Source organism: Trachypithecus francoisi, unplaced genomic scaffold, assembly GCF_009764315.1.
Source record: "Trachypithecus francoisi isolate TF-2019V2 unplaced genomic scaffold, Tfra_2.0 Lachesis_group10, whole genome shotgun sequence".
Classification (NCBI taxonomy): Eukaryota; Metazoa; Chordata; class Mammalia; order Primates; family Cercopithecidae; genus Trachypithecus; species Trachypithecus francoisi.
This window is the reverse complement of record NW_022681455.1, coordinates 90413519-90701876: the sequence shown is the minus strand read 5'-3', so window position 1 is coordinate 90701876 and position 288358 is coordinate 90413519. Positions and strand designations below refer to the sequence as shown.

At 45.7% G+C, this 288358-nt stretch overlaps 5 protein-coding genes and 2 non-coding genes across 23 annotated transcripts; 4 read left to right on the top strand and 3 right to left on the bottom strand.

Annotated features, from left to right (window-relative positions):
• Nucleotides 1-59605: 59605 nt before the first annotated feature.
• BRD7 (bromodomain containing 7) lies at nt 59606-110870 on the top strand. Of its 2 annotated transcripts, none has more exons than XM_033218361.1 (17): nt 59606-59905; nt 60321-60529; nt 73417-73546; nt 73864-73921; nt 78500-78644; nt 89599-89709; nt 94711-94895; nt 95918-96041; nt 100848-100923; nt 103520-103627; nt 104031-104166; nt 106191-106302; nt 107837-107893; nt 109075-109189; nt 109479-109622; nt 109855-109998; nt 110641-110870. In XM_033218361.1, the coding sequence occupies exons 1-17, from the start codon at nt 59857-59859 to the stop codon at nt 110694-110696; spliced, it is 1959 nt and encodes a 652-aa protein (XP_033074252.1). In that variant the 5' UTR covers nt 59606-59856; the 3' UTR covers nt 110697-110870. The 2 variants fall into 2 exon arrangements, with proteins under 2 accessions (XP_033074252.1, XP_033074253.1); XM_033218362.1 differs by having other exon boundaries at nt 59743-59905; nt 109078-109189.
• LOC117088921 lies at nt 76059-76162 on the top strand. The gene has a single exon (XR_004439430.1). It is a non-coding gene; the product is annotated as a small nucleolar RNA U13 (small nucleolar RNA).
• LOC117087769 (40S ribosomal protein S27-like) lies at nt 82549-83267 on the bottom strand. The gene has a single exon (XM_033218364.1). It carries the CDS (start codon nt 82933-82935, stop codon nt 82663-82665), a length of 273 nt encoding a protein of 90 aa, XP_033074255.1. The 5' UTR covers nt 82936-83267; the 3' UTR covers nt 82549-82662.
• LOC117087768 (ubiquitin-40S ribosomal protein S27a-like) lies at nt 87268-87828 on the top strand. The gene has a single exon (XM_033218363.1). It carries the CDS (start codon nt 87325-87327, stop codon nt 87790-87792), a length of 468 nt encoding a protein of 155 aa, XP_033074254.1. The 5' UTR covers nt 87268-87324; the 3' UTR covers nt 87793-87828.
• A 907-nt stretch (nt 110871-111777) lies between the features above and the next one.
• On the bottom strand, nt 111778-184860 carry ADCY7 (adenylate cyclase 7). Of its 12 annotated transcripts, none has more exons than XM_033218351.1 (27): nt 163028-163162; nt 143181-143350; nt 141594-142013; nt 139281-139484; nt 138041-138202; nt 137116-137265; nt 136471-136619; nt 135217-135328; nt 130961-131088; nt 129130-129288; nt 128782-128914; nt 125461-125652; nt 125051-125085; nt 124427-124510; nt 124164-124236; nt 122775-122872; nt 121502-121586; nt 121121-121246; nt 120255-120353; nt 119033-119226; nt 118080-118173; nt 117685-117840; nt 116838-116984; nt 115799-115903; nt 115450-115564; nt 114735-114859; nt 111778-114507 (listed from the first exon to the last, which is right to left on the bottom strand). In XM_033218351.1, exons 3-27 carry the CDS (start codon nt 141807-141809, stop codon nt 114361-114363), a joined length of 3288 nt encoding a protein of 1095 aa, XP_033074242.1. In that variant the 5' UTR covers nt 141810-142013; nt 143181-143350; nt 163028-163162; the 3' UTR covers nt 111778-114360. The 12 variants fall into 12 exon arrangements, with proteins under 12 accessions (XP_033074242.1, XP_033074244.1, XP_033074247.1 ...); XM_033218353.1 differs by having other exon boundaries at nt 143200-143350; XM_033218356.1 differs by lacking the exon at nt 143181-143350 and adding an exon at nt 157531-157633 and having other exon boundaries at nt 163028-163158.
• An 11352-nt stretch (nt 184861-196212) lies between these two features.
• TENT4B (terminal nucleotidyltransferase 4B) lies at nt 196213-285884 on the bottom strand. Of its 5 annotated transcripts, none has more exons than XM_033218346.1 (13): nt 284534-285485; nt 222186-222309; nt 219417-219463; nt 217154-217274; nt 215373-215480; nt 209973-210101; nt 209020-209233; nt 207620-207746; nt 207413-207516; nt 207122-207309; nt 203518-203682; nt 202346-202391; nt 196213-196598 (listed from the first exon to the last, which is right to left on the bottom strand). In XM_033218346.1, the coding sequence occupies exons 1-13, from the start codon at nt 285175-285177 to the stop codon at nt 196546-196548; spliced, it is 2070 nt and encodes a 689-aa protein (XP_033074237.1). In that variant the 5' UTR covers nt 285178-285485; the 3' UTR covers nt 196213-196545. The 5 variants fall into 5 exon arrangements, with proteins under 5 accessions (XP_033074237.1, XP_033074236.1, XP_033074239.1 ...); XM_033218345.1 differs by lacking the exon at nt 196213-196598 and adding an exon at nt 285769-285884 and having other exon boundaries at nt 199687-202391; nt 284534-285052; XM_033218348.1 differs by lacking the exon at nt 196213-196598 and adding an exon at nt 285769-285884 and having other exon boundaries at nt 199687-202391; nt 207122-207168; nt 284534-285052.
• Nucleotides 285885-286972: 1088 nt separating this feature from the next.
• On the top strand, nt 286973-287103 carry LOC117088877. The gene has a single exon (XR_004439395.1). It is a non-coding gene; the product is annotated as a small nucleolar RNA SNORA70 (small nucleolar RNA).
• Nucleotides 287104-288358: the final 1255 nt, after the last annotated feature.

Genomic DNA, 288358 nt, shown 5'->3' with positions numbered 1-288358 from the left:
GGCAGAAAAGATGAGAATGCCACCCTCTCCTTGTAGCTAACTGCTTCTGCTCTAGCCAAGCTCAGAGCAGGTCCTGGACAAATCTTTGCAGCTTGGATTTATTTTGCTGAACTCTCAGGGAGGTTCCCCTGTTAGCCAGCAGCCAGACCAGAGCCATCTTGAGAATTTTATGGCAGATCTGCAGGTGCAGAAGCTCCACCGGCCTGGGCAACACAGGGAGACTCATGTATACAAAATACAAATTAAAAATCCAGGCATGGCAGCACTTCCCTTAGTCATAGCTACTCATGAAGCTGAGCCGCTTGAGCCCAGGAGGTTGAAGCTGCAATGAGTTGTGATTGCAACACTGTACTCCAGCCTGGGTGACAGAGGGAGACCCCAACTCAAAAAAAAAAAAAAAAAAAGAAGCTCCACACATAAGCCCCAGAGTTCCAGGGGTTCAGTCTCTCATGGGAACCAATTTGTGCCCCAGCAGTTTGGTGGGAGAACAGGAACGCATCCCAGATATTGCTGGGGTAGGGAGAACTACTCCAGGAACTGCCTGGGGTGGAGAGGACACCCACCTAGCATTGCAGGAACTTTGGAAAAACTCTTATCCAACTCTCCTGTCACATTATCTAAAGTGTGACCGTTGAAGAGAGGCATTCCTTTGAGTTGTAAAGGTTTGTCTCTCTTAGTAAAATGAGATTCCTGGGGGATGCTACACCTTAGGTCTCACATCCTGGGGAACGACATTTTTAAGTCTCACATTTTAGGTGATGACATGCCTTAAGTCTTATATAAGAGGCAGTAGGAGAAAAAAAAAAAAAAAAAGAGGCAGTAGGAGAAAGATCAGTGAGACCTCTGAGTGACTGGCCTCAGTTTCCCCATCTGTAAAATGAGGCCATTGAGCTGGATGCATGACCTCTCAGATTAAAGAAAAAAGGTGACTCACACCTGTAATCCCAGCACTTTGGGAGGCCAAAGAAGGAGGATCACTTGAGCTCAAGAGTTTGAGGCTGCAGTAAACTATGATTGTGCCATTGTGCTCCAGCCTGGGCAAAAAGAGCAACACCCTGTCAAAAAGTAAAGAAAGAATGAACAAAGAAAGAGAGAGAGAAAGGAAGAAAGGAAGAAAAAGGAAGGAATAAAAAGGAAGAAAGGTAGGAGGTGAGTCTGCCTTCCCCACTCATGTCTCTGCCCCTTGATCAGAGATTATAAACCGGCAGCTCTGCAAGCCAGATTGGGCCAACAGACATCTTTGGTTTGGCCTGCAGAGTGTTTTAAGAGAATTTGGATCAACATTTTAAAATGAAGCGATTTCATATTTTTTAAATGCCAAATGTCTTGCTGCTTTTGGAAGATGGGAAGCTCTGAAAGCACTGAGCCCACGTTCCCACCCAGCGACAGTTACCCGTTGCTGAGGCCAGTTGCCCCATTTTAATAGGGTATGCAATTTTCAGTTTGCCCCAGTCTCCACCACTCCTTATTGTTTACCCAGCTCACTCCGCCCACTTACTTTATTTGCCTGACTTTGAAGGCAACTGAGTTAGTGACCCTGGTCCTGTATGGTCCTGGCTGACAGAGGACAGCACAGCCGACAGCAACCCCGACCTCAATGTCCCTCACAGTTCAGCTCCCTCGTTAAAAGGCAGGATCGAGCTGGGAAAAAGCATGATGCAGAGAGGGCTTTGAAGGTGATGCCACGGGATTATTTTGCTAAACATGAAAATCTAAAGGCTGCAGAGCCACTGATGTGTTTTTGCAAATTCCAGCAAATTAAAAAAATGTGTGTGCAGAATTCAATTGGGGATTATGGGCTGGCTTTCATGAAAGAATAAATTGTCAGCCAAGACAAAGCAGCAGATTAACTTTTGTGAACTGTGTTTCTCTCCAGGATGCGGCTCCCGTGAGCCGGCTCCTTGTGTCTGTGACGAGACGTGCCGCTTCAACCTTTATCTGCGGCCAGTTGAGCTGCCGTGGCCAACGGTGAGCCTGTAGTAGGACTTTAAATGGTTCCGCAGCAAATGTCAAAACTGTTTGATCTGCTTTTAGAAAATCACCTTTCAAGGTGCTGGAAGATACTTGACACTTTGCAAAGAGATTAGAAACTTTTCAGCTGACTTGGAAAAAGGGACCTGGCAGGTCTGATACCAGGGTAGCAGGAGGGTGACCCTAGAGGTGCCCAAGACCAGCACGTCTGAAGCCAATGGCTTTACTTTAAAATTGAAGAGCCAGTTCCCAGCATGGTCTCGGCTGCCATCCACTGACCTTAGCATTTGGGATGGTCCCAGAGCAGCTTTGCTTTCTGTACTCTTAGGGAGAGGAGATGGTGACAGACAGGTTGAAATTGAAAGGAATGATGGGGAACATGTGTCCATCAGCATTCAGCAGCTGCTAACAGCCTGCCCCTCCCTCCAGCCCACCAGCTAGTCTAGAGGCCATGCACAGACACACAGGACTCGGGCAAGGCCTGAGCTGGCTGGACCAGAAGGATAAAATTGTATAAGTCAACACAAGGTGACTTGAGACCATGCTGACAGGAGTGGTGCAACCATGACCATTGCACAGCTCTTCCCTTACCAGGTCTCTCACCACTGCCCTTCCCTGTCACACCCACTGTCCTTGCTGATCTAGGCCTGTGGCAGCTCCTGCTTACATTATTTCAACTGCTTTCTGACTGGTCTTCCTCTTCCCCTCTCACTAATTTGCCCTCTGCAGGGCCACCAGCTTGACCATCCTAAAACATTCTGCTGCTCTTATGCCTTCTTGTCTTCCACTAGACAAAAATCCTGCCATTCAGAAACAACAGATGCTGGCGAGGCTGTGGAGAAATAGGAACGCTTTTACACTGTTGGTGAGAGTGTAAATTAGTTCAGCCATCGTGGATGACAGTGTGATGAGTCCTCAAGGATCTAGAACCAGAAATACCATTTGACCCAGCAATCCCATTACTGGGTATATACCCAAGGGATTATAAATCATTCTTCTATAAAGACACATGCACACGTTCCATCTCTAGTTCTAAAACTGAGTGAGTTATATGACATTGGGCAAGTTCCTGTGGCTCAGTTTCCTTATCTATAAAACAAGGAGGATTGCACTATTTTACTAGTCAGGATAGGTCATATTATGTTGCGGTAACAAACAAGCCTAACATCTCTGTGGTTTGCCACAACAAAGGTTTATTTCTTATACAGATTGCATGTACAATCGTCAGCAAAAGGCTATGCTCTCCTGTAGTAATCATCTTTAAAGGACCCAAAGTGATAGAGGCTCCCCAACCCTGATCCCAACCCATCACCTATAACTAGCATCTCAAGACAAGGTTGAAGAGTTCTCTGGCCAGGCGCGGTGGCTCACGCCTGTAATCCCAGCACTTTGGGAGGCCGAGGCAGGCGGATCACAAGGTCAGGAGATTGAGATCATCCTGGCGAACATGGTGAAACCCCGTCTCTACTAAAAATACAAAAAAATTAGCCGGGCGTGGTAGCGGGTGCCTGTAGTCCTAGCTTCTAGGGAGGCTGAGGCAGGAGAATGGCATGAACCTGGGAGGCAGTGGAGCTTGCAGTGAGCGGAGATTGTGCCACTGCACTCCAGCCTGGGCAACAGAGTCAGATTCCATCTCAAAAAAAAAAAAAAAAAGAGTTCTCTGCAGCAGGCAAAGAGAGGGTTGAGAAGTGAAGCACCAGCAATGAAATGCTTCAGCCCAGTACTGACACAAGTCACTTCTGCCCACATTGCCTTGGCCAGAACTTGCCACAGAACCCTGTCTAATTTCAAGGAGTTGAGGAATCATAATTCCATCTACTTGAAAGATAAGAAGTAAATTTGAATGAACATTAGTCATGCCCACCACATTCAGGTTGCTGTCAGCATCAAATGAGCTTCTGAGAAAAAGTGATTGGAGAATCAGCTTAAGCCATGATTCAGATCCCAGATAGATACAAGCTCAGAATCTGACCCCAGGAAGTTGTGTGTGACCTTGGGAAAATTACTAAACCCCTCAGTTTTCATTTTCTCATCTATGAAATGGGGATATTAATATCCATCTTGTAGAACTATTGTGAAAATAAGATAAGATAATGCATGAGGCACTCCAAGCACAACACTTAGTAACACTGTCTTTGACAATGGTTGGTGGTATTGAAGAAATAAGATTGGCCATGAGTTGATAATTTTTCACACTGGTTGATGAGTTCATGAATGTACATTAAAACAACCTCCTTACTTTTGTATATGCTTAAATTTTTCCTTAATAAAAAGTGTTTTTAAATTTTTTTAAACCTGGGAGAGGTAGAATGATACCACAGAAATGGAAGAGTAAGGAACTCTAAGAATTGGTTCCTCCATAGAAACAACCATTAAACTGTCAAAAATTGATGGAATTAATTCCTTTGGAACTCTGAAATCTAATCAAAAGCTTATAGCCACTGTGGGCATGCTTAATGAAGAAACCAGTTGTTAAATTCAGTGAGAAAGCATGTAGCACTTTTGCTTACCCACCTATCATCCCGCAGTCCCCAGCTCAGCATTGGCCATGTGGATGGCAGCCTGCATTTCTAGTTTGGTTTGCTGCAGGTGTAAGGCAATACAGACCCTGTTCTTTAATAATTGTGGTAGTACATCTTAACTGGTATGGCAGTTACCTGGGAAACCAGCATAGAGGTTGACCTTCATTTCATCCCCCTCAGGCTACAATGGCTTTCTGTGAGGTATCTGTGGAAAGCATTTAAAAACATATACTACCTAGAACCACCTGAGACAAGAGACAGAAAAGGCAAGTGAGTTAGACTTAAAAGTTTGGAAAGGAGGATGCAAAGGAGAAAGATTCTTGGGGCAATATAGGGTTTGAAGGGCTAACAAGTATATCAGGAAATCTGGAGTTAAAGACACATGACTAGGGCTGGATACATGATCAGAAAAGACCTGATAAGACCCTTCGCTTCCACCTTTGGCTGATCTTTGAGAACCACACAAGCAGGAGGTAGAGGCTAAGCAAAGTTCTATGTGGCCTGGCTTAGTATTGAAGAAGTGCCCCAGCTTAAAGTCAATCTGCAAAAACTTGGGAGGGGGATATTTTTATACTCTTTGGCTCTAGGTATTTAAGGAAATTTCTTTTCTTTTTCTTTCTTTCTTTCTTTTTTTTTTTTTTTTTTGTGAGATGGGGTTTCACTCTGTTGCCTAGGCTAGAGTGCAGTGGCATGATCTCACCTCACTGCAACCTCTGCCTCCTGGGTTCAAGCAATTCTCCTGCCTCAGCCTCCTGAGTAGCTGGGATTACAGGCACACACCACCATGACCAGCTAATTTTTGTATTTTTAGTAGAGATGGGGTTTCATCATGTTGGCCAGGCTGGTCTTGAACTCCTGGCCTCAAGTGATCTGCCCACCTCAGCCTTCCAAAGTGTTGGGATTATAAGCATGAGCCAATGTGTCCAGTCAGGTATTTAAGGAAATTTCTGACAGTTAACTAGATAACCACTAATATAAAAGAACAGAGACTTTAGTGGCCATGCACAACAAGAAATAGTCTTTGCAAAAAGTAGGAAAAGTCATTAAACAAATGGATGGCTACAGCCATCCACAATCAAGAGCAAATCCTGGGAGGAGGATGCCCAATGAACTAAAGGAAACCAAAAGGACAATGTATGAACAGATAGAGAATATCAATAAAGAGACAAAAAGTATGAAAAGGAACCAAATAGAAATTCTGGACCTGAGAAGTACAATAGCAGAAATTAAAAACGTACTAGAGAGATGCAACAGTGGATCTGAGCAGGTAGATGAAAGCATCAGCAAACTTAAAGAAAAGATCATTGAAGTTACCCAATCTGCTATGGTCTGAATTGTGTCCCCTGTAAATGTATATGTTGAAACCCTAACACCGCCAATGTGACTGTATTTGGAGATAGCACCTTTAGGAGGTAATTAAAGTAAAGTGAGATTGGGGCAGAACTCTCACCTGATAGAATTGGTGATCTTACAGGAAGAGAAAGATCTCTCTCTCTCTCCCCCCACACACATATACAAAGAAGTAATGTCAGCATACAATGAGAAGGCAACTAGGCAAGAGAAGATGCCTCAGAATAAAGCTCATTTTTGCTGGCAGCTTGATCTTAGATTTCTCAGTCTTGAGAGCTGTGAGAAATAGATGCCTATTGTTTTACCCATGCTATGGTATTCTATTCTGTTATAGCAGCCTGAGAAAAATAATACCCATTCTGAAGAGTGGAAAGAAAAATACAAAAAGAAAGAAAGAAAAATGAACAGAAACTGAGGGAGCTGTGGAACACCAACAACAATACCAGCATACAAACCACAGTAATCCAGGAAGGAGAATAGAGAGAAAAGGTGGCAGAAAAAAATATTCAAAGAAATAGTGGCCAAATTTTTTTCTCAAATTTGATGAAATGCATCCATATGCATATACCACAAGTTCAATAAACCTCAAGTAGGTTAAACTCAAAATATCCACATCAAGACACATTATAGCCAAACTACTGAAACACAAAGGCAAAGAGAACTTTGAAAACAGCAAGGGAGAAGCTATTTGGGTCACATATAAGAGAGCTTCAATAAGATTAACAGCTGATTTCTCATCAGAAATTATGGAGGCCAGAAGGCAGTGGGATGATATTTAACATGGTGAAAGAAACTGTCAACCAAGAGTTCTGTATCCAGCAAAACTATCTTTCACACTGGCCAACATGGTGAAACCCCATCTTTACTAAAAAAATACAAAAATTACCTGGGTGTGGTTGTGCACACCCGTAATCACGGTCACTCTGGAGGCTGAGGCACAAGAAGCACTTAAACCCAGGAGGTGGAGGTTGCAGTGAGCTGAGATCACACCACTGCACTCCAGCCTGGGCAACAGAGTGAGATTCTGTCAAGAAAGAAAGAAAGAGAAAGAAAGAAAAAGAAAGAAAGAAAGGAAGAAAGAAAGAAAGAAGGAAGGAAAGAAAGAAAGAAAGAAAGAAAAAGAAAGACAGAGAGAGAGAGAGAGGGAGGGAGGAAGGGAGGGAATTAAAATTAAGATATTTCCATGTAAACAAAATCTGAAGGAGTTCATTACCAGTAGATCTTCTCTACAAGAATTACTAAAGGCCGGGCGCGGTGGCTCAAGCCTGTAATCCCAGCACTTTGGGAGGCCGAGACAGGCGGATCACGAGGTCAGGAGATCGAGACCATCCTGGCTAATATGGTGAAACCCCGTCTCTACTAAAAAATACAAAAAACTAATCGAGACCATCCTGGCTAACACGGTGAAACCCCGTCTCTACTAAAAAATACAAAAAACTAGCCGGGCGAGGTGGCGGGCGCCTGTAGTCCCAGCTACTCGGGAGGCTGAGGCAGGAGAATGGCGTGAACCCAGGAGGCGGAGCTTGCAGTGAGCTGAGATCTGGCCACTGCACTCCAGCCTGGGTGACAGAGCGAGACTCCGTCTCAAAAAAAAAATACAAAAAACTAGCCGGGCGACGAGGCGGGCGCCTGTAGTCCCAGCTACTCGGGAGGCTGAGACAGGAGAATGGCGTGAACCCGGGAGGCGGAGCTTGCAGTGAGCTGAGAGCCGGCCACTGCACTCCAGCCTGGGCGGCAGAGCAAGACTCCGTCTCAAAAAAAAAAAAAAAAAAAAGAATTACTAAAATAAGTCCTTCAGTCTGAAACAAAAGGACACTAGCTATTAACTCAAAGCCATAAGAAGAAATAAGAACACTGGTAAAGGCAACTACATAGGTAAATATAAAGTCAGTATTATTGTTCGTTGGGTTTGTAACTTCTCTTTTTTTATGTGATATAAAAGGCAAATGCATAAAACAATTATAAGTCTGTATTAATGGACATGCATGTGTAAAAATGTAATCTGTGACAATTACAAAACAAAGAGAGAAGAACAGAGATGTATAGGAGTAGAGTATATATACACCTTTGAAACTACATTGGTGTTTTTGCAAACTAGGTTGTTATAAGTTTAAGATGTTAACTATAATCTCCCAAAGTAGCTCTTAAGAAAATAAAATTAAAATTCACAGAAAAGGAAAGAAAGGAACCAAAATGGTACGCTAAAAAAAAACAACTAACTACCAAAAAAAGCAGTAAGGCAGAAATAGAGGAACAAAAAATATACAATACATATAGGGGAAAAAAAACAAAATGGTAGAAGTAAACTCCCTTTTATCAGTAATCACATTAAATGTAAATTACTCTCCTACTAAAAGGCAGAGTTTGGTAGACTGAATAAAAGAAAATCCTGATCCATCTAAATTCTGTTTACATAAGACTCACTTTAGATATAACAATACAAAGAGATCGAAATTAGAAGGATAGAGAAAGATATTCTATGCAAATAGTAACCAAAAGAGAGCCAGGTTGCTATATTATTGTCAGGCAAAACAACCTGTTAGTGAAAAAGCTCAACAAAAGACATAAAAGGTGAGTATATATTGATAAAAGGTTTAATTCGGCAAGAATATATAACAATTATAAACCTATACAAACCTAATAACAGAGACCTAAGATAGATGAAGCAAAACTTGACAGAACTGAAGAGACAAATATCTCTAGGAAGCATGGGAAAGCAGAAAAATTTAAAAAAAAAAAAAAGAATTGAAGAGAGAAATAAACAGTACTACAATCATTGGAACCTGCAATACCTCACTTTCAATAATAAAGAACAATAAGATACAACATCAGTAAGAAAGCAGAAGATACAAATAACACTATAAACCAAGTAGACCTAAAAGACATATACAGAACATTCTACTCAACAGCATTAAAATACACATTCTTCTAGGTGCACATGGAACATTCTCCATGATAGACCATATGTTAGGGTACAAAACAGTCTTACGAAAAATTTTTAATTGAAGTTATACAAAGTATCTTTTCCAATTACAATGGAATAAAACTAGAATTTAATAGTAAAACAGGAAAATTCACAAATATGTGAAAATTAAACAACAAATCTTAAACAACCAATGGAGCAAAGAATAAACCACAAAGAAAATTGGAAAATATTTTTTCAAAAATGAAAATGATAACACAGTCAACCAAATGTATGGAATACACTGAAAGCAGTGCTAAGAGGGAAACTTGTAGTTGTAAACACATACATTTTTTAAAAAGAAAGATTTCAAATCAATAACCCATTGTGTACCTTAAAAAACTAGAATGAGAAGAAAAAACTTGACCTAACCTAACAGAAGGGAGGCAATAATAAAGATTAGACTGAAGATAGAATACACACACCCACACACACACACACACACATGCACACACACACTACAGAGAGAATAGAAAAACAATAGGGAAATATCAACTAAACAAAACATTGGTTCTTTAGTTTTGGGGTTTTCTTCTTTTCTGTCACTCTTAACACTACTCAATGATGGTTCTTTGAAAGATCAACAAAATTGATAAACCTTTACCTATACTGACTAACAAAAAAAGAGAAAAGACACAAATAACTAAAATTAAAAATGAAAATGAGGACATTACTACCAATTTTATGGAAATAAAAGGGATTCTAAGAAAATACTATGAACAACTGTATGCCAGCAAATTGGATAATCTAGATGAAATAGACAAATCCTAGAAACACATAAACTACCAAAACTGACACAAGGAAAAATAGAAAATCTGGATAGACCTGTAACAAGTAAAGAGATTGAATTAGCAACCAAAACCTCCCAACAAAGAAAAGCTCAGGACCAGATGACTTTACTAGCGAATTCTATCAAATATTCAAAGAAGAATTAATATCAATCTGTCTCAAATTCATCCAAGATATTGAAGAGGAGGGACCACCTTATAACTTATGAGGCCAGTATTAACTCTGATACCAAAGTTGGGCAAAGAGTGTATAAGAAAGGAAAACTACAGACCAATATCTCTTATGAGTACAGGTGCAAAATTCTCAACAAAATACTAGGAACCTGAATTCAGCAACATATTAAAAGGATTATACATCATGATTAAGTGGGATTTATTTCTAGAATGCAAGGATGGTTCAACATAAGAAAATCTATCAATGTAACACATAACATTAATAGAAGGAAGGAAAAATTATAGTCTCAACTGATGCAGGAAAAATGTTTGCAAAATCCAACACATCTTTCATAATAAAAAAGCTATCAACAACTCAATAAGCTAAGAATAGAGGAGAACTTCCTCAACATGATAAAGGCTATATTTGAAAAACCTACAGCTGATATCATATTCAATGATGAAAGACTGAAAGCTTTTCCCCTTAGAACAGAAAAAGACAAGAATGCCTGCTTTTATCATTTCTGTGCAACATAGTAAAAGAAGTTCTATCCAGAGCAATTAGACAAGAAAGAGAATTAAAAGGCATCCATATAGGAAAGGAAGAAATAAAATTCATTTATTCACAGATGATATGATCTTTTATGTAGAAAGAAGAATACACACACACACACACACACACACACAGTTAAGCTAATAAATTCAGTAAACTTGTAGGATATAAAATAAACACACAAAAATCAATTGTGTTTCTTATACAATAGCAATGAACAACTCAAAAAGGAAATTAATTTTAAAATTCCCTTGACAACAGCATCTAAAATAATAAAACACTTAGAAATAAATTTAACCAAGGAAATGAGAGACTTATACACTGAAAACTGCAAAATGTTGCTGAAAGAATAAAGATGACCTAAGTAAATGGAAATATATCATATGTCCATGGATTGGAAGACTTAATATTGTTGACAGTACTACCCAAAGCAATGTATGGATTCAATGGTGTTGAATCTATCAAAATCCCAATGGTGGTTTTGTTGTTGGTTTGTTTTTTTTTCAGAAACAGAGAAAAAAAGCCTATACTAAATTCATACGAATTTTAAGGGACGCCAAGTAGTCAAATTGATCTTGAAAAAGAACAAAGATGGAGGATTTACTCTTTCTGATTTTATAAATTCCTGTAGCTATAGTAATCAAAGCAGTGTGGTACTAGCATAAGGACAGACATATCAATCAATGGACTAAAGAGCCCAGAAATAAACCCATATATGGTTAATTGATTTACGACAAGGATGGCAAGATCACTCAATGGAGAAAGAACAACGTTTTCAACAGATGGTACTGGGAAAACTAGATATCCACATCCAAAAGAATTAAGTTAGACCCTTACCTTGTATCATAAACAAAATGGATCAAAGACCTAAATTTAAAAGCTGAGCTGGGGGTGGTGACACGTGCCTATAGTCCCAGCCACTTGAGAGGCTGCAGTGGAAAGACTGCTTGAGCCCAAGAGTTCAAGGCCAGCCTGGGCAAAATACCAAGACTCCATCTCTAAATAAATAAATAAAAACTTAAACTATAAAACTGTTAGTAGAAAATGTAGAAGAAAAATCTTTGTGACTTTGACTTTGGCAATGATTTTTTAAATGTGGTACTAACTGTACAGGCAACAAAAGAAAAAAATAGATAAATTGTACTCCATCAAAATTAAAACTTGCATGCATCAAAAGACACTATAACAGAGTGATTGCATCTATGTTCTAGGTAAGAAAATAAAAATTTAAAACTATAACAGAGTGAAAAGACAACTCACAAAATGAAAGAAAATATTTGCAAATTGTATATCTGGTAAAGGATTAATGTCCAGAATATGTTAAAGGATTTTGATAGCTTCAACACCATTGAATCCATACATTGCTTTGGGTAGAATATAATGTCCTACAACTCAACAACAATAAAACAAATAACCCTATTGAAACACAAGCAAAGAACTTGACATTTTTCCCAGGAAGATGTGCAAATGACCAATACGCACATAAAAAGAGGCTGAACATCACTAGTCATGAGGGAAATACAAATCAAAACCATAGTGAGATACCACTTTATGCCCACTATGAGAGCTATTATTTACAAAGAGACAGAGAGAGGAAGAGGGAGGGGTGAGGAGAGAGAGCAAGAGAACGAGAGCGAGAGAGAGATTGGGGGGGGAGGGAGAGAGAGAGAGAGAGAGATACAGTGGTGCTCACCTGTAATCCCAGCTACTAGGGAGGCTGAGGTGGGAGAATCACTTGAGCCCAGGAGTTCCAGAACACAGGGAGCTATGACTGCACCACTGCACTCCAGCTTGGGCAAAAGAGGGAGACACCATTTCTTTGAAAAAAAAGAAAGGAAAGGAGAGGGGAGGGGAGGGGAGGGGAGGGAAAGGGGAAGGGGAAGGGGAAAGGGAAGGAAAGGAAAGGAAAGGGAAAGAAAGAAAAGGAAAAAAAGGAAAGGAAAGGAAAGGAAAGGAAAGGGTCGGTGAGGAGGTGAAGAAATTCACCATGTGTGTTGCTGATGGAGATGTAAAATGATGCAGCTGCTGTGAGAAACAGCTTGGCAGCTCCTCAAAAATTAAACATAGAATTACTGTATGATCCAGCAACTTCACTTCTAGGTATACATCCAAAAGAATTGAAATCAGGGACACATTCCCTAGCAAGCTAACTCAGAAGAAAAGAATATTTTAAATAAATTAAATAAGAAATCAGGAACTTAAACAGATTCTTGTGCACCAATGTTCACAGCAGCCTTATTCTCAATACCCGGAAGATGGAAAGGACCCAAAGGCCTATCATCAGATGAATGGATAAACGTAATGTGATATATACATGCAATGGAATGTTATTTATCCTTAAAAAGGAATGAAATTCTGATACATACTATAACACGAATGCACCTTGGAAAATTGTGCTAAGTGAAATAAGCCAGACAAAAACAAAAAAGCACATATTGTATGATTTCACTTATATGAGGTACCTAGAGTAGTCAGATTTATAGAGACAAAGGTAGAATAGAAATTATCAGGAACCAGGGGGCACAGGAAGGGGGAAGAGGGGAGGAATGGGGAGCTATTGCTTAATGGGTTTGGAGTTTATGTTTGGAAGATGAAAAAAGTTCTGGAAATAGATAGTATTCAATGGTGGTTACACAGCATTGTGAACATACTTAAGGTCACTGAAATGTAAACTTAAAAATAGTGACAACAGTAAATTTTTTTTTTTTTTTTTTTTTTGAGACAGTTTCACTCTTTCTTCCAGGCTGGAGTTCAGTGGCGTGATCTTGGCTCATTGCAACCTCTGCCTGCCGAGGTCAAGTGACTCTCCTGAGTAGCTGGGATTACAGACATGTGCCACCAAGCCTGGCTAATTTTTGTATTTTTAGTAGAGATGGGGTTTCACCATGTTGGCCAGGCTGGTCTTGAACTCCTGACCTTGTGATCCGCCCCCCTCAGCTTCCCAAAGTGCTGGGATTACAGGTGTGAGCCACTGTGGCTGGCCATAACAGTAAATTTTATGTTACCTATATTTTACCACAATCAAAATAAACAAAGTCAGTCAAACAAAAGTAATTTAAAAGGAGAAATGAAAACATTCCCAGATTTTAAAAAAAGCTGAGAGAGTTTGTCACTACTAGACTTGGCCCACAAGAAACGCTAAAGGGAGCCTTTCTGGCTGAAATGACACTAGACAGTAATTCAAATTCATATGAAGAAATTGGGAATTCTGGTAAAAATAGATAGATAAATATAAAAGCCAGTGTAATTATATTTTTGGTTTCTAACTCCACTGCTTGTTTTCTAACTTATTTATAAGACAAATGCATAAAACAATAATTAAAAATCTATATTAATAGGCTGTGTATAAAGATGTAATTTATGACCTTAAAAGGGAATGGACTGAGGTGTATAGGAACAGAGTTTTTGTATGCTATTGAAACTAAGTAGGAATTAATTCCAACTAGGTTTTTATATATTTAGGATATTAATTGTAATCCCCATGGTAAACACAGGGATAAATATTCATGACCTTGTATTTGCCAGTAGAGTCTTAGAAAAGACACCAAAAGTAAAGGAAACAACAGCAACAAAAAATACATAAATTGAACTTTGTCAACTTTTAAAACTTTTGTGCACCAAAAGACACTATCAAGAGAGTGTGCCAGGTGTGGTGGCTCACGCCTGCAATCTCAAACACTTTGGGAGGCTGAGGTGGAAGGACTACTTGAGTCCAAGAATTCAAGACCAGCCTGGGCAACATAGTGAGACCGCATCTCTACAAAAAAATAAAAAATTAGCTGGGTGTGGTGGCACATACCTATAGTCCCAACTACTCAGGAGGCTGAGGCAGGAGGATCTCTTGAGCCCAGGAGATCAAGGCTGTAGTGAGCCATGATCACACCATTGTACTCTAGCCTGAGTGACAGAGCAAGACCCTGTCTCAAAAAAAAAAAAAAAAAAGAGTAAGAGTGAAAAGGCAACATATGAAATTGAAGGAAATACTTGCAAATCATATATCTGAAAAGGGATTAGTATCTAGAATATATAAAGAATGCCTAGAAGTCAACATACAAGAAAACAAACAACCTAATTCAAAAATGGACAAAGAACTTGAATAGACATGCACATGCAAATGAAGCCGGGTGCAGCGGTTCAAGCCTATAATCCCAGCATTTTGGGAGGCTAAGGTGGGTGAATCATGAGGTCAGGAGTTCAAGACCAGCCTGACCAAAATGGTGAAGCCCCATCTCTACTAAAAAATACAAAAATCAGCCGCGCATGGTGGCACACACCTGTAGTTCCAGCTACTTGGGAGGTTGAAGCAGGAGAATTGCTTGAACCCAGGAGGCAGAGGTTGTAGTGAGCTGAGATTGTGCCACTGCACTCCAGCCTGGGTGACACAGCGAGACTGTGTCTCAAAAAAAAAAAAAAAAAGGAAGATATTCAAGTGGCCAATAATCACATGATGAAAGGATGTTCAACATCAGGAGTGGAAGTCAAAACCACAATGAGATACCACTTCACACCCACTAGGATGACTACATTCAAAAAATTAGAAAATAACAAGTATTGGTGAAGATGTAGAGAATTTGAAACCCTCGAATTTTGCTGGCGGGAATGTGAAATGTTTTGGTTACTGTGGAAAATAGTTTGGCAGCTCTTCAAAAAGTTAAACATAGAATTACCATATGACAGCTATTACATTCTTAGATACACACTCAAAGTTGAAATCAAGGATTCAAAAAAGTACTTATATATGCAAGTTCATAGCAGTGCTATTCACAATAGTCAAGGGGTGGAAAAAACCCAAATGTTCATTAACAAGCAAATGGATAAGCAAATTGTGGTATTATACAAGTAACATTGTTCAGCCATACAAAGGAACTAAGAACCCATACATGCTACACACAGGTGAACCTTGAAAACATTATATTAAGAGACAGAAGCCAAACACAAAAAAAGATCACATATTATATTATCCCACTTATAGGAAATAGCCAGGATAGGTAATTTCATAGAAATGCAAAGTAGAAAGATGATTTTTCAGAGGCTAGACTGAGAGGGAAATAGGGAGTCATTGTTTAATGGATACAGAGTTTCCATTTGGGAAGATGCAAAGGTTCCACAGATGGATGGTGGTGATGGTTGCACAACCTTGTGAATGTTCTAAATGCTATTGTTTGCTTTAAAATGGTTAACTTATGTTATGTGAATTTCACCTAAAACCCAAAACCTTGAAGAGAGATTTTGTCATCTCAGTTTTCTGATGAGAAATCCAGTGTACCAGGAGGCAAGTAATTTGTTCAAGGTCACACATGCCTTTCTTAGCAGCCAAGGTCAAGAATCACAGCTTCTGAATCTAAGGGCAAGCCACGGTTGGCCTCAACCTCAGGGGAAGTGAAAGTGACAGTAAAATCAGGAGGCTAGGGGAGAGGTGAGACATGATGTGTAGACTTCACCTGGATTTTATAGGCCCAGTGGCCTTGTTTGTTGGCTTGTTTAAAAAAAAAAAAAAGATTTTCCAAGGGCACACTCACCTTTACACATGTATTTTTTGTGCCAGTGCCAAAGTGTTGAATGGATTTCGTAAACCCAATCATAAACCCCAGCAATGGCTCCCATAGGAGCCGCCGGCCACCAGCATGGAGAGACTCATGAGCTGTGGTAAAGCCGTGGCCCACCACACCCAGACTCCACCGTCCATACCTCCCTCAGGTTACTGTCACTGTGGGGGCCATAAACTCAGCATTTTATAGCATAGCCTGTTTTTTTCCCAAATCAGTCACCAGCCCTATATTTTGCTATGTATGACCAGACTATTTAGAAATTTGAAGGTTTTCGTATGTGCTGGAATATTTTTATTTTTAAGGTTTTGAAGACATGCTTGAAATATACTGAAAAATATAATAGAATAGCAAAAGAATAAACTTTCATTTAGATTTAACATATTTGCTTAATTCAAATTTTTTTGCAGAACCGTTTGAAAGTAAATTGTAGACAACATAACAGTAATAATTAGCATGCATTGCCAAAAATTAAGGATATTTTCCACAATATCATTATCACATGTAACAAAATCAACACAATTCCCAAATATCATCCAATAATAAGTCCATATTCATATCCCCTTTTGCTCCAAAAATGTTTCTTATTGATATCTGCTTAAACTAGGGTCCAAAGACCACACCTTGCACTTAGTTATGTCTCCTAGATCTCCTTTACTCTAGAACAATCTGCTTAATCTTGTCTTATTTTTTCCTCCATGATATTGGCTTTCAATCTTTAGGACTGTTCTACATTCTATATTTGTCTGTCTCATGGTTTCCTTGTGGTATTGTTTAATTTGTTCCTCTGTCTTCTGTACTTTTTATAAACCAGAATTAGGACTAAATGGTTGGTGAGAAACACGTTCAACATCGTTGGCAAGAAAACTTCAAAGGTGAGGCTATGTGCTTCATGACGGCATCCCATCAGGAGGCCTGAAACAATAGAGTTTCCACTTAATTGATGCCAAACTTGATTTGGTTTCTGGTAAGGTGACAACCGTTAGATCTTGCCAATATACAATGACATTATTTCCTTTTGCAAGTAGACTGTAGGGATAGTACCTTGACATTGTACCAAAATCCAGTTACTTATCAACTTTTCACCTAATGCTTTCAACATCCATTGATGATCCTGATCCCAGCCAATTAGTTCATTGATAGTTGCAAACTCTCATTTTCTGATTGTCTGGTTTCTTCATTTACTAGCTGGCATTGCTCTGTAAAGACAAACTTTCCCTCCTCAACTGGGGATATTTGGCCACACTCAAATGCACTTCCTCGAGCAAAAGCAGGATAAATGTTCAAAGATTTTCATCTCCACAGAAAATTCAGAACCGGAAGCTGAACACCAGCAGTGGGTAAGTGGCTGAGTGGGCAGACCCACTCACCCACCATTGCTGGGGGACAGGAGATGTGTGTGGGCATTGAGTCCACCCAAGACCAGCTAGCATTCTTCATCTGTTTGATAAATATCTACAGTTTCAGGTGAATTGGCAGATGGAGTAACAGTCAAAGTGGCAAATAGGTCATAATAAGTCACTGGTTTTTCTTTCCTTTTTGTTTAATATCTCATAAATTGATTTTTTACTGCTGAATAGTTGGTGACAGTTTATTATAGCCAATTTTCAGGATTTGGGGGTGTTTTTGGTTTCTGTGAACTCAGCTTTTATATGACATGCTTTTTTAAAATGCATTTAACCTGGGCAAGATGGGAAGAGCCCATCTCCACAAAAAAAATTTTTTTAATTAGCCAGGCATGGTAATGCATGCCTGTGGTCCCAGCTACAAAGGAAGTTGAGGCAAAAGGATCACTTGAGACCAGGAGGTCAAGGCTGCAGTGAGCCATGTTCACATCATTGCACAGCATGGGTGACAGAGGAAGACACTGTCTCAAAATAAAAAGAAAATGCACTTGTTAATAAAAATTTTAATTTCAAAATAATTTTCAGGTAATCTTGGCTGCCCCAAAGGCTTCACATGTTTCTGGTGCTATGTGAAATGCCCCAAAGTGAATATGGTCAAAATGAACAAGTTCATTGATAACTTGGGTGCACCCAATGGTATTTTTTTTTTAATTTCTGAAACTTATTGCAAGGATAAAACAAATTTGCAATCTGCCAAGTCTATTACCTGCGATCTAAGCTGTTTTTGCATTTCTAAATTATAAATTCATTTAAATCCAATACTTCTTACTTTATATTTAGCTATGTTTCTCACATTTTCATTACATATTTGCTTTGTATTTAAGGAGTTTTCATAAAGAAAAACAAAACTTCCAACAGTGACAAAAGCAGAGCCAATTTATTTTATTGGCTATTCCTGAAAACAACATTAAGATTTTAAATGTTATCCTAAGATTGGAATGTGGAATAAAGAGGTGAGAAATAGTTGCATAAATCAAGTCTCGAGTTCAGCATTCCATTTGTCAGAGGCGTTGCTGTAGCTCTTACCCTGTGGATGCCTCTCAATGTTGGATGGTACCATGACTTTACTTGGACAAATCGTTGCTGGAAAACTGCTGATCCCTTCATTTGGCTATTCTTTGTTTCAGGCAGCAAAGCCACTACCATGAAAAAAATGACTCAAGATTCCAACATACTAAGGATACCTTGCTGTGCCCAGATGAGACCCGCAACGACCTTCCCAGTCCTATCAGTACCAGCTAATTGACACAAGGTTAGGGAGGGGCCTTTTTCCAAGAGGAAGGCCAGAATCTGGGTTCAGGCATATTCCACCTATTTAACAGACTGAGGGAGTTGTGGCAGATACCAAATCCTAAGGGGAAGGGGCATGATCTTTCTGTTTCTCCCTCCTCTCTTTCCAGAATCCAAATGCCCTTCCTATTTTAAAGGAATATACCTTATGAAATCTCAAAAGAGTCTTGGCTCCATCCCCCTTTGGAAGATGCCAGCCTTCTGCTGGGCTACTTCATACTCTTCTGATCCATTCCCCGTATGCTTAAGTTTACTGTTGCCAGATTCTACTGTATGAAACCAGAGCCCAGACTGAACTAGGACCTCTAAAATCTAAACCCTCCTAAAGGAAAGAAACGTCTGATGTTGTGAGCCAGACGTGGCCACCCGCAGGTGAGTCTGAGGGTGGGAGAGGAGTGATAGTTCTTGCCCTGCTGGCTCTCCTAGTCAAGCCCCTCCCACACCAGTCACCATGGCGACAAGAGCCACCCCTCCCCACCCCTCTGCCCGTGGTGGGATCCCTCTGACACAGTTGGGCCCATTCCCTATAGAACAATGGCAGCTGCTCACGGGATGGCAGCCCAAGGAAGGCCAGTGGAGAGTGGCCCAGAGCAGCACCAGACAGCAGCCAGGAGGCAATAATACATGGAAAGCAGCTGCCTGCACAGAACCATGAGAGTGGGGCTTTCACGGAGAACCCCAGGAGGAGGAAATAGTGGCCCAGAGGCTGTGGCATTTGAAGACTGAACTACAAGGCAGTGTGCCATCAGAGCTAAAGGGAGTGGCTCCAAAGCTAGACTTCCTGGGGTTTCCTATTGGCATGGCCACCTACTGTTGTGTCCCCTTGAACAAGTTAATTCCGTCCTGTGTGTCTCGGTTTCCTCATCTGTAAAATGGCATGAGAATTGTGCAACTGCAAAGTGTTGTTGTAAGGATTAAATCAGTTAATTCTTAGACAGAACTTGCACCGTGCACATAGCAAGTACTCAATAAATGTTGTCATAGTGATTGACTAATGCACTGTTTTAGTGTCTATTGCTCCATGGAGGAAAACAGGAGTGGGTAGAGCTGTCCAATCAGGGAGAGCCCACTAGACAAGTCAGGGTGACCTCATTTGAGCCCACAGGCTGGTGAAGCTAAAGGACACTCAGAATCCCTAAAAACCTAGTGGCTGGTTGTAAGCCCTAATGCAATATTGGATCCAGAGCAAATGGAACTCTCAGGCACTGGGATGGGAATGTCACTTGCTTAGTGGCATTTAACTAGCACTAAACGTTTGTTCCTCAAGAACCTAACTATTCTATTCCTAGGTATATACCTAATAGAAATGCACGCACATGGTCACCAAAAGACACATATAAGAGTGTTCATAGCATATTATGCATGATGGCCAAAAGCTGGAAACTACCCAGATGCCCAGCAAGGGTAGAATGGTAAATGGTGGCAAGTCACAGTAGTTCATACCTGTAATCCCAGAACTTTGGGAGGGGAGACAGGCAGATCCCTTGGGGTCAGAAATTCGAGACCAGCCGGCCCGACATGGTGAAACTTCATCTCTACTAAAAAAAAAAAAAACCTAGCTGGGTGTGGCGGTGCATGCCTGTAATCCCAGCTACTTGGGCAGCTGAGGCACCAGAATCATTTGAACCTGGGAGGCAGAGGTTGCAGTAAGCTGAGATCGCGCCACTGCACTCCAGCCTAGGGAACAGAGTGAGACTCTGTCTCAAAAATAATAATAATAATTAATATTAATAAAGTTTTATTTGAACATAGCTACATACATTCATTTACATATGGTCTATGGCTGCCTTGGGGCAATAAAAATGGAGTTGAAAAGTTGTAACAGAAACTGTATAGCCCATGACACCGAAAATATTTACCATCTCACCCCTTACAGAAAGTTTGCCAATCCTAAGCCAGTGATGCCATTCCTGGGAGCAGAAATCCTCCCCCTGGTCTGCAAGGGATGCCCATTGATGCACTGCCAATTAGGTGTCATCTCTTTGGAATCAATAAGTAAAATGTAGGCAATACACCCTATGGAATGCAATTAAAAGTAAGGAATCAGACATACATACAACGTGGGTGGTTCTCAAAAATACTGGGCTGGCCAGGAGGTATGGCTCATGCATGTGATCCCAATACTTTGGGAGGCTAAGAGGGGAGGATAGCTTGAGGCCAGGAGTTTGAGACCAGCCTGGGCAACACAGTGAACCGTGTCTCTACAAAAAATGCAAAAATTACGTGGGTGTAATAGCAGGCATCTATAGTCCCAGTTATTTGGGAGGCTGATGGGGGAGAATTACTTGAGTCAGGGAGTTCCAGGCTGCAGTGAGCTGTGGTTGCACCACTGGACTCCAGCCTGGGCAACAGAGCAAGACTCTATCTCAAAATTTTTAAAAAATGAAAATTAAAAATTAAAATAAAAACACTGAGCTGAGTAAGAGAAAATAAAAAGAGAGAAATAGAATAATAAACATAGCTAATATTTTTTGAGCATTTACTTTATGCCAAGTAGTGTTCTGGGTGCTTTATAAGTATTAACTCACTTAATCCTCTAGCCATCTCTTTGAAGTGGGAACAATTACCATCCCACATGACAGTTGGAGAAACTGAGGTTTCAAGGCTAAGTAACCGCCAGCAAGTGGCAGAGCTTGGGTTTTGAACTGGGTCAGTGAACTCTAGAACCTGTGCTCTTGACTCCTATGGTGTACATAACACAATACCTTTCTGTATGGTAAAAACACACTCATTGAAAAGATAATGTTTGGTGCAGTGGCTCCCACCTATAACCCCAGCACTTTGGGAGGCCGAGGCCTCCCAAATTTTACAACTATCTACACACAAAAAGCACTTTGAGGATTGCTTGAGATCAGATGATCAAGACCAACTTGGGCAACATAGCAAGACTCTATTTGTACAAAAAAAATTTTTTTAATTAGCCAGCCATGGTGCCATGCACCTGTAATCCCAGCTACTTGGGAGGCTGAGGTAGGAGGATCGCTTGAGCCCAGGAGTTCAAGGTTACAGTGAGCCATGATTGCATCACTGCACTCCAGGCTGGGCGACAGAGTGAGACTCTGCCTCGAAGGGGAAAAAAAAAAAAGGTAAATTTTAGGTTATGTGCATTTTGCCACATGAAGAAAAGAAACACACATCTACATATACAGCAGCATTGTGTATTTAAGAACATTTACCAAACACACTGGACAGTTGCCTCTGTGCTGGGAGAATGAAAGAGTGGGGGGCGTGTAAATCACAGGCAAATGATAGGGACCCACTCTGAACTAAGCAGAGTGATAAACTTCATTCCACCTAAGAGTCATAATTTTGTCCACTTTAAAAATGTTAAAGAGAATTCCAGCACTCCCAGGCCAACACGCGAGGCTGTGGCCAGCGCAGTCAGCTGCCTCATCGCTGGGCCTCCACGTGCTCTCCTGCGGCCCAGCAGCTCTGTGAGCTGTCCAGCAGCCGCTGGTGGTGTGTGGACTGGGGCTGGCACGGCAGTGGGCATGCCAGGGCACCATGGACTGGCTGCCTTATCACACCGGACAGAACAATCAGCGTGGGGCCTGACACGGGCCCTCCCCGTGGCCACAGCAGGGCAGCCGGGTTTTTTTCCTGACCATCTTTGAGCTCGAGATCAGACACAGGGAAAGATTAAAACAAATATGAATTTAATCAAGGGATTCTGCTATCCTGGGGTGGAAACAGGAGCCTGCTGACATAAAGAGAGGCTGGAGCGCTGGGGAGCCAGAGTGGAATCAAAGTGGCTTGCTTACCACTAACCGCTCAGATGATCCATATCATAACAACAAAAAAGAAAAACAATTATTTATTCTTTTTGATGTTGTAGCTCAGCAGCAACTTGCTTTTTGAAGACAGCAAGGTCAAAACCAAGTTATTGTTTTTGCCTGAAACTTTGACAGGGACTCCGAGTTCTTCCGTGTGACCTACTTAGATGAGATGTGGGAAACGTGGAGATGTTCATTTCTTCTGGGCCACAGATTAGGGCTTCCTTTCTTCTCCTTCCTCCCTCCTTCTTGCCATGTCTCTCTCCCCTCTCTTCCCGTTAAGGACCTGAATATGATGTCGTGGGGCCACAAAGGCATCCAAGTCACAGCTCCATCTCATCTCGTCCGGGAGAGCTAGATAGAAGCCCAGGTCTCCAGATCCCCTCCTCCCAGGTGGGCTGGGGATCAGCCTTCCTTTCACTCCCTAATTCACCCACCAGGCATGTACTCTGCAACTGCAACATGGGCATGGTGCTGAATGCCAGGGATACAACCGTGAACAAATCAGCCCTGCTCTAGGAGAGTTTATTTTTCACAGGAGAGACATGAGTTTAAATAACAGGCATAATTCAGGGGCATCCAAGTAGCCACAGGGAAAGCACAAGGTTATAAGCAGGCTTTTATAACCCAGACAGGGGATTCAGAAGCATCTGCTCCATGGGATTGTTGGCCCGGGAAGCAGGGGAGGGAAGAGTGTTGGGGCAGAGAGAACAGCATGCACGGAGGCCTGGAGTTGAGAGAGTGTATGTTCAAGGGACCGAAAGCAGCTGGGCTCTGCAGGCATGGGGAGGGTGTTAAGGAGAAGAGAACTCGTAGGGGATGGAGATTTGGCAGGAAGCAATTCCTGCAGGGCCTTGCTAGGCCATCACAGGGAGTTTGGATTTCCTCTTTACAGCAGTGGGGAGCCACAGTCGAGGATTTTTAGCAGCAAGCCATGTGGTCAAGGCCGCTTCACAAAATTCACTCAGGGCCGCAGGAGGGATTACAGGGAGGCAAGACTGGAGGTGAGAGATGAGGCTGGCAGGGGCCAGAGAGGTGCCAGGGGAGCTGGACACAGTGGAGAGCATCGAGAAAGATGCACACGGTGATGAAACAAGAACTGCGTGCCTGAGGGTGAGCGGAGTGCCTACTTTCATTGCCTGAGACCAGCCACGCAGGAGAGGAGGCAGGTTGCCTATGGAGGGGGTGGGGAGGAATGACAAGTTGCATTGAGCTTGAGGACCCAGGTGAAGACATCTGGTTGAATGCACAGGTCTGGGGCTTAGGAGAGAGGAGGCTGGATGTGCAGACCTGGGAGGACACGGCACCTACAGACCCAGCCATCCCTGTCTCCCCGTCAGCTTTCAGCCCTGCTTCCTTATATTTAAATGTTCACATTCTTTGATTCATCAACCAGATGTTGGAACCCTGATGAGTCCCTCATGCTGTGCCAAGCCCCGGGGGAAAACAACAAGCACCAGATGTGGCTTCAACCCGGTCAGATTAATCTCACTCAGAAGCCAAGGAAGCCTGACACCCCATGTCCCAGGTTGGGATCCCCAGAAGCAGGCCCTCACACAAGGATGTGGGCACAAGCAGCGGATTAGGGAAGTGGTCCTAGGAGGTACCAGCAGAAGAGTGGAGAAGGGCATGGGAAGGGAACGGAGCTAACACAGGCTGGGGTAAGGGGCAGTTTCTGCTGTTTGCAAAATGGGTTCAATCCCAACCAGTCTCTGGGCCACCCCTGAGAGGTAATCCACCTGAGGGGTGATAAAGATGAGGCATGGGCCCACTCTCCCCTGATGGCGTACCAAAAGGGTGCCCTGCTCCCCAGTACTATGGGCCTGTCCTGTGTGGGGCTGGTCACCCTCCTGATCCTTGAGAATGACCTCAGGTAGCTTCAGTTCTTTGCAGTAAGAAGCCAGAGGTAGGACCTGTGAATAGCAAAGTCATCTGGGGAGGATGCCCCCAGAGTTTGCTCTGTGGAGCACACCACCAAAATGAGTGGGTTTTCAATGGAGGAATGGAGATTTGAGCTTTTTTTTTTTTTTTTTTTAAAGAGCATTTTCTCCAGACTCTGTAGAAATTTATTTCTGTAAAGCCCAGCTCCAAGAAAACATCAGAGGGCCTGAGAAAAAGCAAGAAATAAAATAAACATAATATGACTCTCATTCCCACCCTACAAAGGCTAGACAGAGGAGCAGGGAATTGACAAATCTGAAAATAATCCAGAGAAACACCTCTACATTCAGAAAACATCAATCAAAATGGTATAATTGCCGGGCGCGGTGGCTCAAGCCTGTAATCCCAGCACTTTGGGAGGCCGAGACGGGCGGATCACGAGGTCAGGAGATCGAGACCATCCTGGCTAACACGGTGAAACCCCGTCTCTACTAAAAATACAAAAAAAACTAGCCGGGCGAGGTGGCGGGCGCCTGTAGTCCCAGCTACTCGGGAGGCTGAGGCAGGAGAATGGCGTAAACCCGGGAGGCGGAGCTTGCAGTGAGCTGAGATCTGGCCACTGCACTCCAGTCCGGGCAACAGAGCGAGACTCCGCCTCAAAAAAAAAAAAAAAAAGGTATAATTGCCAACCGTGGTGACTCATGCCTGCAATCCCAGTGCTTTGGGAGGCCAAGGCAGGAGGATTGCTCAAGGTCAGAAGTTCAAGACCAGCCTGAGCAACACCACAAGACCCCTGTCTCAAAAAAAAAAAACCGTAAAACAAAACAAAATGATATCACTGAAAATGTCAAAGATGTTTGCCTCATTTCGTTTCTTCTTTGAGGGAGGCAGGTAATGTTTTTCTCAATGGAGGCATAGTACACTATGGGAGAATAGCACCGGGGAGCTGGTGAGGGGACTAGAAGGCTGGCCTGTTGCAGGCAGCTCTAAGGGATTCAGCAGGAAGGCCTCACTCTGCTGGCGACACTCAAATGGCTCCCGTCACAGACCTTACCATTTCCACTCATTCTGGACCCACTTGCAACTTCCAGCCTCTGTGTCTCTTTCTCTGGCCACCAGAGCGCTGGCCAGAAGTACATTGAATTGCCAACCCTGGGGAAACAGCCTCAACCAGTGACGGATGGGGAGGTGGTGCATATATTCCCAAGGCCCCTCACCGCCAAATGGGCTAACACAGGGCACAAGTTCTACACCACCTCCTGCCATTCCCCAGTGGTGGGAAGCTCCACAGCTGCTCACGGGGTGGCTGGCTTGATTATAGGCCTTTTACTGGCTGCCCTCCCGGCCACCCTCCTCACCTGCAGTGGTGTGCTGAAAAATGGCTCAGATCAGCTCATGAGAGCCAATTACACCCATGTCTCCCCAAGGCCTCTTTCAGTTACATCACACTAGTAACTTGAAATCAACCATAGTGGGAACATTCTCACCATGCAAATGGGCACACACTACAAATAATGGATTTTTTTTTTTTTTCAGAGAGCTAGTTTGCCAGCACAACATTGCTTATTTTCCTACTTCTGTATCAGGGTCTCCTGGTATCACCTTCCAGATCAATTAACTTACTCGCAAATCCTTGCTTCAAGGTCTAGATCTGGGAAACAAAAGTTAAGATAGGCTGGGCATTCTGGCTCAATAACTTTGAGAGGCCGAAGTGGGTGGATCGCTTGAGCCCAGCAGTTTCAGGTCAGCCTGGGCAATATAGCAATACTCCACCTCTACCAAAAAAAAAAAATTGTTTTAAAAAATTAGCTGGGTGTGGTGGCATGGCATGTGCCTGTAGTCCCAGCTACTTGAGAGGCTGAAGCAGGAGAACCCCTTGAACCCAGGAGTTCAAGGCTGCAGTGAGCCATGATCGTGCCGCTGCACTGCACTCCAGCCTGGACACAGAGTGAAACCCTGTCACACACACACACACACACACACACACACACACACACACACAAACAGAAAGAGAAAAGAAAAGAAAGAAATAAAAGAAAAGAAAAGGAAAAAGTTAAGACAGCTCCCCTGGGCCTAGAGATGAGGTGCAGTCACCCAGCCCATGAGGGTAGTGGCCCGGGGCCCAGGCTCATCCTTACCTTACACTCCTTTTGGCCTCCCCTCTTACCCTATCCCTCCCACACCCAGGCCACAGCCACATCAGGGTCCCCCCACCCTTCCTAATACCCTTAGGGGACATCTGTGGCTTACAACCCCCTACCCTCCAGCCCTGTCTACTTTTGGCAGTGCCCTGATCTTCCTTAAGGACAGGTGGTAAGTTGCAATGTTGCCAGGTTTTCTCCCGTCTCCACATCTATTCCCTCCACCACCTGACTTTACAGTTCATCTCACTGAAGAAGCAAAATTTGGCTGGGCACAATGGCTCATGTCTGTAATCCCAGCACTTTGGGAGGCCGATCACTTGAGGTCAGGAGTTTGAGACAAGCCTGACCAACAAGATGAAACCCTGTTTCTACTAAAAAGAAAAAATAAATTAGCTGGGTGTGGTGCAGGGCCCTGTAATCCCATAATCCCAGCTACAGGGGAGGCTGAGACAGGAGAATCACTTGAACCTGGGAGACAGAGGTTGCAGTGAGCCAAGATCGCGCCACTGCACTACAGCCTGGGTGACACAGCGAGACTCCACCTCAAAAAAAATTTAAAAAAAGGAGAAGAAGCAGCAAAGTTTATATCCCAGGCTCAGTCTTGTAACTTGCTTTGGTCAACAGAATGAGGCAGAAGTAACGGTGTGCCTAGTCTATCCCTAGGCCTTATGAGGACATCACTAATCCTTCTTGCTGTCTTGTGACTCTGCTGTCACCAGAAGGTGAACAATCTGGGTTGGTCAGCTGGTCCCAGAAGGAGAAGGAGAGAGAAAAGCGGAGCTGTCCCCACTAACTACACCAGACAAGCCCAGCCTGGAGCAGAGCCTCCAGCCAACCGGCAGATGTGTGAACAATAAACACTTCCTGTTTTGTGTGCCATCAGGTCTGTGGTTGTTCGTTACAGTAAAGGGAACCATCTGTACCCACTCTCACTCCACGTGGCTCAGGTGGAGCTGACCCCATCTCACAGCTCCAGAGGGGACACAAGCCAGTCAGTACACTCTGCACCCTCAGTTGCTATGTCACGAATGGGTATGAGATCCAAGCCAGGCCAATGAGACTCAACTCTAGGACATTTCCTGGAACTTCTGGGAAGGAGATACTCACTTTCCACTGTGGTAGCCTAGGTGGTAGGACGTCAGCCAGTGGCTGCGGGCTGCCTTCTTCCCACAGCAGGGGAAGAGACTTTTGGAGAATGGAGCAGTCATGTATTGGTAAACAAGCTCTCCTCCCACAAAAAAAAAAAAAAAAGCCCTTATTTATAGCATTTGCCAATTTCCATGATACCATGGCCAGTGTCATGCTACCAGTGATGAACAACTGGTGCTCACAATTCCTGAATGTTTTACAACTGGCTCCAGCACATCCTTGAGAGGAGCCCATGCCACAGAAAACAGAGCCAAATGATGGAGAGATAGGCAGTATCCTGGTGATATTCTTTGAGCCCCTAGATCGAGCCATGCCCGAAATCCATTAATACCTCTGTACTTGACTCTTATGTAAGTCAACAACTTCTTTTGTTTCTTCTAAAGCCAGTTTGATTTGGGTTTCCTTTATGTGCAACTGAAAAAAGACAGATGAATACACCCACCTCCATTTTCTCCATTGCCTCTGTGCCTTGAGGAATCAGAATAAATCACTAAAAAATAATCCTTCCTGTCCTCAAACATTGGACTCCAAGTTCTTCAGCTTTTGGACTCTTGAATGTATACCAGCAGTTTGCCAAGGGTTCTCAGGCCTTCGGCCACAGACTGAAGGCTGCACTGTTGGCTTCCCTTTTGAGGTTTTGGGACTTGGACTGGCTTCCTTGCTCCTCAGCTTGCAGACGGCCTATAGTGTCAAAACAATCATTTTTTAAAAATGTGTTTAATTGAGACGGGGGTCTCACTAAGTTGCCAGGTCTGATCTCGAACTTCTGGCCTTAAGCAATATCCCAAAGTGCTGGGATCACAGGCAGGAGCCACCATGCCTGGCCCAAATCAATCATTTACGCAACATCAATTATGTGCCAGGCACTTTTTACGTGCCAGTAATCTTCATATCAACCTTACAAGATAGAGATCATTGAGGTCCACTTTTTAGGTGACCAAACTGAGACAGAGAGGCTAAAGGACTTGTTTTAAGGACATGCATTTGAACCAGTATGAGAACCCAGATCCAACTGACATCAGAGCCCATGACTCACCCACCACCCCCTGGGGCTTCTCTTCCCTTAGCCACTAGCCAGTCCTCCTGCCTGAATGCTCCCTGAATCATCTCTACCTGGTAAATCTCTGATTCATCTTTCAAGCAACTAAGTAATTTGCCCAAGAGCACCAAGACAGAGTATAGCAGAGCCAGGTGTAAACTCTGCTCCTCAGCCTGCTCAATCCTCAACTCACTTTACCAGTCAGCTATGAGGAAGAAAGTTTCTAGTTCCTATAACTTCCCAGAGAACTCTGCGTAAAGCAGAAAGAAAAACATTGCTGAACATTGCTATAATGCTGGCTGATGAATAGTCGGCCTGATGGTTAATACTGAGTGTCAACTTGATCGGATTGAAGGATGAAAAGTTTTGTTCCTGGGTGTGTCTGTGAGGGTGTTGCCAAAGGAGATTAACATTTGAGACAGTGGATTGGGAGAGGCAGACCCACCCTCAATCTGGGTGGGTCTAATCAGCTGCCAGTGTGGCTAGAATAAAATCAAGCAGAAGAATGTGGAAAGGCTAGACTGGCTGAGTCTTCCGACCTTCATCTTTCTCCCATGCTGGATGCTTCCTGCCCTCAAACATTTGACTCCAAGTTCTTCAGCTTTTGGACTCTTGGATTTACACCAATGGTTCACCAGGGGCTCTAGGGCCTTCGGCCACAGACTGAAGGCTGCCTTGTCGGCTTCCCTATTTTTGAGGTTTTGGGACGCAGACTGGCTTCCTAGGTCCTCAGCTTGCAAATGGCCTACTGTGGGACTTCACCTTGTGATCGTGTGAGTGAATACTCCTTAATAAACTCCCTTTCATATATACATCTATCCTATTAGTTCTGTCCCTTTAGGGAACACTGACTAACACAGTCGGTAAACCATGGGCCTCGGAGCCAGTGTCTGGTCCTGCTCTGTGCCTAGGCTCCACTGAGTAAAGACAACTCTGGCCCAGGATGGGTTCTGCTAATTGGCCAAGTCCTCAACAGAATGTCATGGAATGCACTTCTTTCTCCTGACAGTGGAGAAATGGCCAGCCACCTTTGGTTCATGCCGATAATTCAGATTCTGCACTTCCCCACAAAAATGGCTTCTTCTCCCATAAGCCCAGTCCCTGCTAGTTGTACCACCAACCTCTCAGGTACTCAGGACCTGCCTACTGCTTCCTTTTTTGCTCCTCCCTTTCTTCTGCGAACACGCAGGCACACACAGAGGTAGTCAGTTGCTTACTTGTTGCTGCAGCTGCATACTCTCAGGACTCCTGTGTGCAGGTTAGAGAAAACTCAATTCAATTTCATAGTCCCAGGTCCCTGAAACGGCCAGGGTGTGTCTGATTCAGAGGCTCCAATCATGGCCTCAGGACTTGGTCTCACTTCTCTATCTCTGACTCTGTTTTTAACTGTGTGACTTCATTCTGTCACGTTGGGGCCCTGGGAGGTCCAGATTCACTTCCTGCCAGCCACAAGTCCTCTGGAAAATAGAATTTTCCTTTCCTAACTCATCTGACAAAAATACTAGGCCTGACTCTCATTGGCCCAAATTGAAACACATGGCCACCCTTAAACCAACCACTGTGGTCAAGGGATGGATGCTCAGCTGAGCTTAAGCCAGGGTCACATGCCATACCCTAAGTCTGGATGTGGAATTGGTTCCACTCAGATCACATTGATTGAGCTGTGGAGAGGAGTGGCTTCCCCAAGGGAAATAGGGAGGTTCTTACCAGAAGAAGAGAGTGGATTCTGAATATAAAACAACCAATTTCCATGATACCCATCTCCATCCTAGGCCACGATCCAAGTCCCAAGTCTAGACTGTCATTATTTCTCACCTTGGTCCTGTAACCCACCAACTCCCTGATTTGCATCTCCTCATCTTTTTTTTTTTTCTTTAGAGACCAGATCTCACCCTGTAGCCCAGGCTGGAGTGCAGTGGCACAATCACAGCTCACTGTAGTGTTGGAGTCCTGGGCTCAAGCAATCCTCCCACCTCAGCCTCTGAGTATCTGGGACTACAGGCACGTGCCACCATGCCCAACTAATTTTTTTATTTTTCTTTTGTAGAGACAGGTCTGGCTATGTTACTCAGGCTGGTTTCAAACTTCTGGCCTCAAGCAATCCTCCTACCTCGGCCTTCAAAAGTGTCAGGACTATAGGTGTGAGCCACTGTGCCCAACCTCACCTCCCCATTTTAACAATCCACTACACAGCTCTGAATCTTTCAACTTTCCTTATTGTCTAGCCCACAAAATCCAAGATCCTAGACCTGAAACTCAAAACCTCCATGCTCTGACTCCAGCATAATTCTCCAGCCTCATCACCTTCAGCTTTTCATCACCCATTTGCCTGACAAGTCAGCCAACCAAGACTAGCTGCTGTTCTTTGAACACACCTTATATTTCCTCTCCTCTAAAGCCTTTCCTCCATGCTGTGCCCTTCGCCTGGAATGCTCACCAGCTCCCACCTCCACTTCTCCAAGTCCCTGAAATCAAGCCCAGCTGGATGGCTACTACCCCAGGGAAGGCTCTTTCTGCTGAATCCACATCAAATCCAATCCTCCAGGGCAAATACTCCTGCCCCTTCCCACCTGATCCTCAGCCCCCTTCTCATGGTGCAGTTCATCTATGAAAGAGACAGCCCCTTTGAGTGAGGGTGATGTGAATACAACAGCAGGCACTCTTGGTAACCAAGTCAGCTTCCATATTGATCAGGACTCTTCTGATTGCAAGAAACCAAACTCGGATCTCTATAAATGCAAAGGTAATTGACTCAGTCAGAAGCACATACAGCACGAGAGTTGTAGGCATGGCTGGACTTAGGGTATCACGTTTTTCTCTCTCTCTCTCTCTCTCTCTCTCTCTTTCTCTCGTCTTATTTCTGCCTTTTTTTGACATAATGGCCTCATTTCCTTCTACTGTGGATAGCTTCCTTCATGTAGCTGGAGAAGTTGGCTTCTAGTGACTCTGGCTTACAACACCCTTAGAACTTGGGATCTCAGAGGATGGAAAGGTGTCTTCCCTAACACTGGGGCAGCAAAATTCTGGGGAGAACTCCAGCTGCCTTGTGTCATACGACTGTCCCTGAGCCAATCACTGTGGCCCAAGGAATACAGCTCTCTGACTGGTCAGGTCTGCGGCGCACATGCATGGCAGGTTCAGTCCCACCCTCAGAACTACACGGATTGGGCACCCCCAAGAAAGAGGGGTCTGTTGCCAGAAGACAAGAAAGAAAGGAGAAGGAAGGGGAGGGGAGGGGAGGGGAGGGGAGGGGAGAGGAAAGGAGGGAAAGGAAAGGAAGGGAAAGGAAGGCGAGAAAGAGGGAAAGAGAACAAAAGAGAGAAAGAAAAGAAGGTGAAAGAGAGAAAGAAAAGAAAGAAAGAGAGAGAAGAAAGAAAGAAAGAAAGAAAGAAAGAAAGAAAGAAAGAAAGAAAGAGAAAGAAAGAGAGATTGATTTACCCCAGTACCCTCCCAACATCCAAGCATGAGCTCTGATCCATACAGTGGATTATCAACTTAGCTGTTGCTGACAATGATGGCTGAAAAGCTATATATTGAAATAACAGCAGTTATTCATCTTATTATTATTACTTACATCTGTTGAGAGACAGTGTGCTAGGCACGATTCTAAGTACTTTACATGTATTAACCCATTTATTCCTCATGACAAACCCACGAGGTAAATACAATTATTAGTCCCGTTTTACAGATGAGAAAAGTGAGGTGCAAACAGGGTAAGACACTTGCCTAGAGTCTCCTGGCTACAAAGTTGAGGAGCCGGGATTCAAACCCTAGGTGTCCAGTCCCACAGCCTGTGCCCTCCCCGCTGCCCAATACTGTCTACTTGGTGGTGTCTGGTATAAACTGGACATGCAGAGGAGCGAGAGAAGCCTGTTCCCCATTTGGTTACAGCCTCTCATCTTCCCAAATTCTCCTTCATAAAAGCAGCCCAGAGGCCTAGCAAGCAGCTTCTGCCAGGCTCTGCCCTTTGCCCCAAGGAAGGAGGAGCAATATGACAGCCCAGCTCTCGCTACCTCACCACCCCCTCCCCAGCGAGCCACCCTAGGTGTCTTCACCTGGCAACCCTCCCCCAAAGCTCCTAGTTCAGTCACAGGTGCAGCAGTGGGATGGAGCATCAGAGCATGGGGGCCACAGAACTCCCAGTGCCAGGAATAGAAACCAGAGCCCCAGGCCAGCACACCACTGAGGAGGGGCAGGAGGCGACAGACAGACAGACAGAGAACGTGAGAGACACACAGGGAGAGGGCAAAGGCAAAAAAGGTGAAGACACACATACAGGGCCCCCTCCTCATGTGCCCTCCTGCAGCACTCGCCGTCAGCATATGTAACTCTCTCCTCTCTGGGGCTGAGGGCAAGAGGGGGACAAGGGGGACCCCTTTAGAACCTGCAAGTAAAAGTTGGGCAGCAACTTGGGCATACATTTCTTTAGTTTCAATTCTCCTCAAGTGTCCTAAGCAGGGCAAGAGGCTCCAGGGGCAAAGTGAGGGAGGACAGACGCCCAAGGGGCAGGGTGAGGGGGTCAGGGTTAGGCTCATATTATTACTATCATTATTATTAATATGGGAAGGAAGGAAGGAAGGAAGGAAGGAAGGAAGGAAGGAAGGAAGGAAGGAAGGAGAGAGAAAGAAAAAGGGAAGGAATGAAAGAGAAAGAAAAAAAGGGAAGGAAGGAAGGAGGAAAAAAGAAAGGAAAGGGAAGGAAGGATGGAAGGAAGGAAGGAAAGAGGGAAAGAGGGAAAGAAAAGGAAAGAAGAAAAAGAGAGAGAAAGAAAGAGAGAAAGAGAAGGAAAGGGAAGGAAGGAAGGAAAGAAGGAAGGAAGGAAGGAAAGAAGGAAGGAAGGAAGGGAGGAAGGAAAGAATGAAGGAAGGAAGGAAGGAAGGAAGGAAGGAAGGAAGAAGGAAGGAAGGGATCCATAATGGCTTCCACTTGACTTCACCCCACACAATGGTCCTGATGCTCAGAAAGCCCAGAATCCCCCTGATATCTTGGCCAAAGCTCCAAAAGCCAAAGCCTGCAGCCACTGAGCCCTGCAAAGTAAAAGTGAGATGTCCGGGGGACAGTGAGAGGTCCCCAAAAACATGGGGGAGCACACCTGACCCTGTCCATCCCTCCCTGCAAGAGCTCAATGCTCTTCTGACCCACATCACAAGGGACCTGACTTCTCTCAGAATATCTGCTTGCTTTAGTGGACATGGGTTTGAAATTCTACTGTGACCCTAAACCAGCCCTGTGACCTTGGTTAAGTCCTTCCCTCCTAATACCTCATCTGCCACCTATACAGCAAGGGCCCCTTCCAGGGCTGGCATTCTGTGGCTGGTAGGGTTTTACTATGTCCCCACCCAAATCTTACGTTGGATTGTAACTCTCGTAATTCACACATGTTGTGGGAGGGACCCACGGGAGCTAATTGAATCGTGGGGGCGGTTCCCCCACACTGTTCTCATGGTGGTGAATAAGTCTCACAAGAGCTGATGGTTTTATGAGGGGTTTCCCCTTTCGCTCGGCTTTCATTCTCTCTCTTGTCTGCTGCCATGTAAGACATGCCTTTCACCTTCCACCATGATTGTGAGGCCTCTCCAGCCACGTGGAACTGTGAGTCCATGAAGCCTCTTTTTCTTCAAAAATTACCCAGCCTCAGGTATGTCTTTATCAGCAGCATGAAAACGGACTAATACAGTGGCCTTGTGACTCTGTGGACCCTCACCTTCAGAATCAGAGGTGCCTTCCCAGGGATGCTACTCTGGGACTCCCACGCTATCCACCCTGCCCCTCCCATAGAAGCTCCTGAATGCTGTCCAGCTTCCCCGCCTCCTGCCTGCCTGCCTATCGAACCTTAGCTGTCCCATGCCCACAAGGTCTTGCCAAGTAGTTGACCAACCATCCATGGAAACTAAGATGGCCCAAGGTGAGAGAGGAGGTAAGGATAGCCTGGAACACCATGAGATCTCAGCAGCACTGGTAGGGCCTGACATTTGGACTGACAGTGTGGATTTAAGACAGTGTGTGCCATGGAAGAGGACAGGTGGGACCCCTTCTAACTCCGTCTAGAATAGGACTGACCCCTAAAAGACAGAGCATGTGGGGCTAGAATTAGGGGTCAGAACGTCCCTACCTTCCCCAGAGCCCAAGAGACAGACCTTGAGACCTTAAAGGAGGGCGAGAGGGAGGCAGGATGATCCACGGGTACATCTGCCTCCTTCTCAGGATGACAGGGCCTTGGCAGCCATGAGAGCACTGTGGCCCCCAAGCACCTATGCACTGAGCATTGCATCGCGTCCCCACCGCCTGCACCAAATGTCAGCCTCGGCACGCGGTGCCCCACCCCACTCCTGAAAACCAAAGGCACCCCTTCCAGAGAAGAAAAAGAGGGAGCCTCATCATTAATAGCGCTGGCGGCAAGGTAAAGCCGCCCGCCCGCCCCCGCACACCCTCGCCCATAATTATGCCAGTGCGCCTTTCATCCCCACGCGCACACGCAGAAAGTTTATTGTTGTATTTCGGCCTTTTTTCAGTCTCCTCTGCCTTTCATGCAAGGGGAAGGGTGCTGAGGGGTCAAAGCACCTCCCCCACCTCCTCTCCCTGCTGCAGTCCTTTTAGAAAAACACCCAAAGCCATAATTTGTCTTAGAATTTCTTTTGAAACAGCTACAAGAAAGACTAACGACTGCTCTTTTCCCTCTGTTTCTGATTCCAGCCATCCCTTTATCTGGCTTTCATTAGAGCCTCGGCCGCGCCTCTTTTGTGGGAGAGACTTGAGGGAGCCGAGGCAGTTTCCCAGCCGCTGTGATGTTGCTAAAGATTAAAAAGGAGCTTTGAAGCTGCACCAGTTCTCTCTGCGCCCCCTCGGTACAGGACCTCAGAAAGACCCAAGCCATCTGGCAAACCTGACATAAAGACAAAATAAAGTGATTGAAACAGTCTCTTCAAAGCCACAATGGTAGATTTGTTGATTTGGGCGTTATCTTTCATGCGAGGCCCTCAGAAGTCACCAGAACACCTAGGTAATCTCAGGCGGGCCTGACTGGAGTGGATGGAGCTTTCCAGGCCGAGGCTCAGAGAGGGGCCCAGCCTCGCCTGGCGGGGGCCCAGGGATGGACTGCGGGGCCCAGGGATAGACTGCAGGCCCCGGGAAACTCCACAATTGGACACAGAGCCCAGGCCTCAGCAGCAGTTTCCAGCGAGGCCTCCTGCCTCCAGTCCCTGCCTGGGTCCCAGCTCCAGAGGGGCCCCAGACTCAGACAGACAGACAGAGCCAGGAGAGGAAGCTGGTGTGAGGCTGCCCTGAACAGGAGGGGATGGCAGGAGATGAAAGGCTGCTGCCCTGATTGCAACCGACAGCCCGTTAGTAACGCCCTGGCAGCTTCAGTATCAGAACCTGCTTCTCACAGCCCCCAGCTGGGCAGGGCCTGGGCAGATGGCTGTTTGCCAGGTCCCAGGGGAGGGTATCCCTCATACAACTGAGTCTTGGACCAGCAAAGATCCCAGAACCACAGACCCCTGGGCAGTTCTGGCCCAGTTCTGCATTAACGGATCAGAGTTAACATAACCTGGAACCTGGACCTCTCTGGGCCTCAGCTTGCCTTCCTGCAAAAGGGATAGGACTTAACCTATGGGTGGAGTTTCTCTTATCCTGTTGGGTGGCAGAGCCTGGAGCCCAAAGCCTTGGATCCTGAGTGCACCCCAGGCCTGGGTGGGAAGCCTGGAGGAGGTGGTGTCAGAGCCAGTGCTGCAGCTGGACAGACCCTCCCACACTGAGTTCAGTGCAGGGATTTGGGGTATACCATCCCACAGAACACCCGCTGATGCAACCGCAAGCAAATTATTCCCCTCTCAGGGACTCAGTCCCAGTAGAATTCAATGGTAGGAGGTGGCCAGAGATACTGACACGCTAGGGAGAACTGGGGCTCCATGAACACCCCCAAAGGGACAGAGGTGGAGTCAAAAGAAGCTGAGTGGCCGGGCACAGTGGTTCACACCTGTAATCCCAGCACTCTGGGAGGCCAAGGCAGGAGGATCACTTGAGCCCAGGAGTTTGAGACCAGCCTGGGTAACACAGCCTGGGCAACATAGCAAGACCCCATCTCTATTTTTTTTTAATAAAAATTTTTTTGGTAAAAAATAAAAGAAGATGAGCAAGTAGTCTTTTTTTACTTTTTCTTTTCTTTTTTTGTTTTTTTGAGACAGGGTCTTGCTCTGTCAGCCAGACTAAAGTGCAGTGGTGCAATCATAACTTACTGCAGTGTTGACTTCCCAGGCTCAAGCAATCCTCTCATCTCAGCCTCCCAAGTAGCTGGGACTATAGGTGCATGCTACCATACCCAGACAAATTTTAATGTTTTGTAAAGATGAAGTCTCACTGTGTTGCCCAGGCTGGTCTTGAACTCCTGGGCTCAAGAGACCCTCCCACCTTGGCATTCCAGATTGTTGGGATTACAGGCGTGAGCCCCACCCCTGGCCTGAACAGGTGGTCTTTAAGTTCCCCACTTCACTACAAACAGCTGCTCTGCTTTTATCTGTTACACACACTGGGCTTCAGAATAAGATCTCCAGGCTTTTTTAAAGTATCTGCTGATTAAAACACACATACAATTTAAAAGCCACGGGTCTTGAGGGCCTCTGCTCATTCCTTCTGACCTCCTTGAACCTGTGATTCTAATCAGACCCTGATGAGCTCAATAAGAGGTGGACTTCATTCTACTCAGTTTCAGCAAAATAATGAATTCACAAAGTCTAACCATCGATCAAAAACCAAGAATCTATGGAAAACCTGTTCTGCCCTCCCACCCCAGAAAAACATAATACCTGCCTGTCCTCAAACACCAGGCCCAGAAAAGATTTCTAAAGGACGTTCACACCCCCAGGGGATATAATAAGTCTCCAGCTGCTTTCTAAGGCAGAGAGAGAGAGGGCCTCTGGTCACAGTCCTTGGAGGAGACAACTTGCCCAACCCCATCTTTCTCTGGCCAGATCCAAGACCAGGGTCCCAGCTCCTCCTCTACTCCATCTTCTTCAGACAACTCAAAGGGGAAACTTCTCATCATAGCTGATCCCTACCCACCTTTCTTTCCTTTCAGAAGCACAGTTGGCTCTGCCACCAGGGTGGGAGGCCCACAACAGAGATTTTCTGGCCTCTTGTTAGTGATGTGCCAGCATGAGATGAGGCTGTGCCAGCCTGAGATGAGGCTTCCATCTGTTGTCCTCCCAAAAAGGGAGAGGAAGTCCAGCTCCACAGAGAGGCAGTGCCACAGAGCACATGTGGGAGGGGGCAGCCTGCCCACCAACCCCTACAAGGAACCTTCCAGGTAGACAATTTGCCCCTCCTTTTCTAACCATGCCTCCACATCTTCTCAGTCTGGTGAACTCCTACTCATCCTTCAAAACACATCTCTAATGTTCCTCCTTCTGTGAAGCCTTTCTGAGCTTCCTTCTCACATGCCACTCCCAGCTCATGTGCCACTTCATCCATATCTGTCTTGGGTAGCTCTGAAATCAGATGATAATAATGTTTCCAGGAAGAGCGCACACTGGAAGTCAAAGGACCTCAGTTCAAATGTCAGTTCCCTTATTCAATAGCTATGAGACTTTGGACAGGTCACTTTGCCTCTCTAAGCCTCAGTTTCTTTATCTGTAAAGGTGATAAAATAAAATTTATTCCCTAGGCTGGTTTTTGTTTGTTTTTAACAGAGTCTTGCTCTTGTCACCCAGGCTGAGTGCAATGGCACAATTTCAGCTCACTGCAATCTCCTCTAGGCTGGTTTTGAAGATTCTGTGATGTACGTGAAAGAGTCTAAAATTATGTCCAACACATAGAGGCACCCAAGAGAAGTGGGCGTCATTTCTTCCTAGAAGAGTTGAGCTTCTCAAGGACAGGAACCAGGTCTTCATTCATTCATTTATTCACTCGTCATCACTGAACTCTTGTTGGGAACCAAGCCCTGAGCCAGAGTTGGGTTATGCAGCAGGCCACAAAACAAACTCTGTCCAGGGTCCATACATCTCACAACTGGTCTTCCTCACCTGTGTATCTCTGGCACCTGCTGTGGCTGACACTGGTCCCATTCTCCCCAAGTGGTTTGGGCAAGGGCAGGTCTTCCAAGTCCAGGCTGAAAGTTGTCTGCCCCTAGGATGGTCAGCAGGACTCTTTTCCGCTCTTGACACCCTCTGAGCCTTGTCTGAGTACTCTGGGAGGAGACAGATGAAGAGGAGCCATCATCCCCTCTCTCAGGGAGCTCCTGATCAGATGGAGGAGACCCCCACCTCATCCCTGGAGAGTTTTTAGCCTGATGAAAGAGACAGACTCATCGATCTCAACCTTGAAAACTCCCAATCTGATGCCAGGGGCACATTTTCCTGATTTGGGGAAGTTCCATTTGGAGAGCAAAGAGCAGAGTTCCATTTTCCCTGATACTGCAAACTCTTAGTCTGATGGAGGAGACGCATGCCTCCTGATCCTGGCCCAGTTTATCACTGATGGGGGTGAGATTGTTCCTATCACAGGAGGGGACCTCCTCTGATGGGAGAGGCAGTCTGTGCACATAGATAGCTTGAGAGTCAGATAAAACAACATGTATGGGGAAAAAAGAGATCAATCTAGGGTCCTTTTGAAAAGCTGGCTGTGCAAAGTCTCTGTCCATTTGTCTGTGGACTCAGAAGGGATATTCCTGGCTCTGCAGATGCACCGTTTGAACCCGCAGGGCTAGACACAAATGACAGAGGCATCCGCCTCATGAGCATCCAGCCAAGCTCCTCACCAGACAACCCACACCAGAACTGGCCAGGGGCCCCTTCACTGGCATCCTGCACCAGCCTTGCCAGGGGAGGCTTTCTCACGATCAGGGACATCTGGGCTGGCCCAGCTCCCAGAAGCCACCGACATGAAAAGCGAGGGGCTCCGCAAACACCATCTGCACATCATAAAGCCACTTGGTGGCTCCCAGGGGCTGCCTCCAGCTGCGGCTGGGTTGCCCGGGAAAAGAGAGGAAGGTACCAAGCGGCCAGGAGGGGAAGGGCAGGGGGAGAATAAGGATGGCCAAAAGGGGAGAGCCAGGCTGGCAGGCTTCCACCTGGCACCCTACACACTGGGGAAGTTAACGTCACCTGGTTTGTCTCCCTGTCACTGCCTGGGAACACAGGGGGTTTTGCCTATCCCTGGAGGTGACTTGGGTGACTGGGGTAGAATACGGTGCTGGTTATGCCCTCAGTGGCCATGCCTCAGTTTCCATGTCTGTACATTGGAGGTAATAAGAATCTCATCCATATGGTGGATTTGCTATGGGAATTAAAAGTAATACAAGTGTTGAGCTAAACACTTAAGATCTGTACACGTAACATCTGCAATGTGTATCCCACACCTGGTTTAAAGTAAGTGTTCAGTCACTGTTGTCATCGTCCTGCCTCCCAGACACTGTCCTGCAGCTCTGGGAGCAGGCACCTGTGATGGGAGGAGTCATCCAGCATATTTCACTGGCGACCTGCCCAGGGCCCCACCCTCAACACCAAGTCCAAAGCTGATTGGACAAAGGATAGGGCCTGGCCCAAGAAAGTTCATCTATTGGCAGTTGAGCAGAGCCTATCAGATTCTCTGTGGAGAACTTGAGCTGGAGTTGGGTTGTGCCTACTGGTGATCACCTTGGGCCATGTTGAAGCAGAGGAAGGAGGCAGAGAGGAAGAGAAAGAATAGAGACGTAAGAACAGCAGAGATGAGACAGATACGAGGTTCCTGAGAGGTGGAAAGAGATGACAGAAGGGAGAAGGCCTCCGGTCCTTCCTTTCGGGTTCCCATGTGAGTTCCCAGTAGACAAGAAAGTACCATTGATCACAATGGCACAAACTATGATTTGTGCCAAGAAGTACAAACACAAATACGCACATACCACACTCGCCACCCCACATCCCATCATACCAACATACTCACACCCCTTTTTACTTTTTTGCTTACAAGTCCCTACCCACATGCAAACAACTTCCTGAATGGTAAATCCCAGGAGACCAATTTTGTTGAGTGGGGATCAGAAGCTGAGAGAGAGAAAGCACTGAATAGTTTCAGAAAATAGCATTTTTGGAGAAAGTGGAGAGAAGAGAAGAGATGGCTGGCTGTAGGAAAAAAATCATAGGTGCACAGAGAGTGCTCATCGGGAAGTCTAGAAAGTGTCTGAACTGTGGTGCATGATCCTTGCAGCACAGCATCATCAAATCACGTCACCTGCCATCTCCGGGTTCTGCTCTCCCCTATGTTGGCTCCATCCTTTGCCCCTCCAGCTGGCAAGACAGCTGCTGGCCTCTACAGCGGTGTCAGCCCTCAATGACAGACAACAGCAGGGGCTCCAGTGTCTTGGTTTGAGCTCCCTCAGAAGGAGACCCTTAGTTAAGGATTTTAGGACAAATGGTTTCCTTGGGAAGTGATCGTAGGAAGTACTGGTAAGGAAATGGGAAAGAGAGCCAGCACGGGGAAGGAAACCAATACAAGGTATGTTATCATGCAGTTATCTTTGTGGGCACCCGGAGCCTAATCCCACTGGGGAACAGTGAGGGCCAGGGTAGAGCATGCACCTTGCAGAGAAATGGGGTATTTATCCACCAGCTCCCATCAGCCATTGGTTGAGGGCTGCCAGAAAGCTGGAACTAGGACTCCTCAAATTTTGCACCCTATGCACCTCACTTGCCTCCCCTAGCTACCTTGGCAACTCCTTGGCTCCATTAGCCCCCTGACTTGTAGCCCCTGTGGCACACATGGACAGAGTGGGCTGTAACAGCCTGAGAGAGTACTCAAGCATAGACCCAAAGCATGCCGTTTCCATGCACACAGGCAACTGGTAGTTCAGCCCGTGTGCGTGGAAATGGCAAATGCCAAGAGGCTATGCATGGGGCCCAGTCAGGGGCTGCTATACCCTGCAAAAATCTCATAGTATCTCAAAGGTTCTGATTGGGTCATATGTTCATCCCTGGACCAATCACTGAGGCCAGAGGGATGTGACATGCTAATTGAGTCAATCTTAGAGTGGTGGAGGGGGCAGGAAGAATGAGAGGGTGGGTGTGTTCCCTGTGTACCTCACAGAAACTAACGAGTGTGAACCATAGCAACTCTCAGAAATAAGACAAAGAGGCATCAATTGGGTGGCCAGGAAAACAAGACACACAAATGACCACGCCTCAGCCCCAAGTTGTGATTACTCAGAAGGCGAAAGTGTTGGGTGTAGCTTGTCAAAAGCCCTTCCAGCAAAACCCTTTAACTGGTCACTTTAAGCTTTGGTTTAAAGCATTAATTGAGCACTGACCTGTGCCAGACATTATGTCAGGCTCCGAGAGGACACAGATGAAAAGGTCTCATTTCTGTTCTCTGGAAACACAGGCAAGGGTGGCAGTGAAGATGGAAAAGACGACGACGGCTGTTTCAACAATCATTTCAGCAGATCTGTTAATGAGATGCCACTGATGGCGACACATACACATTATTTCATGAGCCACCAAGGAAAAAGAAAAGTTGCCAATTAAATATGTCACACCTTGGATAATAAGATTTATCCCAATTTTAGAGATATGAAATGTAAAAAAGATGAGTTTTAGAACTGATGGATCATGGTCATATTTTATAGCTTATAAAGGATTTTTTTTTTTCTTTTTTGAGATGGAGTCTCACTCTGTCGCCCAGGCTGGAGTGCAGTGGCGCAATCTTGGCTCACTGCAACCTCTGCCTCCCGGGTTCAAGCAATTCTCTGCCTCAGCCTCCCAAGTAGCTGGGACTACAGGCGCATGCCAACATGCCCAGCTAATTTTTTGTATTTTTAGTAGAGATGGGGTTTCACCGTGTTAGCCAGGATGGTCTCGATCTCCTGCCCAGCCTATAAAGGATTTTTTTTATAGACACTATCCCATTAGGTACTCACTACAAATCTGCTGGGGGTAATATCACTGCTATTTTCCATTCCATGAAACTGCACTCAGAGAGGTCAAGTGACTTTCCCAAGGTCACTAAGCTACTAAACAACCAAAGTGGGACTCAACCCCAGGTCTGCCTGGTTGCAGAACCAGGAGACCACCAGGTCTCCCTGACACTTTCGTGACTCCTGGTCCATCTTTTTACCAAACATGGGCCTCGCCCATCTTTGTTTGCCTCCCAGTTCAAAACAAAGAGCCCAACCATCTCTACTTCCCTCTGCTCCCACCCACCTATATGCCTGGGCTTGAGATTTCTGTTCCCAGGAGATTTCTTCCCTTCCAGGCAAAACAGCCTTCCTTGGTGATCACAGGCAGATAGTATGGTCACCCACTCATTCCCAGCTCCCCTCAAGCTACTGCCATGGTGAGCACTACTCAAACCTGGGTCCCTACCAAGGATCCTGTTTTGAAGGAACCAAGCCCTTGTCCCTCAGAATACCTTAAATTAGACCTGTTTGATAATGGTTTGTACGATAGTTTCCTCATGTATATGTTCCCTCATGAACACAGGGGTTCACACTTGGATTAATGCTCTGAGTTGCTACCTTGAAATTCTTTTTTTTTTTTTAGACGGAGTCTTCACTCTGTCACCCAGGCTGAGTGCAGTGGCACGATCTCACTGCAAGCTCCGCCTCCCAGGTTCATGCCATTCTCCTGCCTCAGCCTCCCAAGTAGCTGGGACTACAGGCACCTGCCACCACGCCCGGCTAATTTTTGTATTTTTAGTAGAGACGGGGTTTCACTGTGTTAACCAGGATGGTCTCGATCTCCTGACTTTGTGATCCACCCTTCTCGGCCTCCCAAAGTGATGGGATTATAGGCATAAGCCACTGCACCTGGCCTGAAACTCTCGATAATTTTGAACAAGGGACCCCACGTTTTCATTTTGCACCCAGCCCTACAAATTACATAGCTGACCCTGGTGAGAATGGGCCCACCACACTTAAAAGTATCTGAGAAAGAAGTCGGACTTGTTGCCCCATTTCTGGGACTCCTGAGGTCTGGAAGTGTCCTGGTCACCTCTGTATGTTCTGGGAACAGGCAGTGCTCAGTTCCCTAAGCAGAGGGACTCCTCAGTAGGCACTGAATGAAGTGTGTGTGTGTGTGTGTGTGTGTGTCCATGAACACACAAGTCAGCCTATGTTCTTTCAGTTGCAAGGGCCAGAAATCCAGGTCAAAGTACACAAAACTCAAAGGGGGAATTTACTCAACCCCTGGATTGAAAAGTGTAAGAGGTTGATGAACTTTCGGCTCAGCTGGATCCAGAGACTCAAGCACTGTCACCAGGCCACCAGCTCTTGGCTCTGCTTTCTCCACCATTAGCTTTATTCTCAGGCAGTGCCTCCTCTCAAGCCCCAAAAGCACCAGACTGACATACCACTAGCTCAGCAAGCTCTTCATGGAACGGTCCCACCAAAGCCAAGCCTCAGTCCCATGCCCACCTCTGTACCAATTACCAGGCCAGGGGCTATGATATTCACATTAGCCAGATTCCAAACACAGGCCCACCTCTGAACCAATCATTGGCCCTGGCAGCTGTGATACTCTCACAGGCAGGCCTAGGTCACATGCTCACCCCTGAACCAATCCTCACTGGCCCTGGCAGCTGTGATACTCTCACTGGCAGGCCTGGGTCACATGTTCACCCCTGAACCAATCCTCACTGGCCCTGGCAGCTGTGACACTCTCATTAGCAGGCTTGGGTCATGTGGGGAGAGGAGGCTCTCTAAATGGAAGTCAAGAGGCTGTTGTTACAGGAAGTGTTTATTTGGTGCCCAATGGGCAGAAATAACCAGTAACATCAAGGCTTCTCTCTATCTCCCAAGCTGGTCACTTGGGTCTGAGAAGCCTGAGAAACTTGCTGACCCAGAAGAGCAGCCTTGGAAACCTAGCAAAAAGGGAAGGCCTGCGAAATACCAAAAGGCCCACACTGGACGGGTCAGCAGGACCAGGGCAGATCAGACAGGTGCCAGAGGCAGGCGGCCACTCTGCATAGTTACCACCAGAGGGCAGCTGACCCGGAGGCAGGGTAAACAGGAGGAGGTCAAGTAGCCTCGGGGAACCTCTGTACCTTGCCTGAGACATGGCAGATAATAACACTGACTGCTCACCCTTATTGAGCCTGGCCGGGTTCTAAGCATTTTTATGCATCAACTCAATGAATTATCACCAATGAAATTGGTACCTTTATAACCCCCATTTTACAAATGAGGAAACCAAGGCTTTTAAGTAACGAGCCCAAGGTGTCATATGGCAGAAAAGGGGCAAGTCACATATCTATTCCACCAAACCCTGAGCTTCCTGAGGTTAGGGACTGTGTCTTGTTCTTATCTGAAGTCCCCATGGACCCTAACAATCACTATGTGCTTAATGGATATCTGGTGAACTGAAAGCCTGGGGCGGTGGGCGGGTGGGGGCGCTGTCTCTGTGTTCTCCACCTTCCCTAGTCTCCCCATCCCAGGAGGAAATTACCAGGCTCAGTTCAGGCCATACCCCTTCCAGGTGTGCTGACCTTGGAAGATGATTCTTAGACCTTGCCCTTGCTCTGTTGTAATGGACTCTCAGGCACTACAGTACACACATCAGTAGAAGAGAGAGCTTGAGATTTTGCAAAGGCTTGACAACTCCAAAGTCTCATGGTGTAGGTCACTTATTTTTGTTTGAGGCAGAGTCTTGCTCTGTTGCCCAGGCTGGAGCACAGTGGCACGATCTTGGCTCACTGCAACCTCTGCCTCCAGGATTCAAGCAATTCTTGTGCCTCAGTCTCCCAAGAAGCTGGGATTACAGGCATGTGCTACCATGCCTGGCTAATTTTTGTATTTTTAGTAGAGACAGGGTTTCCCTGTGTTGGCCAGACTGGTCTCCAACTCCCGGCCTCCAGTAATCCACCAACCTAGGCCTCCCAAAATGCTGGGTTTACAGGTGTGAGCCACTGTGCCCAGCCTGTAGGTCACTATTTATGCTGCTCCCAGGAGTAGCTGGCTGTGTAGTTGGCGGGAAGAGGAAGAACACATTTAATGTGAATTCATTCATCAGCCTCCACTGGGCTCCCATGGTGGGCCAAATAGCATGCTGAGTGCTTTGAGAGGGACAGAGGGAACCATGACAAAACCTCCTCTCCCCAAACCCCTCCTGGGAGGAGAAATAAGTCACTGCCAGAAGGAAGAACATAGAAGGAAGTCCTGCCCTTCACAAGAGAGGACTTCAACCCTAATCATTTCGGCAATAAAAATGTGTTAGGTACATGCCAAGTGCCAGTGAACAAAACAGAATAGACTCAGCTCTTGCCCTCAGGAAGTTATCAGTTTAGTGGGAAGGCAGACAATAGACAAATAAATGTGGAATTGCAAATGTGATGTGTTTTACCAGAAATAGAAAAAGCACAGGGTGCTATGAGAGAAACTAAAAGAGGGCCAGGTGCAGTGGCTCATGCCTGTAATCCCAGCACTCTGGGAGGCTGAGGCAGGTGGATAACCTGATGTCAGGAGTTCGAGACCAGCCTGGCCAACATGGCGAAACCCCATCTCTGCCAAAAACACAAAAAAGTAGCTGGGCGTGGTGGTGGGTGCCTGTAAACCCAGCTACTCGGGAGGCTGGGGCAGGAGAATCCCTTGAAACCAGGAAGTGGAGGTTGAAGTGATCTGAGATCTCGCAACTGCACTCCAGCTTGGGCTACAAGAGCAAAACTCCATCTCAAAAAATATATATAAATAAGGAGAGAAACTAAAAGGGGACTTGTTGGAGCAGGTTAGGGTTGCCTTTCTGAGGTGGTGAGAGATGAGAAGAGGCCAGCCATATGAAGAGTGTGGGAACAGCATTCCAGAATAAGGGAATAGCATGTGTGAAAACCCTGCAAGGAGGGAGAGTGTGGCATGTTCAAGGAACTAAATTATGTCTGGAGATTAGCAAGTAGAAGTAGGCAGTGGCAGAAATCAGGATCAGAGAGAAGAGCATGAGGTCAGGTTACACTGAGCCTTGTAAGCTGAGGAAAAAAGCTTGGGCTTGATCTAACTGAGATGAGAGAGCCCCCAAAGGGTTATGAACAGGATGATGATGTGGCCTAATCCAATCTATAATCTATGTTTTTGTTTTTATTTTTGTAACATGTACCACCACCCACAGAAAAATCCATGTGTTTTGTTTTTAACAGAGATGGGGTCTCACTATGTTGCCCAGGCTGGTCTCAAACTCCTGGTCCTCCTACCTCGGCCTCCCAAAGTGCTGGGATTACAGGTGTGAGCCACTGCCCCTGGCCCAGAAATCCATGTATTTCAAAGTCACTCTGGCTGTGGTGGGGAAAGGGGATTTATGGCAGAGCAGAGTGGAAGCTGGGAAACGTGGCAGCTCTTGCTGATCAACAGCCAGGGTGCACAGATGAGGGGCTATTCCTTCCTCATAGCAAGCTCTGGGGAGGCTTTCAGAAGCAGATTTTACCCCAGGTGAAAGAGGGACAGGCAGGCAGAAAGGAGAAGGTTGTATTCCCCACTCCACGCATTTTTCTCCTAAATAAAGGGAAGAAAAAAGTTTTTCCTTTTTCTGCCTCAGAAACTATAAAGAGATGCCCGTGCCTTCCAAAACGCCTATGTGTAGACTTAAACAACAATAACAACAGACCATCAGCAGTTCCGAGTGCAAATAATTCAATGATGTTGTAAAATCTGGCATAAATAGATCTGGCTGAGCTTCACAACTTTTCTCCCGGGGCTGACAATGTCAGCAACTCCAAGTCTGATCCCCTACTGGCCCTGAAAGGCAAGATCACAGTAGAGAGAGGAGGAGAAAACACCCCCGGGTTGCATTTCCCTTAGCAAATGGGCACGTTTGCCTCTCCGAGGAGCAGCCCAAGCGTCAGCCAAGCCGACCAGAATTGGATTTGTAGGAAAGAACCTTTCTGCCAGTTCTATATCAGTGACCAGTCTCATGGGGGACAGCGTGAACATTTTGTGAAGCATGTTGTGTTTGTTAGCAGCAAGGTGCCTCTGGGCTCCCATCAGCTCCGAGTAACAGGGCTCTGAATAATAGGGCTCAGGGCTCCCATCAGTAATAGGGCTCCAAGTAACAGGTAACAGTGCTCATCATTTACCTCCTCCTCTCATTGGGTCCTCACAACCTGCTCATTCTCAAGGCAGGTAGAGAAACTGAGTTTAGAAACAGGTATTCTTTTTGTTTGTTTTGGTTTTTTTTTTTTTTTAATGCTTGGTTACTTTGGGTACAGCATCCATTCTCCGATCCTCTGGTCACAGTACCCTAATTTTTCTTAGGGATACCAACTAACGCCATGTGGTTTAGGTGACACTCATCTCCCACCCAAGCTCCTGGGTTAGAAGACCCACGGTCTAGGTTTCACTTGTCCCTGAATTCTGCCACCACCATGACCGCCCTCCACCCACATCCCACCCCTTCATGGTCATAGGCTCTAGGTGGGTACATAATATAAACCAGTCCAATCACATAACCCTGTGACTTTTGCTGGGCCACTGGGGAAAGGCACATTCCCCTTTTTTCTGGACTGGGATCTATGAGGATGTCATCTGGGAGCTTCTAGAGGCCAGTGGAGCCTGCCTGAGGATGGGACCAGTGCAGAAGGAAGTAGAACAGAGAGAGAGAAAGCCTGAATCTTGGGGCCAGCGTTTGAGCACCTGGATATAGCCACACCTGAAGCTCAACCTCATTAGGGATGGATTTCTGACTGTCACATGGAGGCCAAGCAATGCAAGAATGAGAACCAGGCCTGTGATCTCCAGTTCAGTGCTCTTCCCCTGCATCAAGTTCCAGCTGACTTTATCCAGCCACACAACAAGCTCAACTAATCTGTCCAGATGACTTTATCCAGCCATACAACAAGCTCATCTAATCTATGTGTGGCTTTATGGTCTGCTAAAAGATGGGTATTTTAAAAATAAAAACATCTGATCATTCCAATGTTTTATCTAACCGAATTACAGAGCCTGTAATTACCCTGGAGGTCCTATCACTGAGTGGTTTTCAAAGATTTTCAGCAACTTCTTGCTTAAAATGACGTTTTAAGCAGAATGCCTATGTGTGAGAAATAAAAGCAGTAGCTTGTTAGTGCAAATGTATTTTATCTTTTATGTTAAAAGTTCTTAACATTGGCTGTGCGCGGTGGCTCAAGCCTGTAATCCCAGCACTTTGGGAGGCCAAGGCGGGCGGATCACGAGGTCAGGAGATCGAGACCATCCTGGCTAACACGGTGAAACCCCGTCTCTACTAAAAAATACAAAAAATTAGCCGGACGAGGTGGCGGGCGCCTGTAGTCCCAGCTACTCGGGAGGCTGAGGCAGGAGAATGGCATAAACCCAGGAGGCAGAGCTTGCAGTGAGCTGAGATCCGGCCACTGCACTCCAGCCCAGCCGACAGAGTGAGACTCCGTCTCAAAAAAAAAAAAAAGTTCTTAACATTTGGCTTGGCATAGTGGCTCACGTCTGTAGTCCCAGCACTTCGGCAGGCCAAGGCAGGCAGATCACCTGAGGTCAGGAATTCAGGACTAGCCTGGCCAACATGGCAAAACCCTGTTGCTACTAAAATTACAAAAATTAGCTGGGTGTGGTGGCACATGCCTGTAACCCCAGCTACTCGGGAGGCTGAGGCAGGAGAATTGCTTGAACCTGGGAGGTGGAGGTTGCAGTGAGCTGAGATCATGCCACTGCACTCCAGCCTAGGAGACAGAGTGAGAGTCCATCTTAAAAAAAAGTTCTTAACATTTACTTTTTACAATAAATGAAGACCCAAATTTCAATGTGTTATTCATTTCCAACATATAAAATTTTATTATGTATTTCCACGTATGGAAGGTTTTTAATCACTTTTTAAAAAATATTTATAATTGATACATAATAATTATATATATTTATGGAGTATAGAGTGATATTTTGATACATATATATAATGTGTAATGATCAAATTAGAGTAATTAGCACATCCACCATCTCACACATTTATCATTTCTTTGTGTTGGAAACATTTAAAATCCTCTTTTCTAGCTATTTGAAATATACAATAAATTATTATTAACTATAGTCACCCTACAGTGCTAAAGAACACTAAAATGTATTCCTCCTATCTAGCTAAATATCCATCAGCAGATGAATGGATAAAGCCAGTACACAATGGAAGACTACTCAGCCTTAAAAAAGAAGGAAATCCTGTTGTTTGAAATGACATGGGTGACCTGGAGGACAGTATGTTAAGCGAAATAAGCCAGGCACAGAAAGAGAAATACTGCAGGACTAAAGGCTAAATCCTTTACCCTCATTCATATGTGGAAGCTAAAGGAGTTGATCTTATGGAAGTAGAGGGTAGGCTAGAGCAGGAAGTAGAGTAGTAACTGGAAGCTGGGAAGAATAGGGAGGGCAGATAGAAAGAATAGGGAGGGCAGATTGCTATGTTGCCCAAGCTAGTCTTGAGCAATCCTCCCACCTCAGCCTCCAAAAGTGCTTAACACATATCTATGCCAAGAATAAGAGAGAGGAGCTGAGCAATGTCCTGGCCGCCATGAAGAAAGCGGCTGCCAGGAAGGACTGAGCTCCCCGCCCTCTGCCCAAAATAAAAGCTTCACAGGAAAAACAAAAACAAGAAAAAAGCAAACAACAACAACAAAAAAACAGTTGGTTAATGAATACGAAATTATTAGATAGAAGGAATAAGTTCTAGCATTCTATCACTGTTCTTTTTTAATCGTTAAAAATACTTTTTAGCGAGGCCAAAGTGGGCAGATCACGAGGTCAGAAGATCAAGACCCTCCTGGCTAACATGTTGAAACCCTGTCTCTACTAAAGATACAAAAAATTAGCTGGCGTAGTGGCGGATGCCTGTAGTCCCAGCTACTCCAGAGGCTGAGGCAGGAGAATGGTGTGAGCCAAGGTCGTACCACTGCACTCCAGCCTGGGCGACAGAGTGAAACTCCATCTCAAAAAAAAAAAAAAAAGAAAGAAAGAAACTTTTTAAAGAATTGGGGTAAATGCCAGGTACAGTGGCACACTCCTGTAGTCCCAGCTACTTGGAAGGTTGAGGCAGGAGGATTAATTGTGCCCAGGAGTTCAAGGCTGTCCTGTGCTATGATCGCCCCTGTGAATAGCCACTGCATTCCAGCCTGGGCAACATAGCAAGACCCTATCTCTAAAATAAATGAATGAATAAAGTAGACGAAAAAGTCCCTCAGATCTTTTCCATCGTTCTGTGGGCTTGCAAGTTAAAAAAAAAAAGAAAGAAAGAAAAAGAAAAAGAAAAAAGAAAAAATGAAACTTTTAGTTTATCTGGTTTTGTCAAAGGTCTTCTTTTGATGTCTAGTTGTTCCAACTTCAGAAATGTTCCCTTTTTCTCATCCAAGAAAATTAAGTCTGAGTATAAGCTAATGTTCCAGAATAGTGCTTCTCAAACTTTAATACACATATATTAATCAACCAGGAATCTTGTTTAAAATGTGAATTCTGATTCTACAATCCTGAGGTGGGACCTGAGACTCTGCATCTCTACCAAGCTCCCAGGTCCTGCCAGTGCAGCTGTCCCTAGACCACTCTTTGAGTAGCCAGGCTCAATAAAGGGGTATCATGAACATATCCCCTGAGGCAGGGAGAAGAGAATCACCACCAAACTCTGAAAAAAAAACTGGAAAATATCTGGAATGACATATACAAAATTATTACAGAAAGTGGTGAGATTATGAGCAATTTGAAATATCTTCCTTATACCTATTTGTATTTTTAATTTGTCTTTAATGAACATTAATTATTTAGGCAATAAATCAGTTTAAAACTGAATAACTGAATCAAGAAAAACCTAAAATATACACATATTTTTAAAAACAAAGCCTTTATCAGACACTGACAGAGCATCAGAAGCACTTCCCTAGAAGCAACAGCTTGAAAGCAGCCAGTTGAGTCCTCTTTCTTTTTATCTTTTTACCTTTTTTTTTGTTTTTGAGACAGGGTCTCACCGTGTTGCCCAGGCTGGAATGCAGTGGCACAATCATAGTTCACTGCAGCCTTGACCTCTTGGGCTCAAGTGATCCTCCTGCCTCAGCTTCCTGAGTAGCTGGGACCACAGGCATGCACCACCACACCTGGCTAATTTTTAATTTTTTGTAGAAATGGGCTCTTGCTATGTTGCCCAAGCCAGTCTTGAGCAATCCTCCCACCTCAGCCTCCAAAAGTACTGGAATTACAGGCGTGACTCAGCGTGTCTGACTTACTCCTCCTCTTTCTGCGGCCCTGTTTAGATGGAGATAGGGAAGAAACATGTCCAGGTTTCACAGCCAGTTTTTGGCAGAGCCAGAACTATGAAATTAGAGATCTGGGTGACATGGTACAAGCCCACAGCCGCAGTCTGATAAGAGTTTATCAAACACACAGCAATTTTCTGTGAAGGGAATTTAATCCTGGGCCCCGTCCACAGGGCAGTGCTCCAAGGAATCATGACGGACTGGGAGCCTGGGCCTGCAGGATCATTTCTGAGTTGCTGATGGTCTGTCCTCAGCCTGGGGTTCCTGGAAAATGCCCAGTTTTCTCCAAGGAGACCATTTCATCTGGTTTATCCCAATTTACAGGGGGAAGCCCACGCCCCACAGCCTGTCATTTAAGGCCTCAGTGTTCCCTTCTGCATCTCTGTCTCATCACACCTCCCACTCTCCAGCATCACCTTGGTGGCCTTGCATGCACAAGTCTACTTGTCTGATCCACCCTCCCCCAGCCCTTCCAGTGCTTAGAGGCTCCCGGCAGCCTGGCCAAGCTTTCCTTCCTCTGCACACCCTCAGCCCGCCACCGCCCTCACCTGGCTCCAGTGCTCTGTCCTCCCCTGCTGGGTGTCCCGCTCTCCCGTTTCTCCTCCTGCCTCCCTGCCCCTCCTCAGTCTCCTCTGCAGCTTCCTCATCCTTTTTTCACCTGTTAGATATTTATTGAAGGTCTCCAAGGCTCCATCTTCTCTGATTACTCTACTTTCCTGGGTGGCCTCATTCACTCCTGAGGTTCCAAAGACATCTCTATTCCAAAAATCTATTTTCAGGTCTCACCTCCCTTCCAAGCCCCAGACACATGCATTCACCTTCCTACTTGTCTTCTCCTCTTGGGTTATGCACAGGCATCCCTAACTCCTCCTAAGTTCTTCCTCCTTAATAACTCTTGAATTAACCCATTGCACCATCCCCACATCGTCCATGCTAGGCCAAGGCACCCCCCATCTCCCCTTTGAAGACCACATCGCTTCTAAGCTGGTCTCTCTGCCTGGTCTCCTAAACCCACTCCAATTCTTCCTCCATTCAGAAGCCAAAACACTCCTCCTAAATTGCCAATCTGGCCATGCGCCCACGTCCACTGCCTTCCCGGTCATACTGAAAAAAATCAAGCATCTCTGCCATGCCTTGAAAGGCTCTGCCCAGCCCAGCCTTTCTTCCAGACACGGTCCCCATCATCTCTCCTCTGGTCTCCTGTCCTCCCTGACTGCACCGAACTTTTCCTCACCTTTGCGCATGCTGGTCTCTCTGCCTGTTTAGTGGATGCAGCTGATGCCCTCTTGGCTCACCTCTCCTGAAGGGACATCCTGCTGGAGGGCTATCACCAGCAGCTGGGAGTGTTGGCCACTCACGGAAGGCAGCTGCATACCTCCCTCAGAGAATTCCTTGGGACAAACAAGAGTCACCTCTGCAACAGGTGACAATCAGGCAGACCTCACTTCCCAACATGGGCTACAAAAGGCCAGCCACCTCCCACAAGGTGGGACTGTTCCCTGGACAGTTGATGTTCCCCATTCCCCCTCGCCCTGCCACCACTGTGGCACGGGGCTGAGGCCTAGACCACCTCTTCTCTGCTTCTCCCCACCCCATCCTGCTTCTCTCCCTGCCTTGCAGGTTCTTCTCGATTGCCACTCCAACAGATCCCCGCCTCAGGTTCTACTTGTAGGGTACCTAATCAAGACCTATCTTCCAGGTCAGGCCTGGATGAGTCCCCAGCCTGGGTCAGAGCACTATCCGGACAACAGCCTGCTGCTTTCCTTTCTAACCGTTAGCATGGTCATGATCAAATATTTGTCTGTGCTCTCTGTTTAACATGCATCTCACTGTGCTCTCCATAAGGGCAGGGCCGTATCTATTTTACTCCCACCGTGTTCCTAGCACCCGCCAGCACGTAGTAGGCACACATAAAATATGAACTGAAAGAAGGAAGGAAGGTCCTGCTGTTGCCTCTTTCTTATTTGATCGAGGGCTCTGAGGCTAAATTACTTTTGGGGTTAACAGCCATGAGTGTCATGGCTTGGGCTTGCCGCCCTCCAGCAAGCAACTCTGAGGCCATGTGGGCAGAGGCCATGTGGCATGCCTGCATGGATGGCGGCCATCCACCACCTCTCTCTTTTCCTCACTCAGAGGCAGCGCCTGGGGCTGCTCTGCCAGTGACCGTGAGCAACCCTGGAAGCTGCACTGTCAACAACCTGTCACAGCGAATCACCCCAGGCCACTGATTCCCCACAGAGCTGCCTGCTGAACCAGCCTCAGCCTCTCAAGGCCTCTCCCAGCAGCACTCACAGGCTGGCACCAGGCTGGCACCAGGAAGGCCCAGACCTACTCCTGCCGCCAAATGGGAGCACCTGCTGGAGCTGCTGGGGGCCTGGGCTTAGGGAATGCCACCTTCCACCCCAGGACAGAGAGCAGAAATCCCCATGGAGTGTCCAGGAGAACCGGCCCTTTCCCACCTGCCGTCTGCCCCTTTACAGTTGGTAAGGCCTGCGTTGTGCCAGAACATTTCTCACTCCTTGCTTTTGCTAACCCTCATGCCAGCCACACAGGTTGCACGGGGCAAGCTCTGACCATCCCTCAGAGGAGAAAACTGAGATTCAAACAAAGGAAAGCAGGAGAAGTTAGTAGCCCAAGGACTCTCTCTGTCTCGGGAGTTCCCCATCCTGCCTCAGTGCTGCATAAGGGGGCTTTGAGGAGCATGGCCAAGAAGAGGTGAGGGGCTCAGAAGCCCCTGACGTTCGAGGCTTTTAGTCTGTCCACATCATAGGTCAGCACCCAGCAGCCCTCTTTCATTTGTTGGCTATAGGGGAATAGCTACAAAGGGTCCCCAGTGGCTGTCCCAGAACCAAGGCCACTGAGTTTCACCCAGCCCTCATCCCATCCAACCAACGAAGGCCAGACTCTACCTCAGAGTCAGATGGTCAGGACATCAGCTGGCTCCCAGAGTGCCCTCTCTGTCAGAGCACCAAGGCCTGCAGGCATCCTGGGAGGCAGCTCCTCAGCAGAGAGGCTGGGCTGGAGAGGGGCTACCTCCAAGCTGAGCTGGGCAGAGATTTCCTGGGCACGTCACACCCCCCAGTGGCCAGCCTTTCTCGGTGTCTTCTCCTCCACAGACTCACCCGGAGGCCTCCAGTCACCTCGTGCCTCCACCAGAAAGGGGAAGAAGGAGGAAGAGAATTATTATCACAACACAGTAATTATGATGCACTCATTTGTCCAACAAATATTTATCCAGGGCCTGTGCTGAGCCCAGCTCTGTGCTAAGTGTGGGGACACAGTCATAAGGAAGACAGACCTAGTCCCTAACCTCGGGGACCTGGGAGGCCAGTGGACAGATGGTGGATACGCACACAGATAGGGAAGAGATATTCAACATGATTTTGGAGGCTGTAGATGCAATGGAGAGAAATCAGGCATTGTACAGGCTGAGGGAAGAGGGGAAGGGGTGTGTGGGTTGCTGGTCCAGAAGCTTCTCTGAGGTGGTCACATGGGAGACCAAGGTGATATAAGGGCAGGAGCCACTCCAGGAGCTCAGGGGACAGTGTTCTGGACACAGGGAAGAGAAGCAGGGGCTGGGGGCAGGAGGGAGGAGGGGGCAGGGGGATGGGGCTGGAAAGAGAATGAGGGCCAGATCTGGCCCTGAAAGCCAAGGTGAAGATTTGGCTTTGACTCTGAGTGAGACAGGGAGCCACGAGATGGTTTTGAGCAGGAAAGTGACATTCACAAATATTTAAAAGTTAGTATTAGCAGCTGATATTTATTGACCATTTACTATCTACCATATCAGGCACTACTCTCGGTGCTCTGACCGCGTTACCTTCTTTCATCCTTACATCCGCCCTGTTGCAGCAGCACACCTGGAGACCTCACCCTAGTTCCAAGGTTCAGAGATAGGCAGCCCTCTCAGGACACGCCAAGGTCACAGACGCAGTAAGCATGACCCCAGGACTCAAGTCAGCTCTGTCTCACTCATTCCAGAGCTGTTGGGCTTCCCTGGCCTGGATCCCAATTCTGACTCCCACGGACTAGCCATGTAGCAGGCAATTGCTCTCTGATCTTGACACCGCCCCAACAGTGGCTTCTCCACCCTGGCAGTGGAGGCCCCGGGAAGGCCCTGGAACATGAAGACCTGTGGTCAATCCCAGCTGTGTGGCTTTGAGCAGTCCCCGCCCTTATGGAACCTCAGAACCATCCTCTTTAAGATGGGCAAATACATCCTCCTTCCGGAGTGGCAGGAAGGACACTGAGCTCAGGATCCAGGCAGGTGGCAGATGTGGAACAGGTGCCAACAGTGTTCTCTAAGTTGTTCAGCCCTAGAGTTTTGGGGGCTGCCTTCTAGGGATTTAGGGATATATATGTGAGGCTTGGGCCACCCTTGGAGAAGAAAGCAACCATTCTACCTCCTCAACGAGGGAAACCAGGCTGCAAGGGCACTGACAGAGGCCGGCAGAGTAGACGTAGGACTCCAGGTAGGACTAACCAAAGTGCAGAGCCTGCCTGGTCCTCTCCCCAAGATCATCCTCTTCCTCCTCTGCCAGCAAATACACATGAGCAGAGTGGCTCCATCTCCTCCTGCAGTGCAGCCTGTTGCTGCCAAGAAACCTCCCCTTCACAGCCCAGTTCAGGATCCTCCCCCTACCCAGGTATTCCAAAATCTGAAGTTTCACCATTAGAGAGCTATTCCAACGAGTTAAGCAGTCGTGTTTTATTTGTCAATTTCTCCTTGTATATTTAGTTCCTCTAGACCCACAAAAATCCATAAACAGCAAATAACAACTATTTCCGTTCTTTACTTTTTTTCTTTTTTACATTTTTTTTTAATTGAATAGAGATGGGGTTTCTCTATGTTGCCCAGGCCAGGCTGGTCTCAAACTCCTGCACTCAAGTGATCCTGCCGCCTTGGCCTCCCAAAGTGCTGGGATTACAGGTGTGAGCCACTGTGCTTAGCCTATTTCCATTCTTTAAATTATCTTCTGATCTTTTTCAACGCACAAACCTGCATATAGGAGCACATGCATCTTCTCTGGAATTTGTTTTAATTTAACATGATTCTAAACATGCAGCAAGGGTAGTTGGAGATGACCCAGCCCTCTTTTCCAAGAGCAATGTGGCATAGTGGTTAGAAGGTAGGGTTTGGAGGTAGGCAGACATGGATTGAAATTCCAGGTAGGCAAGGTGTGTGACTTTGCAGAAGCCACCTGACTTCTCCAGGCCTCAGTTTCCTCACCTGTGGAATAGGGATAACAGCACTCCTCCCACAGACCAGAATACGGATACAAAGGGGTGATGTGTTCATCGCCTTAACCAAACGCCCTGCACAGGCAACTGCTCAATTAACAGTAGCTATTGTCACTGTCACTTTAGTCCTTCTTATTGAGATATGCGGCATGCTTAGAAAGTTTCCCTGCTTGAAATGATATTTGTATAAGCCATGTATTCCTATGTAACAAATTACCCCAACACTTAGTGACTTAAGCAAACATACATGTATTAGCTCCCATTTTCTGTGTGGGGAGAAGTCTGGGCACAGCTTAACTGGGTCCTCTGCTTCTGGGTCTCTCACAGGGCTGTGATCAGGATGTCAGCCAGGGCTGAGGTCTCATCTGAACGTTCCACTGAGGAAGGATCCACTTTGAAGCTCACACAGTTGCTGGCAGGATTCAATCCTTCAAGGCTTTTGGACTGACAGCCTCAGTTGTAGCCAGATGTCAACTGGGGGCCGGCCTCAGCTCTTTGTCACATGGGCTTCTCCAGCATAGCAGCTTGCTTCATCAAAACATGCAAGCCAAGAAGGCAAGAGAGACAGTCGGCAAGCAAGACTGAAGTCTTACGTATCCTCATCGCAGGAGTGACGTCCATCATCTTTGCCATGTTCTATTGCTCTGAAGCCAGTCTCCACGCCATTCCACATTCACTGGGAGGACATGAATGGCAGCAGGCAGAAATCTCTGGGGGAGTCTGCCCGAACCAGGACCATACAGCTCAACTAGCATTTTCTGGTGCCTTCTATGTGCCTTCATGGTATTAATACTGGGAATTTAAAACTAGATGAGTTTGGGCTTCCACGTCCAGGAACTTTTTTCTGGAAGGTGTTTTCTGCTTCATGCTCTTATTCACTTTCCATTGCTGTGACCACTTTGTGACCTGTGTAAAATCACTCTTGAGAGGGAAGGGAAATTACTAACTCGATAGGATGGATGAGTTCACCAGACCTTTTTCCTCTGAGGGGCATTTGGACAGTAGTAGTCACTGTGCCAGATGCTGTAAGTACCAATGAGGTACCCAGGGTGATGAGGAGCAGACAGGTAAACCCACAGGTTGAGCCTGGAGCAAGGCAATGCCACAATAGAGGCCAGACCCACAGTGGGAGTTGGCATAGTGGTTCTTCTTAAAGCAAAATAAGTTATAGACAGTGGCTGAAAAGCTGAAACCAAGCTTTGCCCTATGCTTAGGGGGCCTTGCTGGCTTGATTTCAGAGCAGCAGAAGGTCTCTTCCCCAACACAACCCCTCTTTCTACAGCCCGATCTCTACCTCACGGACACCAGAGAGGCTTGTTGCAGGGAAATAATAGACATACACTTTTAGCTTTCATGAAAAAGCAACTCTCTTCATTAGAAGAATCTCATCTTCCCTGGCTAACCATAGAAGTCTGGCAGGGACTGCCAATCACAGACTCCACTTCTCTTGGCCAAGGGGGTTGGGAGGTAGATTTGGCATCTAGGCTAAATCAATCTCCCATCCCCTGTCCCATAAAACATGTGACACAAGCCAAGCCAATCAGAGTCCTTCCCTGGGACTGTTTTCCAGGTGAAGCTGACAAGAAGAGATCTTTTTCCCAGTTGGTCAGGACACTATAAAGAAGAGGCCTCGGAAGCAGATGGTGGCCATGTTTCCAGCCACATAGGAAAGAAGGGGGAAGACGGAGACCGATTGTATACAGAGAGACAAGAGAGAGAAAGAGCTGGCATGCCAGTCAACAGCATTACATCCTTGGTTCCTGTCTTCCCTCTGGCAAGCTTTATTCTTGCCCTTCCTAGACATGTAAACCAATAAATCCCTTTTCATTCACTTGAAATAATTTAAATTGGTTTCTATCACTTGCCAACAATAGGGTCCTAAAATATAAGCCTATAATTTCACCACTGAAGTTCAAGGTAAAGCTACAAATCTTCCTGGGAGAGGTGATTCATGGGTCCAAATTCTTCCTGAAGTATAAATGACTGATAACAGATCCTTTCTTAAGAGGAGACTATAATTATGAGCTTATCTGAAAACAGACAAAGCACCATACAGCTAGAAGTAAAGACAGTCGAGACATCTGGAAATCTTCACCTATCAGCACATAAGATTTTTTTTAAGATTAGAATCTTCAGTCACCAATGTGCTGAGTTTGCTGGTTCAGTCAATATTGTAAAAGGGAAGAAACAGAAGCAAGGGAAAGTGGAAAGAAAGGAAGAGTGGGGGAAGGAGGAAGGGTAAAAAAAGAAAAAGGAAAAAATAGGGAAGGAGACGGGGAGAGGAGGAGGAAGGGAGACGCGGGAGGAAGAACAGAGAGAGGGAATGCTTGAAGGGAGGCAGTAAGGGGGGAAGGAAGAAAGGAAGGAAGGAGGAAGGGAAGAAGGGAAAGAGAAAGAAAGAGAGAGAGGGAGGAGAAAGAAGGGAGGGAAGGGGAGAGGGAGGGAGAGACACACAGAGACAGAAACAAGACAGACAGATTGAGGGCAGGAGGAAGGAAGAAAGACAAGATTCTGAGCGGTAGATCCCGCCCCGGCCCCGCCCCCGGCCCCGCTCCCGGCCCCGCTGCCGGCCCCGACTCCGCCCCCGGCCCGCGAGCTGCAGCGCCACCTCCGGTCGCCAGGGGCCGCCACCCGCAGCCGCCGGCACCCTGCACGCGCGGCGGGCCCTCTTTCCCGCCTCTGCTCCGGCTGCTCCCCCCCCCCCCGCCCCCCGCCACCTCTCTCGGGCTCCGACCGGTCTCGCGCGCGGTCTTCTCGAGAGGGGCCTCGCGCCGCCCGGCGCGCGCCGCCCCCCTGCCTCGCGGCGCGGGGTCTCGCGGGCCCCGCTCCCGCCCTCCGCTCGCCTGGCCCGGACCGGAAGCGGCGCCGCACGGCCTGGGCCTGGCGCGGGGGGCGGGCACCGGGGCCCGGTCGGACATGGGCAAGAAGCACAAGAAGCACAAGTCGGAGAAACACCTCTTCGAGGGTGAGGAGTGGGCCGGGGTGCGGGCGGTGGGCTCTCGGCCCATCTGCCGGCCTTCCGCTCTTTCCCAGTGGCTTAGGGGCGGCCCGGGGCCCTTCCCTCCCACGGCAGGCCCAGGCCCGCGAAGGGGGCGCGTCCTGCCCGAGGCCGCGCTGCCCCCCGTGCGGCGGCGGCGGCATTCGAACCCGGGTCCCCCGGTCCGGTGGGTCCCTGGTGGGGAGACGTGAGGCGGCCCGAGAGGCCTGGGAGCGTTCAGGGCGGTCGGCGCCGCACCCCCGGGCCGGGCTCTGTCATTCAACAGGTTCTTCGCGGGGCGCCCAAAGCCGCTTCGGCATTGCCTTCGCGCTCTGCATCCTTAGCACTCCCTGGAGAGCCCCGACTTTAATCGACGCGCTTTCCTTTCTTTTCTTTTTTCAAGAGTATGTGGAGAAGCCCTTGAAGCTGGTTCTCAAAGTAGGAGGGAACGAAGTCACCGAACTCTCCACGGGCAGTTCAGGGCACGACTCCAGCCTCTTCGAAGACAAAAACGATCATGACAAACACAAGGACAGAAAGCGGAAAAAGAGAAAGAAAGGAGAGAAGCAGGTTCCAGGGGAAGAAAAGGGGAGAAAACGGAGAAGAGTTAAGGTACAAGTGGTTGCATTGCTTTGGTTTTGCGGACGGCACCGCCTCCTCCAGTTGCCAACCTCACTTTATTTTCTTTGTATCTGGGTAAACTGAAACGCCTCTAAGATCTGGCTCATTTGAAGAGGAGCAGGACAAAATAGAGACATGAATCATCTATGAGTTTCAGCAAATCGTTTTTGAATTATACTCTTAGGCAATTGTACTCGCACATCAGGTGAGGAAGCAGCTAAGCCCAAATTTTCAGGAGCTGCTTCAAAGAATGCTTTTTCCGTCTAGGCAGGTAAAAAGTCATGCTCAAGAAAGCCTCAGTGTTCGAGGTTTGTCAAACATAGTCATTTCAGAAGTGAATGGGATTTACTGGGATTTAAATTTTGTTCTGAGATAAATATTATAATGCCAAATCTGTAATGAGCAACGTTAAATCTTTTAAAACAATGTAGTCTATTGAGAAAATTTGGTCAGATCTGTAATGGAGATTGATATTCTTAACCATTTGCATTTAACAGAAAAGAATGAGTAGCTACCATCTTGGTTTGAAAGCTAGGCGGAATAATTAATGGCCTGGCGCAGCAGCCCACGTTTGTAATCCCAACACTTTGGAATGCCAAGGTGGGAGGATTGCTTGAGGCTGAAGGTTCGAGAGCAGCCTGGGCAACATAGCAAGGCCCTGTCTCTACGAAATAAACTACAAAAATTTCTAGAGCCTGGTGGTGTGCACCTGTGTCCCAGCTATTCAGGAGGCTGAGGTGGGAGGATCGCTTGAGCCCAGGAGTTTAAGGTCACAGTGAGATATGATCACACCACTGCACTCCAGCCTGGGCAATAATACGAGACTCTGTCTCTAATAATAATAACATTGTTATTACTGTTATTAACTTTCCAAATTTAACCTGCCACTGAACGACTTAGTAAATCAATTATTGTGAAGGTAAATTTTCATAGGTTAGTTATATAATTTTTCTTATGTTTGTAAATACAACAGGAGCTTTCTCTTCCATGTGATTGAACACATTGCTAAGTCACCAAGTCTTAGAGATCTTATTTGGGGATTTCTTAAGTCTATTCCTTCCCTTTTGTCCCAGTTTTTATTAGCTTTGGCTAGGTAGGAGTAATGTTTTGTTTTCTTCCTTAAATTATAAAACCCATGTATGCATTTGTTTTTTAAAAGTAGTTCATGTGGTACAAAAGTACACAAAATGAAAAAAGTTTTCCTCACCTCAATCCTTCACATAGACTCCCTCTTCAGAGGTAACCAGTTGTTGTTTTTTTTTTTTTTATTAATAGTAGTAAAGTAATGCGTGAAGATGGTTTTTAAAAGTCAAGACTACTACACAGCTTTTTGACACAAAGCAGGCTGCTGCTCCACTCTGGAGTTGTACTTCCTACACTTTTTAGTATTTTTCCTTGCCTACTTATCTCCATTTCGAAATACAAGTTTATATTGCTATTTGCTGATGTAGCAGTTTATATCTTCTACTGACATCATGTTATGGAAGGTGAGAATTCAATTTCCCTTGCTCAAGGTATAGGTGCGTCACAATTATTGGTTAAATCAATATTAAACTGATTGTAGACAAGTACAGTATGCAAATACAAATCTGATCTTAACTAGTTAGATCATTGCTTTCTTTTGTTTGGTTATTGCTTAATAATTCTTCCCAAACTCTAAGATTTATGAAACTCATTTGAGTTCTTTTCTCTGGAGACATTTATCTTATAGCTCTCTCTCTCCTAGAGGCTGGATTAGTTACTGTCAAGGCCTCCTGGGACTCTCCTTCACCTGCTTCCTGGATCTCATGCCTTCCTCTTTCTTGATTCATTCTCTTGTTTTGGTGGACTCTTAACTCTAGGAACTTCCTAAGAAAGCATACACGGGGGTAGATTTTATAAGTTCTAACATGTCTGAAAATCTGTATTCTACCCTCATACAGGTTGATGGTTTGACTTGTTTAGATTGAAAATTATTTTCTTTCAGACTTTTGAAGGCATTCATTACTTTGTTGTTTTCTGGCTCCCAAAATTGGTGTTGAGAGGTCTGTTGCTATTCTGATTCTTAGTCCTTTGCATATGACCAGAATTTGCTAACTTGAAATTTTTAGGATCTTCCCTCTTATCTTCGGTATTCTGGTATTTCGCAATTAATACTTGGCCTTCAGTTCAGAGCTGTTTGCTTGAAGTATTCCTGTGTTCCTTTCTTTCCCTTCATTTTTTCTTTTCTTGGTTTCTGGAACTCCTGCCCTTTAGATATTAGACTCCTGAACTGATCCTCTAATTTTCTTATGTTTTTCTCATATTTTTTCTGGGTGTGTGTGGGGCGGGGGAAGGTTCTTCCTTCAAGGAACATCCCTAAAATTTCTGACTTTTCTGGATTTATTTCAGATCTTATACCTTGAATTTCCAAGAATTTTTTCTTGTTCTCTAATTGTCCTTTTTGAATTAGCACCCTGTTCTTGATTTTAGATGCAGTATATTCTTTTCTTTCTCTGAGAATATTAATTGAAGTTTTTTCCTGTTTTTTCCTCCTAAGTTTTCTTTTGCTCCCTGCCCTGTCTCTCTCTCTCCCCCAAATTCTTCCATATATTGGTCTGTCTCTGTTTTCTGTTGAAAGCATCCTTTAGTTGTCTGTTGAGCTTTTGCAGTCTGTATAAAGCTGATTAAATGCTTTGTACCTAGACAGAGGTTGTCAGTTAATGGACTTTATTGTAGAGTGACTAACAGGGACTCGGTCATTTTGGTGAAGAATGCCCCAATGTCTGTACCTTACAGATGTTTTCTCTGGGATTTTAGTTTCTCTAGAGAAAAATCCTCTCCTAGGAGATGGATTTTGCCAGTTTTATCCGTGTTTCTGGAGCCAACTATGGGATAGGAGCTGAAGGTCTTACCACCCAGTTTTCTGAGTCTGGCATTTCTCCTCACTTTTGGCTCATCTGGAGATTTGGAGACTCTCAGGTTCCCTGTGTCTCCCAGTTCTGAGCTTTTCCAGGGTTCTGGGATTTGGGCTTTTTTCAAAGGTGTCCACCTCTCTGCATACGGGAGTATCTTGCTTTCTCTGTTCTACAAATCATCCCATTTGCCTTCCGTCTCCCAAGTGTGTTGACATGGCTCATCCACCTTTGTCTCTTGTGTGCCCTTTGTTCTGGCCATCGTCTTGTTTAACAAAAGTTGAGGTAACCACTTTGAACCACTCTGGTTTTTGTTCTGGCAGTTACCACCATAATCCCACGGATATGTTAATATTCTTCATTTCTTGTTTTATTCATTATCTTATTCTTTATATTGACTACATAGTATTTAGTTACATGGATATACCATACTTATGACTATTACTTTTAAATCTTACATGTAGTGCTGCAGTGAGGCTCATTGTACACACAGCTTTGTACACTCGTGTGAGAATATCTTCAGGATAGGTTCTTAGAAGTGCCCCCCGCCGCCCCGTGTTTCAGCCGCTCTATCCTTTCTTGACTGTGGCTCTAATGATCATCAGTCCCATTGTATTTTGATGTCATTGCAACCTAAAATGGGTTCATATCCACAGTCTCTTCTGGACACAACACCTCTCAGAGTAGGACAGGTAGGGGGATGGTTTCTATTTCATATGCAGGGGTAGAGACTTCAGATGATCTGGGGTGTCACTGGTTCTGTAGGGACTGTTTGAGTCATTTTTTTTTTTTTCCAGGCTAGACCAGGGAAGCAGGGAGAGATTCTTTTTGCTAATGTTATGTAGGGAGGGAGACCTTAGAGATGCCTCTGTAAGCTCTGTTCTAAATGTCCAGGAAGTTGTAGGGACAGTAGTTGCTGTGATCTCTTCTTGGGAGAAAGAAGAGCTAGAGGATGATTGTGAGGGACTGGCGACTCTTCTCTCAGTTCCATGCAGCTGGATGGAGGACAAAGGATGTCGTCTTCCCTTCAAAACGTTTTTCTAAAAGGCATACATAACTTCTGCTTATGTTTTACTAATCAGAACCTAATCACATAGTCACCTTAGCTGCTAGGGAGACTGGAAGATGTTGTCTTTTTTCTTTTTTGAGATAGGATCCTGCGCTGTTGCCCAGGGCAGAATGCAGTGGTGCAGTCATGGCTCCCTGCAGCTTCAAATTCCTGGACTTAAGTGAGCCTCTCACCTCAGCCTCCTGAGTAGCTGAGACCACAGGCGTGTATCACCACACCCAGCTAATTTTTTCAAAAACATTTTTTTGTAAATATGGGGTCTTGCTGTGTTGTCCAGGCTGGTCCCAAACTCCTGTGGTCAGGTGATCCTTTCACCTCAGCCTCCCAAAAGTGCTAAGATTACAAGTGCGAGCTACCATGTCTGGCATTTTAGTTGTGGGGAGTGAATGGGGGTATTGTACCTTGCTAAAAATTAGGAATCAGGGCCGGGCACGGTGGCTCAAGCCTGTAATCCCAGCACTTTGGGAGGCCGAGGCGGGTGGATCACGAGGTCAGGAGATCGAGACCATCCTGGCTAACATGGTGAAACCCCGTCTCTACTAAAAAAATACAAAAAACTAGCTGGGTGAGGTGGCGGGTGCCTGTAGTCCCAGCTACTCGGGAGGCTGAGGCAGGAGAATGGCATAAACCCAGGAGGCGGAGCTTGCAGTGAGCTGAGATCCGGCCACTGCAGTCCAGCCTGGGCGACAGAGCGAGACTCCGTCTCAAAAAAAAAAAAAAAATTAGGAATCAGTTACTTAGGAAAATAAGATAAAGGGGGAAGTGCGCGCGCGCGCGCACACACGCACACACAGCACAAAGCCTTATAATTTTTCAAAGGTGCCTTAGTTAACTGAATTTCTTGTTTTGAATAGGAAGGCCCCTAGCTATATTAGTTTAAAATGCCCCAACAGGTAGGATCAGCAGTATTTCTCCCTGTACAGCAGTGGTATTTAATGCCAACCAGAGCATTAGGGGTACAGCGTGCTTTGATTTCCACCAGACACCACACCTATGAAAGTGATGAATTTTCTTATTCCTTAAATATTCTGATGCTGAGCAGTTGGCAAAGAATTTGCCTGCTGGCGTGACTCTTAAAACGTTAGTTTTCCTTTCTAAATGTTCAGTCTTATATTTTCCCGTGTTATGTAAAAAATAAAATAACGGCTCATAAAAAATGCTCATGCCATCTGATCTAGTCATACATACACAAGACGATAGTTAAGTAAAACTAAGATGCAATAGGTAAAATTCTGTGTGGCTGTTAACTTGATAAAATGATTTATAAAAATTACAGATGTGTTTCTAAAATTACATTAGAGGAAGTAAACATATACACACCCATTATGATTGTAACAAAAAAATTACACATACATTGTACAGATAACAACTGCTACTTATCAGGCATGTAGTACATGCTAGGTTCTGTGCTGAGCGCTTTATGTACATCATCCTACAATACTCCCTACTGTAATCCTGTGAGACTGGTGTTCTCTCTCTGTTTTGTCGGATTGTGGTACAATATACATAGCATAAAATTTACCATTTTAATTATTTTTAAGTGTGCAGTTCATTAGTGTTAAGTGTATATACATTTTTGTGCAACTGTTTTCCAGAACTTTTTCATACCCATTAACAACTCCCCATTTTCCTTTCTCCCTCTCCTCAGACCTTGGCGACCACCATTCCACTTTCTGTCTCTAGGAGTTTGACTGCTCATATACGTGGAATGATACAGTATTTGTCTTTTTGTAGCTGGCCTGTATCATTTAGCACGATGTCCTCAAGGTTTATCTGTTGTAGCACGTGTTGGAATGTCCTTCCCTTCTAAGACTAAATGCTACTCCATTGTATGGATATGCCGCATTTTATTTATTCATCAGTCAGTGAACATGTGGTTTGCTTCCACCTTTTGGCTGTTATGAATAATGCTGCTAGGAACATGAATTGTACAAAGTTCTCTTTAAGACCCCTACTTTCAGTTCTTTTGGATACACACCCACAAATAGAATGACTCAATCATATTACCTCCTCTTTTATAAATGAGAAAATTGAGGCTCAGGGAGGTTAAGTAACTTTACCAAGGTCACACAGTTAGTGCCAGAACAGTAACTCAAATTCTGCCCTTAAGAAGTCTTTAATCTAAAAGAGTTGTTAAAGTGGGCACCAACCTCTGCCCACAGCACATGGGGAATAAAGTCAGTGCCCTAACAGAGGCAGGGTTCTAGTTCCGCGGCTCCTGAGAGTACATGGAGCTGGGGGAAATCACAGAAGACTTTGCTCAGGAAGCAGCATTTGAGTTGGGCTTTAGAAATCAAAATACAGTGATGCAACACTATATGTTCAGTTAACGTGGGGTCAACTATATGCCCTGAGAGAAATGGCTCTTTTTGTGGTAGTTCAGTAGAAGTATTCTAAGATTGTAAGTCATGAGTATTGTACTTTATGGACTACTTCAGGTATTTTCCAAGGTGATCTGACAACTCAGTTTTTATTTATGTGCTGACTTTAGATGATGATCCCTGAATAGAATGATAGGCCACTGGGTAGAGACGTGGAGGTCAGGAAAACCACACACCAAACAGGATTATGGAACTGTTGTTAGAGGATTAGCTCGAAAATGGGCAAGAAGGAGATGTGTATAGGGGACATAACGTAGATCTCTTTTTAAACACAGAATGCGTGGAGTGGGGGATAGGGTAAGATCTGAAAGGCAGCTGAGATGGCCGAGTAAGGAGTTTGAGTTTCAGTATGTAGTCAGTCAAAAAATTTGAGTGGAAGAATGATAAAAGCTGAGCCTTAGTAACATAAATCTGGTAACAGTATCTAACAAATATTGAATGGAGAGAGTAGAAACTGTAAAGAGACCTGCATAGAAAGCTTTTTATTGAAATAGCTCAGATGAGTGGTCTCAGTTCCTTTATTGAAACTCTCTTGCTGTTCTGAAGAACATAGTCCTAACCCAAATGATGTCTTAACAGCTTTGTAGGTCAACTTCAGGTTTAGTTGCTGAAAGAGGTTAGGCCAGTCACATTGCTTAGGGATGTTACCAGAATAAAATGAGAAAGATAGTAGTCATTAAGAAAATTTTTTTACTCAAAAGCATTAACATATATAGGATGTTATTATATATAAAGCTAAAATTAAGTAAAACTTTAATGGAAATTACAGTAAATTCCAGTAAATACCTATTTTATTAAAGCACTATACTAAGTCCAACAGTGGAGGCAGACTCATAACTAACATTCGAGTGTTTACTGTCTGCCGGACACTATTCTGAATTCTTTGTGTATATTTACTATTTTGATCCTTAGAAATAATTCTGTGACGTAGGTGCTGTTAGTATCTCGTATTGTTGATTTAACTGAGTCACAGAGTATGAGGTAGCTTTTAACTAGAGAGGAGCAGTGACTAATCATATTAAGCAAAATGAGAATTCTGGCAAAACACAGTTCATTGACTTGTGCCATCTGTCACACCTGGGATCTCCGGGCTGCTGTAGCTTCTCTGACTTGGCAGATAACTCTTCCCCTTTCTCAGCATTGGTTGGTCCATGTCTCTCCCTCCTGAGGTAGTTATCTCAACCCCAAAAGATCTCTCCAAGGAAGGAGGAACTCAGAAAAGGGGCCTTTGAGTAGCATTGCTCCTCTGATAGAAGGCTGTTTATCTGTTTCTTTATTCAACAAATATTTACCTGACACCTATTATCTGGCCAAATTGTACTAGGCTGCAGTGATTAAGATAGATAAATAAATAATATCCTATAGGAGCTCAAAGTTGGACTCAGAAATCAGACATGAAAGTATAAATAAACCTCACAGCCTGGTAAATCCTAAGGGAGGTTTGACTAACGTGTTTCAGGAATCCAGGGAAGGGTATGCCTCATTCTGCCGTGGGCAGCCAGGGGAAAGCATCATAGAGATAATGGCTAACCTGTGTAGCAAATGCTGTTTTTAGCCTAGGGCCAAAAATGATGTGCAGCTGCAAGGTAATGAAAGATTTTTCAATGGATTCTAAAATCAGCTGTTAAAAGGGACCTGTACATTGTTTTGCATATTGGAGCATCACTTGAATATATGTATGTGTATATATCCTCCAAAAGTAACCAACCTGAAGGACAGTACTTATTACTAAGGACTTCAGCTGTTAATTTGCATGCTTTTGTGTTCCTATTTCATGCTGTCTCCTATGATTAATTACTTCTGCAGATACTTAGCAAGTATTATGTGTTAGGCATTGCTGAGCTTGCAGGTATGGAGCTGAATAAGACAAGGACCCATGTCCAGAGGAAGCTCCAGTAGAACAGGCAGATGTCATTTGTTGAGTGAATAATGTGGTTTGGTGAGTGTTAAATCCTAATAATCTGAGCAAAGATTTGCTTTAAAAGCATTACTCACAGATTAATAACTTACCATCAAGTTGTGGGCAAATTAGAATCTAGTCAGAAGTGAGTAAATGTGTTTGTAGTTATGGAAATAGCCCCTCTTCCTTTCTCCTGCCTCAAATCTTCATGCACACAAGATATTTCCTCTGCCTGGAAGCTGTTCCCACACACCCACCTCCACCCCCAACCTGGCTAGATTCTTTGTCCTTCAGATCTCAGCTCAGATATTACTTCCTCATGGAAACCTTCCCACACTTTTCCAGTCTAAATTATTTTCACCCAAAAGTTATTCTGTCCTTGAAATCTGTTTTGTTGTTGTTTTTTAGACTAGTCAAGTGAAGCAGTGGGAATGGGGAAGGAACAAAGAAATCTGTAGCTGGTTGTCATCAATTAGTTGTAAACATGTTTTGTTTCGTTTTTTAAATGAGTTGTTTAATGCGCATCTCTGCTGTTATAAACATGTTTATTTTTTTAAATGAGTTATTTAATGAACGTCTCTGCTGTTCCATTCTGAGCTCTGTAAGAGTAGGGTTGTATGTATTTTCTTTTTCACTATATAGCCACACAGTAAAGCCTCATTTATTGAATGAATGTCCATCATGTGCTAAGTAATGTGCTAAAACTTTACATAAACTTTAATCCTTAAAATAGTCCTATGAGGTATGTATTGTTTTGTCTATTTTAAAGATTAGAAAATTAGACTCCAAAAAATTACAGTTTATCCATGATGCCATAGCTAATTGCATAGTTTATCTATGATATCATAGCTTTGCCACCTACTAGTGACGAGGCCAGAATTTAAACCCACCTTATAAACTAACTGTAAACTCTTCTTCCTTAACTACCTGAAGTTAAATGGCACTAATATTTTTGCTTAGTTTTCTCTGTGTAATTAACAGAATTTACTATTAACCCGAACTATGTTAACTTATGGTTTTACATAACTGTATTCCTTTAATAAGTGACATTCACAACAGGATTCTACAACATACTCTGAATTATGAAGAAGAAAATGCGAAGGTTGGAATCAGAATTTTAGGTGGAGAGAGACCTGTAGAGATCAAAGCCTTGTGTTGTACAGATGGGAAACTGAGTCTAAAACAGTGGGGTACCTTGTTAAAAGTCATATGCTGGTGAACTAGAAGCTAGATCTCCAGATTCTCAGTCTGGAAATAGTATGCTACAGTGTCTCTATTCAGTTTAGGATAGTTTCCAAGCATATGTTTTTATATTCTTTTTTCTTTTGGACTCCCTAGCCCCAAAGACTTCTTACTTTACTGAATAATAAAGTAGTTACTTTATATAAAGGATAACTAGGTAAAGATACTAGTTGGGGTAGTTCAGAAACATTATACCCTCCGTTGGTACTTTTTCTACTTGGCTAGTTCATAATTGACCATCTCTTTAACTCTGTAAGATAAATAATAACAGTTAAATCTCCATCTTGCATATGATAAAGAGGTCTGATGAGAGTAAACGAATTGCCTAAGGTCACAGTGGTTTTTTACTTCATTATTTTAGTTCTTTTTTTTTTTTTTTGAGACAAAGTCTAGCCCTGTTGTCCAGGCTAGAGTGCAGTGGTGCAATCTCGACTTACTGCAGCTTCCATCTCCTGGGGCTCAAGCCATCCTCCCATCTCAGCCTCCCAAGTAGCTGGGACTACAGGTGCACAGTTTTGTATCTTTTGTAGAGATGGGGTTTTGCTTTGCTGCCTAGGCTGGCCTCAAACTCCTGAGCTCAAGTGATCCACCCGCCTCGGCCTCCCAGAGTTCTAGGATGACGGGTGAGCCACCACATCCAGCCAAGAGAGTGTTTTAAGGATGAAGCTGGACTCCTAGAGCATAGGAGCATGAAGCTGGACTCCTAGAGCATAATGTATTTCACCAGGTGGTGAAAATACATTAATCAACTAACAGTGGTAACTAGGATCAAGCATGAATTCATTTTATAACACTGCTCTCTGGAGCTTTTAAAACAACCATATATTCTGTATTAGGTGCTTTGGATTCTGAAAATAGAGTGCAAAGCTCTAGATCAGTGATTCTCAAAGTGTGGTCCCGATACCAGCAGCACCCACATGGCCTGGAAACTTTTTAGAAAGTACAAATTCTCAGTCTCTACCCCCTACCTGCAGATCAGTAATTCTAGGGACAGGGCCCAGCCATCTGTGTTTTTAATGAGACCATCAGGTGATTCTAATGCACACTAAAGCTTGTGAACCACAAGGGGACCTCAGAATTTTTGTTTCTTGCAAAATCTTTAATAATCCTGATGCTGCCAGTCTGGGGACCATGCTTTGAGAACCGCTGCTCCAGATACTAGAAATGAAAAATAGGGTATAGGCCAAGAAAATAGCTTTTTGAGTCCATAAGATCCTGTTGAGAATCTTGATTTTGATGAGCATAAAATGGGCATTGTTGGACAATTTTACTTCAAAATTTAAATTTTAAAAATGCATACATGTATGTATATATATGTATTTTTTTCCTCTAAGGAAAGAAGAGGGCAGACAGAGATGAAGCGTCCCTTATACCCTTTCAGAGTCCCATTTCTCTCTTTCCTTCTAATAGAGAGAACCACTCTACTGAATTTGGTGTATTATCACATGCATGTTTTTATAATTACAAGTTCTGTATAAATCTGTAAACAGTGTATGCTTACACATTTTCATACTACCTCATAACAGATCATTGTTCTGCAACTTTTTCTCCAGACATTGTTTCTTAACGTTATCCATGTTGATACAATATCACTTTAGCTCGTTTATTTTACCTGTTATGTAAATACGACATAATTTATTAATCCATTTTCCTTTTAATAGGCATTGGATTATTCCTATTTTTTACTATTTTAAACAATGCTGCAGTAATCTTGTACCAAGTCTCCATGTAGACCATATGACAGGAAATTTCTCTGGTATATGCACAGACAGTAGCAGTTGAGAAGTAGGATAAAGGCTTCGCTAGCTTTGATAGATATTACTAATTGCTCTGCTAAGGATTGTTCCTATTCACCCAATTGCAAGGTATGAAAATCCCATTTATCTACATTTTTATCAAAACTTGACATTTCAGACATTTTAAATGTTGCCAAAGAGAGGTGAAATAACTTCTAGTTTTTAAATCTATAATTACCCAAGTTCCAGGGAGCTTGAGCTAGTTCTCATGTTCTCAACATTTCACGTTTCTTATTCTGTGAGTTACCTGTAATATCGCTTAACTGTTTCCTTTTTGGATTTTTTGCCTTTTTGCATAGATTTATAGATGCTCTTTATGGAATCTTAATGTTTTATAAGTTGTGTTTCAAGTACTTTATCTCAGTCTATCGTTAGATTTTTAACTTGGTTCATGGATTTTGTTGAGGTACCGAAATTTATCAACTTAATATCAAATGTATCAAGTTTTTCCTTAAAAATTTATTCTTTTTTTTTTGAGACGGAGTCTCGCACTCTCGCCCAGGCTGGAGTGCTCCTCCCCCCAGGTTCACGCCATTCTCCTGCCTCAGCCTCTCGAGTAGCTGGGACTACAGGTGCCCACCACCACACCCGGCTAATTTTTTTTTGTATTTTTAGTAGAGACGGGATTTCACCATGTTAGCTAGGATGGTCTCAATCTCCTGACCTCGTGATCTGCCCGCGTCGGCCTCCGAAAGTGCTGGGATTACAGGCTTGAGCCACCGTGCCCGGCCAAAAATTTATTCTTTTTATATCTTATTTAAGAAAGTCTTTTTCTACTCTTGAGTCTTAAAGATGCTTTACTTTCATCTGAAGTTCTGAAGCTTTGCTTTGTATGTTTAAGTCTTTATCTGGAATTCATTTTTGTGTATGGCATGAAGTAGAACTCAAATTCTATTTTCTCTTTTCAGGTAACAAGTTGTCTCAGTACCACCCTTTTGTCATTGATAAATAATGTCACCTATGTGATATACTAAGATTATTCTATGTACATGGGTCTGTTTCTGGACTCTGATCTCTTCTGTTGGTTTATTTGTCTGTCAGACCCACATTGTCTTATTATCACGTTACACAAATAATATCTGGTAAGACATATCATCTTCTTCTGACCTTTTTCAAAACTCTTGTGTTCTTAATCGCTCATTCATCAAGGTAAATTAATGTAATTGGCTTGTCGAATTCCATGAAAATGTTTGTTTTTAAATTTCAATTGGCATTACATCGAATGTATTGATAACTTGAGAGAGGATTGACTCTTTCAATTCATGAACATAGTATATCTCCTTTATTCAGGCCTTCTGCTGTGACCTTCAATAATGTTTCAGTTTTTCCCAAAAGGTTTTGGGTATCTTTTATTAGATTTGTTTCTATACACACTATGTTGCTTTTTTGGATAGTATTGTTTTTCTAACTGGTTATTTCTGGCATAGAGACGCCCTTTTTTTTCCTTTGTGAACATATTATTCTCTCCTTTTCCAGTAGATGGCAGTAAAATACATTGAGCTCATTATTAAGAATATTTTCTTTGCAATGATGTCTTTTTACCCCTTAAAATGATTTGTGTATTTAAAGATATTGGTTCTGAAATATTTCTAAATTATCTCCCTTTGTTCTATTTAGGAGGATAAAAAGAAGCGAGATCGAGACCGGGTGGAGAATGAGGCAGAAAAAGACCTCCAGTGTCACGCCCCTGTGAGATTAGACTTGCCCCCTGAGAAGCCTCTCACAAGCTCTTTAGCCAAACAAGAAGGTTGGAATAACTGAATTAACTATCCTGAATGAGGATGCTGCAATTATTATAGCTCAGGAAAATAGTGGGGTTTTAGCTCCTAAGTTGGAGCTTTGTAATTGAATTTTTAAGTTTTTTCTCTCAAACTGCATAAGAGCTTTAAATTAGCTTCAATTTTGGATTGATACTCTCAAAACTTCAATATATTTTTAAGATAAATGGAATTTCTGTATGAGGTATTTAATAATGGTTATTATTAAATAGAAAATGATCTAGTAAATAATACTCTCTAGAATACTCCTTTTTAAAACACCCTTTTCCCTTCTTCTTTACTTTAGAAGTAGAACAGACACCCCTTCAAGAAGCTTTGAATCAACTGATGAGACAATTGCAGAGGTAAATGTTTTTCCAATATTTTTATAACATATAAATTAAAATGGTAAATGTGTAGCATCCAAACCACATTTGTGCCTAACTCCAAATGTACTTGATTTTAGTGAATGATAAATATTTTGCCTGGCAGCAGAAGTACTCCAAGAGGCTAACTTTTAGATATTCTTTATTTGGTTTGTTTCCCTGGCAACTTGAAGGGTGTTACATAATACTTTTAATGACAAATTTCTGTCTCTAAAGTAATTTCTGATGTTAAAACTTTAAGCCAGGAATAAACAATACAGCTATTTCCACTTTGGTAATAGATGGAAATACCTTCTGTGTATTTGTACAATGCTTATCATGCCATGAATGTTTAACAGTGATTAAGTATGGGAGAAAAAATAAAACACCATGAATAGGAATGATGGCCTTTTTTTAAAAGCAGAAATTTGTTTTTAAAATTTCAGTGCCTAGATTAAGCCAATGTTGAGTTCTTAAAAGGGAAAAGAATAACTCAGTCTTTATAAAATATTTATTTTGGGACGGGTGCTGTGGCTCACGCCTGTAATCCCAGCACTTTGGGAGGCCGAGGTGGGCGGATCACGAGGTCAGGAGATCGAGACCATCCTGGCTAACATGGTGAAACCCCATCTCTACTCAAAAATACAAAAAAATTTGCCGAGCGTGGTGGCGGGCGCCTATAGTCCCAGCTATTCGGGAGACTGAGGCAGGAGAATGGTGTGAACCTGGGAGGTGGAGCTTGCAGTGAGCTGAGATCACACCACTGCACTTCAGCCTGAGCGACAGAGCAAGACTCCATCTCAAAAAAATAATATAATAAAATAAATAAATAAATAAAAATAAATATTTATTTTGATACCTCTCTTTACTCAAAGATATTTACATTATTTGCAAAGGGTTTATGGTTGTAGAGCATACATTTTTACAGTGGACTTTCTTTCATTGTATTGAACTTAAGTCAACCCAGAACACATTGTAAATAATTTTTCTCCAATGTAATCTGTATTCAATGCCTGTTTAGGTTTACAGTTAAGATCAGAAGTTAGCCGAGTATAGTAGCTCACACCTATAATCCCAGCACTTTTTGGGAGGCTGAGGTGGGAGGATCACTTGAGGCCAAGAGTTTAAGACCAGCCTGGACAACATAGTGAGACCCCATCTCTACAAAAAAATAAAAATCCTAGTGTGGTTGCACGCACCTGTAGTCCCAGCTGCTCCAGAGACTGAGGTGGAAGGATCACTTAAGCCCAAGAGGTTGAGGCTGCAGTGAGCTGTGATAGCACCATTGCACTCCAGCCTGGGCAGCAGAATGAGATCTTTTCTAAAAAAAAAAAAAAAAAAAAAACTTACTGGTCTCTCTTCTTTTTTGGTGTTTGAGAAAAATTACATCTCTAGTCTTTATATTTAAATAACTCATTCATTACTTCACTACTTGTCCAAAGGGAGTGAATAGGTGTTGGTTATTCCATTGCAATTTACAAGGTGTGACTGTCAAGTGTCATGACTGCCTTATAGTTTTTCTTGCAACATAAGACCAGAATGTAGGTTAATGATGTCACCTTAAAAGAAATGACTTAATTAAAAGAAGATATTCAGATGGCCAATAGGTATATGAAAAAATGCTCACCATCACTAATAATCAGAGAAATGCAAGTCAAAATCACTGTGAGATACCACCTCACCCCAATTAGAATGCCTGTTATCAAAAGACAAAAAAAAAAAAAGCTGGCAAGAATGTGGTAGAGAAAGGGAAACTGTATATATTGTTGGTGGGAATGTAAATTAGTATCGCTATTATGGACAACAGTATGGAGGTTCCTCAAAAAATTAAAAATAGAACTACCGTATGATCCAGCAATTCATCTACTGGGTATATATCCAAAGGAAATGAAATCAGTATGTCCAGGAGATACCTGTACTCTCATGTTAATTGCAGTGCTATTCATCATAGCCAAGATGGAATCAGTCTAAGTGCCCATCAATGGATGAATGCATTTTTTAAAATGTGGTATGTATACACAATGGAATATTAATTCCACCATTAAAAAGAATGAAATACTATCATTTATAACAACATGAATGAACCTGGAGGACATCATGTTAAATAAGCCAAACACAGAAGAACAAATACTGTGCAATCCTTTTGTAGTTCATAAGTGAAATGATTGGGTTTTCGTGTTCCTTTGTGAGATTTACCGCCCTCAAACTTTGTTACAGCGTCAGCACATTACCCATCTGATGTGAAGACAGAAAATATGGTGAGGGCACAAATGTGACATCATCTCATTCATGTGGGATCTTAAAAAGTTGATTTCATAGAAGTAGAGAGTAGAACAGTGTTTACCAGAGGCGAGGGAAAGGTAGAGATTGGTCAGCAGGTACAGAATTACAGTTAGATAGGAGGAATAAACTCTGGTGTTCTGTTGCACAGTAAGGTGGCAGCAGTCCACAACCATTTATTATATACATCAGAATAGCTAAAAGAAAGGATTTTGAATGTTCTTAACCCAAAGAAATAACAAGTGTTTAGGGTGATAAATATGCTAATTACCCTGATTTGATCATTACACAGTGATACTGAAGTATCCTTGTATATATGTATGTCAGTATATATGTGTCAAAATGTCATACTGTACCCTCTAAATATGTGCAATTATATGTCAATTAGAAACAAAATCTTAATGAAAAGAAAACACTTCAGAAAGTATTTCTTAGTCTAAAGACATTAGCATTGTTAAAAACATTTTGAGAATTAGAACCCAGAGCCACACTCTTTTTGATTAGTTTTAGTGATTGGATGATTCCTCATCCTTACCAGGAGCTAAGCCTGGTTTAAAAAAAAAAAAAAATCTAGTTGATCAAGTTTGATATTAGCATTTTTGGTCAAAACTAGATGGGGCTCTGTATTAAAATGATTGACCTAGGAGTTAGATAATTTCCTCCAAAGGGTAGCTGCAGGAGGCCACCCAGAGATGAATGCTGCCATTACGGTAACTCCTGTGGACAGTGTACATTTTGATGTATAGGTCCTGACTGAGTATTTTTGCTTGTTGTCATTTTTCAGTCTCACTGCTTAGGCATCCTGCTCTGAAAAACAAAGGCATATTCACATAGACTTGAATCAGATTTCAGCTCTCTTATTTAATGCATGGCTTAGGATAAATAATTTCAATCTCACTGAACCTCAGTATCCTCCAGTGGTGGAGGATACCACCGCTTTGATGGCTTTTGTGAGGGTTAGATATAAAATATGTCAAGTGCCTGCCACTGGGACTAGCAACATGGTAAATATGTTTTTTAAGTTGTTATTTTTTAAACCATATTTTTACTGTTATTCTGTGGAGGAAGAAAACTCTTGGTATGCCAGATTTCCAGAAGGAAAAAAAAAAAAATCAGCCTAATGATTTAATCATATAAAGCACTCGTTCTCAACTTGACAGTACTGGAAATACAAATGCCAAATACTCAAATCCCAATGCCAATAGTCACCCGTGGAAATATCACTGCCTGGACCCTACCCTTTTTCCCCAAGAGCTTCTGATACAGTGGGTCTAAGCTGAGTCTTCCTTCCACTTCTTCCCTGCATTGGAATTTTTTTAAAGCTCCTATGTGATTCTAATGTACAGCCAGTGTTGAGAATCTGTGATGAAGAGCACTAGTTTTCAAATTTGGGTTTCTGATTTTGGGGGTTTTTTGGTCTAGTCCTGTTTTGGCACACATATGGAGGAATAAAGAGGAGCTTTTTAATGTCAGTTTTTTTTAGCATCCCCCACATGTGCATGATAGAAGTTATATCCATTGATGGAGAAAATAGACATACATGGACCAGAAATGCAAGCCTATTAGAAGTTAATATGGAGGATTGTAGATGTATGTTAATAGTTACTATTTCAGCCTTTTCCCCTTTGGTTGATTAAAAATATACAGTGCTAATCTCCCAAAGGTTAAAACATTGGTCAGTTAGTTGAGGTTTATTTTGCTTTATTTTTTCCTATATAGGTGGAGCTGTTAATTAATTAGGCTTTGTATTTTATAAGAAAGAAATCTCCATCTTGGCCGGGCGCGGTGGCTCAAGCCTGTAATCCTAGCACTTTGGGAGGCCGAGACGGGCAGATCACGAGGTCAGGAGATCGAGACCATCCTGGCTAACCCGGTGAAACGCCGTCTCTACTAAAAAAAAAATACAAAAAGGTAGCCGGGCGAGGTGGCGGGCGTCTGTAGTCCCAGCTACTCGGGAGGCTGAGGCAGGAGAATGGTGTAAACCCGGGAGACGGAGCTTGCAGTGAGCTGAGATCCGGCCACTGCACTCCAGCCCGGGCGACAGAGCGAGACTCCGTCTCAAAAAAAAAAAAAAAAAAAAAGTCTCCATCCTGAGGGTACAGCTAGTATGTAAAACTTACTTGTTATTAAATAGTTAATAGACTTTAAAATCATTTCTTTAGTTTTCAGTTAAAAATATGTTAGCATATTACAAATTCTTTCTGCATCTGAAGGGTTTCCTCTGACTTATGCTCCTAGACTGTTAGATTTGTTTGTAATAGAATAAAATATAACATTGTCTTTTGCGTATCTTCACAGAAAAGATCCAAGTGCTTTCTTTTCATTTCCCGTAACTGATTTTATTGCTCCTGGCTACTCCATGATCATTAAACACCCAATGGATTTTAGTACCATGAAAGAAAAGATCAAGAACAATGACTATCAGTCCATAGAAGAACTAAAGGTAACTCTTCAGTCCTATATACACAAAATCTTGGTAGAAATCTGCATATCTGATATTCAGAATCTTTCTCATTGACCTTTTTATTTTGCAAAGAATTGAGTTTATTTTAAGATCCAATATCTTTGTGGTTTTTTTTGCTTCAGAGAACTTTTTATGAGCTTGGTGATGGAAAACCAGATGAAATAGGTCATCTGATATCTTTCATTCATAATTATTTTTGTCTTTAGTGAAATTTTGAATTTGATATGTGTTCCACAGTATATTTTTTCCAACCTTAGAGTGAAATTTTTAGCTTTAGATCAATACAAGTAAAATTAATATTTTAATGAAAGTTGAGGGTATTTTCTATTTCTAGACATATAAGGTATGCATATTGTATTAGTCCATTCTTACACTGCTATAAAGAACTGTCTGAGAGTGGGTAATTTATGAAGAAAAGAGCTTTAATTGACTCACAGTTCCAGAGGCTGTACAGGAGACATGGCTGGAGAGGCCCATGGAAACTTACAGTTGTAGTGGAACATGAAGAGGAAGCAAGCACATCTTCACATGGCAGCAGGAGAGAGTGAAGGGGGAAGTGCTACAAACTTTCTTTTTTTTTTTTTTAGATGGTTTACATTTTTTTAATTAAGTTCTTTTTTTTTTGTTTTTTTTTTAATTTAAGTTCTAGGGTACATGTGCACAACATGCAGGTTTGTTACATATATATATGTGTGCCATGTTGGTGTGCTGCACCCATTAACTCGTCATTTACATTAGGTATATCTCCTAATGCCATCCCTCCCCCCTCCTCCCACCCCACAACAAGCCCCAGTGTGTGATGTTCCCCACCCTGTGTCCAGGTGTTTTCATTGTTCACTTCCCACCTCTGAGGGAGAACATGCGGTGTTTGGTTTTCTGTTCCTATGTTAGTTTACTAAGAATGATGGTTTCCAGCTTCATCCATGTCCCTACAAAGGACGTGAACCCATCCTTTTTTATGGCTGCGTAGTATTCCATGGTGTGTATGTGCCGCATTTTCTTAATCCAGTCTGTCATTGATGGACATTTGGGTTGGTTCCAAGTCTTTGCTATTGTGAATAGTGCCGCAATAAACATACGTGTGCATGTGTCTTTATAGCAGCATGATTTATAATCCTTGGGGTATATACCCAGTAATGGGATGGCTGTATCAAATAGTATTTCTAGTTCTAGATCCTTAAGGAATCACCACACTGTCTTCCACAATGGTTGAACTAGTTTACAGTCCCACTAACAGTATAAAAGTGTTCCTATTTCTCCACATCCTCTCCAGCACCTGTTGTTTCCTGACTTTTTAATGATCGCCATTCTAACTGGTGTAAGATGGTATCTCATTGTAATTTTGATTTGCATTTCTCTGATGGCCAGTGATAATGAGCATTTTTTCATGTGTCTGTTGGCTGCATAAATGTCTTCTTTTGAGAAGTATCTGTTCATATCCTTCACTCATTTTTTAATGGGGTTGTTTGATTTTTTCTTGTAAGTTTGTTTGAGTTCTTTGTAGATTCTGGATATTAGCCCTTTGTCAGATGAGTAGATTTTCCCCCATTCTGTAGGTTGCCTGTTCACTATGATGGTAATTTCTTTTGCTGTGCAGAAGCTTTTTAGTTTCATTGATCCCATTTGTCAATTTTGGCTTTTGTTGCCATTGCTTTTGTTGTTTTAGTCATGAAGTCCTTGCCCATGCCTGTGTCCTGAATGGTATTGCCTAGGTTTTCTTCTAGGGTTTTTATGGTTTTAGGTCTCACATTTAAGTCTTTAATCCATCTTGAATTAATTTTTTTATAAGGTGTAAGGAAGGAATCCAGTTTCAGCTTTCTACATATGGCTAGCCAATTTCCCAGCACCATTTATTAAATAAGGAATCCTTTCCCCATTTCTTGTTTTTGTCAGGTTTGTCAAAGATCAGATGGTTGTAGATGTGTGGTATTATTTCTGAGGGCTCTGTTGGGTTCCATTGGTCTATAGCTCATGTTTTGGTACCAGTACCATGGTGTTTTGGTTACTGTAGCCTTGTAGTGTAGTTTGAAGTCAGGTAGCGTGATGCCTCCAGCTTTGTTCTTATGGCTTAGGATTGTCTTGGCAATATGGGCTCTTTTTTGGTTCCATATGAACTTTAAAATAGTTTTTTCCAATTCTGTGAAGAAAGTCATTGGTAGCTTGATGGGGATGGCATTGAATCTGTAAATTACCTTGGGCAGTATGGCCGTTTTCACGATACTGATTATTCCTATCCGTGAGCATGGAATGTTCTTCCATTTGTTTGTGTCCTCTTTTATTTCGTTGAGCAGTGGTTTGTAGTTCTCCTTGAAGAGGTCCTTCACATCCCTTGTAAGTTGGATTCTTTGGTATTTTATTCTCTTTGAAACAGTTGTGAATGGGAGTTCACTTATGATTTGGCTCTCTGTTTGTCTCTTATTGGTGTATAGGAATTCTTGTGATTTTTGCACATTGATTTTGTATCCTGAGACTTTGCTGAAGTTGCTTATCAGCTTAAGGAGATTTTGGGTTGAGACAATGGGGTTTTGTAAATATATAATCATGTCATCTGCAAACAGGGACAATTTGACTTCCTCTTTTCCTATTTGAATACCCTTTATTTCTTTCTCCTGCCTAATTGCCCTGGCCAGAACTTCCAACACTATGTTGAATAGGAGTGGTAAGAGAGGGCCTCCTTGTCTTGTGCAAGTTTTCAAAGGGAATGCTTCCAGTTTTTGCCTATTCAGTACGATATTGGCTGTGGGTTTGTCATAAATAGCTTTTATTATTTTGAGATACGTCCCATCAATACCTAGTTTATTGAGAGTTTTTAGCATGTAGGCTGTTGAATCTTGTCAAAGGCCTTTTCTGCATCTATTGAGATAATCATGTGGTTTTTGTCTTTGGTTCTGTTTATATGATGGATTACGTTTATTGATTTGCATATGTTGAACCAGCCTTGCATCCCAGGGATGAAGCCAACTTGATCGTGATGGATAAGCTTTTTGATGTGCTGCTGGATTTGGTTTGCCAGTATTTTGTTGAGGATTTTTACATCGATGTTCATCAGGGATATTGGTCTAAAATTCTCTTTTTTTGTTATGTCTCTACCAGGCTTTGGTATCAGGATGATGCTGGCTTCATAAAATGAGTTAGGGAGGATTCCCTCTTTTTCTATTGATAGGAATAGTACCATTCCTTTTTGTACCTCTGGTAGAATTTGGCTATGAATCTGTCTGGTCCTGGACTTTTTTTGGTTGGTAGGCTATTAATTATTGCCTCAATTTCAGAGCCTGTTATTAGTCTATTCAGGGATTCAGCTTCTTCCTGGTTTAGTCTTGGGAGGGTGTGTGTGTGTCCAGGAATTTATCCATTGCTTCTAGATTTTCTAGTTTATTTGCATAGAGGTGTTTGTAGCATTCTCTCATGGTAGTTTGTATTTCTGTGGGATCGGTGGTGATATCCCCTTTATCATTTTTTACTGCGTCTATTTGATTCTTCTCTCTTTTCTTCTTTCTTAGTCTTAGTCTTGCTAACGGTCTATCAATTTTGTTGATCTTTTCAAAAAACCAGCTCCTGAATTCATTGATTTTTTGGAGGGTTTTTTGTGTCTCTGTCTCCTTCAGTTCTGCTCTGATCTTAGTTATTTCTTGCCTTCTGCTAGCTTTGGAATGTGTTTGCTCTTGCTTCTCTAGTTTTTTTTAATTGTGGTGTTAGGGTGTCAATTTTAGATCTTTCCTGCTTTCTCTTGTGGGCATTTAGTGCTATAAATTTCCCTCTACACACTGCTTTAAATGTGTCCCAGAGATTCTGGTATGTTGTGTCTTTGTTCTCATTGGTTTCAAAGAACATCTTTATTTCTGCCTTCATTTCGTTACGTACTCAGTAGTCATTCAGGAGCAGGTTGTTCAGTTTCCATGTAGTTGAGCGGTTTTGAGTGAGTTTCTTTTCTTTTTTTTTTTTAATCCAAAATGTGTTTATTGAGATGGTTTCCCACTCATCTTGATTCAGAGTGCTTTTAGTGCTGCTCCTTCCTAAAGGAACATCCTTCTGTAAGCCTTGCTTTTCCTCCTGTAGGCTGGCAGAGGACAGTGGAGCAGCCAACACACGAAACTACCGTTTGTGCATGGCTAAAGATCATGGTGATTTTATAGCATCCTGGGCATTTCACATCCATGAAGTAGGAATTGGAGCTCTGCACCAGGCGTTTCTTCTTGTGTTTCCTCTTCTCTTCTGGGGAGGGATGAAGGAGATCCTTTGCGAGAGGCATGTTCTCGTGTGGGTAGGTCATCACTGCCGAAAGGCAAGTGAGTTTCTTAATCCTGAGTTCCAGTTTGATTGCACCGTGATCTGAGAGACAGTTTGTTATAATTTCTGTTCTTTTACATTTGCTGAGGAGTGCTTTACTTCCAACTATGTGGTCAATTTTGGAATAAGTGCAATGTGGTACTGAGAAGAATGTGTATTCTGTTGATTTACGGTGGCGAGTTCTGTAGATGTCTATTAGGTCCTCTTAGTGCAGAGCTGATTTTAATTCCTGGACATCCTTTTTAACTTTCTGTCTTGTTTATCCGTCTGATGTTGATAGTGGGGTGTTAAAGTCTCTCATTATTATTGTGTGGGGGTCTAAGTCTCTTTGTAGGTCTCTTAAGGACTTGCTTTATGAATCTGGGTGCTCCTGTATTGGTTGCATATATATTTAGGATAGTTAGCTCTTCTTGTTGAATTGATCCCTTTACCATTATATAATGGCCTTCTTCATCTGTTTTCATCTTTGTTGGTTTAAAGTCTGTTTTATCAGAGATAAGAATTGCATCCCCCTGCTTTTTTTTGTTTTCCATTTGCTTGGTAGATCTCCATCCCTTTATTTTGAGCCTATGTGTGTCTCTGCACGTGAGATGGGTCTCCTGAATACAGCAAACTGATGGGTCTTGACTCTTTATCCAATTTGCCAGTCTGTGTCTTTTAATTGGAGCATTTAGCCCATTTACATTTAAGGTTAATGTTGTTATGTGTGAATTTGATCCTGTCATGATGTTAGCTGGTTATTTTGCTCAGTAGTTGATGCAGTTTCTTTTTAGCATCGATGATCGTTATAATTTGGCATGTTTTTGCAGCGGCTGGTACCAGTTATTCCTTTCTGTGTTTAATGCTTCCTTCAGGAGCTCTTGTACGGCAGGCCTGGTGGTGACAGAATCTCTCAGCATTTGTTTGTCTGTAAAAGATTTTATTTCTCCTTCACTTATGAAGCTTAGTTTGGCTGAACATGAAATTCTGGGTTGAAAATTGTTTTCTTTAAGAAATATTGGCCCCCATTCTCTCTGGCTTGTAGAGTTTCTACTAGGAGATCCGCTGTTAGTCTGATGGGCTTCCCTTTGTGGGTAACCCGACCTTTCTCTCTGGCTGCCCTTAACATTTTTTCCTTCATTTCAACTTTGGTGAATCTGACAATTATGTGTCTTGGAGTTGCTCTTCTCAAGGAGTATCTTTGTGGTGTTCTCTGTATTTCCTGAATTTGAATATTGGTCTGCCTTGCTAGGTTGGGGAAGTTCTCCTGGATAATATCCTGAAGAGTGTTTTCCAGCTTGGTTCCATTCCCCCCCCTTCACTTTCAGGTATACCAATCAGACATAGATTTGGTATTTTCACATAGTCCCATATTTCTTGGAGATTTTGTTCATTTCTTTTCACTCTTTTTACTCTTAAGCTTCTCTTCTTGCTTCATTTCATTCATTTGATCTTCAATCACTAACACCCTTTCTTCCACTTGATCAAATTTGGCTACTGAGCCAAATTCAAATGATGCTTGTGCATGCGTCACGTAGTTCTGGTGCCATAGTTTTCAGCTCCATCAGGTCAGTTAAGGTCTTCTCTACTCTGTTTATTCTAGTTAGCCATTTGTCTAATCTTTTTTCAAGGTTTTTAGCTTCTTTGTGATGGGTTTGAACATCCTTCTTTAGCTCAGAGAAGTTTGTTATTACTGATTGTCTGAAGCCTTCTTCTCTCAGCTCGTCAAAGTTATTCTCCAACCAGCTTTGTTCTGTTGCTAGTGAGGAGCTGCGTTCCTTTGAATGGGGAGAGGTGCTCTGATTTTTAGAATTTTCAGCTTTTCTGCTCTGTTTTTTCCCCATCTTTGTGGTTTTATCTACTTTTGGTCTTTGATGATGGTGACGTACAGAAGGGGTTTTGTGTGGATGTCCTTTCTGTTTGTTAGTTTCCCTTCTAACAGTCAGGACCCTCAGCTGCAGGTCTGTTGGAGTTTGCTGGAGGTCCACTCCAGACGCTGTTTGTCTGGGTATCACCAGCGGAGGCTGCAGAACAGCAAATATTGCAGAACGGCAAATGTTGCTGCCTGATCCTTCCTCTGAAGCTTCGTCTCAGAGGGTCACCCGGCTGTATGAGGTGTCAGTCGGCCCCTACTGGGAGGTGCCTGCCAGTTAAGCTACTCGGCGGTCAGGGACCCACTTGAGGCAGTCTGTCTGTTCTCAGATCTCAAACTCCATGCTGGGAGAACCACTGCTCTCTTCAAAGCTGTCAGACAGGGATGTTTAAGTCTGCAAAAGTTTCTGCTGCCTTTTGTTCAACTGTGCCCTGCCCCCAGAGGTGGAGTCTACAGAAGCAGGCAGGCCTCCTTGAGCTGCCGTGGGCTCCACCCAGTTCAAGGTTCCTGGCCGCTTTGTTTACCTACTCAAGCCTCAGCAATGGTGGATGCCCCTCCCCCAGCCTCGCTGCTGCCTTGCAGTTCGATCTCAGACTGCTGTGCCAGCAGTGAACGAGGCTTCATGGGCATGGGACCCTCCAAGCCAGGCACGAGATAAAATCTCCTGGTGTGCCGTTTGCTAAGACCGTTGGAAAAGCACAGTGTTAGGTTGGGAGTGTCCTGATATTCCAGGTACCGTCTGTCACGGCTTCCCTTGGCTAGGAAAGGGAATCCCCCGACCCCTTATGCTTCTGGAATGAAGCGATGCCCTGCCCTGCTTTGGCTCACACTCCGTGGCTGCACCCACTGTCCGATAAGCCCCAGTGAGATGAACCCAGTACCTCAGTTGGAAATGCAGAAATCACCCGTCTTCTGCATCGCTCACGCTAGGAGCTGTAGACTGGAGCTGTTCCTGTTTGGCCATCTTGGAACCTGTTGCTACATACTTTCAAACAACCAGATCTTGTGAGAACTCACTATCACGAGAACAGCAACGGGAAAATCTGTCTCCATGATCAAATCACCTCCCACCAGGTCCCTCCCCCAACATTGGGGATTACAATTCAACATGAGATTAGGGTGGGGACACAGTGCCAAACCGTATCACATATACTCTAAAGTAAAGGATAAATTGACTTGTCCAGAAATACTAAAGAGAGGTTTAATTACATTTTCAAATTTGATGAAAGTTCATTGCTTTCTTGAGTTCATTTTGGCTATATTTGTTGAGCATATTTTCTTCAGCTTTAAGAAGAAAATAGAAAATTTACAAGGACCTGAAAGCTTCTAAGATAATATATATGTCTGTTATAGATGAGGTTTTTCCCATTTGGGGGAATGTCCTGGTGTGTGTTGATTTCAGGGAAAGGAACCATGTATATTAAAATTTACTATGTATTCAATAGCCACAAACTTAATTGGTTTAGATAATATCTGTTTTATCTCTACTTCTTTTACATAACCATGGTAGTGCTCACTTGACCTAGGGGTTAGACCCTAATTGGTTACCCTAATTAGTTATTATCCTAAAAATAAAATAAGATAGTGTCTTTACAGCCAGGCACAGTGGCTCACGACTGTAATCCCAGCCCTTTTGGGAGGCTGAGGCGGGCAAATCACGAGGTCAGGAGATCAAGAGATCAAGACCATCCTGGCTAACACAGTGGAAACCCTGTCTACTGAAAGTACAAAAAAATTGGCTGATGGTAGTGGCGGGCGCCTGTTGTCCCAGCTACTTGGGCGGCTGAGGCAGGAGAATGGTGTGAATCCAGGAGGCAGAGCCTGTGACAGAGCGAGACTCCGTCTATTAAAAAAAAAAAAAAAGAAAAATTTCTTTACCTAGTCCCTTTTTTCATCCACATATTGATAAGCAGAGATTTATGAAGAATACCAGTGTTTAGTGCCCTTTACTATTGAGTTTATAGGTAATATTCCATTTTCTCCAAAGAACCTGAATTACATTCTCTCTTATTTAGAGAAATGGAAACTTTTCCCAACTTTTTATCTGGTGAAAATTAGGCTAAAATTGTTTATTTCCGCATATTGCTGACCTTACCATTGCTTAATGGAAAAGAATTTCACAGCTTTTTGGGTTTTTTTCTTTTTGTGAATGATTTTCTCTGATCTTTCTCTTACAGTAAGAAGAGTAGAAGTGTGTCCCCAGAGTGTTTTTAAGCAGGTTAGGGTTTATCATAATTGAAAGGAATTGGTATCTTAGCTCTTTAGAATTTCTACATTGCCACTTTTTTCTAGGGAAAGCTCAACAGCCTAAAGTAATATTTATTCAGTTCATTTGGTAGTTGAAATAAAATATATGTGTGTGCGTGTGGTGTGTGTGTGTGTGTGTGAAAAGTGTGCAGGAAGACACAGCGTTTTGAATGATCAGTGCCTTCACACACAGTTCAGTAAAGACCAGCACATTGTGTTAAGATTTAAGGAATCACTTTTCGATCCGCCATCTGCGGTGGAGCCGCCACCAAAATGCAGATTTTTGTGAAAACCCTTACAGGGAAGACCATCACCCTCGAGGTTGAACCCTCGGATACGATAGAAAATGTAAAGGCCAAGATCCAGGATAAGGAAGGAATTCCTCCTGATCAGCAGAGACTGATCTTTGCTGGCAAGCAGCTGGAAGATGGACGTACTTTGTCTGACTACAATATTCAAAAGGAGTCTACTCTTCATCTTGTGTTGAGACTTCGTGGTGGTGCTAAGAAAAGGAAGAAGTCTTACACGACTCCCAAGAAGAATAAGCACAAGAGAAAGAAGGTTAAGCTGGCTGTCCTGAAATATTGTAAGATGGATGAGAATGGCAAAATTAGTCGCCTTCGTGGAGAGTGCCCATCTGATGAATGTGGTGCTGGGGTGTTTATGGCAAGCCACTTTGACAGACATTATTGTGGCAAATGTTGTCTGACTTATTGCTTCAAAAACCCAGAAGACAAATAACTGTATGAGTTAATAAAAGACACGAACTAACAAAAATAAAAGATTTAAGGAATCTACAAATTGCCTTGATAAGTCAGTCCTGTGCTCATTAGAACAGTTCAGTACTCTTGCCAGTTCATAGGCCCATTATCTGGCCAATTATAGGCCAAATGGTCACTTAGTTTGAGTATATGTAGTAGTCTAGTGTCTCGCTTCACTTGCGTCCCATGCCCCCAGATACATATGTAGTTTTATTTTGTTTTGTTTTGTTTTGTTTTTGAGACCGAGTCTCATTCTGTTGCTCAGGCTGGAGTGCAGTGGCATGATCTTGGCTCACTGCAACCTCCACCTTCAGGGTTCAAGCAATTCTTGTGCTTCAGCCTCCCGAGTAGTTGGGACTACAGGCATGTGCCACCACACCCAGCTAATTTTTTTGTATTTTTAGTAGAGACGGGGTTTCATGGTGTTGCCCTGACCAGTCACAAACTCCTGGGCTCAAGCAGTCCACCTGCCTCAGCCTCCCGAAGTGCTAGAATTATAAGGGTGAGCCACTATGCCCTGCCTAGTAATTCTTAACAGAAGGGAAGCTTTTCCAAATATCTGTAACAAATGTCTTTAATCTAGGGTCCTTTGGGTACCATGATGAGCCTTTAGAGGGACCAAGAACCTACTAAAATTACATGAAGACTTTTGTGTTCAACTGTGTGTGTATGTGTACTTAAGGAGTGGTCCCATAGCTTTCATCAGATGCTTAGAGATCCAGGATCTGGCAGAGTCCTAACTGTTTATAGAGTCATGGCCCAAACTGAAGATCCACATATACTTCATCCACTTTAATACCAAATTTATTGCGACCCTTCAATCAGTCTTACATACTTTTACATAGAACTCAGTCTACTTATTTTTGTTCTATTTAAGTGTTCTAACCTGTCATTACTATTAAATAGTGGAATTTGAATGTTTTTGTTTTTTAGAGAAATTTGTAGGGGGCAGATTCTGTTTTCTTCGGTTTTTCTTTTAACTTAGTAAGGCCTTGGCATAATGAATTGCACATTTATAGATGTAAAAATTACTTAACCATGAAAGCATGCAGTGGGGTCAAGTTCTCCAGCACATACGCAGACTTTGAAATTTAAGCCAAAAAGACAGTTTTGGTAATTTGGCTACTCCAGTTACATGTTTTAACTCCTTGAGGTTGTATGGTTTATTTCACATTGGCATGGTTTTGCAACATTCTGCGAATTATGTTTAGTTTATGATAGTATCCAAACACATAAGAATAGTGTAAATGTTTTAACATTTTTTGCTCAGTTAATGTGAATTTGGCAGGAAATACTGCGATAATTTAGGACTGCTCCGTTTTCAGTCAAGATCTGAAATAAAATGTTCAATTCCTAAATGGAAATTTAAGATGTTTGCTTTAAAGCTAGGAGTAATATTTTTTTTAATTACATGAACTACTCAGCTAAGATCATTACATATGAAATAGAAGTATTTTCTTCATATTTTTTTTTATGTGCAGTAAGATTATACTGAAGAAACCCATTTAAAAGTTTCATTGTGGGATCTACAGTTTATGTGCAGGTACTATAAAATATTTAAGAATTTGGGAAATAAAATAGCATATTTAAATACATTTAGCAGTATTTGTTTTGTTGGTGAGTCTTAAAACTTAATAAATTGCTGTTAGTATTGTTTAGTAAATAGTGAAAGAAAGGGATGCTGTTGCTTTTTAAATTTTTAGAGGACCTGTATGGTTTTAACCTGGGGGTGTGGGGTAGTTTGTTTTGCATTAATTCATTTTCTCCCCTAATATTCTTTCTGCAGGATAACTTCAAACTAATGTGTACTAATGCCATGATTTACAATAAACCAGAGACCATTTATTATAAAGCTGCAAAGAAGCTGTTGCACTCAGGGATGAAAATTCTTAGCCAGGTAAGGGAAACTCTTTGTCATAAATAATAGTTATTAAAATCTGTGTCCCTGTTTGTTGGCCATAGTAATACAGATACAATACAGTATTTATTTTATTAGCAGGTTATATTAAAGTAGAAAATACTAAATGAAAAAAATTTTAATAAAGAGAAGAAAAGACAGGAAAATTCTTACTTGGAATCAGTACAAATAAATATTGGCATTCACTTGTAATTATCTCTTTAGAGATAAAACATCAGCTTGAAACATCAGCCTGAATTCCAGGATAAGACTGGCTGAATTGTGAGAACTCTGAAGAGGAAAGCTCTCTGTTTGCATTTGTAGGGGTGGAATCTAATGTTGGTCAGTCCTGTCAGAAACACAGAATTTCTAGTAAGAAAATACAGTCATGAACTGCATAATACTGTGTATACAGACTGCATATACAATGGTTGTTCCATAAGATTGTAATGCTGTATTTTTACTGTACTTTTGCTATATTTAAATACACAAATACTTAGCACTGTGTTACAGCTGTCTACAGTATTCAGTATGGTAACATGCTGTACAGGTTCCTAGCCTAGGAGCAATAGGCTATATCATTTAGCCAGTTGTCTGGTAGGCTATACCATCTAGGTTTGTGTTAAGTGTAGTCATTGATGGTCACACAACAAAATTGCCTAACAGTCCATTTCTCAGAATGTATCCCTTCATTAAGCTACATGTGACTATATACAAATGAGAAAAAATTCAAAACTGTCTCAAAACCACCTCTCCACAAGAGCAGACTCTTCCTTAAAGGATAAGAATTAATGCATAGTAAGACATTTGAGGTCAGAGAAGTGTATGCGTAGGCACAGACACATCATCATCAAACTGCAGGAAAGAGCTTAAACATGAGATACTGTACACAGTGGCAAAAATTACGAGTATCACCAGGAAGACAGTTGATAAAAGGCTTTGAAGGGTAAACTGAGATGATCACTGTTCATCCGCTAGAGAAAATAACTCACAAGATAAGCCATATCTTTTGAGGTTTTTCTCACCACTCTGAGTGGGAGAAACCTATTAGTAAGAGACCTCTTTAGGGAACAAATCAAGGATGATCCTGGCACCATACTGTGGCAGGCAGACAGAAGAGAGTTTTAATTTTAGCTCTCTTCCACTAACTTGCGGACCTTGGGCAAGACATTAACTACCCTGGGACTCAGTGTTCTCATCCCTGAAGAAGGGTTTAGTCTGTGATCTCCAAGATGATTTTTAGCATTACTGTTCTGATTCTAGATAAGAGGTAGAGTAGAGAGGATACTATGAAAAAGAACCACAAGGTAGGACAGGGATTTTGCAAAGAAGAAATGAGTGGGTATGAGACACTGGTAGAAGGAGAAAGGAATCAGAGTCGAGAGCTTAAGCTCACATTCAGGGGAGTTAAAGGATGATAAAAATAAGTCGTGCATCTGCATATGGTTTTCCGATTTTTATGGTGATTCATTTTTCTGTATTATAGTTTTACATTTAAAGAAATGCCTTGGTGTGCAGATGTCTGAGTGTCTGTGTGCTTGGCTGAGAGATTCTTGGATTTGCTTAACTAGAGAAAGAAAAACATGTTTGGATTGTTGATTATTCTTGCGCTCCTAATATTTAGACAACATCAGTTCCCACCCTTTCCTAAAGACTTGGGAAACTAATGGAAACCAGTTACCCATCTTTGACAACATTTGCAGAGGAAAGAGGAATATGAAATGTTTACCCATTCTTTGCAGGAAGACTCAAAATCTAGAACCACGCCATGTTCCCGGTTTAAAGACCTGGAAATGCTTCATGTTACCGCATTTGAAGTAAAAATGCATTTAACAGATGCAGCCTTTAGTCACTCCAAAATATGTACATTGAATTGGGTGGTGGGAGCCTAATTTTTCATGACCTTTGAGTTACCACTTCCTTAAGTAATGTAGTTAATACAACAAGCAAAAGATTCTATTATCTCTTGAATTTTACTGGCGTGTGGAATGGTTGAAAGCACAGAAAATAAAATTTTCTTCTCCACTTTCCCTTCCCTCTCTCCCTCTTTCTTTCTCTCTCTCTGTTGTCTTCCTTTTTTTCAGAGCTTTTGCTGTTGAGGAGCCCCACCCATCCTGTGTTATTAGCTTCCTGTTGACTGTTCTTTCCACCCTACATGGGAGGGGTCGTCACAACAGTGATTTTTAAACGTTTAAATTTAGACCTTTTGAGTTAACTCTTCTAATAGTTTGTGCTCCAAGAGAGCCCAGCACACCCTTCCATGAATGGTGTCTTTTCAAAGATAACTGTTTTTGAATGTTCGTTGAAAAGATTGTAGAGTAGTCACTCATTTTTTCAGTTATACTCAAATAGCAACTATTAGTAGACGTGTTATTTTTATAAAGAATGAACAGATGAGGACAGGCGCAGTGGCTCACGCCTGTAATCCCAACACTTTGTGAGGCCGAGGCGGGCGGATCACCTGAGGTCAGGAGTTTGGGACCAGCCTGACCAACATGGAGAAACCCCGTCTCTACTAAAAATACAAAATTAGCTGGACGTGGTGATGCATACCTGTAATCCCAGCTGCTCAGGCGGCTGAGGCAGGAAGGTTGAACCCGGAAGGTAGAGGTTGTGGTGAGCGAAGATCATGCCATTTCCAGCCTGGGCAACAAGAGCGAAACTACGACTCAAAAGAAAGAATGAACAGATGAAGAGTAACTTTTTATCTCCTAAATAAATACTTGAGTAAAATGCTACATTGTAGTACAAACAAAGTAGTACAAACAATACTATTTGTAGCATAGTGGTTTTGAAATCAGACCAATCAAAGTTCAAGTCCTAGCTCTACCCTTTGGAAGCTGTGTGACCTTAGCCCAGGTAACCTTTCTCAGCCTTTTTCCTGTCCTGTAAAGTGGGGATAATAATAGTACTTACCTCATAGAATTATGTCTGGTACATGGGTAAGCACTAAGTAAATGTTAGCTATATTATTAGCAAAGAACCAGCCCTGTTAGCCATTTAATATTGTAAAATTGAAGATCAGTAATATGCTGACTTGGAGGCATTTTAATTACCAAAAAAAGAAAAAGACATTGCTTTCAAAGGAAAATTAAACTTCACTCTTTCCTGGGACTTGTTTCAAGGTTTAGAAACTTCTTCTAATTGAATTTATTTTGTGCATGTCATATTTTTTTAAATCCCAAAGCGTTCTTAATGTAAGTTCTGCTTTATAAAATTCTACAGTGGAAATAAAATTATTACCGAGAACTTACAGAAATAATTAAACTAATATTTTTAATGTAGCAAAATAAAACGTGTTTTTAAAAATCAAATAAGATTGCTTTTTGTTATTGTTGTTTGTGTTTTTTGTTTTTTTGAGACAGAGTCTCACTCTGTCACCCAGGCTGGAGTGCAGTGGCGCAATCTCGGCTCACTGCAACCTCTGCCTCCCGGGTTCAAGCGATTCTAATGGATTTGCTTTTTAAACGATACAATTGTTTTTGTCAAGGATTCAGAGAAACTTTCAAACACTAATGTAAATTAGTATGTAAATTAGTATGCCTTTTCTGGAAGGCAGTAATTATCAAAAGCCTCAAAAATACTCATTCCCTTTGACTTTGTTTCCTTTCTAAGAGATAGTGGTTCCTAGAGAGATTTATTTATGATGTTTATGGTACTTTTATTTATAATAGTGGAAACATGGAAATCTACATGTTCAATCATAGGCCATTAATTAAATCATGATGTAGATGTGGGATTAAATAGTTATTAAAATATTTAAAATATCTATTGAAATGGAGAGGAAATGCTTATAATTTATTAACCAAAAAAATGCTTTTTACTAAATATTCAGCATAATTCCATTTGCTAAGATATGTAATGGTTGGAAAAGTACCGGAATGATAAACTTGTTAACACTGTTCTTCTCTGGATGATACATTAAGAAGATTTTTATTTTCTCCTCTACCCATATTTTTATTTGTCCACAATAAAATATATCGCTTTAATGGTTTTAAGATTAAAAATCCAGTAAAAAACAGCAAGAACTATGTTCGTGAGGATCTCACCATCTGCACTACTAATAGAGCGTGGTGTGATGAGGAAAGGCCTGACATGAGTGACAGCAAGCCTAGTCTTAGTTGCTGGTTTAGTGACCTTAGGTGAGTCATTTGTTGTTTCTGGGCCACGTTATTCTTGTTTGAATGGCCTCTGGTTTTTCCTAGTTTTTAGTTTCTGTTACTCCACAGAAGTCTTCCCTGCTGTTGCTGTGCAACCTTAAGGAGATTGCACTCTATATTTTACCCAGTGATAACTCTCAGAGTAACAGGCAAGGTAGTCAGTAGAAACAAATATGCCTTCTTAAAATTTACGCAGAAACCTCAAGCCCTTAACTACAGTGAAAATTTCACAGCGCATCATTGCAGCGGAAAATTAAGCACGTTTCACAGAATAGAAACAAGACTTCTTTCGTTAGTGAAACCATTTTGCACTCTGAGGAAGGAACTATGCCACCAGCCTGTCTTCTCCTTAAGGCTTGTTGTTTTCACACAGAGTGAAATGCCAGCGTCATCAGTGAGCACCCCGGGCTACCAGAATAGAGAGGAACTTCACACGCTCACATGCCCTAGGCTTTGATATACCTAACAGTTCTTAACTGTCAAAAGATAAGCCAGTCTGTTAAACACAAAATGTTAACACACCATTAAACTAAATTTTACTCTTCCAATTCAGTACTTCAAAGAATACTTCGTCTTAATTCATACTTTCTCCTCTCAACTTTCTGATAGGACAATAAAGTTGTAAAGCTTTCTGTGAAGTTGGAAATTAAATTTTAAGAATTGAAGGTATAGGCATTATCATGGTTTCCAAATACAATACTCTCTTGGTATATGATTACATTTCATTGTTTTTCTTCCCTGGTTAATGACAGGATAAGTACAAACTCCTGTGGGAAAAAAAATGCTTTACTTTAAAAGTTAATGACAAACATATAATAAGAATATTTTCGAATATGTTTAGGAAAGAATTCAGAGCCTGAAGCAGAGCATAGACTTCATGGCTGACTTGCAGAAAACTCGAAAGCAGAAAGATAGAACAGACACTTCACAGAGTGGGGAGGACGGAGGCTGCTGGCCGAGAGAGAGAGAGGACTCTGGAGATGCCGAAGCACATGCCTTCAAGAGTCCCAGCAAAGAAAATAAAAAGTAAAAGATCTTTGGGATGTTAAGGTCAAACTGTCTTCTTCAAGCTAGTAAGGGGGAGAAATACTGATTCAGGGCCTGACTTGGGAAGACCAAGTGCTAGTGTGTCCGTAGTGGTGGTGTTTGGGCATGAAAGTCCATTTTGATGGTGTGATACCCCTCTTCTCATATGAAGCACTATATGGGATTGTCCAAACAGTTCAGAAAGCAGTTCTAATGTGTATTCTTATTGAAGTAGTTTTAAAACCTATAAAGTATCTTTTGGGACTCATATGGTCAGTGAGTTTATTTAAATAGAACTGTTTGTTTTAAAAAAAAAAAATGCGTAGTCATTACCTCCTTCCATAAAGCAGCAAGGAGCTCAGTGGGAGCACAGTCACTGCTGTGTCTTAAGCAGATGAGCTGTCACTGCAGCGTGCCCATGTTTTCCACCCAACATCAGCTGGTGGGAGCAACGCTGAACCACTGTTCCACCCAGGCAGCCACCTGTGAAGCTGGCAGCAGCCGCGTCTGCTCACTCACACCACTGGGAGCCAGCCCTGACTGCTCAGCACCTCACTGCCAGCTTTGAGGAAGGTAGTAGTAGCAGTTTGGGATTTTTGCTGTCATAATGCAAAGAAAGTAGTAAACTAGTGACAAGTTTTTCTTTGTTCTAAGATTTACACACTTCAGTACTTATTTTAAATTTAGATTTTAAAAATCAAGCTTCAAAAGAACAATGGTATATTCTTCTCCCTTACGAAGTAATGTTTGAAGTAGAACTAATTTTTTTGTAAGTTCCCAGAAAAACGTTTAACACAAGTAACACTGAACAGAAAAAGGTAGGGAAATAGCATGTTAGGTGTGCCTTACTGTTTCTGTTCTTTAATTAGAGACCCTTAACCAGGTCATCAAGGAAATAAGTTTCAATGAGTGACTGTAGTCCAAATGTCTCCACTTTAGTTGTATTCATATTTAGAATTCATTTGAATGTTTTCATCTTATCTTTGTTTTTTTTTTTACTTAGTATTAATGTGTGTTTTCAGGAAAGACAAAGATATGCTTGAAGATAAGTTTAAAAGCAATAATTTAGAGAGAGAGCAGGAGCAGCTTGACCGCATCGTGAAGGAATCTGGAGGAAAGCTGACCAGGCGGCTTGTGAACAGTCAGGTGATTGAGCTTTGCCTTTCTTTTCTCTACCTACTGATTTGGGACATCTGAAACTTTTAGTTTTTAAGTTGCTTGCGTATTTTTAATCCATGTCTGCCGTAGAGCTCTTCATCAGTATAATACTTAGCAGGAAAAAAATTAACAGACAATTCCCTACAATGGATTTATCAGGTTGTTAAATGCGTTTTCAACTCATGATATTTTCAACTTACAATGGGTTTATTGGATGTAACTCCATTGTAAGTTGAGGACCATCTGTGTTCATTTATAAAGGACATGATTAATCTTATCCACTTTTACTGGATTTTTTAAAAAGGAAGTTATAATATGTTCTAAAATGGGAACATGAACTACATAATTTAAGTTTACAAGAAAACAATTGTATTCTGGTCTTTTGAAATCATATTGTTTAGCACATTGGTTTTATTTATTTAATTTTAGATTCAAGGGGTACATACACAATTTTGTTACATGGGTATATTGCATGATGCTGAGATTTGAGCTTATCTTGAACCCGTCACCCAAATAGTGAACATAGTACCCAGTAGGAAGTTTTCTAACCCTTGCCCCCTTCCTTCCCTGCCCCCTTTTAACATTTCCAGTGTCTGTTCTTCCCATTTTTGTGTCCGTGTGCACCAGTGTTTAGCTCCTACTTTTAAGTGAGAACATGCAATATTTGTTTTTCTGTTTCTGCATTAATTTGTTTAGGATAGTGGCCTCCGTCTTCATCCATGTTGTTGCAAGGGACATGATTTGATTCATTTTTATGGTTGTGTAGTATTCCATGGTGTGTGTGTGTACTGCATTTTCTTTACCTAGTCCTTTGTTGGTGGGCACCTAGGTTGATTCTTTGTCTTTGTTGTGCACAGTGCTGCAGTACACATACAAATGCATGTATCTTTTGAGTAAAATGATTTTTTTTCCTCTGGGTACATACCTAGGATTGCTGGGTCAAATTGTAATTCTATTTTTAGTTATTTGGGAAATCTCCAAACTGCTTTCCACAGGAGCTGAACTAATTTACATTCTCACCAACAGTGAGCATTCCCTTTTCTCCACAACCTTGCCAGCATCTCTTATTTTTTTGAGTTTTTAGTAATGATATAATATGGTATCTTATTGTGGTTTTGATTTGCATTTCTCCAGTGATCAGTGATGTTGAGCATTTTCTCAGACGTTTGTTGGCTGCTTGTATGTCTTCTTTTGAGTAGTGTCTGTTCATGTCGTTTGCCCAGTTTTTAATGGGGCTATTTGTTTGTTTCTTGTTGATTTAAGTTCCTTACAGATACTGAGTATTAGTCCTTTATTGGATGCGTAGTTCACACATATATTCTCCTGTTCTGTAGGATGTATCTTTATTTTGTTGATAGTTTCTTTGGCTGTTCAGAAGCTCTGTAGTTTAATTAAGTCCCACTTGTGAATTTTTGTTTTTGTCACTTTCGCTTTTGAGAACACAGAAAATTCTTTGCCAAGGCCCGTGTCCAGAAGAGTATTTCCAAGATATTCTTCTAGGATTTTTATAATTTGAGATCATACTTTTAAGTGTTTACTCCATTTGGAGTTAGTGTTTGTATATTGTGAGAGAGAGGAGTTCAGTTTCATTTTTCTGCACATGGTTAGCCAGTTTTCTTAGCACCGTTTATTGAATGGTCTTTCTACATTGTTTATTTTTGTCAACTTTGTCAAAGATCAGTTGGTTGTATGTATGTGGCTTTATTTCTGGGTTCTCTGTTCTGTTCCATTGGTCTGTTGGTTATTTTGTTTATTTTTACCTGTATCATGCTGTTTTGGTTATTGTAGCCTTGTAGTTTTATGGGAGCTTTTGTTTGGTTTGGTTTAATTTTGAGACAGGCTTTCACTCTGTCACCCAGGCTGCAGTGTGCAGTGGCATGATCTTGGCTCACTACAGCCTATGCCTCAGGAGCTCAAGCAATTTTCCTGCCTCAGCTTCCCAAGTGGCTGAAACTACAGGTGCATAACACCATGTCCAGCTAATTTTTGTATTTTTTGTAGAAATGAGGTCTCACCATATTGCCCAGGCTGGTCTCAAACGCCTGAACTCAAGCAATCCACCCAACTCAGCCTCCCAAAGTGCTAGGATTACAGACATGAGCCACCATGCCCAACCTGTAGTATAGTTTGAAATTGGGTAATGTGATGCCTCTGACTTTGTTCTTTTTGCTTAGAATTGCTTTGACGCTTCAGGTCCTTTTTGGTTCCATGTGAATTTTGGAATAGTTTTTTCTGAATCTGTGAAGAATGATGTTGGGAATTGGATAGGAATAGCATTGAATCTGTAGATTGCTTTAGACAGTATGGACGTTTTAACAATATTGATTCTTCCATGAGCGTGGGATGTTTTTCCATTTATGTCATCTATGATTTCTTTCAGCAGTGTTTTTTTAGTTCTTCTTGTAGAGATCTGTTACCTCCTTACATATATTTCTAGGTATTTTATTTTTTGTGTGGCTGTTGTGAATAGGATTGCATTCTTGAGTTGGCGCTCAGCTTGAACATTATTGGTGTATAGAAGTGTTACTGATTTTTGTAAATTGATGTTGTGTCTTTACCAAAAACACATTTTTCTTTACTATGTATATAGAATTGTTTTTCTTATATCTAGTAATTTTAATAACATATATTAACTATTTTAACTCTTAGTAACCCTAATTTCAAGTGAAAACCCTAAGATTACTTAATATAACATGACTTTAAGATTTAAAATTACAGAAGAGAATTTTGAAACTAGTTTTATTTAACAAGGATTACTAAAGTTGTGTGAACTAGAAGGCATTTGAGCCAAATTCCATTTTTTAAAATAAAATAATTGATTTAAGCACTTACTTTTCTTTGGTCAATTGATTAGAGCGCTTTCATATATTTTGGTAGTGATATATCACATACACATGACACATATATAGACATACAAACACACAGAAGCAGATCTTCCAGATTTATAAGATTCTTCATTTGCCAGTTTTCACTCTCTCCCCCTCTTAGACTATCATTTCCAAAGTCATAACAAAGTAGATGAAACAAGGTAGAAAATTTACATCTCAAAGGCACAAAACCTAAACCTAACCACCATTACCTGAAAACAAGATTGCCAGAAGGAGGTCGCAGTGAGCCAAGATCTTGCCACTGCACTCTAGCCTGGGCAAGAGTGAGACTCTGTCTCAAAAAAAAAAAAAATGTCGTCTTTTCAACTTGTTTCCTTATTAGATTACTGGTTTCAAGGAGGGGAGCCCTTTAAGGAACAGGGCCAAGAAAGCGTGCAGCTTTTAGAGCCTAATACTTACTGGAAGGCAGGTTTTAGATCACCCCAAATCACTGAATCCTGGGTCCCCAGAAAGCCTTAGAGATCAGGTAATACAATACAGAAAAGAGCAGAATTTTAGATCTGAGAGGAATCTGTCTGCTTACAACTCTTGGTATTCTGTGAGGAAAAACAGAGATTCTTCCCAAAAGGAGGAGTATTTGATGCCTTTACTGTTTACCTCAAGGGATCACAAGCTGCCAGAAATTCCATGAGGTCCCTAATATGGTATGGAGGGTGGCAAGAGGAAGGAGGGATAGCCAAACAGAACTCAGTTGACTGAGACATTTTACAGGGCCATTACAGCGGCATTAAAACAATAAACATATGTTTGTATATGTATAGCCCAAATAGCAGTTTTAACTGAGCCGACATTTGAATATAGAGCTCTTTTTCAAAAAAATATTTTTCCTAATTGTAATTCCTACTCAAGCTGTTTTACTTTTGCTTCTGCTGCTAGCTGGGCTCCTGTTGACAAACAAGCAGCCCACAAAAGTGGCCGTCTTGCTGCAGTGGCTGCCGGCTGCCCTTCCTGACCACAGTGCGACGGATGGCTCTCAGCCAACAATCACTCCAAATACACTGGCGTTTTCAGGGCGTCCTTGTACTCACGCACAGGCGTCTAAAACGTGAGCCACACCACTCCACGTGGAAGTGGCTGCCACCTGGGATTTCGCCCACGGATGCTTCCTTCCCTTTGCCCATTTCTTGGTCCCTCAACTCCTGGCTAGCTCACCACATGTTCCAGCTTAAATGTTTCCAGAAAGAAACATTTAATGGGGACTTAGGAACAGAAGCCATGTCTGTGTCTTGGGTGACAGTGAGATGGTGGGTCCCTGCCCACATTGGTTTTAAAGCCAAGTAGGTGTGTACATGCCTTTAAGCAAGCCACTGTCCTTTCCTGGTCCGTAGTAGCCTTTTTTGATAGACTGGGGAGAACTAGATAGCCTTAAGGACCCACAGAGCTCTTAGAATTCTGAGATTTTCCTCACCTCCATTTCTCTAGCCCATCATCCCCTGTGTACCTGGAGACAGGTGTGAAAGTCAGTACCTTGAGTTTAATGATTTTGTAATATTAGTTAGGTTAAAATAAGGCTTTGTGGTTTGCTGCATATATGAATATGGTACAGACTGAGCATCCCTAATCCAAAAATTCGAAATCTGAAATTCTCCAAAATCTGAAATTTTTTGAGCTCCGACATGATGACGTAAGTGGAAACTTCCACACATGACCTCCTGTGACGGGTGCACAACATTATTTAAACTATTGTATAAAATTAGTTTCTGGCTGTGTCTGTAAAGTATGGATGAAACATAAATGAATTTCATGTTCCATCCCTAAGATAATCTCATTGTGTATATGTAAATATTCCAAAATCTGGGAAAATCTGCAATCCACAACACCCTAGTATCAAGCCTTTCGGATAAAGGATACTCAGCCTGTTTGTATAAAACACTTCATTCCATCTGAATACTTTGGGTCATTGCAGTGCGAATTCGAAAGAAGAAAACCAGATGGAACAACAACACTGGGACTTCTCCATCCTGTGGATCCCATTGTAGGAGGTAGGATCAGAGTAAAACTGTGTGTGAACTTGATGCTATTTGGCAGAGAACAGTAACCCGGGTTAACATTTTAAAGCAACAAGCTTGAATATTTATCAGTCTAACTGTGTCATTATGCAGAGGATCTAGCTAGACGTCATGTATTTTATGGTAGCAGCTAGCCTAACTTTCACTTCATCTTGGAATAGGTACGGTATATCAAGTTTTCCTTAAAATTAAAAGTTTTGAAATATTTTAAACCCACCATTAACAAAGCCATAATTTAGATAGTAGTTCCTAGCCCTGATTTTAAGAGACTTTAGTACAGACACTCAGTTTAGAGGTATCTCATACCCACAGATTATGATATTATAAATTTAACTGGTCTCTTTATTTCAGTGAATAAATTAATGTATATGCCACATAGTGCCTTAATAATAATGGAGGGTGTATGCTTAGTGACATCGTATCTTTCACTGAAGTCAGTAGAAAGTTTGTAAAGATTGGGAATCTTTAGAACCTCAGTCATATTTTTGTTTACTCAAATGATGTTTTAATGGAAATAATATAGGTTATATTTTGAAATTCGATGTCAGAATTAGAACTTTTTGTCACTGGTCTGAGGGGAGAATCATGTATTGAGATATGCAAATGTGAGAGTGTTAATTTAGTCAACAAATATTTATTTTCATACTGTCATAATGAGAGAAGTAATTGGAAATACGAAAATGAATAATGACAGAATTTTTACCCTTAAGGAAACAGTCTCTGATGTTTATTGTTTGCTATGAGCAGGGTGCTGTCTTAGGAGCTAGCTGTATAGTAGAGAACAAAACAGAGAGAGAGGAGTCTCTTTTCCTTAGGTTCTATGGAGTCGGGGGAGGAGGGCTCATGTCAAAAGAAGTCTGTCTTTAATCAGTACTATGCAGGTATGTGTCTATAATGAATAAATACTACAAAGGAAAAGAACAGCTGTGATCATAATAGAAGATACCGACCTAGTGTTTGGGGGTCAGGGAAGGTGTCCTTAAGGAGATGATGTTTAGGTTGAGTAAGGGATGAGAGAACAGCAGGTGTGAAAACCTTGAAGCAGGGAATAGCATTTGAAGATGGAAAGAAGGGGACTATGAATGTTCTCTAAAGGAGTAGAACAGTAATAGAAGAAAAAGAGCTAGTGCTGTTTTCAAAACAAAACTCAGTTTTTACTTTGATGCAAACAAGTAGAATTTTATATGACCATAGGTCAAAGAATGCCACAGGATTGAGAACATTGCTCTTTCTAGTATAGCTGTGGTAAACATTTGGTGTTAGGAGATGCAGCTAACTGATGGAGGTGACACCTTAAGATCTGCTGCTTTCTGTGAAGCCAGGAGTGTGGTCTCTGCCTTTGGTCTGATTTCCTGGGTTTCCAGTTTCTGAGACATAATCAAATGTGGCCAAAGCTGATTTGGCTCCCCGTGTGCACAGCTCCCTCTGTAGGCCACTTTCCTGGTTTAAGGTAGAAGACACCCCTGTTCATCTTCTCAGCTTCATCGTCTGGTACCCATACCCATTAGGAAACCAAATTCTAGACTATTCACTGAGGAGAGGAGATCTGATTTAGATGTTCAGTTGGTTAACAGTGCCTTCACCACACCGGTTACTGGTGGCAGTAGCCTCCGTTGCAGGCTGATCATGTGACACAAACTTAGACTCTTCTTCAGGAGAGCAGATGCCCTTCTGTTAGATACTGTGGGAGACCACATCTTCTCCTGCCAGCATCTTTTGCAGTCCCCTCAGGTGCCCACCCATGATTTCTCTATGTCACGTATTCCCACCTTCATCACAGGGATTCATTCCTGGCTAATGCCTGTTCTCGTTGCACTAAAAGTGTGCCTTTCATAGACACTCATTTATCCTTCATGTGTTAGTAGCCCTTTTGTCTTTAATGCAGGTGTTTTCCCTCAGTCTTTTACTAACCTTTGTACTGGTTAACTCTCATCTGAACATTAGAAGTCCCAGCTTTTGGCCGGACGCGGTGGCTCAAGCCTGTAATCCCAGCACTTTGGGAGGCCGAGACGGGCGGATCACGAGGTCAGGAGGTTGAGACCATCCTGGCTAACCCGGTGAAACCCCGTCTCTACTAAAAAACACAAAAAATACTAGCCGGGCGAGGTGGCGGGCGCCTGTAGTCCCAGCTACTCGGGAGGCTGAGGCAGGAGAATGGCGTGAACCCGAGAGGCGGAGCTTGCAGTGAGCTGAGATCCGGCCACTGCAGTCCAGCCTGGGCGGCAGAGCAAGACTCCGTCTCAAAAAAAAAAAAAAGAAGTCCCAGCTTTTAAATTTTCGTGGCTTTTGTTTTTAATAAAAATCTAATTTTTTAAGTGAAGTGTACGTGGTTATAAAGAATTCCAGGAAGCAGGAGAGTGTAATGAACAGGTCTAAGTTTTGGTCCTGGCTATAGCTCCGCCTTTCTGAACTTTGATTTTCTTATAAAAGTGGGTGTAGTAAGGGCTTCCCAGCCTCCTTCACGGTCATGCAGATGACATGCAGTGGTGTATGCGGAGTCACTCGGCAGAGGGCCCCGTGGGTCATGGCCATGTAGGCCTCCTTCACTGTGCTCGGTTTTATGTTGTAGAGCCAGGCTACTGCCCTGTGAGACTGGGAATGACAACTGGAAGACTTCAGTCTGGAGTGAATACTTTGCAGGGGTTCAAAGAGGATAAAAGGAACAAAGTCACTCCAGGTGAGGCTCCTGCATAGGAGTCATTTTTTTCTCTTCTCTGTTTTGGGGTATTAAGGAAAGGAAGCACAATTACGCTTTATTCACTAGATGGGTACCAGTATCTTGGTGGTATTTTTGCAACATTAATTAGCTATTTTATTAACTTCAGAAGAGACTGGAAAATTGGGTATTCATATTCAAAATGAGTTTTGTTCTTTCTTGTTCCTCTCCTCTCCCTTGTAGGGAAGAATTCACTTGAGTTGTAACTTTACAAGTACCTGTTTGGGAGAAAATATCTTAGATTTGCGAACCAGTCAATGAAGTAGTAAAGTTAGGAGAGAATAAATAACCTTTTGGTAAAACAAGAAAATAGATTGACATACAAGTTAAAGAATAGTGTTACAGTATTTGATTTTTTCAACAGTGTTGTATTTGAATTATGGGCCCTACAGTTCTTATGCACCGCATTATGACTCCACATTTGCGAATATCAGCAAGGATGATTCTGATTTAATCTATTCAACCTATGGGGAAGACTCTGATCTTCCAAGCGATTTCAGGTGAGTCTCCAGTTAATATTCTGATTACATTTGTTTAAAAACATTAATGTACATACGTGATTTGTGGGTAGACTGACAAAACTGGCCGAGTAGTAAAAAATGTGCTCCGTAATTTTTTTTAGCTAACAATAATGGATTCATAGTTACTGTTATCCTTTAGTGGAGAGAGAGCATGTCTCCCTGATGGTGGCATCTGCAGTATTTTAATTCTTAAACAAAAATATATTTTTAAAGAGACTACCTCAGCCAGTACTAAAGTTTAGGAACTTGTTACTTCAAAATGTTGACATGCCATCTGCTCTCTTATAACATGTTGTGTGTCAGTGAGTTATGGTCCAAACTTGATCAGTTTGGGAACCCACAGTGCATTTTCCCCGAGAAAGGAGGCAGGATAGGATGGCTCTATTCCATAGGCAACCCACATAAAAAGCCTTTCTGACCAATCACATGCCAGGTAGACCATTGCAGTTAAACTCAGCCATTCTTTATTGCATGTTTCTGTGGGAAGATCATCTCTGTGTTCCTGTTTAGGATGCTAAGCAGTTTGGATCCCATCAACACAACGAGATCTGTCCTGACTCAGCAGGATTCTGGCTCAGGATGGGACGCTGAGCTTGGGTTATGGCAGTAGTTTACTGGATATTATTCCTTCTTAGCAGTAGTACCTTGTTAATTTTCATTATGTGTAAGAAATTAACCCTGTAGATTCATCAGTCCCCTGTTTCTCTGACAAAGGGAGAATCTGTTCACTTTCACATTAGTATGTGTGGTTTGGTGGTGGTTGTTTTTACAGGGTAGGGGTCCGTAAGTCTGAAGTTGACTGTGGTTTCAGATCAAGCCATTTAATCTTTTAGACCTCACCAGCCTGAATGAATTCTTTCTGGATTATGCATCTGTGCATACCACAAATAGGGATTGCACAAGGAAACAATACTGGCAAAGGCCCATGCCCTCTTGTCAAATGATGACAAGTGCTTTGGAGAAAGGTAAAGCAGCAGAGAAGGAGAGAGTAGTGCTGGGGTTATGAGAGGGGTGCACTTTTAAATCGGTCAGGAAAGTCTGCATAAAAACTGAAGGAGGTGAGGAAGCAAGCAGGGCTGCCACCTGAGAGAGCATTCCAGGCAGCGCAGGAGCTATGCAGAGGGCCTGAGAGAGAGCCTTCCCAACACACTTGAGGAACAGCAGGAAGAAGCAGAAGTGTGCAGGCACATGGCCAGGGAGGGCTTTGGTGAGAGTAGGTCCTTATAAGCACTTTGAATTTTATTCTCAGTGAGATGGAAACTACTGGTGGATTGCGAGCAGAAAAGTGACCCAGTCCAGCTTATGATGTTTAAAGGATCACCCTGGCTACTCTTGGAGAATAGACTGTAGAGAGGCAAGGACAGAAGTAGGAGATGAGAAATGGACCGTGGGAGTAGCAGGTGAGGTTCTGAGAAGGGCTCAGTCATCAGCCAGTAGGATTTCTTTACTGATTGAAGTGGATGTGGGAGAGATGTTGAGGCTGACTCCAGGGTTTGCACACTGAGCTTAGAAGGCTGCAGTTGCTATTTACTGAGAAGGGGGAGACTTTGGAACATTCCTTAGTGGGGAAGATCTAGCATTTCAGTTTTGGATATTTTAAGCTTGAGATGTCTGTTAGACTTCCATGTGGAGCACCAAAGGGTGTGGTCCAAACTGGATATGTGACTTTTGAGAGTTTTTTGATCCCAGATCAAAGTCCTGAGGTGAAGGTGATCGCTGTAGACAGGAAGTGAAAGGGCGGGGAGCAGAAGATTCAGGGACTGAGTCTGCACCCCTGTCACTGAGGTCTCATTTTTCTTTGGAACGTTTTATTTTTACTGTGTTCTTCATATTAATTCTCTCATGATAATGTTACTGCAAATTAATTTGTAGATACCATGTTGTGTCTAGGAAGAAATTTGATGTCTTGATGTGTAACTGAGGGCATCTAATGGGAACAGTTGGCTCTGATAGGAGGATAAAGCCAGTGGAAGTGATTTATGTGAGACTTTCCTCTCTTGCAGCATCCATGAGTTTTTGGCCACGTGCCAAGATTATCCGTATGTCATGGCAGACAGTTTACTGGATGTTTTAACAAAAGGAGGTCATTCCAGGACCCTACAAGAGATGGAGATGGTAAGAACGCTGCTAACGGAACAGGGTAATTTATTATCGACTCTCAAGCATTAGTCATTCAGTATAATGAAACCATGGGATTAACCAGTATGACAGCTGAACTCCATGGCCCTGAAAGACAGCCCAGCCCGGGTGGAGGCCACGGGTGGACAAAGAACGGAAAGGAGTAACTTAGCTACTAGGATCTGTGAGGGCCTGAGCATTATCCTTATCTCATCTTGGGAATGTAGGACTCAGAAATGGGGTTTACAACTCAGAAGTCGGTGTTGTGTCCTCTAACAAAAAAGCAAAGTTTTGCTCACTGGCGTGAAACTAAGTTGGCTAAAATGATAGGGAATGGCTTTTCCTTATGCAGTAATAGCACATCGGGAGGAACCTCAAGTTAAAAAGTAAAAAGCTTCCTCATTGCTATTTTATTAACACTTGTAAGCTATCTCTAGTGCAGTTGCAGATAGTTCGTAATCTGGAATCATTCAGAGTTGTGGCTCAAGGATTAGAACCAGAAAATGTTCCTGCTGATACAGAAGAGAGTTGATCTGCAGAATGTTCCTGTCACAATAGTTAGAGAAACCCTGTGTCTCTTGGAGATCTAACTCTTAATGGTGACTGCGACTGTAGTGTCTGGTACCCTGCTCACAACCACACATATGGTTGCTGGGTGACCTATCAGCAGAGCTGAGGTTAGTGCCTCAGTCAGGCTCAACGATGACTGCTGTAAAATATCCGCACTGAGACCGCTTTCATCACACAACCTAAAAAATGAAACTTTACATCAATTAAAAATACACATTTTTTTACCATATCCTTCTCATCAATCTGAATGAATTAATAATCTAACGAAAATTGAGTATTTTTCATTTGGTGAATATGGCAATGTGTTTCAAAATGTCAAGTGTCTCTGTCCTTCAATATAGCAGTTCTTCTCAGAATTTAGTCTAGAAAAAATATAAAAGTTACATATAAGGATACATTGTTTATAATTTTTGGAAATTGGGAATTGGTTAAATAACTGACAACAGAACCTTTCAAAGAAAGATGACATCATTGATTGATGTCCATGATACATCTGTCTCTTGTTCCCGGGTGCGTTATCTGTGCAGAACAAGATTGGGAAGCTTTCACATTCTCTGTAGCATTTGATTATTATCCTCTGTTATCTGAGACTATTGCTCTGTTCATGAACAGTAATCCCTAGAACTCCTTCCTGTCTTCTTCTTGTCAGGGATTTTTCTGATAAAAACAGATACCATTTATTTACGTATTTATAAGTTATTTACCAAATACCTTCTTAAATATGTATGTAGCTTTTGATCAGGCATGGAAATAACATCACCAGTAATAAGTACCCCAGCTCACAGAATCCTCTCAAAATGCTAATAATTGTATTTAGTCATTTTGGTCTGAAAAATTATATTGTAGTAGTCCATATTTGTATTCATTTTCTCTTGCCAAGAAACTCCTGACACTTTTCTCTTTTCCTTGATATTTGCCTTCATATGTTTTCCTAAAAAGCTGTTTTTCTTTATCCTTACAGTCATTGCCTGAAGATGAAGGCCATACTAGGACACTTGACACAGCAAAAGAAATGGAGGTGATTTTATTTTACACTTTACGAGAAATATTTAAATGGAAAGTAAGGGGAGTAAGAGAAGTCTTGAGAATGGGAAGGCCTATTGGGTAAGAAGTAAAAGGGTTAGTGAGTAGAGTTGTGAGGGCCTAGCTGAAATGGCAAACCATAAATGCGTATCAGTGCCAAGTTGCACTATTATACAGTTTCTCCACCACAAGTTTTTAGCCCATATGTAGGCAGAGAAATCAGGTGGATCGTTAGAGTTGGAGAGCCACACCATAGTATAAATGGAACCATTCGCTTTTGATTGCTTAATATCTGGGTTGATCTATTCCTAAAAAGCAATGTTGAGGTTATGGAAACTCTGAGTCTTAACGATTCTGAAAATAAAAACTCTACCTTTTTTTTTTTTTTCCTTTGAGACGGAGTCCCGCGCTGTTGCCCAGGCTGGAGTGTAGTGGTGCGATCTTGGCTCACTGCAATCTCTGCCTCCTGGGTTTAAGCAGTTCTGTTGCTTCAGCCTCCTGAGTAGCTGTGATTACAGGTGCCTACCACCACACCCAGCTAAATTTTTTTTTTTAGTAGAGACAGGGTTTCACTATGTTGGCCAGGCTGGTTTTGAACACCTAACCGCAGGTGATCTGCCCAACTCGGCCTCCCAAAGTGCTAGGATTATAGGATTACAGGCGTGAGCCACTGCGCTGGGCCAGCTCCATCCTTTTTAAGATTTTGTTTCTCTCATGCAATACTGACAGCCTAGTTTGGGGGCCAGGAGAAGACCCAGGAAGTGTGTCAATAGGAATGCAGGTATATGGACTAGACGGACTGAAATAGTCTTTGAATCTCGAAAACACAAGGCATTGTCATCACCAAAAGCTCTTCACAGTTTAAGCAACAATAAGGCTCTCATTACTTCATCTTTAGAATAGTTGCCATACTAAACAAATGATATAAATTGTATGGGATACACCATTACATTTCACAGAAGTGTGGATTTATTGAATACCTGTTTTTGCCAAGATTTGGGAATAGCATTTTAAAAGGGTGTTCTGGAAATTCATTTTCTGTAAGCATCAAAATTAGGACTCCATAGTAAATAGGTAGAGTAACTTTGCCTGTAAATACACACCATCTTAGTAATTTCTAGTTAGCACTGCTGTGGCTTAGCAAACTCCAGTAATTGCCTGTTTTTCCTTTTGAAGCAGATTACAGAAGTAGAGCCACCAGGGCGTTTGGACTCCAGTACTCAAGATAGGCTCATAGCGCTGAAAGCTGTAACAAATTTTGGCGTTCCAGTTGAAGTTTTTGACTCTGAAGGTGAGTGTCTCCAGAGGGTTTGATTGAAAAACTGCATGATGTAGGCAGTCAAGATTTCATGTCTCATAAGTACAGATTAATATAGCCATTCACCACAGGAAGATCTTGGCTTACCAAGTTAAATGAATGGGTATGGTGTGTTGATTTCATTTCAAGGGGATTACTCTTTTGAAGGGAGAAGGCTAACCAATAATTAGCAAAGCCCTAGAGCCTAGGAGTCAGTTTATTACACAAGATCAAACACAAGTGTGTCTGTTTTCTTCCGTGTGTTATTTTTCTTACCACACAGAAGCTGAAATATTCCAGAAGAAACTTGATGAGACCACCAGATTGCTCAGGGAACTCCAGGAAGCCCAGAATGAACGTTTGAGCACCAGACCCCCTCCCAACATGATCTGTCTCTTGGGTCCCTCATACAGAGAAATGCATCTTGGTATGTTTTGCCTCCCATAAGAGGAGAGTCACGGGATGCTTCAAAGAAAAAACTTCTGAGTACAGTGGTAATGGCACTATAGAGTAATGCTGATGTGAATCCCAGGGACAGTTGTGTTTTGCTTTTGTTTTGTTTTGGTTTTTTGCATTTGTACATTTACTGTTCTTTGGGATGCCTCTGTCTAAAGGAACCATGTTTCAGTATCTGGAACTATCTTTGTTTTTCTTGTTAGCTGAACAAGTGACCAATAATCTTAAAGAACTTGCACAGCAAGTAACTCCAGGTGATATTGTAAGCACGTATGGAGTTCGAAAAGCAATGGGGATTTCCATTCCTTCCCCGCTCATGGAAAACAACTTTGTGGATTTGACAGAAGGTACGTGCCCTGTTTTCTCTGGGAAAGTGGAAAGCTATAGTGACTACAGTCATCCCTCAGTGTCTGCCCGAGATTGGTTCCAGGACCCCAGATTTGGTATCTACCCCACAAGGATACCAAAATCTGTAATGCTCAAGTCCCTAACATAAAACGTATTTGCATATACCCTATGCACAACCTCCAGTATACTTTAAATCATCTCTAGATTACTTATATACTTCATAGAATGTAGTTAATATACTGTATTTTTTCATTGTATTTTTTTAATTGGATTTTTTCCCCAAGTATTTTTGATTGGCAGTTGGTTGAATCTGCAGACGTGGAACCCATGGCTAAGAAGGGCCAACTGTAAAAGGAACATTAGTCTTCTCCCTTCAAATAACACTTGAAAGGTTTTGTCTGTTTTTAATGTATAAAACTATTCTTAGTTTTCCTTTTATCTTGTCTAAAGAATTAATAAAGATTTCCTGTGTGCAGAAGAGCCACAATAATAGCCTGATAATGCGCCTAGTGTTCAACCTTGGATGTGGTAAAGAATGGCTCTCAGCAGTTACACTTCTGGATGGCAGCTTGACCTTCATGTCCCCTTTTTAATTAAAAGGTAAAAACAATGTTGAATTAAGTGATGTCTTTTTCTTTCAGATACTGAAGAACCTAAAAAGACGGATGTTGCTGAGTGTGGACCTGGTGGAAGTTGAGGCTGCCTGGTATTTGATTATATGTTATGTACATACTTTTTCATTCTTAACTTAGAAATGCTTTTCAGAAGATATTAAATATTTGTAAATTGTGTTTTTAATTAAACTTTGGAACAGTGAATTTGAATGTTCCAGAGGTTGGACTTGTATTAGGTAATAAAGCTGGACCTGGGACTCATCTTGGTGATGTATACAGAAAGGAGCCCTTGTGAGGAAGGAACGTGCTTGGGGCTGTTGCCATACCTGCACAACATTCTTTCAAAATAGTGCCTGCCTGTGCTTCTTCCTTACGTCCCACAGACAGGACCATCACTAAGAAACGTTCTTAAAATGGCCCCATCCAGTGAGATTTTCCATTGTACGAACATACTTGAAATAATTTTAGAATTTACTAGTGTGGTTCTGCCCCTGCATACCCAGTGGGAATGATGCCCTTGTACGGGTAATTAGGTATCTCCCACCCACCCCCGACAAAAGCACACTGGGAGTTTTATAGCAGTGTCACATGGCTAGTGTTTTTTGTTTTTTTCCATTTTTTAAAGAGTTACTAGTACTGTAGCAAAGTAATAAGCCAAATAAGATAAACTAAGTCATCCTTGAATACATCAGGGAGTTACCAGATGACCAAAAGGTGACATTTCTATTTACTGTTTATCTGAAATACAAAGGTCAAGTACCCAAGCAGTTGAACTCTTAAGTAGGAGACCACAAGATGCATGGCCCCCTTTTATCAGCAAGCTGAGATAAATGGTGATTTTTCTGAATCTGTATAGAACCTGTTATACACAAGGGAAAAAATCAGGATGGAGATAGCCTTGTTCAGTGAACAAATTAAGTTTGAAGGCCCTTATACAATCCTTCTATAAATCACCCAGGCAGGAAGCCATTTGATTTCCATTTTCCTGACTGAAAATTAGTATTTAGGAAGAACAAGTAGGGTAAAGGAAAATTAATTCCCCCAAAAGACTCAAAATCTTATGCTAAGAGAGTCAAATTTTCAAGTTGTTTTAGAGACTACTTTTAATCTCTAGTGAGTTCCTGAGGACCAAGAAAATACTTAAATTTAAAATACCTTCGGATATTTGAGTTTTTTAAATTGCTAATTTAATGTATAAAAAGCAGCTAAACACTGGTATTTATAAAAATGAAACAGCATTTTGAAACAAATGTTACAGATCTATAAATACTCATTATATAGAATAAACCCTAGTTATTTGCATGCACCACCTCAAATCATGTTTCTTTATATAGACCTATTATATACACAGAGTATGCAGTGGTTAATGATCTTCTCTTCTGTTAGGAAATTTCCTCAATAAGGCAGAAAACTTCAGGTATTATTTTCACCAGTTAAGAGAAATTGTAAGGAAGTCCTTGACCCATAGAGAAGGTCACTGTTAGATACTTTGTTTCTGTCATAAAACAGAAACCAGTAAAGAAATAATTTGGTAATTTAAAAACAGGTTCATAAAAAGAAAATACCTGCAGGTAATTTTTATGGTCAGTTATATTCTATAACCCGAACACTGAAAACTAAAAACTTACAAACTATTATTATCTGAGCACAGCACAGTGCTTTAATAGGAAATAAAAATGCATGAATGGTAATCAGTTATTTGTTAAACTCCCAACTGGGGTTTCTGTTACTGAAGAAAAAAACAACTTAAATATTGCAAGAGTACAAATAAGCTGACCTCAGAGAGGCCCAGTGCACTGATGTGTTTCCATGTTATATTAGCAACAGAAACCTTCCTGGTTTCCCAGGAGAGCCCCTGCTGGGCAGCCCTGGTCACTGCTAGATCTTGAGAGCACAGATTTCAGTATAGTATTCATGTGAAACCAACCCTTCATGTAAAAAGTTGATATGTAAAAAAGGCAACTTAAGCGAGCTAATTGCCCTCACCAGCATTGTTGCCATGAAATTCCTTTATACAGCAGGTTCTTCTATTCACGCTGATTCCAGTTATGTGCAGCACATCAGAGCTGTCACTAGTCCACCCAGCATCTTTGTGCAAATTAGAATACGCCTGCCCTTCCTCGGGCTGATAAAGCCACACATGACACAGCACAGGCAGGCAGGTTCAATTTTCGTCCCCTCCACCGCCACCCCCACGCTTAGCTGTACTCTAATTTGCAGTCAGGGGACAACTCATCCCAGGACCCCAACAAGTCCAGCCAGTCACCCAGTCTGCAACCCTGTATAATCTTGTAAAGGCTCCTCTATGCAAGACTTTCTGTAGAACTTCATGGGGTTCATGGTGACATCTAGCTAAGAATCCCTGCTATGTAGGGAAACTGAGTACATTAGAAATCCTGGCGATGCTCTGGTGATGAGGCCACTGGTTAAGTCTTTTGGTTATGAAGTCCCTTCAGAAAAAGGCACGGGCAGTTTTGTTATTTCTCACCCTGTTACAGTTAGGTTGACTTTCAATTCCTTGGAAAGTTGAAGCACAGGTAAAGACACATCCCCAAAACCTGGCTTTTTGCATTTGCCTTGACTCGTGCAGTTTCAGAACAAGAACGGCTCAGCATTTGTGAGGGGGCGGGCTTCCCAGATCCAGGAGCCTGTGCACACACCCATGCCGAGTAGATCCTTGTAGTTTTGAAGCTCTCCAAAGTTAGCTGTGAAGACTAAAGGAGAGATGCACTCACAGGTTGTCCAACTTATCTCTAAACAGACTCCATTCCTTTCCAGTAAGAAAAGTAAGATACAGTTGAAGGACGGCAGGGGAGAACGCAAAGATGCGTGAGTGATCAAGGAAGAGCTGAAAGGCTGCACCTTACTTTCTAGGCACCTCTCTCCAGAATGCTTGCCTCACAAGCTGCCTCATTCAAAGGCAAGGCTGCGCTGCTCCCTGCCTTCTTGCTGTGACCACTTTCCTCATTCCTCAGGACTCTACCCCCACAGCCAGCTGACCCTATAAGCTGACACTGGACAGTAGTCCTCCCTACGTGTCAGTGGTTAAAAAGGCAGAGCATACACTGGGAGGAAGAGATTTTTGTCTACTAGCTAAGAAGTCATTCAAAAGGATAAAACCCCCATTAATGTATTCATTTAAAACAAACATACCAGACAAGGCAAAAAGCAACAGTGCTAATTATGGTGTTTTTCTCTACTGTTTGAAACCGTTTACACCCCTTTCCGCTTCATTTACCAGAATGCGGCTGTGAGAAACGCTTTCATTGCTGGGCCCACCAGGGAGAGGGAGTCTCCAATCCGTGCCAGACAGCTCAGCTTACTCCCCCTTGGTGTCTAGAAAAACAGACCTCACTTTTGCATGCCCACAGGCCACTGAGGTGGGTGTCTGTTTTCATCATGTGCTAAAGTCGCCTCCATAGCACCTCAGGGAACAAAGATCTCAAAGTCAGCCCTGAAGCAGTGAACATTCTCCAGCTTGCCTGGAAACTCTTACAGACCAGGCACAGAGGTTCTGGCCTCCCCTGCGCATTATGGCTCAGTGGCTGCTTCAAGCCAGAATCTGGTGCATGTGTCTGAGAAATCCTTCAGTGCAGGTCCAAAGAAGCCAACATGCACAGCCATCTGCCAGGAGGTGGCCACACCATCTGCATGCCTCTGGGATTGGCGTGGGGTGGAGTCTTCTCCCGGGCTTACTTCAGGGAAGGAGATTGGCTTCCCAGCCTTTTCAGAACCCAGCAGGAGCCCTCAGTTCAGCCCCAGCCCCTGAAACTTGGCAGTGTCCGTACAGACAAAGTAAGTTCTCAGCTCGCCTTTGCCTTTGACATTGATCAGGCCACGGCATTCACAAGAGTACCCGAGGCCCTGGAGGATGGTGCAGGTCTCCTCGGTAACCTGAAAAGGAAGGAGACGTGTGTCTTCAGTGGCGGGAAGAACACTTGTCGTGGTAGGGACAGATAGAGACTGCCCAGGCACGCCAGTCCGCCTTCCCCAGAGAGTGTGATAGCTAGAAGCCTAGAACCATGGCTGCTGGTTGAGGCAGCAGCTCTTAAGCCCAAGTCCCCTCACTTCTGGGGAAGATCTTTTCCCCTCAGTTACCTGCTGCCCCGATGGGTCTTTACCTGGATTTTCCCAAGTTCTCCGGTGCTCTCCATTCGGCTGGCCACGTTGACTGTGTTTCCCCAGATGTCATACTGAGGTTTTCGGGCCCCAATCACTCCAGCAATCACAGGCCCGTGGTTTATGCCTGAAGATGATGTTTACAGTTAGCCAAGCATGCAGGCAAAGCCTCAGGCTTCTGTCCCTAGGGGAGGCCAGAGAATCCATACCCCAGCACAGGATGCGGGGACAAAACAACTAGAGTGAAGGCTGGCTTGTTTCTCAGAGTCACCGTGATGCAGTCAGGCTTGGGGTGTGAGGAGGGCATTCCCCGGCCAGCTCTTCTTCAGATTCAGAAGCCAGAAGTCTGGGTTTGATGTTAACACTTGTATCTGCTACTCTCCCTTTTAACAAAGGCCTGGCTTTGAGTGCAGGCCCGCAACTATTTAGGTTTAGTCACTTTGCTTCCTTCTCTATATTTTAAGGTTACCTGTTTACAGTCAATAATTTTGGTTCTCCGTTTTCTGTAGTTACATATTATTAAAACTCTCAATGGTAACTGTATGCTAACTATATGCTTATGCAAAACGTCAGAATAATTGTCCAACTGCTGAGCTTGTCAGATCAGAAGGATTCTCAAACCTTTCATAATAGATGGCGAGGTGCAGCTGTGCTGCACAGACTGGGTGGGCTGGCCTAGAGGCAGGGGCTCCCCACCCCTCTACCGCCCGGGCTCACCGACGCGGAGGCGGAAGGAGTTGAAGGAGTGCCTGTTGATGCCGTCCAGCTTGCTCATCAGGGCGATGCTGAACTCCACCATGACGCCAATGTGGGCGTGCTGCCGCTCCAGCTCCTGTGGGACAGGCTGTGGGTCAGATCCTTGCATCTCCAGAGCCCCTAGACATAATGGGCCTGGCGCGCCACTCCTGTTGAGGATCTCCACCACTAAAATCCTGGCGGAGCCCTACAAGCACCTGGGCCCCGCCCCCTCCCCCAGGATAGGATATGGACACACCCTTTAGGTAAGGTGACAGGTCACCTTTAAGTGAGGGCAGTCGGCTGAATTTCCCCTCTTGGGCTTGAGTACCTGGTTCTCGTGCCCTGAGGCGACACTGAGCCCTGCAGCTGCCATGTATGTGCTGCCGATGGTCTTGATCTTCTCCACGCTGCTGAACTTGGGCTTCAGCAGGAGCTGCAGGCGAGAAGGAAGCAGTGAAGCAGCTGCCACTCCACAGTCACAGCCAGGCTGCCCCCGCTCCTCAGGAAGGGTGTGGGGTTCCCTCCACCCATCGCCGCCTCTCGTACACACGTCTCAGGCTGCCCTGCCAGCTGAGCGCATGACTAAGCATGGTGAGGACATGGCCCTTGGCGGCTCCTGCTCCTCCTGTCGTCTCCGTCCCCACACTGTCTCCCTCTTCCCTTCCATCTGTGTCTGCACAGAGCAAACACAGCATTATCTACACAGGAATGTAGATTCTTTGTCTCCAGCAAATAATTCAACCCAAACTGATTTCCTCTGAATCGGCTTGGTTGGTAGCGTGGGCTTAGTTGGAAATGAAGCTGTTCTAAAGGGCCTGAGTCTAATCTTAGCAAGCTGCCCGTCACAGAGAAGATGCCAACGAAATATTTGCTGCATAAAACAGAATGAAAAAGAAATGTGTACTTTCATATTCTGTGTAATGTATATTCCCCCCAGGAGGGCCATGTTGCTTTTTTTTTTTTTTTTTTTTTTTTTTTTTCTGGAGACAGAGTTGTGAACTATCACCCAGGCTGGAGTGCAGTGGCGTGATCCCAGCTCACTGCAACCTCCGCCTCCCAGGTTCAAGCGATTTTCCTGCCTCAGCTTCCCAAGTAGGTGGGATGATAGGCACGTGCACTACCAAGCCCAGCTAATTTTTTTGTATTTTCAGTAGAGATAGGGTTTCGCCGTGTTGGCCAGGCTGGTCTCTAAGTCCTGGCCTCAAGTGTTCCACCCACCTCAGCCTCCCAAAGTGCTGGGATTATAGACCACCTTGCCCAGCCCTGTGTCACATTTTTAAATTGGGTTTTAGGATGGCAGGTGCCGCCGCCCTTCCCTCTCCAGCATGGGGTGGGACTGCTGCACAGGGCTGGGCTAGAGGCCGTACCTCGTCGAAGTCGGCAATGATCTCATTGAGCAGGCGCAGGCACTCCAGCCCTTCTTTGTTGACATCGCACTCTGTGTAAAACACTTTGAAGTCCGGCACGGAGGCAAACATGACACAGACGCAGTCATAGGACTGATGGTACCAGTCCTGGATGGGAAGAAACCGGACCTTACACCACTTCACCTCTTGAGGGGATGGGAAGAGTGGCAAGGCCTCAGGAGCAGATGGCACTGAACTGCCCAGCCCAGCTTTCAGGGGGTTGGGAGGAGGGTGGGCTGCATGAGGTTCATCTGGCAGCTGTTACCAGGTGATAAAGAATCGGGTGGCCAGGGAGGGTCAGGCTCAGGTTGGTTTTTTGCCCACAGAAGCACCATGGGTGTTTCCATGTACACATGGGGTAAGAACCTCTGCAGTAGTGGAGGGTAACAGTTGGGAGGTCTTCGTTCTCACTGGGCCTCCGTGTCCTATCTAGAAAACCTGCTACACAGAACTGGTAGAAGTACAGACATTTTCATCCACACAGAATGTCCAGATCACAAACAACTGAACACACATTTCATCGTCGCCACAAGCCTGTGGGGAAGTGCTGTCAGCCCATTTTACAGAGGTGAAGACCAAGGCCCAGGAAAGCAAGGTGCCTTGTCCACAACCACACTTGAGCCCAGGTCCTTGACCCCAGACCTGTTCTCTCACAGCTGATCCCCTACATTGTTGCCTGGGCATCCCGGTGAGGCCAAGACCTGAGGAAGCCAAGCTCGGTGTGCACTCCAGCTCCACACCTTCACCCTATGGACTGCGCCTGGACCCTCCGCCTCCCTGCCTCCGCCCCAGCCCCTTCTCAGCACACCTCGTTTAACTTGTCACCGATAAAGTGGGCAGCCACATGGGCTGGCAGGACGTTCTCCAGAAGAAGGCGGTTCACGTTCTCCATGGTCTCAAACTCCTCATGTTCCTTCTTGAACTTCTTCTTCCATAGACAGTCCAGGCGGCAGTAGTAGTCAATCTGCAAACGGCGTGAACATAAGCACCCCGTCCGCAGGCGAGCAGGGGCCATGCTGCTGTGCATCTCCTAGCCGGGTCTGTCTGTCCCTGGTGTCCTTGGAGCCTCTGGCCAGGGGACCCATGCTTTCCTGGCAGGACTCTGGTCTTTGCTGCTGCTCCACACGAGCCCACCCCGCCCCATCTCCAGATGGAGGTGAGGAAAAGCAGGCAGAGCTCGGGTGGGGGGGCCAGCTTCCATACCTGTCTGGAGAGCGTGAGCAGGGTGATGTAGAACAGGACCAGGTAGAAATTGGTCATGGTCTTCAGGTCCCTCCAGGAACAGCTAGGGGTGCCGCTGGATGTGAAGGGAGGCCCAAGTCACTCCCAGCACTCACGACCCCAACACACTGAGTCATGCTGTCCAGGTGCCACGCATACCCAGGGGAATGGGGGAAATGGATTCTAATGGGGTGGGTGGAAAACTAGACAACTCTGGGGTATTTATAAAGGGAAGAGGGGCGAGGTGGGCAGGGAGGTGGGGGAGCCCTCGTGGGAAAGACCTCTGATCTCACCCCTGAATGACCAGAATCAGCCGTGATGAGGGCCTGAAGGGAGCCCAGAGCTCCTGGTGAGCCAGGGTCAGTGGCAGGCGGGGTGGGGTGGATGGGTGGCATAAGGATTTTGCAGGTGCGGGGCAGACCCACAGGAGCAGATTGTGTTCTGGGTCCCAGGCTTCTACCTTTTTTGTTTAGGGGGACCAGGTCCACTCCTTAATCCACTTGGGACCCAGAACCCCTTCACCACACACCCCAGCCCTGCTAGCGCCACAGGTATCACCACCTGTCCAGGAAGAGATGGAAGCAACTGCTCCTTCCAGAACTTGAGACCCAGGACATGGCCCTGAGAGGCACAGAGCTAGAGCTGCAGCCTTCTTCCCTCCCCACTACTAGACTGGCCTGGAAACAGGATGACCCGGTGGCCTCTGTCAGACCAGAGACTCCTAAAGAACCTGCCAGTGAATCGAATTCCTCGGCTCTGAGCGCTGGAGACCTGGGACCTGGGCAAGCATCGGTCCCAACTGTGAGATGAAAGCCAGGCCATCTGCCAGCCCCACCCTGCAAGGTACCCACTCCCTATGAACACAGAAGCCCCTTGGTGCGAGCAGGCACCAGGTGAACAGACCACCGTGGGGACGGGGACGGGTGGGGCCCCACCTGGTGGTACCATTGGGCTCGGTGAGGTTGCCCAGGCCTTGGCCGCAGCAGTCCCACTGCCAGCACGGGGAGAGGTTGAAGAGCACCAGGTAGGCCACCAGGGCCACTGTCAGCAGCACAACCTTTGGTTCCAGGCTCATCCTCAGGAAGACGGAGCAGGCGATGAAGCCCAGGACACAGCTGCAGGTATAGTACTGAGGGGTGGGGTGTCACTCAGGACAGAGCCACCCCACCACCTACTGTTGCCTCAGGCCCAGCACATACCCCAGAGCCCCACTCCCCAGCACCTCAGCATCACCCTCTTGCCTTACCACCTCCCTTCTCAACAAAAAACAGTGAGACCTAAGAGTGTCCATTGTTTTGTTGTTTTTACTGTAGTTTTATTTCTTATGAAGTGCGCTCATTTAGAGGGGAGAAAACATAGTATGCAGATGCTGTGGATATGACAGACCACGGTCAAGGTCAAGGCCGGAGCATGCATGCATCCAAGCTGCCTCCCTGAGTTTTTGTGAGCTTACCCTTCCAAAGGACCTCTGCCCTGCTCAAGATTGTGCTGTGGCTCCCCAGCCCCCAGAATCAAGACCACGCTCTTCACCCCGGCATTCTTGCACCTTCCAATCTGGATCAAGCCTGCCCCTGGCTCAATCTCCCGGTTCTTCCCACTCCCTCCCCAGGAGACAACCCACCCAAAACCCCACTGCTCCCAACACACGCCTCGGCTTTTTCCCCACACCATCCCCTGTCCCAGAACCTTTCTGCCCTTTAGAGCACTGCCACCCTCTGAGGCTGCAGAGTCTGCTGTCTGCAAGGGCCTCCAGGCAGAGACCTTGACCTCTGCCGTCAGCCTGCCTGAGCCTGCCCTGGCACCACCACCTAATGAAACCCCTCCTTGAGCTGCGAATACTCGTGTATAAAACAGCGGCAGGCCTGTCAGAGAGGAGGTACCCTGACCCGGAGATCCCCACAAGGCCAGATGCTCCCCTCACTCCCTGCCCACCCACACAGCCTAGACCAAGCCTGCCAAGGCCCTCACTCCCTTGGGCCAGAGTCCAGCTGGGCCCATGGGACCCTGCTTTCCCAGCTCTGCAGGAGAGGCTGGTCTCAGCCTCCACGTGCTGTGCTCTCAAGAGTCAGCACCCATGCGTTGAGGGTCCAAACTGCACCCCTGGCAGCAGCAGCCCCACTCTGAGTGAGGCCACGGAGCCGGACCCAATGCACTCACCGGGAGGGGCTCGCACAGGGCTCTGGTCTTGCTGCTCACGGCTGGTAGGCCTGTCTCATTGCCAACAGGCAGCTCTAGGACTGGGAAAGGCATCAGGGGCTGCAGAGGAGACGGGTCCCCATCAGAGTTAGTCCAGGGACAGGAACACTGGAACCTGCCCAGGCCATATAAGGTGGGCCCCAGGCAACCAGGAGTGTCACAGCAGCCTGAGGTTTCACGTTGGGATCAGCTCTGAGCATGGCTCAAGCCACCGTGCCGACACCCCACAGCAGCCATCAGGTTCACAGGGCAGAGGGGCTAAGAGATGAGGGCACAGTCACCCCCAGAGCAGCAGCAGCCAGGGAGTGCGGCCAGGACCCACATTTTCAACCTTCTCTCCAGGTGATTCTGAGGGAGGTGGTCACAGTAACACATTCCAAAAACCCAGGGTCCCGGGCAGAGAGGTGAGGGAGAGGCCCTAGCCCGGGATGCAGGGTCCGAGAGGAGGGTAGAAAAGTGTCCCGTAGGCTGCTTTCTGCAGCACTGAGCCTCTGAGCACCAGCAGAGGAGCAAGGGTTCATCCCTGAGAGGAGAAACTGAGTCTCAGAAGGGCCGTGAAGAATGAATGGGGTGTCAGGATGTGGTGGCTCAAAGCATCCCATCCTCCTGGGGCTGGCCACAGAAGCTCTCTGGGCCCCCAAAGTCCTCATTTGAAAACCCAAAGGTGAGGAGCCCTGAGTCTGCAAAGAGGAACCCCCCGCCACGGCCACCTGCTGAGCTTGGGGGAGAGGTCAACCAGAGGCAGCTTTTAAGGCCACATTGTAGGCATCCCAAATCTGGAGGTTTCCCTCTACCCAGGAGGCCTGCCTCCCCACCCCAGGACCCACCAGGTTGATGATAGCCACAGTGAGCAGGCTGCCGATGGTCAGGATGGCCAGGGTCAGCCTCAGCAGGGGCTGCGTCTCCACCCTCTCAGAGATAGTGCAGAGTGTCCCCCGGGCTGGGCACCACCTCTGTGGGGTAACAGGGTCAAGTCACCCAAAGCCAACAGCCTGGGCAAGGAGGGCTGGTCCCAGGCAGCCTGGGGAGGGGGTCCTTCAGGAGAAACCTCCAGGGCACTCAGGGAATTGTCCCTGAGGCAGGAGAGATGGGCACCCAACCTTGACCAGAGCAGGGGCTTAGCCCGGCCAAGCTCACCAGGGAGGGCTCCTGGGCAGGTGTCCCAAGGCAGGGAGAGAGGATCCAGGGGGCCAGAGCTCCCCACTTACCGAGAACTTGGTGGCAAAGCACAGGACCAGTACCAGCCCCAGTACACAGGCCACCAGCCCGAAGGACACACCCAGTGCCGCCGTCCTGGAGAGGAGGGAAGAACTTCAGTTCTGCCTCGGGCCTTCTGCCCAGGACCACTACCCCCACCAATCCTCTGGCTCACAGCCACCTGTCCCCACCCCACCTGGTATTCTGCCCACAGCAAAGGGGACCTGTGAAAACTGTGGTCCAGCTGCCCCATGGGCAACACACAGGGCCCGGCTAGACCATGAAGATTGAGGTCAAGACCGTGGCACTCTTTGGTCCAAGTGTGTAAGAAATGAACAATATCTGCTGCCTTTAGACTCAGAAAAAAAAAAAGTAAAAACACGTTCCCTATTATGTCTAATTTTTTTTTTTTTTTTTTTTTTGAGATGGAGTCTCAATCTGTCACCCAGGCTGGAGTGCAGTGGCATGATCTCGGCTCACTGCAAGCTCCACCTCCCAGGTTCATTCCATTCTCCTGCCTCAGCCTCCTGAGTAGCTGGAATTAGAGGCGCCCGCCACCACGCCCGGCTAATTTTTGTATTTTTGGCAGAGACGGGGTTTCACCATGTTGGCCAGGTTGGTCTCAAATCCCTGACCTCAAGTGATTCGCCCCTCGGCCTCCCAAAGTGCTGGGATTACAGGCGTGAGTCACCGTGTCCAGCCTCCCTATTATGTCTTTATTAAGCATAGCCAAACAGAATCCTGGTCGATTCTTCGGCCTAACTGCTCTTCTAGAAAGCACCAAGTAGCTGACCATAGATACCCCTTCCCTCTGATTTCACCCCCATCTGTATACCCCACCAGCAGGGCCCTAGAGCCAGAAGCATGAATCTCAGTGACTTTCGGATAAATCATTAACTCTCTGTGCCTCAATTTCCCTGTATATAAGAGAGAAAGGATGGTGCCTACAGTTTCCAGAGTCTATCCTCCTAGCACTCCAAACACCTAAGGCAAGGGCTGCCAACCAAAATGCCTGCAGGCCACACATATGACAGCTGACTGAGGAGAGAGATGTTAGGGAGTAGGGAGGCCTGTGGCAGAAAACACACATTCTATTAAAAAGAAGTGTTGGTAACTCAAGGTGTGCAGCCACAACCCCTGGTCCAGTTGCTGGGACCCCAGCAGCTGACCCCTTCCAGCCCAAATCATGCAGCTCCTTGCAGGTTCTCTGGTGGGTCCTGCCACAGTCACCTTCCAGCCTGGATCCCAGCAGGCCGGACCCCCACACCCCTCCCCACAACTGACCTGGGCATGAGCAGGACGTGGACGAACAGGATGCAGACGAAAATCAGGCCGGCGCAGGCAAAGTCGTGGCGGGCCCGGGGGATGGGTGCCAGGCGGTACTGGGGGCAACAGGGACTGTGAGGGGTGGCCACCTGCAGTGCCACTTGCCCACCCCACCTCCAGTGAATCAGCTTTAAAAAAACACCTCCTTGCTGGGACAGTGGCTCACACTTGTAATCCCAGCACTTTGGGAGCCAAGGAAGAAGGATCACTTGACAAGCCCAGAAGTTTGAGACCAGCCTGGCCAACATAGTGAGACCCTATCTCTATTTTTAAAATAAATAAATTAAAACCCTCCTACCCTCCTGGAGTTCCAGGTGATGTTACACTTGGTAAGTTTCGTTTGTTTCCATTCTCCGCTTTTTCCTATTTGAAGACAATGCCTTCCTCTCCCCTACGCCACCCGTCTCTCTCTTTCCAAGGGCCCTGCAGAGCTCATGGCCCCAAGTACACGGATAGGAGCCAAGTCTGAGCTTCCGGGGCTGTCCTCACCTCAAACCAAGAAGCTGGCAGGTAGGGAGACCATCCCACCCCCACCCAGGCGCCATTGTGGGATCACAGCCCCAGAAGGGTTCCTGCTGCAGGGAAGGAAAGCAGGCTCGGCGGCCCTGGCCACACCAGCCACACCCTGCAGGTCACTTGGCCTGCAAGACCTGCCAGGCAGGTTTTCTCGTGACCTCACCTAGGAAGCCCCCAACTCAGGGAGCCCCACAAGAGGAAGTACCCCCAAACTTGGACTCTGGGTGCCACTTCCTCAGGCTGAGGAGGGAGAGGGGTACCCCTGGAGCACCAAGGGCCGGGACTGTCCTCTCTGACAGGCCACACCTGAAGCTGGGGACAGGCTCTGTGAAGTGGTATAGCAGCACCCCTGGGCTGGCCGTGTGATGGTTAAATTCTATAATGTGGGTGCCGAGGATGCTGCCAGAACTCAGAAGGCACTCAGTAAAGAAATGGTCGTTATCAGTACAAAAAGCTCGTAGCAGCAAGACAGGACAGTGATAACTGAGTTTTGGGTTCTCGTCTCATTGCAAGGCCAATGCCATCAGCCTGAGGCATCCATGCCAGGATCTGCTAAGGCTTTGCACTGGACGGAGCAAAAGTCTTGAAGACCCATGGAGGCAAATCTCTGATGGCGCATTTGGGTCATGGAATGAGGCTGACAGGAGAGAGGCCAGGCTGGTGCTGCACTGGCCCCGCCCCCACCCCCGCCCGGGGGGCAGCTGTGGATTCTCAGTGCCCCTCCTCTCGTCGGTCTTGGGAATGCAGGCTGCCCCATGACCTGCGCCTCCCACCCCACCCCAGGCCTGGAGACCCTGTCCCTCTGTGGGGGAGGCTGCTGGGGGTCCTCACCTCGCGCTCAAAGCCCTTCTCCAGGAAGATGGACCCGAAGGTGTAGAAGTCGTCAGACTTGGAGCAGCAGGGCCTGTAGGCGGGGGCAGCTGTGGTGAGATGGGAGCTGGGAAGGGGTCCATTCCCTCGGGAGGTGGCAGCAGGCAGGGGGAAGGAACAAGACTGGGCCACCAGGTATGGGGCATGAGGTGGGCCTGCCCGCATGGGGGACCCTTATCCAAGGGGGAGAGGAGATGGGGGTGGACAGAGGTCTCAGGCCTCACCTCGTGGAGCTGAGCCCCTCGATGGCTGACAGCATCTCGTCATCGTACGAATCATCTTCCGACCGCCCCTTGGGGGACATGCTCCTGGAATCAGATACCAACAACAGGATGGGCACAGGGACCACCTCCAACTCTCCCAGAGGAGGGCGTGGGCGTGGCCACCAGTGCGGTCCCAGAACCTCGTGTGGGATGGTGAAGGAATGGGTGGGTCCCACTGAGGCCCAGAGAGGGCAAGTGAGGACCCAGCATCGTCCAGCATGGCCCAACTGACCAGCAGCCCAGCCAGACGCAGAGGGCAGACCCAAGCCCCAGTCCAAGGTGTCTTCAGCTACACCCCCGGGGTTGGCATGGAGACCAGAACACCCACAGGCATCTCCTTCCCTTCCACCGACTCCACTGACCCCGCCAGGGCACCACACAACAGGTGCTCCATCAAGGCCTTGTAGAAGGGCCAGGAGCCAGGAAACTCTGGTTCCTAGAAATGCTTTGACCCAAGCCCTGGCCAATTTCACAGAGGTCCTGGGCTGGGCCTTGCGGAGCTGCCCACTGGACAGAGGCTGGTCAGGGCAGCCTGCTTGGAGGAGGTGGCTGCAGCAGGACTTGCCAGGATGGCAGGGCACGCACCTATCTGGGGTCCGGCGGTGGCGCTGGGGAACGCTCTGAAAGGGAAAGGAGGAAAGGATACAGTCATTCCCCAGAACACTGGGCCCTCTGAAGGCCACTGCTGAGCCAGTTGCAGCCCCTCCAGCACTTGATACACAGGACAAGGTGTCGGGGTCATCCAAGCCACAGACATCCTGACTACAACTGAGCATAGTCCAGGCACCAAGGAGGACAGGGATGTTCCTGGCCATCCTGGCGTATTCTCCAAATGCCTTTGCTTCCTCTCCCGCCCCAAGAGGTAGGGCAGAGGCTGTGGCCATTTTACAGGTGGGGACAGTGAGGCTGAGAGGGTAGGAGATCTTCAGCACTCACTCTCCTGCCCCTGGCTTGGGGCCCCAATCCCTGGCTCTCTGGGTGGGAGGGGGACCTACCTTAGGCCTCCGCCCATTGGGGACGGGGGTCTCGCCACTGCTCACGCTCTCACGGTGGTTGAGATGCGCAAACGGCCGCGCTGCCCCCCAGGACTCGAGGTACCGGGTCATGCGCACTGATGCCCGCATCTTCAGGGCTGCATCCCCCTTGGGTCTGGGGAGGTGTTGGCTGGGCGGGGGTGGCTGCTGGCTCTGGGGGCAGACATGGACACAGGCCTGTGCCACCTCCTCCCCTCTCGGCCCAGGAAGGGGCCGCCACCCCCATCCGGCTCTCCCTGAAGTGTGACACCGCCCTGAGCCCATGAAAAAAAAAATAGCAAAGAAGTTGCTCAACCCGCAGTCCCCTTGGAGAGTGGCTGCCCTTGGGGACTGGCCAGCCAAAGCCTGGTGCACACTGAGGCCAGGCCATATGGGGTCGCAGCTCAGCGCCCTGGCCCTGCCCCAGGCGGAGAAGAGGCTAGTGGGTACCCAGCATGGTACCCAACCCCACTCCCTGCTCTGCCTCCCCAGGGAGAGAGGCAGGGCTCGGGTCCCAAGCCCGAAGCCCCACTGCCCTTGAGGCTCCTTGGAACCAGAGAGTCCCTGGGGTCTGAGCACCCATCAGTCCCTCCCCAGGAGGCACCTGGGGAAGCCACAGGCATCCTAGCCTGCCCTCCCTCATGTGGCCGGCACGCGTTCGCTCCTTCCTGTGGGAAGCAGCCAGGAGGAAGAGGGGCACTGGCCGCCCCAAGAAATGGCCAAGCCAGAGGCAAGCCAACCCCCAAAGCAGCGATCCAGAGAGTTCCACTTGTGTGGCCCCCAACAGCAGATGGCACAGGGCCATGACCTGCTATTTGCCTGCGAGACCCAGCCTTATGCTGGACACTCAGTAGCTCAGCCAGGCCCTGAATGCATGGCCAGCCCTACCCGCCCAACCCCCTCATGCCACAGACCTGAGACCCCCCTGAGCCAAGAACACATGCCTGAGGCCTTCCTCCGTTGGGGCGGCCAGACAGGACTGGAAAAGGGGCAGGGAAGAGAAAGACCCAAAGGCCACCAGAGATGAGCTTAAGCCGGCTCCGGGTCTGCTGAGTCCTTAGCCCCTGAAACATTCCCCTGCCTCCAGAAGTCCTGTCTCCTAGGGCCCCGCAAACACCCCATGGACAAGCCTCCACAACTACAAACACTCACTAAGCCACAGCTCAACTTTCCTGGAAACCTCTTGCCTCCTTTTGGGATAGAAACATTTTTAAGTCCTTAGCCGCGTCTATCTGCCTAGCCATGGGAGCCATGTGGAATTTGGCCTTGGTGAGTGTCCCGGAGCAGGAAGAGCTTGCTGGCCCTGTGGTGAGCAACCTGGTGGGGGTGGGTGCATTTCTCTGTCCCCTCGTCCATTGGGGCAACTCTGCCTACACAGTGCCCAGTCGTTCAAGTTCAAGGTCACTGGCACTTAGCAGAGAATCCAGACACCCCAGCCCCCTGAGAAACAAACAAAAAGCAGAAATAAATAAAAATCAGATTCCTCAGTTCTGAGCAAACACATCCTACTCAGAATGGGCGTGGCATTGGTGTAAGCCCCATAGGGGCACCTGCAGCCACGTCCAGTCCACAGGAGCCCACCTTGCCCCAGTCAGGCCATACAGCGATGGTGAGGCAGAGCCCACAGAAGCCAGTGCAGAAAATCCACCTCCGTGTCAAAAACAGGAGCTACAGACGAGCTCCCTGCACACAGGAGGGATGTCCCAAAGATAGGAAAAATGCAGGGTGCACGACCATGGGGCCCGCCACTGCCACCTTAGCATGAAGGGTCAGGGGACTCGCAGTTCACTCTGTGTCCATGAAAATCCCTGTGGAGGGAATACAAGAAACTCACTGCACAGGTGCCCTCTGAGGAGATGTGCCGGCTGGGGACAAGGACTCTTTCTACAACATGCCCTTCACACCTTTTGAACTTCAACTGTGTGGATGAATAAAGTTAAACAAAAACTTTTGCCAGATAAATACAGATACAAGCGGCCAGATAAATACAGCTGCCCAGTTGAGTACTGCGTGCAACACTTATGCGAAACATGATTCACGGTTATCTGAAATTCAAGTCTGCCCAGGCAGCCTGCAGTTTTCTCTGCTCCACCTGGCAGCCTGTGGGGGTAGATTTTGGAGCCTCCTAGGTGAGGAGCGCTGTTTCATTCATTCCAGGGCTATCTGAGCACCAGCTTCGAGCTGGGCACCCATCTCAGCATGGGGTAGGGGGCTGCAGCCTGGAGAGGAAGAGCCCCCCGGCATGGCACTCACGCTGACAACAGAAAAGGAAAATGGATAAACAAGCAAGGGCATTAGGGACGGAGGGAGGAGTGCTTTGGGTGCAGGGACCTGCGGGTGCCACCAGCCTGGTAGTGGAAGGGCAGGAGGAGACCAGGTGGGGTGAGGGGAACAGGAGAGCAGGGGAGGGGCTTGGAGGGGCGGGGCCAGGGCCGGGATACAGGGCGAGGATCACTGCCCTATTCTAGGAGGGTGGTGGCGCAGGATACAGGTACCGGGAGGGGTTTTCCCAGATGCTGGCTCAGTATGGATGGCGCAGCACTGGGGGTGCTGGGGGCAGAGTGAGGCCAGCAGATGTGTAGGGAGGCTCACAGGCCAGCCCTTGGGCCCCCAGGGTCTGGCAGTCGGGCCAGCCCCAAGGCACATTCAGGACCAGAGTGAAAGGAGCCACTCGCTGGCTGGGCCGACATTCTTGAGCAAGCCTCAAGGATGATTCACAGAGTAGTGGCCAGACATGCCAGACTCCCTCGAGCAGGCCAGGGGCGGGCAGCAGACAGGCCGAGGCGGGCCCCACCTGGCCAGGGCAGTGGAACTGCCTCCCCCACCATGGGGTCCTGGAGCCAGCAGGGGACCTGCGGTCAGCACCCAGGACACTCAGAGGCTCCTGCCCAGTGGCTCCCAGGCCACTCCCTGCTTTCCTGAGTCTCATCCAAAGCTTGTTTCGAAAGTGTGTCTCTCAGAAATCTGCGAGATTAGTAACCACCTCATGGAAAATAAACCAAGAGTGACGATAATTCATAGAATGCTGTGACGTGCCGGGCGCGCCGCAAGGGCCTCGCTCAGATTAGCTCCTTTTGGTGAGGCAGGTGCTGTTTTCCCATCACATAGAAAAGAATGGAGGCCCAGGGAGTGACTACTCAGTGCCTAGAACGTGCCTGGGAACAGGGAGCTCACTCCTGCCCAGGCAGGACCCTTCCCCACCTCTCCCTCCATGGGGGTCTCCCCCGAGGTGCAGGCCAGGCCCCCCAGGGCCCCTCCAGCCCCTCCGGGTCCCCCCCAGCTGCGGCCTCCGAGCCCTCGTACCCTGGGGTCGATGACCAGGTAGGTGCGGATGTTCATCTCCTTGAGGTATGGGTCCCGCTGCTGCCCGTGCCCATCCTCCACCTCGTACGCCTTGTCCAGGTGCTTCAGTGTCGCCTCCGTGATGTGCACCCGGCTGCCGGAGACCCAAGTCAGGCAGAGCCTCGGAGCCCAGAGAGGGCTGGCATCCACCCAGGGACGTACAGCAGGCAGGCCCGGGCCCCAGGCCAGCTTTTTTGCATTCATCCCTCCCTCCACACCTGACCACCCCCCAACCTACCGCAGAACCCTCCATCCACAGCCAGCCCCAGGCCTTTGGCCCTGCCGCTGCCCTGCCCAGCCCAGCCTCACCCGGGGACTCCGGCTGCCTCCATCCGGTTGGCCAGGGACACGTCATGGGACCACACGTCATACTGCCACTTGCGCAGCCCGATGACCCCGCACAGCACGTTCCCCGAGTGTATGCCCACACGCATGTTGATGTCCACGCCCGTGGCCTCCCGCACCTGCCTGGGGCAGAGTGGCCCAGTCACCCCAGCCCTGCCTAAGCCCTGGGACAGGCTGAAGCTCCCAGGTGTGGGGTGGGTACCAGACAGCGTGTGGGAAGAGGGCAGGCTCAGCCCATGGGAGAGAATGCTCTCAGCCTGATGGGGCTGCCTCTTTAGGAGGAGCTGAGTGCCCCATCCCCCGAGAGCACACAAGTAGGTGTGGCCACACCTGACCTCAAGGGTTAGGTAGGAAGGAGGAGGAATTCCAAGTAGTCACTACAGGCCATGTTGATGGACCCAAAATACCATCACTGGGTGTTTTCCCTACCCAGCAGCACTGGCTGGTTTACTGGGGGCCCGGGCGTGGTAGCTCATGCCTGTAATCCCAGCACTGTGGGAGGCTGAAGCAGGCAGATCATCTGAGGTCAGGAGTTTGAGACCAGTCTGGCCAATATGGTGAAACCCTGACTCTACTAAAAATATAAAAATTAGCCGGGCGTGGTGGCAGGCGCCTATAGTCCCAGCTACTTGGGAAGCTGAGACAGGAGAATCGCTTGAACCCAGGAGGCAGAGGTTGTGGTGAACCGGGATGCGCTCTGGGCAACAGAGCGAGACTCCGTCTCAAATAAATAAAATAAATAAATTTATTTAAGTTTACTGGGGTCTACAGAGGGGGTCCAGGAACCACCCAAAACCTAGCATAGACAAGGAACACAGGGCCCAGATCATGGGCACCTTCTATGCACCCCCCCCACCAGTCCCCGGGAAGCAGGGGCCCTAGGAGTTGTTGGTACCACTGAGAACAGGAGCGGAGCCCCACAGGAGAGCTTCCCTGGGGCACAGGGGACCCCAAGACAGGAACAGAGCCTGAGTCCCCATAACAAGCGGCACCACGTGTCCACCAACAAGGCTGGGCACTGACCAAGCCTTCCAGGGTCAGAGCCAGAGGCGCGTGAGGGCCTGTACAACCTCCACCTGTTACAGGACAGGGGCCGGCCTGAGGTCACGCAGGCAGTGGTGCAGGGCCAGGCCCCTCCAGCCCTGCCCAGGCTTCTTTCTGGCAATACCAGCCACCTGTGGCTGGACTTCAGGAGGACAGTCTGGAACAGGCACTGATGCCTGGGACCGGCAGCCCCACCAAGCCCTGCTCTGCCCCACACTGGTCAGCCTGGCTGGGCCTGCCTGGCCCTCTCCCCATACAGCCCTCTCAGCAAGTTCCTCCCACAGACCCCGGCTGCTCAGGGGACCTGAAGGAGAGCTGGGGGTCTCCCCGCAGCCTCAGGACCAAGCCTGACTCCAGGATCTTCACTGGGGAGCAGCAAGCAGATGGAGCCTTGGAGTCGATCCCTGGGTCTGAAAGATCCCTTGGCTGCCTGCCCTGAAGCCTCCTGCTGTTGCTAAGACCCCATCCTTGAGGGGAGCAGAGCCCACTGCCCTGACCTCACATTATCCAGCTCTGAGCTCCGGAGATGCTTTCTAGGACTCAGAGTCACAGGCAGCACCACAGGGAGGGATGAAAACAGATGAGGTCTGAATCCTCCAGCAGGCTGGGTGGTCCAGGCAAGCTGATTTCACCCCCCATCCCCCGAGCCTCAGTTTCCCCATTGGTGACATGGGAATGACAAATTCCCTACCATGCCCAGGAGGGTCCGCCATGCGGCAGGACCCAGTGTCTGGGCCTGCTCAGGACCTACTTGATGGCCTGACACATGTCCAGCCCCATCTTCACACAGTTCCGGGCGTGGGTGGGCAGCGACACGGGCAGGCCCGATACACAGTAGTAGCAGTCACCAAGGATCTTGATCCGCATGCACTCGTTGGCCTGCAGGGTGAGGGAGGGGCCTGGTCACTGGAAGGTCTGGGGCGGGGACCTCTCACGACAGCCGCCTCCCCCGACCCTCCAGGGTGCGCCCGGCTCTCTCCTGGCTGGGGGCTTGCCTCCTGGGGTCCAGTCACCAGGAGCCACTTCTGGGCCTGGCAAAAGGCTTAGCAACATGGGGGCCTCCGCAGGAGGAACTCCCAGGCAAGCACCAGAGGTGAACACAAGTGTTCCTAAGGGCCTCGGGCAGGGGTCTGCCTTGGTTTCATTTGCCCAGGTAATGTTTGAATGCCTACTGAGTACCCAGCCCCAGGCCAGGCAAGGGGATACAGCAGTGAACAAAATAGACGAAAATCTCTGCAGCCACGGAGCTTGCATGCAGGCAGGAGGGGTGGGCACTAAACTAGAAAGACAAAAACAAAACAGAGTGCCCCCCTTATTGACGGGGACTAAGGAGAAAACCAAGGCACAGGAGGGAGGTGATGTTCCCAGGAAGCCAGCGAAGACCTCTCAGAGAAGGAATCAGAATCATTTGAGCTAAAACCCTGAGGAACCGAGAGAGCCGGCCATGCCAGTCTCTGCAGGGAGAGTGCTCAGGCACTCACAGGAGCTGGGGAAGAGACAGCGAGGCAGCCAGGATGCTGCAGGAGTGGGGAGTGAGGACAGAGGTCACAGGTGCACACACCAAAGAGTCAGCAGGTTTCAAGGGGTCACCCAAGCAGTGGCTGTGCTGACAGGACTTAGGGGTGGGGAGGAAAGATACCAATGCAAAGAGGAAAGAGGGATGGGGAGGGCGGAGACAGAGAGGGGTGAGGCTGGGGACTCATAGGAAAAGGCCCAGGGAGGGAAGGGGACCCCGAGAGCCCTCTGAGGTTCATCTGAGGCACTGCTGCATCACCAGGCCCTCCCTAAGCCTTCAGCAAGGGTGGCCACATGCACCGAGGCCTTGTGGGTGGGGCTTTAGGGGAGCTGAGGAAGGAGCACCATCTGCCTCTCCTCTCCCCTCCCCACCCTCTACCCACTCAGCTGACCCTCAGACTGGACACCCCAGCAGGTGGCCCTGTGCTCTGGCTTCTGGCAGGGAGGGAGCTAAGAGGGCTCTGTCCTGCAGGCTCACGAGGGCTAGCCCTGCTCCTGGAATACCATCAGCCTCCAGGTCTAGAGCCTATCCTGTCCTCGTCCCCACTCTGTGCCTATCAGTCATCACAGACCCAGGCCCCAGACACAGCACCAGCCCTGTCTCCAGGTCCTCTGCACCTGCCTATCCTGGGAACCGTCCCTGGCCCGCGCCCTCCTCCAATTACTCAGTTTGAGCGTGTGCCAGATGTTTCCTGCTGGGCCCCATCTGGCACATGCTGAGTGAGTTCTGAGTGACTGCAGGGACACGAGGCCAGTGACTTTCCTAGAAAGCAGGCAACCTTGGCAGACCTGGATACTAGGGTCCAGCTACCCTGATCTCCTCTCAGACCAGGCACAGGACTGCCCGTGGACCCAGCCTGGCTCTCAGGGATGTAGGGGAGGCCACATTCCCCAGGCTGCTCCACCAGCTGACAGTCCCCTGTGTCTCTGACACTTGGAGTTGGGGAGCTGGGTCTTGCGCCAAGGTGTGACTTGTATGCCTCTGAGAGAGGAGGCCCTGGCTCTTGGAAAGAGCTTACACTTCTGGAATCTTATTGTTGATAGGAGAAAAGGCTGGGACCAGCCCTGCCCAACTTTGCCCAAAGATTAGATGCTCTGGGAAGCTGGCACCTGCCATGGCCTCCCTTTCCCCATCTGTGCAATAGGGCCATGCCTCCTGGGCCTGCTGGAGAGGGAAGACTGTGTGCAAGAGGCAAGGGACCCTCTGCATGGGCTTTATGGTAAGGAAAGGGCCAGCTGTGGCCCGAGCCCAGGGCCCCTGCCTCACATGAGCCTCAACCTCTGGGGCTCCCAGCTGCTGGCTCAGAAGCCATGCAGATCCTGAAGGAAGGTTCCAGGCTAGACAGGCGCTCTGAGTCACTCAGTCCACAATCCCCAGGATGGGACGGTTTTCCAGAGCATCCCTGACCAGTGCGGTCCTATAAAAGCTTGGTTACCCCCTGCAACAGGGAGCCCACTTCCAGTCCCTCCCAGGATTGAGCTGCTCTGATCATGAAAAATTCTTCCCGGTGTGAAGTCATAACTTGCCTCCCATCAAGTTCTAGACCATTGATTCTCTGCCCACAGAGACACCTGGAGGGCTCTTAAAAATTCTGGCCAGGCACAGTGGCTCACGCCTGTAATCCCAGCACTTTGAGAGGTCAAGGCAGGCGGATCACAAGGTCAGGAGATCAAGACAATCCTGGCTAACACAGTGAAACCCTGTCTCTACTAAAAATACAAAAAATTAGCTGGGCGAGGTGGCAGGCGCCTGTAGTCCCAGCTACTCGGGAGGATGAGACAGGAGAATGGTGTGAACCCAGGAGGCGGAGCTTGCAGTGAGCCGAGATCACGCCACTGCACTCCAGTCTGGGCGACAGATTGAGACTCCGTCTAAAAAAAAAAAAAAAAAAAAATTCTGTTGTGGCAGGGCGTGATGGTACATGCCTGTAATCCTAGCACTTTGGGAGGCTGAGGTGAGTGGATCACTTGAGCATAGGAATTCAAGACCAGCCTGGACAACATAGCAAAACCCCATCTCAACAAAATACAAAAAAAATTAGCCTGGGGTTGTGGTGCACACCTGTAGTCTCAGCTACTCGGGAGGCTGAAGTGGGAGTTCACCTGAGCCCAGGGAGGTTGAGGCTGCAATTAGCCATGATTATGCCATTGCACTTCACCCTAGGTGACAGAGCAAGACTCTGTCTCAAAAACAAAACAAAACAAAACTCTGATGGGTATGGACACGGGCATTGGTGTTTTAAGCTTTCCATGTGATTCGCAAGTACAGCCAGGATAGGGAGCCACCACCTTAAATTACACTTCAGCCTCTATTTAATGGCCACCACTTCCAGGAAACCTGCCCTGATCACCTGAAGCTGGGCTAGGTGCTCCCCAGGCTTCCTGGACCCCACACTTCTCTTCAAACACATACCATGTAGGCCCAAGGCCCCACCCAGGTTCAGGGCCTATCACTCACCCACTCTCAGGACCATTTGGTCCATTAATGGAAATATTCCTTGCCTGACCTCCCTCCCTGCCTGGCACCTGTCGAGCTCCTCAGCATCCTGGTCCTCGCCTTGGCCCTCATGTCCTTGCACGTCTGACCTTGTGCCCTTGTCCGCTTCACACCCTGTTCCACGCCCACTGAGCATGTTCACCCCATGGACACATGGGGCTTTCTTTCTACTCCAGGCTTTGTCTATGCTGTTCCCCCTGCTAAGAACACTGTTCCCTTTCCTCCTCAGATGTTTTTTCAAGTATCTCAAACTTTAAGGGGGCCAGGAGCTCACGCCTGTAATCCCAGCACTTGGGAGGCCAAGAGGGGAGGATCACTTGAGGTCAGGAGTTCGAGACCAGCCTGGCCAACATGGCGAAACCCCATTGCTACAAAAAAACAAAAACAAAAAACAAAAAATTAGCCAGGCTTGGTGGTGGGTGCCACACTGTAGTCCCAGCTACTCAGGAGGCTGAGGCACAAGAATCACAGCCTGGGAGGTAGAGGCTACAGTGAGCAGTGATGGCACCACTGCACTCCAGCCTTGATGGCAGAGTGAGATTTCATCTCACAAAAACAAACAAACAAAACATAAAAGTCTAACGTGCCCATGATTCACCTCAGATCTTGTGAAAAGCAGCTTCTGGGAGAGGCTGGGCATTCCACAGTCCTCCTGAGCTACCAGGTGAGTAGAGGCTGCTGGCCTTGCCAGTGAGGATGGAGCCATCTTCTCCTCCTGAGCCCCCATCTGGGCTCCGGAGCCCCAGTATATTGCCCAGTATGCACTGTCAGTCTCCCCACTGGCCTCACACTCTGGGAGCACAGGATCCTGGCTGCCATGGCCACCACTCACCCCCACCTTTACCATGGGGTGCTTGTGTTTGCTGACTGGATGCTAAAATTCAGCCACGCCTCCCCATCCCAATCCCAGCAGGGCGCTGGACACAGGACACCCCTGGGGATGCAATGAGCAGGGGAGGGGCCTGGCTTTGCCCAGTGCAGGCCAGCAGGCTCACCTTGGCGATCTGGTCGAACTTGCCAAAGAGCTCGTTCAGCACCACCACCAACTCCTTGGGAGAGCAGTCGCTGGCCAGCTGCGTGAAGCCCACGATGTCTGCATAGAGGATGCTGGGGGTGGGGCGGGATGGGAGGGAGTGTCACAGCCAGGCTCCTGGACAGCAGCAGCAGGAGCATGGAGGACCGTCTGGAGCCCCAAGAGCCTGCCAGGCCTGAGCCCATTCACCTCTGCCCTTCCTCAGCCTCCATAGAGATGGGAGAGTCGCGCCCAGCCATAAAGACAGATTAAAGTTCCAGGGACTTCACATTAAAGCAGAAGGGAGCAAAGTCCAGAACCTGCAGGGGCCCTCAGGCCCACCCCAGGCCCCATCACTGCAGACAGCTGAAGCGCACTCCTGCAGGCAGCCTGGAGCCTTCCCCTTTCCCATCCAATGTTCGCCGCAGCACAGACTTCAGAACTCCCTGGTGAGAGGCGGCTCCGTGCTCCCTCAAGCCAACCTCCACACCCAGCGCTTTACAGGCATTGAGTCTTCACACAACCCTTGCAGAACTCCCGTTCTACGGACGCACAAACAGGCTCCAGGACATTGAGACTTGCTGGGAAGCCAAGAGCTGGCATCTGCACCAGGTTTCCCTGCTCCAAAGTCCATAAGCTCATGGACCATCCACAGACCAGAGAAAAGGCAGCAGGCCAGCCTTGGATGTAATGCTGGCGCTGCAGGCAGAGGACCCCAGGGGTCTCCCGGGACCCACATCTACACTCAATGGCACCCAGCACCCACATCTACACTTGACAAACTCAGGTCAGTGCATTCAAGTAAAACTTTGTGGTTCCCTGCAAATCAGCCGAAGACAGGTGTGTCAGAACTGGGGCACTCTTGGGCACCAAGGCCGGGGGGCTTTACCTCCTTCTGGGGGTCCTGTGCTCCCTTAAGAATCATCGGAAAGGACCCCTTCCTTCACAAAAGCTGTTTGCTCACACAATTTTACAGTTTTGGGGGGTGCTAGATCTTCCAATACCAATCTGAATTCTCTAATTTAAGAGCCCTGATCTGATCCTGCCCCTGGGGAAACAAGTGGGGATTCTGAGGCCCAGGGAGGGCCCCGGATTAATCTGGAACCATGGGGCCCTCTCCCAATCCCTATATGGGCAGGGGTCTGAGCCTCCAGATAGGGCAGGGAGGCCGCCTGGGGGCCGGGGGAACGGTGGACCCAGCCCCCGGGATACGCTGTCCACACATCTCACCGCCCACCTGACATTCTGGTGCCTCTTGACGTAGAGGCTGTGGAAGTTGTTGTCGGGCATGCAGCGGCGGTCGCCATGCTCCTTGAGCCGTTCGATGATGGCCAGCTTCATGCCCATGGAGATGTGGGCTGGAAGCACCGACAGCAGCAGGTTCTCCTGGGTGCCGGCGGGCAGACCGGCAGAGGGACCGGCAGAGGACAGACAAGGTAGCATCAGGGCCCAGACCTGGCCTCCGTCCTCCCTGCCTGCCTGCCCTGCCCACAATGTCTCCAACTCTGCTCCTGTCCTCCACCAACCCAACTGGGCATCTACCTCCCATGTACCCAGCAGCCCCCGGGACTCAGGCTGACTGAGAAAAGGGCTCTTTCAGCTGGGGAGGCTGAGCTGATGCGTGAGCAGCCTGGAGCCACTACGGCCTTCTCTGCCGCCACCTGGGGACGGTGTGCCCAGGACTGAAACCACACAGAGGAAGGCAGAGTCAAGGGTCAGCAGGCTACGGTTATCCTGCTGGAGCCCAGGACTTACCGAGGTGAGACCTGCACAGGTGTCTGTCCATGCACCTCATGCACATGGCGGCATGAGTGTCTCATGTCCAACAGAAAGAGGAAGAGGACAGGGGTGTGCAGGGTGAGGAGTGGGGGCCAGGTCCCACCTGCTGGCGCTTCTCAATGCGCAGCTTCCGGCGGATCTGGATGCACTTCACAGTGTAGGTGAAGAGGTCCCGGGACGCATCCTGCATTTGGTGCTTGTGGAAGGCGCCTGTCAGGTTCCCACACAGGAAGATGACTGTGTTGGCCAGCAGCTGCGGGTGGACCAGGGTAGGGCTCAGTATGTGGCCTGGCCCCTGCCCTCCCAGGCACCAGACTCCTAGGCAGACTAGTGATGGCACCTCTTCCCATTCTCTGACCCCCAACCCACTGAGAATGGCACTCTTCCTGGGGCAGACAGGGAAACTGAGGCCCAGACAGGAGCTAGTCTCCTAATGAGTCACTAGGACTGCAAGACCAGGACACCCAGGAAGGCAGAAGAGACCACCTCACAGAGCCCAGGGCCTGAGGGGCTTGAGTGCTAAGGGCAGTCCCAGAGGGCACAGCGCCCCGCTGGCTGTGCAGAGGGCCAGCCTGTGCCCGGAGAGAACGCCAGGCCTGGTTAGGAGGAAAACACATCTCTAAACCCCCAATAATTATGAACAGATGGTTCAGTCATTCAACACAAAGACACAAGGCAGTGTCCTGGGATACTCCCCCAAGCCCCGTCAGGACAGGGCCTGTGAGGAAGAACTTTGGGAACGGGACTCACGCCATGACAGTATCCCTGAACCAGGAGGCAGGGCCTGAGGTCACAACCCTGAGGGCCGAGCCACAGGGGAGCCCTAGGCCAGCAAAGCAAAGGCCAGAGGGCAGGGCCACGCCTGAGGCCCAGCTTCCGAGCAGACTTGGAGAGGACCCGGCCTTGGAGCGGGCTGTCTACAAACACAGCTCCGGGGCTTTTGGGTCTGACTCACCCAGAGGGGGGCCCCCATCAGCCCTTAGACCCAGACCACAAAACCTCCCCAGAGGCCTTAGCCCGTCCCTCACCTGCAGCCCCACCCGGACACTGGGTGTCGTGAAGCCTCCCATCAAAGCACCGAGCACCAGGAGGTGGGAGGCGGTGGAGACGGCCCCCACAGCGACAGCGCCCCGCATGCTGAACGGCAGCAGCGTGTACACCACAAAGACGATGAACAGGAAGAAGGGCACCTGTGGATGCAGCCTCGTGAGCCCAGTGCCCCGAGATGCTGCCCCAGGCCCTACGACCCCCAGAAACCTGCACCACACCAGCCCACCCAGTCGGTGTCCTTAGGTTGGCTCCCTCACCACCCCCTGCGTGGGCAGACATACGAGGGAACAAGAAAAGCCAGAATGTGTTTCTAGGGTGGGCCCGGCCACATGGTCCATGGTTTCCTGTGCTGATCCACTGCCTGTGGCTGCCCCAGGTGGGAGGCTCCATGCCCCGCGTGATCCAGGGAGCCCCCACCTGGTGCCCCTGCCACATGGCTCTCGCTCGGCAGGAATGATTACCGGGAGGCTGAGGCACCCTCTCACCAGCTGCCTCCAGCAATGCGGCCCCACCCGCCCTCCCTCCACTCCCAGAGCTGCCCCACCAACCCCACCAGCCGGTCCTGCGTCCACCCCTCTGGGAGTGCTGCCCTCTCCCTCCCCTTCAGTCCACATGGTTCCCTTGGGCCTCACCCCACCCCGCCCCAGCCGCAGGAGCTGTCACAGGACCCAGGCCCACTGGTCAGAGTGTGCCACTGCTTGGTGACAGTGACCATCTAGGACTGGGCCCGTGACCACAGTCAGGTCAGTGTGGCTCAAGCCTGCAGGTCGAGCTGGTTGAGAAAGCGGCCTCTGTCTCAGCTGAGGTGGGCAGCCTGGAGCCCCTGTGGCCTTCTCTGCCCCCACCTGGGGACAGCATGCCTGGGGCTGAAGCTGTCCAGAGGCCCCAGGTCCAGTTATCCCACTGGAGCCCAGCACTGACCCCTCGGCCTTTCCTGACACAGGAACCAGTTTGTGCCTTTTTGCCTCTTTGAGCTGAAGTTCTGTCATCTCCAACCAAACTGGAGCCACCCGAAAGTGCTGCAGCCCAACATCCAAGTGGATGCTCTCCCCACCTCAGCCCTGTCAATGCAGAGAACTCACAGAGATAAAACCAGCCTGGGGCCATCCTAGACACACAGCCAAGCGTGGGGCAGGAAGGGCCTGTGGCATGCCCACCAACCACGGGGATGGGAGCTCCTGAGGGCGCAGCCGGCAGGGAGTCCAGAGTCCCTGTTACCTGCTCCCACGCACAGGCCGCCTTCGTCCATGCGTTGAACACCAGCACATAGCCCAGGGCTACCAGGCAGGCCCAGGTGAGCAGCGCCAAGGCCCTGAGCCAGTGCCGCAGGAGACACTCGACATACATCAGCACAGTGAGGGCTGCAAACACCGCCAGCGCCAGGAACGCCATGCCCAGAATGGCCTGGTGTCTGGAGGGGTCCTGGGCAGAGCAAACAGACAGAAATGACTCAGCTTTTCCCAGTGCAGAGCCACCTCCTCCAGAAAGCCTGCTGGGCCGGCTGCCTCACTTACAGCTTCCTCCACATGGAGGGTGTGGATGAGCCCTCCCACGCCTGGTTCCCGCTCACCTTCTGGCCTTTCTTTGTCACCTCTGCCAAGGCTGCCTCAACCACCCCCTTCCCATCACCTTGGGAACCAGAGCATCACCCACCGTCCCGCCCATGATGCCATCACTCTCCATCCACCTCTGCCTCCTCTCTGGATTCCCACGGTGCTCTGTGCATAGCCACAAGTGATACCACAAGCACAGGGCAAGACTCGTTCACAGGCAGAGCCTTGGAAAGCTGCCCAAAGACGACACTGCACCTGGCCCTCAGTGAGTGAGCAGAGGCTGGTGACGGATACCAGGAAAAGTCATCCCACAGGGGAGGAGCTGGGGCAACGGCACAGAGGTAGGACGGGACGGGCACAGCATCCAGGAGGTCCGCGGGGGCAGAGGCCTTGATCTGGGGGCTGGCACACAGTAGCAAGTATCCTGTGGTTGACAGCCACATGGATCCAGGCTGCACTGGCAGCTGCTGGTTCCTGGCCACTTGACTCATATAAACACCCTGGAGTTTCTGAGTGTTCTTCCAGAACTCTGCTCATCAAATTTACATTCACTAAAAAGAAAATGGACAGGGCATGGTGGCTCATGCCTATAATCCCAGCACTTTGGGAGGCCGAGGCAGGTGGATCAGCTGAGGTCAGGAATTCAAGACCAGCCTGGTCAACATGGCAAAACCCCGTTTTTACTAAAAATACAACAATTAGCCAGGTGTGGTGGCATGCGCCTGTAATCCCAGCTACTTAGGAAGCTGAGGCAGGAGAATCACTTGAACCCAGGAGGTGGAGGCTGCAGCGAGTTCAAGATAGTGCCATTGCACTCCAGCCTGGACAACAAGAGTGAAACTCTGTCTCAAAAGAAAGGAAAGGAGATGGGAGGGGAGGGGAGATGAAAAATGCAGTTCCTCAGTCACATTACCCACTTTTTAAATGCTCAATAGCTGAACACAGCTAGTGGCTGTACCAAGGCAAGTGCCTGGGCCAGAAATGACTTGAGTGGTGCCAGCCTGGAGGGCTGTGTTAAAAAGGATTCTGAGGTCAGGCACAGTGGCTCACGCCTGTAATCCCAACACTTTGGGAGGCCAAGGGAGGATCGCTTGAGGCCAGGAGTTCAAGACCAGCCTGGGCAACATAGCGAGGCCATGTCTCTACAAAAAAATAAAAATAAAAATAAAAAATAAAAGGAGGATTCTGAGAACGTAGACAGGAGTGTGTGGAGTGTAGAGATTGACTAATGATGTCTGCATGGGTACAGGAAGTGAGGGCAGTGATACGCAGGCCATCCCTGACCCAGGTCTTCAGTAGAATCAAATTTCATCATGGAGAAAAATGAGAATAGTTTATTCAGACAAGTTAATATAATATCTAAAACCACTCCAGACTTCAAAATTGAATTAAAGTTAGAGAGGCTGGGCATGGTCATGCATGCTTGGAATCCCAGCTACTCAGGAGGATGAGCCAGGAGGATTACTTGAACCCAGGAGTTCAAGGCCAACCTGGGCAACACAGCAAGGCCCAGTCTCAAAAACATTTTTTTTTTAATTAGAAACTTGTCTTCTACCAGTCTAAACGTGTTGTAAAAGACATAGCATTGGCCAGGCATGGTGACTCACATCTATAATCCCAGCACTTTGGGGGGCCGAGGCAGGTGGATCACCTGAGGTCAAGAGTTCAAGACCAGCCTAGCCAACATGGTGAAACCCCATCTCTACCAAAAATACAAAAATTAGCTAGGCATGGTGGCACGCACCTGTCATCCTAGCTACTTGGGAGGCTGAGGCAGGAGAACTGCTTGAGCTCAGGAGACGGAGTTGCAGTGAGCCGAGATCATGCCTCTGCACTCCAGCCTGGGTGACAGAGTGAGACTCTCAAAAAAAAAAAAAAAAATAGCATTTTACAGAAGAGAAAACTGAGGCTAAGAGAAGATGGCAGCTTGGCCAAGGTTGGGGCTGAGATGTGAAGCCCGGGGGCTGCCCTCACTCACCCCCTGGCTGAAGGCGATGGCGATGAGGGCCACGCAGGCAGTGGCGGCCACCAGCAGAAGCGTGAGCAGAAGCGGCCCATGCTGGCTGGTGAGCCGGTACTTCTCGTAGAGCGCATCTTGGTCAGGACCCTCCTCGCCCTCGTTGAGGAAGTAGCGCCCCTTGGCCGGCATCTTCCACCCTCGGCCGTTAAGGAGGCCCCAGGGCCTGGAGGGCATCTGTCTGCCAACACCCTGCCCCGTGGGCCTAGGCCTCTGTCCTCTCCAAGGCAGGCAAGCAGGGCTGGGGAGAGGGCCTCTGGGCCTGCTGCTCCATGGCCAATGAGGGGTCCACACAGCTCTGGCACCAGGCCTCACTCACTGTGCCGTCGGCATCCTCCCGTGCATCCCGACTGGGCTGACTCCACACGCAGTTCCTCAGCTCTGCGGAGATGAAGTAGACAGGAACTTGACCTAATGGGCCAAGTCAGGGGAGGGCTGGCATTGGGGAGAGCGGGGCCCAGGCCTCACAGCACCAAGTCTGATTTATCCATCTTAACCCTAACCTAATTTTTATGTCCTGTTGTTGTAAAGCTAGTCCCCTGTGTCTTCTAGAACTGCACTGTCCAAGATAGTAGCCACTAGCCACATGTGGCTGCTTTTTTTTCCTTCAAGACAGGGTCTCACTCTGTTGCCCAGGCTGGAGTGCAGTGGCATGATCATAGCTCACTGCAGCCTCAAACTCCTGAGCTCAAGTGATTCTTCCACCTCAGCCTCCTAAGTAGCTGGGACTACAGGTGTGCACCACCACATCTCCAGCTAATTTTTAAATTTTCTTTTGTAGAGATGGGGTCTCCCCCTGCTGCCCAGGGTGGTTTTGAACTCATGGGCTCAAGCTATCCTCCTGCCTCAGCCTCCCAAAGTGCTGGGATTACAGGCATGAGCCACCATGCCCAGCCACTACTTTAAATTAAATTTAAATTAATTTAAAATAAAATTAGAAATTCAGACCCTGAGTCACACTAGCCACATTTCAAATACTCAACAGCCAGCCAGGCATGGTGGCTCATGCCTGTAATCCCAGCACTTTGAGAGGCTGAGGCAGGTGGATCACCTGAGGTCAGGAGTTCGAGACCAGCCTGGCCCACAGGGTAAAACCGCATCTCCACTAAAAACACAAAAATTAGACATGGTGGTGTGTGCCTGTAATCCCAGCTACGCGGGAAGCTGAGGTAGGAGAATGGCTTGAACCTGGGAGGCAGAGGTTTCAATGAGCCGTGATCGTGCCATTGCATCCAGCCTGGGCAATGGAGTGAGACTTCATCTCAAAACAAAAACAAAAACAAAAAAAATCAAATACTCAATGACCATATGCGACTGGCGGCTGCTGTACAGGACAGCACAGATCAACAGAGCATGTCTATCATCACAGAAACTTCTACAGGCCAGCTCTGCTCTGCACGTTTCTCTGTTTTGCTTTCACACTAAGGTCTGTGATTCATCTTGATTCACTCTGGGTATTGTGTGAGGTAGGGATCAAGGTTCATTTCTTTTTTCCACATGGATATTGAATTATCCCAGTAGTGTTCAGTGAACCAGCAATCGTCTCACTGAATTTCAGTGGAGCCACCTCTCTCATAAGTCAGGTGATCACACGGATGGGGTCTGTTTCCAGGCTTCGCTATCTGCATCGTCCTGGTGCGAACACCACATTCGCTTCATTTTCCAGTGAGTCTCATGTCTCCAGGCACAGAGGTTTCCAAGCTGCGATCCTAGGAGCCCTGAGATTTGGGGACATGCATCAGGCCCCTGATGGGAAGGGAAGATCAGAGGGCATAGACTCAGGCAACCCATGCCTGCTTCACCCAGAGCAGCCCCCTGCATCTGTGTTACAGTAAGCTCCACATAAAACTGCATTTTGCATTTTCTTTCTTTCTGTTTTTTGTTTGTTTTTTTGTTTTTTTTTTTTGAGATGGGGTCTCACTCTGTCACCCAGGCTGGAGTGAAGTGGTATGATCATAGCCCGCTGCAGACTCAACCTCCCTGGACTCAGGTAATCCTCCCACCTCAGCCTCCTGTGTAGCTGGGACCTGAGCCTGGGGAGGCTTAGGCTGCAGTGGGCCATGTATTTTTTTGTAGAGATGGGGTTTCTCCATGTTGCCCAAGCTAGTCTTGAACTCCTAGGCTCAAGCAATCTACCCTCCTCAGCCTCCGAAGTGCCAAGATTTCAGGCATGAACCACTGTACCCCGCAAAAATCTTGTTTATTTTTTTAAATAGCCCACTGACATAAATTTCAGATGTCTGCAAGCCTTGCTTCACAGAAAAGGAAGCTGAGTCTCAGAGAGGGACACGGTGGCCCCTTTGTGACACACTGTGAGCACACCCCAGGCTTGCCACGCTCAGCCCACATGGGCTCCTTCTTTCCCCAGCACCATTCATTCCTTAGCATATTCATTGATTCCAAAAAGGCTTGTGAATCACACCTACGCCTGCCAGTCCTTACACCTCCTGTGTGCTAGGCTGGACTCTCTTTCCCCAGTGATCCCCATCAGTCTCCAAAGGAAGGAATATTACCAAAGCTGTGCAACCCCTCACACAGCAATGGGGACTTGGGGACAGTTGCCATATTCCCAACAGGAACCTCGCATGAAGAGGGCAACCCTGGACCAAGAATCCAGGCCCCCAGTGTCCTCCAGGCCTGCCTTGGATTGGAACCAGGACAGGGCCAGAGGCAGAGGCTGTCTCACAGGAGGGAGGCTGTGAGACACGGGATGGCTCAGGGCAGTCATGGGGCACACATGGCCAGCCACCAGCAGAAGCTTCCAAGGACAGCTGGTCCAGCGGAGGGAAGGTGGCCAGGCGAGCCCCCAGCCCCCAAAGGCAAAAAGCAGAATATCCAGGGTCCCCAAGTCTAAGGGAAGCCCCCCAACCTCAACACCTGCTACTATGAGATCCCAGGGGCCACCTTGATTCCAGGAGCCACCTCAGGCTCTATTTCCTCTGGAAGTTCCTATTCCATCACCACACACCAGGAACAAAATGGAAAAACCACATATTTGGGGAAGGAGGAAGGGGTCATTTGCTGAGGGGCCCTGTCTCCTTCAGTGCCTGGGCAGGTGTCTACAGGCCTTAGCACCTGTTCAATGAGGGGCAACCCTTCTGGGGTGCGGCCCAGAGCTGTCAAAGTGCCTAAAGTGCTCAGACAGGCTACAAATCTGATTTCTATGTAAAATTATTTTTAAATGTTGGCAGCTGATTTCAAATTTTGCAGTGATTGCAGCCCACTAGTTTACAACTTCTAAATCTAAACTAACCAGTCTATTCCACAAGAGGCATTTACTGTGTGCTAACCATGTACATCCAACCCTGTGCTGCAGGGTTTGCCAAACGAGATAAGGTCCCTGCCTGAGACACATTCAATCCAGCCCCCTCCCACCCCAAAATAGCCCTTTGCAGTAATAACAGCAGCAGTTCCTGCCACCCCTGGCACCTGCACACACATTCACTCTCATCTTCACAACCGGCAAAGGCCAAGGTGGCACCACCGTTTCACACACGCAGAACTGAGCCCAGAGAGGCAGAGTGGTTGCCTAAGATCACACTGCTGGAGCTGGTAGACAGATGGGCTGGGATGCAAACCCGGGTCTGCCAGCTCCCAAACCAGGGCTCCTCAGCCCAGGCTTCCCCACTGACATCCCGGAGGACCGAGCCAGATGCCACAGCACACAAACAGCAACCCTGCCTGCCCCCTGGCCTGCTGCCAAACACCAGTGCACCAGGACGGCCAGACTGAGAAGCTCCAAACACCAGAGGGCTGAGGCCACTCCCCACAGCTGCTCCATCTCCCAGGCAAAGCCCCCAGACCAGAGCTGAGGCGGCCAGACACGTGCGTGAAAGTGCAGGTGTAAGAGTGTGTGGACACACCCACCCCAGGCAAAGCCAGCCTGGGCCACCACGAGGAGAGGGAGGAACCAGCTGAGAGGGTCCCAAGGGCCTGTGGGAACCCAGGCGTGGTAAACACGCCTCTCAAGGAACTCATTAGGCCACTTTCCGGGCAACAGCAGGCAGGGGCAGGTGAACAGTGGAGAGCATGGGCACAAGGACTTCGGCCCATCCAGGAACCTTGGCCAGCTTCTGGAACAAGCCGGGCACCGTGAGGCCTGGGGGTAATGAACTCACTGATCACATCTCCAGAAGGGTCCAGGAACCCACCACCAGTGGCATGTCCCCAGGCCAGCTCCTCCCTAGGAACCACCCTGCCAAAGCCAGACCCAGAGGCACCCCCTGCCCGGGAAGTTTTCCAGGCCTCCTGTCCAATCACCAGTTCTTCCACCAGTCCTCGACTCATTTGGCAACAGGGAGGGCCTCCCCACAAGGCCCTGGATAAAGGAACCCTTCTGCCATGTCTGAGACACATCCAATCCAGGGCCCCCTGGATTGAATGACCCTGCTGTTAGTGCACACCTGCTTGCTAACAAATGACCCTGTTGTTAGCGTGCACACCTCCACGATGGGGGCTCACCACCTCTCAGGGCAGTCTCCTCCATCACTGGGCACTTCTATGGCCCTGAGTCCTCCCTTAGCTCAAGTCAAGCCCTGCCTCCCTGTCACTCCCTCACCCACACTGCATGGGTCCTGTCTGACTTCTAAAGTCACCAAGAGCAGAGGTATCAAGTCCCCTCTTCCTGAGGAGACTGCAGTCCCAGAGGCCCTTACTTATTCTCACCTCACGACCAGCCCGGTGGTACAGCAGGGTAAGCAGCCCCATTTTAAAGAGGAGGGGACTCCCCTGCGGGGAAGGTGTCCAGATGGGAGGAGGGTGTTTCACACTTCTGCTGTGCAATGTCCCCTCTCCCAACCCTCAGTACCCTGGTTCAGGGACCACATGACCCCGGTATGGCCAATCAGCAAAGTCCCTCTCAAGCCTCAATGCCACAGGCCTGGGCAGTGAGGGCTCTCTTTGGACTTCTGCTGACCCAGGGAAAGAGGCGTTCTCTTTTGTTGGTGACCTGGCACTGTCAGCAGACACCTGAGCCACCACAAGGAGAGAGCCTGCCTGAAAATGACACCAACATGGAGAACTGGCACAAGACAGGGGCGTGGCAACACCTCCTGGGGCCACAGGAGCCAGCTGTGCCTGAAGCTTATGTAACCTCTAGATATTTAACCACATGAGACAAGCAATGCCTCTTTCACCTGCAGCCAGTTTGAGCTTCTGTCACTCGCAACCAAGAGTCTCAAAGTCCACATCGGGCTTCTGGACCCAGTTTGTTGCGTCTAAAAAGCACCCATGGCCCCTCAATGGGTTCAGAGTCAACTGGAAGGGTCCCAGTCAGCACAGAGATGACAGTGTGATGCTGCAGACACAGGCAGTCCTCCAGAAGGGAGCTGGGGCTTGGAGGAGACAGCCCCGCTCATCCCTCCATCATAGGAGGTCAAGGCCAAATTCACTGAACTATGATCATGCCACTGCACTCCCGCCTGGGTGACAGAGCAGAACCTTGTCTGGGAAAAAAAAAAAAAAAAAAGCTGGAATTTAAACATAGGATATCTGGGGTCCCTATCACCCTCACGGTGCTGGCATCCAGAAACCCCATAATATCCCAAAACACCAACCTTTTCCCCACAAACAAGGCCCAGGACAGAGCTATGACCAAGAGGTGGGGAGCTCAGGGGACCCTGTCGAATTACTTCCCTCTGCCTTGCAGGAGCAAGTTCAGGTCAGTGAACTCCAGGAGGGCCTCCTCCTCCAGGAAGCCCTCTGAGCAACCTCTCACACACCCTCTTATCCTGCAACTAAGGCAGGACTGTGGTCTCCTCACCAAATACTGGCTGGCTGGGTCCAGGTTCTCCAGCCAGAAGAACTGCTAGAAGCAGAAGACTGGGATTCCATACTGCAACTGCAGGGCCAGGTTCCCGGGTGCTCGGGAAATCCTTCCCCAGTCCAGCTGATCTGGCAGCGTCCCCAGCACAACCACAGCCCTTGTGCAGAGTATGTTCTAGAAACCCCCAGCTTTCACAGATGCAGACAGGACAGTCACTTCCTCACCCAGTCACTCTTGGCAGAAACCACAGCCTGGCTTCCTCCGGCCAAGCCTCAGCAGGCTCAGGGCTGCCGTGGGGCCCTGGTGGCCTCAAAAAGGGGAAGTGGGGACCTTGGAGTCGGGGGAGGGCATGGAAGCCTCCAGGGAAGAGGCCCCACTCAGGCCCCTGGGCCCACACCCTGCCTGGGATGTCACGCGCTGAAGACACAAAAACCTGCATGCTCCATCTTGCCCCCTGCCGGGCCTGCTGGCTCTCAGCGCCCCTGGTAGGCTGGGTCTCGGCAGATTTTTCATTTGCCAAGGGAGTCTCATGTTAATGGGATCTCTCTCAAGAGACCCTGAGCTCCATGAAGCCAGCAGCTGCTCTGCCCAGTGCAGGCCTGACCCAAAGAGGCCCCCAGGAAACCTCGTGGAACCCAGGGATTCAATTCTGCTGGTATTCAAGGTCCCACACCCCAAGCCCAGCCCTCCCCAGACCCTCCCTGTCCCCAGAGCTCTGTGGCCCCCATGCCCTGCTCTCCCAGGCACCTCCCCTACCCAGAGGCCTTCCCATTGTGGGTCCAACATCCCAGCCCCCTGCCTCGCCAAACTGTCGTGGTGGGATCTGTGTGTGTGTCCCGCAGCTGGTCCTGGCAAACGCCTGTGACGTGAATGGCCGAGGAGGTTAACCAGCCAGAATCCTGCGCCAGGCCCAGGGTAGGGAAGCATGCAGAGTGGCATGGGTGAGGGAGGAGGGCGCCACGGCTGAAGGATGAGGGAAGATGAAGAAAGGGCCTCCCTCAAGATCGGGAAGCACCTGCCACACCTGCCTTAACCGCCATAGCACACCTCTCCCAACTACACTCGGCCTCTGGGAGGATGCCTGCACCCAATCCCAGCTCTGCTACCAATGGCCTGTGAGTGGCAGTTGCCTGCACACTCTGGCCTCAGTTTCCTTATCAGTAAACTGGGGGTGCTGATAGCCAGGTCATCTGCACAGGTCATGATGTTCAAGAGGCCAAGCTTGCAGGACAAATTGGCAAATGGCCAAGAAGTCAGGTTTCGTGTCAGAGGAAGTCCTGCAGGATCAGAGTTCAACCATCGGGTCCAGGGAGAGGCAGATGCAGAGTGGGCAGGCCCCCACCCAGGCCCCCCACTGCATCTCCTGATGATAGCCTGCAAAGTTGGCCAGCAGGGGCAAGGGCTGAAGTTCCCCAATGGCATGACTGCCAGCCAACCCTGCTCCCCCTCCACAGCCCCCAAGCACCCCCAGGCTGACTCTGTTCCCACTCCCAGGGCACAGGCTGCTGATCAGTCTTGGGGACCAAAAACCTGCATTCCAGTCCCAGCTTAGCCACCAACATGCTCTGTGACCCTGAACAAATCTCTTGCCTGACCTGTGCCTTAGTTTTCCCTCTTGCAAAGGAGGAGCTGTGTCATACCTCTGAGATCAGCTCTGGCCTAGTTGAGGCTGGGCTAGGGGTGGAGGCTGAATCAGTAAATGAAAAGGATAAGGGACTGGAGAAAAACTGAGGGAAAAGGCTGAGGTTCTCACCTGGCCCCAGGGAGCCATTTCTAGGGATGGGTAGAAAGTTGTTCTTTGATTCTTTGGGACACAGCTAAGGTAGTGTTAAGAGGGAAATTTGTAGCATTAAATGCCCACATCACAAAGTTAGAAAGATCTCAAATTAACAACCTAACTTCACAACTGAAAGAAATAGAGAAGCAAAAACAAATCAACCCCAAGCCTAGCAGGAGACAAGAAACGACAAAAATCAGAGCTGAACTGAAGAAAAACAAGACAAAAAACCATTCAAAAGATCAATGAACCCAGGAGTTGGTTTTTTTGAAAAAATTAATAAAATAGGCCACTAAACTAATAAAGAGAGAAGATCGAAATAAACACAATTAGAAATGACTAAAGGAATGTTACTAATGACCCCACAGAAGTAAAAAAATAACCATCAGAAACTACTACAAACACTTCTACACACAAAAACTACAAAATCTAAGAGATGGATAAATTCCTGGACACACAATCCTCCCATGACTGAGCCAGGAAGAGACCAATAATGAGCTCCTAAACTGAATTAGTAATAAATAGCCTACCATTAAAAGGCCAGGACCTGATAGATTCACAGCCAAATTCTACCAGATGTACGAAGAAGAACTGGTACCATTCCCATAGGAACTATTCAGAAAAATTGAGGAAGAGGTACTCCTCCCTAACTCATTCTATGAGGCCAGCATCATCTTGATACCAAAAACTGCCAGAGACACAACAATAAAAGAAGAAAAAAAAGTGGTCTTTGTTCCTGAAATCCTCCCCTCCACTTCATTCATTTGGTTAAGCATTACACTGATCAATCTCTCCTTTAAAATGCACCCCCAAGGCTCCAGCGGCCAGGGGTATGAATCCAGGTCTACTATGTCTCATGCCCATTCTAATGCTAGTTAGTGACTGCCCGGGGGAGTTCGACCATGCATTCCTTCAGCAGCTGTGCACGAATGCCTTCTGTGCACCAGGCGTCAGGCCAGGTACCAAGAGGAAATTCTGCTCAGGAAATGAGCTCCCAGGAGGCAGAATCCTTAGCACTGCCCCAACCAGGATATCTGCTAGGGCTCTGAACACAGTGGGTGTTCAGGCAACAGTGTTTATCAACTGACTAACCAATCAACCAGGATCCCCTGTTGGAGGAATAGCCCTACTTTTTCCTCACTCTTGCTTGAAATTCCATTAGCGATTCATTTCTTTAAGCACTGCCCTCACTAGCCTCCCCCTTCAGAAAAGAAACACTTTCACGCCCACATTTAACAGATTTCTGATCCCTTTTCCCTTGATAAGGAAGAACAGAAAGGGGAAGTCCAGCTGACCATGGGGGACCTCAAGTGGTGCTCATCCTGCCCAGGACAAGAGGGTGGTGGCTGACTTCGCACATTGCCTAGGGCCCCACCCTGACAGTGGGTCCAGCAGTGACAGCAAGACGTGAATGGGGCTGGGAGGTACAAGAAGAGCTCCACAGACCTGGCACGGTGGCTCACATCTGTAATCCCAGCACTTTGGGAGGCCAAGGCAGGTGGATCACTTGAGGCCAGGAGTTCGAGATCAGCCTGGCTAACATGGTGAAACCCCGTCTCTTCTAAAAATAGAAAAATTAGCCCAAGGTGGTGGTATGTGCCTATAGTCCCAGCTACTCAGGAGGCTGAGGCATGAGAATCACTTGAACTTGGGAGGTGGAGGTTGCAGTGAGATGGGATTGCACCACTGCACTCCAGCCGGGGCAACAGAGTGAGGCTCTGCCAAAAAAACAAAGAGATCCATTTCACAGGCCCATGGACAGATGCAACCCAGAGTGACCACTGTCCTGTCCTGGAGGGGACAGGAAGGATGTGCATTTGAGTCTTAACTCTTAGGCTGCTAGTATTCTCTTTAGAAAGGCAGCATCCACAAGACAGAAAGCAAACTGGATTCACAACTTATACCAGGATTATTTCCAAAGACATCAAGAAACTATGGGAGAATTCTCATATAATGCTGTAGTGAATATGGCCTTTTTATCCTGACACAAAACCCAAAAGCCATAAAGAAAAGACTGATAAATTCAGTTACATGAAAAAACAAAATATACACGGTAAAAACTACCAAAAGCACAATCAAAAGACACATGACAGATTAGGGGAACATTCATGATTCATATCACAAGGAGCTAATCTCCTTCATATGTAAAAAGCTCCCACAAATCAAAAAGAAGACCAATAACCCAATAGAAAAATGGGAGAAGACTAGGAAGAGAAAGTTCATAGAAAAGACAATCTAAATGACTCTTAAACATTTGGAAGGGCCAGGCATGGTGGCTCACGCCTGTAATCTCAGCACTAGGTAGGCTGAGTCAGGCAGATCACATGAGGCCAGGAGTTTGAGACCAGCCTGAGCAACATGATGAAACCCCATTTCTACTAAAAAATACAAAAACTAGCCAGGCATGGAAGTGCATGCTTATAATCCCAGCTACTTGGGAGGCTGAGGCACGAGAATCACTTGAACTCGGGAGGCAAAGGTTGCAGTGAGCCGAGATCATGCCTCTACACCAACCTGAATGACAGAGAGAAGTTCTGTCTCAAAATAAATAAATAAATAAATAAATAAATAAATAAATAAATAAATATTTTTAAAAAAACAACCAACCCACAGCATTTGGAAGGAAGCTAACCACACTCCCTGGGGAGGCTGAGGGGGGCGGATCACGAGGTCAGGAGATTGAGACCATCCTGGCTAACATGGTGAAACCTCATCTCTGCTAAAAAATACAAAAAATTAGCTGGGTGTGATGGCGGGCACCTGTAGTCCCACCTACTCGAGAGGCTGAGGCAGGAGAATGGCATGAACCCGGGAGGCGGAGCTTGCAGTGAGCAGAGACTGTGCCACTACACTCCAGCCTGGGTGACAGAGCAAGACTCTGTCTCAAAAAAAGAAACACTACCATAGTAGCCAGGCACAATGGGATGCACCTATAGTCCCAGCTACTTGGGAGGCTGAGGCAGGCGGATCACTTGAGCCCAGAAGTTTGAGTCCAACCTGGGTAACCAAGCAAAATCCCCATCTTTAAAACAAAAACAAAGCCACCATGGAAAACCATTTTTACCTATCTGATGGGCAAAGATCAAAGCATTTCATAAGCCTCATAAGTCTGTGTTGGAGACAGGCACTCACATTCCCTCCTGGGCAGGAATGTGAGTCAGTAGAATCCCCAGTGAAGGCAGTTTATTAATATCTAACCAAGTCACTAAAGGACATACTTGCTTTTTGACCTACCAAATCCACTTTGAGTAACGTATCGTACAAACACTGTCACGAGTGTGAAATGACATATAAGCACAAAATTAGTCATTGAAGCATTATTTGTAACAACAAAAGATTGAAAATAATATACCTATCAGTCAGGAACTGGTGAAATAAATTATGATGCAACCGCACAATAGAATACTATGCAGCTGTCAAAAAGCCTGAGGCCACTTGACACTAATGTCACAGGGTATCCTGTGAAAAATCCACACGGCAATGCCTGGAACAAATAAAGATGGAACCAGGACACAGAAAAACCAAAACTGTTGATTTCACAGGGTGGATAAATTTCACTTCTCATTTTCAGTTTCTATTTCTATTGTCAGTGTATTGCTTATGTGACTTAAAAAAAAAAAGTCTAATAAGAAAAATGAATCCCAGATCCATCACACCTAAATTGCGTGACCTAGCCAGGTACAGTGGCTCCTGCCTGTGATGTCAGCTATTCAGGAGGCCAAGGTGGGAGAATTGCTTAAGGCCAAGAGTTCAAGATCAGCCTGGGCAACATAGTAAGATGCTATCTCTAAAAAAATTTTAAAACTGAGCCAGGCACAGTGGTATGTGCCTGTAGAGCCAGCAATTTGGGAGGCTGAGGCAGGAAGACCTCCTGAGTTCAGGTCAAGGCTGCAGTGAGCAATGATTGTGCCACCGCACTCCAGCCTGAGAAACAGAGCAAGGTTCCATCTCACTCATTCACAAACAAATTAAATATTAAAAGAAATAATACATTACATGACCTGACAGATTCTCTGTGCCTCAGTTTCCTCATTTTAACAAAAGGAGAATAACAGTCCTACCCCACAGGGTTTTGAAAGGATTCAGTTGGGGGTGATGCAAGCAGTGTGCTGAGCCACTCCTGGAACAGAACACCCCAGTCTAGACGGCATGCATCACCAAGTTGTCAGAAAGGCCTATGGGGTGTGGAAGTGAGAGGTCCCGGCACCTGTCCCCTCCCCTCAACCCTGCCATGAGCCAGCAGCACTGAGGGTGAGGAGGCCCAGTCCCCACTCTGGCCTGTGAGTGCCCAGCCTCTGGGAGGTGGAGAGAACACTGGTCAGCAACTCAGGCCAGCTTTCCAGGGCCATGAGCGACAGTGTGGGCTGACCCCTCCATGTAGGGCCTATCTGGGCCTCAAGGGAGTGACCGTCCCACCCAACCCAGGTCAGAGAGAGGTGGTGATGTTGGTCTGAGCTGGAGGGAGCTCACAGGTGACATCCTAGGCAGAGTCAGGTCCTCGGCCCAAACCTTCCAGGCTTTCTGGCAGGAGAGAGTGCAGTACCCAGGCCTCAAAACAAGCTCTGTGACCTCGGAGCCCAGCTGGGAGACAAACTGGGCCAAAAACCACCTGGCTGGTCATCTCCTCTGAGAACCTGCAGAGAACCATGGGCTGAGGCCCGTCCCCCTGACTACCCAAGGGTGGTAGGTGGGGGTGCTCTCGCTCCATTTCTAGCCAGGGCAACTGACTCTGGGACCTTAACCTCCAAGCCCAAAGCCCACCTGCTGGGAAACAGTGGAGCTGGGATTCAAATCCAGGCCTGCCCCTCCTCCAGGGCCCAGTGCAGATTAACTCTCTATCTGCATTTCCTGAGGTGCCTCCTGCCCAAAAGCAGGGCCATGAAAAGCTACATATGTGCAGCCATACACATCCACAGCCGTTTCTGGTCACAGGTGGTGCTGAGCTCAACATTCTCCTCTTCCCCATTTAAAGATCCCCCATATACATTAGCAAATTAAAGGCTCTGACAAGTCCTGCAGGAAAGAAGCCTGCTGAATTAAACACAGCTGAACATTTCCCCATCCTTTTGTTAATGAGACTCTTTGCATTGAATCCCTAATAAACCTCCTTTGGGAATGCTGACTTTGGAGTCTCCAAGACCACCTAGGAACTCCTCCCCAAAGAAGCCTCCCTGGGCAGCTGTGGCCTGTAGAGCCCATTAGCCTCTCCTTAATTGACAGCCTCTAAAGCTCCTTAAGGCTGGGGGCCCCAGGTTGGGCTAGCTGTGCACAAGAAGGTTGCAGGTGCCGAAGGGACCAGCCCATGCACCTGCCTGTGGGCCAGGACACCCACCCTGAGCTTAGCCTTCCAGGTGGTGAGAGGAGACACCTGAGTGAAAGACTGGGGATCCGTGGTGCTCATGGTCTCAACAGTGACCTCCCTAGGCAGTTTTCAGCTGGGAAGCACCTTGCCCTGGGGAAAAGCAAGCAGGAAAAGAGCTCCAAGTGCCAACACGGCAAAGGGCTCCTGTTGAATTTCCTGCCTCTCCCGTGCAATGCAGAGGAGTGGCCCACCTGCCTCAGTTTCCCCATCTGCCACAGGTAAGGCAGTGCAGGGAATAGAGCCCTGGGCTGAATGTCAGGTGATGTAAGGTACAGTCCCAGCTCTCCCTATCACCAACTGTGTGACTCAGGCAATTCTTCACCCTCTCTGGGCCTGGCTCCCCCAGGGCAGGAAAGGCCTCCAGGATCTCTGAGGTCCCTTCCCACTCAGAGCAGCAGAGAAGCCAGTCACAGAGAGGTCAGTGGGAGAGGCCTCTCCCACCCAGAGCTCAGCAGGCCACCAATAGAGCCCAGTGAGGCATCGCTGCCTAGCCTGGCCTCTTGTCCCAACAGCAAGCCTAAAGCCACCACCTGGCCCGGGGGCCCCCAGTTTGGCCTCCACGACATCAGCTCGAAAAGCGCCTAACCCTAAACCAAGGCGCTAAGACCCTCACTTTCCCGAGGCTTCCTGAGAACCTGATCCAGGCCTAAGGAACGCGAGAGACGCAGAGGGGACTGCCTCGTGCAGCCGCACCAGGAGTCCGGAAGAGCCCTGCTGCAGGGGAAGCAGCCCCACCCGGCCTCCCCAACCAACCACAGCCCCAGCTTCCGGCCCTGCAGCCACACGGGGGCTCAAGAGCCCTCGCCATGGCTGTCCCTGGAGCCCAAGCCCCCATTCCTGGTCACTCACTCCTTCCTTCCACAAATCCTGCCCTTACGGAGCTACTGGGCACAGGAGGTCACTGTGATGGAGTCTCAGGCCACAAGAGCCCCATGGCCCCGGAAACCAGGCCTCCCACACCTACCCAGGACCCCCCAGAACACCAAGCCCGGTCTCTGCTCACCCCTTGGCCAAAAAACGCCTCCAGAACTTCCCGGGCCTCCTCTGTGGCTGCGTGATTTGGCTGATTTCGGTTCCCCAAACAAGCCCCACCCTTTCATCTCCAGCTCCGGCAATCTAAAAACACGCCCACCTCCTCACCTCCAAATGTCTTCTGCCTGGTGAACTCCTGCCCGCCCTTCAGGGCCAACCTGAGCTGCCACCTCTTCCAGGAAGGCTGCCTCGTCCCCTCCCAGTCTGGCCTTGTTCCTTAGCTTCCCCAGGGCCTGCACCACCCACAGAAGCACAGGCCACCCTGACCTGTTATTACCTGGCTGCACGTCCAGCCATGCACTACCTAGCTCCTAGGATCTAATCCTGCCTGGTACGCGGGGACGTCAAACCCCATATTCCACAGACTGTGGGGTACAGCCAGCACTGAACTGACAGCTAAGGACTAAGCCCCAACCCTGGAGTCCCCAGTCCCATCTGCATGAGCTCTGGCAGGTGACCTGCCTCTCAGGACTCAGTTTCTCACCTGAGCAATGGGGATGAAACCCTTCTGTCTACTGCATGGCCTATTCTAGCAGTGAAATGACCTCATAGCTATAAAACCTCATAAACCCAGAACCACTGCACATGGAAGGGGGCCCATCCTGCCACCAGGAAAGAGGCCACTTGTTGGCGCCACCAGACCTCCATCTGCCAAGTGCCACTGAGCTCCCGCCTGCAGCAGGTGCAGGGTGAGGCACTGCTGCTGCTACAACAAGCAAGACAGGCACGGGTCCCTGGAGGAGCCCACGCCAGGAGGGGGGCAGAGTGTCATAAATGAGCCAAGTGAGGAAAAGAAATGCCAGGGCAGGGCAGTAGGGAAGGAAGGAAAGCATGGTGGTTGGGAGAACAAGCTCTGAGATCCAGTTGCAGGCTGTGAATCTCGGCTCCACCTTGGAGGAGCTGTGTGACCTTGGGCATGTTCCTGAACCTCTCTGGGCCTCAGTTTCCTAACCCACAGAATGGACTGGTAACAATACCCAGTTCTCAGGGGCTTAACGTAGATGTGGGCACACAGCAAGTGCCATCACCCAGGGCCACCCCAGTCGGCTCCAGATACCAGGGTGAGCAGGCTGAGAAATCATGACATAAACAGGCACTGGGGACACACTTCAGTACCAGGGTCTCAGCTTCACTTCCTGCCCGCCCCCAAAGGGCAGCTCTGCTCTTGTACCTGTGCTCAAGAGAGCTGAGCCTGACAAAGGGATACAGAAGTGCGGGTCCCTGCCCCCAGGGGACGGAGCAGTGTCTCCAGAGAGTCTGGGTATATCGAAAGAGGCCACTTCCCATTAGCCCAGGCCCCCTTAAAATAGCTCCTTCACACAACTTAAAAGGGTTCCTCCTCCCAGCCAGATGGGGTACCGGAGACAGGCTTGGGGGGCCCAGGAACCAGATGCACACACACCGAAGGAGGTCTCATCCCAGCCTATACCAGCACCCTGGACCCCTGCTCCAGCGAGGAGATGCACAGGAGTAGGGAGGCCCAGACCCTGAAGAACAGCAGCAGGACCATGACAAGCCCACAAGACTGGCCCCCAGTCCACACCCTCCCATGAGTGAGGCGAAGGGGCGTGCTTGTGAGTGGGGCAGGGCCTGCCCCTCCAACATAACTCCCACCAGGAAGACACACCAGCCCCGAGGCTGCAGAGCTCCCTGGGCCTCAGTTTCCCCATCTGTGCAAAGCAGCTGCACTCCAGTGTCCTAGGCTTCTCCCTGCCCAGCCAGTCGGTGACTCCAGGAAGCAATGACCTCAGTGAGCTGCGCCCAAGGCAGTGTGACTGAGTTGTTTCAGAGGCCAGCATGAGGAAAGCTGGCCAGTTACAGGGGCAGGAAGGGCACCCTGGAGGGTGTCACCCAGGCCTGGGACCTGGAAAACAAAGCACCCTGATCAGGGTGCCCTGGGTCCAGTGGCCTCCAGGGATCCGGGCCCTAGAAGGCAGGTGGTGGCACCACCCACTACAGGTACCTTCTGCCTTCCAGGAACATGAGCTCCTCCCCAGGGGACAGGCCTGTGTCTGAAGGTCATGGCCACTCCTTCTGCCCCGTCACCTCCAGTAGGTCCCGATGCCCTGGGAGGAGGCAAGAATGGGCAGAGCCTGGGGCCAGGAAACACAACTGGAAACAGGGGTGCCTGCACCAAAGACCTCCTTTGGCTTCCCTTTCCCTCAGGCCCAGTCGTGGGGTCACCCTTCCAGCGGTCAGCGGTGGTGGAGGAGACAGGGACATAAACGGAGGAATGGCAAGAAGAGGGTATCCCGGCATCCCTCGGGCTCTAGCCACAGCAAGAGAGGGGCTCAAAGCAAGGCCAAGGGAGTGGGGGAGGTGGCTGAGTGAATGGCTTAGGAGCAGAGCCAGCTGGGTCCCCTCTTCTCCCCATGCTAGAGGACCCCTGAAGGAGGCCCTCACCTGGGGGACACAGCCAAGCAGCGGTTGGGGGGAAAACCCCAGGCAGCAGGAACTGTGGGGGCCAAGGGCTGGAAAGGGGCAGGAGAGAGCCAAGCTGGGGGTGAAAATGTCAGGGGGGCTGGCCCAGAGCGGATGATGGGGACAAGCGGCGGGAGTTGGGAGGGAAGTCAGGCCCGGTCTGGGAGGCCCCCACAAGCCAGGAGAAACTGACCAGATGGCTGTGCTTGAGAACAGGGAGGACCTTCTCCCAGGCCCGAGGTCAGCCGTCCCCACCCCATCCTAACGCAGAGTCTGCTCAGGTTCATCTCGGCCGCACTGGTCTGTGCTGTGCTCAGAAAATGCCTGTGAAATTGGCCCATCGAAGAGGACAGGCCGGGTGTGGTGGCTCATGCCTGTAACCCCAGCACTTTGGGAGGTCAAGGTGGGAGGATCTCTTGAGCCCAGGAGGTTGAGGCTGCTGTGAGCTACAATCAGGCCACTGCACCCCAGTCTGGGCAACAGAGCCAGATCCTGTCAAAATAAAAAATGAGAGAGCAGGTGGCAGCAGGAAAGCACAGTCCTAGATGTTCCAAGGAAATGGCCACCAAAGAGGAATGGAGCTCTGGTCCCAGACTAACCACCCAACCCTTCTCCACCCCAATATTGGTCCCTTCTAGAAAGGCTTCCAGGCTTCCAGGGGACAGCGGGGAATGGAGGATGCTTCAGCCAAGTAGGTCTGCACTCAGGGTTGGGCAATGCCCTAGCCATGATGTGGCCAGTTGAGAAATCCATGGGCAGCAGCAGGTCAGGCTAGATGCCTATGGCAAGCTGGGCAACACTGTGCCACTGTCCTTGGTGGGGAGGGGGCCACTGGACAGATGAGGGGGCTGGCGGGATCCCCAGCACACACAGCTGGAGGGACTCCAGCCACTGCGTGGCAACCTCTCAGCCTGGGCACACTAGTCTCCGGTGCCTGGGAAGGGTTTTCACCCAGCTAGCCCTCCCATTAACCTACCTGAGCCCTGCCGTCAGCCCCATTTTACAGATAAGGAAACTGAGGAACAGAGAAAATGATTAGCCCAAGGAATGCAGGTGACAGGGAGGCTGTTCAGCTCAGCTCTGCCCGCCTGCACCTCCCCAGCTCCCCCAGGAGGTCCAGTCTCCCACCCAAGGCAGGACAAGGCAGAGGAGAGCCTCGTGACACCGACAGTGATGAGCACTTCCACTTAGATAGTGCCACCGCTGTGCCAGGCGCAGAGTGTGCATCAGCTCATTTAATCTTTACAACCATCTGATGCAGGGGGTACCTTTACCAACCCATTTCACAGATGCGAGAAACAGGCTCCACCCATTGTTCATCTCACACGCTATTGGGAGGAGACAGAGCAGAGCTGGAACTTGGGCCACCGGACCAGAGCACAGTCCAGTTCTGCCTGCAGGCAGGGGGCTGGACCGGATAACTTCTGGAAGACCCCTGCTTCTCTGGCTGGTGTTCGGATGTGGTCTCATTCTCTAATTCCAACTAACTTCCAGCTCTTGGCTACATGTGTCTGTCTATCTATCTATCTATCTATCTATCTGTCGATCTATCTGAGACAGGGTCTTGCTCTATCACCCAGAGTGGAGTACAGTGGCACAATCTCAGCTCACTGCAGCCTCCACCTCCTGTGCTCAAGCAATCCTCCTGCCTCAGCCTCCTGAGTAGCTGGGACTACAGGCATGCACCACCATGCTAGATAATATTTGTATTTTTTTGTAGAGTTGGGGTTGTGCCATGTAGCCTAGGTTAGTCTCAAACTCTTGAGCTCAAGCGATCTGCCCACTTCAGCCTTCCAACGTGCTGGGACTGCAGGTGTGAACCACGGTGCCTGGCCACATGAGTCTTTTAAAAAGTAGTAAATGCCTCCCCCCAACCCCATGAAAGGCTAGAATGGGCTGCTTTGACACAGGCATCCACTGTGACCCACTCTGCATGCTCCCTCAAAGACCTGGAACTTTCTCCAGTGGGGTTAAGCATTGCCCTCTCCCTGGGCAGTGGGAGAGGTGGGAGAGGGGATGCTGCGTCACCTCGGTATGAACAAGTCCACATCCTCTTCCTCCAGGACAGCAGGAAGGAGGCAAGGGGCGGTGCTGAGGGACAGGCCACCCGGCCACCTCTGTGACCCTTGCAATGAGAGGGAGTGGACAAACCACCTACCTCCCGGCTAAGGCACGACCCAACCACATGTCCAGGAAAGCACGTGAGACAGCCCACCCTGGCCCAGCCATGCAGAAGGCCTCTTCCTACCCCTTCCCTCCCGCAGTGGGCCCAGCGGAGGCCAGGCACAGGGCGGGGTAGGGGAGGCCCTCACAGGAGCCCAATTCCTCATCCTCCCAGTAAGGACTACCCCCACGAATCCCTCAGCACCAACCAGAGCCCCTGTTCTCAGCTTTGCCCCATCTGATCTCACCAAAAACACAGTGTCCTGGCCCTGACTCCAGGCTCAAACGTGGCAGCAGACCACACTGTGGTGGGCAAAACTGGATGCCTGGGGACCGATCTGCTGGGCGATTCAGGACAGACAGCCCCTCTGGATTGTCTATCCTCTGTAAACTGGAGGTGAATGTCACCTACCACATGGAGCGGTGGAGGAGGTAGGGAATGGGTCAAATCAGTAGCTATAAACTATAGAGTGGGGTGCATGTCTCCAATGCAACCATCAAGTCAGACTTTTGTCTCTTTTTAAAAATTTATTTATTTATTTTGAGACAGGGTCTCATTCTGTCACCCAGGCAGTGGCACAGTCATGGCTCACTACAGCCTCCAACGTCTGGCCTCAAATGATCCTCCTGCCTTAGCCTCCCAAGTAGCTGGGACTACAGGCACATGCCACCACATCTGGCTAATTTTTGTATTTTTTGTAGAGACGGGGTTTCGCCATGTTGCCCAGGCTGGTCTCGAACCCCTGGGCTCAAGGATCTGCCCACGTTGGCCTCCCAAAGTGCTGAGATGTCTTCTCTTTTTGAGACTCTCCTGTGGCCTGTCCCGAGGCGGCACTCCAGACCACCTTCTACTGCCTGAGCTCTCCCTGCACCAACCTCCATGCCCTCAAGCAAACCTCCCTCAAGCAGACCTAGTCCTGGCAAAGAGATTCTGCAATATCAGCTTCACCCTCATCGCTAGGAAAACAGCTGCTAGTAAACAGCTGCTTCTTTCATGAAAACAGCACTAGAAGGCTGGGCGTGGGGCTCATGCTTGTAATCCCAGCACTTTGGAAGGCTGAGGCGGTAAGATTGCCTGAGCTCATGAATTCAAGGTTTCAGTGAGCTATGACCACTCCACTGCACTCCAGCATGGGTGACAGAGTGAGACCCTGTCTTTAAAAAAAAAAAAAAAAAGAGACTGGGGGTGGTGGCTCACACCTATAATCCCAGCACTTTGGGAGGTCGAGGTGGGTGGATCATTTGAAGTCAGGAGTTCGAGACCAGCCTGGCCAACATGGTGAAACCCCATCTTTACTAAAAATACAAAAATTAGCCAGGTGTGGTGGCGTGGTACCTGTAGTCCCAGCTACTCAGGAGGCTGAGGCAGGAGGATGGCTTAAGCCCAGGAGGCAAAGGTGACAGTGACCCGAGAGGGCACCACTGTACTCCAGCCTGGGCAATAGACAGAGACTCCATCTCAAAAAAAATAAAATAAAATAAAAATAAGAAAGGAAGAAAATACCACCGGAGAGCTACCTCCACAAAGTTCACATCTTCCCTTCTGAAGGCCACAGAATCCGGAACAATCTGAGAGCCTCCCCTCCCCCGTACCCTGCACCAGGAGCTGCAGGTAAACCTCGGGAACCCAGGGCCTCTGGAGGTGGGAAGACAGACAACTGGGTGGGAAGTGAAGGCTGTGCACAAATGCCTTCCTGAGCTGCAGCCCCCCTCAGCCTCCTGCACTTCCTGCAGGGCCAGCACTTGGCACTTCCTCTAAAATTGGCTGGCTTGTCACTTTTGTGTCTTCTTTGGCCTCGTCCAAGACAATAATACAGTCAAGACGTCATAATGTCAATGTCCTATTTACAGACTTTTTTTCTCTAAGACAAATACTTAGATATTAAATGTGTCCTTCCACCTACAGGCTAGAACCCCCTGCGTTTCCCTGGGCAGCCCGGTCCTCACTCCGAGAAACACTGGTGTTGAGTCCACCCCTCACAGCCTCCACCTGCACGTTGGTGACGCTAGTGAAGGCCCACAGTCACACAGCTCTTCCAGACACATCCAGCCCACACTGGCTGCCTGTCCAGGTCTTGGAACCAGGGCCCCTGTCACAGGCGGCCCGGCCTGGCCCCTGCCTCCAGGCCCTCAGCTTCCCCCTCCCAGCCCTCCCTTCTCCCCCTTCAGCAATGGCTGGCCAGGAAGGAAGCCCCCAGCCCCAGACGTCCCTGCCCTTGACCCTGATGTGATGACACAAAGAAGAGGCAACTGCCTCACCCTCTGTGCAAGCATGTTTAGATGAATGCATAGAAAGCTCCAGAAAGACCCACTCCAGATGGCCCATGAGGTCCCTAGGAGATGGAGGAGAGGCGCTGCAGGGGAAGGGAAACCAGTCTGCTTTTCGGAGGCATCTTGGTTCGCTGACCCTCAGGCATGCACCCCTTACAGAGGTTTTGTTTGTTGTTTTATAATTTCATAAAATTAGTTGAATTGCCCTTCTCTTGCCAATGTTTCCTTTCATTGAGAAAAGTCATGTGTGTTTGTAAATGTAAAAATTACACCCTCGAGAAGGAGTGTGGACATTTGAGAGTCTGTGGTTCGTAGAATTCCAGATGGAACGGACCAGATGCACAACATCGAGGTCACAACCGCACTTTGTCAGGCTGGGAAAAGCCAGTGACAAGTCGCCTCTGGTCCCCTGTTGCGGGGTCGCCTCTCCCAGCCGTCTGCCCAGTAAGCTCCCAGAGCCTCCTCCTTCCCCAGCCCAGACCCTGCCCAGTGCACTCCCAGGCCAGGCTGCCGGGTGAGCTGCTTCCCACCCACCATCCAGCCCCGTCTCCGGGGGCTCAAGCCACTAGGACTGGTGACACTCCATTCCCACACCCCGCTTTTACCTGGCTCTCCTCCTGGGCCCCAGCAGCCGGCCAGGGTCTGCAGGGAGGTAGCCCGGCCCTCGCCTGCCCTTCCTCAGACGCGTCCAGTCTCACCCATCCGAAGGCTGCTTCCACGCTACCTAATGAGAGTGAGTCACATCTGGGACCCACCACTTCCTGCTCTGGCGGCGGCGGCAGCAAGGCTAAGGCACAGCCCGCAGCCCAGCTTCTCAGGGTATGCAGGGCCCCCTCCCCCAGCCACAGTGTTGCTCTCTGCAGCCTGGGAGCTGCCAGGACTGGGAGCTGTCGGGCTGCAATGACTTCATGGAAATTTGAAGCTTGAAGCTGGAACAATTTTGAAAAAAAAAAAAAAACATAATAATAAAACAAGCACCAAAAACCTCCATTAGAAGCCCCAAGACAATTGTTCGAAGTGGGCAGCAAAAGCATCCTTAATGAACAATTAGCAATTAGCCGCCTGACCTAAGCCTCCTGTGGGCTCTGATGCTCACAGACAGGCCCCCGCACCTTCCTGGGACTCAATTTCCCTGTCTATGTAGTAAGGTGGCCCCGTCCACCTCTGAGAGGGGCCCAGGAGATGGCCTGAGAGGTCAAAGATCTTCCAGTCCAGCCCACTGCTTCTCCATCTCACCTGCACTCCCACGCTGAGAGCAGGGCAGGGGCGGGCCCATCCTTGGGGCTCCTATTCCAAAATCAGAGTCCCTGGAGAAGCCCAGCATCCCTTGGCACCATGAGGCCAGGAACCAAACCCCAGCACCCCTTCTGTTGTGCCAGGCCTCAGTTTCCCCACTGGGATCATGGGGCGCTCAGTGGTGAGGGAGCAAATCAGGAGAGGCTGGGAGGAGGGAGTGGAGACTCCCAAATCAGAGGGGGAGGTGTCCAGTCCGCTGGCCACAGCAGCACCTGGTCCTCAGGGAGCCCTTCTGAGCATGTGACGGGCATCCTGGGATTACGAGCTCTTCAAAGCAAGGGCGTACCTCCTCCACCTCCTACATCCAGGGTCAGACACACCTCCTTCCAGCCCCTGTACCTTCCTCCATCACAGCACCTCTGTGCTGTGACCATTGGTTGCTGGTCTGTCTTTCCTAGGTTATATCCTTGGGGAGGGCAGAGATGGGAGGACAGCTGTAATGTCAACAGCTGTGTCCCCAGCATCCAGCCCCAGCCAGTCACAGTGTAGACATCCCACGCATACTGATCAGGTGGAACTGAACATGTTAAGTGCTGTCTTTGTGCCAGGCCCCATGCAGGGGACTAGCAGGTGACCTAAGGTCTGCCATCTGGTGGAGACAGGCATAGGATTCACACAGGGCTCCAGGCTGCTCCAGAGGCCACAGGAGGGAGTGGGAGACCTCAGGGGAGCCTCCCCATCAGTGTCGCCCTCCTATCAGCAAATGTCTCCCCAGCTTGGGTGTCCCAGAGCAGAGAGGGAATAGATATCATCATCAAGAGAGGGGAAAGACAAGCTGCTGACTGGGAAAATCACGTCCTATATGACTGACAAGACTCCTCCCTAGCGTATATAAAGATCTCCCAGGCCAGGCGTAGTGGCTCACACCTGTAATCCCAGCACTTTGGGAGGCTGAGGTGGGCGGATCACCTGATGTCAGGGGTTCAAAACCAGCCTGGCCAACATGGCAAAATCCTGTTTCTACTAAAAGCACAAAAATTAGCCTGGCGTGGTGGCATATGCCTGTAATAATCTCAGCTACTTGGGAGGTTAAGGCAGGAGAATTGCTTGAACCTGGGAGGTGGAGGTTGCAGTGAGCTGAGATCACGCCACTGCACTCCAGCCTGGGCAACAGAGTGAGACTCTGTCTCAGAAAATAAAAAGAAAAACTTCCCACAAACCAATATGAAAAAGACAAATGGCCCGATTAAAAGATGAACAGGAGACTTACACAGGTACTTTGACAAAGAGGATGCCAAAATGACCAATAAGCACATGAAAAAGGCACTCAACACCATTAGTCACCAGCAAAATTAAAACCATATAGAGATTCCACCGTATCACTAGAATGGCTAAAATTAAAATGAAAATACCAAGTGTTGACAAGGAGGAGGAGCAGCTCTTCATGCTCATGTACTGCTGGTGGGAATGTAAAATGGAGCCACGATGATGAAAACTGCCTGGCAGTGTGGACAAAAGCAAACCATATGCTTCCCCAATGACTCAGCAATTCAATCTCAGGTATTTACCCAAAAGAAATGAGTACACATGTCCACAAATGACTTCTCTCCAAGTGTTCAGAGAAGCTTTCATCCTAACAGTCAAACTGCAAACCCAAACATCCTGCAATGAGTAAATGGATAAACAAATTTTCATATATTCACACAACAGAAAATTACTCAGCCGTGAAAAGGAACGGATCACTCCTAACACACAACATGAATGAATATCTGAGATGGCAAGGAGAGTGAAAGACCCACCCACAAAAGACACATTCAGCACGTTTCCATTTATATGAAACTTCAGAAATGATGAAACTAATCTACAGCGACAGACAGCAAGACAGTGGTTGCCTCTAGGGAGGCCGCTGATTGGAAAGGGGTACACAGGGACCTTCTGGGGGCTGAGGAGTTCTAAATCTCCCTCTGGGTGCCGGTTACACAAGCAAGTGCCTAAGTACACCCATTACCCTGTACATTGAAGGTTTGTGCACTTGCCCGTATGTAAATTACCATCCATTTTTAAATGGGTATTGAGTGATACCGGTTTGTGTATGTGGGAGGGCATGGTGCTGGATGCTCAATAGATTCAGGAAACAGAACAGATCTGACCTGGCCCGTGGGCGAGAGGCTGATGAGACACATGATTAAACCCTGAGGAAAGCGCGGTGTGGAGATGGAGCCACTGGGGGAGATATCAGGGGGCCAAGGAAAAAGGGCATAGGAGGCAGGGCAAGTCCAGGGGACTGGCAGGTGGGGAGCGACCCACCCTGACCAACATTTCTGCAAGATGATCTTGGCTTGAGAAAAGGAGTGCCTTGGAGAGGGCACATGCGGATGCCTGGACACAGGAGGGGGTTCCCCACTGCCTGCTGGGAGCTGATGGGGCCCTGGGCTTTCTAGCATCAGCCACAGAGCAGGGAGTGTGAAGATAAACTGGCCATACAGCAGGGGCTGTGTGATAATGAACCCTGCAGTTTGATAATGAAAGGGGCACAGTAAACCCTGCCATTTGATAACCAAGGTTCCTGTCCCACTGAGCAACCCCTCCTGCCCTCCCAGGCCGCCCTCCCAGCTTTCTCCTTGGAAGATGTGGTGGTGAGTCTCTTCCCTGCTGGAGCCTGAGAACTGCCTCACACTAGCTGCTCCCTGCAGCCCCAGCCACCAGCCACCATTGGACACCCCACCCCTCATGCTGTCCAGGAGGTCCCAGCAGGCAGGATCTGAGCACACACAGGTCAGTGCTCCCTAGGATCTGCACATCACCTAGGACTTGACACACACAGCCTCATGGCACTCGCTGGCAGCGCTGAGGAAGGCTCTGCTATCATTGTTCTGTAGAAGGCACCAAGGCTCAGAGACACCACATTGCTGGCCCAAGCACACATAGCTATGAAAAGGCAGAGCCAGGATTCAAGCTCAGGTCTACCTCACTTCACAACCCATGCTCCCAACCCTCCCTGGGAACAAGGACAAGCTTCCATTGGGGACAGGCTGCCCCTAACCCCATTACAAGGTAATGAGCATGGTGGATGCCCTCACTCAAGATGTCCCAGCCCTGGCACACAGTGCTCCCAAGTCTGCTGAACAAACTCCCTCTTTCCTAAAACTCCCCCAAAGAAGGGCAACCTTGGGCTTTCAAAGCATCAGACAGGGAAGGCTGGTTTCTGCTCGGCAGAGGTGCCAGGGCACACAGCACGGCCCCAATCCTTTCCTGTCCCACTCAGCAACCCCCATCCTCTTCCCTGGTCCTGCGGACACAAAACTGACTTGGACATAGTTTCCTTTCATGCAAGTTCCTAGGCTGGGAGGAGGTAAGAGGTGCCCACCAAAGGCATGGCATAAAGCTCTGGGGAGAAGCCAGCAGGGCATGGTGGCTCACGCCTGTAATCTCAGTTCTTTGGGAGGCTAAGGATGGGGGATCATTTGAGGCCAGGAGTTCGAGACCAGCCTGGCGAACATGGTGAAACCCCATCTCTACTAAAAATACAAATATTAGGCCGGTCGCAGTGGCTCACGCCTGTAATCCCAGCACTTTGGGAGGCCGAGGCGGGCGGATCACAAGGTCAGGAGATCGAGACCACCGTGAAACCCCGTCTCTACTAAAAATACAAAAAATTAGCCGGGCACAGTGGCGGGCGCCTGTAGTCCCAGCTACTCAGGAGGCTGAGGCAGGAGAATGGCATGAACCCGGGAGGCGGAGCTTGCAGTGAGCCAAGATGACGCCACTGCACTCCAGCCTGGGCGACAGAGCGAGACTCCCTCTCAAAAAAAAAAAAAAAATTAGCCAGGCTTGGTGGCAGGTGCCTGAATCCCAGCTACTCGGGAGGCTGAGGTGGGAGGATCACTTGAGCCTAGGAAGCAAAGTTTGCAGTAAGCTGAGATCACACCACTGCACTCCAGCCCAAAGTTTGCAGTAAGCTGAGATCACACCACTGCACTCCAGCCTGGGTGGCAAAGTGAGACCCTGTCTCAAAAAAAAAAAAAACAGATCTGAGGAGAAGTACCCAGCAGGGTCCAGGCATATGTGGCCCAGAGTTTAGGGGAGAAGGACCTCCTCCCCTGGGGAATGATGGGGGCCCAAGATGAGGCCATGAAACAGTCAGTAGGAGGGACTCAAACTGCAGCCAAAACGAGGCAGACAGTCAAGCTGTCAGTCAGCCAAGGGACAAATAATGTGAGTGCTGAGCAAACAAACCCAGATGTTGAGCCCTTACCAGGGGGAGGAAACCCTCAGCACCCAGTGGGCTTGGAACTCTGGGCACGTCTCTGTAGGGGCCAGGGGGTATGAGGAGAAAAACCACCATCCATGCCACAGTCACCTCTTCCTTCCCCTAAGGTCTGGGGTTCACGGCACCCAGAGGAGCCCTGGGAGGGTCTGAGCAATTGGGCTGGCCACTCATCCCCAACCCCCCGCCTCGTCCTGGCGGGATGAAGAGGAGCCTTCAGGAAGGTCCTGTTACTATTCCTCTCTGAGAGCTGTGGAGTCAGGGGCTCCAAGGAGAGACTATGGCGGAACTAAGGGACCCTGGTGGCTCAGGGAGCCCCCCTGTAAAGTCATGTGGCCCAGTCTGCTGGGAGCCCGTGAGGGGCTGTGAGAAATGCCAACAAGGCACATGGTGGGTGCTCGGTGCAAGCTGGCAGGGAGGAGGACAGCCAGGCACTCTCCCCGCTCTAAACCCTAGATCCCTAGGCTCTGCGACGTGCCTGCCTTCAAACACCTTCCATGGCTTGCCTGTGCCTCCAGAAGCAAGTCCTGCTTCCTCCTCCTGCCTCTCGGGGACCCCCATCTGGCCCAGCTCACTTTTCCATCCTTATCTCCCTCCACTTGCTACCCAGCTGCCTGACTTCCATGCATTTGCTCAGGCCTTAGTGCCCCTTGAATGCTCAAAATGCTACCCATCCTGCCAGGTACAGGTGCCACCTCTACCAGGAAGCCTTCCCCAGTGCCCCACCATCACCTCCTCTAGGCCACAATGCCACAGACTTTCCCTCAGGCCTCTCCAGAGAGGATGTCAGGTCCACTTTTGGTAACAGTTCCTTGTTCCTAAGGGACCAGCCCTGCAGGGGTGGATTCACGACCAGTGTATATTGAGGAATGGGTGTAAGACTCAGGTAGTCCTGTGAAATTCACTTTCGGGACTTTTGTTAGGACTGTGGGAAAGTATTCTCATTCAGCTGGCAGTAGGTGTGGGCTATGAGCCACTGGGGCCATCTTTGCTACAGTGGCAGTCAGCCTCCAGTGATGCTTGTCCCCTGGAACTCATGTCCGTGAATGGTCCCCTCCCACACCACCTGTGTGACCAAAAAAATATTGTGGAAACCACAATGTGCGGCTTCTGAGATTGTGAAAGATATCACAGCTTCCACTCAGCTTTCCTTTGGATCACTCCCTCTAGGGGAAGCCAGACACCATGGTGCGAGGACATTCAAGCAGCGCCAAGGAGGGATCTCTGTACGAGGAACTGAAGCCTCCCGCCAGCAGCCAGCACCAACCCACCCTTCATGTGACAAAGCCGCCTCAGAGGCAGACCCTCCAGCCCCAGCCAAGCATTCAGATGACTGCAGCTTGACAGGCAGCCTGATTGCAACCTCATCAGAGAACTCCAGCCAGAAGCACCCAGCTCAGCCTGAACTCCTGACCTACAGAAATTGTGAGGTAATTGGAGTAATTCGTTACACAGCAATAGATTACAAATACAACCTCTCTGTGGGAGAACTGGCCTGAAAAGGAAGCCAAGACAGAGAAATGGAGAGAGAAGCAGAGTCTTCATGATACCATTTGAGTCCCTGGATCCAGCCATGTCTGAATCCACACGAAGTCTCAAGCCCTCTCTTTCTCCCTTCCCTTTGGTTAGAGTGGGTTTCTGGCACTTGCAGCTCAAAGAACCTGAACTTACTCATGCAGCACCCTCCCTGCTCAGGAGTGACTGAGGGCCCTGTCTTCTCCTCCATCAGACCCATCTGGCTGAGGGCAAGGACCACCTCTCCCCAGCACCACAGGCCCTCACGATATTTCTGCCAGATTGACCTGTACCAGATACTCCCAACAAGAACACAGTGCAGAAACATGGCACCCACTCGGTGCAGCCAGCAGTGTGAGCGCCCCCTCACCCCACGTGGGAGGACAGAGCAGGGCTGACTCCATGCGGTTTCATGCACCCCAGCTCTTCCACACTTGGGACTGAGGTGAACTCCCCAGGGAGAGAGACTCAGAGGTAGTACAGCTTGATAGAGCCACTCCCCCTGGGAGGAGAGGAACATTCCAGTGAATCCACCCACCTCCTCCAAGCCTCTGCCCACATCTCTTCCCAGCTGGGGGCTCAGGGATGTGCAGGGATCTGTTCCTTTCTCATGCTAGGAACCTAAGAAAATGCCCAGGTCCATTAGGGCCTTCTGAGCCCTAATCAGTGCTGGTCCTAAGGGGTGGCCTGGGGTAAGCCCCAAAGCCACTCCAAATGAACACATATTCTAAGTAAACAGCATCTTTCCCATTAAACCCAGCACCCCGCAGCTACTGCCCCTCCTATATCGCTGCTGCTTGGCCCTGTTCCAATGCCAGAACAAGGAAAGATGAACAGCCCGACCTCACGTAAGCAACACAGCCCATTCAAGGGCAGGGAGCTGGCTCCCATGACCCCCAGAGCCCCGATCTCTGCCAGGTCTGGGAGACGGGGCTTTGGAGAAGGAAAGGGGCAGCTGGGGTCATGGTGTGTTGAGTAACAGCAGAGAATCCTAAAAGAACAGATGTGAAAGCAACTGCCCTGCCAACCAAAAGCCCTTATTTCCTTTGAAAAACTTGGCAGCTGGGCCGAACCAGAGGCCGCCTGTCCTTCCCTGCACCCGGCCCAGTGTGACCCATGGACAGGCAGGGAGGAAGGCCACGTCCCTTCCACCAGATCCTCAAAGGGGGCTTCAGACATACCACGAATTGAAAATAGCAGCTCCCAGAACCTCACGTAAAGTGTGACCCCTTTCTTTTTTAACGATTTCACAGGGATGCCTGTATTTTTTTGCATACAAGAAAATCGGGAAGAAAATGTCCCAAATCTTAGGAGTTATCAGTAGGTGATAGAATTTGGCACAGTTTTACTTTAATATTTATCTTTTTGTTCAGATCTGCTTTTCAGTTTTTCTCTAAAGAAAATATACTACCCACATAATTAACAGAGGAGGAAAACCAGCTACAATCAAGAAAAAACAAGAATAAGGAAAAGCAATGCCCTGAGATGGGTAGTTTTCCACCCAACACCAAACTAGGCACCACTTGTAACAGGGTGAAAATGGAAGGTTTTTACCATAATTAAAAATACTACCTTAAGGGCTGGGCGTGGTGGCTCATGCTTATAATTCCAGCACTTTGGGAGACCAAGACAGGAAGATCAGGAGGATCGCTTGAGGCCAGCAGTTCAAGACCAACCAATCCAACAGAGTGAAACCTCATCTCTACAAAAAAAATCAGCCTGAGCAGGTGGTGGGCGCCTGTGGTCCCAGCTTCTTGGGAAGCTGAGGTGGGAGGATTGCTTGAGCCTGGAGCTCAAGGCTGCAGTGAGCTATGATTGAGCCACAGCACTCTAGCCTGGGCGACAGAGAGGGACCATGTCTCAAAAAAAAAAAAAAACTACCTTAAAGTCATTGAATATCAATGACTGCCAGTATTACAAAAGGAAATTCACCAGACCACATGTGCCTCCCAGAAATTTCCAATAGCATCTCCAATGTGCTGTTGTGTGAAAAAAATCAAAACTGAATTAGATCAAGCCTCTGGATACAACTATGAGTTTACGGGATCAGGGGACAAGGAGCATGCTACACATTATAGGAAGCTCTCCTACAGGTAAAGGGACCCAGCTTCAACAAAAACACTGCATGGAAGACAGAGAGAATGAATGAGTACCAGTCCTACAGATGAAAGACTGTAGAAACGTATCACAGTTTCGCCATGCGGATCTCATTTGGATCCTGATGATGATTATTTTTTAAAGAGACAGGGTCTCTTTCTGTCACCCAGGCTGGAGTGCAGTGGCTCAGTCATAGCTCACCGCAGCCTCCAACTCCTGACCTCAAGTAATCCTCCCACCTCAGCCTCTCAAGTAGCTTGGAGGTTACATTACAAAGTGCATGCCACTATGCCTGGCTCTGGATCCTGATTTTAAAAAGCTAATATTAATATATAGGCCTGGCATGGTGGCTCACGTCCCTAATCCCAGCACATCGGGAGGCCGAGGCAAGCATATCACTTGAGTCCAGAAGTTTGAGACCAGTCTGGGCAATGTGGTGAAATCCTGTCTCTACAAAAAATACAAAAAATTTAGCCTGGTATGGTGGTGCATGCCTGTGGTCCCAGCTATTTGGGAGGCTGAGGTGGGAGGATCACCTGAGCCTGGGAGGCGGAGGTTGCAGTGGACCAAGACTCATCACTGCACTCTAACCTGGGCAACAGACACCCTGTCTCAAAAAAAAAAGATAAATCTAATATATAAAATATAAATACATATATATATTTGACATTTACAAAACAATTGGAAGTTTGAACACCAAATTGATAGTTATGATCTTAAAGAATTATTGCTGTTTCGCAATATGTGTGGTAAAATATGATTGTTTTTTAAATTTTATTGTCAATTGATCAGTTATAATTGTATATATTTATGGGATACAAAGTGACATTACATATATACAATGTAGAATGATGAAATGAAGTTAATTAACATATCACCTCAAGTATTTAGCACTGTTTGTGGTGAGGACATTTGAAATGACCCTCTTAGTTATTTTGAAATATACATTAACTATAGTCACCATGCTGTGCAATAGGTCTCAAAAAACTTATTCCTCCTAACTAAAACTTTGTATCCTCTGACTGCCTCTCCCTATCTACATCCCTCTGCCCCCGCTACCTACACACAGCCTCTGGTAACCACCCTTCCACTTCCTGCTTCTGAGTTCAATTGGATTTTTTTGTTGGTGGTGGTCTTTTGGATTTGGTTTGTTTTGTAGAGGCGGGGTGCTATGTTGCCCATGCTTGTTTTAAACAACTGGCCTCAAGCAATTTTCTCACCCCAGCCTCCCAAAGCACTTGAGATGACAAGCGTGAGCCACCACACACAGCCTAGATTTCTTAGATTCCACACATAAGTGAGATTGTGCAGTATTTGTCCTTCTGTGCCTGGCTTATTTACTTAGCGTAATGTCCATTAGGTTCACCCATGTTCCTTCTTTTTTAAGGCTAAATAATATCTCATTGTGTATGTATGTCTTCATCCATTAAGGGACACTTGTTTCTAGATCTTGGCTATTATGAATAATGCTGCAATAATTATGGGAGTGCAGATATCTCTTTGACATGCTACTTTCAAATCCTTTGGATATGTACCCACGAGTGGAAGGAAGGGAGGGCCCTACTATTTTCCATAATGGCTGTGCTAATTTGTATTCCCACCAACAGCGCTCAAGGGTTTCCTTTTCTCCACATTTCCTCCAACACCTGTCTCTCTCTCTCTTTTTTTTTTTTTTTTTTTTTTTTTTGAGAGAGGGTCTTGCCCAGCTGGAGTGCAGTGGTGTGATCATAGCTCACTGAAGCCTCTGAATTCTGGGCTCAAGTGATCCTCCCACCTCAGCCTCCTGACTAGCTAGAACTAACAGGTGCACACTGCCACACCTGGCTTGTTTTTTTTTATTTTTTGTACAGATGGGTTCTCCCTATGTTGCCCAGGCTGGTCTCAAACTCCCAGGCTCAAGCAATCCTCCTGCCTTAGCCTCCCAAAGTGCTGGAATTACAGGCATGAGCCACCACACCTGGCTTCTCTTATCTTTTTAATAATAGCCATTCTAACAGGTGTGAGGTGATACTGCATCGTGGTTTTAATAAGCATTTCCCTAATGATTAGTAATGTTGAACATTTTTTCGTATACCTGTTGGTAATTTGTATGGGCTCTTTTGAAAAATGTCTATTCAGATCCTTTGCCCATTTTTTAATTGGGTTTGTTGTTGTTGCTGTTACTGAGTTCCTTATCTATTTTGGATATTAACTTCTCATCAGATGTTTGGCTTGCAAATATTTTCTCCCAGTCTACAGGTTGTCTCTTCTGTTAACTGTTTTCTTTGCCGTGCAAAAGCTTTTAAGTTTGACATCATCCTACTTGTCTATTGTTGCTTCTGTTGCATGAGATTTTGGGGTCAATAATAATAATTTCCCAGAACAGTATCACATAGCTTTTTTTTTTTTTTTTGAGACGGAGTCTCGCTCTGTCGCCCAGACTGGAGTGCAGTGGCCAGATCTCAGCTTGCAAGCTCCGCCTCCCGGGTTTATGCCATTCTCCTGCCTCAGCCTCCCGAGTAGCTGGGACTACAGGCGCCCACCACCTCGCCCGGCTAGTTTTTTTTGTATTTTTAGTAGAGACGGGGTTTCACCGTGTTAGCCAGGATGGTCTCGATCTCCTGACCTCGTGATCCGCCCGTCTCGGCCTCCCAAAGTGCTGGGATTACAGGCTTGAGCCACCGTGCCCGGCCTACATAGCTTTTTCACTACATTTTCTTCTAGTAGTTCTATAGCTTCAGGTCTTATGTTTAAGTCTTCAGTCCATTCTGAGTTGGTTTTTGCATGTAAGGATCTAATTTCATCCTCCTGCATGTGAATACCCAGTCTTCCCAACACCGTTTATTGAAGAGGCTATCCTTTTCCCATGGTGTGTCCTTGGCACGTTTGTCAAAATAATCAGTGGAGTGGACAGGCATGGTGGCTCATGCCTGTAATCCCAGCACTTTGGGAGGCCGAGGTAGGCAGAGCCCTTGAGTTCAGCAGTTCAAGACCAGCCTGAGCAGCATGTTGAAACCCCATCTCTACAAAAAATACAAAAATTAGCCAAAGGTGGCATGTACCTGTGGTCCCAGTGACTCAGGAGGCTGAAGTAGGGCCGTGGCTTGAGCATGGGAAGCGGAGTTTGCAGTGAGGCAAGATCGCACCACTGTACTCCAGGCTGGTGACAGAGTGAGACACTATCTGAACAACAAACAAACAAATTATTGAGCTGTAACTGTATTCATGGGTTCATTTCTGAGCTCTCCATCCTGTTCCATTGGTTGATATGTCTCTTTTTTTTTTTTTTTTTTTTTTACAGAAACAGGGTCTTATGGGCCAGGCATAGTAGCTCATGCCTGTAATCCCAGCACTTTGGATGGCCCTATCTGTATAAAAAATAATTATATATATATATATATATATTTTTTTTAATTGGCTCACTCTGTCACCTAGGCTGGTGTACACTGGCACAATCATAGCTCACTGCAGCCTCAAGCTCCCAGGCTCATGCAATCCTCCCACCTTAGCCTCCCAAGTAAGTGGGACTATAGGCTCCTGCCACCACACTTGGCAAATTTTTAATTTTTTTTTTTTTTTGGTAGAGACAAGGTCTTGCTATGTTGCCCAGGCTAGCTGCAAACTTCTGGCCTCAAGCAATCCTCCCACCTCAGCCTCCCAAAATGCTAGGATTACAGGCATAAGCCACCATGCCTAGCCCAATATGTCTATTTTTATGCCAGCACAATGCTATGTTAATTACTGTCGCTCTGTAATATATTTTGAAATTAGGTAGTGTGATGCCTTCAGCTTTGATTTTCTTGCTCAAGATCACTTTAGCTATTTGGGGTCTTTTATGGTTTCACCTGAATTTTAGAATTTTTTTTCTTTTGTTTTGGCAGGGGGCGGGGGCGGGGGACAGGGAGACATAGCTTTCGGTGTAAACCAAAGGTGTGTTCCCTGTTTTTTCTTTTTCTGTGAGAAGTCACTGGAATGTTGACAGAGGCTGCATTCAACATTCTTCATAGCTTCAGGTAGTATGGACATTTGCACGATATTAATTCTTCCAATCCATGAACATGGATAACATCCCATCTATTTGCATCTTGTTCCATTTCTTGGTTCATTGTTTTATAGATTTCAGCATACAGCTCTCTCACCTTCTTGGTTGAATTTATTCCTAAGTATTTCTTCGTGTGGCTATTGTGAATGGGATTATCTTCTTGATTTCTTTTTCAGATAGTTAGCTAACATACAGAAATATGACTGATTTTTGTGTGTTGACTTTACAATTTCACTGTGTTAGTTTATTAGTTTTAACAGTTCTTTGGTCATTGTCTGTTTTTTAAGCATCTTATCTTTTAGTAACATAGACTACCATTCTCACAGATGAAGTGACAGGCTGGCTGGGGGGGATTGTGTGTGGGAGGAGAGGCAGCTCCCAGAGGCCACGGGCTGGAGCCTGCGGAAGCAGAGGCAGGGGTGCGTGGGGTGGTGTGCTGGTGCGCTGCCCTGTCTGCTGCAGTGTCTGTTGGCTTGTTCATAATGAAATGTCAGAACCTTGTCACTGAAAGCACTGTGGGATCTGCCATCTCCTCCGGGTCTCACACGGCAAAGGGGTCATTTTTAGCCCCTTCCTACAGATGAGGATCGTGTGGTCTTGAGAGGGAAGGTAACTCTCCTGAGGTCTCAGGGTCAGAAACACAGACCCAGCCTCAACCCTGCTCCTGACTGGAGAGAGACAGAGAGAAAGAGAGAGAGACAGACAGACAGACAGACACACAGAGAAAGGCAGTTAGAGACAGACAAGGACAAAGACAGAGACACATGCAAGCTCTTCCTGAGGTCCCCTCCTGCTGGAAGCAAAGGAGGCTCCAGGCTCTGGCCCCCTAGGCCCCACCAGCATGTAACAGCAGACGCCACCGCCACCACCCCTACCTCAACCCACTTCAACACAGGAGCTTAAAGGCTTCCAGTGCCAACCTGCGCAGCGGCGTCAGAACACACTCCCAGCAAAGCCCTCCCCCAGGAGCCCCTCCCTGTCTCATCCTTTGACCACAAAAGAGTGGGCAGTGGAAAGCGCTCAGTGCCTGAGACCTCCACACTCCCAGATGCGGTCCCACCACAAACCTGGGTCCAGCCTGAGGGCACCACAAAGGTAAGAAATGGACCTATTTTTGGCTGGGCGCGGTGGCTCACACCTATAATTCTAGTATTTTGGGAGGCCAAGGCAGGGGTGGATCACTTGAGGCCAGGAGTTTGAGACCAGCCTGGGCAACGTGGTAAAACTATGTGTCTACTAAAAACACAAAAATTAGTCTGGCATGGTGGCACATATCTGTAAATCCCAGCTACTCAGGAGGCTGAGACAGAAGAATCACTTGAACCCAAGAAGCGGAGGCTGCAGTGAGCTGAGATTGTGCCACAGCACTCCAGCCTGGACGACAGAGCAAGACTCCATCTTGGGAAGGAAAAAAGAAAAAAGAAAAAAGAAAAGGAAAGAAAAAGATACGGACTCGTTTTAATTGACCCTAAAGAAACAGTCCCACTACATGCAAGGACTTAGCTACAGGCTGTTTAGTGCAGCTCTCTAGCTGCAAAAATGCTGGAAACAACCAAAATATCTGCACCGGAGGCAGAAAATCACCCAGGGCACCTCCTGTGTCAAAGGCTGGGCTGGTGATGTCTGTAACACTTCAACCTCCCTGACCCCCAACTCCACACCCAAAGCCTGGGGCAGACAGAACTCCCCTTACAGGACAATAAGGAAAGTTGTAATGCTCAACTTTTTTTCTTGTAATATGTTGGGGAAAAAAAGTCTGGAAGAATATACACCAATATGCTAATGGGTTACTTCGAGTTCAGATTCTATTAAAAGTTTTTTCCCCACCTTATTACTCATATTTTCTGATTTTTCATTACCTAAATGTGAATTGTTTCTGTACTTTAAAAAATGAAAACTATTTAAAAATAAGAAATGAGCTTTTTCTTCCTCCTGGGAATGCAGCCCAGAGCCCAGGAGGCAGAAACTCTGGCTTCTAGTCCTAGCATTGCTATTGCTTGATCAGGGGACCCCTGAGGGTCACATCACCTCTCTGAGCCTCAGTTTCCCCATCTGTTGAACACCAAACTCACCAAGGTGAGCTCCTGCCATCTTCACTGAGCCTGTCCCCTCCTCTGTGAGATGAGGACCTTAAGGCACAGCTATGAAGGCACATAAACAATGCCTACCCAGGCACATAAACAATGCCTGCCCGGTGGCTGCCTCCACCCCACACCCTGGGGCATGCCTATTGCCAGCCTTTATTCAACCCATTCCTGCTAGCCCCGAAGCCAGTCTGGCAGGGGACCAGTGGCATTAGAAGCCACGCACTGGAATGAAACCATCCTGTCAGCCATGTGTGCAGAGCTCAGCCGCGCTCAACACTGACAAGTCCCGTTCCTCCCGCTTCCACCCACCCTCCAGGAAGGTGGTCTAGCCCCATCTCACAGAAGAAGAACCGAGGCTCAGTGCACAGAAAGGACTGCCTGCCCACATACACCCAACGAGGACAAAAACAGCAGCTCGGGGGCTCCTCCTGCACCCTCCTCAAGGCGTGGTCAGCGAGCCACCCTGCACCCCTTCTTCAGGGCCAGACACCTGGTTGAGGCTGCAGGAGGGATGGACAGAGGCCTGGGACTGTGACAGGAGAGCAGGCTGGAGCCCCAAAGCTTCAGCTCCTCTTCCTCCTCGCCTGAAGCCCCCGGCCATTGCCCACAAACACCAGACTGGCTGAGTCAAGGCAGTGCAATGCTATACCCTCTGCGTGGGGGAGCAGGTCGGGGAAGGGGAGAACCCAAGCTTTTGGCCCAGCACCCTGCAATCACTTCCCAGGACAGTGAGCTCGGAGCCCCCGGAGGCCAGGAGGGGGCCATGACGGGAAAGGCTGGCCGGCTAGGCGGGGACTGGGGCACACTGGAGGCCCGAGCCCTGGGTGAGGCGCCACCCTGCTGAGCTTCCACTAGTAGCTGCCACGCAGCAACATGGCCAGGGGTACAGGCCTTCTAAGTTGGCAAAAGAAACTAGAAATCTGGGCTTTATGTAAAAATCTTGTGGTTTTCAAATGTTGATGATTAATTCAAAATAAACTTTAAGCACTTCTGCAGTCCTCCTGTCACGGCGCTGGACTCTGCAGTGTGGTCCTGAGCAAGCCACTTCACCTCTCTGGGCTTCAACTGTGTCATCTGTAAAGTGGAGAAACAAGGCCTGACCCCCAGGATCATGGCGACAGGGGATGGTACACACGTTGCCCATACTAAAGATAACAAAAAGCAACAGCAACAATAACAGCTGATGCTCACTGAGTGCCAGAGGCTGTGCTAAGTACCATGAAGTAATGTCATTTCATCACACCACAATCTCATAAGACAGGCATTTTTTTCTTTTTCTTTTTCTTTTTTTAAATCAGGGTCTCACTCTATCACCCAAACTACAGTGCAGTAGAGTTATCATAGCTCATTGCAGCCTCGAATTCCTCGGCTCAAGTGATCCTCCTGCCTCAACCTCTGGAGTAGCTGGGACCACAGGCATGTGTCACCAGGCCTGGCAATTTTTTGTTTCTTTTTTGGGAAGAAACAGAATCTTGCTGTGTTGCTCAAGCTAGTCTCAGACTCCTGGCCTAAAGCGTTCCTCCCACCTTGGCCTCCCAAAGTGCTGGGATTACAGGTGTAAGTCACCTCACCAGCAAGACAGGCATTTTTTAAAGCTGTATTTTAAATACTTTCAAAAATCTTTTAGAAAAGTGATAAGTACAAAGAATTCTATGCTTTTTAATCCAGATTTGCCTATTTGTACCATTTTGCTTCCTTCTATTAGATATCTATATATTTGTTTCTCTTTAATATTTGAGAGTGCTCCTTTAGCCTTGCACATTTCCTAAGAACAAGGGCTCAGATAAACAGTTATCTGATCATTTAATGTTGATATAATACCTTACAGCCCATACCCAATTTTATCAACCGTCTCAATAATGTGCTTTATACCTTTTTTCCCACCGTATGCTCACATACTGCATTTTTAAAATTTAATTTTACTTCTTTTAAAATTGTTTATTTTTAAAAATAGAGACAGAGTTTCACCACATTGTCCAGGCTGGTCTCAAACTCCTGACCTCAAGTGCTCCACCTGCCTCAACCTCCCAAAGTGCTAGGATTAAAGGTGTGAGCCACTGCACCTGGCCACATACTACATTTTAGGTTTTATGTTTTTTTGTTTTTTTGGTTTTTTTTTGAGATGGAGTCTTGCTTTGCCCCCCAGGCTGGAGTGCAGTGTAGTGATCTCGGCTCACTGCAACCTCTGCCTCCTGGGTTCAAGCGATTCTCCTGCCTCAGCCTCCCAAGTAGCTGGGACTACAGGTACAAGCTACCATGCCCGGCTAATTTTTTGTATTTTTAGTAGAGATGGGGTTTCACCATGTTGGCCGGGCTGGTCACGAACTCCTGAGCTCAGGTGATCCACCCGCCTCGGCCTCCCAATGTGCTGGAATTACAGGCGTGAGCCACCTCGCCCGGCCAATTCATTTTGTTGTCACCTCTCTTCAGTGTCCTTTAACCTGGAGATTAAATCCCTGGCCTTTGAGATAAGCATTCTTTTTTTTTTTTTTTTTTTTTGAGACGGAGTCTCGCTCTGTTGCCCAGGCTGGGGTGCAGTGGCCAGATCTGAGCTCACTGCAAGCTCTGTCTCCCAGGTTTACGCCATTCTCCTGACTCAGCCTCCCAAGTAGCTGGGAGTACAGGCACCTGCCACCTTGCCCCGCTAGTTTTTTTTTTTTTTTTTTTTTTTTTTTAGTAGAGACGGGGTTTCACCGTGTTAGCCAGGATGGTCTCGATCTCCTGACCTCATGATCCGCCCGTCTTGGCCTCCCAAAGTGCTGGGATTACAGGCTTGAGCCACCGCGCCCGGCCTTGAGATAAGCACTCTTACTGTCCACATTTTATAAGTGAGAAACTGAAGGCTCAGTTGAAGCACTTGCCCAAAATCACACAGCTACCAAACATTAAGGTGGGACTCAAGCCCGGGGGACTCTCTTTAGAACTTGTGCTGCTCTTGTCTTCCAGGCCCAAGAGTTTCCAAAGAAAGACCTTTGTTGTTAACTGAACAGGGGATCCCTCTGCAAACAGCTGCTCAAGGCGCCTCACTCAGCAAGTGGTCATTAACTGAAGGAGCACTCTCCTGTGCACACACGGGCTGGGCCTCATGCTGCCTGCTCCCCACGCCTGGCAATGGCCCTGGCCAGATGCCCACCACCCCCGCCCAGCAGGGCCCCACGTAGCTATTTCCAGAGAAAGAATGTGCTCACCTGCAAAGGAGCCCCCCCACCTCCTGGCAAACTGGGTGATAACGAGGGCCTCAGAGAGCTGGGGCCAGCAGTGCCTGCCATGTTCTCCCCTTATAGTCCAGGCCCAAATGTCCAGGTCTAAAAGGCAGAGCCTGAAGTCGTAATTGCCCGCAGGCCACATCCCTAACCCACAGACCAGGGCTCAGGGGGAACCCATGAGGTCAACTGTCTAAGAGGGGCCTGAGTACTTTGGTTTTTTGTTGTTGTTGTTGTTGTTGTTTGAGACAGAGTCTTGCTCTGTCACCCAGAGCAAGCTGGAGTGCAGTAGCGCAATCGCGGTTCACTGCAACCTCCGCCTTCCAGGCTCAAGTGATTCTCCTGCCTCAGCCTCCCGAGTAGCTGGGATTACAGGCACCCACCACCATGCCCAGCTAATTTTTATATTTTTAGTAGAGACGGGGTTTCATCATGTTGGCCAGGCTGGTCTCAAATTCCTGACTTCAAGCGATCTGCCTGCCTCAGCCTCCTAAAGACCTAGGATTACAGGCGTGAGCCACTGCGCCAGGCCAGAGCCTGAGTACTTGCTAAGACACACAATAGGACCATACTGGAAGGGTTACAGGAAGAAGGCACAGCAAAGGGCAAGGCCTGGGAGGTGGGAATGGTGCAGGTTCTTATGCAGAGAGCAGAAAGCACTCAAGGGGCCCACACACAGTCTGCACATCTGGGAAGAGGAGGCAGGACCCAGGTAGCTTCCCAACCACCATGAGCCACAGATCCCAGCAGACACACAGCAGAAGAGGTGACATGCCAGCAAGAAGCTCTGCCACCGACCAACAGGGCATCGTCCACCTGAGTCCCAGGCCATTCTGTTAGGCTGTGAGGCTAATGTGTACTGAAATACCTCAAAATCCTGGAACCTCACCATGTGTTATCCTGTCAAATTCAGAAATTGGCATCAGCCTCCAGACCTCATCTGCAAATCCAATTCTAAGATTCAGAAGCAGCAGAACTGCTCTTGAAAATTTACCAGAGCAAACACAAAGGGAATAAAGTTTTGCTTTTCTTCCTCATTGCTGGCAATTTTGAAAACGCAGAAAGCATGACTAAATAAGAAAATGATCTGTCCACAAACTCCCCCAAAGATACCCTAAATTTTTGTACAGGGTATCTGTAAAAAGTAACGGTCCCTCCTTACCCTTCAATGCACAAAAGCACAGCCTGGCCTGCCTGCAGTGTGAGTGTTTGGGGTCAAAGTGCATCCACTGGGTCTCCCCTACTGGCCACAGCAGGGCCCACACCTAACTCACCTCTCTGCCTCCTGCCCAGACACAGGCCACCCCTTGCTGGATTCAGCCAGGGATAGGAAGGAGGAGACATAAGCCCCTCTCCATCAGCAACATTCCTTTGTGCCCATCAAGAAGGGGGCTCCAAGAGGTGGGGGTTAGGAGCAAAGCCCCAGGGCAACTCTAGGTACAGTGTAGGAATGGGAAGAGGAAGAGGTGGGCGGGGCAAAGGCAGGGAATGTGTGCTGCCTGCAGTGGGGCACTCACCAGGCCCACTTGACTCTGCATTCGGGGGTGGGGCTCAGGCTGATGTGGACGCAAACGGGCTCCACCTAGACCACATCAGAACAGCCCAGCTCCTTGCTACCAGACCTGTGAGGACCTCAGCTCTCTCACCTGCAAATGGGCTGGTCGTTTGGGTCCTGCCTGACTTATGATTAAAGATACAAGGGATACGCAGGGGCTTTGTAAGGGCCTTGGAAATTGGAAGGCTCCCTGGGAGGGCCCAGCAGGCCTCACCTCTCCCTGCTCCCCTCTGTGAAAAGCCCAAAAGTACCCATTCTTTTAAGCCCAGGGGCACTCAGGGCCTGTGTGGCTGCTGAAGGAAGAGGACCCAGCACCTAGGGATCCCAAATACTAAGCAGTGGGGAGGCCGCTTTAGAAGACCCGGTCCTGTGAGGCCAGGCTCCCAGCCACAGAAGACAGCTTCAGATGGAGAAGAAACTCAATAATAAAATCAGGAGTCAAAGAAAAGAGAAAGAAAAAGAAAAGAAAGGAAGGATAGGTACGGTGGCTCACACCTGTAATTTCAGCACTTTGGGAGGCTGATGTAGGAGGATCACTTGAGCCCAGGAGTTCAAGACTAGCCTGGACAACATAGTGAGACCATGTGTCTACAAAAAAAAATCAATAAATTAGCCGGGCATGGTGGCACACACCTGTAATCCCAGCTGCTACTAGGGAGGCTGAGGTGGGAGGATCACCTGAGCCTGGGAGGTGGAGGCTGCACTGAGCCATGATTATGCCATTGCACTTCAGTCTGGAGGACAGAGCAAGGCCCAGTTTCAAGAAAAAAAAACCCTGCCTCCGCATGTGGATTCAACTCACCAGATAGTGGGGAAGAGGGTTCTCACCCCTCTACCCAGGCCCATTCAGCCACTTCTGTGGGGTCTCCTCATAAACCTGGAGTATGACCCCTCCCCACCGCCTGCCCACAGCCTGCCCCCAGCTCCACAGCCCACAAACTCCCTTCTACAAGGGCACCTGCCCATGTTTGAAGGCATTCACTGAACCCCAGAACCCCCTCCTCTCAGGGCCCAAAGCCCCTGCCTAAGTCCCCACAGCTGTAGCCTCACCCAGAGTCCACTACAGTCCTGTTGGTCATTCATTCATTCATTCAATCTCTGGAGCATCACTCTGGACCGCGCCCGAGGGGGCTTCAGCCGACCACACAGGGTATCCTGCTCCTCATTTTAAGGGCTCTACTTCTGTTCACGGCGCCCACGCGGTCATTACCAGCTTCAGCTCTGGGGCTCAGAAAGGAGTTCCTGGCTTGGAGGGAGGGGACCTGAGACATAAACCAGGAGAGGGAACAACTCCAATCCATGGAGAGGCTCCAGCCTCTCTCTCCCAACAGGGGTCGGCTCCCATTGTCACTTCCTCATGTGCGAGGCGTCTGGGTTCCCAGGTTGGGATCCGAGGCAGGGGCCGGGCCTGGCTCACTCTCCCATGGACCCTGGTCCTCTTTGGCCACGGAGGGGTCCTGCTCTCTACTGGCTCTGGCGCGAGCGCTGCAGACCCACAGCCCGGTCCTGCGCCCACAGAGGCTGCTACCCTGTGCAGTGTTTGCTTCCAACAGGCCCCGCCGCCCGGAGCCAGCCCTGCTCTGCGCCCTAAGCCAGCCGGGCTCCACCGCAGGGGTCTGGGGCCGGGCGGCCTCCCTCGGGTCTCAGTCTTGTCATCAAAGCGGGCTCCGGCTGGGGCAGCGTCTGGGAAGTGTATCCCTGCCGGCCGTGCCTAAGTGGGGAGGTCGTGGCCCGAGGGAGGGTCTCGGAGCATTCCCGACCCACCCGGGCAGGAGCCACCACCGCCGGGCGCCCGCGAGGCCGGGGAAGGACGGGCCGGGAGAGGGGCCACCCGCCCGTCTGTGTGGGGACCGCGCGGCGCGGGGCAGCGGCCACGGGCACCCCCCGACCCCGGGCGCATCCCGGGCCCGCCCGCCGCGCTCCTCTGCGCCCAGCGCTCACCTGCCGCGCGCTCCCGCTCCACCGCCGCCAGAGTGACCGCCCCAGTGGCAGCGGGCTGGCCCGGCACTCACCGCGGGCGGGGAAGGAGGAGCGGCCGCAGGCGCCCCCCGCTGGCCGCGTGTCCCAGGCCCGGGGCGCGGGGGCGGGAGCCGGGGCGGGGGACTGGGGGGCGCCCCGTAGGCCGCGTCCACCCTGCAGGCGCAGCTGCCCCCCCCCCCCCCCCCCCCGGCCCCAGCTCCCCCAGAACCGTGGGAAATGCGCTGACGCGTGAGGGACCGGCCGGGCAAGCTCGGGGCGCGGCAGGAAGGAAAGGCGTCCCAGCAGGACCTTCTACAGGTACCGCGCGCACGTGCTGGGGAGGGCCAGGCCCGCCCCACCCCCAGAGGGAAACACTTTCTAGCAAACTCTTGCAGTGTTTCTGCCCCAGGCCTCCCCTCCCCTCCAGGAGAGCCAGTGTTTCTGGAAGGATCCACAGACGGCGGGCCAGTGCCCTCCTCCCAAGCCGGGGGAGCTTTGGTCCCGCCTTGCGTCTCACTCAAGCCTTAACCTCCTATGGCAGGGCTCAGAGGCGGGAGATGACCGCAACTACCCCTGTAGGTGTCCTCAGAAAGTAGGTGTTGTAATCTCGTTGTGATCCCTGCAGCTCAGGGTGGGGCCCCAGTGTTGGCAGAAAAAAAAAAAAATCTGCCCTGTTTCCAAGAAACTCAGACAGGGTGAGCAAGAAAGCCTCCTGTGAGTCACCCTGGGAGGGGCAGAGGAGACCGTCGGCGGGAGTAATCAAGTCCACAAGGGCATTTCTCACTTGCAGGCCTCCATGAGTCCCGCCCTTTCCCACTGGTCTTAGAGCTCCCTGGCACCCAGGAATTGGGAGTTCCCACTTCACTGAGAGGGGTTACAGAAGCACCTGTTATGCCCATTTCTCAGGTCCGACCCCCAAGGCCCTAGCAGGTCTTCATAGAAAGGGCCAGAGAGTCTGTAGTTTAACAAGCACTCAGGGGATCTATGACAAACAGGTAGGAGAAACGTTGATGTACTGGGAACCTATGGTGGGATCCTGGAGCCTGGTACCCCAGCTCACCCTAGAGGGGAGAGATTCTGGTGTGGGAGGGCGTTGCCCCCCGCGATGGGCCTGGAACCTAGCCGGAGGCCACCCACGTTGAAACCATGCTGAGAAATCAGATGGCCGAGGCTGGAAGGTGGAGCCTCTGATTTCCACTCCAGATGGCGACAGGGAGGTCCCACCTGAGACTTACATCCCAGCAGCAGCAAGCCCACTCGGCTTCCCGCGCTGTTCAGGCCGCTCCTCTGGGCTCGTGCAGCCCCCGGGCATCAAGCATGGTGGCAGTTGGCTCTCTGGGCTGGTGCGACTCCACTATTCATCGGCCTTCCCGCGGAGGGCCCTGGCCGGGTCACTGCAGCATCCTGAGGGCTCACCCGGGAAGATCTGAGCAGCTGGGGCCTCCCTGCTCTGGTAATGGGAATCCCGGCAGCAATGAAGAATGGGAATAGGATTATCAGCAGAGCCAGCTTCCGAACGCACTGCCCACGCCCGGCAGCCCCACCCCTTCAGCAGAACCTTGAAAACGAAGAAACCCACCTGTTTCCCCAAGGCCTCCAGAACAGCCAGTGCCTCAGTCCTGGGACAGGGTGACCTCTGCCAAGGTCAGCCCTAGAAAGAGAGAGGGGAGCGGAGCAGCTATGGAAGAGGGTCCTGCTGGGACCCACCTTCAGTGCTCTCCAAGCGAGGAGCCCTCAGCCCTTTCTGGTGTGTGGAAGAGTGCTATCACTTCCCAGCCCGTCATCTGTGTGTCACATTCCCGCAAATCTATGAGCAAGTCTCCTGACAGCAGACAGGAAAACAGAGCTGGAGAAAGTGAGTTACACACCATGCCTGCATCACTGCTCCAGTCAGGACTGTCAGGACATATCCATCATCTCCATGGTCCCCATAGCCACTGTGGACCTGTCAGCAGAATCACCCCATTGTATACTCCGGCCTCAATAGGGGATTCTCAACTGGTAGCCAGCAACGGAGTCACCTAGAGGTCTCGTGAAGGCACACGTGGCTGGGTTCCACTCAGTTTTGAATTCAGCAGACCTGGGTGGGTACTGAAACTTTTAACTTCTGTCTCACTCCCAGGTTACGCTGATGCTTCTGGTCCTTGGCAGACTGGGTAGCGAGTCTCTAAGGCACTGGATTCCAAGTAAGGTTGGAGTCCCCTTCCCAGAGATTCTGGTCCTTGGGTGGGGTCTGGGAATATGCAGTAGTTTTCAAACCCAGGTGAGTTTAATTTGTGACAAGGATGTTACTTCAAATCAGAAAGGAAAAGGAATGGCTTTTTTTTTTTTTTAAAGAACCACAGCTGGATAAACTGGTGGCACATGGCTGTGGTCCCAGTTACTCGGGAGGCTGAGGCAGGAGGATCACTTGAGCCCGGGAGGTGGAGGCTGCGGTGAGTGGTGATTGCACCACTGCACTCTAGCCTGGGCAACATAGTGAGACATGGGCACACACAACCACATCTGGTTATTTTGTTTGTTTGTAGAGAGACGATCTCACTATATTATCCAGGCTGATCTTGAACTCCTGGGCCCAAGTGACCCTCTTGCCTCAGCCTCCAAAGTGCTGGGATTAGAGGCATGAGCCACTTGCACCTGGCCTAAAAATATTTTTTTTAATAAAAAAAAATTTTACACCAGCAGTGGCATGAGCTTGTAGTCCTACCTTTCAGGAGGCCAAGGCAGGATGATCCCTTGAGCCCAGGAGTTTGAGACTAGCCTGGGCAACATAACAAGACCCCTGTCTTTTTAAAAAACAAACAAACAGGCCGGGCACGGTGGCTCAAGCCTGTAATCCCAGCACTTTGGGAGGCTGAGACGGGCAGATCACGAGGTCAGGAGATCAAGACCATCCTGGCTAACACGGTGAAACCCCGTCTCTACTAAAAATACAAAAAACTAGCCAGGTGAGGTGGCAGGTGCCTGTAGTCCCAGCTACTCAGGAGGCTGAGGCAGGAGAATGGCGTAAACCTGGGAGGCGGAGCTTGCAGCGAGCTGAGATCTGGCCACTGCACTCTAGCCTGGGCAACAGAGTGAGACTCTGTCTCAAAAAAACAAACAAAAACACAAACAGACAAACAAAAACTAATACAGTTCTTTGTGCTTGAAAATGAAACCTATAAGAGAAAATATGTTAGTAATTTTGGAGTGGAGAAGTATGCATGGGAAATTGAATGCACACGGAAGAGCTGCTATTGAAAGTTGCATGTCTGTCCAGATGAGGAAGTCTCCAGATGTCCATGTCTAATGTGTTTGTGATTTTATTTGTTTATTTATTTATTGAGACAGAGTCCTGCTCTGTCTCCCAGGCTGGAGTGCAGTGGCGCACTCTCAGCTCACTGCAACCTCCACCTTCCGGGTTCAAGTGATTTTCCTGCCTCAGCCTCCCAAGTAGCTGGGACTACAGACACCCACTACCATGCCCAGCTAATTTTTGTTATTTTTAGTAGAGACGGGATTTCACCGTGTTGGCCATGCCAGTCTCGAACTCCTGACCTCAAATGATCCATCCCCCTCGGCCTCCCAAAGTGCTGGGATTATAGGCATGAGCCACCACACCCGGCCATGTTTATGATTTTAATTAGCCACTGTGTTGATAAGCTCCAGAATGCAGTGCCCTGGGGTCCCTCCTAATTTGTAAGTGCCCAGTGCCCACTGCTCCAGGGAACTCTGCATGTGTTGCCTGAGTCAGTTTCTGTGGTGGGCAACAGTTTGGGGCTTTATTTCACTTGTGCAGCGAGAAGATTTAAACATTTAAAATCAACCACAACAGAAGCTAAGAATCACGTATTTCAGCCACCCCAATCCTGCCCTTCACCAGGCAATGAGAACGACATCCAAGTAGGAGAATATAAAAGTTTCCCGAGTGATACCTGTCCTTTCAGTCCTTTTACAGCCTCTTGATGCATCACTACGCAGAGCATGGCCTTAGCATTCTCAGACAGATGGTCCTTGCTGCCTGTCCCAGAGGAAGGAGGAGCTCCTTCCTTTCCCACACTTCCTCCAGCGGTGCTCACCACAGGACAGAAGCTTAGTGAATGCCTATGCACAGGCAATACTGCTCACTCTCTCTCTCTATATGTGTGTGTGTGTGTGTATATATATATATATATATATATATTTTTTTTTTTTTTTTTTTTTTTTTTTTTTTTGAGACAGAGTCTCTCTGTCACCCAGGCTGGAGTGCAGTGGTGCGATCTTGGCTCACTGCAACCTCCGCACCCCCGGGTTCAAGAGATTCTCCTGCCTCAGCCTCCAGAGTAACTGGGATTGCAGGTGCCCGCCTGGCTGATTTTTGTAGTTTTAGTAGAAATGGGTTTTCACCATGTTGGCCAGGCTGGTCTCCAACTCCTGACCTCAGGTGATCCGCCCACCTTGGCCTCCCAAAGTACCAGGATTACAGGTGTGAGTCCCCGCACTCAGCCATAATTCTTTTTTTTTTTTTTTAAGAGACGGAGTCTCGCTCTGTCGCCCAGGCTGGAGTGCAGTGGCCGGATCTCAGCTCACTGCAAGCTCCGCCTCCCAGTTTTACGCCATTCTCCTGCCTCAGCCTCCTGAGTAGCTGGGACTACAGGTGCCCGCCACCTCGCCCGGCTTTTTTTTTTTTTTTTTTTGTATTTTTTAGTAGAGACAGGGTTTCACCGTGTTAGCCAGGATGATCTCGGTCTCCTGACCTCGTGATCCGCCCGTCTCAGCCTCCCAAAGTGCTGGGATTACAGGCTTGAGCCACGGCGCCCTGCCTCAGCCATAATTCTTAATTAAAAAGGGAAAGAAGGCCAGGCATGGTGGCTCATGCCCGTAATCCCAATACTTTGGGAGACTGAGGTGGGCAGATCACTTGAGGCAGGAGTACAAGACCAGCCTGGCAAACATGGTGAAACCCCATCTCTGCTAAAAAAAAAAAAAAAAAAAACAAAAATTAGCCGGATGTGGTGGCACATGCCTGTAATCCCAGCTACTCAGGAGACTGAGGCAGGAGAATCGCTTCAACCTGGGAGGTGGAGGTTACAGTGAGCCAAAATCATGCCACTGCACTCCAGCCTGGGCGATAGAGTGAAACTCCATCTCAAAAGAAAGAAAGAAAGAAAGAAAATTTAAGAAGCAGCTAAGAGTGCCAGTCCTTCCCCTACCCCAGCAGGAACCTGTAAGCCTTTTCTCCAGAAGAAGGTAAAATAGTCTCTGAATTGGGGAACGCCAAGCCCAGCTGTGGGCAGGGCTACCCAACTGAAAACTGGAAAACTTTAAAGGCAAATTCACATGGAAGGCTGGGACACCCGCCTCCCCCCACCTCACACTAGCCCTCTTCCCTGCTCAGCTCCCAGGATGTCGGTGGCCCAGAACCTTACCCCCAGGCTGGAGGAATTCTTTGGGGAACCCCACAGCCTGCTAATTCTTACAGAAGCACACCACTGACTTAGCCACACTGATTGACAGAGCTTCCCCCCAGCTCTTAAATATGTGCAGGTAACCAGGAATCACCAGAAATCCATGGACAGCCTCAACCCTACAGACAGTCCAAAACAACAAATGAGAAAAAAGCTAACAGAGACTATGCAGGCAGACAACAACCTAACAAAATGATACCATTCATATCCCCAGAGATTCCAAACATACATTGTAACTAGGAAACAAAATCGGATACCTTTTTTTTTTTTTTTTAACAAGGAGTATTTGGGGCCAAGAAAAGGACTTGGAAAGTAAAAACATGATAACAGAAATTTTAAAACAACAGAAAATTTGGAAGTGGAACAAAAAGTCAGAGATGGAAAATAGAGAAGAAAAGATAAAATGAGAGGATCAGTCCAGGAGATGTAACACCTGAATAATTACGGAGTTCCTGAGAAAACAGAAAGGAGGGGAAAAAATAATTCCAGAAGCTTTCCCAGGACGGCAGGACATACAGTACCACATCAGATGCCCCATCACATCAAGTTCCCAGTGCAGTAGATGAAAATAGACTCGCCTAACTTTCGTAATGGTGACATTTTAGAACACAAAGAGGAGATCCTAAAAGTTTCAAGAAGGAAAGGTTACAACAAGCTTTAGACTTCTCACAACAACACTGGGAGTGATGAAGCAATGTTTTCAAATTCCAGAGGAAAAATGTTTTCAACCCAGGATTCTATATCCAGCCAAACTATCAATTGAGGGTAAATGAAGAAAAAAAGCATTTTCGGATGTCTACTGCCTGTGCACACTTCCAGAAAGCTACTGGTGGATGAGCACCAATGAAAGGAGACAGTTTATCAAGAAAGAGGGAAACACAAGACACATAGGAGAGGAATTGCCCCATGGGGTGCATGGAGGAAAGTGTCATTCAGGATGAAGTTTGTGTGCCGGGCACAGCTGGCCAGAAACTCCAGGACAAATGCCTCTGAGAAGATGACAGTGATAAAATACCTTACGTGCTAAGCATTTGGAGGGCCTTAGAACATTGGCATAGTTTAGGGTGAATTAGTAAACAACATGGAAAACAAAAACCCCGGGAAAAACAAAAAGAACTTGCGTGGAAAAAGAAATATTACACAGCTCGGGCCAGGCACAGTGGCTCACACCTGTAATCCCAGCACTTTGGGAGGCCAAGGCGGTTGGATCACGTGAGGCCAGGAGTTTGAGGCCAACCTGGCCAATATAGTGAAACCCCATCTCTACTAAAAATACAAAAATTAGCTGGCCGGGCGCAGTGGCTCAAGCCTGTAATCCCAGCACTTTGGGAGGCCGAGACGGGCGGATCACGAGGTCAGGAGATCGAGACCATCCTGGCTAACACGGTGAAACTCCGTCTCTACTGAAAAAAAATACAAAAAACTAGCCGGGCGAGGTGGCGGGCGCCTGTAGTCCCAGCTACTCGGAGGCTCAGGCAGGAGAATGGCATAAACCCAGGAGGCGGAGCTTGCAGTGAGCTGAGATATGGCCACTGCACTCCAGCCCGGGTGACAGAGCGAGACTCCGTCTCAAAAAAAAAAAAAAAATTAGCTGGGCATGGTGGTACATGCCTGTAATCCCAGCTACTCAGGAGGCTTAGGCAGGAGAATTTAGGCTTAAACCCAGGAGGCAGAGATTGCAGTGAGCTGAGATCACGCTGCTGCACACCAGCCTGAGTGACAGAGCAAGATTCTGTTCCCCACCAAAAAAAAAAAAAAAAATTTCAGACAATGAGGCAGGGAGGATCACTTGGGCCCAGGAGGTCAAGGTTGCAGTGAGCCCTGATTGCGCCACTGTACTCTAGCCTGGGCAACACAGCAAGACCCTGCCTCAAAAAAAATAATTTAAAAAGATAAATAAAAATAAAGAAATATTATACAGCTCAGTTGATAAGAACAGCCCTTACACAGTCACTATAATGTGAACACTGAATATTGGGCTAACCAAAATTCATTTTAACTCTATTGGGAGGCTAGGGCACAGAAGTAGTTCAGGGGTGGTGGGAAGTCAACACAATTTCAAGAACTAAGAATCAAGAATCAAGAAGTAGCAATAGAGGTCTATTGTTTAGAGACATGGAGGTAAACACAGCACCTCAGAAAACCACCAAAAGTTGGAAATAGCTGCCTTAGAAGATGGGGAAAGTAGAGGGAGGGACAGAGGACAAAGTGCTCATAGTCCCAACTGCTTGGGAGACTGAGGCGGGAGGATGGCTTGAGCCCAGGATCTCCAGACTGTGGTGGGCTATGATAGCCTCTGTGAATAGTCACTGAACTGCAGCCTGGGCAACACAGCCAGACTCATCTATTTAAAAATTAAAATAAAATAAAACACTATTTGTCTTTAAACTATGATGAAACTGGTGCCCTAGTCCTATCCACCTGCTTTCACCTGTCTTGGCAGGGCCCAGCCCACCTCCCCAGCGCCTCTGCAGCCCTTCCTGTGCTCTGCCGTGTTGCTTAAGCACCTGTCTCAACAGGCTTCCCTGTGCTGCCTGCTAACCTCACATCTCCCCACAGAGATATCTTAGGCAGTGATGCCTGACACGTGAAAGCACATTTTTTTTTAAAAAACTGGATTCTTAAAAACGAAGATGTGTGGCATAACCCACCTTGTGACTATTTTGAGGGGTGCTGTGTAAAGCCACATTCCCGAAGCCACCTGACTAAGTACCAAAGTGGTTTACAATCTAAATTGAGCAATAACTCTTTTGAAAATCGATACACCATTTAAATAGGCCACTTGATACTTCTAATAACTCTCTCCTTTCCTTTCCTTAAACATTAAGGCATTTTTACCTCTAGTCTCAGCTGTGCATCGGATGGTTCCTCTTCAACAAAATTTTACTCTCGTGTTTTCAAATAGTAGTTACTCGCTTTAATACACACATGCACTTGCACACACATACATAATTATATATTGTCAATTTACAATACAAGGAAAAAGGTCCTCTGCAACACACACACACAAATTTGTACTACTTCTCAAATTAATTATTAGATTTTTAGTTTGGGTTTAACGTGGTTTCTTTAGCCAAGCAAGAAATATAAAGCATTTTACTTGAAAGGTTGAAAGGTGAGATTCTTCCAACTTCAAAGTCAAAGATTGCATTCCTAAGCTAAACTGGTAAACATAGAACATCTCATAATGGACTTACTGAGCTGAGTGTAGTGGCACATGCCTGTCGTCCCAGATACTTTAGGAGGCCGAGGCAGGAGGAACGCTTAAGCCCAGCAGTTCGAGGCCAGCCTAGGCAACACAGGGAGTCCCCCACCCCCGAAGAAATACTTTTCCAAAGAATAGAAATTACAGCAGCTTTTTTATTTTTTTATTTTTTTGAGACACAGTCTTTGTCGCTCAGGCTGGAGTGCAGTGGTGCAATCTCGGCTCACTGCCACCTCAGCCTCCCGGGTTCAAGCGATTCTCCTGCCTCAGTCTCCCAAATAGCTGGGATTACAGGCGTGTGCCACCACATCCAGCTAATTTTTGTATTTTTAGTAGAGACATGGTTTCACCATGTTGGCCAAGCTGGTCTTGAACTCTTGATCTCAAGTGATCCACCCGCCTCAGTCTCTCAAAGTACTGGGATTACAGGCGTGAACCACCACACCCAGCCAATTACAGCAGAAATTCTACAGTCACATAATGAGAGCCTAAGAAAGTGATTTCAAGGAAAATATCTCCTTAAAAACCTATCATTGCACTGCTCTGGCTTAGGGAGATCAGTTTCACAGCTACATTTTATCCTCCTCTCTTTTCCAACATATTTTCCTGCAGATTTTCCCAACAAAATCTTAGGCAGTACTCTTCCTTTTCTGTCCCCCAAAACTGGATTCTTTTTCTCACCTGAGTTCCCTCCCTCTACTCATCATAAAATTAATTCCACTCTACTTTTTTTTGATAACTTATTTTTTTTTCTTTTAGAGACAGGATTTCACTCTGTCACCCAGGTTGGAGTGCAGTGGCACCAACGTAGCTCACTGCAGCCTCAAACTTCTGGGCTTAAGCGGTCCTCCAGCCTGTCTTCTGAGTAGCTGGGACTACATGCATACGCCACCGCGCCTGGCTAAGACAGATCACTTATTTTCAGTGGGAGTTTTAATTGTTGCTGCTGCAGTTATTGGAGGGCCTTGAAATTAAAAGATTTTTAAGCGGTAGGTGGTGGAGACTGACCAATGTAACTGTTTCATCAGTTTTGCCAAGGGTGACATATTCTAAAAAGTGGAAATAAAGTATAGAAAAAATAGCAAAGCACCGTTTCAGATGACCATGTTATATTTATAACATTTAAACCCAGCAAAAATATCAAATGAAACAGTTTTCAAAGCAAGTCATGAAAATTCAACTTAAAAGAATGTAAAACCGGCCAGGTGTGGTGACTCATGCCTGTAATCCCAGCAATTTGGGAGGTCAAGATGAGCAGATCACTTGAGGCCAGGAGTTCCTGGGCAACATGGTGAGACCTCACCCCCACCCCATCTCTTCAATTTTCTTTTTCTTTTTTTTGGGGGGGTGGGGAGGACAGAATCTCTGTCTCAAAGAGTCTCTGTTGCCCAGGCTGGAATGCAGTGGTGTAATCTCAGCTCAGTGCAACCTCTGACTCCTGGGTTCAAGCGAATATCCTGCCTCAGCCTCCAGAGTAGCTGGGACTATGGGTGCATGCCACCACGTCCAGCTAATTTTTGTATTTTTTAGTAGAGATGGGTTTTCACCATGTTGCCTAGGCTGGTCTTGAACTCCTGGCCTCAAGTGATCCTCCCACCTTGGCCTCCCGAAGTGCGGGATTACAGGCATAAGCCACTGTGCCTGGCCAAAAAAAAAAAAAAAAAATTTAAATGTAATACTGTGGGAAAGATTTTTTCCTTAGTAAAATGGGTTCAGAAGAAAATTGTCATCAAATAGCAGTACTTTAGAAAATCTCTATTTAAGGTAAGCTGATGTAGTAAGCCTGGGCAACAGAGCAAGACCCTCTCTCTAAAAACAAAAGGGAAGCTGAAAAATACTGGACATTTCTATTAATTTGTTAGCCTTGATGTGTCTGACACATTAATTTGCCAAAGCAACTTGCAAGCAAAAGTCAGCATAATAAAAAGGAATGAAATATATCTCTGTGTACTGACCTGGAAACACATCTTTATATGGTAGGGGAATTGCAGAAAACTACAATATGATCCCATTTGTGTTAAAGGATAAAAGACCCCCTGAAATTATACTTGTTCATGTGTATAAATGCACAGAAAAAAAATCTAGGCTATGTCCCATAATATTAAGATGGATGGGTTTGGGGAGATGAGTGGGATTAGGGATTGAAGTGCAGCTAGATCCTTTTACTTAAATGTTTACATTTCTTCACAATAGAAAATATATTCATATGTTACTTGTGAAATAATTCACTGTGTCTAGGTAGATGGACAAAATTGTCATGGATATTCATTCTCTACTATTATATTTGATAAACTTTTGGGATAATATTTAGGAGGATTTTGCTTTTTTTTGCCTTTTTAAAGAGAGCACTTCCAGCAGAGGTTTAAGCAGCAGAAATCGGCCAGGTGTGGTGGATGGCTCACACCTGTAGTCTCAGCACTTTGGGAGGCCAAGGTGGGCAGATAATTTGAGCCCAGGAGGTCGAGGCTACAGTAAGCTGGAATGGCACCACTGCACTCCAGCCTAGGTGACAGAGTGAGACCCTGTCTCAAGAAAAAAAAAGGTGGGGGGAAAAAAGACATTGCGCTGGAGTGGGCAGTCTGGTTTCACCCGCCAGTTGTCTACATGCTGCTGAGCACCTTCACTCTAAGCCAGTTTGGGATTATCTTATGGGAAACTATCCGAGATATTTTTTTGGTCACCGCTTGGCTAGCTCCCAGGCAGACAGACCAGTCCAAACCAAGTCCTACCCTGCTGAGGGAAAATTCTGAGACATGCCTTAGGCTGCACTTTGGTTACTAACCCTGCCTCTCTCGCTTCTCTGGAGAACCGTTTTCATTATTCTGTTGTAATCATCTGTTACTTGTTACTCTGCCCAACCTATGGTCATGCATTTCATTTGCTTAGTATAGCAAGCATAACCCCCTGCATTAAGGTGGAGGGTGAAACTGGGCTGGCATTTGTGAATAACCAAATTCTATGAGATCAGTTTCCATAATCTTCCGTGGCTGTTGGTGGTGGTGGTGGTGGGGGGCAAACGGTTATCATTGTCTAGGACAGAGTAGGATGAAAACATCCTCAAGCATCTCCCAATACTAGCATTAAAAAGGATGAGAACCACCTTACAGAACTAGCCACAGAAATGTCATATGTACACAAGAAAACCTGCCTAAACAGAGCTGTCTTTAAATTTTAGAAAAAGTAGTCATTCAGGTTTTACATAAGGGCTCATACCAGAGGTTTTGAAGATAAATGAAAGCACAAAGCCTTTATTGAATTGCAGATTATGAATAATAAACCAAGTGGTAAGCACTAGGGGCAGATGTGCATAGAAATGCAATTTATAAAATTTCCAAGGCAAATAATTGACATCTTTGAAGAAACTGTCATTAGCTTAAAAAATCTTCCAGGTGTGCAATTCATTCATAGTTTTCATCACTGGTTGCCCAGTGATATGGCCTCAGGAAATGTTGAGATTTCTTAAATCATTTGTATCAAATATCTTTTTCTGGTAAATTCCTTAGTGTCTCTGCAGTGGTAACTAGACAAGACTGGAAAAGTTTTCAAGATGATTCAAACCTCCAGCACCTCACAGGAGTCCACATTTCTTAACACAGAAGACAATGCTAATCAAAGAAGGAAATAAATGAAAAGGTTATTAAAAACAAATACTGGCTTCACCCAAGTTTCTAAATATACATATCTATGTATATTCCACTAAAAATGTTTAACCCAATAGTCCTTCACTCTTTATATCCAGAAACTACACTTGTTGTCCATCACTTTTCACCCATAACCATGTGCGCTAAGGCAGGGCTGCTTTTTAGTAGTAAAGACTGGAGACTCATGACACTTCTAACAAACAAGCTTGTGATTTATTTTAGGATTGCAAGACTTTCAAAAGATTTTTTTAAAGTGACTTCTGCAAGTTTCAATATGCAAAAATCAGAGAGGATCTTAAAATTAGGAGATTAAGTTTAGGGACAAAGCAACGTATTATGATAAATTGCAACTAAATATAAGAAGTAATAATGAAATGGTCTTAGGGAAGAGCTATGAATAGCACAGAACCAAATTGAAAGATGAAGAAAAATATTAACTCCAAGAATGTGGCTGATAACCCATCATTTCACTCTCTTTGAAAGGCATGGGCTAACTTTTAAGAGGCAAGTACTGAACTTCACCAAGTCACTGGCTTTGGGGAATGCTTTTCCAAGTCCTCCTTTCCCTCCCCTACCCAACTCCACCCCACCCCACCATTCAGGTTTTTGTTTGTTTTTTTTTTAAGAGACAAAGGTTTTGAACTCCTGGCCTCAAGCAATCCTCCCACTGCAGCCTCCCAAAGTGCTGGGATTACAGGCGTGAGCCACATGCCCAGCCTGAGCAACTTGTTTACTTCACTGGTACTCTATGCGTTGTTTCTAGGCATCTTTAAGATAAATAACATTCCCCCAAAATATGTCCAGACTGTCCTTAGAAGAGACCTTCCATGTTACCAGACCACACAGAAGCTGGTGTAGTGAAAGGTACCTCAGTGGTGAAGCCACAAGGACGTTAAGTTAAAATGTAGAACTAGAGATGATATGCAAATACTAATAAAAACGTTCACTGAAATACACAAGAGAACACCTGATTTCCACATCATTAGCTGTTCTTATTGACATAGCTAAAGTATCTCTCAGAAAATCCAGGAGCTACCACAAATTTATAATAACCAAAGGGAATGCACTACATCCATCTCTCTGGTTCCGCCTCCTTTTCTTTCAGGCTACTAGGCTACGGACAAGGTTAAACTCAATAAAGTACACACTTAAATAGAAAATGTAAAGGCCAAACATTTTTTTTTAACAAACCAAAAAACCTGAGAGACAATAAACATTAGCAGTTTACTAAAAACTGTCCTCAAATATTTAATTCTAGATATCAAATAGATCAGCAGACTTTATAAGCAATTTTTCTGATTAATAATTTTGTCAACATTCAATGTCTACATGTATTTAGCTCATTATCTTTGACCAAAAAAAAAGAAAAGTTGCTAATGGTGTGAAGTCAAGATGGCTCAGAACAAGATGACTGAGAAAAAGGCTTCCAGGTAGATCAAGTTTTCAAATCATGTAAACAACTTCTACAGTAAAATCTGGCTTGTTTCTTAGCTATGTTAAATATTAAGGAGCATATTAAAATTTGATCTTTAACACTTATTCTACCCACAAATGTTCTGACAAGATGGCAGGTAGCTAGAGTCTTGAGGGTCAGAAATCAAGGCAAGATGAACTCTTTCAAGGAATTTCATATACAAATCTTTGTTCCCACTTTAATGCTGGAATGTTAATGTCATTCTCTACTATTTTTACTAGATGAACTATGACTCTGATGAAAATTACTATCAACAGTAACTACTAAATGTAACTTTTATATTCAATTAGGTTTGTTAGAGGCATTTATAGAATATTTGCTCACCAAATACTTAGAGAATGTGCCTTTCCAGTAACTGAAAAAGTTTAATGAACTAGGAGAACAAGAATAGATGGGTAAGAATAAATTCTTCTGTTCATTAATTTTAATGTTTCAATATTTATCACAGCAAAATTGGGAATGTCTTTTTGATAGTTTACCATTTAATTTTGACTGTGAAGCAACCAACTGTCTAGAAACATTCTTGGTTAGTGACAGAAACACTGAGAAATCAACATGTTAGAATTCAAGGAACTGATCAAACTATAGATCCATATTAAAGTAAAACTGAGATGTAGTCATGACCAATAAAAATATCAGCAACATTTACCACTAATACCTCATAATGGTGATTTCTAACAGATCAGCCTTAACAACTACACCTCCCAGTCGCTGGAGAGGGCTTTGCAACGAACATGTCACAGCAAGAGAATCCTGCACTTCACGCGGTCATTACTCTTTTCTGACCCTCTGGAGTTTCCAGAAACCCCAAACACTAGTCCATAGGTTCAGGCAAACACAAGTACACTTACCATTTCATGGGGGAGGGAATGAGCAGAAAACACATGGAGATATATAAGGTTCCAGCGGAAAAAGACAATTAAAAATGCTCACCCTATTGCCCATGTTTTGCCCTGTGCAGATTTTATCTAGGAATACTGGAGCCAAATCAAATAAGTTAAATATTAATGAGGCTCAAAATGCAAGAAAAGGTAAAGTACACTCAAAACAGGCCAAAAATATAACAGAATCAACTGTTGAAGACTGGAGGGCAATTACTTGTAAAAAACATAGGTCCTACAGATCCAAGCTAGATTTGAAAACTGAGTGCAGCATCTCCAAACCAAACAAAGACGTTCAAAACCAGGCACCTTCACAGTCACCTTAAAGCTGGAGGGAAAAAACGGATATACTTTTATCATCAAAACATAACCCATAAGATTTTGTGCTGATACCTCGCCAACCCATCAGCACCTCTAAAAAACAATATTTAAATATTAATATTTCTAATGGCCAGGTACACATACATGACTGCCAGAGAAATGTCACCAGGGTGAGGCAGAATTTGTAAAATCCCATTCTACAAGTATTGGCAAAGGAAGGTTATGATTCATGGATATGAATGGACTATAATATATAAATGACACATTTCTGATATATTCACAAAATCTTTATAGAAAGTATTAAAACTCAAAAAAGAAGATAGGAGTCAAATAGAGAGATGAAATGTATAAAACAAATGAGCAGGCAAACTAAAAGTTATTGAAAGTATTTTACTTCAGATTGAAAAATGAACAGCTTCCACACTGTTCACTGCAAGATACACAGTATTCACGAATACAATGCTGGTCATTTGAGGAAATGTATACACACCTCAATTTCTCCTTCATGCTTTTCTTTTAGAAAGATACTGTTTACCAAAAAGAAACTTCAGCAGTACAGGAAAAACTATTTTCCCAATAAATTTACGAAAACCTAAGATTCCCAATGGAATCAAGATTATCTTCCCGCTACCACCACCTTAATATAATCACATGCTTATTGGAACACTAATATTCGCACCCTAAGAGTACATTTACTTTCAACAATGAGGGTGATTCTTTAAAAACAAACAAAAAACAACAAAAAAAATTCAGTGTGGTAAATGTAACATAGATCTCTGCAAGTATTAAGTGTCTGAAATAGGCAGCTAATACTGGATTTAATATTATTTTATAAATAATTGTTCCCTTAGCAGTAAACATAAGTCTACACATTCACAATTGTCCTAGAAAATAAATACTGTGATTATGCACAATGTTATGACAAACTAGTTTCAAAAACAAAAGCTCAACATCTCAATAAAAATTCTGATCAGAATGTGACTCAAAAATTTAAAACATTGTCAAAATAACATCACATTTAAAATCTTCCACAGTTTACACGAGTACTATGAGTTTCCAGTTTTGGAACACATTTTTCCATTGTGAATTAAAATATGAACATATTGAAAATTGTTAATTTCAGTGATGACATCAGTTTTGGTCTTACTTTAGCATTATTTTCTTTATAAAAAGTTACACTAAGTGTCCATTAATGGTCTGATTGGTCTTCAGTATTTCATAAATGTATATAAAAGAAACTCCTAAAAGCCAATAGTACTTTATATGTATATATATATAAAAGAATCTTGTCTCAGAAATGGCTGTATTTAACAGAGCCATACACACTGATGCTAAACATAAGAGCTTTCACCCTGAAAGAAAGCATTTTCAGAAATGTCACTTACATTCTATTATATTAAATATTCCCAACTGAGTTTCAAACTCAACAGGTAATGATAACAGAATTATACATCTCATTGCACTCAAAGCTGACTACAACCAAAATTTACAGTATGATTGAAACAAGCCAATGCTTAAAAAAGTTTTAATTAACGATAACAATTCCATGAAAGAAGAGGATAAAGAATGGGATGACAAGAAGTATTTGGTCTTAATAAGGCAATACAAAATAGATCCATTATCAAAGACCATTTAATTTGGAAAGATCAACAATACCAAAAGCATAAAGTGGAATATAAGAAAATAGTTTTTTATAAGTATGATTTAATTAAAGCTGTTTACAGTTATTCTCCCACAGTAGTTAAGCATGAATTTTAAAAAGAATAAGAGATGAGAAACAGGCACACGCAGCACACAGGGTTAGAGAAGCCAGCATGCAAAGTCTGTGGAACTCGAAGTTTCACTGCAACAGGAATGAGACCAGACATGGGTGGCCGTTTTTTCGTTTTGTTTTGTTTTTTTGGTTTTTCTATTAGGAAGAAATGGGGGGGAAAAAAAAGACTGCAAAGGCAGCAAACACAAAGTCATGTAATTGCCCATTGCCCAAGACGACAGCACTATAGAAAACAGTTGCAAGTTAATTCTCAGAGATGACCAGAGATTTTTCAGTGTTTACACAAAAGTACATAGTACATTTTTTTTTTTTTTTTACAAAATAAAATAAACATCATTTGCCACCATAAACCTTTTCTTTAGAGAGGAAAAATTTTTGCAGCAGGACACAAGGGTTCTATTAAGTCATTTCAATGCTGAGAAAAACAAATTGAATAATAGAACTAATCACTTTCCTATATATGGATGTTAAGATGACAATTTAGATTATTTTTCAAACTAATCCTGAGAAAAAATCTGTTTACAATTTAAACAGTAATGTTATGTAAAAAGTATTATTAACAAATCCACTATTACAAATATCAATTTCCTATATGGTCTTCTATACATACACACAATAAAATGGTAAATATATGCAAAAATATTTTAAAAAAAAACAAAAAAAAAAAACATGCACAGATCACTTTCCCCTTTGGAATCTGGACTTCCTATCAGATACCTTTGTTTTCCTTCCCCACCCCATCCTCTGATACTGTTTTTTGTTTCTATCACCCTACCAACACTGAATACTATTCCCTATAACTCTGCATAAAGCCAATGAGAAATATATTTATTTTACATTCAAGCTTTAAATCTTAAAATGACCCTGTTGTAGCATATGACTTATCAAATAAGCAGCCTTTTTTTCCCCCTTTTATGCTTGCTTTTTTTTTTTTTTTTTTTTTTTTTTTTTTTTTTTTTTTGCAGTTGTCAGTCTTCATGATCCATTCTGTGGCGAGCTGGGAAAAAACGCAGTTGCTAAATCAACGTCTGAACAGTGTGAGGCTCCTGAATGTCTCCCAGGAGTCCCTGCGCAACTGTCCTGAGCATGAGATCATTGCACAGAGAAGACAGTCCACCGCGCAGCGCCGACTATCTACAGAGGTCTGAGAGGGGCGCGTCCCTCTTGTGTTTCCTCTTTTTGCCATGGTAATACTGATTATTGGATTTGCCTTGATGTTGTTTGTTTGTCATCAAGGAACCATGGCTTGTTTGAGTTGTACCTTGGAAGCCTTTACTGGAAGAACGAAAGAGCCTTGCTGATCCATGCTGCGGAAACAGAAAACAACCACAAAGACATCAGTATTGCAGAAAAGCAACTGGATTCAGGGCAGCTTTCAAAACTAGGAATATGCTGGCTAGAGAGTTATCTTACTGATCACTGACTTATCTAGTGGGCAGAAAAAGCTGTTACAGGGGTTAACTCTTTTTAGCTCTGAAACCCTTACTTTATTTTAATGGAAATATTGAAAAGCATAGACCACTCGCTTGCCTTCTTAACAGTGTGTGTGGGATGTAAAGGTTTTCTTAAGAAACCTACGAACCCAAATACCACATCATAAGTGACATAGCGGGAAGAGGCTCTTGGACATGACAGGCACATGGGTAGGTTGGGGTCAGCACAGGTGGCCGCTCCCTTCCTGCTATGCATGGCCTGTGGCTTTCTCATGACCCCCGTCCCTTCTGTCAACCCTGTCACTTGAACTGGTATTTTGCGATGAGTCTGTGTCTGGCATACATGGCTAAAAGCCACAGAGGTAAAGTGAACTCAGTGAGTCAAATCAGACACAAGGTGACAGCCAAGAGGCCTCTTCCCAGGTTCCTAGCTATAGTTAGGAGTGACCCGGCCTCAGGCCAGAGCCCCATATCAATGGCTTCCTCCCCTCACTCTGAGTCATTACTCAGTTAATGACAATTCTAGGCAACAAAAAAACTTAGAGTATCTCTGTGGCCTTTTAAGTCCAGGTTAATGTTAATCAACTAACCATGCCTGACAGCCAGCTGATCATTTCAACACCAGCAACAAGGTATTGAACATTAAAATATTAGAAAAGGATACATTATTCCCAGATATGCACACTGCCATGAGGCCTCACAAAACCTTCATGCCAGCTTATTTCATGTACAATTGAAACATTTTTTATATGACAGTTTGGCTGGAACATCTTATAAGGACCAGTCAATAGATTTCTGAAGAGGTTTATGTTACAATGGTGTCTCACAAGGACATCCTGTTCCTAGAAGCACTGTCCTGTGTTGGAATCTCTTAGAATAAAGTAAGTTTGTTCTTCAATCTAGCGTTTTCTTCAAACCCATGCTGCATATTATTCACATGTAGGAAACTCTAAATATTTTGTATCAAATACTAACAATTAAAAATCCACGTTCCACATACCTGAGATTTGTTGGTGCTGTTGGATGTGTTAGTGGTTTGGGTGCTTTGCATTTTGCCAACTGCTTGAGAGGACTCCAAGGATACATCTTGCGACCCTACTCGGTTCCCAGTGGATGGACGGCAAAGCAGCTGTTTTGGGGTTTTGCATGGTGTTGCATCAGAATCCTAACACAAGTCACATGAGTTATAATGTGACATATTAGTAATTTAGATACTCAATATTCAGAAAGAAAAACAATTTTGGTTAAAGTACTCTCTGGACTAAATTTAAACATTTGGGAGTTAAAAGAAGCACACTGAGGAATTTACAAAATTATTTGTTTGTTTAAATTTTCCTCCAAACATTTAAAGTGACTGATTTTATCAGAGAGCTTCTGTTCATTGTTAAATCCACTGCCCACATCTTACCTTGAAGGAGCTCACAGAGGTCTGAGTTTGTTTTTTTATTTATAGAAAATGAAAGAGTATGGTAAAGAGTGAGGAACCTAGGTCCTAGTCCCTGGCTTCAGCCAGACACAAGATGATGGGTTTAAGGGGTTCAATCTCTGAGAGTCTGTAATGACAAATCAGTGATCATTCCAACCAAACATACTGGTGTGGGTGAGTGCAGACTTCCCAGCGACAGTGGGCTGAGCCCCACCTGTTTCTGGGCTGCTTGGGCCATGACAATGCTACATCTCTCTGCAGGTCTCCACCCTGGCCCTGGCACTTTACCCAGTATCTCAGAGTCACATTCTCTCACTCCCCAAGACTCCATCTCCCTGTGTCTGTGACATCTAGCTTGGCATTCTGTCCTCCAGAGCTATTGCTCTAGGAACCAAAAAGGCACACAGGGAGATTTTGCACAGGAGGATTTATGATTCCATATTGACACATGGTCATCAACAACATACAATATTTAGATTACTTTTCATGTCCTACAGTTAATAAAGTTAAAATCAAACAGGTAAGCCTGCTTTAGATATCAAATCAGTAAACTACAAATTAACTTCGATTTTAAAAGGTAACTAACGTTATAATTGACACATAAATTCTATCAGGATGGGGGAAGAAAAAAAATTCTATCAGGGTAGAAAGAGAAAGTAGATTAGAAATTACCAGAGGATAAGGGAGGGAAGGAAGAATTAGGAGAAACTACTACTAAATGCAGGGTTTCTTTTTTTTTTTTGAGACGGAGTCTCGCTCTGTCGCCCAGGCTGGAGTGCAGTGGCGCGATCTCGGCTCACTGCAAGCTCCGCCTCCCGGGTTTACGCCATTCTCCTGCCTCAGCCTCCCGAGTAGCTGGGACTACAGGCGCCCGCCATCTCGCCCGGCTAGTTTTTTGTATTTTTTAGTAGAGACGGGGTTTCACCGTGTAGACCAGGATGGTCTCGATCTCCTGACCTCGTGATCCGCCCGTCTCGGCCTCCCAAAGTGCTGGGATTACAGGCTTGAGCCACCGCGCCCGGCCAATGCAGGGTTTCTTCTTGGGGTATGGAAATGTTCTAGAATTACTGGAGATGGCTGCACAACATTGTGAATATGTTCTAAAAACCACTGAATTGTACATTTTTAATGCTGAATTTTATGTTAATTATATCTCAATTAAAAAAAAAAATTGGCTGGGCACAGTGGCTCACACCTCTAATCCCAGCACTTTGGGAGGCCTAGGCGGGCGGATCATGAGGTCAAGAGATCGAGATCATGGTGAAACCCCATCTCTACTAAAAATACAAAACATTAGCCGGTGCGGCGGCGGGCACCTGTAGTCCCACCTACTCGGGAGGCTGAGACAGGAGAATGGCGTGAACCCGGGTGGCGGAGCTTGCAGTGGGCCAAGATCACACCATTGCACTCCAGCCTGGGCGACAGAGCAAGACTCCGTCTCAAAAAACAAAAACAAAAAAACAACAAAACAAACCAAATTCAACCAGGAAGCTGAAAAAAATTGAGTGAAAGAAGCCTTAAACAAGAGTATATTCTATGTGATTCCATATATATGAAATTCTGAAACAGGCAAAACTAACTATAGTGTTAAAAAGTTGTAACAGCTGGGCTCACACCTGCAATCCCAGCACTTTGGAAGGCCAAGGTGGGCAGATCACAAGGTCAGGAGCTCGCGACCAGCCTGGCCAACGTGGTGAAATCCCATCTCTACTAAAAACAGAAAAAATTAGCTCAGTGTGGTGGCACGTGCCTGTAATCCCAGATACTCAGGAGGCTGAGGCAGGAGAATCGCTTGAACCCAGGAGGCGGAGGTTGTGGTGAGTGAAGATCATGCCTTTACATTCCAGCCTGGGTGACACAGCAAGACTCCGTCTCAAAAAAAAAAAAAAAAAAAAAAAAAAAGAACAAGAAAAATGTTAAAGGCCAGGTGGGGTGGCTCATGCCTGTAATCCCAGCAATTTAGGAGGTTGAGGCGGGTAGATCACGAGATCAGGAGTTCAAGACCAGCCTGACCAACATGGTGAAACCCCGTCTCTACTAAAAATAAAAAAAATTAGCCGGGCACGGTGGTGTGCACCTGTAATCCCAGCTACTCAGGAGGCTGAGGTAGGAGAATCGCTTCAACCCAGGAGGCAGAGGCTGCAGTGAGCCAAGATCACGCCACTGTACTTTAGCCTTGGCGACAGAGCGAGACTCCATCTCAAAAAAAAAAAAAAATCTTAACAGTGGTTCCCTCTGAGGGTGGGGTTAGGGATTGATGAAAGAATCATGAGGTTGCTCTTTGGGTTGATGGTAATATTTGTACCTTATTAGGATTTTGGGCTATACATGTGTATGTATTTGATAAAATTTAGTGAACATATGAGCAAGTAACCTACACCATGAAAGTAAAAAAATTGGGGAAATTTAAGAAAAAAATTTAGTAAATGTACAATTAAGATTTCCTTATATGTCAATTTCATATCAAAAGGAAAAAATAGGCTGGGCACGGTGGCTCACGCCTGTAATCCCAGCACTTTGGCAGGGTGAGGCAGGCGGATCACTTGAGTTCAGGAGTTTGAGACCAGCCTGGCTAACAAGGTTAAACCTCGTCTCTACTAAAAATACAAAAAAATTAGTCCTGTGTGGTAGCAGGAGCCTGTAATCCCAGCTACTCAGGAGGCTGAGACAGGAGAATCGTTTGAACATGGGAGGCGGAGGCTGCAGTGAGCTGAGATCATACCACTGCACTCCAGCCTGGGCGACAGAGAGAGACCCCGTCTCAAAAGAAAAAAAAAGGAAAACACAATAAACAAATATTGCAGTCTGGCTACAAGGTCGTACAAGCTACAGTACTCTAGGGGAACTGATGTCTGTAATCTACTTTGAAATGGATCAAAGAATAAGATGCATTAATGGATAGAGTGATGGATAGACAGGTATGAGATAAGCAAGTAAAAGGTTAATGGCAGAATCTATCGGTGAGTACATGAAAGCTCACTAATATTTGTTCACTTTTGCTGTATGCTTGAAATTTTTCATAACAAAATGTTGAGAAAAAGTACAAGCATGAAAGTTATTAAAATATCCCAGTAACATGTAAGCAAAGGAAGTAGCCTTAGCCTTCAAGATAGCGTTAACCCCAGCAAGAGAACGTGCATGCGTCTGAGTTCAGAAGAGCTGAGGCTTTCATACTTACTACATCACTAGAGCTGGACTGTGTGGCAGAAGAGGACGACACTGGACCTGATGAAGAGTTTGAAGAGTGTTTACTAAGAGATTCCGAGGTTTTACTTCTACATTTTCCAAGGGCTTCATTTTCTTCAGATAGATTATTATTACATTTATCTAACTGCTGAGTATCTACTATCAAGGTAACACCATTTCCTGAAAGAGTGGCAAAAGATTGGAAAACGTTTCTTCCCATTAAACGCACACAACACAGAAAAGCCTCTAATACTCAGTCAATCGACCAAGGAAAATATCTTACCATTGCATGAAGGCTCAGGTCTATTCTTCAAGCCCCACTGCTTTGATATCCAATCTCTGTATGTGGCGACTTCATCTGTTACTCTAATTATTCTACCTAGTATGCTGCACGTGTTTAAAAAGGGAGAGGGAGGGAATAACATTAATTTGAAGATAAGAAACCACAACCAATTTTGACACAACGGGCTGGTTATAGATGAATTTTTACCTTTCTGTTTCATTGTTGGGATAGTACTTTGCTATTGGTGATACAGCATGACTCAAAACAACGTAGGCATAATCAAAGGCCTGCTTCACTTGCATGGCCCCATATGAACTCCTTCCAACATCATTACCTTTAAAAGAAATATAGGTAACATAGTAAGCTTGACTGTGCTTAATGTGCACTAAATGTTGATGACCCTCTTCCAGGAGAGCAAGGGCCATAGCTATCCCACCAGAGTTGTGCCTGGAAGCTGAGCTGTGAGCTGTCCCCAAAGCTCCCCAGTCTCTGAATATGTGCATCATGCAGTTGGTACTTCATTATGGTGTATCAGTTGTCGAAATGTATTCTGGCCCATCAAGAACTATCCCATTCCATACATAAACAGTTATGCAAACAAAAGAAATAGCGCCCTGTTCACTCCTAAGAGTGAAACCCCAAGTTACATTAGAAATACTTCTATATTTTTTGGGTTTATATTAGCTATATATCTATTTATCACTCTAAATTATGAGCCCCTAAAAAGCAAGGATCATGTTGCTGAAAAGTCTTCGTGTCCTTTGGCCCAATGCTTTTGAACACAGCAGGCTCCCAATCAATATAATGTTTTCTCAGTGAATAAACACATAGAACTATTAATGTTTATAAGGCAGCTCAATAAGCCAGAAAATGGTTCCTAGGCAACTACTGTATCTTTTCACTCACTTTCCTTACTCATTTTCAAAGTTTACACATTAAAGCAAATGACTAAAAGCACTTCCACTGAAGTCCAACAATGCAGAATCTAAACATTTTACAATTGTATCAAGAAAAAATATTGCTCAGAAAAATCAGGACACAAGCAAGCAAACAGAACTTCAAAAAAGCATGGAAGGAATTTACTTTCTGCTTACTTTCAAGCCCACACGAAGCTGGAAAAAGCATAAAGAGACATGCAAAATCAAAGAGGAAAGGAGAAATTCAAAAAGAAAATACACTGTCTCCTTGCATCCTTCTGCTCATGAATTCAAAGATATTACTGTGCTTGCTGCCTCTAAGGACTTCAGAATCATCTCATTAAAGCCTCATTAATTGCTCACAACTGGTTATAATCAAGGCAATAAGGACCCAAGAAAAAGGAGAAGCAGCCACCAAACATGAATCCATCCAAAAAAGTAATGCCTTTTCTACTATGCTTTTAGGGTTAAACAGATTCTACTCCCTACTTATCTGGAAGTCTCCAAGGTGTTTCTCTATTGTCTGTGTCTGTCTATTTTAGTATGTTTGCTCATGAAATATTTTGATGAAAAAAGAATAACAATTAGAAGTTGTTCCTTCATTTTTCATCTAAAGAGAATTTAAAGTATAATAAGGTGACTGACAGTGCCCTCTCTTTGAATGCCCACAAATTTACCTAATTTCAATACCTGGTTGTAAAGGATCTTCGATATAAAGCATTGATGGCCTGTAGCCATCTAGCATATTTTTCTGTACTTCATCTTTGGCCACATATGAACCACCATCCTTTATCCGGATGCCAGTCTTTAAATAATTGAAGTGTCGTCCATATAATTCAAAAAATTCTATTAAGAGAACACCATAGTTTGTATTGGGGATGCAAGCATCTTCCCTGGGATGTAACTAAAAGCAGAAAAGAAGAAATTATATTGGATTTTTGCTAAATTATCAAGGAGAGGGGGAATAAATTATATTCTAACTTCTACAAGCAATATTATTATAATTTTGGTTTAGCATAGCAGTCAATTGACAATGGGATAACAGCAGCCTATACTGCTGTTACACACAACACTAAAGTCCCATGGTGCAGGAATGGTGGGAGACTGTTTGTAAGGCTGAATTTTATGGCTGCACCAGGCTGCCGACCAGGGCTGGCTTGGCCCAAGGCATCAGCAAAGTCGTCCTGACTCACGAATAGACTCAGGCAGTTGGCAACCCTGCGCCACATAAACACACCCATTTACGATATTAAGACTCTAATTCGCTTATCCAAATAGCAGGTCTCAATTCCAACTAAACTTACAAGATTTAGCTGCTTAGAAGACATTCTTATTGCTGGCACTTATACTATTTATGCTTATGGAAACTAGGCCGTACATTTTGCATGTTAAAATTTGCAGTGAAAAGTCTCAAAAATACTAGAATGTATGGGATTTGAAACCAAAAATATTCTTTCATAGGAATTTTAAAATATGTATTTGCTAAATGATGAAAATGTACCCAGTTTAAAGGGAAAAACCATAAGTAATCAAGGAAAGCAATGCAATTACAGGTTGATTTTGATTTTTTCCAAAATGTTTCCCAGCTGATTGATCACTTTTGCTTTTAGTGTGCACTAGCATGGTATACCCATATGACTTACCTGAAGGAAACTGACTGCCATTAAAAAGAGACTATAAGAACCAATTCCACCTGTAAATACTTCATTAAGGTCCCTCTGCAATAGGAATTGTTTCAATACTAAAACCAAGTATGGCAATACAGGATATTTCTGAAAAAGAAAATTGTATTTTCAATGAATTCCTGTATCAGTAACAGATCTAAGCATTAAGAGGGGCATAAATTGGTCCTTACATTATAAAATTTGGTAGCGATATACAACATACTTAATTTTCCATTCTAAGAGTAAGCTATTAAAAAAAGAGTAAACTATAGGTAATGAATGGTTCTCCCCTTATATCTAAAATGTAAGACATGTACACATGAATAATAGCATCTAAGTACTTGCTACAGGGCTGGGCATGGTGGCTCATGCCTGTAATCCCAGCACTTTGGGAGACCAAGGCAGGCAGATTACCTGAGGTCAGGAGTTAGAGACCAGCCTGGTCAACATGATGAAACCCTATCTCTACTAAAAATACAAAAAACAGCCAGGAGTGGTGGCGGGAGCCTGTAATCCCAGCTACTTGGGAGGCTGAGGCAGGAGAATCACTTGAACCCGGGAGGCAGAGGATGTAGTGAGGCAAGATTGTGCCATTGCACTCCAGCCTGGGCGACAGAGCAAGAATCCGTCTCAAAAAAAAAAAAAAAAAAGTACTTGCTATAGGATAGAAACACTAACAGCATGTAACTGATGATGCTCATTTGTGACCATGACCCTCTAATATTCACTTGTAAACAGATAATAGAAAGAGTACAAGGACAAAGTCACCAACATCTTAAAGCACTAAATCAGTGAGATTTTTAAGAATCACTTTTCTTGGTGGCGCGCCACTGTAGACTAGGGACCTTTAGATTATTCTGCCACAGTCCTGGGGCAAACAAGAATCCGGCCTGCTGACGTGCACATGGGCTGATGACTACAAACAGACCACCCCTCCCTTCCACGCTTTACAGGGAATGAGGCAGGGCTATCCGAGAGAACACCTGAACGGACAAGTATGTACAGAATGAGTCCACCTTTTGCTGTGCACATATTCATTCACTCCTCTCTGTAAGCCATGCCATAGGCTGGGGCCACTGAGGAAAACAAAGCAGGCACAACATCTTCAAAGAAGTCTTAACAGCTATTATTACTTAGGGTGGTAAAATTACTAGTTATTTCCATTTTTTCCCCTTCACTCTGTCACCCAGGCTGGAGTACAGTAGCACAATCTTGGCTCATTGCAATCTACAGCTTCTGGGCTCAAGTGATCCTCCCACCTCAGCCCACGACACCCAGTTAATTTTTGTATTTTTGTAGAGACAGAGTTTCACCACGTTGCCCAGGCTGGTCTTGAACTTCTGAGCTCAAGTGATCTGCCTGCCTGGGCCTCCCAAAGTGTTGGGATTACAGGTGTGAACCATAGCACCTGGCCAGTGATTTCTATTTTTTTCTTTACTCTTATCTCTGTTTTCTAGATGTCCTACAGTGAACACGCATGGCTTCTATAAAAAAGAAAAAAAAAAGCTTATACTTTTGCAAATTGTATCAAACTAAGCAAGCACAGGAAAGAACAAAAATATGGAGAAGTAAGTATTTTTAAACATTGTGGGCTGGGCGCGGTGGCTCATGCCTGTAATCTCAGCACTTTGGGAGGCCGAGGTGGGCAGATCACTTGAGGTCGGGAGTTCAAGACCAGCTTGGCCAACATGGAAAAACCCCATTTCTACTAAAAATACAAAAATTAGCCGGGCGTGTTGGCACATGTATGTAGATCCAGCTATTCTAGAGGTTAAGGCACAAGAATCATTTGAACTCGGGAGGTGGAGGGTACAATGAGCCAAGATCGCACCACTGTACTCCAGCCTGAGTGACAGAGCGAGACTATGTCTCCGAAAAGAAAAAAAAAGAAAGAAAAAAAAAAAACCACTGTGGTTAAGTCAGTCTAGATACAGTTCCCTTTCAAAGAACAATAAGGGGTCAGGTTTGGTGGCTCATGCCTGCAATCCCAACATTTTGGGAGGTCAAGCAAGGAGGACTGCTTGAGCCCAGAAGTTTAAGAACAGCCTGGGCAACATAGCAAGACCTCATCTCTATTTAAAAAAAGGGGGGGGCAGGCCGGGCGCGGTGGCTCAAGCCTGTAATCCCAGCACTTTGGGAGGCCGAGACGGGCGGATCACAAGGTCAGGAGATCGAGACCATCCTGGCTAACACGGTGAAACCCCGTCTCTACTAAAAAGTACAAAAAACTAGCCGGGCGAGGTGGCGGGCGCCTGTAGTCCCAGCTACTCAGGAGGCTGAGGCAGGAGAATGGCGTGAACCCGGGAGGTGGAGATTGCAGTGAGCTGAGATCCGGCCACTGCACTCCAGCTTGGGCGACAGAGCGAGACTCCGTCTCAAAAAAAAAAAAAAGGGGGGGGGGCCACATAGCAAGACCTCATCTCTACTTTGGGAAAAAAAAAAAAAAGTGGCTGGGCTCGGTGGCTCACGCCTATAATCCCAGCACTTCGAGAGGCTGAAGAGGGTGGATCACCTGAGGTCGGGGTTTGAGACCACCCTGGCCAACATGGTGAAACTACATCTCTACTAAAAATACAAAAATTGGCCGGGCGCGGTGGCTCAAGCCTGTAATCCCAGCACTTTGGGAGGCCGAGACGGGCGGATCACGAGGTCAGGAGATCGAGACCATCCCGGCTAACACGGTGAAACCCCGTCTCTACTAAAAATACAAAAACTAGCCGGGCGAGGTGGCAGGCGCCTGTAGTCCCAGCTGCTCGGGAGGCTGAGGCAGGAGAATGGTGTGAACCCGGGAGGCGGAGCTTGCAGTGAGCTGAGATCCGGCCACTGCACTCTAGTCCGGGCAACAGAGCGAGACTCCGCCTCCAAAAAAAAAAACAAAAATTAGCTGAGTGTGGTGGTGTGCGCCTGTAATCCCAACTACTCAGGAGGATGAGGCAGGAAAATCGCTTGAACCCGGGAGACGGAGGTTGAGTCAGCCGAGATTGTGCCCCTGCACTCCAGCCTGGGCAACAGAGTGAGTGAGACTCCATTTTAAAAAAAAAAGTTAGCCAGGTGTGGTAGGCCCGCCTGTGATCTCAGATACTCATGCTAAGGTGGGAGGATCACTTGAGCCCAAGAGGCTGAGGCTGCAGTGAACCATGATCACTGCACTCTAGCCTGGGTACCAGAGTGAGACCCGGTGTCAAAAAATGAAAGAAAGGAAGAAAAGGAAGAAGGAAGGAAAAGGGAAAGGGAAGGAAGAAAAGGAGAAAAGAAAGAAAAGAAAAGAAAAGAGAGGGAGGGAAAGAAAAAGAGAGAAAAGAGAAAGGGACAGAGGAAGAGAGAGAAGGATAGGGAGAGGAAGAAGAAAAAGGGGAGGGACAGAGAGAAAATGAGAATATGAAAGAATAAATAATTAGGGAAATATCTAACAGAGTTTTATCTGGATATACCCTTCGACCTCAAAATTTTGCTTCTGGGACTCTTCCTACAAACATTTTGCACGTGTAAAGCAAGATGCATGCATGGAAGTATATCCATCAATCCCCTTTTCTAATAGCAAAAGAAAAACTGGAACAGCACTGAAGAACTGCTAAATCAAGCAGCCACAGTCTTACAAAAGACTACTGCCTGTGTAACCAACAAAAAGAATAAAGCAAGCCTCCATGTGTCAATATGGAAGAAACCTCCAAAACATTAAGTTTTTACAAAGGTATGAGACAATGTGTGTATAATGTGCTACTCCTTTTGCTTATAATTTTAAAGAACATAAAAAAGCAACACAAACTGGCAATGAGAAATTCTATAAAAATGATCTAAGTATCTATGGTGTAAGGGTGACTCACTTTACACCATCTCTTCATACTGATGAATGTTATCATGCATACGAATTTCAATTTTTAAAAGCTTTTTTCCAGAAAAATATTAGACATGCGCGTGCACACACACACACACCCCCAATATAGTGAGATTATAGATAATATTTCTTTTATTTTTCTGCTTTTCTGTCTTCCATACATTTATGCAAGATGATAATGCTTGCAACATCAAGTAGTTAACATTTTTTCTTAAAAACAAAGAAGAAATAGAAACTTTAGAGCTGCTTGAGAAAAAAAAATTGTGAATATTCTAACAGAAGCCAAAGGAGTTAATGGTTTAGGTTAGAGGGGAGAAAGCTGACAACTATCTAAGTATGTAAAATGTTCCACAGATAATGGTGACAAATTCTTCTCTATCTTGGAAGAAAACAGAATAGAAATAAACTTAAATCATTTCAAAATAGAAGTAAGGAAGCCTGTAGGAAACACCTTAAAGGTAATTTAGGGATTGAAATCTAGAAAAGGCTCTTAAAACTCTTAACCTATTGCCTGTTTAGAAAAAAAAAAGTACAGCCGGGCACGGTGGCTCACGCCTGTAATCCCAGTACTTTGTGAGGCTGAGGTGGGCAGATCGCAAGGTCAGGAGTTCAGGACCAGCCTGGCCAATATGGTGAAACCCCATCTCTACTAAAAATACAAAAATTAGCCAGGCATGGTGGCGGGTGCCTGTAGTCCCAGGTACTTGTGAGACCGAGGCAGAAGAATTGCTTGAGCCTGGGAGGCGGAGGTGGCAGTGAACCAAGATCGCACCACTGCACTCCAGCCTGGGTGACAGAGCAAGACTCTGCCTCAAAAAAAGAAAAAAAAAAAGTGCAGCTCACTGCCTGCGCAGTATTCTTGGGGCAAACAGGAAACGGGTTAAAGGAAAGGTTCTTAATCTGAACTCCTGAAGGTTAAAAACAGATGGAATCAACTGTGTAGCAGAATTCCATCTCTTTTGTCTCTACAAGGAAGGATCTAGAGCAGACAATTTCTTCAAAAGCTTTTTCAACTTTTAATTCTTACTTGAGGTCACATTATAAGTTAATCACTGATCATTACAAGCAGATTCAAAGAAAGCAAAACCATTGCATACAAAAGTAAGGTGCAGGCTCAGCATGGTGGCTCATGCCTATAATCCCAGTGCTTTTGGAGGCTGAGGCAGGAAGACTGCTTGAGGCTAGGAGTTAGAGACCAGCCTGACCAACACAGCGAGATCCCCAACACTTTAAAAAAAAAAAAAAAAAGCCAGGTGTAGTGGCTCACGCCTGTAGTCCCAGCTACTTGGGAGGCTGAGGTGAGATGATCACTTGAACCCAGGAGTTTGAGGCTGTAGTAGACCATGATCCAGCCACTGAACTCCAGCTTAGGTGACAGAGAGAGACCCTAGCTCTATTTTAAAAAGAGAGAGAGAGAAAGAGAGAGCGAGAGAGCGAGGTGTTTGTCAGCAACATGCATATAAAAATATTAGAACACCACCACAAAACAGAATCTTAAAATTACGTTCTAATAGTTTTATTGTATAAACACTAAATTCTCTGACCTTGGTAAAATCTTTGATGAGGTCAGCTGCTCTCACGCCATTCTGTACATTAAAGCTGATATCAACTTTCACTTCAGTAAAAGAATCTGTTAGTTTAATAATAGGTACCTATAAAGAGAAGAAAGGTAAAATGTAAATGCTTTTAACCAGATTAAATGACAAAATCAGGGGATGGAGGGTTACTAGACACGAGGTCTCCATCATCTCATGAGAGCATAAGAACACTGAGTCTTCTAAATATGGCACACCCCAATAACTCTGGACTGCTACAAATACCATATGTTGCATATTTAGCATTGGGCCCCATACAATATATTTTGTAATTTCTATAAATTGAGAATTTTGTTTGGTGTCCAATTTTTGATTATTTATTTTTATTGTTTATATTTAAGGCATACGTGTTTTGATATACTTATCTTGATACACATACTGAAGTGATTACCGCAGTTAAGTAAATTAATAAGCCCATCATCTCGCTTATTAGTTGACATATAGTTATAATAATTTTTAAATTATCTAACAAAAACCTTTCTCAATACTTTGGAGAACACTTTCTGAGTATAAGATGAAGAACGATGAATACTAGGTATTAAATGTTTTATATCATCAAACTGTTTCTAATAAGAAAATTGCTGGATTCTTAAGGTATGTACTACAACCCACTTGCATTACTGGTCAGTTTTGCAAATAGCCCAAAAAGCAACCTGACAAGATAAGATATAAAAATTATTCTCAAAAACTGACAGGATTATTTACATGAGCTAGCAGGAGTTCTTTTCAAAAAATGCTCCAACTTGGGCAACACAGGGAGACCCTATCTCTACAAAAAAAAATTTTTTTTTTAATAAGCAGAGCGTGGTAGGGTGCGCGCCTGTAGTCCCAGCTACTTATAAGGCTGAGGTGGGAGGATCACTTGAGTCCAGGAGTTAGAGAACAGCCTGGGCAACATAGTGGGACTGTATCTCTCTCTAAAAAAATGAAAAAAACATTGCTGGGCGCGGTGGCTCACACCTGTAATCCCAGCACTTTGGGAGGCTGAGGCGGGAGGCTTACGAGGTCAGGAGATTGAGACCATCCTGCCTAACACAGTGAAACCCCGTCTCTATTAAAAATACAAAACATGAGCCGGGCGTGGTGGCGGGCGCCTGTAGTCCCAGCTACTCGGGAGGCTGAGGCAGGAGAATGGTGTGAACCCGGGAGGTGGAGCTTGCAGTGAGCCGAGATTGCGCCACTGCCCTCCAGCCTGGGCGACAGAGCCAGACTCTGTCTCAAAAGATAATAATAATAAAAATGAATAAAACAAACATCTCTACAGTGAGTACTGTGTATGATAAAATTGGGTATTCTGCTGTTGTTAAAAGAAATGCAGGCCAGGTGCAGAGGCTCACGCCTGTAATCCCAGCACTTTGGGAGGCAGAGGTGTGTGGATCACTTGAGCCCCGGAGTTGGAGATCAGTCTGGGCAACACGGTTAAACCCCGTCTCTACAAAATATACAAAAAAATTAGCCAGGCATGGCAGGTTGTGTCTACAGTCCAGCTCCTCGAGATGCTGAAGTAGAAGGATCACTTGAGCCAAGGAGGTACAGGTTGCAGTGACCCAAGATTGTGTGGTCACACTCCAGCGTGGACAACCAGAAAACTTTTTATGTGCAAGCACGGTGACATTAACAAAATGAAAGAATCACTCACTTGCAATGTAACTGTGCTCACCAAACTTTAATTTAATTCAAGTTTCATAGGTAAATAACTACGGTTTAATATGAAATGCTGCAGAACTTACAGTTGCTTTGTCTAAAACTTTCACCGAATCCTCATCTGCAACTTTGTGTTTCCGAAGAGCTTCTTCCAGAGTCCAGAGGGGTAGGTTCTCCCACTTCCCAAACACCACTAGGTCGATGTCACTGAACACAGAATACATATACAAGAGGGTCTGAAGAAGCTGGAAACTTGTTTTAACTGACATTCATGCTTATAGACTTCATTAGTACAATTAAAACCTATTTCCCACCCTGGCCAACGAAGACTAAATGTGTTAGTGATAATGCTTTTGTGGAAAGGGGAAATAGTAGTTGTTGATTTTAACAAACTCCTCCTCCCAGTCATTTCACAGAATTCAGGTCTCAGGAAACAGGGTGATTTTGAAAGAAGTAAAACCTCAAAAAAAAAAAAAAAAAGCACTTAACATCCTTTCCTTAATAAAGGCTTCCGGTACTAGACATAATTATTTTCCTATCTGGATGAGATTAATTGCAACTCAGAAATATTATGAAGTGCTTTAAACTGGATGCAGAACAGGTATCCAGCATGCTACCATTTGTGTTAATATACACACATGTCCTTTTATATGCACAGGTATCTCTGAAAGGATATGTGAGAAATTGGTAAAAGTGGCTGTTCTGGCCAGGTGTAGTGGCTCACACCTGTAATCCCAGCACTTTCGGAGGCCGAGGTGGGTGGATCACGAGGTCAGGAAATTGAGACTATCCTGGCTAACACGGTGAAACCCTGTCTCTACTAAAAAACACAAAAAAATTAGCTGGGCACGGTCGCAGGCGCCTGTAGTCCCAGCTACTCGGGAGGCTGAGGCAGGAGAATGGCGTGAACCCGGGAGGCGGAGCTTACAGTGAGCCGAGATAGCGCCACTGCACTCCAGCCTGGGCGACAAGAGCCAGACTCCGTTTCAAAACAAAACAAAACAAAACAACAAGTGGCTGTTCCAAGGAGAACCAGGGGGCAGAGGTGGGACTGAGACTTTTCTCTGTATTGATTTTTGTGCCGTTTACAAATGTGAACTATGTGAATGTACTACCTATTCATAAAATTTAATTAAATTTTTTAAGAAAGAGTGATTTTTCATGTTTTACTGAAGCTGAGAACCTAAGTAAGAAATATGAACTTGAAGTTGAGTATTATGACTTTTGCAGGCCAAGGACATCTATGGGAAGAATGGAAATTGCCAGGGTCCACCCACTTCAGCACACTTTAAGTTGGGCTAAAGTGTACCAGATCAAGCTCAAATGGAAAAACATGATGCTGACTTTATTCTGGAGAGATTAAGTAATAATAGTAATAACCATGATGGAATGTTCAAACAATTTCAATTCTTAGAGAGCAAGTATTCACCCTCCAGAGAAACATCATTTCCAAAAGAAAGCCTCCAAGGCTGTGCATCAAGAGAGGTCTCATTTGAGAAGACTGAAACTGAACAAGAGTCCTGAAAGGCCAAGATCTTTCTCAGAGAAGAGATCTGTACCTGAATTTCTGGATCAGGATGCTGGAGCCATAACTAGTAGAATGAGTTCTTAATTTGAAAGTGAGAGTGAGAGAGTGAGACAGTGAGTGAGTGAGTGAGACAGCGGGAACTCACATTCTAGAGGATATACAATCAGACATTTTATCATGAGACTACATTAACATCTCTGTCAGTGGGTTAAGTTATGGGACTGAGCAATACTCTGCCAGGTAGTCAATTTCTAAAATTAGTAACTAACTGATTCCACTGCAACATGATCCCTTTTCCATCTCTCTGTACCATCAACGTCTTGGAGATGATGTGAAGTGATATTCTACTTCAAGGTAAATCAAATTAAATGCTGGTAAATCCTTTACTTTTTTATTTTTTATTTTATTTTATTTATTTATTTTTTGGAGACAGAATCTCGCTCTGTTGCCCAGCCCGGAATACAGTGGCGCAATCTCAGCTCACTGCAACCTCCACCTCCTGGGTTTAAGCAATTCTCCTGCCTCGGCCTCCGGAGTAGCTGGGATTACAGGCGCGTGCCGCTATACCCGGCTAATTCTTGTATTTTTAGTAGAGATGGAGTTTCACCATGTTGGCCAGGCTGGTCTTGAATTCCTGACCTCAAGTGATCCGCCCTCCTCGGCCTCCTGAAGTGCTAGGATTACAGGCGTGAGCCACCATGCCCAGTCCCATTTTTGTTTTATAAATTTGTTTTGTTTCTACTCCTTACAAATTTGACAGCCAAAATGAATACACTCTAGGAAAAGGTACAGTCCTTTAAAAGATTCATGAGTGTACTAACCTAGTAGGTAAATACAGTCCAGTTTTAAAACTTCCAAATATCTGGACCTGAAACAGAAAAAGAAGTTATTATATTGAGGTATCAGATAAAGCCACCAAGATATGGAGAAATGTCAGTTTTTGCTACCCTCTACTGGTACTTTTTGGTATGACAAGAGCATTTTTTTTCTAACCCCATTCTTCATGAAGTGGGTATTCTGTTTCACAAGCAGACATTCTGAATATAATTTAAACTTACCTGGTTCAAATAAGAAACACAGAGACCAAAATACAGTTGTCCCTTGGTATCAGCAGGAGACTGGCTCCAGTCCCACTATGCCAAAATCTGAAGATGCTCAAGTCACTGCTATAATGCGAGTCCTCCCATATACTTTATATCATCTTTAGATTACTTATAATACCTAGTACAATGTAAATGCTATCTAAATAGTTGTTATACTGTATTTTTAAAATAACTTGTACTGTTTTTATTGGTGCATTGTTATTTTTATAGTTTTTTTCTGAATATTTTCAATCCACCGTTGGTTTAATATGGAGGTGTGGTACTTAAGGGTACAGAAAGCCAACCACAGGAAACTTCCAGAAGTAGTTCAGATCAATAATGTTCCCTCATTATCCAGAGACACAATCACAAATCCTTAATTTTTGTTCTCTGAGCAGGAGTCTTCGAACAGATTACTAAAATGGGATCAGACTACTTTAACTGTAGGGCAAGTGTGGGCCTTTAGGTCAATTCCACAGAGAACACCAGGCACCATCATTATAACATCATGCTGTGGCATAAAACTGGGATGCATTCTACCTCAACCCATGGAGAACAGGGGAACTCAGGCAGAAATACATGTGCAGGTAATTGTAATAAAAAAGGATAGGCCGGGCACAGTGGCTCATGCCTTTAATCCCAGCACTTTGGGAGGCCAAGGCAGGTGGATCACCTGAGGTCAGGAGTTCAAGACCAGCCTGGCGAACATGATGAAACCCCATCTCTACTAAAAATACAAAAATCAGCCAGGTGTGGTGACGGGTGCCTGTAATCCCAGCTACTCACGAGGCTGAGACAGGAGAATTGCTTGAACCTGGGAGGCAGAGGCTACAGTGAGCTGAGATCATGTCACTGTGTCACTGTACTCCAGCCTGGGCGACAGAGCAAGACTCCATCTCAGGGCGGGGGAAAAGGATAAACAGTGAAACCAGTTCAACCTCTGAGGCAAGATGGACCTGGGAACCTAATCACAAGCTCATGTTCCTCATCTGTAGGTAGATAGATGATGGCTGGCTGGCTGGCTGGCTGGAGAGAGAGAGATAAGATAGTCAACCTCCACCTAAGAAAGATAAGGGTTAAGTTAGACCAGGGCTTCTCAACATTGGCATTTGGGAGTGGATAATTCTTTGTTGTAAGGGCCTATACTGTTCATCACAGAATGGCTGGTGGCATCCATGGCCTCTACCCACTAGGTACTAGCAGTGCACACCCAGTCAGGACAATAAAAAATGTCTCGGACATTGCCAAACGCCCCCCTGGAGAGCAAAATAACCACTAGCTAAGAACCACTGATTTGGATCACATAGGAGAAAGAATGTGACATATGGTCACTGTTCATAAAATATTAGTATCCTCGCCTTTTCCCTTTACCTACAGCATCATATACATACTGTCATATACATGCAACTTTTACATACAGTGAAACTTCCTTGTTTTGCCAATTGGACAAAAACACCACCCAGGACAGTGCCTAAAGAAAAGTTACAGAACACAAAGTAATGGATTCTATTAATATTATTTTGTGTACTTCTTTGCATACACAAAATCATAAAACAGGCCCTCAAAGTGCCCTAAAAAGTGAAGTATTAACTTAGTACCAGTAACAGGCCAAGTGTGGTGGCTCACGCCTATAATCCTAGCACTTTGGGAGGCCCAGGCGGGCAGATTGCTTGAGCCCAGGAGTTCAAGACCAGCCTGGGCAACATAGTGAGACACAGTCTCTACAAAAAAATACGAAAATTAGCTAGGTGTGGTGACGTGCACCTGCGGTCCCAGCTACTCGGGATGCTGAGGTGGATCACTTGAGCCCAGGAAATCAAGGCTGCAGTGAGTCGTGATCGCACTACTGCACTCCAGCCTCAGCAACAGAGTGAGACCCCTATCTCAAAAACAAAAAACAAAAGACTTAGTACCAGTAACAAAAACAACAAATAAGCCAAGAAGAAATCCTGAGCAATCATTTTGTTCACTGACTGGGAGCTGTCTAAAAGGCAATTAGCCGGTCTGAGAGAAATGAAAAATGGCAATTTCAGGAAAGAAATAAGAAAAGACTTATGCCTGCATTAGCCACAAGTGACAAAAGTTCGTAGTTGACATTTTCATTCAGCTGTAAACAATTATATAATGTTTACCCTGGCAGGCTGGAACTAAGTAGTAATGAGGTTTTGATATACCATATCCAATAACGGACCACTACAACAATGAGGTTTGATTTGTCTTTCTTCTCTTTACACTAATAATTTTTAAAGACAGCTTGCCTTTAGTAGTTGCTATTAGCACTACCAAAAAAAAAAAAAAGTTGTTAGTCATCCAATCCAATGAAAATAATTAGGAAGCCTCAAATTCTAAAGACTGCAAAAAATTGTTTGCTTTTAAAATTTAATTAGACCACAACTCTACAGTGTACTTCTACTTGCATCTGAGGACTAGCATGAGATACCAGCAGATAGGCCTCTGGCCCATGGACAAGGACTGTCCCAAGCATAGGCTACCCAGGAAGGGACTCACGTCAGCGCTGGGCCAGAGCTCCTTAATTACACTCTCAATCCTGTTCACCACCTCCATCCGCATCTTCTCTTCCTCAGGTCTTGGAGACATGTATTCATAAAAATCACTGATTTCTTCATGCAGACTGAAGAAAAAAGCAGAAAAGTTAATATGAACAGGGCCAATCTAATGAGAAATCACTATCTTAAAGAATCTTATCTAATTAGGTCTTATAATTCGGCTGATGACTATCTTAATTTTAATGTTATAACTCAAGATAAGCTAAAATGGGAATGTACAGAATTTAATCAAAAAAACTAAAATAATTAAATAACATAAGAAATTTCCTGTGCAAAACACTTGCTGGGGTGCTGGTGATTTAAATAAAATAAAATAAAATTTAAAAAGCATACGGCCTGGCCTCGGCCTTTCCACTTCTGATCTAACAGACACAAGAAGATACTGAATCCAGGTGATGCAGGCAAATTTCCTGGCAGTAGGGACTGACCCTCTTACCTCTTGGGGATCCATTCCTCACAGTAGCAAACAGTACATCTTTCATAATGTTTGCTCAGTGAATTAAGTGTCAAATGAACAAATCAGGCAGCAAACAACAGCAAAGTCTTGAAAAGAATGGCTGGTAGACAAAGGCTCCATGAAGGAGCTGAAGACTTCCAGAGCCTGTGAGGTACAGGGCAATCAGCCAGCTACAAGGGCTGTGGCAGGCAGAGTGGGAGAAGCATCTGGAGAGGAAAGCAGGCCCCAGTAGAGGGCAGGCTCTGAATGACTGACTGGCTAAGAGGTTCAAGCTTTCCCCCTGTGGCAACAGAGCTATTTAAATGTTTCTGACAGGGACTAGAGAGAGACTGACTTCAAAAATGCAGCATTTTAAGAAGACTAAACTGGCAACTATGCAAACAACAGACCAGCAAAGAGACTAGACTACATGCAGGGAAAAGTCATGAATCAATGAGGTGCTGGAGGATTGGATGAAGGCCTAGAAGATGGTGGAAGGAAAGGAATGGGCTCCAGAAACAAAACACACACACATACCCACACTCCGTGGCCAGGCGCAGCGCCTGGCTATCATAGTGGTGGGGGGCTAAGGATGCCTTCAAGGGCTGAAGCCTGAGGGCCTGGGGGAAAACTACTGGTCTGGAAGGAAGGACAAACTCACTGGGCTGAGCAATGACTTGAATGTAGTCAGGATGGGGGACAGAGAGAAAAGCAGCATTCCTTTCTAAGTTGGTGAGGCTGTGAAGAGCTATTAAATGGCTGGGAAGGGAAAGTGAAGAAGTCAGCTCACCTTCCCTAGAGCACCCATGAGGACTGAGCCACGGAGGTAAGCACAGGGGCTCTACTAACTGGGATAGACCAGGAGGCTCGAAGCAACAGGTGCAAGGTGCTTCAGGGGAAGGAAGGGGCAGAGGGGTTGGCCTGGGGCACAGCAGTGGGAAGGAAGTGCAGCCACAGCTTAACAGAGCCTTGAAGGAGGAGCATGCCTGCAACTGTGTGGCACCTTCAGGGCCCAGAGCAGGAAGCTGGAAAAACTGACAGACCAAAAATCGCTTTAGGGAAGGAAAAAAAGTGTTTACATCCTAATCCCCAAAGGCTATAAACTTGTGCTACAAGAAACTCTGGAAAGTGAAAATGTGACTGATTAAGCAATCCATAGTTCCTCCTTCTGATTTTTTATTTTTAGCCTAAGAGTCAAAAACCTTGAGTTCTAGACTCAGGTTCTGCCTGAGGGCAGCTGTGTTCCCTCTGACAGGTGACTGGCACTCTCAGGCTTCAGTGTGTCAGGTACAGCACACAGCTGGTAAGCAGGAGCCTTTTCAGGCCTTCAGTTTGAAAACCTGGGCCTTTCGTAGAGGATGATTTACAACAGCGTTCGGCCTGTTTGCTATGCAATATGTCATAAAAAGTGGATCTTAAAACTCCAGAGAGGTCTGTAGGTGAATCCAAAAGATATCCCAGTGGGGCCGTTTTCCTTGCTATGCCCCTGGGTACCTTGGGACCTTCAACTTCTGTTTTGAAGTTTTGTTTTGATTTGAGTTTCCCAGGTTTGATTTTGTTCTCTAAGGTTATCTATCCTTTTCTGCTTCTCGAAGACAGCAGCTGAATGGGAATAGCTGTTAGGAAGCTTACAGTTTGCTCTGCTCATCTGCACAAGTCTGCTGGCAAAGATGAGGGCCATGAATAAACGACAGAACAAATGGACTGCTTCTTATCTCACTGCGTAGTCTGCAGTGACTGATCAGAGTTTATTTGTAGTTCTAAAACAGATCCATAGAAAAACTGCATTTTAACTAATGGGGGGGAAAAAAACTCCTAAATGTGACTGCATCTATTCTGAAGGCCCCCTTACGAATTTTCTAATTCAAATACAGGCAAAAAGTATTTAGCACAACTGTCAGTCAATCTGAAGTCACGAGAAACTGATTAAGAATTCATTCTCTGGCCAGGCGCAATGGCTCAAGTCTGTAATCCCAGCACTTTGGGAGGCTGAGGCAGGCAGATCGCCTGAGGCCAGGAGCTGGAGACCATCTGGCCAACATGGCGAAACCCCTTTTCTACTAAAAATATAAAAATTAGCTGGGCGTGGTGGCGTATGCCTGTAATTCCAGTTCCTTGGGAGGCTGAGGCACAAAAATCACTTGAACTTGGGAGGTAGAGGTTGTAGTGAGCTGACACTGTGCCACTGCACTCTAGCCTGGGTGGTGGAGTGAGATTTTGTCTCCAAAAAAAAGAAAGAATTCATTCTCTAAACATTACCAAGTGCCTATATTCAAGGCACTAGGAGAAAACTGGCTCATCAAACATAATCCTTGCCCTGGGTCACTTCCATCTAACAATGAAAAGGAACACTTATTTAACATAGTTCTGTAGAACATAGTGCAATGCATATGTTCTGTACTATTCTGCCATAGGCAGCTTCCAGATGAATGATTCAGAGCTTTCCAATGATCACAGCTGCCCAGGATGGACTGGGTTGCCTTGCAGGTTAGTAAGGTCCCTGTCACTATCAGCATAAAGAAACCAGATGACCATGAGGCAAACAAAGGTCCAATAAAACGGTTTTCTGAACTTGGTAAAAAGTTGGAAAAGATTCTAAAATTCGCTTTCAGTGCTGCAATCTAGTGTTCTAACTAGCACATTAATTTGGGGGAAAATTATTATAGATTTATAAGACTAGCTCTGAAGACCACCCTCAACAATCAATAGCCCACGGCACCACCTTCCTATTTCAGAAAAAATGGTTCCACAGGTTATTGTATTTTGATTGATGCATATGTGCAACTATCAATGCATATGTGCATCAATCAAAATACAATACAATTTGATTGATGCATATTTGCAATCAATTTGTATTTTGATTGATGCATATTTGCACAATGGAAGGGGGAAAGAGGAATACGGAAAAAGAGAAGGGCTATTATTAAAGCAAAGCCACACTTGCAAAGTCAGAAGAGGAAATCCAATCTCAGGTCTGCCAGGCTCAGTTTCTCATCCACACCAGGCACAAGCATCACTATCTCACCTATATGTAACTAGCTACGTGTGAAATACTCAGAGAACAACCAGATAAAATATCTTGGAACACTGAGGAAATAAACTTCAAGTACAGATTTTAAAATAATTCTAACAGGCTCTATCCTCGGGACTGAGTAATTTTACTGGCACAGTGCCTTGCATATTCAGGCACTTAAAATACCCTGACGGGCTGAAGTTTGTTTGTAGAGTGTGCACTGTAAGTCTGGTTCTCATTTGAGTGGCAGAGTGGACGCCTGAGGAATTTTGTAGGCTTGCTTTCACATGGTAATATAATTTTATGCCTCTGAAAGCATCCAAGTACACAGAGAAAACTTCAGTTTGTCCCATGTTTGGATCAAAATTTAATATGATTTATGATAGGTATTGCTTGATGACACATGCCCAGTGTTACAGTTTCTCATATAAAATTATAAAATACATCATACTGAAGTAAGAATGATAAAAGTATAGAATACAACTCTTCTGTGATCTGAACTCATATGTACCCAAAATATAGTGCCCTCTCTAGGATATCAGTGTTTTTATGTTAAAAGGAAAAGTGACTCAGGCATAGTGGCTCATGCCTGTAACCCTGGCATTTTGGGAGGCTGAGGCAGGTGGATCGCTTGAGTCCAGGAGTTTGAGACCAGCCTGGATGACATGGCGAAACCCCATCTCTACAAAAATACAAAAAATTAGCCAGGCGTGATGGTGCATGCCTGTAATCCCAGCTACTCAAGAGGCTAAGATGGGAGAATAGCTTGAGCCCGGGAGACAAAGGGTGCAGTGGGCTGAGACTGTGCCTCTGTTCTCCAGCCTGGGCAACAGAGCAAGGCTCCGTCTCGAAAAAACAAAAATAAAGGTTAAAAAAGGAAAAGTGAACAAGATCCCTGTTCATAAAGGAAAAGTCATATAAGAGCAATATGATGAAATGAGCACCACTATATAACGGGAAAAGATGCCAAAAACAAGAGAGTAAGAGAAACAAAATTAATTTGCTGGCGTAAAATTTACATTAAAATCTCAAATTTAATAACAACATTTAATATGACAAGGAGGTATCCAAAAAACATATTCCATATTTAAAAAATAAAACTCACAGGTAATTTAGGTTAAAAAAAAAAAAACCACTTCTGCTCTGAGGAAAGATCTGCTACAGAAAGGGAATCCAGCCTATCAAAATTATGTGAATTTTATAATGCTTGTCACGGGGTGGGAGGTTCAAGTTCTTTGGCTGGGAAAGGAAGAACCGTTTCGCATCCTTCAGTTGGACCACCCTGGGCACATTGTGAGTTGCTTAGTAGCTTCTGCACTCTCAAAACCAAAGGAAAGGTGGAAAGCTCCCTTGTGCCTGCCAGGTCAAGGGAGGCAGATGACCCACAGCCAGACCCTCTGCTCAGCACTGTCCCCTGCGGCTCATCCATGCTTCTGTTCAGGGATGACACTGCTTCCCAAGAGATACCTGCCCAGACATAGCATGTCTGAGCCCACCTCCACATCAAGGTCCAGTTTTCCCAGTTCCATAACTGAAGTCAGATCCCTTTAATTATAACTTCATCCTTACATGAAGGAACTGACAAAGTTCTATTCGATAACTGTCAATAACAGGACATCCCCCCACCAAAAAAAAAAAAAAACATATATATATATATATCTTAAGGTTCATGATATCCAATTTTGAAACAATATATTGAAAAGGCATTCATATGCATGTGGGGAAGCATAAATTACTACAACGTCTCCCGAGGTCATTCTACTAACAAATGATAATGTTTATATAAATAATTTTTAAAATTTCCCTTGTTACCATCCTCCAGAAATATTTTCATGAGGGAACCAGGACATCTGTATAAGGATGTTCACCACAGGATTATTTAGGATACTAAAAAATTTAGAAATGGTATCAATGTCCATCAACAGGATCTAATTAAATAATCATAGAAGCACCCATTGACTGACTTTCTCTTTGACGTTCTCTTTATAGTCAATAACCTCTTTAAAAGAATGAAGTAAAGCTACATAAGCCGATAAAGATGTCAAATATGTTAAGTTGGAAAGAAAAAGCACAAAAAATGTGTTCAGCAGAATCCCTTTTGCGTGCGTTAGACATGTGCAGGGGCAGGAGTGGTGGCTCACGCCTGTAATCCCAGCACTTTGGGAGGCTGAGGCGGGTGGATCACTTGACGTCAGGAGCTTCAGACCAGCCTGGCCAGCGTGGTGAAACCCCGTCTCTACAAAAAATACAAAAATTAGCTGGGTGTGGTGGTGGTTGCCTGTAATCCCAGCTACTCGGGAGGCTGAGGCATGAGAATCACTTGAACCTGGGAGGCGGAGGTCACAGCAAGCTGAAATCACGCCACTGCACTCCAGCCTGGATGACAGAGCAAGACTCCGTCTCAAAAAAAAAAAGACATGTAAACACATGCACACAGAGGCAGATACACAACATGCTCCTATTTGCATTGCAAGTTTTCTGGAAGGAGAACTGTCAACAGATATTACCTTAGGGACAGGGACTTTTGCCCAGTGGAGGGTACAGGCAGGAGAGTTAGGAAGACTTTAACTTTTTTTTTTTTTTGTATCTTTCTGTACTACTATAATTTTTTTTAAAAATCAGCATGAATTTGTCCACTTTTCAAACAGTGATTATTGTCTGCTTAATGAGATTACAGACCAGGACATTTGTTGTCACCTTTATATTTTCCCATGTGAAAAATACGGTTGTGAGTATGCATGTTCCACCCGCTAACCGGCCCTCTGCCCACCCCACATAGAACAGGGTCTATATACGATACTGTTAACAGTGATTACATCTGAAGAGGGACTGGGGGGTCATTTTAAGAAAAATGCATACATGTTAATTATCACTGTATATTTTTAAAACAAGAACTTCATTATAAAAAAATTCATTAAAGAAAACACAAAGCAGAAACACTTAATCTAATAATCTAGCTTTGCAGACACACTTCGAAAGAGGGTGACGTGGGTGGGCTGTGGAAGGAGCTCAGTGGTCAGCCTGTGGGCAATACTAATACCTGGGGACACAGAAGACCCCCAAATCCAGGAATGCAGTGACAGCACACACCGGTATATTTCGCGAAGTTTCTGCATGCCCAGTGCAGTGTGTGTGGTGAGTTTCTGCTAGTGTCTGGCCCAACCTTTCTGGGATTATTTATATACTCAAACATGTTGCAAGGCAAATTTCTGGAAGAATACACAAAAACTGCTAGTAGGACTTTCCTCTGGGGTGGAGTAGAGGTCTGAATTTGCATGATTTTGTACTGTTTGATTTTTTTCAAACCCGCCTAGACACCAAGAGAAGCGAGTGTCTTCTCTTGGGCCCTGGGGTGATGACACTGCAATCTGAGTGACATCTTCAGGAGACTGAAGATGGATCTTTACCAAGAAACTCATGCACACATCCAGCCTCCTGTACGTGCAGCTAGACATCCCTACAAAGATGTCACCTCACACTAAACAAGTTCAAAACACAACTGCTTGCCATTCTCTTAAATCTATTCCTACTCCTGTGTTTTCTTCCCTGAGTGGAAACTTCAGTCTTCCTTGGTTCATTTTTCTTCATCTATGGAGTCAAGAGGTTTCCAAATCCTCGTACCCAAAACCAAAAAACAAAACACTTCCAAATCAGATCCTGCCCCTCCACCTTCCCTGACCGTGCTTTGAGTTTAATTCTTTTTCTCTCTCAGTAGAACACTGTGGCAGCCTCCAAACTGGTCTCCCTGCCATGAGCCTCTCCCTTTTCTAGGCCATCGCTGCATGATTACCGAGGTCCCCTTCCTTAGCCTATCTGTGTCATTTCCATCCTCCTTATGGTTAACACTGCCTACCTTTACAGCCTCACTTACAAGAGCTTCCGAGCCCTCTTCTATGACAGCCCCATACAACTGGACCGACGCATGCCTTGCCTTTTCAAGAATCACTCTCTCACTCAGCTTTGGAGATCTCAAATATTAGCTCCTCTGTAAAATTCCCAGAGGCAGAATGACTTCAGAGCCTCCTGAGGGCTCCTGGAGCATGGCCAATCAGGCCTAGCTGTGGCAGAGCAGTGAGGCTTATAGGCCTCCCTATTCAGACTCAACTCTTCCTGCTTTGGGCTCTGTGTGCCCAGATGCAAGACTCAATACAGAGAAGCACCTCCTTAGAGAGGGACCTTCTCTTCACAGGGGAACATCTACCTACCCCGATGTCCACATAGCCTCAAAAGGGATGTGATGTTCCTTAAAATGAGCTCCAAACCAGGATCCAAGAAAATGGATGCTCACACAGTGTGGCTGAGAACTGACAAAACCAGAAGGAGGACAATTTGACCTAAGAACTATAGATGTCCACTGTCCTTAAAGAAGACAATTACACCTTTCAGAATGTAGCCAAAGGAGGTCTGCATGTGCACAGAGATAGGGCGATAAGAAAATATTCACAATGAACATGTAATTTTCTTTAAAAAGCCAAGGTTTACAAGTGGAATGCCTAAAAGCTTTAAAGTCTGCACAATGTGCCTACCTTCTACAGTACTGATAACAATACAAGGTCACTTGAAAAAGGCCATGCCTAAATAGGAAGCTCTCCAGTTCCAAAGCAGAAAGACAAAAAGCCCTCTCTCTCCTCTATTTGTAGACAAGAAACTTATTCACTCTCCTAAATAATTTGTACCATCTCCCAAGATTTAAAAAAACAAGGGAGACAGAAAATACAGATGATGACATACAGATTTAAATACAGAAATACAGATTTAAAAGGAAAAAGAAAGAGCCCATATATCTTACTTTTATGAATGCTGCAGGCATTTACAACAGTGAATCATGGCTAAGGAATGCCATATTTGCTATGGTAACCCTTCCTTGGTTAGGACACGAGAGTAAAAGTACAGGGAATGGATACTCATCTGTGTGTCCTAAATTACAGTTTTCATTTTTTTCTTCTTTTAAGAGGTACTCGTGCCTGCTTTCCTAGAAATTAGAGCATTCCTTTTAAATGCCACTGCCAGTTGCACTCAATTTCTGGACTACAGTTTTTTAGGCCAATGTTTCAGAAGGATGGTTTTTCAGTTGATTTCCTATTGGTCCCTTCCCACTTAGCTGCTATGAAAACAGATAATGAAAACCACCCGATTCTCCCCAGGCCTCTTTCTTTTGCCACTCAGCCTTACTACTACTTGCAATTGATTATAAAGAGGGAACAAGAAAAGAAATCATTACCCAAGAGTTGCTTTATCTAATTTGGGTCAAAAATTACTTCCCCTTCCAATAAAATTTCTGAACTACCCAAACTACTCTTGAGTAGATCCAACCAAATTTGGTTAAAGTTAGGAAGCTTAAAGAAGAATGGTTGATGGTATTCTCTAAGATCAAATATCTTGCAACTAAAGCTTGATTAATAAATGTATTCCTCAAATGGGAAACCCTCAAATATCTGAGTGAAGAAAAAAAACAAAGCACAAATAAACAAAGCTTAATCTTTCCCTAGCTACAAGGTCCAAACGCCAATAAGAAGTTTGTTATATTCTTAAATATTAATAATGAAATATGGATGTGTTTAACCTGTGTAATCCCAATACCAAAACTTCATTTATATATTTATTTGTTGTTTACCTTTAGTGGAAGGGCTGGTGTTTAAGAATAGATACTAACCATTTGTAACATCTTTCCCTATGCTACAGTACAGGTAAGAGAAGCACAGAGCTACCAAAGGGGCACCTTACATTCAAGGACCCCTACATATGAAAATTCCAGTATCCAAAATATACTAGCAGTGATTATTTGCTCAATAAATAATTTATATTAAATAGGACAAATTCCCAATGCGTATTTAAAATGTTTTAACTATTAGTAGTGATTGTTTGGATAATGAAACTAGAAACAAGACTAATTTGGAGACAAGATATAGCAACTTTCTTTTTCTGCACTGTTGAAATCTTTTGACCAAGTGGTGGTATTTTTTTTTTTTTTAAGAGATGATGTCTCACTATGTTGTCCAGGCTGGTCTCAAACTCCTGAGCTCAAGCAATCTGAGCACCTCAGACTCCCAAAGTGCATCACTGTATCCAGTCTTTTTTTTTTCTTTTTTTTTGGGTTCAAGTGATTCTCATGCCTCAGTCTCCCAGGCAGCTGAAATTACAGGTGTGCACTACCACATCTGGCTAATTTTTTGTATTTTTGGTAGAGATGGGGTTTCGCCATGTTCGTTAGGCTGGTCTTGAATTCCTGACCGTAAGAGATCTACCTGCCTTGGCCTCCCAAAGTGCTGGGATTACAGGTGTGAGCCACCTTGGCCAGCCACTGCTGCGGTTTTTTTTCTTTCTTTCTTTTTTTTTTTTTGAGACGGAGTCTCGCTCTGCCCCCAGGCTGGAGTGCAGTGGCCGGATCTCAGCTCACTGCAAGCTCCGCCTCCCGGGTTCACGCCATTCTCCTGCCTCAGCCTCCCGAGTAGCTGGGACTACAGGTGCCCGCCACCTCGCCCAGCTAATTTTTTTGTATTTTTAGTAGAGACGGGGTTTCACCGTGTTAGCCAGGATGGTTTCGATCTCCTGACCTCGTGATTCGCCCGTCTCGGCCTCCCAAAGTGCTGGGATTACAGGCTTGAGCCACCGCGCCCGGCCTCTTTTTTTTTTTTTTAAGACAAAGTCTTGCTCTGTCGCCAAGGCTGGAGTGCAGTGGCGCGATCTTGGAGCACTGCAACCTCTGCCTCCCAAGTTCAATCGATTCTCCTGCCTCAGCCTCCTGAGTAGCTGGGATTACTGACATGTGCCACCATGCCCAGTTAATTTTTGTATTTTTGGTAGAGACAGCGTTTCACCATGTCAGCCAGGCTGATCTCAAACTCCTGACCTCAGGTGATCCACCTGCCTCAGCCTCCCAAAGTGCTGGGATTACAGGTATGAGCAACCGCACCCAGCCCAGTGCTGGTATTTTTAAAAGCAAAAAAACAAAACCAAATTGATTCACAAAGAATCCATTTACATATACACCAAAAACATAATATGTGCAAACCTAGACTGACTTTTATGAGGTCCTATATTTTTTCAAAATTAAGAAATAAAAAAATAAATTCTGGGCTAGGCTAAGTGGCTCAGGTCTATAATCAGCACTTTGGGAGGCTGAGGGCTGGAAGATTGACTGAGGCTAGGAGTTCAAGACCAGCCTGGGTAACATGGTGAGACCCCGCCTCTGTAAAAAATTTTTTTTAATTAGCAGGGTGTGGTGGTGTGTGTCTACAGTTCCAGCTACTCAGAAGGCTGAGGCAAGAGGATTGTTTGAGCCTGGGAGAAGTTGAGGCTGCAGTGAGCCATGTTCATGCCACTGCACTCCAGCCCGGGCAACAGAGTGAGAACTTGTCTCAAAAAGATAAAAATAAAACACAAAAATAAAGCAAAAGACAAGTATTCAAAATAGACAAAGAACTCATAATATTCAACAATAAGAAAATAAACCCATTTTTAAAAATGGGCAGAAGACCTAAATAAAGGCTTCCCTAAAGAAGATACATATATGAGAAGTAAACATATTAAAAAGATGCTTAATGTCATATATCATTAAAGAATTGGAAATTAAAACAAGTGAGACAGCATTATATACCTAATAGAATATTCAAAATTCAGAACACTGACACCACCAAATGCTGGTGAGGATGTGCAACAACAGAGATTCTCGTTCATTGCTGGCAGGAATGCAAAATGGCGTGGCCACTCTGAAAGATAGATTTTTCTTTCATCTTCCATTTATTTATTTACTTATTTTTGCTTCCTTACCCTCTGACTCATTTTTTTTTTTTTTTTTTTTTTAAGTCAGGGTCTTGCTTTGTCACCCAGGCTGCAGTGCAGTGGTATGATCAGTTTACTGCCACCCCCAGCTCCTGGGCTCAAGTGATCCTCCCACCTCAGTTTCCCAAGCAGTTAGGACTATAGGCACATAAGACCACGACCAGCTAATTCTTAAATTTTCTGTAGAGATGAGGTCTCTCTATGTTGCCCAGGCTAGTCTCAAACTCCTGGCTTCAAGGGATCCTCCTGTCTCAGCCTCCCATTATGCTAGGATTACAGGCATGAGCCACCACACCCAGCTGGCAGTTTCTTAGCAAACTAAACATACTTTTACCATATAATCCAGCAATTGCACTCCTTGGTATTTACCATAATGAACTGAAAACCAATGTCCACACACAAAAAAACCTACATAGAAGTTTATAGCAGCTTTATTCATAATTGTCACACTGGGCACGGTGGTATCCGTAACTGTAATCCCAGTTACCCAGGAGGCTGAGGAGAGGGGTTCATGTGAGCTCAGTTGTTCAGGAGACCAGTATCTTTTTTTTTTTTTTTTTTTTTGAGACGAAGTCTCGCTCTGTCACCCAGGCTGGAGTGCAGTGGCCAGATCTCAGCTCACTGCAAGCTCCGCCTCCCGGGTTCACGCCATTCTCCTGCCTCAGCCTCCCGAGTAGCTGGGACTATAGGCGCCGCCACCTCGCCCGGCTAGTTTTTTGTATTTTTAGTAGAGACGGGGTTTCACCGTGTTAGCCAGGATGGTTTCGATCTCCTGACCTCGTGATCCACCCGTCTCGGCCTCCCAAAGTGCTGGGATTACAGGCTTGAGCCACCGCGCCCGGCCAAGACCAGTATCTTAAACACAATCACACCCTGTCTCAAATTTTTTTTTCAAATTATCAAAACTTGGAAGCAGCCAAAATGACCTTCAGTAGGTGAATGGATCAACTGTGGTACATCCATACAATGGAATATTATTCAGGACTAAAAAGAAATGGGTTATCAATCCAGGAAAAGACATGAAGGAATCCTAAATGCACATTACTAGATAAAAGAAGCCAATTGGAAAAGGTTACATGCTGTATGATTCCAAGGGCATGACGTTCTGGGAAAGGCAAAACTATGGAGACAGTGAACAGATCAGTGTTTGCCAGGGGCTAAGGGGGGGGGATCAATTAATAGGTGAAACACAAAATTTTTAGAGCACAAACTGTGTCCAGCACCCTTTATTGAATGTTCCATCCTTTTCTCAATGACTGAGTAAGTAAATGCTGCTCCAGTCTGCCCAGTGGCCTGTCCCCTTACTCCCCCACTAGTAATTTTACCACCCCACACACTCTCTTTGGGAAACAATTCCTATCCCTACTATTCCATGTGAGTCTGGTGAAGCTGCAGTGCAAAGCCAGTTGGCAGTTCAAGGCAGGACTGTAGCATCCAGTTAGTGTAGCATCCCCATTGTCATGGGTCAGGGATGGGCACATGGCCCCAGCACCCCACGTGGTATCTTCCTTAGGACTTTACACACTGACTCTAAGGAAGGTCACTTCCCTCTTTGATCTCAAGCTATAAAAATAGAAGCCTGGAAGTATCAAAAAACCACACCTCCTTTCCTCTGGCTGCACAAAGGAAGCCATTAGCAACAGGAGAGAATGGAGCCAACCCCAAAAAGAATCAAAGTCAGGGAGAGACAGGCACTTGAGCTTTCTCTGGAGTCACTAAAGCAAATACCACCTTTGCTTAAGCAATTATGAGTTTATTTACTTTGCACCTGAAAGACTCCTGATTCACACACAAAGACTTTGATTATACATACTCTCATGGATAGCTAGATCAGGTTTTAAGTGTTCTTTCAGATCTATGGCTATTTCTGTCTATTCGAGGACTCAGATTACCCTTTAAAATTCATGTAAAATCTATAAGTAGTTGATAGTACAAAACCAATCGTCTTCCAAACCCATCTTTAGTTTTCAGAATGTTCTTGGCTATTCTTGCCTGTTTATTCTTCCAGATGCTCTTGCAGAATCATTTTAACAAGTGACTCTCCCACCCTCCCCACAAAAAAAAATCAGTGGGATTTTAATTATATTAATTAACACATTAATGGGTTGATCTGACATCTTCAAGGTTTTTTTTTATGCAACTCACTGTAAAGATTTTTATATTTTCTTCACTTTTCTGGCTTTGTTCTAAATTATCTTAGGGATTTGATACTCTAGTAAGTGAAATTCTTTTTTCTTATTCTTTTTCTTTCCTTTTCTTTTCTTTTTTTTTTTTTTAGACAGAGTCTTACTTTGTCACCCAGGCTGGAGTGCAGTGGCATGATCTCAGCTCACTACAACCTGTGCTTCCCAGGCTCAAACAATCCTCCAACCTCAGCCTCCAAAGCAGCTGGAACTATAGGCGCGCACCACCGCACCTGGCTAATTTTTTTGTAGAGACGGGATTTTGCCATGTTGCCTAGGATGGTCTTGAACTCCTGAGTTCAAGAGATCCACCTGTGTTGGCCTCCCAAAGTGCTAGGATTACAGCCATGGGCCACCGTGTCCGGCTTCTTCTTTTTTAAATTATATTTTCTGTCACATATTACAAATGTTGACTTTTGTATGTCTATTTTGTAACCAAGCAGGCAGTTTTCTTGCCCTACTACATTGGCTAGAATTACTAAAATAAGATCAAATAACATGGTGAGGGCAGGCATCCTGTCTTGTTATGGATTTAATGTGTTAAATCAAGTTTAGCCTAAAACTATCTCCTCACATATTTTAAGTTTGACCTACAGGTTTTTCCATCCATAGTGAACTATAACCTAAATGGAGATGTAAAGAGACTGGAACTTGCTCTTGTGCCAATCACCGAGTTTTGGCCAATCAAAGGTGGCCAACTGTTCAAACCTCTACTTGTGTTAAATAAGGCATTTTCTGAGCTGTAACCAATCTGGCTGTTTCTGTACCTCACTTCTGTTTTCTGTACATCACTTTCCTTTTTCCATCCATAAATCTTCTTCCACCACATGGCTGTGCTGGAGTCTCTCTGAACCTACTCTGGCTCCGGAGGCTGCCCAATTTGCAAATCATTCTTTGCTCAAGTAAACCGTTAAATGGTATGGTGGCTCACGTCTGTAATCCCAGCACTTTCAGAGGCCCAGGCAGGCAGATTCCTTGAGCCCAAGAGTTCAAGACCAGCCTGGGCAACATGGCAAAACCATGTGTCTACAAAAAATACAAAAATTAGCCAGGCGTGGTGGTGCACACCTGTAGTCCCAGCTACTCAGGAGACTGAGGCAGGAAAATCACTTGAGCCCAGAAGGCGAAGGTTGCAGTGACCTGTGCTTGCACCACTGCACTCCAGCCTGGGTGACAAAGCAAGACTCTGTCTCAAGAAAAAAAAAAAAAAAAAATTTAATTGGCTAAGGTTTTTCTTTTAACAAATGGGAAGTGTCTCTAGTGTTTCACATAACGTGTACTGGTTTGAAAGTATCACTCTCTATCAGCTCTTTAACAGGTTAAGGAAATACCTTTATATTCCAAGTTTACCAAAGTTGTTGTACTCTGTTTTTTTTTTTTTTTTTTTTTTTAAGAGATGGGGTCTTGCTTTGGTCCCCAGGCTGGAGGACAGTGGCACAATCACATCTCACTGCAGCATCAAGCTTCTGGGCTCAAGTAACCCTCCTGCCTTAGCCTCCCAAGTAGCTGAGACTACAGTTACGTGCCCACATCCTGCTTAAAGTTGCACTTTTTTTTTTTTTTTTTTTGAGACAGGGTCTCATTCTGTTACCCACACTGGAGTGCAGTGGCATGACCTCAGCTCACTGCAGCCTTTACTTCCTGGGCTCAAGCAATCCCCCTGCCTCAGCCCCACTGTAGCTGGGACTACAGGTGCATGCCATCACACCCAGCTAATTTTTGTCTATTGTTTTTTTGTAGACACATGGTTTCACTATGTTGCCCAGGCTGGTCTCAAACTCCTGGCTCAAGCAATCTGCCCGCCTTGGCCTCCCAAAGTGCTTGGATTACAGGCATGAGGCACCACACCTGGCCAGTTGTACTCTTTTTAACATATATATTTAAGATTTCACTCCATACTTTCAACAAGCATCTATTATATTGTTTGCAGAATAAAGCAACATTGGTAGCTTCTTCCTTTCATGATGGAGATGACGATGATGATGATGATAATGACAAACTAAAAGTTATTCTAAGTATTTGGTTTCCCGGTAAACAAATTTCACAAACAAGGCACTAATATTGTTGTAACAACAAAAATGTCTGAAGTCAAACAAAAGCCCACTACTATAATAAATCTTTTTTTTTTTTTTCACACTCCCAATTAGGTAACTCTCTTAACCAAATAAATAGCAAAGGAAACAAAATAAAAACAATACATCTAATACTGCCAATGGGTTGCCAAACAGCAGATCACAGGATGACATTTTCTGGATATACACAAAACTGAAAACATTTAAGATATTTTCTACAATTCTTTGAGTATAAAAATTTTCTGGACTATGTACTGTTTCATCTTATCAAATCCCTCAGATCAAATTTATTTAGATACATATGTTGTATTTACCACCTAATTTCTCTTAAACTTTGCTGTCTACAGAAGTTATTAGCAGGCACATCTATGTACAATGTACCGTAAAGTTCTACATTGACTATTTCTTCCACTCCAAAGTAGGGCCTGGGATGATTACTATTTCAAGAGTATTTCTGCTATACCTACTGTAGACAACACAGCACTTTATCAAAATAATGCTTACTCATTAGCCCTGTAAAGGACTCCCACTAAAGTTATATTTATTCCTAAATACAGTATAAGATCTTTAAGACCTATGGACAAAGTAAGAGATCTACTATATAGCTCACCAAATTGTAAATTTTATATGTATATTTTTTATACATTTACACATTTACATGTCTTTTGGAAGATACTGTGAACACTGATAATTTTAAAGCGGCCTCATTTAGTTTCACTAATAGAAAATGGTATGTGTAAGTACTGCACACTTTTCCTCTTTACATGCTAAAACTTGAATAATGATAAAAATACGCTATATTACTAAGCCAGACATAATTTGAAGCCTCCTTTTGTTTTCATGACTCAGGGCAATCATTAAACACACACATAATTGTCCAGTATCATTCCAAGTAGCTTGGGGTCTAAATCTGGACTCTGCTATGGGCTTACTCTTCCTTTTTAATTCTGACTTCCTCCTCTTTCCTCTTTCAGTTTCCATTCCGCTTAATACAGTCATTAATAGAAAGTAAACTCACTGAGAGCCAAAGGATTTCTCCAAAAGAATCAAGTTCATACTTTCAATGCTAGGCTTTCAAAGCTATATGATGTGGTAAGAGTGCCTTCCATATTTCCTTAGCTGTGCTTTGGTGGGGTCTCACCAGGACAAAGCATCTAACTTCTGTATGGTACTTCATATTTTTCAAAGAGCTCTTACCTCTTCTCTGATTCAGTCACCCACAATAATCCTGTGAGGCAAACTAGGCAGAATTTAACATCTAATTTAAAAAATGTTTATGGGAAATAATCGATTTCCCTAAGATCACACAGAAAATCAATTAATAAGCCTGGGCAGCATAGGGAAACCTAGTCTACAAAAACATTTAAAAAATTAGCCAAGCACGGTAGCTGGCGCCTGTAGTTTCAGCTACTGGTGGGGGAAAGGAGTAGGTGGGGGTGGAGGGGTGCTGAGGTGCAAGGATCGTTTGAGCCCAGGAAATTGAGGCTCCAGTGAGCCATGATTGCACCACTGTGCTTCAGCCTGCGCAACAGAGCAAGATCCTGTCTCAAAGCAAATTCAATGAACCTGAAAAAAAGAAAAAGAAAGAAAGAAAAAAATACTGGCCAGGCACAGTGGCTCATGCCTATAATCACAGCACTTTGTGAGGCAGAGGCAGGTGGATCACCTGAGGTCAGGAGTTCAAGACCAGCCTGGCCAACGTGGTGAAACCCTGTCTCTACAAAAACATAAAAACTAGCCAGCCATGATGGCAGGTGCCTGTAATCTCAGCAACTTGGGAGGCTGAGATGGGAGAATCACTTGAACCCCAGAGGTGGAGGTTGCAGTGAACTGAGATTGTACCACTGCACACTCCAGTCTGGGCGACAGAGCGAGATTCCGTCAAAAAAAGAAAAGAAAGGGAGAAAGAAAGGGAGGGAGGGAGGGAAAAGAAAAAAAGAAAAGAGAGAGAATATACTAACTCAAAAAAGAAAAAAAATGCATGAAAATCAATAATCAAAACCAAATATGAAAAAAACAGATCTCACCTGAACACACCAACCATTAGGACCACAGAGGTAAAGCCATGGGACTTGAAATCCTGGCTCAGACTTTTCTAGCTGAGTGCCCTGTCAAAAGTTACCAACAGTCCTCATTCTCAGTCTCTGCATCTATAAAACAGGGACATTAATGCCCACTCCACAGCTCTGTGGGGTACCGAGCCCAGTGCCCAGAGAAGTCCCCACTTGACCTTTAGCTTTAGCAGCCATGGGACTTCATGAGTTCACAAGGAGTGAGAGAGTATGATGGTCATTACTCTAAGACAGGTCCACCAAAACGGTGATCACTTCCTATAGCAGCCACCAGCCCTCCTCCTCATCCTTCAGGAACCCTTTACTCCTCCTTCTCATTACCTACATTCCCACAAACACTTATTATGGAAGGTGACAACATGCCAGGCTTTTGTCCAACCAACCAATGTCACATGAGACACACCTCCTCTTAAAGACTCCAGGACCTGTTGCTATGGGCCCACCACTCCTCTTTACCAGCCTGACTCTCCTAACTCTTTGGTCCTTTGCCTGAACCAAAAAGCTAACTCCAAAGTATTTCTAAAAGAACGCAAGTATCAGACAGTTCCACCACCTTTAACATATCCTAATTCCTCTCTACCAGAGGTTAGCAAACCACACCCAATGGCCATACCCAGCTCACCTACAGCCTCTAATTTTTCATAGTCCACAAGCTAATAATGTATTCATTCACTGAGACAGGGTCTCACTCTGTCACCTAGGCTAGAGTGCAGTGGCACAAATCACTGTAGCCTTGACTTTCTCAGGCTCAGGCAATCCTCCCACCTCAGCCTCCCGAGTAGATGCAACCACAGGCACATGCCACCATGCCCAGCTAATTTTTTATAGAGACAGGGTTTCGTCACATTGCTCAGGCTGATCTCAAGCTCCTGGGCTCAAGCAATCCACCCAGCCTCCCAAAGTGCTGGGATTATAAGCATGAGCCACCACACCTGTTTTTACATTTTTTAATGGTTGAAAAGAAGTCAAAAGAAGAATTATACAGGGGACACATGAAAATTATGTGCAATTCAAATTACAGTGTACACAGTTTTACTACAATAGAGTCATGTACATTCATCTACATATTGTCGATGGCTGCTTTCTCAGTTGTAGTTAAGACAGAGAAAACAGATTCAACAAAGCTGAAAACAACTATCATAACAGGAGAAGTTTGCTGCCCCCAGTAATACATAGGCTCCATAACATATTCAAGAGTAACTTGATAGGTCAAGTCTACCAAGTTACACTGTGTATTTCTCTGCATTGCCTCGTACATTTATTTGAGGGTAATGAAATCTATAGATGCACCTATTGTGTACTCATAATTTAAACAAATTTTTTAAAGAAATCTATAGAATTACAGTTTTTAGAAGCGCACTATGGTAACAACTGTCTCCTCAACATCCTCCACGATCTCATGCCAGTTCATGTCAAAGGGTCAATTAAGAAGGTCATACTTGCTTGACAACTTGTACAGGGGAAAAAAAAAGATCACATTCATTAATGACTTTTTTTTCTGAGACAGAGTCTTGCTCTGACACCCAGGCTGGAGTGTGAGCTCGGCTCACTGTAGCCTCCACCTCCCAAGTTCAAGCCACTCTCCAGCCTCAGCCGCCCGAGTATTTGGGATTACAGGTGCATATATAATTAATAGGCCGGGTGTGGTGGCTCATGCCTGTAATCCCAGTGCTTTGGGAGGCCAAGGTGGGTGGATCACTGGGGTCAGAAGTTCGATATATAGATATAGATATTTATTTTTTGAGATGGAGTTTTGCTCTTGTTGCCCAGGTTAGAGTGCAACGGCGCAATCTCGGCTAACCACAACCTCCGCCTCCCAGGTTCAAGCAATTCTCCTGCCTCAGCCTCCCTAGTAGCTGGGATTACAGGCATGCGCCACCATGCCCAGCTAATTTTGTATTTTTAGTAGAGACAGGGTTTCTCCATGTTGGTCAGGCTGGTCTCGAACTCCCAACCTCAGGTGATCTGCCCACCTTGGCCTCCCAAAGCGCTGGGATTACAGGCATGAGCCACTGCACCCAGCCTATTAATGATATTTTTAAAGGCTTGGTGTTAGCTGCTATGTGTTGAGTTACATATTTAAATTTGGGCTGGGCATGGTGGCTCATGCCTGTAATCCGAACACTTTGGGAGGCTGAGGCAGGAGGATTGCTTGAGCCCAGGAGTTCATGACCAGCCTGGGCAACAGAGTAGGATGGCATCTCTATAAAAAAATTTTAAAATAAATAAATAAAGTTAAATAAATAAATATATATATATATATATTTTTTTTTTGAGACGGAGTCTCACTCTGTCGCCCAGGCTGGGGTGCAGTGGCCAGATCTCAGCTCACCACAAGCTCCGCCTCCCAGGTTTACGCCATTCTCCTGCCTCAGCCTCCCAAGTAGCTGGGACTACAGGCGCCCACCACCTCGCCTGGCTAGTTTTTTGTATTTTTTTAGTAGAGACGGGGTTTCACTGTGTTAGCCAGGATGGTCTCGATCTCCTGACCTCGTGATCCACCCATCTCGGCCTCCCAAAGTGCTGGGATTACAGGCTTGAGCCACCGCGCCCAGCCAGTTAAATATATTTTTAAAGTAGCCATTAGGATGGCTATTCCATAAAAAAAAAATTAGTAAGTGTTAGCAAAGATGTGAAGAAATTAGAGCCCTCGTACATTGCCGGAAGGAATGTACAATGATACAGCTGTGTGGAAAACAGCATGGCAGTTCCTCAAAAAAACCAGACACAGAATTACCATATGAGCCAGCAATTCCACTTCTGGGCATATACTCAAAGAATTGATAGCGGGGACTCAAATAGATACTTGTACAGCTATAGCAACATGACTCAAGATAGGCGATACGTGGAAACAACCCAAATGTCCAGTGATGGATAAATGGAGAAACGAATTGTGACATATACATACAATGGAATATTATTCAACCTTAAAAAGGAAAGTAATTCTGACATATGCTACAACATGGATGAACCTTGAGGACATTAAGCTAATGAAATAAGCTGCTCACAAAAGGATAAATACTGGTTGATTTCACTTATGTCAGGTACCTAGAGTAGTAAAATCTGTCAGAAAGATAGAAATGTAGAATGGTGGTTGCTAAGGGCTAGAGGAAGGGGAGAATGGAGAGTTCATGTTTAATGTATACAGAGTTTCAATTGGAGGAGATGAAAAATTTCTGGAAACAGATGGTGGTGATAATTGCACAATAATGTGAATGTATTTAATGCCACTGAACTGCAGGCTTATGTGGTTAAGATAGTAAATCGTATGCCATGTGTATTTTACTATAATGTTTTAAAATGTAGCTACCCCAAAGAATTGTCATTAACGAAATGTGGTATATCCATAATGGACATAAAAAGGAACGAAGTATTGAAACATGTTGCAACGTGGATGAACCTTGAAAATACTATGCTAAGTAAAAGAAGCCAGACAAAAAAGACATGATTCCATTTATATAAAATATGCAGAACAGGCAAATCTATACAGACATAAAGAAGATTATTGGGCCACTAGGACTGAATGTTCAACAGGTACAGGGTACCCATTTGGGGCTAAAACGTTCTGAAACTAGACAGTTAACAGTGGTTGCACAACACTGGGACTGTACTTAATGTCACTGAATTGTACCAATTAAAATGGTTACAAGGTAAATGTTATGTTTATGTATTTTACTGCAATTTTTCAAAAGCATTCAAAAATGCACTGCTCTTTAAAAACAGAAAAAACACGCAACAACTCACGTAGATATCGTGTAGCTGATCAGCAGAGATACATCATTTGAAGAACTAAGTATTATACTATGGTATAATATCAATACTAGTAATGTTATTTCACATAAATGCTCTAGGTTTGTGAAAACAAATACCAAAAACACTATTTTCTTTCTTTCTTTCTTTTTTCTGAAACAGCGTCTCACTCTGTTGCCTAGGTTAGAGAGCAGTGGCACAATCTCAGCTCACTGCAATCTCCCCTTCCTGAGTTCAAGCGATTCTCCTGCCTCAGTCTCCTGAGTAGCCAGGATTACAGGCATGCACCGCTATGCCTGGCTAATTTTGCATTTTTAGTAGAGATGGGGTTTCACCGTGTTGGCCAGGCTGATCTCGAACTCCTGACCTCAAGTGATGCACCCGCCTCAGCCTCCCAAACTGCTGGGATTACGTGAGCTACCAAACCCAGCCAAAAATACTATTTTCTTAATAAATATAATTATCTGGTTATTGTTTGATGCAAATGTACAAAAACATTGTATTTTTATAGAAATGCTGAATTACATCCTGGAATTGCATTAGGGCACTACTTCATGTTATGCACAGAAGATAAATAATGGGTGTTATATACAGAGGAGTCCACACTAACAAGAAATGCACCACATGCTGGGACATTTCAGAGACAATAGAGGGGATATCCTTATGGAGACAGCCCAGGGCCTCAGTTCATGTTTTAGTCATTTGCCCCCAGACCTGTCTAGAGAGTTGGAGGTTCTTTCCTCAAAAACACATTAGGAAAAAGTTATCTTCCAGTAGAAACAAGTGCCAAAAGCATTTATAATCAAAGGAACATGAAGGTTCTTTCTTTGCAGCTTTATCTTGCCATAACGCACTTGCAATATTTTAAAATCAAACTGGCACAGTCTCACACTTTAAATAGGGACAACTCAGTTGAGAATTTAACAGTGAGAAGACAAAGTACTCCAGGGTCATATAAATCACATTAAAAAAAACTAATATGGTAGAAGCCAACTTGACAGAATTTTGACAGCACAATTATTTTTAAATACAAACATCCTATCTCTAAGATTACAAATAAAAGCTTTTATTTTGTTTGTATTCAATGGAAACAGCCTTCTTACAAGCAATAAGAAAAGCTGAAGTTACAATGGAATTAAGAAAAATATATGGATCACCAGCTAAAACTAAGAAATCCTAAGATTTCTAGATCTACCACGTAGGGAAGCAGAGGCAACACAGAGTAGACAACAGCGAGATGTCCTATAAACGGTTACTATGGGAAAGGGGAGGGTGGGGAGCAGAACAAGCTCTGCCTGCCAAACTAGGAATGTCAGCATGTATCTTGTTTTGTTTTTTAAAAACCCAGGGTCTCAGGGTCTTGCTATGTTGCCCAGGCTGGAGCACAATGGCTATTCACAGGCACAAACACAGCTCACTATAGCCCTCGAAGTCCTGTGCTCAAGCAATCTTCCTGCCTCAGCCTCCCTAGTAGCTGGGAATACAGGCACAGGCCACAGTACCCAAGTTGTTTAAAAGTGGGTGAAAAAATTAAATGTATAAGCAGGATAGGGAATAAAGCAATGTTCCATAATATTGAGACATGTCTTAAACTGGGTCTGCTAACACTTCTCCAGGTCTATACATTCTCTATGAGAATTTTTAAATACAGTGTTTTCATTTCAAAATTACACAAAAACATCAGTATAAGCCTGTTCTGGATCATCGAGATGCTTCCCTAGAAACATAGAGCTGCCCAGGGATTTCAAAGCCCATGTGTGCTGTTGTGTTTACCATCAGGCTAAGGCCAAACGACAGGATTTTAACTCGTTTGTACCAACAATCAAGAACAGAGTAAGACCTGATCCCCGCATAATACACATGCCAAGCGAAGGGCAGAGGGCACCTCTCCAAGGTTTTACAGTTCTCAGAGAAAAGTAATGAGGGAACTGAGTTACCTCATGGCAAGGTAATAGAAGCCATTGCCAAAGCCTCCAAAGCTGCCACAGCAACAATACCATATTCACAACGAGAGGATCAATTGGGATAAACATCATCGGCTCCATAAAAGTAATTTTAATTTTACTGATTCTGTCATTTTATCTGTCTTTAATTTGTAAACTTATTTTCTTTTTATAATCTCTAAGCAGGCCAGATGTAGTGGCTCACACCTGTCATCTCAGCACTTTAGGCCAAGGTAAGAGGAACTGCTTGAGCCCAGGAGTTCGAGACCAGCCTGGGAAACAGAGTAAGCTGCTATCTCAATTTTTAAAAAATAAAGAAAGAAAAGAATGCATACAAGTTTAAATAATTATGTGTCAGAGTGGCTTTTTTTTTATTCTTCTTCTTCTTCTTTCTTTAAAATATAGAGATGGGGTCTTGCTGCTATATTGCCCAGGCTGGTCTCAAACTCCTCGGCTCAAGGAATCCTCCCAGCTTGACCTCCTAAAGTGCTGCAATTACAAGCATGAGCCACCGTGCCCGGCCTTATGTGCGTTCCTAAGTAACATAGTAATAAAAATAACTTCAGCTAGGACACCAAGACCATTCACAGTTGAGAAAGGATAGTCTTTTCAACAAATAGTGATGGGAAAACTGGATATCCATAGGCAAAAGACTCAAGTTTGACTTTTTTTTGTTTTTTCCCCAGATGGAGACTCACTTTGTCACCCAGGCTGGAGTGCAGTGGCACAATCTCAGCTCATTGCAACCTCCGCCTCCCGGGTTCAAGCGATTCTCCTGCCCAGCCTCCAGAGTAGCTGGGACCACAGGTATGCATCACCATGCCTGGCTAATTATTGTATTTTTACTAGAGACGGGGTTTTGGCATGTTGGCCAGGCTGGTCTCAAACTCCTGCCCTCAGGTGATCCACCTACCTCGGCCTCCCAAAGTAGTGGGATTACAGGAGTGAGCCACTGCGCCCAGAGTCTCAAGTTTGACTCTTAAACTGTATACAAAAGTTAACTCAAAATGGATCAAAGACCTAAACTTAGGAGCTAAAATCATAAAACTATGGAAAGAAAACACTGAGGAAAAGCTTCACGACATTGCATTTGGCAACGGTCTCTTAGATATACGACACTAAATGTACAGGTAACAAGAGAAAAAATAGACTTCATCAAAATTGAAAGCTTTTGTGCATCAAAGGACAGAGTAAAGGCCAGGTGCAGGGGCTTATACCTATAATCTCAGCACTCTGAGAGGCTGAGGTAGGAAGATTGCTTGAAGTGAGGAGTTCAAGACCAGCCTGGGCAACAAAGTGAGACCTTAACCCTTCAAAAACTATAAAAACTAAAAATGAAAAAATGAAAACTACATGAAAATTAAAATTTAAAAATTGGCAGAGTGCAGGGCCCACACCTATAATCCTAGCACTTTGGGAGGCCAAAGCAGGGGGCCACTTGAGGTCAGGCAAGATCGTGCCACTGCTCTCCAACCTGGGCAACAGAGTGAGACTCTGCCTCAAAAAAAAAAAAAAAAAGTGCAAAGGATATGATGGGGAGAGACTAGAGCCCTTGAACTTTGCTTGTGGGAAGGTAAAATGATTTAGCTATGGTGGAAAAGTCTGACCATCCCTCAAAGAGTTAAACATAGAATTATTATATGATCCAGCAATTCCACTCCTAGGTATAGAATCAAAAGAACTGAAATCAGAGATTCAAACAAATATTTGGCCATCAATGTTCATAGCAGCATTATTCACAATAGTTAAAGGGGGGAAACAATCCAAATGTCCATCAAGGTTGAATGAAAAAACAAAATGTAGCATATACAAACAACGTAATATTAATTATCTCTAAAAGAATTAAAGTGATACAAGCTACCACATGGACGAACCTTGGAATCGGCCTGCTAGATGAAGAAAGCCAGAAACATAATTAAAACAAAGCATCGCAAGAAGAAAAAAAAAGCCAGAAACAAAGCGACAAATATGTAGGATTCTACTTAGATGGAACAGGCAAACTGATAGAGACAGAAAGTAGAATGGTGACTGCCAGCATCTAGTTGCAGAGAAGGAGTGATAAACTATTGTTTAATGAGTATAGAGTTTCTGTTTAGGATGAGGAAAAGTTCTGGCAATGGACAATGGTGATGGTTATACAACACTGTGAATGTACTTAATGCTGCTGACTTGTATACTTAAAAATGGCAAAAATGCTAAATTTTATCTTACGCATATTTTACCACAATAACAAAAACGTTAAGCTAACACTGGATATCTATAAAAATGTTTTATGCAGAACTCAATTTGAGAAATACCACTACAGAATTAAAAGTAAAAATTACACCATTTATGTAATGTTTAAAAATACAGACAACAGTGTACTAATAGATGTAAACATAGATGAGAGCATAAAAGCACGGATGGAAAGGGCACACATTTGCTCTGAGGACTGGTCACCTCTGAGGAAGTGGGGGTGACCGGGAGTGAGAGGTATGCCAAGGGTGTGCAGGTGAATCTGAGTAGTTGCATTCCTTAAGAAAAGAGAGAGGGAGGGAGGGAAGGAAGGAGGAAAAAAAGGAACTCAAATGTGTCAAATCCCAGTGGAAGATAACCAGAGGTTCCATATGTTACTCTGTATCCTCTTCACATATTTAAATAATTATAAAAACAGACTCTGAAATCACTAAAAATCAAAGGTTTACAAAATGAGGAAGTATGAAAATGAAAAGTTTCCTCAGCCATTTTATACAGTGAATGAACAGAAGACCCACTGACACAGGGAAATGTTCCAGAACTTACCATAAAGACCAGCTTGAACTTTCCTTCCCTCCTCTCTCCTCACAGATCTAAGATGCCATGAACAGTCAACTGGAGTTGCCAATCACCATTCACTAGCCAGACTTCTCTCTCACTTAAAGACCATAATTGGTCCTACACTTTTTATTTGCCTCCGAAACTGCAAGTTAAGTAAGCATTAATCCCCATTAGAAGTAAGGTAAAAGCTGCAGCATTTCTCTCAATATACAAGTAAATTCCTCCTAGACTAGTAATACAGAGTAAGACTGGCTGATAATTTACTTACTGCAAGTAACTGAAAATTGTCATTACTAAGATGCAGAAATTCCCACAGAAGCCAGAAACTTGGAAGCAAATTACAACTTGGAGCTTGCTTCTTTGCTAGTTATACCAAGACTACACAAAGAGTATCAGGGTGGAAATAACCCTAGCGTGTCTCTCTCTCTCTCTCTCTCTCTCTCTCTCTCTCTCTCTCTCTCTCTCACTCGCCTGCGCAATTAGGTCTTTTGTTTTTCTTTTTAGGCAAAGCACTATTTCCATGTAAGTACAGGGAATGTGAGAACACAACAGGCTCAATTAACACTCAGAACCAAAAGTGGGGATACTCCTAGATATTGACCCAAAAGAACTGAAAATGTATGCTCGCATAAAAACTGCAGCATGATACTCAGGAGCCTGAGGCACAAGAATCACTAGAACCCAGAGGGCGGAGGAGGCTGCAGTGAGCCAAGATCGCACCACTGCACTCCAGCCTGCATAACAGAGCGAGACTGTGCCCTCTGCCCACCACCCACCCCTAAAAAAAAAAACAAAAAAACTCAAGCATGATGGCAGCATTATTCTTAATAGTCAATGGGAAACAACCTAAATGTCCATCAGCTGATGAATAGATAAACAAAACATGGTATAACGATATAATGGAGTATTACCCAGCCACATAAAGGGTAAAGTAATGATACAGGCTACAACACAGATGGACCTGGAAGATATTACTCTAAGTGAAAAAAGGGAGACATCGAAGGCCATTAACTTTGGCCTTCCAAAATTAATGTATTATACTATTGTATCGTACATTCCATTAATATGAAATGTCCAAAACAGTCAAATCTGTGGAGACAAAAAGTATTCTGATGGTTGCCTAGTGCTGGGAGGTTAGGGGAGAAATGAGGAGGAACGACTAATGAAAACAAAGTTTCTTTTTGGGTTGATGAAAATGTTCTATAACTTACTCTGGTGATGGTTGCACAACTCTAGGAATACATTAAAACATAAAAGATATAATTCACCCGCTTTAAATGGGTGAATTATATCTCCTCAATGCTGTTACCAAAAAAAAAAAAAAACCAGGCAGGACAAGCTGCTATTACAGCCACTGAATAGATTATTGTGCCTAAACTTCTATCTTGTACATACTACCACCAAGCAAAATAAGAGGACTGGAAGACTCTAAGTCAATAAAAAGAAGACTCAGACGTTATGAGAATGGATGACCCACACAAACCCAAAATACAACTTCATATTTTAGTTAACAGGCAAATTGTTCACCTTTACGAATACTGAAAACATCTGCAGACCACATTACATCAGGACCCACAAGGGATCTAGGAATCCCAGGGTCACTACTTATTTAAAGCATCAAGAGTTTTTAATGTATTAAGTTGGTGCAAAAGGAAATGCAGTTTTGCATTGTTGGAATTTGCAGTACTAGAATACTTTCCTAAATGTGGTTATGTTACACATCGTTTTAATGGGCATTTCTTGCTTTATGTTTTTTGCTAATGACTTACTACTTGCTGTTTGTTTTAGACTATGGAAACGATGTTGGAGGAAAAGCAAATTCAAGCAATTTTCTTACGCGAGTTCAAAATGGGTCGTAAAGCAGTAGAGCCAACTCACAACATCAACAACCCATGTGACCCAGGAACTGCTCATAAACATACAGTGCAGTGGTGGTTCAAGAAGTTTTGCAAAGGAGACAAGAGCCTTGAAGATGAGGGGCATAGAAGCTGATCACTGGAAGCAGACAATGACCAATTGAGAGCAATCATCGATTACAACTACACGAGAAGTTGCCGAAGAACTCAACATTGACAATTCTATGCTTGTTTGGCATTTGAAGCAAATTGGAAAGGTGAAAAAGCTCAAAAAGTAGGTGCCTCATGAGCTGAGCAAAAATTTTTTAAAAAATCATCACTTTGAAGTGTCGTCTTCTCTTATGCTACACAACAACGAACCATTTCTCAATTGGATTGTGATGTGCAACAAAAAGTAGATTTTATACAACAACTGGCAATGACCAGCTCAGTGGCTGGACCAAGAAGCAGCTCTAAAACACTTCCCAAAGCCAAATTTGCACCAAAAAAAAAAAAAAAAAAAAGGTCATGGTCACTGTTTGGTGGTCTGCTGCTGGTCTGATCCAGTACAGCTTTCCGAATCCTGGCGAAACCATTACATCTGAGAAGTATGCTTAGCAAATCAATGAGATGCTCTGGAAACTGCTACACCTGCAACTGGCATTGGTCAACAGAAAGGGCCCAATTCTTCTCCATGACAACGTCTGGCCTCATGTCACACAACGTTTCAAAAGTTGAACGAATTGGGCTACGAAATTTTGCTTCATCCATCATATTCATCTGACCTCTTGCCAACCGACTACCACTTCTTGAAGCATCTCAACAACTTTTTGCAGGGAAAACATTTTCGCAACCAGCAGGATGCAGAAAATGCTTTCCAAGAGTTTGTCGAATCCTGAAGCACGGATTTTTGTGCTGCAGGAAGAAACAAACTTATTTCTTGTTAGTGAAAATGTGTTGACTGTAATGGTTCCTATTTTGATTAATAAAGATGTGTTTAAGCCTAGTTATAATGATTTAAAATTCACAGTCCAAAACCATAATTACTTCTGCACCAACCTAAGAAGATCTCATCCTGGAGTCCCAATTGCTTCTCCACAGTTCACTAGAGTCCACAAATCTGCATCTGCCCAATTCAGCTCCCTTCCAGGCCTTGCTGTTTTCACATGATCATCTTCAAGAAGCCACACAAGGCCAAAATACCCTTTTCACCATTAATTTCCTAATAATATAATGAGCACATTACATGTCCTTAAATTTACCCTAACTTACGGAGCTCTGTCTCACTTTATGGAAAGTTAAATAGATTTATATGATTCTTTTTTTTTTTTTTCTTTTGAGATGGAGTCTCACTCTGTTGCCCAGGCTGGAGTGCAATGGTGCCATCTTGGCTCACTGCAACCTCCGCTTCATGGGTTCAAGTGATTTTCCTGCCTCATCCTCCCAAGCAGCTGGGATTACAGGCGCCCGCCACCACGCCTGGCTAATTTTGTATTTTTAGTAGAGACGGGGTTTCACCATGTTGGCCAGGCTGGTCTCAAACTCCTGACGTCAGGTGATCTGCCCACCTCGGCCTCCCAAAGTGCTGGGATTACAGGCATGAGCTACTGTGCCCGACCAAATCTGCACAATTCTTTTGCAGATGTTTCTCCACTGGAAGACACAAATGCCCATTTCTGGAACTGCTAAATCCCTCAACTTATCTAGTTCCTGTGTATGTGATCTTTTGATCAGGGACACACAATTTTCTATTTCAATGGTGTCAGGTACACTATTACTTCACTTTCACATAAGAAGGTGATTAATAAAACAGGAACTGTAAAAATTAGAAATCCAAAAAAAAGAGGTTTTTAAGTGACTAACAAGAAAAATAGATGAGCACATGAATGAACCTTCAAAGCATGACAACACAACCAACACAGTCATACATCTCAAAACACACACACAAACACATACACACACACACACTCCAATGAACACATCAGGCAAAAATCCTACAACCACTACAGCAAGATAAAAATAGTACAAGAAAGCGGACAGGCGCGGTGGCTCACACCTGTAATCACAGCACTTTGGGAGGCTCAGGTGGGTGGATCACCTGAGGTCGGGAGTTCAAGACCAGCCTGACCAACATGGAGGAACCCTGTCTCTACTAAAAATAGAAAAATTAGCTGGGTGTGGTGGCGCATGCCTCTAATCCCAGCTACTTGGGAGGCTGAGGCAGGAGAATCGTTTGAACCTGGGAGATGGAGGGCAGTGAGCCGACATTGGGCCATTGCACTCCAGCCTGGGTGACAAGAGTGAAACTCCACCTCAAAAATAAATAAATTAATAATAATAATAATAATAATAATAATAATACAAGAAAGCCGGGTGTGGTGCTGCACACCTATAATCCCAGCTACTCCAGAGTCTGAAGCAGAAGGATTGCTTGAACCCAGCAGTTTGAGACTGGCCTAGGCAACTTAGCAAGACCCTATCTCAAAAAAAAAAAAAAAAAAGTAAAATGATAAAACTTGCTGTACTTGGAAGACCTTAAGTGTTAAAAGTTTTCCTCATTCACTGTTAAACCTCACAATCTTTCTGGCAATATACATGAATCTCAGCAATCTTATTTTGAGGAACACAGATGGAAATACTAGCTGAACAGTAAACAACTTTTCAGGAAGGAGGCTTCTAGCATTTTATTTACAATAGAAAATAAGAAGCAATTTAGATGTCCAAGAATAAGAGAATGCTTAAGTAAACCTTGGCATGTTCATATAGGAAAGTATATTTACAAAAAAAGCTATATATGTCAACTATATAAATATATGGAAAAGACCATGTAAAATGTAAACTAGGAGACACAGTAAGACCTTTCATGTTGACAAAAATTATTTTTCACAACAGATCTTTTACAATGACACAATACTATGAGCTTAAGGGGACTCAGAAATAGCTGATACTTTATAATGAAGAGATGTTTTGAAATTCTAGGCATTTGGAGTTAATATTTTATAGTCAAGTTGAACAAATACAGGAGAAAAATTATTAAATATATAACCTACAGTTTCTAACACTGACAGGAAGCACCAAAGAAAACGCAGAACACATCAAATTAAGTTTTCTCTTGATGATTCTTTTTCTTTTTTTTCTTTAAGGCAGGGTTTCACTCTGTTGCCCGGGCTGCAGTGTTGTCTCAGCTCACTGCAACTTCTGCCTTCCAGGCTCAAGCGATCCTCCCATCTCAGCCTACTGAATATCTAAGACCACATGCATATACCACTGCATCCAGCAAATTTTTGTATTTTTGGTAGAGACAGGGTTTCACCATGTTGCCCAGGCTGGTCTTGAACTCCTGAGCTCAGGCAATCTGCCCACCTCGGCCTCCTAAAGTGCTGCGATCACAGGCATGAGCCACCATGCCTGGCATCTCTTGATGATTCTTAATGTTTTGACACAATTATTCTGGTTACTATCACCTGGTAATCATCTTTACATCACTAACCTAATCGAGCATTTTTAATAAAATGTTTCCAGGTCAGCAACTAGCACACAAGCACTGGGCACAATTCTCCTGAGTACCCACCTCATCTCCATCACCTCTGCAGCAGTTTGGCTGAAGGACAATTTAGCAGGATCAATAAAACACTTAAAATGTCCATTCTCTGTCCCAGAAGCCACAGTACATGTGCATAAGGAGGCATGTGCAAAAACAATCACTGCAGCACTGCAAATGAAAAACACTGGAAACAACCTCTGCATTCGTCAGTAGGACTGTGGATTTTAAAAACTATGGTTTTTAAATGAAGTGAAAGCTGGGCATGGTGGCTCAGGCCTTGTAATCCCAGCACTCTGGAAGGCCGAAGCAGGTGGGTTGCTTGAGCTCAGGAGTTCAAGACCAGCCTGGGCAACATGGTGAAACCCTGTCTCTATAAAAAAAAAAAAACAATAGCTGGGTATGGTGTTGTCTGCCTGTAGTCCCAGCTACTCCAAGAGGCTAAGCCAGAGGTTGCAGTGAGCCAAGATCACACCACTGCACCACAGCCTAGGCAACAGAGGGAGACCCTATCTAGGCGCAGGGGGCGGGGGGTAGTTCAAATCCATGATTATCGGTGGCTCGAATCAGACTGATAAAGGGCATTCAAGGCACACTATCTCCACATTTAAATCCACAAACACACCTCCTCTGTGACTCTCCAACAATACAAATATTCTGTCTTGCTTAAAAACAAATCCAGCCAAAAACAAAGAAAAACCCAACACTTTTGTATAAGACCAATTTTTTAAAACTTACACATAATCTCACATGATTTAATAAATATTTTTACTTTTAATCCAAAAAGCAATTGTGTTACAAGGCCTGAGCCAAACTTCACTTCATTACAATAATGTCTGTTGCCCACATAACTATTTTGTAGTTGTTTAATTCACTTGTTACGGTTCTAATCAATACAGAAAAATTAGTGAGGAAGCAAAACTACTCTATTTTGAGGAAGCAAAACTATTCTATTTTAATAGTTTGGAAGTCTGAGGACTTCCAACAGTTCACCTCACTCTTGGACTACTAATCTCCTCCAGTGGGGTCCCTTAGACCCCACTGCCCCTTCTTGAGGGATTTTGATAATTGGCCAGGTTTGGGAACCTATAGTTTAATAGATTCTTTGGGCAGCAGTTCTCAACCTTTATTGCCTATGATTTTTTTTTTTTTTTTAATGAGATAGAGTCTCGCTCTGTCACCCAGGCTGGAGCGCAGGGGCGCGATCTCGCCTCACTGCAACCTCTGCCTCCTAAGTTAAAGCGATTCTCATGCCTCAGCTTCCAGAGTAGCTGGGACCACAAGCACATGCCATCATACCCAGCTAATTTTTTGTATTTTCAGTAGAAACGGGGTTTCACAATGTTGGCCAGAGTGGCCTTGAACTCTTGGCCTCAAGTGATCCACCCCCCTCGGCCTCCCAAAGTGCTGAGATTACAGGCACGAACCACCACAACTGGCCTATTATTTCAAAAAATATGTGAAGGCCGGGCACAGTGGCTCATGCCTGTAATCCCAGCACTTTGGGAGGCTGAGGCAGGCAGATCACAAGGTTAGGAGTTCGAGACCAGCCTGACCAACACAGTGAAACCCCGTCTCTACTAAAAATACAAAAATTAGCCAGACATGGTGGCACACATCTGTAATCCCAGCTACTCAGGAGGTTGAGGCAGAAGAATCATTTGAAGCTGGGAGGCAGAGGTTGCAGTGAGCTGAGATCGCACCATTGCACTCCAGCCTGGGCAAGAGAATGAGACTCCATCTCAAAAAAAAAAAAAAAAAAAAAATTGAAAACTATCACTCCTCTACAGATTTATTTAGTAAGAGTAGCTGAGAAGTGGGTTCTAGTCACCAAAATTTTTTTTAACTTCCTCAGATTGAGAACCACACTTAGAAGCAGCTGCTTTAGGAGTTATCACTATCAAGCCAACTGAGCCCATCATCGTTATCTGCATGGTCCACAGGAAACCCAATGGTATGGTAGAAGACAAGGGGAAGCACCAAGCCCTAGTTTTATTTGATTTAACGGACTTGGGCTGATAGGACCAGATTCTACGGGCATACTAGGACACATTACAGACTAGGGCTAAGAAGCCCTGGCTTCAGGTAAAGATAAAGTCACTATACTAACAGCAGAACTTGGTAATGTCATTTAACTTCTCTGAGGCTCAAGTTATTAATTTTTTAAAGAAAGGATTAGAGTATATGACCTCTGATGATCCTTTGATCTCAAACACCTTGATGATTTCTAACCATGTTGCTACAAATCAGTCAAATGAATAAGCAGAGTGGTCCTTATATTAATGCATGAATATCTTCTGCAAATATCAGATTAATCTGATACAATTTTGGGCTTACTTACATAAAATTCCTATTCCTCATCACATCATAAGAAATCTTAACTGAACATAATGTATTCTATCAAGTCAATTACAAATGAAAATTAAACTGGTCACATAAGCCCCAAAGTAAACATAAACATTTGGAATAAAGTAAAAAAAATTTTTTTTTTGAGATGGAGTTGCGCTCTTGTTGCCCAGGCTGGAGTGTAATGGCGAGATCTTGGCTCACTGCAACCTCCGCCACCCGGGTTCAAGCAATTCTCCTGCCTCAGCCTCCCGAGTACCTGGGATTGCAGGCATGCACCACCACGCCCGGCTAATTTTGTATTTTTAGTAGAGATGGGGTTTCTCCATGTTGGTCAGGCTGGTCTCGAACTCCCAACGTCAGGTGATCTGTCCACCTCGGCCTCCTAAAATGCTGGGATTACAGGTGTGAGTCACGGCACCTGGCCAGAATAAAGTAAATTTTTAAAGTAACTCTTTAACCTTTTCACTGTCAACACCATCCTGATGTTTTTTAATAAATTTTTTCCATCTGTAAAAATTGTTGTAAAATATATGTAACATAAAATGTACCATTTTAATCATTTTTAAGTGTACAATTCAGTGGTATTAAGTACATTCACACTGTTGTGCAACCCTCACCACCATCTACCTCCGTAACTTTTTAATCTTTTCCAAATGAAACTCCGTATGCATTAAACATGAATTCCTCATTCCCTCCTCCCCAGAGCCCCTGGCAATCATTATTCTAATTATTGAATTACTGTTTCTATGACTTTTATACTCCAGACACCTCATATAAGTGCAATCATGCAATATTTGTCCTTTTGTGTTTGGTTTTTTTCATTTAGCATAATGAGCTGAAGGTTCATCCATGTTCACAGCAGTGTCAGAATTTTCTTATTTTTTAAGGCTGAATAATAGTAGTCCATTGTATTCATACACCACATATTGTTTATCTATTCATCCATTGATGGACACTTGGGCTGCATCATTCTGATTTTTTTTTAACCATCAGTAGTTATTTTGAAGTCACATACAAAAAAGATGAATGAACTTTATGTCATCAACTATTTTTTCTTTTCAAGAGAGAACAAAGTTTCACTCTGTTGCCCAGGCTGGAGTACAGTGATGCGATCATAGTTCACTGTAGCCTCAACCTCCAGGGCTCAAGCAATCCTCCCACTTCAGCCATACGCAGGTATATGCCACCATACCCAACTAATCTTTTAAAAATTTTGCCCAGGCTGGTCTCAAACTTCTGACCTCAAGTGAATCTCCCATTTAGGCCTCCCAAAGCGCTGGGAATACAGGCATAAGCCACTGCACCTGGCCAGTTTTTCTTTAAAAAAAAAAAAAAAAAAGGCCGGGCGCGGTGGCTCAAGCCTGTAATCCCAGCACTTGGGAGGCCGAGACGGGCGGATCACGAGGTCAGGAGATCGAGACCATCCTGGCTAACACGGTGAAACCCCGTCTCTACTAAAAATACAAAAACTAGCTGGGCGAGGTGGCGGGCGCCTGTAGTCCCAGCTACTCGGGAGGCTGAGGCAGGAGAATGGCGTAAACCCGGGAGGCGGAGCTTGCGGTGAGCTGAGATCTGGCCACTGCACTCCAGTCCGGGCGACAGAGCGAGACTCCGCCTCAAAAAAAAAAAAAAAAAAAAAAAAAAAAAAAAAACAGTGGACCAACTTCTGAGCCACAAAGAACACCTTAACAAATTGAAAAGAATAGAAAGCAAACAAGGTATGCTCTAAGACCACATATAATTAAACTAGAAATCAATAGCAGAAAGATAGCCAGAAAATCCCAAAATACATACTTGGAGATTAAACACCACACTTCTAAATAACAGATGGATCAAAGAAGTCTCAAGAGATATTTCTAACTAAATGAAAATGATAATATGACTTATCAAAATTTGTCGGATACAGAGAAAGCAGTGCTTACAGGAAATCGTATAGCATTAACTATAAACATTACAAAAAAGATCTAAAAATCAATAATCTCAGTTTTCACTTAAAAACATAGTTTTCTAGGAAAACTAAAAAAAAAATCCAAAGTGAGCAGAAGAAAACCAACTACAGCAGAAATCAATTAAATTGAAAACAAAATTAACAGAGAAAAATCAGTGAAACCAAAAACTGGTTCTTTGAAAAGATCAACAAAATTGGTAAGCTTCTAGCCAGATTAAGAAAGAAAAAAAAAGGCAAAGACACAAATTACTAATAGAAAAAATGAAAAGGGGCATCACTTCTGAACCTGTGGCCATGAAAAGCAAAACAAAGAAATATTATGAAGGACTCTAATCCACAAATTTGATAACCTAGATGAAATGGAACAATTTCTTGAAAGACATAATGTATTAAAACTTACCCAAGAAGAAAAGATAATCTCAATGTATCTTTATCTATTAAGGAAATTGAATCAATAATCAATAATCTTCTAAAGCAAAAGGCACCAGGCCCAGATGGGTTCACTGGTGAATTCTACCAAACTATTAAATGAGATATTATCTCAGGTCAGGCACAGTGACTCATGCCTGTAATCCTAGCACATTGGGAGGACAAGGCAGGCAGATCACCTGAGATCAGAAGTTCAAGGCCAGCCTGGCCCACACAGTGAAATCCCATCCCTAATAAAAATACAAAAATTAGCCAGGCATGGTGGTTCATGCCTGTAATTCCAGCTACTCAGGAGACTGAGGCAGGAGAAGCACTTGAACCTGGGAGGCAGAGGTTGCAGTGAGCCAAGATGGTGCCACTATACTCCAGCCTAGACGACAGAGCAAGATTCCATCTCAAAATAAAAAAAAAATAAAAAAATAGATATTACCTCAATTCTCTTTCAGAAACAGAAGCAGAGGAAGTACTTCCTAACCTATTCTATGAGGCCAGCATTACCCTAAACCAGACAGAAAAGAAACCAAAGAAAACTACAGAACAATACCTCTCATGAACATAGACAAATGCTAAATAAAATACTAGCAAACTGAATCTAACAATGTACATAGAGAATTATAGGCCAGGCGCAGCAGCTCACGGATGTAATCCCAACACTTTGGGAGGCCAAGGTGGGTGGATCACTTGAGGTCAGGAGTTCGAGACCAGCCTGGCCAATATGGTGAAACTCCATCTCTACAAAAAATACAAAAATTAGCTGGGCGTGGTGGCACGTGCCTGTAGTTCCAGCTGCTCAGGAGGCTGAGGCAGAAGAATCAATTGAACCCAGGAGGCAGAGGTTGCAGTGAGATGAGATCGTACCACTGCACTCCAGCCTGGGTGACAAAGCAAGACTCCATCTCAAACAACAACAACAAAAAAGAATTATTGGCATATATGGTTGACGCTGGAACAACACAGGTTGGATCTGTATATGTCTACTTATATGTGGATTTTTTATTACAAATACAGTTGTAGGCTGGGCACAGTGGCTCACGCCTGTAATTGCAGCACTTTGGGAGGTTGAGGCGGGCAGATCATTTGAGCTCAGGAGTTTGAGACCAGACTGAGAAAAAGAAAGACTCAATCTCTAAAAAAATTTAAAAACTTAGTTGGGTGTGGTCATGGGCACCCATAATCCCAGCTACTTGGGAGGCTGAGGTGGGAGGATACCTGGAGTCCGGGAGGCAGAAGTTGCAGTGAGCTGTGATCATGCCACTGCACTCCAGTCTGGGCAACAGAGTAAGGCTCTGTCTCAAAAAAAAACCAAGAATTATATTGGCTGGGCTGGGTGGCTCATGGCTGCAATCCCAACATTTTGGGAGGCCAAGGTAGGAGGGGCATTTGAGCCCAGGAGTTCAAGACCAGCCTGGGCAACAGGGTAAAATCCTGTCTCTAAAATGAATTTAAAAATTAGCTGGGCAGAGTGGTGGCTCACCTGTAGTCCTAGCTACTCAGGAGGGCTGAAGCAAGAAGATCGCTTGACCCCAGGAGGTCAAGGCTGCAATGGAGCCTTGATGGTGTCACTATACCACAGCCTGGGCAATAGAACAAGACCCTGTTACAAATAAATAAATAAAACAAAAAACTGGCAGGGCGTGGTGGCTCATGCCTGTAATCCCAGCACTTTGGGAGGCTGAGGCGGGCAGATCACGAGGTCAGGAGATCAAGACCATCCAGGCCAACATGGTGAAACCCTGTCTCTACTAAAAAACAAAAATTAGCTGGGCATGGTGGCGTGTGCTACTCAGGAGGCTGAGGCAGGAGAATCATTTGAACCAGGGAGTCAGAGGTTGCAGTGAGCCGAGATCACACGCCACTGCACTCCAGCTTGGCGACAGAGCAAGACTCCATCTCAAAAAAAAAGAGAAATTCCAGACATAGATCTTACATCTTTCACATAAAAGTTAACTTAAAATGGATCACAGACCTAAATGTAAAACAAAAACTATAAAAATCCTGTAAGGTAAGGGGAACTCTAGATGACTGTAGTTTGGCAAAGACTTTTTAGACACAATACCAAAAGCAAAATCCATGAAAGAAGGAATTGGTAAACTGGACTGTGCTAAAATGTAAAATGTGTGCTCTACAAAAGACACTATTTAAGAGAATGAAAAGATAAGTCACGGACTGGGAAAAAATATTTGCAAAACACATATCTAATAAAAGACTATTATCCAAAATATACAAAGAAACCAGACACAGAAAGAGGAATATTACATGTCTTACTCATATGTGGGAGCTAAAAAAAAGTTGATCTCATAGAAGCAGAGAATAGAATAATAGATACCGGAGGCTAAGCAAAGAGTAAGAGGGGCCAGGCATGGTGGCTCACCCCTGTAATCCCAGCACTTCAGGAGGCCAAGGCGGGTGATCAGGAGGTCAGGAGTTCCAGACCAGCCTGGACAAGATGGTGAAACCCCATCTCTACTAAAAATACAAAAATTAGCCGGGTATGGTGACATTCGCCTGTAATCCCAGCTACTCAGGAGGCTGAGGCAGAGAACTGCTTAAACCCGGGAGGCGGAAGTTGCAGTGAGCCCAGATTGCGCCATTGCACTCCAGCCTGGGTGACAGGGCGACTCCATCTCAAAAAAAAAAAAGAGTAGGGGAGATGGGAAGCTGATGAAGAATAGTTGGTTAATGGGTAAAAAAAACAAAGTCTGGTAGAAAGAATAAGTTCTAATGTTTGATAGCACAATGAGGTGACTTATAGTTAATAATTTACTATATATTTCAAAATAGCTAGAAGATTTGAAATGTTTCCAACATAAAGAAATGAAAAATGTTTGAGGTGATACTCCAATTACCTTGATTTGATCCACATTGTATGCATGTATCAAAATATCACATGCATCCCATAAATATGTACAATTATTTTATTAAGTATTAATTTTAAAAGAATTACAAAAAATACACATATACAAAGAACTCTTAAAACTTAACAATAAGCCAGGCATGGTGGCTCACACCTGTAATCTCATTACTTTGGGAGGCAAAGGTGGGTGGATCACTGAAGGCCAGGAGTCCAAGACCAGCTTGGCCAACATGGCAAAACCCTGTCCCTACTATAAATACAAAAATTAGCCAGGTGCAGTGGCACATGCTTGTAATCCCAGCTATTTGGGAGGTTAAGGCACGAGAATCGCTTGAACCCAGGAAGCAGAGGTCGCAATGAGCTGAGATCATGCCACTGCACTCCAGACTGGGCGACAGAGTGAGACTTTGTCTCAAAAAAACAAACAAAAAGAACCGCAGAAACAATAAGAGAATAATCTGATTTTAAAATGGGCAAAAGATCAGAACAGACACTCCGCCAAATAACATATACACATATCAAATAAGCAGATGAAGACAGGGCGCGGTGGCTCACGCCTGTAATCCCAGCACTTCGTGAGGCCAAGGCAGGCGGATTGCTTGAGCTCAGGCAGATCATGAGGTCAGAAGTTCAAGACCAGCCTGGCCAACATGGTGAAATCCTGTCTCTACTAAAAATACAAAACTTAGCCTGGCATGGCAGCGGGCGCCTGTAAACCCAGCTTCTTGGGGAGCTGAGGCAGGAGAATCACTTGAACCCGGGAGGCAGAGGTTGCAGTGAGCCAAGATTGTACCACTGCACTCCAGCCTGGGCAACAAAGCGAGACTCTGTCTCAATAAAAAACAACAACAACAACAACAAAAAATAAGCAGATGAAAAGATGCTCAACATTATACATCACTAGAGAATTGCAAAGTAAAACAAGATATCACTACACATCTATTAGAATGGTGAAAAGCCAAAACACTGACAACACCAAATGCTAACGAGGATGTGGAGCGACAGGAACTTCATTCATTGCTGGTGGGAATGTAAAATGGTACAGTCACCCTGAAAGACAGTTTGGCAGTTTCTTACAGAACTAAACATACTCTTACCATACAATCCAGCAATCGTGCTCCTTGGTATTTATCCAAATGAGCTAAAAACATGACCACACAAAAACCTACACACAGATGTTTATAGTAACTTCATGCATAATTGCCAAAACTTAGGAGCAACCAAAATGTTCTTCAGAAGGTGAATAGATAAACTCATACACCTATACAATGGAGAATTATTCAGCAGTACAAAGAAAAGAGCTAGCAGGGCAGGGTGACTCACACCTGCAATCCCAGCACTTTGGGAGGCTGAGGTGGGTGGATCACCTGAGGACAGGAGTTTGAGACCAGCCTGACCAATATGGTAAAACCCTGTCTCTACCAAAAATACAAACATTAGCCAGGCAGGGAGGTAGGCGCCTGTAGTCCAAGCTACTTGGGAGGCTGAGACAGGAGAATTGCTTGAACCCAGGAGGCAGAGAGTTTGCAGTGAGCTGAGATTGCGCCACTGCACTCCAGCCTGGGTGAGAGCGAGACTCCATCTCAAAAAAAAAATGAAAAGAAAAGAGCTACCAAGCCAGAAGGAACATGGAAAGAAGCCAATCTATATGATTCCAACTATTTGACATTCTGTAAAAGGTAAAACTATGGAGATAGTAAAAGGATCAATGGATGCCAGGGGCTCAGGTAGATAGAAGGGAGGGATGAAAAGGTAGAACGAGGGGGATTTTTAGGGCAGTGAAACTACTCAGTATGATACTATAATGGTAGATACATGTCATTATATGTTTGCCAACACTCATAGAAACAGCAACACCAAGAGTGAACTCTACCCTATGGACCTTAGCCAATACTTGGCTCTTCAATTGTAACAAACGTACCACACTACTTCAAGACGTTAGTAAGGGGGAAATGTGAGGGAGAGAGAGAAACTATGTACTCCTGCTCAATTTTTCCATAAACCTAAAACTGCTAAAAATAATAATAAATAAATTCTATTAAAATATACAGTCAGTCCTCCATATACTCAGGGGATTGGTTTCAGGAATCCCCGTGTTTACCAAAATCTGTGCATACTCTAGTTTCCCAGTCAGCACATCACACAGGCGGGTTTCATGTCCTGTAAATACAATTTTTTTTTTTCTCTTGGAGACAGAGTCTCGCTCTGTCACCCAGTCTGGAGTCCAGTGGCACAATCACAGCTCACTGTAACCTCCGCCTCCCAATTCCCCTGCCTCAAGCTTCCCAAGCAGCTGGGATTACAATTCTCCTGCCTCAGTTTAGCAAGTAGCTGGGATTACAGGCGTGCACCACCATGCCTGGTTAATTTCTGTACTTTTGTTTAGTAGAGGTGGGGTTCTACTATGTTAGCCAGGTTGGTCTTAAACTCCTGGCTTCAACTGATCTGCCTGCCTTGGCCTCTCAAAGTTCTGGGATTATAGGCATGAGCCACTGTACCTGGCCTACACTGTATTTTTATTTATTTTTGAGACAGAGTCTTGCTCTGTCACACAGGCTAGAGTGTGGTGGTGCAATCTCAGTTCACTGCAACCTCCACCCCGTTGGCTCACTGCAACCTCCACCTCCCAGGTTCAAGCAATTCTCCAGCTTCAGCCTCCTGAGTAGCTGGGATTACAAGCGCACACCACCACGCCCAGCTATTTTTTGTATTTTTAGTAGGCACATGGTTTCACCATGTTGGCCAGGCTGGTCTCAAACTCCTGACCTCAGGTGATCCACCTGCCTTGGGCTCCCAAAGTGCTAGGCTTATAGGCATGAGTCACTGACCCTGGCCTACAACTATATTTTTAATCCAAGTTTGGTTGAAAAAAAATCCACATGTAAGTGAACCCATACAGACCCAGCCTGTGTTGTTCAAGCATCAACCACATATGCCTTGGGGAAAAAAACTGAGAAGGAGCTTCTTCCAAATAGAAAAATCCATGACTATTTGGCCAAGGCCCTTACTAGGAAGAAACAGCCCCCTCATCTGTGAACCCTTTATACTGACTTAGCAAGAACCACCATGTTTCCCAGCTTCCATTCTCCATTAATCCACTTTCCCCACCACAGTCAGAGCGACTTTTCTCACTCTGTTGCCCAGGCTGTTGTGACTTTTTTCACTCTGTTGCCCAGGCACAATCACAGCTCACTGCAGCCTCAACTTCCTAGACTCAAGCGATCCTTCCACTTCAGCCTCCCAAGTATCCGGGACTACAGGCGCATGCCACCATACCTGGCTATTTTTTGTATTTTTGTAGAGTTAGGGTTTTGCTATGTTGTCCAGGCTGGTCTCAAACTCCCGGGCTCAAGCAATCCTCCTGCCTCAGCCTCCCAAAGTATTAGGATTACAGGCATGAGCCTGGCACAGAGTGACTTTTAAAAACATGAATTCTGGGACCAGGCACAGTGGGTCAAACCTGTAACCCCAGCATTCTGGGAGGCCAAGACGGGAGGACAGTTTGAGGCCTGGAGTTTGGGAATAGCCCGTCAAACAAAGTGAGATCCTGTCACTACAATTAAAAAAAAAAAAAAAAAAAAAGGCCGGGCGCAGTGGCTCAAGCCTGTAATCCCAGCACTTTGGGAGGCCGAGGCGGGCGGATCACAAGGTCAGGAGATCGAGACCATCCTGGCTAACACGGTGAAACCCCGTCTCTACTAAAAAGTACAAAAAACTAGCCGGGCGAGGTGGCGGGTGCCTGTAGTCCCAGCTACTCGGGAGGCTGAGGCAGGAGAATGGCGTGAACCCGGGAGGCGGAGCTTGCAGTGAGCTGAGATCCGGCCACTGCACTCCAGCTTGGGCGACAGAGCGAGACTCCGTCTCAAAACAAAAACAAACAAACAAACAAACAAAAAAAAAACGCTGGGTGCAGTAGCTCATGCCTATAATCCCAGCACTTTGGAAGGGGGGGGGGTGGATCACCTGAGGTCAGGAGTTCGAGACCAGCTTGGCCAACATGATGAAACCCCATCTCTACAAAAATGGGCCAGACATGGTTGTCCGCACCTGTAGTCCCAGCTACTCAGGAGGCTGAGGCAGGAGACTCACTTGAACCCAGGAGGTGGAGGTTGTGGTGAACGGAGATCGTGCCACTGCACTTCAGCCTGGACGACAGGGTGAGACTCCATCTCAAAAGAAAAAAAAAGTCCCTATCTTGCCCAGGCCTGAGAGATGGCCTTGTCTACTGACTTCCCCAGGAACTACTGCAAACTCCTAAGGTAGCTGTGACCTAGAGGGTGAGTGCAGCTCATCTTCTGGAGCCTTCCCTTACAAGGGCCATACTGCTGTTTCTTTATACTGCTGCTACCATGCTTGTTACAGTTTTTACATGTAAATGGTGACTTTTAAAATATTTGATTGGGGGATATTTTGGGGGAATTACTGGACAAATTCACTCCCAGTAGGAAATCTTCCTATAAAGAAGGCTGTATGAGTTATGTTAGCCTGAGGGCAGGAATGATTCACATCTTGTTAAGCATATTAGCACAAGTTGCCCGGGTGTGGTGGCTCACGCCTGTAATCCCAGCACTTTGGGATACTGAGGCAGGCAGATCACGAGGTCAGGAGTTCAAGTCCAGCCTGGCCAACATAGTGAAACCCCATCTCTACTAAAAACACAAAAAAATTAGCCGGGCGGCCGGGCGCGGTGGCTCAAGCCTGTAATCCCAGCACTTTGGGAGGCCGAGACGGGTGGATCACGAGGTCAGCAGATCGAGACCATCCTGGCTAACATGGTGAAACCCCGTCTCTACTAAAAAATACAAAAAACTAGCCGGGCGAGATGGCGGGCGCCTGTAGTCCCAGCTACTTGGGAGGCTGAGGCAGGAGAATGGCGTGAACCCGGGAGGCGGAGCTTGCAGTGAGCTGAGATCCGGCCACTGCACTCCAGCCTGGGCGGCAGAGCGAGACTCCGCCTCAAAAAAAAAAAAAAAAAAAAAAATTAGCCGGGCATGATGGCAGGAGCCTGTAATCCCAGTTACTCGGGAGGCTGAGGTTGCAGTGAGCGGAGATTGCACCACTGCACTCCAGCCTGGGTGACAGTGTAAGACTCCATCTCAAAAAATAAATAAATAAATAAAATAAATTTAAAAAAAGAGAATATTAGCACAAGTTGAAGAAACATGTAATTCACATTTCACTTCAAGGAAAAGCAAGCATCTTACTCCTGCTTACTGAATTGAGGCTGTGAGAACTTTGTCTGCTAAGCAGAAGTTTGCAGGTCATAGGTCTGTTTTGGTTTCCTTCAGCTACCATGAGCTAAAAGCAAAGGCCAGGTATGACTTTGGACAAAGGTCTTCATTGACAGTCCTGGCCACCGACAAAAAGCCAAGTAGAGTTCACTACAGGGAGGATTAACTTCCCTTCATGCATGCACGCATGGGCACCAATCATCCCAAGCCCACTTCAGTTTCCTATGGCCTGCCTTGCTTCTCTTTGCCTGGGGTGACAGCTCATTAACAGATTCAGTTAATTCAGGCTAATTCACCCTTAGCCTGTTTTCCCTATTAGAAGTGAACCCTTAGGACAACCAAGTAGCTTGAAGAGGAAAGGTTTCTCCTTTTAGAAGCATTACAGCTAACAACAGAAAAAGGATCAAGAGAACGAGAATATCAAACTTACAGTCCAAATAATGAATTAATAAATATAGGCAGTAATCATTAATAACTCCTAATACCACAAAAAGACATTAAGATATGTGTCTTCTGCGATATCTACACATCACCATTTATGATGCATTTTTGGGAAAAAAAAAAAACCCACAAAATCTTAACAAATCACTAGACCTAATTACAAATTTATAGAAAATACAGGGGAAAAGGGATCACAGTAAACTGACGCCAGAAGAATATAACGAGCAAAATCCAGATAGTAAGAAAGTCCATAGGAAATAACACTTGATTTCTTCAACAAATAAATATGGAGGAAAAGAAATAGCAGAGAAATCTATAAATTAAGATTTCAAATGTATCTCAAACAATAGCAACGAAAGAATCTTGTTTGGATTTTGATTTGAGCAAACTTTTAAAAATTATTATGGGACAATTGAGGAAATATGAACATTGGATATTTGATACAACAAATGAATTATTTATTGCTCATTTCTTTTAGGTATTAATAATGGTATTATGATTATGCCTTAAGTCCTTATCTAAAGATACACAAAGAAATATTTATATGAAATTATGTGATATTGGCCAGGCACAATGGCTCAAGTCTGTAATCCCAGCACTTTGGGAGGCCAAAGAGGGCGGATCACCTGAGGCCAGGAGTTCAAGACCAGCCTGGCCAACATGTTGAAACCCCGTCTCTACTAAAAATATAAAAATTAGCCAGGTGTGGTGGTACATGCCTGCAATCCCAGCTACTGAGGAGACTGAGTCAGGTGAATCACTTGAACCTGAGAGGCAGAAGGTACAGCAAGCACAGATCATGCCACTGCACTCTGGCCTGGGTGACAGAGCGAGACTTGGTCTCAAAACAAAAAAAGAAGAAAAAAAAGAAAGAAATTTGTTTCAAAATAAGGTGGGAGGTCCAGGCACGGTGGCTCACACCTGTAATTCCAGCACTTTGGGAGGCCAAAGTGGGTGGATCGCCTGAGGTGAGGAGTTTGAGACCAGCCTGGCCAACATGATGAAACTAATCTCTACTAAAAATACAAAAAAAAAAAAAATTAGCTGGGTGTGGTGGTGGGCACCTGTAATCCCAGCTACTCAGAAGGCCGAGGCAGGAGAATCTCTTGAAACCAGGAGGCAGAGGCTGCAATGAGCCAAGGTCACGCCACTGCACTCCAGCCTAGGCAACAAGAGCAAAACTCTATCTCAAAAAGAAATTGTATACATTTGCAAAATCTCTTACAAATTAATAAGAAAAAGACAAACACCTTCAAAAGAAAAATGAACAAAGGCAATAACTCAAAAGAAAAATAAATAGCTAAAGAATGTAAAGATATATGCAAATTGTCAGTAAATACTACAAAATTGGCAAAAACTGTTTCCTTCTGCATTCTTTTTTTTTTTTTTTTTTTTTATGGAGATAGGGTCTCACAACATTGCTCAATGGGGAAACAACAGTCTTTTCAACAAATAGTTCTGGGACAACTGGATACCCACAGGCAAAGGAATGAAATGGGACCTCTACCTCACACCGTATTTTAAAAATGAACTCCAAATGGACTGGGCGCAGTGGCTCACACCTGTAATCCCAGCACTTGCAGAGGTCAAGGTTAGAGGATTGCTTGAGCCCAGGAGTTCAAGACCAGCCTGACAAACATGGTGAAACTCCCTCTTTACTAAAAATACAAAACTTAGTCAGGCTTGGTGGTGCATGCCTGTAATCCCAGCTACTCGGGTGCTGAAGCATGAGAATTGCTTGAACCGAGGAGGCAGAGGGCGCAGTGAGCCAAGATCACACCACTGCACTCCAGCCTGGGCTATAGAACAGGACTCTGTCAAAAAAAAAAAAAAAAAAAAACCTCAAAATGATCAAAGACCTAAATATAAGAGCTAAAACTATAAAACACATAGAAGGAAATAAAGTTCACAAGTAAATTTTCAGCATTCTGGATTTAGCAACAGTTTCTTACATATGACAAGCAAACAAAGAAAAAGCAGACAAATTAGACACCATTGAAATAAAACTTTGCACTTTAAACGACACTATCAAGAAAACAAAAAGATTAAAGCTTATAATCAGTTGAATTATTTAAGAAAAAAAACCTTAAAGGAAAAAAAAAGAAAGTAAAAAAAATCCACAGCATGAGATAAATAGCTACAAACCATCCATCTGATAAGGGTCTAGCATTTAGAATAAGCTCGTCCAACCCACGGCCATGAGGCCCATGATGGCTTTGAATGTGGCCCAACACAAACTTGTAAATTTTCTTAAAACATTATGAGGTTTTTTGGTAATTCTTTTTTTAGCTCATCAGCTGTCATTACTGTTAGTGTATTTTATGTGTGGCCCTAGACAATTTTTCTTCCAATGTGGACCATGGAAGTCAAAAGATTGGACACCCCGATCTAGAATATAAAGAACTCTTTTATCTGGGCATGGTAGCAACATGCCTGCAGTCCTAGCTACTCAAGAAGATAAGTCGGGAGGATCGTTTGAGCCTAGGAGGGCAAAATGGCAGTGAACTATGATCATGCTACTGCACTCCAACCTGGGTGACAAAGTAAGGCCTCATCTTAAAAATAAAATAGACCAGGTGGGCCGGGCGCGGTGGCTCAAGCCTGTAATCCCAGCACTTTGGGAGGCCGAGACGGGTGGATCACGAGGTCAGGAGATCGAGACCATCCTGACTAACACGGTGAAACCTCGTCTCTATTAAAAAATACAAAAACTAGCCGGGCGAGGTGGCGGGCGCCTGTAGTCCCAGCTACTCGGGAGGCTGAGGCAGGAGAATGGCGTAAATCCGGGAGGCGGAGCTTGCAGTGAGCTGAGATCCAGCCACTGCACTCCAGCCCGGGCGACAGAGTGAGACTCCGCCTCAAAAAAAAAAAAATAAATAAAATAAAATAAAATAAAATAGACCAGGCACAGTGGCTCATGCCTGTAATTCCAGCACTTTGGGAAGCTGAGATGGGCAGATTGCTTCAGCTTAGTAGTTTGAGACCAGCCTGGGCAATATGGTGAGACTCCGTCTATACTAAAATACAAAAAAAAAAAAAATCAGCCAGGCACAGTGGCATGTGCCTGTGGTCCCAGCTGTGGGATGCTGAGGTGGGAGGATCGCTTGAGCCTGGGGTCGGGGCAGAGGCTGCAGTGAGTCAAGATGGCATCACTACACTCCAGCCTGGGTGACAAAGCAAGACCCTGTCTCAGTAAAATAAAATAAAATAGAACTCCTATAGCTCAACAATAAAAAGATAAATAACCCAATTTTAAAATGGTCAAAAGATTTGAATAGATATTTCTCCAAAGATGTGTACATGGCCAACAAGTTCATGTAAAGATATTCAATATTGTTAGTCACCACTAACAATCAAAATCGCAAATGAGACACTTACTCCATACCCACTAGGTTGGCTATAATAAAGAAGACAGATAATTTAAAAAGTGCAGGCCGGGCACAGTGGCTCACGTCTATAATCCCAGCACTTTGGAAGGCTAAGGCAGGTGGATCACTTGAAGTCAGTAGTTCAAGACCAGCCTGACCAACATGGCAAAATCCTGTCTCTATAAAAAATACAAAAATTAGGCTGGGTACAGTGGTTCACGCCTGTAATCCCAGCACTTTGGGAGGCTAAGGCAGGTGGATTACTTGAAGTCAGGAGTTCAAGACCAGCCTGACCAACATGGCAAAACCCTGTCTCTATAAAAAATATAAAAATCAGGCGGGGTACGGTGGCTCACGCCTGTAATCCCAGCACTTTGGGAGGCCGAGGCGGGCAGATCACGAGGTCAGGAGATTGAGACTATCCTGGCTAACTCGGTGAAACCCCGTCTCTACTAAAAATACAAAAAAAAATTAACCAGGCATGGTGGCGGGCGCCTGTAGTCCCAGCTACTCGGGAGGCTGAGGTAGGAGAACGGCATGATCCCAGGAGGCGGAGCTTGCAGTGAGCTGAGATCGTGCCACTGCACTCCAGCCTGGGCAACAGAGCGAGACTCCGTCTCAAAAAAAAAAAAAAAAAAAAAAACAAAACTTAGCCAGGCGTAGTGACATGTGCCTGTAATCTCAGCTACTTGGGAGGCTGAGAGGCACAAGAATCACTTGAACCCAGGAGGCGGAGGTTGCAGTGAGCCAAGATCGTGGGACTGCCCTCCAGCCTGGGCGATAAAGCGAGACTTCGTCTCAAAAAAAAAACAAACAAAAAAAAAAACAAAAATGCTGTCAAGTATGTGGAGAAACTGGAAATTTAATTCATTGCTGGTAGAATATAAAATGTCACAGCCACTTTAAAAAATAATGTGGCAGTTCCTCAAAATGTTAAACAGAGAGTTAACATAAGACCCAGGAATTTCTTACCTAAGTATATACCCAAGAAAAATGAAAACACATTCACATAAAAACTTATACGTGAATGTCTACAGCAGTAATATTCATAACAGCCAAAAAATGGAAACAACCTAAAAATCCTTCTACAGGTGAATGGATAAACAAAATGTGACATATATATGCAATAAAATATTCAGCCACAAAAAAGAATGAGGTACTGACACATGCTACGACACAGATAACCTTTGGAAACATTGCGCTAAGTTTGAGAAGCCAAGCACAAAAGGCCACAAATTGTTATGATTCCACTTATATGAAAGGTCGAGAATAAACAAATCCACAGAGACAGAGAGTCTCTATGTGGCTGCCAGGATTAAGGGTGTATGAGGGAGTGGGGAGTGATAATGGGTTCAGAGTTTCTTGAAACTGTTCTGGAATTAGTTGCGATGGTACAACCTTCTAATATACAAAACCACTGAATTGTACACTTTAAAAGGGTTAAATTTATGGGATGTGAATTATTATCTCAATAAAAATAAGGAGAAAATAAAGGATAACCTTGTTTGCCTTTTAATTTTAATTTCATTACATGCATATTTTGCTGATAAAAAAGAAATAATGTCGTCTGGGGCAAAGGCTCAGCTTAATCCAAGTCTGATAAAAAACAAAAGACTGGAAACAACATAGTCAACAAGAAATTGGTAAGATAAATTAAGGTACATTAAATCAATGGAATATAACCAAAAATAAGACAAAAGAAAAATAAATAAATAAATGGAATATCACATACACCTGTACTATGAATACAAGGTCATTCTGAAGGCAATGAGATATTAACAATGGTATAGAAATATATTTTAAATGAAAGGATGTTTGTCATACTAGTAAAAAAAAATTTTTTTGGCCGGGCGCGGTGGCTCAAGCCTGTAATCCCAGCACTTTGGGAGGCCGAGACGGGCGGATCACGAGGTCAGGAGATCAAGACCATCCTGGCTAACACAGTGAAACCCCGTCTCTACTAAAAAATACAAAAAAACTAGCCGGGCGAGGTGGCGGGCGCCTGTAGTCCCAGCTACTCGGGAGGCTGAGGCAGGAGAATGGCGTGAACCCGGGAGGCGGAGCTTGCAGTGAGCAGAGATCCGGCCACTGCACTCCAGCCTGGGCGGCAGAGCAAGACTCCGTCTCAAAAAAAAAAAAAAAAAAAAATTTTTTTTTAAGACGAGGTCTCGCTCTGTCGCCCAGGCTGGAGTGCAGTGGCATGAATTTAGCTCACTGCAACCTCTGCCTCTTGGTCTCAAGCGATCCTCCCAAGTAGCTGGGACTACAAGGGCATGCCACCATCATGCCTGGCTAATTTTTTTTTTGGTAGAGACTGGGTTTCACCATGTCACCCAAGCTGCTCTCCAACTCCTGGACTCAAGCAATCCACCTGCCTCAGCCTCCCCCAAAGTGCCAGGATTACAGGCAATTCCAAGTGAGCCACCATGCCCAGAGAAAACTTTTTTTAAGTCAAAAAAGTATATTCACAATATTCTGATGCCCTTCTCCCACAGAAGAAAAAAAATCAGACTGAAAACCAGTTCTAAGTTCTGGCCTCCAGACTGTAAGAGAATAAATTTATTTTATTTAAACAACATTCTTTTATTTAAAGAACAATAGGCTGGGCGCAGTGGCTCACGCCTGTAATCCCAGCACTTTGGGAGGCCGAGGCGGGAAGATCATGAGGTGAGGAGCTCAAGACCAGCCTGGCCAATATGGTGAAACCCTGTCTCTACTAAAAATACAAAAATTAGCCAGGTATGGTGGCAAACAAAAAACAAACAAACAACAACAAAAAAAACCAAGATGGGCTCACACCTGTAATCCCAATACTTTGGGATGCTGAAGTGGGAAGATTGTTTGAGACCACCAGTTCAAAACCCTTCAAAATGGTGAGACCCCCTTCCTCCCTTCCTCCCTCCCTCCCTTCCTTTCTTCCTTTTCTTTCTTTCTTTTTTTTTTTTTTTTTTTTTGAGACAAAGTTTCACTCTTGTTGCCCAGGCTGGAGTGCAATGGTGCAAACTTGGCTCACTGCAACCTCCACCTCCTGGGTTCAAGTGATTTCTCCTGCCTCAGGCTCCCAAGTAGCTGGAATTACAGGCGCATGTCACCACGCCCAGCTAATTTTGTATTTTTGGTAGAGACGGGGTTTCTCCATGTTGGTCAGCCTGGTGACCAACCTCACTGACCTCAGGTGATGCGCCTGCCTTGGCCTCCCAAAATACTGGGATTACAGGCATGAGCCACCGCACCCAGCGAGACCCCATTTCTATAAAATAAAATAAACAAATAAACAAAACCCAACTCTTTAAAGACATTAGAATTATGCCCACAGTAAGAGTCCATATTGATGAAAGAAAAAAAATAAAATATATACATAAAAAAATTAAAAAGTCAAAAAATCTTTATATCAAACTATTAACAGAAATTATATCCTGGTAGTGACATTACAGGGGTTTTCCTCCGTTATTTCAGCTATATTTAGGGACAGTGGTATAAACACTCCAAACAAACACGAAACTAAAGAGTGAATAACTTTAAAGAACAAAGACACTAAAATTTCAAGCCTTATCACTAGTACTGTATTAAGTCCAAGTTCCTGGAAATTAGCTAAAAGTCACCTAATTATAGAATTAAAACACAATCCTATGTATTATTATTCTTGCTTTGGCAGGAATGTACAATACCTGACAGTGCTAAGAGTTAGGTTACTTTGACTAAATCAAAACAGTGACTACAAAGGGCCAGTAAGGGAAAACTAAGGCACTAAATCCCAGTTCTCAGGTCACAAAGCTGTTTAGATGTCACAATTTATTCTAGGATAGATGTGAAGATCAAGTATCTATTCTATAGAGTCTAAAGGTATTATTCAGGTACAAAAATGCTGTAAGAAAACTTTACCACCAGCACCACCACCAACAAACCACTAGCCACAGGTTTACTCTCTAAAATATAGCCAAGCCAACAGACTATAAAATATCCTCATATGAAAAGACAGGACTCTCAATTTTGAAATAAATCCTGCAGTTTTACTTTTTTATGTTTTTAGAAAATGAGACTAAAGATCTACTTCATGTTAATAACTAGTTTCTAAGAAAAAACAACATGTAAAGGAAACACTGAAAATTACTTCAAAGACAAAAAAAGTTAAAATGTTACTGCTAAGAGTAAAACCAAAGAAAAACTTGAAAATTCAAGCCTTTCAAGTCACAATTTTAGAGATTTCTCACTGAGAAAGTTCAATACTGCCAAGATGTTTTAAAATAAAAAAGTTGGCCGGGCGCGGTGGCTCAAGCCTGTAATCCCAGCACTTTGGGAGGCCGAGACGAGCGGATCACAAGGTCAGGAGATCGAGACCATCCTGGCTAACCCGATGAAACCCCGTCTCTACTAAAAAATATAAAAAACTAGCCGGGCGAGGTGGCGGGCGCTTGTAGTCCCAGCTACTCAGGAGGCTGAGACAGGAGAATGGTGTAAACCCGGGAGGCGGAGCTTGCAGTAAGCTGAGATTCGGCCACTGCACTCCAGCCTGAGCGACAGAGCGAGACTCCGTCTCAAAAAAAAATAAAATAAAATAAAAAAATAAAAAATAAAAAATAAAAAAGTTAAAATTAGATGAGGCTATTTTTATTGATTAATATAACGCAAAACAGGCTATTACTACACATATTAGAACTGCTCAAATAAAAAAGTGGTGACACTAAATGCTAGCCAGGATGCAGAGAAACTGGATATCTCATACGTTGTTGATAGGAATATAAGAGGATATAGTCATTCTAGAAAACAAATAGTTCAGCAGTTTCTCTAAAAACCAAACATGCACTTACCATATGATCCAAACATTTGGGCATTTATTCCCTCAAAATGAAAACTTTAATTCATATAAAAATATTTATATACATGAATGTTTATAGCAGTTTTATCTGTAATAGTCAAAAAACTGGAAACCACCCTTCTGGTATGTCCTTCAACAAGTAAATGGTTAAACAAATTGTGTGGTTCAGCCATACTATGGACTACTACTCAATAGTAAAAAGAAATGAACTACTGATGCATGCAGCAATTTGGATGGCTCTCAAAGGAATTATGGTAAAAGAAAAAAGCCAAAGTTACATTCTGTATGATTCCATTTATATAACATTCTCAAAATGGCAAAATTACAGAGATGCAGAACAGATTAGTGGTTGCTGGAAGGGTGCATGCGGCTACAAAGCGGTAGCACGGGGAGCCCTGAGGTGATGGAGTAGTTCTGCATATAGAACTATAGACTGTTAGAGTGGCTATCCAGATTTACACATGATAAAATTGCATACTATTATATACACACACACACACAAATACATGTGAAACTGGTGAAATCTAAAAAAGCCTCATGGGGCCGGGCGCGGTGGCTCAAGCCTGTAATCCCAGCACTTTGGGAGGCCGAGACGGGCGGATCACGAGGTCAGGAGATCGAGACCATCCTGGCTAACACGGTGAAACCCCGTCTCTACTAAAAATACAAAAACTAGCTGGGCGAGGTGGCGGGCGCCTGTAGTCCCAGCTACTCGGGAGGCTGAGGCAGGAGAATGGCATGAACCCGGGAGGCGGAGCTTGCAGTGAGCTGAGATCTGGCCACTGCACTCCAGTCCGGGGGACAGAGAGAGACTCCGCCTCAAAAGAAAAAGAAAAATACAAATAAAAATAAAAAAGCCTCATGGATTGTAACAATGATAATTTCCTGGTTCTTGACATTAAACTATAGTTATGTGAGCTATTACCACTAGGTGAAACTTGGTGAAGGGAACATGGACTCCGTACTATTTTTCACAACTCCCTATAAATCTACAATTATTTCAAAATAGAAAGTTAAAAAAAAAATAGTAGGGCTATGTATGAGGAGGTTAATATAATAACAAATGGAAAAGGTTTAGCATAGCATTTGAAACATGGTTATAAAGGCTTCCATTTTGTTGAAACTTTTATTACATTAATTTTTTTTTTGAAAACACAGGTTTCTGCACTAAATATATACACCCATTTCAGCAAAAAGCATGACTTGAGCTAGAATTCCTCAATTTAATTACCAAATACTACATGAAATCTCTTGTGCATATGATAAGATTGTTTTCAGACTTAAAATTATCTAAGTGAATAGGGAACCAGTACACAACATAAATGGCTCAACATTCAGCTTTTTCCCCAAAAATCTTTAACTCAAATGTCTTTTACATCATCAAGTAACTTATCAGATGGAAATAAATGTATCATCTGCTGTGTGGTTCCAAATTAAGGAAAAGACTAGCTCAAAGCCATCCTCAACTTGAATATATATAATCTCTTACAAAAAACAATTACATGTAACCTTAAGAATAGTGAAAGAAACTTAAAGTCTTTTTGGCATTCCACAGCAGCTGAGTCCCTACCAAATATTCTGGGGTGGAAAGAACATTCTACTGGCCATCCTCTGAATTCCTCAGCAGACTCTAAGCTGTCCAGTCAGGTCTGTAGGAAACAGCAAATACCAGGTGCTGGTAACTAGTCTCTAATTCTTCAAAAAAGCATTATCTTTGGCCTACAGCCCCTTCAAGATTACTCTATACCTATGTGTGTGTGAGTGATTAATACAGTCTCTAGTGTTGTGGGTGTGATCCTGAAATAGTTTCCACCACTAAATGTTACTCTTAACAGAGTCAACAGAAGAGAGAATAGAAAGCTGTGTGAAATCATATAAAAGCTTGATTTTCTACTTTCCACAGAAAAAAAAAATGACTTTAATTTTCTCAGCTTCAGCAGGTGCAAGAATATCTAACCATAGCCATGATGTCTATACCCTTCCTGTGATATTCAGTAGGCAGGTTATCTGAGAACAAGTGAGAACCACCTGATCAGTTCAGTATCACCAAGGGAGCCCTTAAATTCTGTTCCCATGGACCCTTCTGTACTTTCAACACTATGATTTGTTGGCAGGAATTTCACAGAAGAAGTTGAGATGTAAGGCCATCTGGCATGCCAGGATCAGAATTTTTCTAATACACACCCCCGTCCCTGACTTAGAATTTTCTAGTATCCCTTTCCCATCCTATCTTTCCTGTAATGTAGTAAGCCTTTTGTGTGAGCACTGGGTAGACAGATTCCAAAAAGTCACTCACTGTTTCTTTTTGCTTTTCAATAGTTAAAACTTTACGAGTGTTAAAAAAGAGTCCACAAAGACAAAGGGGGAAAAGAAAAAAAAAAGAGTCCAAACACTGAAATGTCAATGGTTAATGGTGACAGTGTTCACTGATCACAGATTTTGGATAAAAGATGGAAGCTGTGGAATGAAAGTTAAGTTAGTGGCCGGGCGCAGTGGCTCATGTCTGTAATCCCAGCCCTGTGGGAGGCCAAGGCGGGCAGATCATTTGACTCAGGAGTCTGAGACCGCCTGGCCAAAGTGGCAAAACCTCGTCTCTACTAAAAATACAAAAATTAGCTGGTGTGGTGGCGGGTGCCTGTAATCCCAGCTACTCAGGAGGCTGAGGCAGGAGAATCACTTGAACCCAGGAGTGTTGAAGTTGCAGTAAGTCAAGATCATGCCACTGCACTCCAGCCTGGGTGGCACAGCAAGACTCCGTCTCAAAGAAAAAAAAAACAAACAAACAAACAAAACAAATAAAGTTAAGTTAGTTGAACACAGCATACTAAATTTTGAGACATTCTTAAATATGAATTATATTGTTAGTGTACAATCTACACTATAGAAAACCTAACGTCTTCTTAAAAGCATATTTCAGTACCCAACTCAGTAAAATGCAATAACCTGAAGGTTCCAGTTCACTAAGAATTACTGTGGGCTATATTTGCAAATGCGCAGAAATTAAACAGAGCACAAATCATTTGGAACAAAGCCTCCAAATTATTTCATATTCAGTCTACTTTACTATGTCTGATTGCTTTGGAGCCCAGCAGTAATACCAATCTCACTGATAATACTGTGCAGAAATAAGCTCATGCCTGTAATCCCAGCACTTCGGGCAGCCGAGTCGGGTAGATCACCTGACATCAGGAATTTGAGACCAGCCTGACCAACATGGAGAAACCCTATCTCTACCAAAGATACAAAATTAGTTGGGCATGGTGGCGCATGCCCGTAATCCCAGCTACTCTGGGAGGCTGAGGCAGGGGAATCGCTTGAAACCGGAGGCAGAGGTTGCGGTGAGCTAAGATCGCACCATTGCACTCCAACCTGGGCACCAAAAGCAAAACTCCATCTTAAAAAAAAAAAAAAAAAAAAAGAGTCCAAACACTGAAATGTCAATGGTTAATGGTGACAGTGTTCACTGATCACAGATTTTGGATAAAAGATGGAAGCTGTGGAATGAAAGTTAAGTTAGTGGCCGGGCGCAGTGGCTCATGTCTGTAATCCCAGCCCTGTGGGAGGCCAAGGCGGGCAGATCATTTGACTCAGGAGTCTGAGACCGCCTGGCCAAAGTGGCAAAACCTCGTCTCTACTAAAAATACAAAAATTAGCTGGTGTGGTGGCGGGTGCCTGTAATCCCAGCTACTCAGGAGGCTGAGGCAGGAGAATCACTTGAACCCAGGAGTGTTGAAGTTGCAGTAAGTCAAGATCATGCCACTGCACTCCAGCCTGGGTGGCACAGCAAGACTCCGTCTCAAAGAAAAAAACAAACAAACAAACAAAACAAATAAAGTTAAGTTAGTTGAACACAGCATACTAAATTTTGAGACATTCTTAAATATGAATTATATTGTTAGTGTACAATCTACACTATAGAAAACCTAACGTCTTCTTAAAAGCATATTTCAGTACCCAACTCAGTAAAATGCAATAACCTGAAGGTTCCAGTTCACTAAGAATTACTGTGGGCTATATTTGCAAATGCGCAGAAATTAAACAGAGCACAAATCATTTGGAACAAAGCCTCCAAATTATTTCATATTCAGTCTACTTTACTATGTCTGATTGCTTTGGAGCCCAGCAGTAATACCAATCTCACTGATAATACTGTGCAGAAATAAGCTCATGCCTGTAATCCCAGCACTTCGGGCAGCCGAGTCGGGTAGATCACCTGACATCAGGAATTTGAGACCAGCCTGACCAACATGGAGAAACCCTATCTCTACCAAAGATACAAAATTAGTTGGGCATGGTGGCGCATGCCCGTAATCCCAGCTACTCTGGGAGGCTGAGGCAGGGGAATCGCTTGAAACCGGAGGCAGAGGTTGCGGTGAGCTAAGATCGCACCATTGCACTCCAACCTGGGCACCAAAAGCAAAACTCCATCTTAAAAAAAAAAAAAAAAAAACAGAAAGAAAGAAGCAAGCAGAGATAAGCCTTAATGCAGTGCTGAAGAAAGACATGAACATCTTGGGCTTACTACGATATGGTGAAAAACGGGCAGTAGAGGATGGCACATATAGGACAATACTGCCCTACAGCAGTGAAGAGCACTACATCTCGGCCCTCCAAATCTCAGCTCCCCACTAGTGGGTCTACCTATACATCCCCCTACTATCTTCTTCCCCAAACAAATAGTCCTTCTGGCCCTTATTTCCAAAAACACCACAAACATTTCCCCGGTCACTCAAGTTCAAAGCTACAGTGTGATTATTAAATCCACTTAACGAATCTGAATCCTCTCCATCCTTACCCTGTAATGCCTCTCACATTCATTCTCCCTTCACATCCCCATTCCCACCATCCTAGTTTCAGAAATTATACCTTAAACCCAAGTTTCCCAACAAGGTCTTGATGTCCCCAAGCCAAATTTGTACTCCAAAACATTGTTTTGAACAAGTCATCCAAGCCTTAAAAAAGCATCTACAGATCTGGCAGTACAGCCAACAGAAACCTATCCTCATGAGCTTGGACAAACACCAAGCACCTTCCACAAGAAGTTTCTGGATCCAGGGCTCAAGACCAAGTTCTGCAAATCCTCTGTATTTGCTACTTCTTGCCATCCCCTCTTTCTCCATAGCAATCAACAACTAAGTCTTTCCAAATAAAAGGGTTTATGGCTTATTTTCATGGACAAGCAGCAGCAGGTGGACAGCATCCTACATCATAGCCAGTCTTGGAGGGCAGCAAAGCCCAAGAAAGAGAATCAGTGGAAGCAACTTAAAACATAAAAGGCCAGGCCAGGCGCGGTGGCTCATGCCTGTAATCCTGACACTTTGAGAAGCCGAGGTGGGCAGGTCAGAAGTTCAAAACCAGTCTGGCCAACATGGTGAGACCCCCATCTCCACTAAAAATACAAAAATTAGCTGGGCATGGTGGCAGGTGCCTATAATCCCAGTTACTCAGGAGGCTGAGGCAGGAGAACTGCTTGAACCTGGGAGGCAGAGGTTGCAGTGAGCCAAGATTGTGCCACTGCACTGCAGCCTGGGCGAGAGAGCAAGACTCCCTCTCATTCATTCATTCATAATTAAATAAATAAATAAGGCCAGGCACAGCGGCTCACACCTGTAACCCCAACATTTTGCGAGGGTGAGGTGGGAGGATCACTTGGGCCAGGAGTTGGAGACCTGCATGGGCAACATGGCAAGACCCCATCTTTACAAAAAATACCAAAATGAGCCAGGTGTGGTGGCACTCACCTGTAATCCCAACTACTCAGGAGGCTGAGGTGGGAAGATCACTTCAGCTTGGGAGGCCAAGGCTGCTGTGACCCATGATTATGCCACTGCACTCCAGCCTGAGCTACAGAGCAAGACCCTGTCTCAAAAAAATTTTTTTAAATAAATTTAGGCCAGGCACAGTGGCTCACACCTGTAATCCCAGCACTCTGGGGGGCCAAGGCATGTGGACGGGTTGAGCCCAGGCAAAGGTTTCAGTGAGTCAAGATCACACCACTGCACTCCAGCCTGGGCAAGAGAGCAAGACCCTGTCTCCATAAAATTAAATTAAAATTTAAAAATAATAAAAAATATAAAATTTTTTTTAAAAGCAGACAAAATCCCTGGTCTGTAGATACATGAAGAAATCTGAAATGGTGAGCCCAAGAGTTTTATTTTGAAGACTTTAGATGAAATCCATTATCTTACTCTACATATTAAAAGAAATGTCCATGTCATGTGTAAGAGGGAAGACGTAATAAAAGGAAAGTTAAACATAAGTGGGCTATACCAAGAGCATGAAGTGAGTACCTTTGAGAGTTCAGAGAAGAAACCAAAAACATCAAGGACTTAGGCAATGCAAGAGGTCAGAATTCTAAATAAGTCAACCAGTTTGGTTGAAGCAGAGAACACAAAAGACAGCTGCGAGAGACTATATAGCTGTCCCATAGTTCTAGTCCATTTTTCACATGCTTTCTGGTGTCCTCTCCCTATCTGGACTATCAGTTCAGAGGCCAAGAACCAACACAATGTGTTAACCTATTAGCTAACTATCAGTCACATCTTAAGAATTCAGACAACAATGGTAATAGTTTTAGTATATTTAATCTCAGAACAGCAAAACATCGAGGTGCACTCTGAATTCAGATATTTTTAAATACCTGTATCAAAAACAGAAAAATTTCCTTAAGTTAAGAAATAAGGATACTGGCGAGAATGGTGGCTCATGCCTATAATCCCAGCACTCTGTGAGGCCAAGGCGGGAGCTTGAGGCCAGTTGAAGACCAGCCTGGGCAACAAATGGAGGCCTCATCTCTACAAAAAGTAAAAATAAAAAAATTAGGCAGGTGTGGTGACACGTGCCTGTAGTCCCAGCTACTCCAGGAAGCTGAGGCAGGAGGATCACTTGAGCCCAAGAGTTAGAGGATACCATGAGCTATGATCACATCACTCCACTCCAGCCTAGGCAGCACAGTGAGACCCAGTCTCAAAAAAAAAAAAAAGAAAAAAAGAAAAAAAAAGAAATCAGGATAATGAGGCCGGCATGGTGGCTTATGCCTGTAATCCCAGTACTCTGGGAGGCCAAGGCGGGCAGATCACCTGAGATCGGGAGTTCGAGACCAGCCTGACCAACATGGAGAAACCTCATCTCTACTACAAACAAAAAAGTAGCCAGGCGTGGTGGCAAGCACCTGTAATCCTAGCTACTCAGGAGGCTGAGGCAGCAGAATCACTTGAACCTGGGAGGCAGAGGTTGCGGTGAGCTGAGATTGTGCTACTGCACTCCACCCTGGGCAACAAGAGTGAAACTTCATCTCAAAAAAAAAAAAAAAAAAAAATTCAGGATACATGAATCAAAGCAAGAATTTCTAAGCACCCCAGACACTCTTAACACTCCTGGGAATTGTTTAATGTATTTTTTTGAAACTAGGAGGTCTCAGAATTGAAATTCTTTTTTCAATTTTTTAAAAAAATTTAACTGCTGACATCCTCTAAGGGAGGAGACAAAAGAATGGAAAATCTGGTGAAGTGATAGGCAGTTTTTAAAGAGGTTTACAATCAGTTTTAAAACAGTAATCCCTCTGAGAAATGAAAATTCCTCTCCTAATCCCTTTGAGGGCAATATATTTGAATCAGGAACAAGAACATCTTGCTTCTACTAGGTACAAATATGAACCTTTTAGAGTATCTTCTGCATTAAATAGCAAGCAGAGGAAAGGACAATTTCTAATTTATCAAAAAAAATTAAGCATCTTGGACTTGTATCTTTTGCTAGACACATGCAAAGAGGCTTCAGTAAAATGCAATTAAGGAACTTTAAGGTTTTCGTTGACAGTGATTACTTAACTGGAGCTTACTCCTGTGAAATGAAACTACCAGAAACCCTCAACATCAATTTGCTTGTCACTAAACCACAGGTTTACGCTTAGACTTGGAAATGCTAACAGGATGGAACCACAAGCCTTTAATAAAACGTGATGACCATGGAGAGCGCCCTTGAAGCTTAGCAACAGAGGACTCAATCCTAAAAGGGTTCCCTTTCTGGAATGTGAGGACAGGTTTGACATGTACCACAGCACCAGTCCTAAAACGCTTGATTGCATTTTCCACAAAAGGTGGGAGTTGTAATAGTAGCATAGAGCAGACATCAGCCCACTGGAAGCAGATGGAACCCACCAACTCATTTTATCTAGACCTTCAAAAAGGTACACAGAACTCTCTCTCTCAGCCAAAGCAGGACAGATCTGAATGAATAAATCCAGGAAAAGGTTCACATGGGATTGCTAATTGGTGATTTCATTTGCATGCCAAAGCCCTCAATGTAAAACAGAATCTGAAAAATGAAAAGCAATTTGAAAGCCCGTTATCCATACTCAAGCTAAACACACACACACACATACACACACACACACACACACACACACACACACACACACACACACGAGACCCAAAAGCTTTGTTTTGCAAAACAAGTAAGACTCAGTAACCTATTCCAACACAGGGATTCTTCTGAAGGGTGATCTAGCTGGAAACATTCCCTGCTTATGTACATAATTCACTAGGGGTCAGGTAAGATTCCATTTTCTAACAGCTGAACTTTAAACAGAAAGTCACTAGTGGTGCAATATTCACTGATTAGCATAAATCTCTACCCCCTAGAAAGAAAAGCATTGGCTGCCTCTGCCAGGATGACAACTTTACAGTGAGAAGCTGGAGCCGCGGACCATGAACTCCTGGAAAGTTCTATCAGGGCCTCAGAAGAGCTCACCACCTTCGCCAGCCTAAACTTAGCGGTCACCCATCCCACGCCACCCTCTCCACAGACAGGGCATCTGTGATATGCGAATTTTTAAAAAATAAAAAGATGGGCCAAAGGGTCAAGAGCAGGCAATGCCTTACAGGGCTGACATGACTGCTGTCTGGGACTGGGGGAGGGGGAGGAGCATTCTGGATGTTTCTATTCTTGGCAAGGAAAGCACCTCCGGGTCCTGCACCATCAAAAAACACTCACACACCAATGTTCTCAGGGAATGAATGATATGCCCATGCTAAGCGGTCTCATCTTGAGTTGTGATGACGGGGAAAAAGGTGTGGAGGGCTGGAGGCGGGGTGGTGGTCAGGGGTAGATGTGTTTGACTAAGGGGGATGGGAGGAGAGTGAATGGATAAAGCGGGAACCAGGGGAAGGTGTGGACGGTTAAGAGGGAGGGGAGGAAGGTGTGGACGACTAAGGGAGGACAGGAGAGCGGAGGGTGGCGACGGTTAAGGAGGCTGGGGAAAGGTGTGGACGACTAGGGGGGTGGGGATGGCCAGCAGCACCCCCGTGCACCAGAAGCAAAGGCAGGCCGTGGGGGTGGTCACTCCCAGACCCTCACAACCCCCAACTGTGGGCGTGTGCCTGGCTGCGCTTTCGCACCTCCCAGGCCATCGGGCCGCAGGGCCAGCACTCACCCTACGACTCCCTGGTTGTAGTTCCTCCGTTTCCACGGGGTACCGCTGTACACGACCCCGCCGCCGTCTGCTCGGCCGCCCCCCGCGGCCCGCCCTCCGCTGGGCTGCAGCAGGCTGTAGTTGAGTCCATACGTGCTGGCCTTGTTGTCGCGCTTCCTCTTGTTGCTGCTGCCTGAGGCCGAGTCGGCGGGATCGGCGGCGGGGACGGCGGCCGAAGGGTGCGGGGACGAGGACGCCGAGGGGGACGAGGACGCCGAGGAGCCCGCCCGGCGGGCCCAGGCCCCGGGCTGGTGGTGGTTGTTGTTGTTGTTGGTCGTCTCTAGGGGCAGGAAGTCCCGCTGCTCCGCGGGCAGCGCGTGGCTGCCCAGCAGGCGCTCCCCGGAGCGGTACATGCCGGCCGGGGCCGGGGCCGGGGCCGGGGCCGAGGCCGCGCCGCCGGGGCTGCCCGTGCTGCTGCCGCTCCCGCCGGTGGCCGTGCTGCTGCTGCTGCCGCCGCCGCCGCCGCCGCTCGCGCCGCCGCTGCTGTGACAGTGGTGGTTGAAGTAGAGGTTCCTCAGCCCCTGGGTCGTCTCCCAGATCTGCATCCACAGACTGTTGGACGGTCCGAGCTGCTCTGGCTGGAACCAGGCGATCCTCGGATCCATCAAACGGCGGCGGCCGCTGCCCCCGCCCCTCCTGGCCGCCTGCAGGGCCGCCGCCGCCGCCGCCGCCTCAGGCGCACGCCCGGCCTCGGCTGCTGCTGCTGCCGCCGCTGCTGCTGCTGCTGCTCGGGGCCCGCCACCGGCGGCGCGGTCGCGCAGGGAGCCGGGCCGGCGCCGGCGGCGTCGCTCCCGCCCTCGGGGGCTCCGCGGGCCCTCCCCCCCTCCCTCCGCCCCTCCGCCGAGCCCCTGTCACTGGGGTCCCCGTGCAAATGGCGGCGGCGGCGGCGGCGGCTCCACGGAAGGGCGAGCGGCGGCGGCGGCAGCGGCGGCGGCGAGACGCGCCTGCTCCGTAGCGTCCTCGCTGCTCCGGGTCGGGGCGGGGCCTCTGCCGGCTCCGCCCCGCTCGCTCGGCCCCCCCCCCCCCCAACCCGCCCCGCCCCCAGCCCCGCCCCGCCCTCTCGCGCTCGCCCCGCCCCCGCCGCGCCGCACAGCAGCCCCGGAGGCCGCGCCGTTCCTCACAGAGGCCGCGGCGCTACGGGGCCGCAACCGCCCGGCCCAACCGTCCCTGCGCCATCTGCGGAGGGGTCCACGTACCTGGGCGTCCAGGGGCCTCTGACGCGCGCGCGGCTCCTCTGCCTGGGCTTCACGGGCGCTGAGACTGGACGAGACCGCATGGAGGTCGCCGCCCGCCCCGCAGGGAGCGCGTTGTGGGAGGTGCCGCCCCGCCCCTCGCTCCTCCCATCCCTGTGGCCGCTGGACCCCGGGCCCTCCCAACTCCCCCTGACGTCTCGGCTTCTGCCTGCTTTCTAAAACACTTTCTTTTTAAAAAAACAGCCTATAACACTATTTCTGGTGGGGTGGGGACACGCCCCCCGCCCGAGCGCGTGCCCCGGGGCGGGCTGCGCGAGACCCTGCACAGCTACTTGCGCCCCGCCCTGCTGCGCACTGGCCGGGGTGGGGGACCCCTCATCCCGGCCCGAGGCCACAGAAACCTGCACCCCATGCATAGCCCTGGGAGAGGCCACTAAGACTGAGAGTGTGAGCCAAGGGCTGAAAGCCACAGCCACACACTCAATCCACTTTACACGGACACGCAAACACGTGTAGATGCACAGAGAAGCAGACACACTCCTGCGCGGCGTAGCAAAGACACTCTCCTGCCCTAAGGTGCACCAACAGCCTTAGAAAGCTCTTCTGAGTTCAGCATTAAATTTTAAGAAAACCCACAACCTTTTAAGGCTAAAATGAAGATTTAGCATCAGCAAAGATTGTCCACTGGGTCGTTATTTGCATGTCTTTCAAATCTCTGTGGTTAAAAAGACAAGGAAAGGGGAATGTTAAGTATTTTAAGTCAAGAGACAAAAAGTAAGTGAACAGCTTCTCTGTGGGCCGGTTAAGGTTGATCTAAAGTCCAGAACAAGTCCCTGTTGGCTGATAATGGCCTTCTGTTTTTTTAATGACAAATAATGGAAAACTATGAAAGAACTAAGTATTGCTCTACCTTTTTCTTTCTTTGGAGACTAACTCTTGCTCTGTCATCTGGAGTTCAGTGACTTTTTCACAGCTCACTGCAGGCTCGGCCTCTTGGGTTCAAGCTATCCTCTTGCCTCAGCCTCCGAGTAGCTAAGACTACAGGCACGCGTCAACAAGGCATAGAGACAAAGTCTCTGCGTTGCCCAGACTGGTCTGGAACTCCTGGACTTAAGCGATCCTCCCACCTCGGACTCCAAAACTGCTGGGATTACAAGGGGGTGAGCCACTACGCCTGACCTTACCTTTTTTTTTTTTTTTTTTTGATAAGAGAATAAATAGCATGACCATAAATACGGAAAACACACAAAGACTCTTCAGCTGCAAACAACAGCTTCCTTGGTAGTGCATGCAGCCTGTTTCTTGTATGGGCTGCTCTAAGGGACCGTGGAGACAGTCCTTTCAGATGTTTGTTCATGTCTCTGATCTTGCACTACGCCAGCATAGGCTCCAGTTAGGCATTCGAGGTGCCTTTGGAAAGCTCCAGAGCACTGTGGCCAGGGTTCACATTGGCCAAGTTATCATGTCCATCTGCAACAAGCTGTAGAACAAGGAGCATGTGATTGAGGCCCTGCGCAGGGCCAAGTTCAAGTTCCCTGGCTGCCAGAAGATCCACATCTCAAAGAAATGGGGCTTCACCAAGTTCAATGTGGATGAATTTGAAGACATGGTGGCTGAGAAGCGACTCATCGCAGATGACTGTGGGGTCAACTACATCCCCATCATTGCCCTCTGGACAAGTGGCGTGCCCTGCCCTCGTGAGGGCTTCCACTGTGCTGCCCCCTCTTGATACTCACCAATAAATCCTACTCCCTGTCCACCAAAAACAAGCAAACAAACAAAAAACCCTTCGGAATTTTGTTCATTCTATTATATTGTTGCTGTTACATTACTAGAAATCAGTATTAAAAGTTTTCTCTGTCTGGGGGCGGTTGCTCATGCCTGTAATCCCAGCGTTTTGGGAAGCCAAGGTGGGCAGATCACCTGAGGTCGGGAGTTCAAGACCAGCCTGACCAACATGGAGAAACCCCATCTGTACTAAAAATACAAAATTAGCCAGGTGTGGTAGTGCATGCCTGTAATCCCAGCTACTCAGGAGACTGAGGCAGAGAATCACTTTAACCCGGGGGGTGGAGGTTGTGGTGAGCCGAGAGCTCACCATTGCAATCCAGCCTGGGTGACAGAGCAAGACTCTGTCTCAAAAAAAAAAAAAAAGTTTTCCCTGAATGAAATTTGCTATATACTAATTATTACATAACCAGGAAAATAACTAGCAGTATTTTTTATGTTACTCACACTGACAAAAACAAAACATTGTGTAGAAATAAATTTTGTTTGATGACCTCATATTTGTTTTAAAAATTCAATCTCCAGCCGGGCGAGGTGGTTCACACCTGTAATCCCAACATTTTGGGAGGCCGAGGCAGGCAGATCACAAGGTCAGGAGTTCCCGAGACCAGCCTGGCCAACGTGGTGAAACCCCATCTCTACTAAAAATAGAAAAAATTAGCCGGGCTTGGTGGCACATGCCTGTAATCCCAGCTACTTGGGAGGCTGAGGCAGGAGAATCGCTTGAACCTGGGAGGCAGAGCTTTTGGTGAGCCGAGATCGCACCATTGCACTCCAGCCTGGGTGGCACAGTGAGATTCCATCT

Coding starts and splice junctions, on each gene's coding strand:
- BRD7 (XM_033218361.1), top strand. CDS start 59,857: ATGGGCAAGAAGCACAAGAAGCACAAGTCGGAGAAACACCTCTTCGAG. Junction 100,924..103,519: donor TGTGGATCCCATTGTAGGAG/GTAGGATCAGAG, acceptor TTTATGTTGTAG/AGCCAGGCTACTGCCCTGTG. Junction 107,894..109,074: donor ACACAGCAAAAGAAATGGAG/GTGATTTTATTT, acceptor TTCCTTTTGAAG/CAGATTACAGAAGTAGAGCC.
- LOC117087769 (XM_033218364.1), bottom strand. CDS start 82,935: ATGACCTACCCACACGAGAACATGCCTCTCGCAAAGGATCTCCTTCAT.
- LOC117087768 (XM_033218363.1), top strand. CDS start 87,325: ATGCAGATTTTTGTGAAAACCCTTACAGGGAAGACCATCACCCTCGAG.
- ADCY7 (XM_033218349.1), bottom strand. CDS start 163,456: ATGCTTTTGCTGCCCACTTCGAACAATTGTCTTGGGGCTTCTAATGGA. Junction 131,089..135,216: donor AGTTCGACCAGATCGCCAAG/GTGAGCCTGCTG, acceptor CTCACCCTGCAG/GCCAACGAGTGCATGCGGAT. Junction 114,508..114,734: donor GAGAACTTGGGAAAATCCAG/GTAAAGACCCAT, acceptor CTTCCTTTTCAG/GTTACCGAGGAGACCTGCAC.
- TENT4B (XM_033218344.1), bottom strand. CDS start 285,177: ATGGATCCGAGGATCGCCTGGTTCCAGCCAGAGCAGCTCGGACCGTCC. Junction 215,481..217,153: donor AAGTTTTAGACAAAGCAACT/GTAAGTTCTGCA, acceptor TTCTCTTTATAG/GTACCTATTATTAAACTAAC. Junction 210,102..215,372: donor TCATCAAAGATTTTACCAAG/GTCAGAGAATTT, acceptor TTTCTTTTTCAG/AAATATCCTGTATTGCCATA.